The 288358-nt window shown below is 39.4% G+C and overlaps 1 protein-coding gene across 5 annotated transcripts; it reads right to left on the bottom strand.

Annotated features, from left to right (window-relative positions):
* Positions 1–150491: 150491 nt before the first annotated feature.
* Positions 150492–275121, bottom strand: EPB41L2 (erythrocyte membrane protein band 4.1 like 2). 5 transcript variants are annotated; one of them, XM_059829682.1, is made up of 22 exons: positions 275044–275121; positions 227224–227708; positions 225666–225875; positions 204587–204691; positions 198380–198422; positions 191519–191594; positions 189751–189969; positions 189207–189294; positions 187440–187592; positions 186161–186258; positions 181808–181980; positions 178185–178366; positions 173709–173771; positions 170728–170874; positions 169022–169126; positions 164797–164850; positions 164028–164588; positions 162035–162157; positions 161538–161636; positions 158757–158837; positions 155821–155959; positions 150492–151723 (listed from the first exon to the last, which is right to left on the bottom strand). In XM_059829682.1, the coding sequence occupies exons 2-21, from the start codon at positions 227692–227694 to the stop codon at positions 155852–155854; spliced, it is 3159 nt and encodes a 1052-aa protein (XP_059685665.1). In that variant the 5' UTR covers positions 227695–227708; positions 275044–275121; the 3' UTR covers positions 150492–151723; positions 155821–155851. The 5 variants fall into 5 exon arrangements, with proteins under 5 accessions (XP_059685665.1, XP_059685689.1, XP_059685672.1 ...); XM_059829706.1 differs by having other exon boundaries at positions 164229–164588; XM_059829689.1 differs by lacking the exon at positions 169022–169126.
* Between the last annotated feature and the right edge of the window lie 13237 nt (positions 275122–288358).

Genomic DNA, 288358 nt, shown 5'->3' with positions numbered 1-288358 from the left:
CCCTGTGTCTCTGAAACTGTAAATAATTATGTTTTTTCTGTGATGCTACAAAGTTGATGTAAACATTTGCCGTGATTCTTATTGAATGTCACTTTGCGTATTTCAGCATTAAAATATTCAGAAAGGTGTGGCCGAATGGAGAGACTTGTTGTGCTAAATTTTCAATATCTCATGCTTTGATAATTTTATCCTTTGTTAAGAACCTGAAAAGTTTATTCTGGATGAAAATGTCTCCTTTTAAATATCTATTTTATTATTTCTCCAGAGTAATGATAAAATTATTCTCAAGTTTTTACAAGAATATTTTTATAGATCCATTTTTGGGTCTCATTTTTGAATGAAATTTTTTGTCTTTGTTCTTATTGAATATATCCATTTTAATTATATTGTGATAAGGTTTCTACATTGCTGTATTCAGAGTGTATAGTGGAATAGTCATACTTTGAGGAGTTTCTAGCATAATATATATCATCCACACTTCGTAACACTGTATTTCTGGGATTCCTGTAGGTGAGGTTTTTTCAAGTGATAGAGGTTGTTTAGATTAATTAACCTGCTAGCACAGGTTTTCAAATGTTCAATCGTCAAAATTTTCTTTCAGTTGGCTCTAAACACTTGACTGATTCTTCCTTAGCATTCTCACATCTTGTGTTCAGGTAACATTTTGGAAGACAGCACTGTTTAAAACGGAGATGCAAATTCCTCAGTACAAATCATTGCTGCCAATGAACTTGTTTGGCTAAAACAAAACACCAGCAACAGAGTTCAGATGAAAATTTCCACATTGCCTAGAAGTGCTGTCCTCTAGAGCAGCCCAGACTCTGCCTCGTAGCTTGTCCTCCCCAGCTCCTGTATATTGTTCTCTTATTTCTTTTGCCATCCTATTAGAGGTCTGGAGTACTCTCCAGTATTATCACTAGGGCCCCATTCCTGCAGAAATTCTTCATAGTGAGCCGACTGAACTCCTGTTCTTGGCTCAGATCAAATGAAAGGCTGGAGTAAGGTTAGATATGGGTGCTGAAACAGGCGCCTTAAAAGGAAAAAAGAAAGAAGAGGAAAAAAGAGAAGGGACAGGGTGGTTGCAACTTCTTCAGGATAAGCATGTCTTTGATGAAAAAAAGAAGTATCTGAACACCAGGTACTGTGATACCTCCATACCTCGCCATTGCAATAAAGGTGTCTTTGAGAGTTTATATTGCTTCACAGTGAAGTGAGATCAGATTTTCTGCATGATTCAAGTGGAACTGACTTTATAAAGGCTGTCTGCTTCCCTCCTGTCAAAATAAAAAGGGAAGCAAAGCATGGCATCTATACAGAGGAAAGATACCCACAGAGGCAGGAAAATTAAATGCTCTCTAGCTAGCTGTCTGTTTCCCCTTCCCCTCCTCCAATTACATTTTCAATAATTCATCCAGGTTTTTGTGCAATGTCTTTTTTAGCACAGAGTCAAGGATCACAGGATTTATTCCAGGATGATAGATTACTTTGGGGGGTTACTGGGAATTTTAGCATGTTTCTCCCCTCTTTCTCCCTTGCCTTCCCACTCCTGCACTCCTGAGACAGTCAGCTCAAGTCTTTTGCTGTTCCGCATCAGGTTTGATGGGATCTAACGAATCTCAGGCACTTTCTCCATGGTTGAGGCATGATGAACCCCTCTGGAGACAGTAGGACCACCCAGAGCGCTGCTGGGGATTGTCCCTGCTGGGGCACCCATGGTGGTGGGGACCTGTGTGGGGTGCAGAACAGCCCGTGCCTTCCCCAGGTGGGTGGTGAGGGTGGAGCCAGGTGTTACTTGGCTGTGGGAGAGGACAAGGGTGCTAGAGCTGGCCCCAGTGTTCACTTGTACCTTCAGACACTCTTTCATTAACCAGAGAAATTCTCTGGAGCTGCTGGGGAGCAGAAATTAATTAAACAAAAGGGAATGATCTAGCTGAGTCAAGCCTCTGTTCAGGATGATCCATCTTTTTTCAATAAATATTTCTAAAAGTCAAAGGAAAAAAGGAATGGCAAGGAGTTTACACATTTGTGAAAGAAGAGCTTAGTGAGTGAAAAAATGATGCTTTCTTTGCTTGACAAAATCCAAAAGGGTTTAAATAGCTTGGTTACAAAAGGGCAGGTTTAGCATAGGCAACCTTTCCCATCTGAACGCAGAGTAGGATTTATTAATTAGTAATTACTTCTGTAAAGGACAGATTCATACTGACAGCAGTAATGAAAAATTCATGATGGAGACTTAACACTTCTAATCTGCTGGATTACTATAAGGAGGCTGCCAAACTTGGGCAACCAGCCAGCGCTAAGAACACAAACAAATATCATAGTTCCCATAGTAACTGGGATCACCTTGGAGATGATTAATACCAGTCTGACTTACAACGGGTATTCCAGAGATACCACTTTCTGCTGATTTAATTATGACCCACTGTAATGTAGCTGAGCATCTCTGAAGAAAAATAACTCTCTGTTTCTCAAGTTCTTCTTCCTACCCCATAATGGTGGTCCAAAAAGGATATTCTTTTATTCTGGGCTTTTTTGCTTTTAAGAGAAAACAGAAAACCATATAGCACACATCCCAGAGTCACATGTGCCACACTGGAATGTAAATAGATATCCTGAAGACTATTTCGGAATAGTTAGAAACATCTTTTTTTTGTTGTTGTTCTGTTTGTTTGGTTTTAGTCTTGTAAAAGCATACAGTGCAGATATCCACAGTGCTCTGAGCAAAACTAACCGTTGAGAGTTTTCATACTTAATCAGAGTATATCAGCTGGTGCTAGGAGAATTTTTACAGTCCATTACAAAAATGGACCTTTATGAACAGAATCCTATTCCAAGGTTCTACAGTTTTAGCCAAAGTAAAACACTATTTTCACAAGAGTCTGCGAAAAAAAAAAATTGTCAAAAATAAAAAAAAATTAGATGTTGTTAGCACTACCACCAGATAATTTAGGTATTCTATGTTTAAAACACTCTTTGTGCTTCAGTCACCACTCTAACACTTGTGGTGTCATTCAGTCTCTCAGTTTCTCCATGAATAAAAAGTGAATATCAAATCTTGTACATTAATATCTTTTTTTCTGAAAATTTCAGAAATTGCCTGAAAGTGATAGATCTGTATGAAGAACTGCTACTACTATCATTGAACTAGCATAAAGTTAATTTTTCCTTCAGTTTGTTCTTGAGGATCAGTTTTTTGTCCACTTTCCTAATACATGAAAAGTTTAAAATTTAACAGTGACTTGTAAGAGATATGACATGTTTACCAAAATGAGCTCTTATCTCATATTTATATAAAGCATTGTTATTGACATCAGTAGTCAATTTGGTTTGAGATACTATAAACCTTCCTTCAGTGCTGAGCAAACTAAACAGCTTCAATGGTTTTAGGTAAATATTCACAATGTATTTTATTCTTTTTAATGTTGAAAATGTTTCCATGATTACCTGTTTTTAGAAAATTGAAAAGAATGAAAGTATTTCTCCCCATTCATGAGTACAATTATAGAACATTTCCCCATCCAGAATCGGAAGTACAATAGCCTTGGTTTTCCTCCACCTCTGGATGTGGTCTTAAATGTGTCAAGTGAAAAAAGGACGGAGAAATATTAAAATATCAGAATAGCTATGGTGACTTTCAGCTTGTATTCTTTATGAGTGAAGCTGCTGGATAGACCAGATGCTGGGAAACTGTTCCAGAAAGCAGTAACAACACCAGAACTGTGAATGCTAACTGTCCCAATGAGAGGAGCAATGGACAGGTACTAGAAGACTAAGCTAACTACACTGATAACTCTGCAATGGCCTCACAAGAAAAAAGAGAAAGTGTAGATAAAGCAGAAACAACATCAGATTTGAAAGATTCATTTAAAAGATAAATACTTGTAGCGTACAATGGAAAAATGGAAGGATATGAAAGGGTATGCAAAGAGAAAGGCTAAGAAAAGCTAAAAATATTTAAGTCTAAAAGTATGCTAAGTCTTAAGAGAAAGACAAAATATTTGCCAGCTATTCAACAATGGATGAATTATATTAATGGATGAACGAAAGAAGTCTGAAGTGGTTAATATCTTTTTGAAAGACTAATCATAAACACTCAACTTCTATAAATAATATAAGAGTAAAAAGAGCGCAAAACCAGGATAGATTTTGGATGAGAATTTTAGGTGCTTGGGTTAGTTTCTTTAAGATATTTTCAAATTCTTTAGCAGTTCTCTGGATGAGTTACACTAGCCTGAGAATGGAGAAAGGCTATTTCAGGACAGAGAGTGGTGATCTGAAAAACCATGGATGATGGGTAATCTTGTGAAAGGATGGAAAAGTCTAGATGTAGTAATCCTTAAATAAGAGGGAAAAGGAGAGCCAGAGTTTGGGCTCTGGTCAAGTAAAGTTCTATCTCTTGAAAAATCTGGAATAAATAAGCAAAGCATGGATAAGAATTAACAGATAATGAGGAAAAAAGATTTTTCAAGAACAAATCACGTCAGACTGCTGTAACCTCCTTCTAGGACAAGATAATATGCTTTGTGAGTGGGAGAAAAGTAGTAGATGTCTTGTATGTTTTGAAATTGTTTCATTACATGCTCATAAAACCCATCCAAGAAAATTTATTCTAACTGAAACTAGTAGACAGCTATATGAAAAACTGGGTGCAAGTCCATATTGCATATCCATGGTTCAAGAGACATGAAGACCAATTAAAATGAACCCAGCAGTGAGCATGCTCATGGGGAAAGACTGGAGGCATGGATGGAATAAAAAGCAATAGGTTTAAACTGAAGCAAGTAAGATTTGTATTACAATTAAGAGGAAAAGAATGGCTAGCAATTCGAATAGAGAAGAGATATCCAAAACCAGTGCTCCTCCACCTTTTAGGAGTGTGAATTCCTTCTGGATCATTTGCTCTCATGTGACGCCTTGCATTGAAAACGTTCATTCCTCCCCAGGAAGAATTGCTACATGCCTGTGTTTAATGTTAATTATCAGCTCTCTGCTTCCCATGAATGGTCACAGCCAGTGGTCACATCCCATTCTCACTTCCAGGTGAAAAAGAGCTGCTGCTCACTGCTTTGTGGTCTTGACACTTTTTCATGAATCTCCCACTTACCTCTCCTCCCTGCCTCTGTATCCAAGGGACACTCACTGCTTGAAGGTTTTCGGCAGATGGAAATTTTAAGAAAAGGGTACTCAATTTTTGTCATGAATGATGTTGGTACACCTGTTTGTACTACAGAACAGGGAGACAGATGCCACTGTCTCTGAAAATCCCTTCCAATTCTATTTTTCTGTAGTTCTATGTGAACAAGATGAACTGGAGGATATCACTCTTCATTAAACTGGAAAGGTCACCGACGAATAAGTAAACACTTACCTTAAGAAAGGCTGTAGGTCCCTGGTTTGTATCTTTCTTCTGCCCATCAATTTTTAAATCTAATTCTATTCAAAATGCTGGAATCTCTGGAGAAGAATAAGACTGGCTTCTTCCTGTACTAAAAATCTTCTAAGTTCTTAAATTTAGTTGTTATCACAGGTACCCCTGCTCCCGCCAAAATTTCCAACTAATGAAATGTTTTATGGCACGAATGAAGATGAGATTTTTTCAAGAGAATACTGTATCTAGCCTGAATATTTTGGTGAATGTCTACCTGTTATTATGAATTTTAACGGATTGCTTCTACATAAATGTTTTCCACTAAAACAACCATTGATCTAATTTTGCAGTTGGGCATGAGAGAAAGGAGTGGTAGATCACTTCTGATTGCCGCCTTATATGTACTGGTCTTACCTTATTTCCCCCAGTGGAGTTGCTCCAATGCAAGCTAGCATGATGAGCCAGCTGTGTGCTCCACATCTGGAGCTATATTTAAATTTGGGTTTGCTAATTTAAGATCTCTAAGCATGCCTTGAGGCTTGCAATTTGTTCTTCAAGTGCCTCACATTTTCTTAGCTCTGTAATAAATGGATAGGATCCCACACTGATGCAGGCATGCACTGCTGTAGGCGCAGAGTCAGAGGACAAGAAATTCTACCCAAGAACCTACTCTTACTTTCAGCTTCCACTGGGACAAGTCACAAATGTCCTAGCTTTATGAAGGCCTAAGCATCTTTTGCTCCCCCCAAAATCAGGGGAAGTCTATCTTCTTGCAAAATCAAGCTTTTACCATTTCATCCTCCAGCACAGACAATCCTTTAGAAATTCTCCTTCCCTTTTGTATGAGGGAAAGCACACTCCTTTCCCTTTCCCCTCTGTGTTTTTGAAAATCATGTCATTTATCTTCATAACAGTCTTGCTAAATGTTTTCCTTGAGGAGACACAGAGAACACAAAGGCAGTACTCAGTGTTGTTGCAAATACTTTTTTGAGCTGAAAGTCAGAAATGTAATTCCAAAACTATTTCTGACTAGAAAGCATGATAACTTTTGACACCTGTGTCTTAAACTCATCCCAAACCCCCTTCAGTTCTTGTCTGAATTTAACTGCGGGCTGCATCCCTGTTACCACTTACATTTTTGTGCATGTTTAACTTTGCTGATGAGAATCGCTTCATTGACTTCAGCGGGGCCACTCATGGCAGAAAATTGAGCACATGCATAAATATGTCTAAGCTTGCTACAAATTACGCTCTTCTCAATAGTGCCTGGACAGCAAACATTGGCTTGTCTAAGAGTTTAATGGTAACATGAAACACTTTGTTAAAGCAGTAAATAGCAAAATTTTGGTCATACTTCGCATGCAAAGAGTTGAAACACAAATAATTTTATACTTTAATCAACAGAGACTAAACCAGATCAAAACTGAGTCCTCCAAACCTTACATCAACAAAATTCCCATCATGACCCTCTGCCACTGATCTCACACAGAGATCAGTTTTTGGAAAGTCAGTGCATATATATAGTGTCAGTTCTTCAAAGGCTTGTGTTAATATATGTATACTTTAATGTATTACTAGAGAAATACTTTTCTAGTTTCTCCCTGCCCTGACTGACATGAATCTATTTGCTTGTCTTCTCTAGTATTTTTGTGAATAATTATGCTAAATATTGGAAATGCCATAGAGAAATTCAGTAATCTGCTCATATGTTCCTGACAGCTCCCTTGCTGAGCAATGGGATGATACTATATTGCTAGTAATTCAAATTATATAGCAAATGAATACATAGCATATTAAAAATAAATCAAGGTCTTGTGCAATGTTCTGTGTTTCCTAATGCCATCCTAGAACTCATGTCAATGACAAATATATAACAGGAAGCAATTTGTTGGACTCTATGTAATATTTTGAAAAATAGAAGGAAAACTGCTTAAACAAATACAACCATATGTCGATATGAAAATGTATTCTAAAGGCTGATAAACTTTTTCCATGTAAGTACGATTTATCAACCAAAGGTTGAATGAATCTTCTCTATTCCAAGAATACCATCAGCTGATGCTTTGAATGCTCCAAAGAACAGTCCCCAGCTGCTTTCAAGGGGGTTTAAATAGGTGCTGTGGTCCACTCATGAGAAGCCTCACTGACTTTAATGAAGACAAGCTGTACTGAGGCAGATGCCAGTGCTCAAACCACGGTTTCTACAGGATGACCTTTTATCGACAGATCACTCTGATGCAGAAAGAATTTGTTCTCATTTTCTTTTCTTGATGAAAATTATTTTCTCACAGTATTTTCCATTCTTTTGTGTCCCAATACTGTCTACAGCAAACATTGTTTACTCACTGACAGAGCTGATAAGGACTAGAAGTAATTAGCTAAGTATGTCTAAATGTGTGGATTCTACTGACTGAAGTGTAAACAATATTTTATTTTCCTAGGGTATCTTTTATCCATGGGTTGCAAGCACTGAACTTAAAACGTAAATTTAACTGATCTTCATGAAACCACAGTCCAGTAAAAAAATATTATTATGCCTATAATGCCTACCCAGGCACAGAATAATAAGCATATGTGTGAGGGGTTAAAGAACTGTTTTGCAGAAGAAATGGCTGCACATGGCACCAGGCATATCTGATGGGATTCCACTGTGAATCAGTGCCATGGCAGAAAGCAGAATCCAGTACTCTTCTCCATGGCTTCCCAATTTGCTCACATTCGACTGCCATTGTAGGACAGTAAATAAAAATATGCTGGGTATCTTAGTGATCCATTTCTATGTACATACATTGTAGCGTCAGGTCAGGGTTTTGATCACTTGTTCCTTCTTCTGGGGACACATAGTGGTAACCAACTTTTGGCTTTGCTGCTTAGACTAGCAAAACATACCCAGCACTAGATGTGCAATAATCATCATATGGACTGACAAATGAATACATGAGTGAAGCACATTTAGAAGGGAGAAGATGAGGGATGATGGGCATTTTTTGTAGTTATAGAGCTGTTAAGATAGGCATTTTCTTAAGCTGGCAGGGAAACCCTCTATATGTACAGAGTTCACTTGCACAAATTTGAGTGATTATTGATTTTAGCAGGGAGGTATATGTTTCACACCACATTGTTAATTTTACCACACCTAAAACCTCACAGAAACTTTGGTACTGATAATAAGAAGCCCCATTACAGGAAGGCTAATAAGATTTCTGAGATGTTAAAGCTAAATGCATTATTCATACACTACAAATGGAAGCACTGAAGCCCTCAGCTGACTGTGGAAGCCTTGGAGGCTCTAACAGACAGCGTAGTTAAATTTTTTATGCAGCAGTTGCAGGGTTAGGAGTGTCAAATGAAATCAGTATATTTTCACAAAATTGTGACACTGGTGGTACAAGAAAAGGGTACTACAGCAGGTTTCTTAACAGAGACCGCTTTAGTAGTTAGATTCTTATTCCCTGTACCTGGGTCCCCAGATCAGCAGTGGCAGTTCTGCATGCATTTGTCTCTCTCTTCACTCATCTCCTGCTCCTCATTGACCTTAATGGTCCTTAGAGAGGAAAGTGTCCTGAATTTCTGTGCTGGAAGAAATGATTGATGACCATGAAAACTGACAGTGCTCAGTACTTCACAGGAGACACTTAGAAACTTTGGAAAAAAAAAAGAATTGGATCCTTTAAGAACTGTTTAAGAAAAATACCTGGTGAGAATTGGGTCGGGTTTGTATTTAAAATATTTTCTGGACAAAAGCTACTTGAAATACCTTTACCCGAGGGATTACCAATTGTGTAAACCACACTGGTAATCTTGGTCCAGGTTCATATTCTTCATACAGTCCCATCTCAGAATTGCAATGGGTAGAGTGTAAATTCATCTCAACTCACCCCATTGTAACTGTTGTCTTTATTTGCAGGGCTTTGACTAAGGAGTGATTACTCAAGCAGTAATGGAGGGCACTACATTTTTCCTAAAGGAAGGGTGCTGGAATTTGTCTCACTTTTTCCTGGGAGAAATAATGCACATCCCATGACAAATGTGCTGTTTACTATGATAACGATCCTGGGAGTAGTAAGATAATACACTGCCCCATAATTTAGTCTGTTCTGCTTCCAAACTATGTAACATACATCCAGAACACACTTTATTACTCTTTTCCTACTCTTTTAAGTCAACATATACTCTGATCCTGATTTCTGATATAAGGGCACATTTTCAAGCTCCAAATATAGCTTTGAAGTTCAATTTAAATTATTTGATAAAGATCAGTCAGCTGTATTTTTCATAACTAGTGGCATAAAACTTTTGGCTGATGACTAAGATACAATGTCTCCAGCGAATTGGATATTATTTGATGCACTTGGACTAATTTAGGCTACCATTTCAGGGGATATCTGGGGCCTTAAGCAGCTCTATTTTAGAGTACTTAGAACACTAAAGCCAGAAGCTGATGGAATTGAGACATCCAACTCCAAATCATGGAGTTGGTAACTCCTTCCTTGTTTGAGCTCAGGGTTCTTTGACCTCACAGGCATCAGGAGGATCACTGGAGTCAACCTGCTATGTAACGCAGTGGGTGAGAGACTCAGAGACACTGCATTCCTCACTGGAGAGAGTTCAAACTTCAGAGAAGTTTGAAGGAGAACAAACTTAGGAAGCTACTAAGTCCTTCTCATCCCTGGCCAGACTGGCAAAAATGAGGGTGTCTAGTGACCAGGTCAGGTGGGCAGGGAGTTTATGGGATGGTGCCTGGCTGCCAAGGCCTTGCCTGGCCGCCCCCAGCCAGGGAGCAGGGCAGGACAGGGGACAGCTGGGGGCATCCCCAGTCCTGGGCATCTTTGTTTAGTAGTAGTTTGCTGTTTTCCTACTATGTGTCACTTCTTTTACATTCTCCTCTTCTGTCTCCACTTCTCTTGCTGCATAGGATCTTGTAGCTTTCCTCAAAGAGAAAGTTGACAAAGTACTTGTCCTTCCGCTTGTCTAATCCTCTTGTTGACTTCCCCTCCTACAACTCTCTTCTCTCACTTTCTGACACTTTCTGACAAGATGGAGATTTCTTGGCTGCTTTCCTTTGCTTGGCTGTTCTTTACTTACACAAATCATTTTCAGCTCCCCTTTACTACTCGTGGTTATTTCTTTTGACACTTTTTGCCCACAAGTCAAACCTGCCTAAAACTGACCAGTGAGTCCTCTTCCCCCTCCCGGCCCTTCTGCCTTTGTCCCATTCATGTATCAGCTCCTTGGCTGTCCTGTGTGCTGCTGTCCTGGTCTTCACAACTCTCTATTTGGCTTCCATGTCTTACTGAAGTTGCTTTCTGTAAAGATCATAAAAATCTTCTTGAACAGAGTGGGACACCGCAGCATTCATTCAGTACTGTGATGGTTACACCTGCACATTGCCACCTTACTCTACATGTTTAAACTGGTCTTGCAGGCCAGTTTCCCTTGCCATGTTATTGTCATGGTTGACCCTCCTGCCTGAGAAGCAAAGATCCACAGGATCACCACGAAAGCCTCCCTATGGTCTCCTTTGCCATGATGCCTCCAAACCAATCTTGACAGTGGTTCGATTGTTGGTGTACTGAAATCACTATCCTCTGTGGTAAATAATAGTTTCTCATATGTTATGTATAATCCCCCATAACTGAAGCCTGTTCTTGTGTTTGCCATGGGACAAGGGTGTTCATTTTTATGCGTTAGCAAAGCTTATAACACAATGGGACCATGTTCAGTCCTTCACAAGGGCTCCCGAGCATTACAGAAGCACCGTCTGCACGTAGAGTAAGTGATTCTTTGTTTAACATTGCCTGAGGAGACACATTCTCTCCTTGAGATTTTGTGTTATGGTTCTGGGGAGTTGCTGCTGCAATGTTTCCCAAAACCTGGATCTGAAGGTAAGCAGATGTTTTTATTATTTAAATCCATATACCACCATTAACTACAATACATCCTCAGTAGTCATAGCTGCTTTCTTTGAACTCTTCCAGATTAAACCAAACCTAATTTACAAACAAGAAACCTTTCAGGTTGCTTGCTCATTAGTGCAGAATTAGTTCCTTTTGAAATTTTGACAATGAGAATTTGAAGTAACTAAACACTACCGTGATTTCTGAAACAGTGCTTGCAGTTTTATTGATCATACAAGAGAACAAAGTGTGTCTAAACCCTTAGTTCACTATGAAAGTCTATGAAACTTTGAAATGTATTACTCCCATGTTGGCTAATTAGTTTGTATGTCAAATTTCAGCTTTCATTTCTGACTTCTAAGTTTGCCTTACCACAACTGCCATACTAACTGGCTTTTGTAATGCTTGACTACAAACAGAGCATTTCCTTATTTATGCTTCTGTCTTTAAACATTTGCCCAGCACTCATTAGCACAGTATGATTTTACCAGTATTTTTTCTAGAACTTTAGCTGATTCCAGGCCATTATTTGAAGCCATTTACTTTTTCAGCTGAGTGTAGTGAAAGTATGCAAAGAGAAGAGGAGCAGGAATCCAGTGAGAACTGTTTCTAAATGGCTTGCAAGGCTTTGAAGGCAGCTGCCTTCTGTGGACTCCCGTCTGAAGGGCATCTGAGAGAGTGACAGATACATATAGCCATCCTCTATAATTTTTAGCTCAACCTCTTGTCTAGGTTCCTCCTCCTCTTTACTTATCTGATTGGTTATAGGAAACTCAGAAAAACACTTGTGGCAGACCTGAGTGCCTGCAGCCTCCTCCCAGCCATAGCCGTTATTAAAACAGGCATGCCAAAATAATTCAGCTACCTGCAGGCAGCTTTCTGCAGCATTTGCATTTTCCACACACTATGCCTGATACCCCCCATTTCGTAATTATTAAGGCTTGGTCCTGCAGACATTTTGTTTTAGAAATGAAAGGCTTTAATCTAAGCTTTCTAATTATGCTGGGAGTTAGTCAGAAGTGGGTGTCAGGACTGATTCTGCTCCATCATCTCGTAGCTATCTGGGAAAAGAAACTGGTTTTTTAGGAGCAATGTCTTCAGGCATGCAATTATTCCTTCTGCGCTCCTGCACTTGCCACTGTGGGTGAGTGAGGATATTCATGCTTGTTGGAATAGAATGGGAAGAAACATACATTTTTTATTGGTTCAAAGGAACATAAAACTTTGCTGTTTCAGATCCTCTGTTTATTCTGGGACTAAGCTGCAACATTTAGTTTCTCAGAGACAGTTATGCTTTGGTCTTGCTTTTAAACAAGCTCACTAACCAAAACTGTAATAGTAGTAGTAGTATTGTTATAACATTTAAGTGGCCTATTGCTATAGACAGAGTGAAATCAGGGGAAGAATGATGAAAACTAATAATGGAGTTCAGTTAGTAACTCACCTACTGAAACAACTAAGAAATATAGTTAGTAAAAATGTTAAGTATAAGCCAGTGTTAAGCAATTTCTGTCATTAACCCAGTCTGAAGTAAAGACTCTCATTAATGGACATTATGGTGTGGTATATCTGGTCTTAGATATTCATCAGCATTAATGTGAGGAAGACTATTACTGACACATCTTCTGATAATGGTTCAACTTTGACCTCCTAAAAATCAAATTTTTCCTGTCTTGAAGAACAGGCTGACTCAAGAAAAATAATGTAATTATGAATAAATAGTTGAAGAACTCTGATTTGAAAGATCTTTCAGTGAGAGACCACCATCGCTGTGTGTGTGCTCTTGGCATCTGACATAATAAAGACCTAGTCCTGAATAAGAACCTGCAAAGACTCCATTAATATTAATATTATTAATAACAAAACCCTACCACCAACATCTTTAGAAAGAAGTTCTAATCCTATCACTATCAATATGTGTGTAATTTAGAGACTAAAATGTGAATTCTTTGCAATTCAAATGATCCATTGCATTACTTGTGTCAAACCATGTCCTGTCTCTCATGGGACAACATGGCTTTAGTGACTTGTTCCCTTTCCTGCCTGATGAATAGATATACATAATGAGTGCAAGTTCTTGTAATATAATTGTTTCCTACTTTGCATACTTTTTTTTAATCAGGTGAAACCTTTCAGAGTTAATGTCATGTTCAGGGAAGAAACTACGGAACTCCTGGTCAAACATGTTCTTCATGTAGTTAATTTAGTAAACCAAGACTTCATAACCAGAATCACAGGAAGAACAATCTCTGATCAGAAGTCTTCAGAATTTTACCCAGGATATTTTGCTTCTGCAAAGTAAGTGATGTGTGTACATTTTATTGACATTAATTGTAATTAGGAAGTGTTATTTTTCATAACTAGTAGAAATGTTTCACTAACGCTGAGCTAGAAGTGCTGCAGACTGTGTTATGCCATATGCTAAAATAACTGTCTTTCTTAATTTACACTGGGTTGTCCAATCTGTTTTGTCCAAAGTTTTGTCTTTGCTGAAAATACCCAACATAATTCTCGCTACATTTTCCCTCACTACTGTAAACTGACCACACATACATAATTTCTCAGCATAAAGCCTCTCCCAGGTAGCCAAGTGATGTGAAACATTTGGTTTTTACTCCCACAGACAATAGATGCAATGCCTTTAAAATTTAAAAGGTGCATGTACAGTTGCCTAGCAAAACCTGAAACCTTATGGAGCAAGGCTGAGTTCTAAGCTGCTTGCTGCAAGTGTAGCTGTTTCATTTCAGGCCCAATTTCTTCTGAGTTAATATTTAATTTTCTATTTTAGGAACTATTATGATAAGCAGCAACTGGTTTGAGTTTTCAGGGTGAGGATGGATGCAAGAGGCTTACAATTTTTTTTGTTCCTAAATAACACTGTCAAGATTTTCTTGCAACATAGTCTTGTTGCATAAGGTAATTCTCTTTGACACCAGGCAAAGTATGGTTTTAGCAAGTGCTACAAACTGTCATTCTGTCCAACTCAAGCAATAATTGGGCACAGGCAAAACAAAGACATGAACTTGATTTTTTTTGTTTCCACTGATATCATTGTTGATGCAGCACAATATGTATAGCTGGCTTTTCTATAAATGTGTCTTGCTGTGGGATATACTTTCTCACATGTGGGTGTGCATTTATGTCAAAATGGAGAAAAAATATATTTTAATTTAGTCTGTAAAGTCTTCAAAGTTAAAGAACCTAAAAATTCCTCTTTGTACAACTGAAGTGAAGAGTACCATATTTCCTTGAACTGAGCATATGGCAGGGCTAAATCAGCAAAATGAGATTCGTCACAACAAAACATACCTTCCCCTTCCTTGATTTAATATGGTTACCAGAATTCCCTACACAGCTCACTTTGATAATCGCCATACAGACAACTGTATGTGGAGGGAACATACTATAAAGGTTACGTAAACCTGGCATGAAATGTTGCTTGGTGTGGGAAGAGTTTTTTCAGACTTGTGTTGTAACACAATTAGCCATTGCAACTTTAGGTAAAATGTTTCTGAGATGTTGCCTTAGGACTTTTCTGAACATTGTTGCTTTGCAGATATGAGGGAGCTTGGCAAAAATACAGATGACATAGAAAGAGATTTTTTCAATGGCTTTCCCCCTCAATTTTCAGTGATAGTAAAGGCAGAAGATTTTAATTATGCATTCCCCATTCATCATCTCTTAGTGGAGAAGTTAAGGTAGGTCAAGATGTGAAAATGAAACACTGCTTTGATTCAGGAAGGAACACTGCAACTGTGCTCTTGTTTGCTCTACATATCAACACTCCTCAAGGCTTCGCTATGCTGCAGAGTTCTTTATAACCTTCCTGGCATCTCAGCAGTGACTGATTTATAATCAAGTATGAAAGCCATTACAGACTCTGAAAGTGTCATTTACATTATATGTCTGGTTTTGGAAAAGGGGCAAATTAATTCCCAGGATGCACCCTATGACTTTATTATATCAAAAAATTCTTAAAAAACAGAAACAGTCCTTGGCACTGGGCAGAGCTAAAACACAATGTGACCTGTTTTTTGATGTTTGCTGTCCTGTAAGAGCCTGATCCAAAGCCCTCCAAAGTTCATGAACATTTTTTCTTTATCTTCAGTGCACTCTGACTGGGTTCTAAGTGTAGAAAATAAGGACAACATTTTTCCTTAAAATAGATTGTTACTGTGTATTAAGTATCTGAAACACATGCTTAGCACATCCTTTGCCTTAAACATAGTAACGCATCATGTGTCCTTGCATGCTCCAGAGTGCTAATTCTTTTCGCTCTTAGACCTCTAGTCTCTTTTCTTGCAGGCTGCCTATTTAAGACGCTGTTGGACAAGGTACCTACAACCTCCCTTTTTCGAGTATCAGCCTTTCTGAAATGAAGACAAAGCTGTATCTTCAGTCTTAATGCTGACAACAATAAAGTACATCAGCATCTAGACAGCTGGTGGAATTCAGAGCCATAAGTTTGGTGGTCAGACTGCTCAACGATTAGAGAGGGAGAGGTATCTGTGAGTTACATTTTCAAAAGCTCTGTAGGCAAGGTCTACCATTATTGTGGAAATTTCTGGTGTGTTGGGAGAGCGGAACTGCATTATATCACTAATCTTCTGGGGTACGTGAAGATTTTCAACTTCTCTGGGTTCAGGCTGTTGCACACTGTAGACATAAGTAAATGCAGAGTACCCATGAGACTGTTGTACTGGGGCAGATCAAAGGCCCAGTGTCCTATTAGAAGTAACTAACAGAAAATACCTCAGGAAGAGTCAAAAAATAAGGCAAATATGTAAAGTTACTTCCCCAGGACACTCTTCCAGCCTCTGACATTTTGCAGCCCAGTCAGAGATGGTGTCTTTGTATCTAGTAGATATTATAGATTTCACTCTTCTGCACTTGTTCAGTCACGTGCTAAACCCAGATTAGCTCCCTACAAACCCAGATAGGCTAAGTAGAGTCTACAAAAGGGCAATTCAGAGCACCTCAGAAACAACTTCTCTGTCTACTCATTAGTAGAGGGATACTAGGCTTAAACTTAGCATGAATGTCATTTCCCAACTTTTTCCAGACATCCTGAACTTGACTCCATTCCATCAAAATCCACAGCAGAGGATAAATGGCAGCTCTGGCTGCTCATGCTTGTCTGAAGATAGAAGTCTTCAGACCTGAAGATCAATGAAGTGGTCTGGTAGGGACAAGAGCATAAATAACCAGATGAGGTCTCTGTGGGATGGGATGGGATGGGATGGGAAGAAATATCTTCCTGGTTAGGAGTAATAGCTTGAGAATGTCTCTTTGTGAACATCTAGCATAAGCAGAAGTCCAGGAGTGCTAATGTGTGACAGAATTTTCCAACTATGCTGGCTGTACCTGGAAGAAAAATAATATGACCAAAGCCTGCTTGGTAGATAGCTTGATCCAAAGAGGTTGGCACAATATATGAAAAGGAGTGAACATATATTTCTCTGCCTGAAAGACCAAATTTATGTTTTGCTCAGGCACAGACTAAACTGTAAAGCTGTTTCTGTGCTCAGAACTGGCCATCTTGGTAGAGCAGAAGTTTGTATGCAATGAATGTAAACAGAAGTTGCCATTTCTATGCTAATAGTGCATAAATCCAATTACTTGACCAGTTCATCTAACGGATATGTGAAAATGTCAATTTTCTTTTTAGATTTTCTAAAGCAAAGCCAATCATATAACTTTTGTCAGAACAGCCTGTCAGGAAAAAACAAACCAACAATTAAACCAATAGAAAGATGCTGAATGAGAAGGTTTCAAAAGCTGAAAATATCTGGTATTACTGGGGTCTTTGAATCATCCTTCCACAGTACAGCTATTCCAGAACTAACATCTGCTCATCTTTCCCTTTCAGCTGTTACTGTTTTGAGTAGTTGCATAGACAATCTAAATGATCACCTGAGCCAGATTTAGTTCAAATACACAGGGAGTATGTGGTATGAACATGAGAAGATAAAATTTCATCAAACCATCCTGTTTCCAGAGCAATTCCTATTACAAAAAGTTAATACGGGGACAAAAAAAGTTTAGCATTTCTCCCTGTGCATTGACATAGCTTCCACCTTCCTCCTCCTGCGACTGATGTTCCTACTAGTACAACACACAGGACATCCTGTTTTGAAGAAATAAGCTAGACTAGGAAAGAGGGAGGCCTTTTGCCTTTGGCCTAAACATCCAAGTGATGACTACTCATCAGGACAGTTCCAACTAGGATGAAATTTGTATTTTACAAGAATAATTCTGCTATGAGGCTTCTGGATTAAGAGGGTAAGGGAGATTCAGGCATGCATAAATTTGTTTTGAGATTGATCTTTTAAGAAATTGGTACTTGCATAGCTGAGCCTCTCTGCTGCCTTTCTCAGAACCTCTGGCCACGTGTTGGTTAATAATGTGCTACTGATGATTTTGCCCTAATAAAACAAACAGCCCTCCTTGTCTGCCAGGAATACTGCCTCCCACTCCATGCTTGCAGATCTGAAACTTCAAGGGGGAAGCACCAAAGCCACTGAAATTCGGTAGCAGCAGTAAACTTACTTCTATCTGCTCTGATGTGGTTTCTCTCACACATCAGGGACTGCTTACAGGACGTTCAGGCTTCCTCTGGGCTGTGTCTCCACTGCCATCACTTCTGCTTTCTGCGTGCTCACACAGATTAGCATGCATGTATGCAGGAGTTTTCTTCCATTCTGTTTCTCTGTTTTCCTTCTATTCAATTTTATACATCTTCTGAAGATTCCCAGTCCTCTCTCATTGTTACATTTCCCAACATGTATAATGAATTTTGATGAAGACAAAATTGCATTGACCTCAAGTCATTCTGTCTCTATAGAAATGCTCATCACTTACATGCCTTAATTTCAGAAGTAACCCAAGTAATACTGCTCAAAGCCTCTTTGAAATGCAAAAAGTTCTTTCAATAAAATCTTTGGAGAATTTATTTATTTTAATAATAATGGACACTGATATGCACTAAGAGTCAGGTATCACTGGTCCAAACGATTTTTAAAACACAGACAAATAATTTAAGTAATAGCTTGTGATAGTAGTGGCTGTACTTGGCACTGGTGAGGCCGCACCTCGAATACTGTGGTCAGTTTTGGGCCCCTCACTACAAGAAGGACATTGAGGTGCTGGAGTGCGTCCAGAGAAGGGCGACGAAGCTGGTGAGGGGTCTGGAACACAAGTCTTGTGAGGAGCGGCTGAGGGAACTGGGGTTGTTCAGTCTGGAGAAGAGGAGGCTGAGGGGAGACCTCATCGCTCTCTACAATTACCTGAAAGGGGGTTGCAGAGAGGTGGGTGTTGGTCTCTTCTCCCAAGTGACTAGTGACAGGACAAGAGGAAATGGCCCCAAGTTGCGCCAGGGGAGGTTTAGGCTCGATATTAGGAAAAATGTCTTTACTGAGAGAGTGGTGAGACACTGGAATAAGCTGCCCAGGGAGGTGGTGGAGTCACCCTCACTGGAGGCGTTCAAGGAACGTGTGGACGAGGCATTGTGGGACATGGTTTAATGGGCATGGTGGTGTTGGATTGATGGTTGGACCTGATGATCTTACAGGTCTTTTCCAACCATGGTGATTCTGTGACTCTGTGATTCTCTGATTTGTGTAAAATTATCTCACATTTGCATCCTGTCACTAATATTAACTGCTCCCTATCACTGCTCTCCTCTGGTTCCTGAAAAGTAATTGCTACTGCTATCTTAAAGAACAGAATATATTCTGGCATTATTATTTATCATTGTTTTACTCATAATACATTTTTATAAGCTTGATATCTGAAGGATTTTAATACAATGCAAATATATAATTTAAACTGCATTCAGAGATGCTACTCTTGGAACTCTTGGATTTGTATTCCTACTGAGGAATCCTTGTTTCAGAGCTGCAGTGGGATCCCACTCCATTTCCTGGAGGAAAAGCATCCACATGGTCAAAACCATCACCACAGTTGGCATTAATTGGGAGCCTCTGTGAAAGTTTGAGCAGAAACCAAGGTTTTAATAGGCAAGGAGTACGAAACACCCACTCAACACCTTGTGCTGGGCTTCTCCATGGCAGTGTTAGACACATTGTCATGGCAATTGGGAAAGTTTGCACTGCAGTGCTTTAGATCATTAGAAGACTTGGTTCCCTGGAATTGTTATTCTGGAACCTTGCACCAAAATCTAATTTTCTTAGCTCTGTTTCTAAAAGGTAAGAAAGAAAAGCAATGTTCTTTTGTCAGAAATAACTACAATACAAAATTCAGCAGCTGCAGTGCATTGGAGACTGCTAATTAAATAATCAATACCACCACTCAGTATTAATTAGTGAGTTTCAACATCTACAGACTAATGAACCTAATCAAACCTTCAGTCAATTCCTGTTGTGTCTCTCTTGTGTCCTGCAAATTGTTCAGTGTTTTCCTGCCTATGAATTCTTTTCTTTTCAATTACTTCCCAGTAAAAGATTTTAAACATCAAAGTACAGCACATGTTTCAGGAGCATAGTAGACTACACAAAGATGCTCTTCTGCACAAAATGCTCTGCAGGATCCAGCCACAGCGAGCTCTACTGCATTGGGTGTGTGAGTGAATTTACACGGGAAACTATTAGACCTGAAACCTTCTTTTCCCCTGCCCCCAGCACTGAGTGTTGCTTCTCGTTGCATGAAAGAGGAATGCCATTGCTCCTGTGGAGAGATCAACCCAGTGACAAGACTGAGCATGGCATTTCTAATACTGTCTGAACAGAGTCGAAAGCAGCGTAGAAGGGCAAGAAGCTGCAACCAGTGGTCCTCCACTGTGGTGTGGGAGGGCTGACTGGGGTGAGTAGGGGAGGATTTAGAGGGTATTTTACAAGAAATAGTGAGTGTAACTGACTGGGTGGGGGATATTGTTGGCTTTGCTGGCTGTATGCTTTTTTAAGCAGCAATTCAAGTGCAATTTTTTTAAAAACATGTCTAACTATTCTTGGTTTGTTTGTGCATATGTGTGATTAATAGCTCTTGGCAGACAGAAAAGGAAGCAGAAGAGCCCTATAAGATAAGTCCCGGAGTTCCCAGCCACCACACAACCTGCTATTCTCGTCTCAGTGATGTGGCATCCTCACCTTCTGGACAAGAAAGGGGCTTGGCTCCCTTCAAGAACAGCGTCTCCAAGCCCCTAATTTTTCCCCACATCCTATTACACTGCCATTTGCCCACAGAGACAGCCTGACTCTTAGTTATTTGTGTACTCACATAGCTTAGACAGACCCTGCCTCCAAGAGGATCTGATCCCAAAAATGCTTGTACAAATGAGTAAACAAAGAGTCTGGAAACAGAAGGAGAAAGACAGCAGTTACTAAATTGGTAACAAAAACTGGTTATATAGGTAGAGTTTTGGTTAGGATATTTTTAAAGGTATTAATAAATTAGGCATTTTTTGATTACAGTGGTTCTGTCATTTTACCCTCTCTAACCACTGTTTCCATTCTTCCAGGGGTTTGTCTGTGTACTTTAATGAATGCTCTGTTACAAAACACACAGTAGAACTTATTTCGTCCTTAACAATATGAAGAACAATGTATGGAATAATAACTGATCATTTTTCTCTCTGCACCTACGTTCATAACTCCCACATGAGTTGGCTAAAGTGGGTGCCGGAGATTTAGGTCTAATCAGGTACATCATTAAACCTAATTAGGATTCATGCACTGCTCTTGGGACAAGCCATGCTGATTCACTGCTACTACACATCAGCCGACATTTGCCTTGCCTAGGCTGGTCTGTGACAGAGATTTGGGGATGGAAGCATAGACACAGGCTTTGTTTGGAGGCACTTTTATTCTTGCAAGTTCTCTCAAGGGTTTTACTTTTTCTCTTTGATCCCATGGCACTGGTGCTGGATATTAATACAGAGACAAGAAAACACCAGCACTTTGCATCAAATCCAATCAATTATGTTTGGGTTCATGACAAGGGTCATAAAGATTGGCAGGAAAGTTGGGGTGGGTATAGAGGAAGTGATTTAAACTAAAAGAGGGTAGACTCAGACTAGATATAAGGAAGAAATTTTTTACAATGTGAGTGGTAAAACACGAGAAGAGGCTGCCCGGAGAGGTGGTAGATGCCCCATCCCTGGAAACATTCAAGGTCAGGTTAGACAGGGCTCTGAGCAACCTGACCTAGTGGAAGATGTCCCTGCTTATCGCAGGTGGGTTGAACTAGATGACCTTTAAAGGTCCCTTCCAACCCAAACAATTCTATGATTTTCATTTTTTCATTTTTGCAGCTATATCTAGTTTCTTTTAGTTTCCTGTAGTAGCCATGGTAGGTAAGTCTTTTAACTGTGCTTTGTCTTTAACAATAGTAATCATACATAAAATGCTGTGGTCCTTCTACAGCAATATAACAATCAATCCAACGAAGTGTAAAATCAATGTTATAAAGCCAGATACTGTTTGAAATAAAGTTAATTGCAAAAGTCCTTTCTGCTGATTAAATATATTGTTATTAACTCTTGGGTCCTACACATACACAAATAAAGATAATCTTGGCACAGTACCAGTAACAGAGCTTAAGAAGTTTACATCAAAAATAATTTTTCTCTTCCCAAACAGATCTTTGACTATATCTTGTGACTTTGTGTCACGAAATAAGATGGAGAAAACCTAGATCTTCTTTAAATTATCCCCTCCTCTTGTGACAGAGATCAGCTAAGAGGCAAAAACCTGCATCAGGTGGAATGCACCTCTCTGGTTGCAGACAATAGGGCCCTACTGAGCCCAACATTATGTCTCCTGCGTGTTGCAGTGTGCAATTGCCAGGAAGTTGGCATAAGTGAGAGTGGGTCTGATGCCGCCCTAAACATATGCCAAAAATATCTAAAACTTTGCAGATCATTCTCAAGATATATATGTGCCCTATAACCATTTTTGTCCTGCCCAGCCCCTCCAGCCTTAATCTATTTATTGTTAGGCCCTGCACCAAATTTGGGTAGGCATTGTCTCAGTGATATTTCTCCTGACCAACTAATTTCAGTGATGTGAGCACTTTCAGCCTCTTGGTTGTGGGGTATCCACCAGGGCAGCCCAGTCCTGCTGGAGGTCTCCAGGCGGCCTGCTCTCACACAGAATCACAGAATCACTATGGCTGGAAAAGACCTGTAAGATCATCAAGTCCAACCACCAACCCAACACCACCATGCCCATTAAACCATGTCCCACAATGCCTCATCCACACCTTCCTTGAACACCTCCAGGGATGGTGACTCCACCACTTCCCTGGGCAGCTTATTCCAGTGTCTCCCCACTCTCTCAGTACATAAATTTTTCCTAATATCCAGCCTGAACCTCCCCTGACAGTAAATATACTGCTGCACCCATGCAGCTCGGGACCACTGGATTTGTTACTAAAAATACTATCTTGACTTTTTTCCTAAATAATTCCACTCTGTATCCTCTTCTTGTGAAAAAATCTATCCCACTGAATCCAAAAAACTGGACTAAACAGGGGAGGCTTAATTGACGTCATACAAACTTTTAGGAGGCATAGAGAAACAGAGGTTTTTAAGTGAGAGGTGCTCAATCCAAAATTCATTGTATTGTTGTGCTGGTTTTGGCTGGGATAGAGTTAATTTTCCTCATAGTAGCTAGTGATGGGTTGTGTTTTGGATTTGTGCTGGAAACAATGTTGATAACGCAGGGATATTTTAATTACTGCTGAGCAGTGCTTACACAGAGTCAACGCCTTTTCTGCTTCTCACACCGCCCCACCAGCGAGTAAGCTGGGGGTGCAGAAGAAGTTGGGAGGGGACACAGCCAGGACAGCTGACCCCAACTGACCAAAGGGATATTCCATACCATATGGTGTCATGCTCAGTATATAAACTAGGGGGAAAGCTGGCCCGGGGACCGCTGCTTGGGCTGGGCATCGGTCGGAGGGTGGTGAGCAATTGTTTTCATTTGCATCACTTGCCTTTCTTGTTTGTTGTTGTTTTCATTACAAATTTTATTATCATTATTATTATTATTTTATTTTATTTCACTTCACTTATTAAACTGTTTTTATCTCAACCACGAGCTTTCTCGCTTTTACTTTTCCTATTCTCTCCCCCTTCCCACTGGGGCAGGGGGGGAGTGAGCGAGCGGCTGTGTGGTGCTTAGTTGCCAACTGGGCTTAAACCATGACAACTGTGACCACTGTTCATAGAGGTGTGACTTAGCCCAGGTACTGCAAATAATCATAAATCAAAATTTTGGAAATGAGTGAACAGCAGCAATATAGTACAATACAATGCAATACAGGATCAGATTTGTACAATATGAAAGGCAGGAAACCTGGACTGTTCTGTAGCCCACCATCATCATAGCAAAACAAACTGGATACTATGATTTCATTAACAATGTTTCAGGTAACAAAATTATCAAAACCCCCCAAAATATTGAAAAGAAAACATTTACTACTGGTAGTTATCAATTCACGCTATACAGAGAGTATGCAGAGAGTGTACAGCAATAGCGGGAACACTTGCTGTGCTGGCCACCTCCTGCTCTGCCCTCCTGGTTGCTGCAAACCCTAGCCTCCTTCCTTGCCCTGTCTGGATGACTGTTGCAGTTCCCCAACAAGTATTTATAAACCTGAGTGAACTGGTGTCACGAGCATGGCAGTAGGACTGCAGATAAAAAGTGGGTTTCCTATTGCATTGTGTGTATGCAGTTGCTTACCCATATATTGGATACAAGATGAGAAATTCAGGCAATAGGTAAGAGCTGAGTAGCTGTGGTCTTCCAAACAACCGCATGTGAAACGGATTAATGAAAAAATGGCAGACATTGCCAAGCTTAGACATGCAGGGTAACACTTCAAGTGGTTGTTCCTTCCAGGGAAAATCAGATTTCCCTGCAGTGCTGATAAAACTGATAATTTCAGATTGTATTCCTGACCGAGCAAAAATGGTAGAGAGTGCTTGTGACAGTGCTCACTGCTGAACTGCAGTAATACTGGTCACAAACCATGTATCATGGCCTGCAGCCCCTTCAAAACTGCAGTTCCTGCATGTAGGCTTCCTAGACTTGCCAGATCTGAGATGTTTGGGAGTGCTTAAGATTTAGCTGTTCTAAGCAAGAACAACCTGATCTGGCTCTAGCTCTCCCTGCTGCCAGGAGTGCTGGTTGTTAGGGGATCTCTTGTATCATCAAATGCTTATTAAGCTTATGGTCACTTGGTAACTCTTTTCTTCTCCCAGCTCTCTTTTCTTGTGTCCCTCCGGCAGTAGGGCTACAATACAAATATTAACAAGTATGAAAAAACAGTCTTGTAAGAACAAAACTAAATTAATTCATTGAGACTGTATCTGTGAAATTGCTTTCCAAAGCAGGTTAGCAGCCTTGACAGTTCCCAGAGATGCAATGACTGAATTAAATCGGAACGGAAAAGCACATCCTATGAGACATATTCAGTATTAGGATTCATTTCCCTCCAGTTCTTCCCCAAAAAATATCTGTTAAATTTTCCAACAATAAACACATTGTGTTTCTTGTCTTTTGAAGGCGGGAAGTGAAGAAAGGGTTGGAGGATTTAGGATTGCTCCTGTACTAGATTTACGATTATGATTTATTCATCTATTAGAAATTTATTTATTCTTTGAAAGGAAAAGAGAAAACTCCGAAGTCAAATTAGACATTATTTTATCCTGAAGAATATTATGCTAGTGATGTGATGAGTGCCTAAAGCTAGCTGGAAAATACACAGTTGTTGAAAGTGTTATAAGCACATAAATAAAATGCCAGTCTGCTTGGTGACAAAGCTTGTGCTTGGTTTCGCAGCCATGTTTGACTGTGGGAATTCCAGGGTGGCTGGCGGGGAAGGAGGCGTTGACGGCTTTTTGTCGTTCTCCACTGAGTACCAAATAAGAAAAATATAAACATTAAACAGTAAATCAAATGTTGAAAAAATAAATAAATACGGAACAGATGGGCAAAAGATGTGTCCAGCTGGCTCATGACACTCATTTTTTTCTCTTTTGAGCAATAGCTGCATGCAAAGTGGGTTGGGTATTGTGCTGAAACTGTATTTTCCAATGTCACACTGCATCCACTTTCTCCCACGGGCTTTTTAGAAAAAATCAGAGGAAAAATTTCTCTGATAAGATTTTATGCAAACAGTCATATAGATAGGGTTTTTCCCACATCTCACTTGCTTACGAGAAAGATAAGCATCAGCGCCCATTGCACCATTGGTGACTTGCACGTGTCATCATCATCATCATCATTTGTGGGCTGCACAACTCTGTGCCCCATTATCATGAGCCTATTGACAGTTCATACGTTCTGCAAACCCATGATTATGTACGCATCCTCTGCTTTCAGTAGACACCACATGGACCTTCTCTCTACACATTAGCAGGCAGACACACTAACCAGGCGGTCGCTTGGGCATCTCTTTGAGGACAAGTCTACTCCTTTCTCCTCTACAGCTGTTGGAGGTGTGCGCATTTTGAGGGCTAGAGAGTTCTGAGGGCAAGACCTTCAGAAGAACACCATGGCTTTGACAAAGCCTTGAACTAAAACTACTGTTTCAGGTTCTGAAGTATAAATACTGTGAATCAAAGTATTTACTCTATTTCTATGGCAGATTTCACATCATTATGCAGGAGGGCAAAGAACTACTTTAGAAAGACCAGCTATTTCTAGTTTGTGGTACTGTATAGACCACTACCGATTATAATTCCACTTCATTTTTTTTTAGCCAGTTTTCAAAAAGTAAAATGGTATGAAAGCTAGATTCCTATTCCAAATGCAGCTAAGTAAATATGGTGCAACTGATACTACCATTTGGCTTAGTAGTCCCAGGAATGAATGGGATGGTCCTAGTAAGCATGTGGTCTGATTTATTGACCCCAAGTGCAATCACTAGGAAACAGTTTGTTCTGATTAAACCTTTTTCTCTGTGTAGAGGAAGGGAGAACAAATACTCTAATTATTCTCATGACATTTGAAAATGTCACTCTATATTTTTTTCTCAAGGAGGATACAACACAATATACCTGCAGAGATCCCTTCCAACATAAATTATTCCATGATATCATGATCTGTACGTGAACAAAGATGCTGGGGAATGAAATTTAAAAATGTAAGGTCGATAGTAAGAAAACACAGCTACAGTGCAAGAATTGCCCACTGCAGTGTCCACCCCTGCCATGTTCACTTCCTTCATCTGTCACCTTAATACAAAATGTGATTTGTGTTTGGCTTGATCAACAACTGAAAAGTATGGTCTTTAGCAAAAGTGTTAGTTGATTAGTTTTCTACTAAAGTAACACCTGAAGGCCAGATATGTTGAGTGATATACAATTGCAGAGAAAGATTTGGAGACAGACATGGTGCATATGACTTCAAAGCAGGATAGCAAAGGCACTGAGAATACAGACGTAAACAGACCACAAGGGATGTGTCCAGCTTGGCTTCAAGCCACTCTCTTCACTGGTGAGGAAACGCTCCTAAAACCACTTCCTCCTTGTCATTTCCACCAACCGTGAATATACAGCAGGTGACTCATGTAAAAAACGCTGATGCTTTTGACTTCATAAATATCTGGTTTGGCCTCTTTCCTATGAGTTGAAACTGATCCAACCTTCAGTGGTCTGTGGTGAAGTCAAACCAGCACTCCAAGGTGAGGAGCACTCAGCCCACAGTCTGATTCAAATCCAGCCCTTGAGAAAATTCATCATCTGGCCCATTAGGCCTCTTTCCAGCTGCCTCCATTAAACATTATCTTCAGGCAGGATGAATTAATCTGGCAGATGTAACATCTTGTTCCTGATCGCCATTTTTCCCCAGCAGCCTTTCCCGTATCACACTGGGGTGGGTATGTGGGGCAGGGGCTACACAGCACGTGTAAAGCTACGCGTCCCTACACTAAACCCCCAGAGTTCCCCCACATAATCTGCTATTCCTGCGTCTCGACTTTTTACTGGGAATCCTGTCAATACCTGTCACTAGCTGACCAGATAACAGACCTATCTTTGTCTGTGCTAAGCACATAGCTTCCATCCTTTCTCTAAACAGTTCATATGTTTTGGTGGCATTTAGAGAATAAAAATAGGTAGACGCAATGCTCTAACCCTCCGAAGAGAATATAAGTAGGAGAAAAAAAAAAACCACAAAGAAAACAAGGTGATGTACAAATGCACAGTCAAAATGAGTCATCACTTATTTTTCTTGCTGATAAAAATAGTGCTTAATCTAAATCTTAAATCTCAAAAGATTTATGACTGTACATAGAAAGTGATTTCATGCTTATAGGGTTCTGCCTGCTCCCCAATCCGTACTTAGTAATAAATCCACAACTTCAGTTTTGCTATTTACTTTGCATTCTGAATCAAACTGTGCTCAGTTTTTTGTTCTGAGTTTATGCTTTACAGTCACACTGAGTAACCGGTCATCCAAAAAAAGGGATTGAAAATATCAGTTACTCCGCAAAAGGGGTAGGAAAAACCAGCTAGGCATTATTTTGAAAAATCTATTTCCTGACGATTTCTAGTTCAAAAGGGTATGTAAAAATTACTTTCTGTTATGTTTATGGACAAAATCGTGGAGTCTTATATTTTCTTCTAAACCTACAGCAATAAATGCTGTTTCATAGAGTGAAGTTTATTTTCCTGATCGAGGCATCAACTTTCACACTTCTGTTTTGCTTTGAAACATTTGCATCTGTTTATTTCATATTTTCTCAGGCTGTTTCAACTACATTTTGCAAAACTTCTACTGCCAGAGTATCTGGGAACAGCTTCTTGCATTGACATAAGCTTCTTTCTCTTTATAGTCTCATCATCAGAAGATATTGGCAAGACAAGCTGGATGATCCTCTGTGCATTTCTTGGAGAATTACATTTTCTCACAGCAGGGTAAGCTCACCTCTGTCTGTGGTGATGCCCACTATGCAGCACAGGTCTCTGCTGCTTCTGTTAGCCATTGCAATGGGGAAGACCACAGTCTTCCAGGTTCACTGTGTTGATTGTACTTCACCATATGTTCTGTATCAGAAATTTGGGTTGCGTGGTCTCCCTCATATTTCCCAGTGGTGTTTCATTGGCAAAAGTGGATGACTCCTGGAAGAGGGCTCCCTGTGAGGGGCTTGCCAGGCAGCTGGGATCCTTGCAGGGAAGAGCTACAGGCTTCTCAGGTCATTGTAGGTGGGGAACTTCCTGGTGAATCTGTTCAGAGACTCATCAAAAGGAAATGGTGTAAACTTGTTGAGAACAGTAATATTAGTGTAAGCATGGTGATCCAGAGCAGTTTCGGGCACAGAGACAGGACCGCCTCTGAAAGATAGCAGATGGTAGAGAGATAAATGAGTGTGAAGAGCAGTACAGCTTCCCTCTGTAGCTGGCCATTGATATCCATAGGCTGCAGTAAGTCCACGGTGAGATGAACAGGCTCTAAACAGGAGTCTAACCTGAGCTTGAGTTATCTCATATCATGGATAGACTTTTCCATGGATTGCCCAGTCCTTTGAATTATGAGGTGCCAGCAGTGCTGCAAGTATGTCCTTTTATATCCCCACCGGAAAGTACCCTGGCTGCAAGGATGTCCAGGTTTCACTTGGATCAGGCAGTGTTCAGACAGCAAAAGCGTTTAGGCTTAGATAATGTTTTGCTGGATTCGGTCTCATTGCCATAGCCCAGTGCCTTGGGGCACTTGGAGGTGGAAGAGTGCACCATCTGAACAGCCATTTGTACTGCTCACCTGTGTGTTGTGGAACGGCTACAATACAGTGTTTCCTGTTGGAAAGTGTCTTGAGACACAGATAGCTTACTGGTGAGGTTAGCTTGCCTCATGGCAAAAACCCCTGTGATGAACTTCTCACTGATCACTTGCTGGGGACTCTGTTTCCTGCAGAATAGTCCACATAGCAGGACATTCATGCAGTAGGATGTCATGGCATCAGGCTTCAAAACAAAATTCCAGCAATAACATAGTAGTCATTGCATGCAATGTTCAAAATGCTTTGGTGTCATGTAATTACAGCATGGAATGATCAAATAGTTTAATGTTGTAATTCCAGTCATTTTGTGAAGTGATCGGCATTTGTAATCAGTGGGCAACATATATAGTACAAGCACATTGTAAACACAATCATTTAATGAAATTGCTGTTCCACTCCCTCAGTTCAGGCAAGCCTGATCATTCCCATGGGCTGCAAGCAAACAATTCCCTACTGTTGTTCTTGTAGATGCCACCCATACTGCCACTGACCAAAACATGGGCCCTCCATAAGAGCGCAGGCTAACTGGTGATGCTACTGGTTTGTTCTAGTTCCAGTGATTTAAAACCAGGGTCTTTCCCCAGAGTCCTCATGATGCTGGGACTCACCAATACTGAGCTGCCATCATTCTTAAAAAGATGAAGAAAACTCCTGTAGGCCTACATGCTACATAGCAAGCAGAGGTTTTTGTGGTCACAGCAAGCTGCAGACACCTGAGCTTTCCAGTAGCCACAGAGGTCTGTGCTTTATATTGTAACAGAAATGCCTATGTTCAATGACAGTTTTGGTAGCACAGTGTGTCAGTAGTGGTGGCTCTTAGCTTGAAGACTTCTAGGTCTTCCTCCAGATAAGCTAAAAGAGATTTTGCCACTTGGAAGCACTTAAAATGAGAATGCATACATGATCAAACACCCACAGAAGAGGAGTTTTATTCTCTGCCATTAACATGCTTTAAGATACACTTTCATGACTGAACCTCCTCTTCCTCTCTGTTGGTGCACCTATTCCTTGATGGCGTGTTGAGTTACCCATTCAAGATAATGAAGCATCATCATGGAAAAAGACTGAGAATCGTCAAGAGACCAGGTGCTGTGAAAAGTAAAGCACTGCCTGGGCTATGCTTTGGGAATCAGCTTAAGTTCCCTGCAGCCACATGTATTAAGTCTTTTGGGTTTACCATGGAGTACAGAATCCTCAAGTACACAGGAACCTACTCTTTATTCATATAAAACCTCTAAGTCAGGAACTGGATGAAATCCTCAGTGATTGGTGTTCCTCAGGACAGAGCCAGCTGTGTATGGAAGGATGGGAGCAGGATGCCTCAGGTAGATTCTTTTTTGCTCATCTAATTGACTTACCTGTCCGTGATGATTTTACTGTGGTCAGCTGCAAAAAAATTTAAACATGGCACAACAGAATAAGGCACATACAGAGTTACTACTTTCTTCCTCATTTTGTGAAACAGGTGATAAAAATTTAAAATCAATCTGTCCCAGTTTGAGCTACTATAACTGCATTTGAATAGAATGCTAAATACTGGAAGCATTCCTCAAACTTGGATCTGTATTGGTAGTCCTCAACAGGACAGTAATTTAGAAGAATTTAGGAGCCTAACTGAAGATTTCTGAAGTTTAACTGACATTAAGACTAAGATAATATAGATATTATGATGCTGGTGGCATATGTTTTCTACTTATAGTGCCACTCCTACAGTCATTAAAAGAAGAAAAAAGAATGTTGGAAGAATAAAACATTCACTGGTATGACAAACTTAAAAGAATTTTTTCCCACAGATTTAAGCAGATCTCATGCAGTGCATAAAGGAGAATTTTCTATACACATAGTAGTTCACATATGCATATACTGGAAAAGTCATAACTTGGAATGGTGCCAAGAGATTTCACATTATTTTACTATTGTGAAATGAAGGAGATACAAAAAGCCACATCGCTATTATACTTGTGATAAGGCTCTACAGCTCTTCAAAATGAAAAGTACTGAGGGGAAATTATGTCATTTGTATTAGCCATGATATAAAGCAACAGAAAAACTGTAACATGAAAAAGCACTGATTTGTTCACTGTATTAAACACTAACCAGCATAACCAGCTGCACGTTTCAAATCACAAGGTAATTTTGAGTATTTAAATAAATGGGGTCTGACTGAACCTACAAAACCAAGAAATCAAAAGTAAAGATCAAAAAGTAATCAGCAACTCATTTCCCCATGTTTAAATATTAGAGCAACACACTCTAGGAAACTTAATCATGCACTAAAGTCTATTTCATCTCACAGTACTGGGGCTGAGACGTCCAATTATCATAAACACCCAAAATAATTGAACATTTAAAGAATACATAGGTGCCTTGTGAAGGATCATCTATTGTAAGTATGCCTTCAACTAGATGGTATGCATTAGATGTATACAATTTCCTTCAGCTGATAGAAAACATGACCCCCCACAGATTGCTATGCTATTAAGTATGTAAAAAGGCAAAGCCTCCCTATTATTCCTTCACCTAGTATACAGCTCAGTCTTTTCACAGTTTATTCGCAGGCAAAAACCATTTTCAATCATTTCGTTCGTTACAGAATTGTCTCAATGTAGCTCCAAGTTTATGCTGAACACAGTTGCTGCTATTGTGGTTAACAGAAAGAAAGGCTACAAGAGGAGGTGGTGAAAACCTGACTACGTGCTGGACCTCTGCAGACTGTGCCAGACCGTACGGGCACTGTGGGACCGACAGTGTGCGCATATCAGAAGTTGTGTTAGATTGAAATTTGATGTATTTTGAATTTACATGTTTTACCATTTTTCAGCTACTTCAGCTGCCATCACCTCAGTCAGAGTAGTTCTGCTTTTATAAGCAACCGTGTGCTGTCCTGAGCAGACTCTTGTGTGACCTCTTGCCAGCCCTTCTTATTCCCTTCCCTGGAACAAACCTCCTCCCCAGCATAAAAACTGAGTCATGAGGATGCAGAGAGATCAAATCTGGCCAAATCTTCTGGTGCACTCTCTATTTCTCTTGTTGCTGATGAACTGCTATGTACTTATCTCAGGCATTTTTATTCCACCTCATACTTAACGCTTTCAAGCCTCATGCCCTGATGAGCTTGAACACTTTTAACCCTTCCTGCTGAATTACAAATCCTGGAAGCAATCATGAGGGTGGAATGGAGGCAAAGCCAGTGGTGGTGAACCCAAAGTTGGTGAAGGAGCCTGGAGTGTTCAAGGGTTTGAAAGCAAATGTCTGCAGTCAAAGATTCAACCACGATCTATGTGGAACTTCAGTCACATCAAAAAGGGGAAATATTTACAGAAATTCTTTAAGCCATCTCAAAAAAACCATTTAAGAACACAGAGAGAGCTTACAGGAGAGGGGGAAGGACTGATAGGAAAATTGGGACACCAGGCCAAAGGCTGGGTGAATAAGAGGAATGGGAATGACCCAGCCCAAGGTGGAAACAAGACTGATTTTAAGTCAGGGATCCCCATGATGCTTACAGCCTGTTGGGTCATGAAAGCATATATCCAGTTGCAAATGCTTTTAGTTTGTTAGACTAAGAAATTACAAGGTTTTAGCCCAAGAACCATTTTGGGAGAGTCTCCTAATGTATAAAATATCTAAGTGCATCTAGCTTTAAGACGGCACTTAAATAGTTATTAAAAGAGTGTCTGATGTGATTGCCTGAGACTGCAGACAAAGCAGAGGACTGGCCTTGATGAATCAGGAGGTCTGTTCCGGCTTCGTATTCCCACAGGAAATCTACTCTGAAATAAATCTAAGGTTTTGAAATTATGCATTCAGAGAAAGCTACAAGGTTGAAATCCTCCCTGTAAAAGGAGCGTTTCCTGCTGTTCTTTTGGGATGGCAAAAGGAGCAACAGAGCCAACTCTGCAAAGCAATACTGTCTGCACCTCGGAGGTGCATAGCCAGGTCCCTGCTTATCTCTAGGCTTTACTAGTCTCTGGTAAAAGTATATGAGCATCCTATCCTTAAAAGCAGAGTTCCTGGCAATTTATCCTAGCAATCATGTAGCAAGCATAGTCTTAATCCCTTACTGCAAATTCTAGTCTCTGGCAAGTCTGTGATACGTATGTTACAATAAAAATTCCTTCTTATTTTCTATCTTTTTACATAAGCTGAGAAGGGAAGATTGATGCAATTATGCTGATGAACATTGGTAAAGAATAATAATTAGGTATGCAGGAGAGATCTGGTTGCTAACATTGGTGACACGGCTTAAAAGAAAACCTGAATGGTTTGTTTCAGTTTCTCATTAAGAAGCTCTTTAGCCAGAGGTGGCATTCTAGAGACATTGTACTTTTACAGGTGTTTGAACAGGTTGGTAGAAAACCAAAACAGATTTTAAAATCACATCAACATGAAACCAGAGATTTGAAAGAAATAAACTAGACAAATCAGAGAACAAATACGATGAGTGTCTGAATAAATAGCAAAACCCACATCTTCTACAATTTTTTGCCTGTGGATTTAGATTCAGGCTTTGATTCACAGGTAAAATGTTAGTGGTTGGATTTCTATATAAAAAAATGTTATTCTCCCTGCACAAATACCTACAGTTATGTTTTGGCATTATTCTTGGTTTCCGCTCTGCCTATCCTGGAAGCTGGAATGCAGACGATGGAAACTCAAGGAGTCAGAGCCTGTGATAAGAAAGTTTAGCACATACACACATGTAGGCACACACACGGACACACACAAACACATGCACACATATATGCCCTAGTTTGCATGGGATTCACAGTGGTCAACAAAGAAGGACTGAATTTCCTCTCACTTCTTCAACACTATTTCACAGACAAAAATGTACAGATTTAAGGAAAACACTAATTTTGAAAAAAAATTAAGAGATGAGTAAGTGTAATTCACTAACATAAGGTCTTTCTCTGTATTTTATAAAATGCAGAAAAGTGTTTACAGGTTTCTAACAAAATGTAGATTTTTAAAGGAAAAAAAAAGAAAGAAAATGTCCATAAGGTTAAACTTGTCAAAGTTCAACTGATTATCCAGCTGGTTTAGGTTTAACTGGTGTGCCTCTGGGACTACAGTATATTATCCAAACTGTAGGTCCTATGATTGGCACAACAAACTTCAAGAGAAAAGCCTTTCAACTGGCGTTTTCATACTCCCCCCTTTTATCTCAGCTGAGTCTGTGCATGGGACTCTAGAAAAAGGGATAAAAACATGCACGATTTTCATTTTTGGTATGGGTCAAGCTCTGCTCTTCCAACCAAGGAATAACAAAGAGAGTCATTATGGTTTTGTTTGGAGAATGGGGGCATTCACAGAATCACAGAATCACAGAATCACTACGGTAGGAAAAGACCTGTAAGATCATCAAGTCCAACCTGGGGAAAAAAAAAAAAAAACACACACAAAAAAAAACACCCAAAGACAAAAACCCACCATACAACAACAACAAGCCACAACACACCCAACACCACACAGCACCATGTCCATCAAGCTACATCCCACAATGCCACATCTACACGCTCCTTGAATATCTCCAGGGAGGGTGACTCTACCACCTCCCTGGGCAGCCTATTCCAATGTTTCACTACTCTCTCAGTAAAGAACTTTTTCCTAATATCCAGCCTGAACCTCCCCTGGCGCAACTTGAGGCCATTTCCTCTAGTCCTGTCACTAGTCACTTGGGAGAAGAGACCAACACCCACCTCTCTGCAACCCCCTTTCAGGTAGTTGTAGAGAGCGATGAGGTCTCCCCTCAGCCTCCTCTTCTCCAGACTGAACAACCCCAGTTCCCTCAGCCGCTCCTCATCAGACTTGTGCTCCAGACCCCTCACCAGCTTCGTCGCCCTTCTCTGGACACGCTCCAGCACCTCAATGTCCTTCTTGTAGTGAGGGCCCCAAAACTGAACACAGTATTCGAGGTGCGGCCTCACCAGTGCCGAGTACAGAGGCATGATCACCTCAGATCAGAGGCTTACATTTTTCAACAGCTGGAGCCAAGTATTTTACTCTGGCTATTGCTGATGAGAGAAAAGCATTTTTTTACCTGTACTTTCTCCTTCTGCATCCAGTCCTGACTTTTTAAACAGATGTTGAGAGGAAAGAGCAGGAAGGAGAGTGCTCTCTCACAGCCTGGGTACCAGCAGAGAAACCGTCAGCTCACTAAACACCAATTTGGACACAACGTTTAGAATGCTATAGCTGTGAGAGAATAGATGATATACAATCTGCCAATGCCCCTTATGTCAGAGGGATGCATGGCAGAAGGGGAGCAGGATGTGCCACTGGCAGAGGAGCTGCTGCAGTGAGGGACAGCAGGGACACCCGTGGTGCGGGGGCAGGCATGGGGTGGTCTCCTGTGCGAGGAGAGAGCTCACACTCTGTGCAGTTCCTCCCTCCTGCAATGACATTTGTTTTGCTTGCAATGTATAAATTGCACATATGCGTTGCTCTAATGTTTTAGGCTCTGCTCGTTGAACATAGAAGCACTGTTCCTGTCTGTTGCATTTACCTGTTTAATAGATAGTTAGAGGGTCCATAGAAGTTGCGCTGTACAAGTCACACAATCCTTCCCAGCACTCTATGACAAAAAAAGCTGAAAAAAATGACAGGAAGAGAGCAGGGCAAATCAAAGGGCATATTGATGGTCTGTATCCCCCACTACAAAACTGCATAGAAATGCTCAGATGATTCCAGAAAATACTTTTATTCAAACAGAAAGCAAAAATGGAGAGGCCTAAAGGCCCTGTTATTATAGACTAAAACGTTGTTTCTAGGAGTAGCTTGGATTATGTGGAATTGAGGGTTAAAGTAGCTATGAGGAATTGACTAAAAAAAGTTTGTGACATCTCTACCCATTTAATCAACCGTTTCAGCTGTAATAGAGACACATCCTGTGTGTCTTTAAAAGCTCATATTAAAAATTTTCTTTGTAAAGGGAAGTCCCAGAGAAATAGTGTAGAACAAGGCAGAGGGAAAGACAACTCACCTTGAGAGTAAATTACTGTCTTGTACAAAACCCTTTCAACTCCAGCAAAAATATTCTCTGTTAAATGACAGTGCACCATATCGATCAATAGGGAATTGAAAATGCTACAGTAATAAGAGACGAAGTACAATTTAGCACAATCAGAACAGACAGGAAATTGCAGATCTTCACAAATTGGCTAAGGAACAGTATTATTTAACTAACAGGCAAGGAATTCTATTGCAGTAATGAATTACAGAGAATAGCTCTGAGAAGTACTAGAGAAACAGAAGTATCAAAAGCTTTCTAACACTGTAAAACTTCTATTTCCCACAAGAGAAAGACAGAGACATTTAGTTTTCTATCAGCCATGTTTGTATTGTGAATCAAGAGAGTTATTTTATAGATTTCATAAATCCTTCATTTGATCTTGGCAATGCTTTACAGCATCTGAGATTTTTTTCTCTCATCTCAACCTATATTCACCACAACGCTGTTTTTTAAGTTCAATATGCAAATTATTCTTTTATACTTGGCTCATGAGCACTGAAGAAAGCCCCAGTCAGTGAGGGTAGCTTGCTGAGTGAGAAATGTAGGATCAAATCTCTTCCATACTTCAAAAAGTGGTATTCAAACACCATATGAAGTAATGTATGAAATACGCTTGATGTATCTTCCTTTAAACCTTGAATAACTTCTTTTTTATTTTTGAATTTTTAACTGGATTGGACTGGTTTGCTTTGCTTTCAGTCATGACACCAACCTTCTCTCATAATGACCCACTGCGAAGGTGGGGCTGTGTTTCACCAGGTGTTTGAAAGTGCTGCAGCTGAAGTGAGGCTGCATTAATAACATTTTTTCAAGAAAATGTCTTTTTGTTATATTATCTGAAAGACAGATGCGAGCCAGAATTCCATTCTTCTCTCCCCAAACACAATCTGCTTTTAAGCTGCAAATCAATCCAACATGCCTCAGATGTCTGCCTCCAGCTGACTTCTCCCTTTAGACGTAAACAGTGCAGATTCTCAAGGTCTGTTACTCTGACAACCCTATAATGCCATCCTTTTGACTGTCCAGGCTCTGTAAATCTTCATTCCATCACAGCTTGAAACAGACCATTCTATTTTCAAGATATGGGAAGCTATAAAAACAAGTTCCGTGATAAACTCATCAGATTATAAAATTGTTTCAGTATGATCTAAACACCCACTAATGACTTAGACAAGTTGTGGCTTTTAACATCTTGTTTTATTTGCAATATAATTACCCAGTGCTGTTTCATATCAGCAATTTGGGAGGAAAACCCCGTTAATTTCAGTGGTGACTCAGGCTGAACAACGGATGGCCCAGTACAAGCACAGGTAAGTACGTGCACGCATGTGGGACACATTAGGTATTTGACAGATGGCCTTTTAGCATCTTTAAGTACCTAGCAATATGAAGAGCAAGCACTTTCAAAGTGTGGTGATGCAAATCACCAAATTTCAACATATGGAAAAACATGCAGGACAATATGGGCTTAACGAAGCCAAATGGTTACCATTTTTAACATGACAGCATTCCTTTTTAGCCACAATTACAAAATTTCCAATGGCCTGCCGTAAAGCAGTGAGATAGCCATTCTTCTTAGAAATTGTAGCCTACAAAAATGCCATTACTTCTCACAATAACTAGCAATTACAGGCTATATATCCAACGCTTTATTTTTATTTAGAGGGGAAAGAGAAGGATTAATAATTTGGTATGTTGGAAGCAGAGTGCTTCTTTCAGTCTTAAAAACAATGTGAAGAGAACACAGTTTATTTTAAAAGGGGCTAAACACATGTCTTCAAGCAGCAAACATGATGTGCTGTTTCCATAGAAACAGAGGTTGGTATTATTAAAAGAAGTGAGCCATTCTGTGGCTGGTTCTCCTGAGGGACCCTCATTTACAGCTAGTATTGGGTAAACTGGATAAGTGAGTTTTACCACCTGTTGTTAAAGATCATTAGATATGCTGTTTAAAGCTTTATTAACTCTGTGCTAATGCATGAAGAAACTGTGAGGAAAAACGTTATCTCCTACCTATAGGTTCTTCTGGAGTATTGTTTACATTAAAAATCAAACCCAAAGCTTCCTTTAACTGACTTGATCTTGAAGGATGCTACTCGCCACTATCCTGACAGAAGAACAGAGAAATAATTTTGGCTCCGTCTCACAACCAAAAATATTTGCCTCCTGTTGAAGCCTTGAAAGACTAAATAAAGACAGCAAGAGGAAACTTCAGAAATTTGAAGAATTGAGTGGTACCAAGAAGACAAGACATTATTTCAGAAAGTTACTGAGGCTTTAAAATTATATGTATAGCTATCTATCTATTCATATCTCCTGTGGTTAATCCAGCTTTTTAATGCCATGAGATAGTTTTAGATATGGTAAAGCTGAAGTCTTTATTTTTTTCTGATTTCTATACACCAACGTTGTTAAAGTCATTGCTGCTCTTGGCCTTCTCAGCTTTCAGTACCGACAGAGTAAATGGCACATTGGGTAAGGTATGAAAAAGAGCTCCCCATCTCCATGCTCTGAACACAACATGTTATGTGCTAAAAAGCCAGCTAATCATGTCATAACATCATGTTGTGTTACATAAAAAGTGTAAGGCTGGTTTACCTTACTAGGTAAGAGGGGGCTGGAGCTATACATGTTTCATTATCACCTTTCTTTCAATTTTGAAGTGCAATTTCTCTGTATCTTCTACAAATACAAAACTGAGCTCCCCATTTTTTCAGTTCCACCTGAGGCTATAGGAAATGGTGAGCTTGGTAAACTAGACATTTTTACAAACTATGGGCTTTACCACAGGAGGAAGCTGAGCTACTTTTGCCAAATACAGGAATTGCATAGCCATCATGCTCTGGCTGCTCTTTCAGGATCTGCATGTAATCCAGATATAAATGGTTTGAAAGGCTTGATATAAAACACAGGTCTGGGCTCAGTGATATCAAAAAGTCTTAAAGCCAGTGTGGGACACTTCACAAACTACAATACTCCTTGGATTCCCCATTTTTTTTGGCCAGCTCAAGTGATGCTTCTTTAATAATTACTCTAGAGCAGGAGGGGTTGGCATCACTGTGTCAGCACACTGATTATGGTGTATGGACTTCGTATCTTGATGTTGCTTCTGGAAGCTTTGTTCCAGTGTGTTGCAAGCAAAGGAAGAGCTGCTTCAAAGTATCTGCTACAGATACCAGATTATCACTGTTTTTCTGTTTGCTGTCACAGCTTGAAAATGAAATTCATAGGAAGACAAGTTAATTACATGTTTCCAAGCTTCTGCTTTTCAGTGGCAAACTTAAGGTCAATGTGCATGCGGAAAGAACATAGAAAATTATTTGTCCTCCTATTCCTTTTTTGGTCTAAAAGAGCTTCTCTTTTCCATCGGTTTCCCAGGGCAATTAGCCAGCTCTGTTCCTAAAGCTGCCTGTTGCAGCAGGAGTCATCTCTTAAGTCCTCCTACATCAGTGTGACAACCTCAAAAGGGAACCACACTGAGCTCTTCAAAATGTTAATTAAAGTTGACAAAGGCCAAAGCCGGGGTATGCTGATGCAAAATGGTAAAGTTTTCAATGCAAAAGAATTTGGGTAGATAATGTAACTGTGGAAAGAAGCTGAGACCTGCACTTGCTCTGCCCAGGCTGGAGAAAGTCATTGAGTTTTGCCTGGCTGTTCACTGCACCCCCTGGTTCCTGCTCTGAGACTGCCAGGTGTGGGTCAGAGGGATGCATATCAGAAGTGAGGGTCCTTCAGGGAGCAAGAACAGAGACAGTTATCAGAAAACACCTACTTGCTTGCTGTGAGGTATGCAAGCTGAAGTCAAATCTAAGTTCAGACAAATGCCATCCTGACAAAACAATGTAACGTTGACAAAAGAGAAAAAGAAGGTGAGCGAGCAGCAGTAGTTTGGGAAGAGATAAGTGTATACATATATATATATATAGTATACATATATATATATATAAAAAAAACCCTGGCATATATGTAGTGCCTTCAGCAGGAATGGAGGGTGATATGGGACTTAACTGTGCATGCTTGAGACGTCTCGACATCCATCTAAGCTCCAAGAAAGGTAGGCAGGATGCAGATGAGCAGACATTTTTGTTTAACACTTTTCTGCTTGTGGGTAAATGAGCAACACCTCCACCTGGCAGAAGCTGCTCTGATCTCCTCCAACCAACTGCTGGTTGCAGACATGCAGAAAGGAGAGCGTCATGCAGCCACCAGACACAACTGGGCTCTGCACTCTCCTGCGTGGGGGGCAACGGAGAAGCCGCCCCACAGGAATTTGCGGGTGTCCCCAGGTTGCAGGGTTCACATCCAAGAAATTATGGGCTGGTATTGGGAGTAGAGGACACGGGAGCCTGATGATCCAGGTGAGCATAGCGTGAACGGCAGAGCTCCAGCGGCGACCTGTCTGTGCAGGTCTGCCCTGGAGAAAGACGGCACACAAAAAGAGAGAATTAGAGAAATCAGCTCATTCCTTCAACAGGACACCCTTCATGTTTAATTTTACATAAGAAAGTTTTCTTAGGACAAGGTGAGGACAAGCTCTCTATGGAAATACATGACTTGTTTTCAAAGAAAAACACTGTATATGTATACACCAGAATAAAGTTTAGAATTTAAAAAAGCAAGCATTTGACATTTAGGAGAAGCCTGTACAACCTTTATTGTTTCACTCTATGCCTATAAATTGTGACACACTTTTATGATACACTGTTTTTTTAACCTCCCTCCCATTCAGCACAAGGTACTCATGCAGCTGGCAGCTATTTAATATTTTGCTTTCTCCTTGTTTTTCTTAGACCTGAATGCATTTCTTCAATATCCATGCAAGGTAGGAGGGAGCAGTTATATCATGTTCAAAACTGAGAACCGGGACATGGGAATTAGTTTCCTAGGAAGACTTAGGATATAATTTGTAGCATCCACTTTTTTAAATACCCTACCATTTAGTGCCTGGCCCACAGCAAACAGAGCAAAGAACATCATTAGCTAGCCAAGGAAAAATGTTGTCAGGAGCGGTACAGAGTCAGCACTGTTTTTCCAAGAGTGTGAGACCTTCATTCCCCTCAAGATTCACAGCTATGGATTTACCTCTGGGATTAAATGAGTGCGCACCAGGGTGATGGAGTCAGTGCCATTCTTCTTGTGCTCTGTACTCTGTAGGTAATAGCTGTTATCTACATTACAGATAACAGATTCAAATCCTTCTTTTGCATAACTAGATTTAATTTGGATCAATCCTAATTGGATATGACAGTACTGAAATTGAAAACAAATATATCATGTCATGACACCACCAGGTATTGCAGTACTTGTAGGTTTTTTTGAGGCAGGGGTTTCAGAGGGTGTTTCTTTTCTCCTCCCTGCCCCACTGTTCTCCCACTGCTTCATTCTTGCCATGGAGCTGGGACTTGACCCTGTGGATTTTTTCCTAGGAAACTGCTCTCCTCCTCCCCTCAAAGGTATGAGATTTTCAAACCAAGCAGAGACCCTTCCTGAGCTCTCCACACTGTGGATCCAGGAGAGGAGAGCCCTGTGCTCTGACTGTGCGGCAACACTCCCCTCACTTTCTAGCATCGACTACATCTGGAAAAAAAGGGGGCTGCAGTCAGGAGCCCAGAGGGTTTGGGCAGAGCAGCACCACACTGACCCCCAGCACAGGGAATCCAAGTAGCATTGCTGACAGTTCAGCATCACAGCACAATACGGTATGTTTATTATCAGCAGACATTTCTTACTATGGTATTGGTATACTGTCCATGATTAATCTGAGCTGTCAGTCCTTTCCTATGAAGCTCACTTTATATAAGTATCTCTTCACCAGAGCAGGGACTACAACCTAGCTTTCCTGTCTTCACGATGCTCAGCCTCATTATTCAAAACTCTCCTTTTTTTTTAGAAATTTTGGATCAGAGTTGAGCCTGTTTTGTGAAGCCAGCTAACCTGTGGAGGAGGATTCAAGCAAGTCAGTGCTGGCAAGATGTTAAGTGGTTCTCTGCATAAAAACAGCAAAAAGTAGGTCTGGCTATACATACCGGCTGGATACTAGACCTCTGGATATCTTCTTGGACATTCCCCTTATGGATGTAGGCCAGAGATTTTAGTCAAGAGTATTTAGTATCCCTGAATGGCCACACTATAATACCTAGGATGTGATTCTTCAGCATGTTTGGCATTATTTACTGAAGGCCTATTGACTTCACTTTGAGTCTGATGTGTAAAGCTGGAGTAACCACGGTGAAATAAGCAGAGTTACATCTGGAGATGAGAAGAACAAGCAATTGGGAGCCTCATGCAAATTCTTACAAATTATTCCATCTGACGACTTTGGAGACAAAAATAGATGTGTGAAAAATTGCCTTTAATGTAAGCTGAAGCTTTGAACTCCCCAGCAGTATTTGTTGCAGAGCAAAGATTTTGTTTGGATATTGTATTTTGAGTTTTAGAACTTGTAATATAAAGTCTCTTGAAGAGGATACTTGAAAAGGTATGAAGTAAAATTAGAAGGAAGATAGTAAAGCATGACTACAAGTCTGAGACCAGGGACATAGCATCATAAGGTATGTCAAGAAACTGAGAAAATTACCCTAGTTTTTAAAAGACAGGTGTCAAAATATGAATAAAATTTGAATATTTTCTGCAGACTATTACGTGACACTGAGATGGGCTCCACCCTGGAACAGTCCCTCCTTGGCACTGTGGGCTGAAGGAAGAAACCAAAGTTGCGAAAAGTGAGATGCAACTGAAGACTCTGTTCCCGAGCATAGCATGGAAAGGCAAACAGAGCAAAAACCCTGTCCATAAGTAATAGTCCCATTAAAGTGCAAAAATAGGGTAAATGGGCTTTCAAAAACAGCATCTTCTTTCTCACCCAAGTTGCTGTACGTGTGGTTTCTGCTGATTTCAGTTTTTGCTTTGTGTCTTTTTTTCAGAGTCTGCCAGCAGCATGAGCACAAAATTTTCTCTCCCATCAATAAACAGTCATGGATGCAGATAGATGTATACTCTATCACAGCCAAGGGAAGAGTTAGTCTATCACCCTTTGGTGCCCCACCTGACTGATCCTGGCCGCTGTTGGGTCAGGAATTGTGCTTTCCGCAGACCTGAGGTTCATGAAATAACTGCACCAAGCAGAGCCAGGTTAGTAAAGCCTATTCCGTAAACTGTTTAAACTAGCTTTTTTCGGTTGAAGCAAATTAAGGTGCAGTTCACACAAGAAGCAGTTTACACAACAAGCAGTTCAGCCACCAAGTCTGGCTGCAAGTAACTTCCACAGAGGAACAGTGATAAGTGAAGTGAGGGGTAAGTGGCCTTTCCACTTCTCCCACTGCCACAGCTGGATTCAGATCAGAGCAGCTGCTGGCAGCCAGATCACCCACTGTCTCTTGCAGAAAGACCTATGCTTTAAGACCTTGAGTTAGGGATTTAAGGCTACCAATTAGGCAGTTGGGGGGGGGATTTTTTTTTTTATGTAATGATTATACTTGAGTCACTGAACAACAGAAAATCCATATCTTCCTGTGTCATTTTTACAGCACAAATCTGTATTTTGCTACCATCAGAAATGTTCAGAGAGCTAATGTGGTGTGACAGCAGTCCAAATGAAATTAATCTGCAAACTGAGATAGTAGCTTGAGGTTGACAAGAATTTCTTCCCAGCAGGAAACCTCTTCGGGAGAGCTTCACAGCTCACTTGGTCAGCTGTATGCCCCATTAAGCATCACTGATTGGTATCAGTGAAGGCTTATCAATCACCAGTCTCAGAAACTGTGAAAAGATTAGGAGTGGTACAATTTAGTATGGAAAATAAAATCCTTGGGGGGTTTTCTACACCCTCCAGTCTGCTTTGCTTTGTAGTGAAATTTTAATAGGAGTTGAAGGAAAAAAGATGGAGAAGGGGTGAGGGTGCATTTTTGTCTCTTTTCTCACCTGATTCCCTCTCTAACTGTAGGAAAGTGCTAGTACAACCGGATTATCAAAGCAATTGCTCCATAACTGCAACTCATCCTGCAGTAAAGACATTATACTTTGGTATGAAACGTATGCCCTCCTTTCGTTACCACAGACAGATGTGGCTGTAACCTTGCCCTGATTTCACATGTCAGGAGATGAAGGCAGGAAATGCTGTTGTGATACTTTAGCTGTTTCACTCAGCCATAATGACAAAAATTAACATAAAAACCTGCTATCAACTGATTGAAAAATTATGAAGATTCTTTTTCTGATTCTGTCATAGATAAGCTGTCAATGACTTTGGTTTCTGTGTCAGCGACAAGTTAAGACCATTTTATTTCCTAAATAAGAAGCTTTCATGCTTAAGCACACATTATGGTAGTGATCACTTTACTGCTTGCAAAGCATAATTTAGATAGGAAACTAAAATGAAAAGAAACCAAACCCTGAATGTTTCACAAATAGAAAACAAAATCCCTCCTTCCACTTTTTTTACTGTTTGCAGTCCTACTTTCACGTTTCTGACATTCAGCTGAAAGTCAAAACCACAAAAAGTTCAAATAACAAGAGATTCTAAATATACAGCAATGAAACACTAATTGCATGTTTAGAAAAGGTCAGAAGTCTTAAAGATCCTGGAGCTATCTATCAGTTTTCTGCTTGGAAAGGAATTTTATAGACCTTATTACATGTGAGTTTGAATCTGAGACTGTCCATTTGCATGCCTGCAATATGGACTGTTAATTTCAGAATAGAAACATGAGCTCCTAAGGTGCAGAGGTCAGGTGAATGCCATTCTGTATCAGGGACAACAGTTTCTTTGGGAAAATTAATCTCTGTTCCATGTCAGTGGGCAGAATGACCACTGACCCATTACCAAGTTAGTTTACATTGTGGACTAAAGCTAGCCAGGCTTTCTAGCAAGAATCGTATTTAATAACAGAGGAAACATGCTGAGTGAAAGGGAGTGAATTCTGATGCCAGTAACTGATTCTGCATATTATAAATATCTTCCCAATCACTGCTTAGGCAACACTTTCTTATCTACAAAGCGTCTGCTCTGCATACTGGCACAGCTGCATATCTTTGAAGCTCAACAACATATCATGTTATCATTCCGAAACCAAAACAAGTAGGAGTTATTAAAAAAAAAAAAAAGAAACTTGCAGAAATTAGGTCTGATAGAAATGGATGGAACCGAACTTGTACAATTTTTGTACAAGAGAGTAAATTTCTAATGTCATTCCTAGTTTCAGTTTGAATTTTATGCTTCAGAATATTTTCATCAATATCAGTGTACTCAAAATTGAAATGATTTCCAATTTAAGCCAACTGGGAGGGAAGAAGTCTTAACAAATGTCAGATCTCTCAAGGTGAAGATGAAACATGTTTTAAAGATCAGTCTAGAAAACCTGAATAAATGAGCACCCTGAAGCACCTACCTATTGCTGTTGACTTTACTGTTACTTCTAAATGTACCTTCTTTCCATGAAGGAGGTAGGCTGTGTGAGCATTAATGCAAATAGCATAAGAAGATGCAGGTACCTGATATCATTCTCCTATTTCCATATCAAATGTGGAAGTCCAGCCGTTTCAAGAACTGACACAGAGTCTCACCATTTGAAGCTTGTTACTTCTACGCTTGATATCGCACAGTGACAGCATCTGGCCCAATGGTTTTGATTATAAGGCAAAGAGATTTCTCTCCTTCACAACACACAGAGAAAGGAAGAGGAACTGAACTGACTGCCCTCAAGTTTTCATGACAATAATAACTTCAGAAAGTTTTGACCAGATTTTTCAAAGCAATCTGATGTGATTGTGCTTCTAACCTCAACTCCAAACGAGCTCACCTCAGGAAACTGTGAACAAGTGAACAGTAGTAGTTAAAATTCATATGACTGCCTGATACAGTAATGCATGATTGCCATGAAGAAAGCAGCCAGTCTGAGCATTCCTTTTATGTAATTTAGCTATACTGTAAAAGTCTTCTTAAAAGGCTCCTTTTTCCCCCAGAAGTGTATAACTGAGAAAGACTTAAACATGTAGCTGAAGCATGACTTTACACTTTGCTCCAGCTATACTTACTACATTGCAGATATTCTTGAAATTTCTGAAATGTCTACATACACTTTCTGGTATGGATTGCGGAAGCATGCTTGATATTTGAAAAGTTCTTTCAAACAGTTACACTTTGATAAAATACATTTTTCAAAGATAATTAAATCTAAAATATTCTTAGGAGCTATTTCCCCATTTTTCAAGTTCTTCTCCTTAGGCAGTAGAATGTCATTTACCTCTTCATAATAAAGGCAATATAGCATTTCTATGTATAACAGCACTTTTCAGTTTTTCAGGACTAAATCTTCTGTCATACTGAAGGAATTATTCATCATAATGGAAACACAGCCATAATCCCACCTATTTTTTATTCCTTATAATTGATTTAGAAAAAAATAATTGGACAGCTCCAGGGTAACTGGTTTAGAAAAGTGTGGCAAGCATCTAATTAATGGATGGGTATCTGGAAAAAGGCCTGGAATCATCAGCCTTTGGTGCTTGGTCAGCTCTAGGTACACTTAGGAAGCAGTACTAGTGATACTGCATAATTACACCTGGAAAAAGGCCAAGCATACATATTTACATATGGGAAACAGCAGAGCAAATTGAAGGTGTGCCCTCTGCCCACTGGGAATACCCTCAGCCTGACGACCATGTCTGCAGTGCTCCGCTCAGGTCTCTCTTGCAGAGCAAGAGGATAGGTGCAGCACGATTTTTGCCTGTTACCTGTCAAAAAATGTAGAAATGCAGTATTTCCACATTCTTGCATAGGGATCAAAAAATGTTGCCTTCATATACTAAAAATCCCTGCAGAGATGTACTATTCATCTTTGCCTACCATTCCCTCAGTCCCTCTTTAGAAACTCTCTGGGAAGAAAGAAAAAGACCAAGAGACCTTGCCTTTTGCTTCAAGATGACAATAGAAATTATGGGGAGCATTTGAATTTCAGCCACTTTGGCATTAATCTGGAAAAACTTCATTGACTAATGGAATTACAGTGGATTTATATCAGCATAATTGAGTGGAATCTAGTCTTGTGCCTTCTAATGTAGGCTGATCTTTTTTTTCCTAAGTCATAAATTAGGGCTCATCCAATTACACTCTAACAGAATACTGAGTATTTTCCTCTTTCTAAAAAGAATTAATGGCAGCTGAACTTGTATACACAGCAAATCAGTCACAGTTCGTAAGAATTTGCTACAAGAAAGTAATTCAATGTCTCTTCAGCAAAAATTTGGACTCAGTTGCTAACTCTAATATCAAGTGAAACATGCCCAAGTACAGTCTGGATGAAAATGTTAGGCTATACTGAACAGAATTATTAGACTCTCCATCATTATGCCCATAGATGGGTTTATGACATTTTGCATACACTTGTTATGTAGCATTTAGCTGGAAGCTTTCTTCGGGCAGTGCTGAGAATGGGCTCTATATTGCAATAGCCACTTAACCCTCACAGTACCGTACAGAAGACAAGGGCAGAGTGGGAGGAAGAGAAAGGACTGGAATTACTGCATGAAGTAGTGCCAAATGTTAAAACTATAGTTGTTTGAACTTCACCTGTTCTATTCTAAGGACATATGAAATACCCTGACTGAATCCTTCGCGGTCTCACATGTGTGAATTATTAACTGAACCTTTAATTATGAAACATCAGCACCTACTAAGTGCTTAAGACAAAATAATATGCGCACATAAGGCACATATACAAGGAAACATAAGAAATGTACAGACACACAGAAATCATTACTTTCACTGAAATTTATGTTGTACAAAAGTATTGGTCAATTATTGTGCATGTTCAAATAATTTTGTTAAAAGACTCTTCTACATCTTTCAGGATAAGCACAAAAAAGATCTGTTTCTGCTCAGGCTTTAGATTTTCTCTGAATATTTTTTATTAAAATGTTAATTGTATCTAACTGAAATCATCAATATGGCATAAAATACTCATCATCCAGTGTGGTGTGGCCTAGGCAGCCTGTTATTCACACAGGTGAATGAAACCTTAAGTAAGACCACTTAAGAGTATGAAATGCGGAGGATCAGATCCTCAAACTTACTATTTTGCTCAATTCCTTACAATCAGCATTTAAAGACAGGATGTGGCAAGCTACAAGAGCCATTTCATGCATACTGATGTCAAATAAGTAGACAAATCACATCTTGCTGAAAATGTATATTCTGAAGATTTTTTTCATTGACGGAGTGAAGGTATTAGCCAGTCTGTGCTGCCTGAGAAGGCTTTGGAATTTAGTTGGAAAACAAAACCTCCACATGAAAACTCAGGCTGAGAAGTGTTAGTTTTTGGATAATTTTCAGCTTCTGTTTCTTTCAACACAAAGTTAAAATACAATGCAGAAAGTCACAGAATCACAGAATTACAGAATCACAGAATCATTAAGGTTGGAAGAAACCTGTAAGATCATGAAGACCAACCATCGATCCAACACCACCATGCTCATTAAACCATGTCCCACAATGACACATCCACACGTCCCTTGAATACCTCCAGTGAGGGTGACTCCACCTGGGCAGCCTGTTCCAATGCTTCACCACTCTCTTCGTAAAGAAATTTTTCCTAATATCGAGCCTAAACCTCCCCTGGCGCAACTTGAGGCCATTTCCTCTTGTCCTGTTGCTACTCACTTGGGAGAAGAGACCAACACCCACCTCTCTGCAACCCCCTTTCAGGTAATTGTAGAGAGCGATGAGGTCTCCCCTCAGCCTCCTCTTCTCCAGACTGAACAACCCCAGTTCCCTCAGCCGCTCCTCATAAGACTTGTGCTCCAGACCCCTCACCAGCTTCGTCGCCCTTCTCTGGACACGCTCCAGCACCTCAATGTCCTTCTTGTAGTGAGGGGCCCAAAACTGAACACAGCATTGGAGGTGCGGCCTCACCAGTGCTGAGTACAGGGGCACGATCACCTCCCTACTCCTGCTGGCCACACTATTTCTGATACAGGCCAGGATGCCATTGGCCTTCTGGGCCACCTGGGCACACTGCTGGCTCATATTCAGCCGGCTGTTGACCAACACCCCCAGGTCCTTTTTGGCTGGGCAGTTTTCCAGCCACTCTTCCCCCAGCCTGTAGCGTTGCATGGGGTTGTTGTGGCCAAAGTGCAGGACTCAGCACTTGGCCTTACTAAAAATCATACAATTGGCCTGGCCCAATCGATCCAGCCTGTCCAGATCCCTCTGCAGAGCCTTCCGACCCTCCAGCAGATCAACACTCCCGCCCAACTTGGTGTCGTCTGCAAACTTGCTGAGGGTGCACTCAATCCCCTCATCCAGATCATTGATAAAGATATTAAACAAGACCGGCCCCAAAACTGAGCCCTGGGGGACTCCACTTGTGACTGGCTGCCAGCTGGATTTCACCCCATTCACCACGACTCTCTGGGCTCGGCCATCCAGCCAGTTTTTTTACCCAGCAAAGAGTAGACCTGTCTAAGCCACGAGCCGCCACTTTCCCCGGGAGAATACTGTGGGAGACAGTGTCAAAGCTTTTCTGAAGCCCAGGTAGACAACATCCACAGCTTTGGATCCTCTTGTTTTCCCATCAGTTCTGGTTAGTAGCATGAATAATAGCAATAGTCTTGATTCAACCTCTGTAACATCAACAGATATATTTCCAAGAGCACAGGGGAACAGAAGAGGCAGCATTATCTATCTCAAAATTGGAAAAATTCTGTATTTTGCATAATTAACTACACATTTCTGTAGAAACATATTCTAGTATACTTTACGATACGTAGAATGATACTTGTATCTGTAGCCCTCTGCATCTGAACTTACAAAAGTGTTGTAGAGTGCAAACTGCAGTGTGAATTAATTGCACTGAACATGTGAATGTGCAACCAGTCATCTGGCAAACTCCAGTCACAGAACTGGATGTATGAAATCCTAAGGAAACTACTTAAGCCCTCCCAGAAGGAAAACCTAAAACAAGGCTATTTCACACTACCATAGGCACTGACATCAAAGGCACGGGAACTCTGTGTGCCCACGTCATCCAGAGACTGTGAAGAAGTCACTCATGCGAGGAGGAGGTTTGATAGCAGGTTGAGAGGGATCTGGACAGGCTGGATTGATGGGCCCAGGCCAATTGTATGAGGTTCGACAAAGCCAAGTGCCGAGTCCTACACTTGCGTCACAGCAATCCCATGCAACGCTACAGGCTTGGGGACGAGTGGCTGGAAAGCTCCCCCACAGAAAAGGACCTGGGGGTGTTGATTGACAGCCATCTGAAGATGAGCCAGCAGTGTGCCCAGGTGGCCAAGAAGGCCAATGGCATCCTGGCCTGTATCAGAAATAGTGTGGCCAGCAGGAGCAGGGAGGTGATCGTGCCCCTGTACTCGGTGCTGGTGAGGCCGCACCTCAAATACTGTGTTCAGTTTTGGGCCCCTCACTACCAGAAGGACATTGAGGTGCTGGAGCGTGTCCAGAGAAGGGCGACGAAGCTGGTGAGGGGTCTGGAGCACAAGTCTTATGAGGAGCGGCTGAGGGAACTGGGGTTGTTCAGCCTGGAGAAGAGGAGGCTGAGGGGAGACCTCATCGCTCTCTACAATTACCTGAAAGGGGGTTGCAGAGAGGTGGGTGTTGGTCTCTTCTCCCAAGTGACTAGTGACAGGACAAGAGGAAATGGCCTCAACTTGTGCCAGGGGAGGTTTAGGCTCGATATAAGGAAAAATGTCTTTACTGAGAGAGTGGTGAGACACTGGAATAAGCTGCCCAGGGAAGTGGTGGAGTCACCATCCCTGGAGGCATTCAAGGAACATGTGGACGAGGCATTGTGGGACATGGTTTAATGGGCATGGTGGTGTTAGTTGATGGTTGGACTTGATGATCTTACCAGTCTTTTCCAACCTTAGTGATTCTGTGATTCTGTGATAGTTGATTGCAGTTCCTGGGAGCCCACACAAAACCTTAAAAATGCAGAAGTCACACGATGTAGCAACTGAAGACAGTCTTTATTTATTCATAGTAAGACCTTCTCTTCTTCCATCCTCGCATGAAAAATCATATAAAAAGGAAAAAAAAGAAAGAAAATATTACTTTATATAAGTAATTACTTTAAATAAGCATTTTGATTGCCCTGTCAAACAAAGCTGCTTCCAAATGGCTTCTACAGCAGGCGGAACCTTCCTGAAGGAACTCCACCTTCAGCTTCCCCTTATGGATGTACATTGAAAGCCTCTGAAACCAGTAAGGGTGTGACCAGAGGGCCCTTGCACATGTGTGTGCACACACACACATGTGCACACAGAGTGATCATTTCAAAACATCATACAGATGGCAGGGGTGAAGATAAATCATTCTACCGCAGTTGGTTCTGCATTGAGGTTTCCAGTCTGAAACATACACAGAAGTAATCTGTGTCCCCAAAAATCCTTGACATACATGTTTATTAAAAAACTTGTTTCCTAACTATCATTTCTTACACACTCGTGCAATGACTGTAGTGTTTTATACATAATTAGTAATAGAAAATAAATATCTTTTCAGATGCATATTATCTTTTTGACACTTACTAGGAGTACATTAAAAATTATTTCAGTTCTAGTGGATGATATAGTATTTCAAATGTAGCTGCTGGTGCCCGTGTATCTGTCCTAGGCTCTTCACCAGTGCTCATTTCTGCAGCTTGCGTCACAAGTTCATCTGTTGTGAATCGAAGTGATCTAATTTTTGAAAATACTGCTCTGTATAACTGGATACTGATGATCCTGTTTGATGATCCTGTTTAATCAGTGTCCAAATGTTACAGACACAGGATAAATTCTAGGTGCTTTTCTAAATATTATGATTTGATGAGGGATTTCACTCCTGAGCAAGAGCTGTATCAGCAGTCTGGCTAGTAGCTTTGTTAATCTTCTATATCCTGATACAGTTCAGGAATCACCTTGGATTAAGAAAAAGCACACCAACATTTTCTGTATGATGTGCAGCCTCCTCAAGACTAAACTGTCTGCTCACCTGCTTTGCTTTAGTCCTCTAGTGCTTTTTTTCATGTCCTTCCCTTGGGTACATCCAGCTTAGCCATGTAGCCAACACATGGTCTAGGGAGGCTATTCCCAACAGCCCACAAAAACCTGTATACTTTTTTCTCAATTTATCAGATTCACAGTAATCCCAAGTGAAATTATATCTCAAAGATCCTTTTGAAAATTTGAGCTATAAATGACATTGTTTCAGGTCATGGAGATAGAGCATGGGTAAATCAATACGAAATAACAACGCTTTTCTTATTCTATATTGAATCCAATTAAATGAAAACATCTGTCTCCCTAGTTTTGGTGTATCCTTCTTTCTCATAATTTTACTCTTCTCTTCTTTTTCCTTTTTCCTCCCTCCCTGCTTTTCACTATAACCACTATAGTCTTCTGTATCTTCCTTTCCCCTAACTCGTCAAAGTGCAGTCCTTCTACCTCTCCCTTCCTTACTTCTGTAAAACACTTATTTACACTTTACACATCATGTCTATTCCCCCACTATGAGCCCTTGTCACCCAGTGGTTATACCACAATTGAACAGAGAGCTTCAACTCCACCAAAAAACTTTGGCTCTGCTGAAGGCTCCATGGAGACATTTCTGACTGGATATCCACACTTCTGAGTTTCTGGGATCTGCCATCCCCCTTTACTTTGATTAAGCAAGACTCAGACAAGGACAGATGACTACTGGGTTAAAGGGGTTTAGTACAGACATCTGCTTTCAGAGACCACAGTTTCCATGACTTATTTCATTTACATAGACAGAACTGGTGTCTTGTTTAGCTGCAAGAGTCTCATGATGCTCAAGATCAGCAGTGGTTAATGGGGCTGTTGCCAACCCATCAGCAATGTCAGGTATCTTGCTTGTTCTTATTCTTTATTTATATATGACATTTCATTCTGTGTCAATTCTACAAAAGACTGGATAAATATATGGATGATAAAGATTTGCACTAGGGTTAAAAAGAAATGCTAGATAAAATATTTAAATACCTAGAAGAAAATTTCTAAAGGCTTTTTCATGATCCTGTTAAACAGTTCTGATAACAAATCAATTTAGAATTGGAGGCCTTTGCCTTCATCTTGAGCTTCATCTGATGAGGTAACATAAATGTTTGAACTACTGTAGCGATGAATCACTAAGCGATATAACTGTGTTCATTCAAAAACTATCTGTAAATTCTTATGCTGTTGACTCACCTTCTGGACAGTATTTCATAGCTATACTGTAACTGCAAGCCAATTTTAGTAGCACTCCTGAGAGCTACAGGAAATGTTTAACAGGTAAATTTCACTATGTAATATCTATGATGTGGTTTTGAAGTCCAGTGTTAATGCTTTGAGAGATCCCCAAGACGCACCAGGTCTGACCTCTGGCAATTAAATGAATCAGGAATTGCAGTTGCCTGTAACATGGCAAAGCAAATTGCTCATCTTGCATGGTCCTGCCTGTCTGTTCTAGATACGGCCTGATCAGCTCATCGGTACAGAGATCCCCGAGTTGCTTAAAATGCCATTTCAAAGGTTCTGGTCAGCTCCAAACCAGATTCTTGCTAGAAATAATTTTGGTGTAAACAACCTATGTAAAATTGCAGTGACCACATGCCCACTGCACAGCAATTCCAACTCCAGCCAATGCCATTGCAACATACAGCTAATTTAATTTGTTTAAGAAGAAATGCCATAAGACAAATGAACCACTAGTGGCAATTAACAAGACTTCTGTTAATTAAATTCTGCTTTGGCTGTAACTTATAGTGTCCCTATCGCAAATGGAAGTTTGTTTAATAGCCAGACCTGCAGTAAACATCACTATACTTTACTAAATGTCCTGTCTTTGCTGCAAAAGGACCTTTATACCTCCTGAGTATTCCAACAGCTTATTGAGCAACAATTGTTTTTTTAATACAAAGTAATTTCTTTTGCAGTCATTTGAAGTCTTGAGTTGGAGCAATCCATACAGATGGTTTATGTGGAGAAAGATTTCTGCTTCCAACCTATTTTTGGCAAACATGCAATTCCATAACTATATACATTAGCCCAATTATGTTACAGGAGCTGATCTTGCATACAAGTGTAACATACTCTGAACATTTTCTTTTTCATGATTCCATTTCTGGTTCCACAGAACAAATCAAAGCCATTGAATTAGTTTCATTTGTAGCCATTCATAAAAGTATGGGCACATTATGAATCTGTTTGAGTCTACAAACTATTTATGGCTGCATGTGTGTGGCCTATCAGCCATTACAAAGACTAAGATAATTTTTAAAAGATTGAACAAAGTTGTTGCTGTCTTTTGGGGAGAATTCTTTTGCTTTGAATTTCTTCCAGATTGAAGTCAGACTGTTTGCAAATTTTTTATGCAGAGTAAATTGAAATCAGGCATAAGAAACCATATTTCCACCTACATAAATTTTAGACAGGTCAAAGAGAATATTTGACTTCAAGTGTATGAGTCAAACTTCCTGCAATTCTCGAAGCAATAGAATAATTGCACTGCTGTAAGTGTCAGGAAAGGAAACATCAGCACAAGTTTCAGCTAGCACAGGAGTTCCTACCTTCTTGTAACTGTTTACTTTCACTTTTTATATTCCATGCACTTTAGTGTGTCTTAGCAAGGTGAACTCTGAAAATACAGTTTTTCCTGAACACTGCCTTCTTCCCAAGGCCAGATAACTCCAAGTCATGGAGCTAACATTAGAGGTAGCTTTAACAAAGATATCTAATACAGCAGAATATCTGCTGACTTAAGTGTAGTGGTCATCACTAGCAGTGGACAACAGCCTTTTTTGGGGAAAGAAGGGAAGACAATCTTTCTGTACTGTACAAGGTTGAAAATAGACAGACTGGTACATGCTGATGGTGCTGGGAGAACTTCAAGATACCATAAATCTCTTGTCCGTTTCCTTTTCTTCTTGGACTAGCATGATACACATTAGCCAAAAAGATAGCCCCACAAAAGAAGTGGCATCCTGGGACTATTTGACTTCAGGAGCAACACAATCACTACAGTCACCATTAGCAACAAAAGACTTGGACTTGTTATGCTGAAAAGCATCCTTCAGAGACAATGTCTGGAAAATGTGAATGGTTTCTGACACACTGATATTCATCATAGATGATAAGATTTCATTTTCATAATCCTGGCCAAGTGTTGTGAACACACTCTTTGTTCTCCAGTATCCCTCACAGATGGCTACTTTCAGTCTTCATCAGCCCTTGCAGGAACTAATTGTGGCAGTGGACTTGACAGCCAAAGCAGACCAAGAGGGTTTCTATGCAGTCCTTCTGCCACTCAGAGCTCCATCCTCATCTTACTGCTTGAGATGCTGAAGGTATTGTCTCTTTGCAGCCTCTGAAACTGCCAATGTTGAAGGACAAGGCCGTACTGTTGCTCAGAAATATCCTGCAACTTAATTCTGCTGCAATAAAGGCTACAGTATCAGCGTGATGCTCCACCTACGTATCTTCTCAGCTGGCTTAATTAACCTAGGCAGATTGCTGTGTTAATGTTGCTATACTGCTTTTGGTGGCCAAGGTAGCTTGGATATACTTCCAAGGCACTGCATTATGTTGTGTAGATGCGTCCAAAGACAGAACCTGAGAAAATATATCAGAGAAAAGAATTATGAGGGATGAAGGAGCATTTTGCTTCCAAATGCCTTGATCAATATCACTCAACAGAACAAGAAACAAGAAATATAGTCTTCCTTTGTCAAACCCATGACGCTTTTTAGACAGATAAATGACTGTGTCAGTGAATAGAAATGTGAAGAGAGGCAGTTTGGGAGGAAATATTTCAAGCTGCTTGAGGACAAGATATGACCTTCAGGAATAGGTTTTTAGAAACAGATTTTAACATCTTTAAGAAAACAAATTAAACTTTTCCTTTATTACATAGGTTCTGTAGACTTGTACAGAAAATAAAATTATAAGTTTACACTTCAAGAATTGCAATTAAAAGTTCATCTTTACCCCTAAAACTAACAACCAAATGTGACAACTGGGATTTCTCAAAAAAGGAACTAAATTGTTTTTCATCTGATCTCTATTTTTCACTCTAAGTAGAAACAAAAATGCTCTTCATACGGAACAATTTTTCAGTGAGAAATAAGCAATGGATAGAAAATGCATTTCACTTCCCAAAACTATGTGCTACACTGAAAGATCATTCAAACTGAGTTTTAAAATGTTATGATCTGTCAAAGAATTCAGGGCCCGATGATGCAAGTTCTTACTCATTCTAGCAATCCCATCTGCTTTCTCAAGTGAATACAGATTAGCAGGACATTGGATTTTACCCCTAGACTGAGAAGGAGGCTTTTAATTCCTGAAAATGAGAACTGCCATAAAGAAGCTAATTTTTTTTTTTTTCTAGCATTATGCAGGCACTATTATTATCTATTATCTTTTCTTTATCTATTATCTTTATCTATTATCTTCTCTTTCTAACATGGTCAGGTATTTGATCTAGTAAACACCTGGAGAGAAACATTTTTCTTTCTGAAGATTTTGCCACTCAAAATATAAATACTACTTGATTTCATATAGCACTCAGCATTTTAAAGGTATTAATTTTTATACAATAATGAGTCAGATTGTAGCAGGGTAATGTCTGAGTTAGAGCAGTTATTACGCATTAAATTACAGATTACATGTATTCTTGGACAATACAGACTTTTTTCCCCCTTTTTAAACATTATTTCAATCCATCTGAAATCCATTTGAAACCTTCTTTGGATTCTGTTATTTTTATCAACTCATCAGCTAGACAATTTTATCATATATTTCATAAAAATATTAACTTTCTTCAGAGTCCCTTTCCTTTCCATCTTAATACTATAAAAACCTTAATTATGGGACTCAAACCTCAATTCCTTTTTGTTCAGAGTGCGATGATTATATTAGTAATGAATTATGACTATTTATTAATACAAATACTTTGCATTTCAGTACTACCTTCCACTGAAATATATCACTTACATGTTTTAAGGCTAGTATCACAGTTGTCATAGGGAGTAAATGCAAAAAGGGACTTTCAAGAGCTAATTTGTGCAAAAAAAAAACCCAAACCAAAAGCCCAAAACCCAGAAACAGAGATCAGACCATTTTATGTACAGTTCTTTGCTTTGAGTTAGAATGCTTTCATATTCTTTTAAATATCTTCCTAGTTCCACCTGCTCTGACATATTAAAAAGTAAGAAAAGAAAGATTCTGCCTGTGATCTTTAGCCTAAAAATGAATACGTGAACCCTCACCCTATACAGAACACGTTCTGGTTTTGTTTTGGGATGACCTAATTCTTTTTTGGTTTAATTTTCATTTCATGGGCTAAGACTTAAGTTTCTAACTATACTACTTCTTTAACCTACTTATCAAGGTTATAAGAAGACTTGGAAATATATATTGGTCATTAAAAAAAAAGGAGTAAGGGAGTTGACTAAGCTTTCCAGGATCTTATGTGGTTCCAAGTACTGCATCAAAAGGTTTTTCATCTATTTTCATAAAATGACAACACATTTAAGATTCACTTAAAATATGTTTTCATTCTAGAATTTATTCCTAGGTGGGCCATCCCCTGTGGCAACATGGACATGCACTGGGTTTATTTGAAATGCCTATGGGTGTTGCTACTCAATTCTTTGGCCTTGAAAGTGTTGGATAACTAAAAGCACTCTGGAAAAACCCAGGGGTCCTAACTGGAATTAATATTGATATTAATATTGATATTCATATTGACAGTCTAGGAGAGAAAAATTCCTGTCAAGAAAAATCTCAGGACAGCAACAAAAATTCCCAGATGAAGCTGCAAAAATTTCCACCAGAACTTTCACACCATAGCATGGGGTTTTTCCCATTCGCATATTCTTAGAAAGTGGTAATAATTATTATTTGCAAATTCCTTTTGAACAGGATATTTAATGAACATATACAAATACCAGGATGACTTCTTTAGTAAGGTTGCAACAACAACAATTTCAACCTATGGCCTAAATAAAGACCAAGCCACATTACTTGTACTGTTGAAAGCAACCTACTGTGGGCAATAGCAACAGCCATCCTTTGTCCAGTGCCCATATATAATTAAGGAACTCATTCCAGTTTCAAACATTCTTTGATTTATTGACAATTTAATCCTAAAATAAATTTTCTCATACTTTCTCCAGGCTACAGAGAACTTTGCCTGCAATTATTTATTCTCTTACAATATGGCCATGGTTATTTCTCTTGGTCTGTTGTTTCTATCTATGATTCCTTATAATGGTTTCATGCCATTAAAGGAAATTCTGCCTCCGGCAAGAATGATGAGAAACTTACAAATGGCTGTTCTTTGATCCATAATGCCTGCAAGCAAAAAGTGCTGGTGAAATGCATCATTCATAGTCTACACGCCAATATAAAAACTGAACAGAGGAATAGAATAGGTTTATAGTTATAAAGGAAAATGTAACGAAAGTTTCAATACAGATTACCAACCTGTAAGTAACAGAATTAACTATCGGAAAAGATCCTTCAGTGCAGGCATTGTAAGTAACTTCTGACATTAATTCCAGGTATAAGTCATAACAGGATTGTGATTTGAAATAATTCCTACTTTCCTAAGCCTGATACTACTTACTTTTTACCTATCAATATTTTTTTTTCTAACTATTAATGTGTTCTTATATCCCTGATTAATTGTTAATTGACAGGTCAGGTATATCAAATTAACTGCAAACCATCTGGCCAAAAATCACACCCAGCATCCTGTTATTCCTTTGATGATTCCAGGATGTAAAAGTTTTCCCTATGGGTCCATAAAATATTTTTAAATCAGTTTCTCTGCAATCTTACTGTCTAATTTATCATTCTGACCACAGAAGTTATAGCCATTAATCAGGACTTAGATTCATCCCCCAGTAGTACCAAAGTGTCCATGCATATTCAGTCATCCCACATATTCTAAGCATGAATGTTCCCTTTGACCACACCATTTTTAGCATGAATTAAACTCAGTTCACAATGTGTTCATGATCTCCAGAAAATAATTGTAGGAGTGATGTAGGCCTAGTTTGGTTTTGAAACAATTGCCTAACCAAATGTAGTTTCATAAAGCAATGCACAGCTCATACCAAGTATTTATATAGTAGTATTATAAAGAGATACACACATATCATGCAGTGAGTGGTGTGTCAGTAAGAAATAGCCTGCTGGTCCCCTGAGAAGCGTAAGTTATGAAGCTATGGGAGAAGAAAAAGCCAATAAAACAGGACTAGTGCTGAACATACAGAGAGAGGTAAGCATGGGACCTTTAAATGTGTTTTATAACATGATACTAAGAAATGTTTTCACAGTGAATGAGGGAAGGAAAGAAATTACTGACGGTGTCTGTTTAGGCAAAATGGATGGAATGAAAGGAGCTGTAATAAAGCCAAGGCAAAATGAGATATGAAGTATGCTTTGAGAGGCTCAAAGAGGAATTTGGCACTCATCTGCTATTGTCTTTCAGTAGGACACAGTTGTCTTTTTTTTTAATGCTCTCTTTTTTATTACACAGAAGGGCGTGGCACATCAGAAGGGCATGGTGTGTCAGTTTGCATGTCAGTTCGTGCAGGCAGGGTGTGCAGGGAAGGCATGCGGGCAGGGCGCAGTCCTCCCTTCCTGGCTCTAGAGGCTGTCTTGATGAGTGGTCACAGCCCTCCCAGAAGAGGCCCAGCTATGGTCTCCACTCGGTTGAAAGCCATCGCCAGAAGTAATGTGGCGACCCAGACGGAGCTCCCGCTCAAGCACGCGGCTGTCCAGGTCTCCGGCTGCCAGGAGAGCCTGAGCCTGTAGCTCGTGCCGGAGGCCGGGGGAGGCAACACCTGTGTGCAGTGCGACCAGGTGAACCATCTGCTCAGCCTGGGGGCAGAGCTGAAAGAGGAAGTGGAGAGGCTGAGGAGGGGGACCTAAGAGACGAAGGGGAATGGAAACGGGTCCCTGCTCGGGGCAGCAGGCGAATCCCCTCCTGGCCTCCTTCACCTTCCCAGCTGCCCTTACACAACAGATATGGGGGTCTGGAACTTGAGGGCCAGGCTAATGAAGATATGGATGAAAGTCCATCCACGGGGGCCTAGGGCGAGACAGTCTGCCCCACGCGTCACAACCAGCTCTATTAAGACAAAAAGGAGGGTAATTGTCGTAGGCGATTCCCTTCTGAGGGGAACAGAGGGCCCAATGTGCTGACCAGACCCAACACACAGGGAAGTCTGCTGCCTCCCTGGGGCCCGGGTGAGAGATGTCACTAGGAAACTCCCTGGTCTGGTACGGCCCACCGATTACTACCCGCTGTTGGTTTTGCAGGTTGGCAGCGATGAGGTTGCACAAAGAAGCCTAAAAGTGATCAAGAGGGGCTTCAGAGCGCTGGGGCGACTGGTTGAGGGATCGGGAGCACAGGTGGTGTTTTCCTCAATCCCTTCAGTGGCGGGGAGGAACACTGAAAGGAACAGGAAAACACACCTGGTTAACACGTGGCTCAGAGGCTGGTGCCATTGGCAGAATTTTGTTTTTTATGACCATGGGGTGGTCTACATGGCACCAGGCCTGCTGGCAGCAGGTGGAGTTCAAATATCCTCAAGGGGGAAAAGGATTCTCGCTTATGAGTTGTCGAGCCTCATCGAGAGGGCTTTAAACTAGATTTGAAGGGGGAAGGGGATGAAACCAGGCTGCCTAGAGATGAGCCTAGGGGTGGCATACCAATGTTGGGGGAGAAATCGATAGTCCAGCTCAAGTGCATCTACTCCAATGCACACAGCATGGGCAGCAGACAGGAGCTGGAAGCCATTGTGCAGCGGGACAGCTATGACGTAGTCGCCATCACAGAAACATGGTGGGACAGCTCACATGACTGGAGTGCTGCAATGGATGGCTATAAGCTCTTCAGGAGGGACAGGCAAGGAAGGAGAGGCGGTGGGGTGGCTCTGTATGTTAAGGAGTGTTTTGATTGTATAGAGCTCAACGATTGTGATGACAAGGTTGAGTGCTTATGGATAAGGATGAAGGGGAAGGCCAACAAGGCAGATATCCTGCTGGGTGCCTGTTATAAACCACCCAACCAGGACGAAGAGGCAGACAAAGCGTTCTACAAGCGACTGGCAGAAGTCTCGCAATCGCAAGCCCTTGTTCTTGTGGGGGAATTCAACTTACTGGACCTCTGCTGGAAGTATAACACAGCCGAGAGGAAACAGTCCCGGAGGTTCCTGGAGTGTGTGGAAAATAGATAACTTCCTGACACAGCTGGTAAGCGAGCCTACCAGCGGAGATGCCCTGCTTGACCTGCTGTTTGTGAACAGAGAAGGACTGGTGGGAGAAGTGACAATCGGAGGCCGTCTTGGGCTTAGCGACCATGAAATGATAGAGTTCTCAATTCTTGGCGAAGTAAGGAGGGGGGTCAGCAAAAGCACTTCGATGGACTTCTGGAGGGCAGACTTCAGCCTGTTCAGGACAGTGGTTGAGAGGGTCCCTTGGGACACAGTCCTGAAGGGCAAAGGGGTCCAGGAAGGCTGGGCCTTCTTCAAGAAGGAAATCTTAAAAGTGCAAGAGCAGGCAGTCCCCATGTGGTGTAAGAAGAGCTGGCGGGGAAGACGACTGGCCTGGCTGAACGGGGAGCTTTTGCTGGGACTCAGGAAAAAAAGGAGAGTTTATCACCTTTGGAAGAAGGGGCAGGCAACTGAAGAAGAGGACAAGGATCTCGTTAGGTCATGCAGAGAGGGAATTAGAAAGGCAAAAGCCCAGCTAGAGCTCAATCTGGCCACGGCCGTGAGGGATAAAAAAAATGCTTCTATAAATACATTAACAACAAAAAGAGAGCCAAGGAGAATCTCCTTCCTTTACTGGATGCAGGGGGGAACATTGCCACCAAGGATGAGGAAAAGGCTGAGGTACTTAATGCCTTCTTTGCCTCAGTCTTTAATGGCCAGACCAGGTATCCTCAGGGTATTCAGCTCCCTGAGCTGGAAGACAAGCATGGAGAGCAAAATAATCTCCCCATGATCCAGGAGGAAACAGTTAATGACCTGCTATGCCACCTGGACACTCATAAGTCTATGGGGCCTGATGGCATCCACCCAAGGGTACGGAGGGAGCTGATGGAGGAGCTTGCCAGGCCACTCTCCATCATTTATCAACAGTCCTGGTTAACAGGGGAGGTCCCGGACGACTGGAGGCTTGCCAACGTGATGCCCATCTACAAGAAGGGCCAGAAGGAGGATCCAGAGAACTACAGGCCTGTCAGCTTGACCTCGGTGCTGGGGAAGATTATTGAGAGGTTCATCTTGAGGGCGAATAACCAAGGGATCAGGCCCAGCCAGCACGGGTTCATGAAGGGCAGGTCCTGCTTGACCAACCTGATCTCCTTCTATGACCAGGCGACCTGCCTAGTGGATGAGGGAAAGGCTATCTATGTTGTCTACCTGGACTTCAGAAAAGCTTTGACACTGTCTCCCACAGTATTCTCCTGGAGAAGCTGGCGACTCGTGGCTCAGACAGGTGCACTCTTCGCTGGGTAAAAAACTGGCTGGATGGCCGAGCCCAGAGAGTCGTGGTGAATGGAGTGAAATCCAGCTGGCGCCCGGTCACAAGCGGAGTCCCCCAGGACTCAGTTTTGGGGCTGGTCTTGTTTAACATATTTATCAATGATCTGGATGAGGGGATCGAGTGCACCCTCAGCAAGTTTGCAGATGACATCAAGTTGGGTGGGAGTGTTGATCTGCTGGAGGGTCGGAAGGCTCTGCAGAGGGATCTGGACAGGACGGATCGATGGGCCGAAGCCAATTGCATGATTTTTAGTAAGGCCAAGTGCTGAGTCCTGCACTTGGGCCACAACAACCCCATGCAACGCTACAGGCTGGGGGACGAGTGGCTGGGAAGCTGCCCTGCAGAAAAGGACCTGGGGGTGTTGATTGACAGCCATCTGAAGATGAGCCAGCAGTGTGCCCAGGTGGCCAAGAAGGCCAACGGCATCCTGGCCTGTATCAGAAATAGTGTGGCCAGCAGGAGAAGGGAGGTGATCGTGCCTCTGTACTCGGCGCTGGTGAGGCCGCACCTCGAATCCTGTGTTCAGTTTTGGGCCCCTCACTACAAGAAGGACATTGAGGTGCTGGAGCGTGTCCAGAGAAGGGCGACGAAGCTGGTGAGGGGTCTGGAGCACAAGTCTTATGAGGAGTGGTTGAGGGAACTGGGGTTGTTCAGCCTGGAGAAGAGGAGGCTGAGGGGAGACCTTATCGCTCTCTACAACTACCTGAAAGGGGGTTGCAGAGAGGTGGGTGTTGGTCTCTTCTCCCAAGTGAGTAGCGACAGGACAGGAGGAAATGGCCTCAACTTGTGCCAGGGGAGGTTTAGGCTGGATATTAGGAAAAATTTCTTTACTGAGAGAGTAGTGAAACACTGGAATAAGCTGCCCAGGGAAGCGGTGGAGTCATCATCACTGGAGGCATTCAAGGAACGTGTGGATGTGGCATTGTGGGACATGGTTTAATGGGCATGGTGGTGTTGGTTGATGGTTGGACTTGATGATCTTACAGGTCTTTTCCAACCGTAGTGATTCTGTGATTCCATATCCTCACCTTGTCTAGGGTTTCTGGATAAGTTACCTACATACATCTGGGTTTCTGCATATGTTCTCTTTTTCACCCCAGAAATGTTGTCCGCATAAAAAGTGGGCTTGGCCACTTGTCTGGAATTTCCAGATGTCCAGCAACCCTGACAAAGCAGTAGCTTTGCCCAGGCTCCAGACATCTGGAAATTCCAAATGGACAGACACTGCACATGCAGAAATGAATAGCACAAATGTTTTGGAGTTTAATGTGTCCTGGATTCACTGAACTCACTGAACAATGTTATCTGGCACATGCATGTTCATTTATGTTTAAGAAATACAAAGAGCACTACCCTGTATTAATGAAAAAAGCACTACTTCTGCATTAATGAAGTATGGTAGAGATTTTACAGAGGTAGTTCTGGGAGTAAAGAAGCATTTCAGGGAATATGTGGTCCTCTACTGAGCAATAAAAAGCATAAATAAATCTGTCAATGCTGTAATTCACTGTAATACTCCTAGTTAGAATGAATTGAATTTCTAAAGCACGGATGAGGAATGAGGACCCGCATCCTGCTTTTATTAAAGTCAGAGGACTGGCTGCAGTCCAAGGGACTCATTGGTACTCCTACTAAAGTCAAAAGAAAAGATAATTTTTTTCTGTAAGTACTGGACTGGTTTTCATGAAGAAGGAAGATAGGTGAGCTGAGGAAGACCATACCTTCGCTCATGATTGCCCTGAGCATCTGTATTCACCAATATTGTCAATATATCACACAGAAACTGCAGCATTTTTAACTACAAAGTAAAATGTTTGAAAAGTGTTGACTTATTTGGTTGGGGTGAAGAGTGGGGAAGTGAGAGCACAAAGAGGGTAATCATCTGTCAGCACCTGGCATCTGCAAACCAGGAAGATTTGATACCAAGAAGAGGAAAGATGGAGAAGTAAATGATAAGGCCCACCCCCAGGGAACAGATAAAATGATCGGGGAGCAGGTTATTTGCAGGCGGCAGAAGGAAGCCGTGAGAAAGACAAGAATTCACTCAGTGGACGAGACAGAAACAACACTCAGCCAAGCAGGGGAGTGCGTGTTCTAAAGGCTCCAAAATGTTCTTGGCAGGCCTGGAACAAGCCACCTGTTTCCTTTTTTCTTTCTCTTCTTTTTTTTTTTTTTTTTTTTTAAGTTGCCTTCCTATCTAACATTGTCGGGTTTTGTCAGCATAGGGACTTATCCACATTGCTTATTTTCAGTATACAACCTGCAGAACACATCATTCCTGGGAGGTTCCATGCAGAAACAGCTACACCTATATATGTATATTTTTATTGTAGCCTAGGTTTTTTTTAAAATACCCAACTTGCTAACCTAGGAATAGACATAGGGGAAACCTGGAACTTGTTTTTCAAAGTGCTGTTTACCTATCAGGGAGGCTAACTGGACTTTTCTGTTAAGATTGTTTCAGGTCAGGGGCAGTCAGGACACAGTGCAGAGGTAGAAGAGCTCTCATGTGCCATTAGATAATTAGAAATGCAATTGTAATTTTGTTCCTTGGCTCCTTGTAGAAATGTTCAGTGAAGCATGATGTAGAAATTCATGGAAGTTTTTAGAAGATTCAATCTCAGATGTGAGAATTGCAAAGGAGAATAAACTCAAAAACAACAAAACTCAAACTAATAAAAAATATTACTTGATCTTGACCACAACCTCCTTTTGCTTCCTCCATAGAGTTATTTCATATGCATATTTTTCCAGACCAGTTCACAAGGGGATAATGGCTTTCCACTTCTCATGCTTTTCCTTTAATAAACATGTTTGGGGTCCCCGAAATGCCTTCCAAGCCGAAAGAAGAATTTATAGAAAAGCAATGTGTTTGAGCTTGTGCCTCATGTCAGGAAAAGGCAGAATTGCTATATAAACAGAGTGACCTTGACCACCAGGAGCCCCTGAGTTCCAAACTGTTTTTACCTGCTCTGTGGTTTTATGACATTTCCCTGAATCCTTTCAGTTGCTCTGGCCTCAATTGTGGAACATCATAAACTGTTGTGAGAACTTGGAAGCTCCAGCCTGTGAAGTGTCCATTTTATCTTCTGTTATGGGTTGTTTATGTTCTGGCCCAGAGCATGGGTGCTGGACAAGAAAATGTTCATTGCTTTGCCAAGGAGACATGGCAGAACAAGAGGGAAAAACACGGAGGGGCCAAGCCCCAAAAGCCCCATGGTGTGGGAGGCTGGAAAGCAGCTGCCTTGAGTGACACAGCTCCCCAGCACTGCCCGATTCCCCCCAGCAGCCCCAGAGACAGCTCATGGGAGATGGTCACGGTTCACTCAGCAGTGCTGCAAGGACCAAGCAGGGTAGTGTCAAGCTGGGGAGGGGGTCTGTCCCCTCCTGGCCTGGGGACGGCTGCTCCCAGCCCCCTTCCCACACGTGGGTCAGGCACAGTCCCAGCCTCCTCTGTGTGCAGACCCAGGAGGAGTCAATTGGCCAGAAATCGACCTGCCTGCCGGCCAGTCTGCTGCTTGCTGTGCATGTTTTAATTTGGAGGGAGATATGTACCCATTTGTATCCACCAGTACATCAAGTCCCTGCGTGTAGTTAAGAGCATGTTCAAGCTCTGCTTTAAACAGTGCAATAAATTAGCACAGCTGTTTGATTCAACACAATCTGTTTACATGCCCACATGTGACTGTGTAAAGATTAAAAGAAATTAAAACATCTAAAAGTAGAAAGAGAGTCAAGGAAGAAAACAATTTAAATGTGACACGTGAGCCAGTGCTGGCCATTTCCATCACCTCTGAACCACACGGGGCTGTTTCCGCTTCTGTCTTGACACCCTCACTGCTCAGCTGCTCTCAAAGGGAGGGCTTGGCATCGAAATCAGAGTATCTATCTCCTTTCCCCTCTTTTGGTGAGAGCAGCAGAAACAGCCCTGGAGCCTGGCAGTCTGTGCCTGCCACGCTGTGCCTCCCTACCACCAAAGTCATCCTGTGTGAAGGCGAAGGGCTTGTGTCACCCTGCAGGCATCTGCTGTGCTTTGGGCTCTCATAGGAAGGCTAGCTGAGGCCTGAAGAGTCCTGTGATCACAGGGCAGAGCCAAGCTTGTCTTATTTACCACTGCAGCTATTCAAGAAACCAAGTTGTTACGGATTCTCAGCAAATCTATACCCTTGCATCATTTTGCGTTATAGGCAAAAGTGGTGCTAGCATGTGCTGGTCTTTGTGGGTCTCCTCTCCAGTTAGAGGCACACCTTCTGGGAGACATTCAGGCACTTGGTGCCTCCAGGTTAGATTCAGTGTCTTTAATCCAGAGAGAATCACCCTGCCTCCAGGTTCCCAGCACAAGCTGTGGAGGGACTCTGCTGGGGGATGAATCCTCCAGCACAAAGTAAGGACAATGCAAGACACTCCTACCATAGCCTGGGAGCCGGGAATTCAGCAGGGACAGGGCAAGAGAGCATGTTGAGGAAGGATATGGCACCTCTGCTGAGGGGACTTCAAACAGTGCTGCTTTCCTCAGTCAGCCAATGAATTTCTAGCTATCAGGGCTATCTGGACTTCTCAGACCTAGCTTAATTTCTCAGGATTTATCTAGATGATACCATTTATTCATGTAACAGAGCATTCCCAGATTGGGAGGATACAAAGGTAGTTTAAAGGCCGTTGTAGCTCTTGGGGTGTGAGCTTTGAGCTACATCTCCAATGGTAGGTTTCTCCTTCCATATTTTACAACCCACGTAATGTGACGTCAGAACTCCGTTTTCTTACTAACTGTACCATTTTTATGAGTGAAGTCTGATGCAAAAGTGATCAAATAAGAAGACATCACAGTTTTTGTGAAAACATTCACATTTTGTATCTAAGACTGGAAATTGGGAAAAAAACCATCTTGTGGAAAATATTTTGTAAACAGTGTACTTGGATGTTGACCTTCTCCATAAATACTCAGCACATCCACCACCCTTCTGAAAAATAACAAAAAGCCCCAGTAGTACCTTTCTTTTCTTTCCTTTTATTTTAATTCCACCTGGTTCTTCCCCTGCTCATTAGCACTACAGTCCTGCTGTGCCCTATATGAATACTTGTCATAAGAATAATCTGGGAAATCCTTGCAAGGAGAAGCTTGCACCATTATCACTGTAACAGTAATAAAAAACTAGGACGTCCTCCTTGATCCACTGTTGGAGGGGGACAGAGACAAAGGTGTTAAAAGGGTGATATTTTAGACATTGATTTTAGGGATGTATAATCCACACTGGAATGGTAGCTCTCAGTTTCCATCAGCTATAGAGAACCTTCAAAAATAAACAAACTAAAATGCAGGCCTTCAATCTAACAAAACTCTAGATTAATAACAGGTGGTTGTTTAATTTTCCCTCTTTCCCCTTGACTAACATTGAAGTACACTTGAATTTGCTTTCTAAATTGCCTTTTTTTCTTCATTTTGTCTTCAGCAGTTGCTCCTCAAACTGCATTCTTTGGTTCTATGCCTTTATGGTTTATTTAACTGTTGAACTATTTTCAGGAGTTGCCTTTGTACCCCACTCTGCACATGCCAGTCGTAACCTTGGATGCAAGGAAAATATTCTAGTGTTTTTAAACTGGTAGAATCATTGTGAAATTCAGCCTAGTGCTTCTGTTATTACAATAACTAATTTTCTATTAAATATCTAAAATGCAGGTGACGCTAATTAGAGACCCATACACTTTACTTGGGTTGCATAAAACTTCTAACAATGCTGCTATAATATTACTGTGATGTGGACCATATAAGATGGAGACTACCCAATTTACAAATGAGTAAAATGCAGTATGAGGAACCGATGGGCAGGTTGAGGAGTTAAGTGATGTCATCACTCCTATGAGACAACATTCTAATAATTTAGAAACAGCCCCAATACTGAATTATAATTATGCATAACATCCGTAGAACAGTTCACATGCTTACGGTAAGCAACATGCACAAGAGTATTCAGGCTGAGAACCACAGCGGTGTGTGTGTGAAGTGGACATCCTAATAATTAAGGCAGGAGAAGGACAAGTTCAGCAAACAAGAGCGGTGTTTTTTAACCGCAGGATACAAGTCACTTAGATTGTACCGAGGACAAACTGAACCTCAGGTAATTTTCATTCAAGTAAACAGTGCAAGGAGAGTAGCAAAGCCATGTAAATACATGACACAATCAACTATGCTAAACCAGGCAAAGCACAGGGACAGCACACACTGGGCTTTGAATATCAGACCCCGCCCAAAGGAAAACACCCGTCAGTCCTCATCAACACTTAAGAAAAAAAACAGGGTCAGTGGCAATCAGACTAAGGGCAAGAAGTGGATAAGGATGACCTTTTCTCTGTCTGAGACAGTGGTCTTCCCCCACTGATACCTGAAAGAGAAGAATCTACACGGCAGGAGGGAGCAGCAGCAGCAAAGCCTCGGCAGTGGTATCAGGAGACAACTTTGGCAGCTGACCCAATTTGCATTCAAAGCAAAAGCATCCGAGTTCCTTCATGCAGATGCTGCACTGCCAGGAACAGCAGCACATGGCTCCCTACGAATTCCTCTTCTCTGTTTTTGCAGATCTAGGGCAGATGATGTTAGCCCTTACCTGTATGTCCAAGCTGATCACACGACTCATGAGGAAAGGGACGAAGGGGCTAACGCAGCACTGGGTGGTGAAAAAACACTTCACGCACAAATTGCCTTTCAGTGTTAAAACTACATTATTCTAGTTCCGAGAGAATATTAGAAAAAGACAAGAAAAGAGCAACATTTCTTAAGGTAACAGTATTTTAAGTGAACTTCACTTTGGAGTCCTGAAGTATTTTACAAATACTGATGAATTAAAGCCTTGCATTGTAGTTTGGTCAAGTCAGTACTATTCTCATTTTACGTATGAGAGAACAAAGGTAGAGGGACCTTGGGAGTGTTATTTTTTGCCATTCTCAGGGCTGCCTTTGAGATTTTCAGTGGATCTTGAAAGTTTTTGCTATAAACACAAATGCACCGTCAGTCACTGAATTCTGGCACTTGAAATTATTTTTAATACAGCAGGTAACTAAGTCAACAAAGGCATATGGAGGACTATTTTTGTTAAAAAGAACATTTTAGAATGGATGTAATTTGCATGTGATTCCATATAAATGAAGGTGAAATTTGTTTTGGAAGGGAAATTTTAGAAGATAAAATCTGTTGTTACTTGTGTTCCCATAAGATGTAATCCCTGCCCAGACTCTTTAAAACCCAGATAGAAGACAAGGGTCTGACAGAAACATACAAATCAGTCGTGAAAAAATGAAGAAATTATAAAGTAATATAAAGTAATGCTGGTCAGCATGTCAGACAGTGACCTGAGTACACTTTTTACCCAAATACTGAATCCTTAACTCTTGTGAAGTGTGCACTTAACTTGACTTGGGACTCTGCACATAAAGAAATGTGAAAGTGTGGTTGGAAGCACATGATGCTTTTTCTTCTCGTTTAAAAGAATTAGAGAGTCTATCTTGTCAGGAAAGATTCCAAACACTACAGCAATCATCCCTTGAAAGCTTCAGATGCTAATCTTGTTTTCATTAACAGTATGTCAGTGATACGGGAATTCAACCAAAATTACTGTGATGATTTCATGTTAATGGGTATTTAAGTAAAAGTTAAGACATTAATCAAAGATTAGAGAAATGTATGCTAAATTATTGTGATATATGTATAACTGAAAAGAAGCATTGAAAGGGAAAGAGATTTCTTCCTTGGAAGAACAAATACTAAACCCTAGAACAAGACAGATTCAAGGTAAAATATGTCTGAAGATGCTCTGAATGACTGCTTTTATTTTCTTTCTCTGTATTTTTCTTCTCCCTGCAGGGAGAATACTGCCTGGAACAAGTATTTGGAATCAGTAATTTGATGCTATAAATGGAGGATCCAAATGAAAGTTAGTCAGTCAGGGCAGCCGTGGTAGCTGCTAGGGCAAGAATTATCTTCCAGGTTAGAACTAGTTATAAGTGCTCTTTAATAAGGCCGCAAACTTGCAAATGTAGCTGTGATGGACAGTAACATTGAAACCTGACTTAAAGTTCAATTCATAGATAAGTTTTTTTCAGGAGCAGTGTATAAAGAAGTCAGCTGATGCAACGCAAAAGAGTAATTTTGGACATATTATGTAGTGCCTTTGGCTGTTTCTGTACTGGGAGACATCTGACTTAAATTATTCCTCTGTGGATTCAAGTCCTTTTGCTGGAAGGGACATGAGTGGCAGCCATGGCCCTGTGTCCCACTGATCCCTGAGGAGCAGAGCAGGCTCCTGAGGGCTGTAAAAAAACCCAAAGCAAAACAGAACAGCTTGAAACTTGTTCTCTCCTATGTAAGACAAAAATCATCTTTGGATCACAGAGCTGTAAAAATAGTTTCAACCTACTTCTTCCTTTCCTAGCTCTCTGGTCTTATGACACAGCCTATTTGGGCCCAGACCTAAGTTGCTCTGGGAAGGAAAAGCTCTTGCCTGAAAGGTCCCCGTAGGCCTGAGAGATGCCGGGCCTCAAGCAGAGGCTGGTCGGACGTGAAGCGAAAGCCCTGGTTTTGCAGCCAGCCTGTGCCCCCCAGCACCAGCACTTAGAGCCACCTCCCTTTTCCGAACGGATGTTTTCCATGAAAACCCATGACCCATCTCTAGTTTTCTGTCAGGTCTCCTTCCTAACAAACTTGCTACCTGGGTAGAAACCCTGTGGAAACCACCAAGTCACCTGTGTATCCGCGTGTGGCGACCGGCTGACTCTGAAACCTTCTTAGCGAGTCCATGGCAGGTAGAAAATGGAGGCCTTACTTCCACCATTGGGAAATATCTTTAAAAAACCAAGATTTAGTGTCACTGCTGAGAACATGGGGTATTTTTCAATGCTTTCTAAACTCCATTGCTAAATTCATGAATCCACTTCAGGCAAATTAATGGTTGCTATTTTGTTTACCAGGCTTGAAAGGACTGAGAGCCTGCAGTGACACACTGGATTATGTCGATCTCATTAGCATTTCATTAGTCCTCTACTTCTTCTCATTAAAATCTCAACCGCATGTAATTTCACTGCCTCTCTCTGCAGATAAGTAAGAAGGCCCAGATGCAGAGAGTAAATGGAGTCAGGCTTTTTCCCTGTTTCCGAGGTACGCTTGCTACAGGCACTTGCTGAGCCCTGTCAAGCTGATATTTTTAATAATACACTATGTTCTTATTAGTCCTCATGCCTGTGAATCACATTGAGCTGAAAGAAATTTCCAGCAGTTGTAGGCTCCATGCACAGCTTGGTATAACTTCCCTAGCAACGGGGATCTAATATGACATGGCTCTGTGCAAAATGTAAGCCTCAAAAACCTTCCTTGACCTTTTGAAACTTTTGTGTCTCTTGGGGTGACAACTACAGGGCTGTGCTGGCTCTCAAGGGTGCCATCCTGCTCACACACATCAAGGGGAGGTTTGCCCTCCGATTCAGCTGGCAGGGAGGTCAGGCGCTGCCTACCAGACGATGACAGCTGTTCTGGTTTCTGGAAGGATACGAGAATCCCCCGTTCTCCCTATGTCCTCCACATCCCACAAGCAAAATACTAAAATGTGAAACATCACACTCTTCAGAGAGGCAGTACAATTCATCCTCTGGCTATTGTAAAGTGAGCAATAACTACAGTCCCCCTTAAAAAAAGACACTTCAATAAAGAGAAGAATAACTTTTCCCCAGAAAGGGAAGAGATACCATGAGGAAAGCAGTATTCTTGTCTTCTGTATGATGCTGTCTGAATATCTGGACATTCCAGGCAAAATTTATAAGAGCAACAATATTTTAGATTCCTTTTGTAGCAATGCACAACGGTTGCTAAGAGTGGATTTTGGGGGGAAAAATTAAAAGGACTTTACCAGGCCTAGTTAGGATAAAGTTAGTTTTCTTCATAGCAGCTCATATGGTGCTGTGCTTTAGATTTTTGACCAAAACAGTACTGATAACACAGTAACATTCTAGCTTTTGCTGAACAGTGTTTGCACAGTATCAAGGCCCCCTGTTTCTCACTCTGCTGCCCAGTGAATAGATTGGGGGGGTGCACAATAGGCTGGGAGGGGGCACAACCAGGCAGATGACCCAAACTAACCAAAGAGATGAACTAACCAAAGAGATATGCCATACCATATAATGTCATGCTCAGCAGTAAAAGGGAAAAGGGGAGTTTTTAGGGTTATTTGTCATCTTTTGCTCGGGAACTGGCTGAGCATCAGTCTACCCACGGGAGGTGGTGAGTGATTGCCTCTGCATCACTTGTTTTGTTTTCTTCCCTTCCCTCTTCTTCCACTTATCCTTCACTTAGTAAACTTTTCTTTGTTTATTTGTTTTATCTTGACCCCTAAGTTTTCTTGCTTTTATTCTTCTTTTCCTCTTCCCCCATCCCACTGAGGGAGGGAGAAGTGAGCAAGTGGCTGTGCGGTGCTTAGCTGCCCACCGGGGTTAACCCACAACAAGGACTTAAAAACACTTAGCAGATTTTCTTCTTTTGGCAAACATTTCTTATGGCTTATAAGCCTGCCTGCCATCTTTGCTGAGTTTTCTGTAAGAAAGGATACTGGGCTATTTTCTAAGCATTGTAATAAATGCAGTCTGATTGGTAGTGTACAGTAGGTTTCATGGAGAAAGATGGCTTTGGACTCATTCTTTGCATGAGAACCTATAGATCATTATCTAACATATTCCACACTAGGAATAATTTTGTGTTAAAACTCTCAGAGGTATACGCTTTTTAGCCTTTAAAGAGCTAATTACAAATGACCAGCGAATACTTGATTACAGGCTATTTTTCTTGCCTCTTATTTTGGTGATCACATGCTTGCAACCTCCACACTGGGCACTGGGTCTTTCAAATGTGAACTCTCTGGAATATAAACTATTTATATCTAGTGAGGACAGATTTTGGTACAAAAAGATCCTGATCTTTAATAGGGTTTTAAAGTGCTTCCACAATAACATTGACAAAAAAAAAAGCTCCCATGGCTATGATTGTAAATAATCATAAAAAAGTAGTTATTTACATTACTCAGTAGAGAGTCATATCACAAACGTATACACATTATAAAGGACAGGAAATTGCAAGATAATAATGACTTAACATCACACGATTAGACATCTATCTGCACTATGTTTGGGTTTTTTGGTCTGCTACAAATGAGTTGGAGATAGATGTGAAATATGGAAAGATCAGAATTGGTTCAAGCTGTTATCATTTAGAAAATGGTAAACATAATTTCTGTAAGTTTCTGGTGGTTGTTCCATCAATCTTTATAAGAAGGTAATTTTCCCCCAAGTGAGTAATATTTTAGTTCACGGACTGCCACTGATTTCATATTTCTGTATAAATAAAAGGCTTTGCATTTAAAGGCAGAGATGAAAATACCCACATGACAGCATCTGACAAAGGAGTATGAAAAGCCAAAAATGTTACAAAGTTCTATTGCTGATTGTGGTAATTGAGGGTAGTTGTAATTTTTTATATAAGTATTTTAATGTATATATATGTACATATATACATATAAAATATGAGCCTTTTGTGGACTCCTAATTGTACAAAAGCATTCCTGTGACCTCAAATACAACAGTATTTGATAAACTGATGTTCTCTGGAGCTAACCATACTGCCATTTCTTTTGTTAAAAAATAGTGTGTCAAATTAATGCCAGCTGATTTTTAATTCCACAACATTTACAACATTAATAACCATTATGGCCCTATCTATTTGTTGGATGAGACATTTAAATCCCTTCTTACAAAATGGTAGTCCCTTACATGGAGTTCTCTCATCTGCTCCAGTCAAACTACTTCACTGCCTAGTCCCAAACCCACTGAAGTAATTGAAAAGAATTCTTCTAACTTCAGTGGGATTCAAAACAAGCCTTGAGCAAGTAATCATCTGCAAATGGTGCATCATGTGACCTGCAAAATTGGTTTAGTATTCAGCTTAATGGATTATTTAATTAAAAAGCACCATTAAGGTGCAAAATAAGGAATATTTATTGTTAATCGGCTGGATTTCATCTGAAAAAATGCAAAATCAAGAGTTGAACAGTATTGTCTCTTCTGGTTAATAGCTAAGCTTAAAGATAATTTTCTTCCTTGATTTATGCCAAAAATGTAGCAAGCCTCATCAGACAGTCCAGAAATACTCATCGGCATAAATCTTTTAATGTGGTATAATTTTCATGACAGTCTTCAACAATCTATTACGGTGCTTTGATTAAAGATCTTGCATGCTAGGAAAAAAAAAAAAAAGAAATATGATGTTTGAACACCTTCCATTTAGCTTTGCAAGGTTTGTAAATTAGTTTTCCTGTCTACAGCAAGCTTAAGTGCTAACCTAGGGAGATCCCCTTAGTTTCAGTAGCGCAATAGAGACATAACAGACATACCCATATAAACTGGCCCAGGACCAGCCACCCCTATCAGCATGTCTGAGTAACTCTGCTACTGCCCACTCCAAAGGAAAACAGAAGCAAGCTGAATCAAGGGGGCCATAGACAGAGTTGGGGTTTGCCACCCCAACAGTGCAGGTAGCTGAGCTGGCGGCACTGGCTCTACAGCCTCTCCCCAGTTTGCTCTGTGTGGGGCACATCAGGCTGTAGGTGCCGGTGCCCTGTGCTCCTAAATGCACTCCAGGCCAGGACGAGCCATGTAGGGTTGCCATCTGCTTTTTGCTAGCCACAAGTCTTTGTTATGTTAAGCATTTGGTGTAGATATTCTTCTTGTTGGCTTAAAATGTGGGAAACTCTGGGTCAAATTAAATCCTGACCATTTTATTAACTTCAGCAGTTTTAATGAAGGGAGTGAGCAAGGGCTGAAAGGACACAGCTCGTTGTCTGTGGTTTCTGAAGCCTGAAAACTGACAGGACTTACCTTGCTTATTCATTGGAGTTGCTTTACCTTGAAGTGGGATGGTTTTAGCAGTACTGAAATTAAGAAGCCTGCAGTGTCTTTCATTCACAGACCCATGGATAGAAAGATGCAGTGACCCTGAAACTCTTCGTATCTAACTTCCAGACACCTAGTTCCCTGAATTCTTGGTATCAAGAGCAGCTCCCAAATGAAAAGCGATGCAAAGCAGCCATTCTCCAGGGATTAGCAGAGGAGGAAAGGGACCACCCTCTCAGTCTCAACATCAATGTATTGGGCACTTTTAGCAGGGGGAGCAGTTCTGTGGAAATATTTTATAATGTGGGACTGAACCCTCTCAGGCTACGGACTTCCCAGGTCATGGCTGAGTACTACAGACACTATGCCAATACATAAAAGGGGCCCTGGGCAGGAGCATCAGCCCTTCAGGATATATTTTGAACGCAAACAGCTGCAAGTGACAAGCCCTGGGCACAAACGCCATAGATCGCCATAGATGACTTGCGCTGTAAACGCAACTACTGAATAGGGCTTCAGGACAGGTAGCGACGAGGTTGTCAGCCATAAACTGGCATAGGCATGAAATAAATGCTGAGAGACTACCCAGTACCAGCCTAGAGGCACTTCTGTGCAGTGCTCTGAACTCCCAAGCACTTGCAGGGCTTAGGGGGTGAAGCATGAGTTATGGCAACCGTGTGCCTACATGTTGGACTCCAGCCTCTGCCTACGTCCCACTTGTAGCACTCATGTACTTGAATCAGTCCCTAAAATTGAAGAATGAGTCCTGGTTTCAAAGAACAGGGATTTCCCATGTTTCATGCTATTCTTTCTCTCTGTGTGCTCTGTTTGATAATTGTTCTTTAGTGAAGCCACTACAAATCACAAAAGGCAGAAAGCTAAGTCTAAGCCTGACCATTAATGAAACCGGTTCATTGATTTCTGGTGGTACACAGTGTCCCTGAATGCAATTAATTTATATGAACAGTACAATGGATTTTGTTCTCTAATCTTACTCTGTTGTTTCATGAAAGGCTAATGTGATAGAATAGATGAGACTAGTTAACTCAAGGAAGAATGCTTCCATTTCTGAGTATTTTAGGTCATCACCACAGACATAATGTAGGTTTTAATAAATGGAAGAAGCTAGGGTCCATTTAAAATGCTTCTTCAGTTCCTGCATCTAAAATAAATAGTTGCTCAATTAATAGTTGCTTGTTTCTGCTAGGATATAGAAGTTAATAATAATCACCAAGGCTCATGTTCCAGCCATACTGAACTGGAAAGATTGTTCATTTAACTGGAGCTCACATACTCAACTGGGACAGCTCCTGGGAATTGGTTTCCATCTAATGGCAGCAACATGACAGTGACAGAGGCTTAATTAAGATGTAGTGTAGATTCCACTTAAACAGAATATCTATTTAGATGATGTTACCACCATAACTGATGCTTCAGCAGGTGTGAACACTAAGCTTCAGTCTACACTGGCAGTTTTAGATCTGCCCAGAATAAGAAGATCACTAAACAAAGGATGATTGTAATTAATGGGCTTTTTTCTGCTTTTTTATTTCTTTAATCCTCATTTTTGGCGTATTAAGACTTTTCAGGTTCTGTTTAAACAATGTACTTCTTAGGAGATTTGGCACAATAGCAGGTTTTAGAACAATCAACCATTGGCTAAGATGACAACAACAAAAAGCTTCTGTTACTGTAGTAAACTGAGGCACCTGACTTCATTGTTAAAGGCAGGATTTCACTGTGATTGACTATGAAGGAAACTCACTTCTGTGAGTCTTGCTTTTATTTTGTTAAATTTCTATACACCAATGTGTCTAAAGAAACTACAGCTAATACTGCTGTAACATATTACACACTTCCACTGTACAGGGAACCCCTCGCAGATCTGACTACTCCAGCATGCGCATACAAACAGACATGTTCCCAAATCTGCAGCTTACCTCTTCATTCTTGCTATCAGTACAAGAATGGGTTGCATGAAAAAAATGTATGCCTGGCACGATGGTTGTCACCGTGGCAGAAAATTACTTCTACCCTGTGATCCTAATTGGTCTATAGTATTCCCTCCAACTGTGCACTGACTGATGTCTCATTGAAGTGGGAGGGTTTTTTCTGCCTCTGCGTTTGGGGATGCACACACAACCCCTGCAGGCTCTGGGGACTAGATGAAGGCCTTTTTTCCAGCCACTCAGCCAGCAGCCTCCTTGCATTGTGGCTGGCATGGGAGTCTTCCGGCTGCAAGTTCTCCTCTAGCCTGTACGAGTCCACCTGCAGACACAGTCCTCCTGTGGGAACAGATCCTTCATGAAAGATACTGCACCAAAAGCAACACCTCTCTGGAAATCTCCCTGGGCCTGATAAAGAGGGATGAAATAATTTCCCTGTGTCTATTTCTCATGAGCTCTCTTCTCCAGTGTGATCCTAGGCTAGCAGAGATCTCAGAAAGACATTGCAGCAAATGCAGCTGCCTTCCACTTTCACGCAACAGTCATAAACACTGTGTGAAAAGGGAACAAATGATGCATATAATGATGAAGAATTTGCAATCCTCATCCAAATGTAGGATGGGATCATTTGTTTTCTAATCCATCTACCTTCCTCAGAACAAGCTCAGTCACACCTAAATAATTTTGACAATTGATCCTCTAACCTATTTTTTATAACCATCATTACTGGAGATTTTATAATTTGGTTCAGTAAATGTCAGTGCTTCATTCTCCTAAAATGGAATTTAAGTTATGTTATTATGGCTGCAATAATTCCAGCTTTCTCACCATGCAGCAACAAGTTGTCTAATAACTGATCCCAGGCTGCAAACCTACCTGGAGAGCTCTCAGTGCAATGGGAATTGTACTTGGAGAGTTCATGTAGAGAATTTTTCTTTTCTTGAGGCATTTTTCAATAGACTAGTCTAAAATAATCCTCAGGAAAATTCCAATTTTTTTCTTTCCTCAGACATTACTTCAGAGATTTGAAATCTCAAAGCTTTATTTCATTGTGCAATTTTGCAGCTTAGGTAGACAAAAGGGTGGAAAGCAAAGAAAAGGAAAACTGTGCTGATTTATAATGCACCCACCAAGTAACTTCAAATAGCATTTAGAAGGTAACACTAATTCTTAAGTTTTCTGACAGAAAAAAGGAGAGAATTAATGAAAGAGTCATAGAAAAAGAAATGTATGTCAAAAGGAAAGAAAGAGGGGGCATGAGGCTCAAAGAATGGGACATAAAAATATGAAAGAAGGGAGAAACAGAACATTGCCCCAACAAGAAGTGAGAAAACAAGGGAGGCAAAGCAGGTTTTTCAGGAAATAATGAACATGGTCTCCACAATGAAGAAGAGAGGCAAGCACTGAAGGAAGGTGGCAGGTTCATAAAACAGGTGGAATTAACTTTTGCGCTGGTGGTTTTCAAAAGTTTCTCTTACTACTAATGGAATACAAAATTTTTCAGAAAACAAATTAAGAATCGAGGATGGAAGAAATATTGTAAGAAGAGCACCTACATGTTTTATATATAAAATCAATATACTTTTATTATTGCTAAAGAATGCAACGGAGTTGAGGCAAAAAGAGATTTAATGGCTTCTCAGGGAATGTGTTGCAGAATCGCAAACCTCTCAACTCCCAATATTACGTTCCCTCTAAAAGACCAGAACGCTATTCCTATTTAATCAGTAGGCATTTCCCCATGAGCTTCAACATGAGAAGATGAGATCCTAGGAAGAACACGTGAAAACATGGGGCGTATCCCATGCACATGTATTCCATCAGGTTAGAGATTCAGTTGAATTACTATTAAATGGCAATAGGGCATTGCAGTGATCTTTGCAAGCATTACGTGTATCTTCTACCTCCTGGTTTTCTCAGGCTGATTATAAGACTCGCATGCCAAACACTCAAGAGTCCTTTAACTCTCAGTGGGAGACTATCATCTCAAAAATCAAATCATGAACACCACATATTCTAATAGAAAGTGCTGAAGGAAAATGTCGGCAGTGTTTCTACTCAAAATGAACCACTTCAAGACATTTAAGAGGGTCCACATTTGGGATTAACTTCGACTTCTAGTGCTTATCAGTGATGAAATAAATGGCAATTTGAAAATGAAAGAGGGAGAGAAGCATAGGCAGAGGAAAGGCAGTTACAGCACTACCCATGCACAGCTCAGACACAGAAGGCAGCATCAGTGCTGTACAGGGCGGTATGAAGAGGGTAGGCAGAGCAGATGTAAAACCAGATTTGAAAAACTTTGTATATTAAAACTTGGATGGTAAAAGCTTTTGCTTACATTAATAAGTTTTTGAAAAAGGGGTTATTAGGCACAGGAAACAGTTACTGAAGCAACTCCAGTTAGAGAGAAAAAATACTAGGAGGGAAAGACCATCCCTCCTGTCATTCTGCTCAGCCCCAACATTTCCCTGGGCACAATGGTTTAGCCATGGGGGCTTCTGCTCTCCATAGGATATTTTTACCTATACCCACTAAGGATATGGCTCACAGTTTTTGCAATAACAGACATCTGGATATTTTTTCGATTTCCAGTGATGGCATAGTCACGCCTTTTTGTTGAGCCCTCAGAAAAATGAGGAATAAAAATTCCAGTAATGCAGCTTCCGTTATTACCTGTTAACTGTTTGTGCCCTTCTTAATTTATAGTCATTACCATTAAAGGCTTTTTAATAGCCACCATTATCTTCATGTACACAGTTAACTTTATTAGTTACAGAGAATCACTTTGCAGAAAAAAATAAGGTAATGAATAGATGTTGGCATTTTCATAACAACTACTGTATTGGTTTGGACATTATAATGTGTGGATCCGGATAGAATTCTGTTCTAAAATATTTTCACATTTTATTTCCTCATTTCTCATTCCTGGAGACTGTCCTGTCTGTGTAGGTTATCTAGGAGCCAGAAGCATCCTGTTAAATGCATTGTTTTCCTTACTGAGGAAACCAGGCTTTCTGCTGTTTTGATTTTCTTTTTTTTTGTGTGTGAGATAAATTGAGAAGAGTTCACGCTGAAGCCAGAAGGTGAGGTACGCAAAGTCAAGGTGGGTAGGCAGTTGTCTGATTCCACCAAAAATGCCTTCAAGCTACTCTGATCATCGCCTTTTGGCAGAACTCCTATTCACCTCAAATGTCGAAGTGGCTTGGGAAACCATGAGTGTCGCATGCTACTGGGGCCAGAATATCTATTATGTAAAACACATCGTCTGAGCCAAAAAAGCTATTAACTTTATAATTTTTAAGGGATTTTCACTGTGTCAGGATTGGTGTAGTAGCCTTCAGTATTTTTATAAACCAGCTCTAAAAAGAAAAAACAAAATCCTCACCGTTATTATGTGTCTACAATACCATTTTCGTGCTTTTACCCGACATAGGGGTTGGCTACAAAGGCAGTTTGGTGCTCTCCTGCAGGTATCCTGCTCTGCCAGAGCTCTGTGGTATGTACCGCATGCCAAAGGGAATGGTGAGGAGAGGATTCTCTACCTCCCTCTGACATGTGTACATGCTCACCAGTGGGATGGGGTAAGCATGCAGTAAGGAAGCATCAACAAGGGGCCCAGGAATGGTGCCATCGGCACATGGGGGGGTCCTGGCAGTCAGTATCTGGTCTCACATTAGGGTTTTTTCTTCTTATTTTCCTTTGTTGAAAGTTATATATAAAATTAGACCAAGACATTAACTAAAAATGAGTGAACTAATAACTGAAGAAAATGCTTTTGTAATAAATGCTGAAACTAAATTGCTGGCATGGCTTTAAAGAGCTTAGCTTGAGTCTGCACCACTATCAGTGACACCGGTCACTAGAAGCAAAGAGAATTGCTAAAATGGATCACTTGGGCTAGTCAAAGGAACAGGCTGCACTGGGTATATGTATTACCCTCCTCCCATTCCTTGGCTCAGTCTTCGTTAGAATAGCTGATGCCTAGTTTGGAGAGGCTTGACTAAGTATGACAAAGAATGAAAAATCAGTATTAGAATAGCAGATACTATTCATTTCCTGGGGAGCAGCGAACATAAGGCTCTCAGAGAACATTACCATTCTGCCACAGACTGCTCAAGCATACTTTTTCTTTTATTTGGTAGTATTTGCAAGCTTAAATAATTCTTTGTCTCCTGACATATGTATAAGAAACAGATCATCTACCTGAATGAGGTCAGTTCATTCTTCCACCCAAATATATAAAATATAGAAGAATTGCAGATGTAGGCCAGACGGAACAGCCATAAATCAGTATGATCTCACTAGTATGAAGAACAGTGCCCTTACATCAACTGATATAAATTATCTTAACTGAGCAGATGTCACTCCTTGGCACCATTTCATATTTTCCCAGTCTGCCAATACTCCAGCCTCCATGTTGCGGGATGCACTGCTGGTTACTACTTTTCCATGCTTGCTGTTCTGAGCTGATGAATATAGACCTATGTCCAGGCAAGCACACCGTATGCATTACTACACACATTTGCTTAATTAAATGGACTTCTTAAATGGCCACAATCACAGACTGTTTCCACTTGCTTAGACTGGACAAGTTTCATTTGCCTTTGCATAGAGGAGGCCTACAGGAATACCATGTGCTCGGCCAGAGGAGCAATACTGAAGTGTAGCTCAGAGAGGCTGCCAGTCTCCCTGGAGCACTGGGCCCTGTGCATTGCTTCATTGGACACTCACCAAGACGTTGGCCCAACTGTGCAGTCTTGTCAGAGTCATAAGCAAGGAAGACCGGACCAGGCACAATACAATCCAGATAAGGCTGGAATAAGAGCATCAAGGACAGTATAGCCTGTAAACAAAGATTCAGATGGAATGTAATATTCTCTGTTCTTTGATCCTACTATAAAAGAGGACCAAGATGTGGCAATGACTGTAGTGGGTTAAGGGAACACCATTATATGTTATGTAAACTGTGTTGTCACAGGAACATGAGCTTCAACTCCTGACCTGATCATTATTAGGCTAAACATACTGATCTGGGTTTGATGCAACAATCCTGGTTAAAACTTTGCCACAGAACAAAGCCTGTGGCCATTTAGAGCAGTCTACATGTTGAGATCTCTTCAATGTAAATTTTCTAACACTGGAGTCCTTGATACCTCTACACTGAAGCCTGAGTAGCACCTGACAAGGACAACACCAACAGTGACGGGGACCACAGCGATCTCTGTCCTTGCTGACCATTGACAGCACGCCTGTTACAGGTGAGTGTTCTCTGGTATGGAACATTGCACAGTAGCATGCATGGATATAGCTGTGGATATATTTCAAGGAAATCATGATCTTGTCACTGATATTCCAGTAGCAGACAAGGAGAATAAACATTGCAAATCATTTGTCCAGCTCTATTGTACAGCCATGAAAATAGCAACGAAATATTTGCTGGCCTAAAACTCTTCTACCTTGCCTCGGCAATTCTCATACTATTATTAAAGACAAGAAGACATTTCCTTTACATCAGGTGTATCATGTGGGGGGCATATTTTCTTTTTTAAGTATCTCTGAGACAAACATTTCCTTATGTTATCCCCTAAGAAAAATTCTTGACCAGGTGGCCCGTAAGCCTCACTTAGTCTAGCATTGTTCACGCCATTTAGCTATACATCTCTCCTTCCGGGCTAACTGCATGTGTTGTCGGCTAAATTGAAAGCCATGGCAACATACCCACTTAAGTCATGAAGGACAGTCCTACACACAAAAACATGTGGAACTCAAAAGGAGATGAAGTATAGGTGAGGAAATACCTGAAATTCTTTCTTCCAAAACGTTTCTAAGTATGCTCACAGACATTATGATGTTAAGATAGGAAGTCAGTGCTATAAAGAAACATACATGCTAAGTGCTACCATTTTGATGTTCCCCTCAAAAAAATTGCAGACCAAAATAACTTCTCATAGGTATGCTCATTTTGTGCTCTGTTACATTTTCTTCTTCATTCTGATTTGTTTTAATAATTATGCTTTGTTTTGACATTTTGAATGATTTCCGTGACATTCAGCATGTTATCTGATCTGTGTTACAAGCTGTCACTGAAAAAGTGCTGTGCAGTAAAGTTAGATCTGAGGTGACAAGCAACTGAGCTTTTTTTTTTACCTATAAACTTTGGTTTTATGAAAATCTCATTTCTGGCTGCATAAAGCTCTTGACAACAGATTGCTGCTCTGAATGTATGGCAAATCTTTGAGTTTTCCCATGGCCTATAATGGTTACATAAAAAAATGTTAGTCAGAGACAGCTTTTACTTTCTACTAAATATCCAAGATCACCACTGGGTTTTCCTATCAGTTTTCAATTTGGAAATGTAAAGTGCAGAAATGTTTGCCCATCGTTTTGGTATGTAATGAACACTTAAATGACTTCCTTGTTTTTTAGTATTAATAGTGTATAAACTTTTTCTCTTGAGACACAAGGCTTGACTGAAGGCTTGTTCAAATGGATGAAAAGACTCATTACTTTCAGAGGGTTTTGGATTACACTGTGGGGTGGCATTTGGGTGGCTGTGAGGCAGCTATCAGTCTTTGATCATGAACCTGGCAATCAAGGTTTTTCTTTCATACTTGGCCATCAGGTGCCTTTCCTCTAAATAACATACATAATTGTCACAAGATAGTGTATCCACTTTTACTGCTCCTTTTGAGTTTCCTTTGGACCTATTGTCCATACTGCATTGTGTGGATGTTGTACGGAGAGAAACCCTGCAAGACACCAGAACATGGGTTCCATTCCTTGTCCCTCACCGCTCTTACCTCAGATACCTTCTTGAAAGATCAGATTAAATTTGCAATGGTGAGGCTTAATACAATAAGAATATAGATGGACAGGAGTTTTCACAGCTGTAACTTTTGCATTTGCAGTTTGTCAATTTGGTTGTTCCTGTCTCATTTTTATAATTCTCATTGTTTCTCTTAACAGTATGCTATATCTGTCTCAGGAAGTTTTGCACCTTGCCTGAAATAGCCTTTTTCACTTACGAAAAAATTAACCCAAGCTTTCCTTGAATCATTTCATGACGTTTATTCATTTGCCTTTATTGTCTGGCAGACAAACTGGGCTCCATTTTCTGTGTAATTACTTTCTGTGATTGAAGCCTATTCCTTCTCAATTTTCCTAACTCTAATCTAAGGTGAGCCTTTCCCAGTACAGCTATCTTTCCTTCAGACTAACAGATCTGACTATCCAAATCTTTTATCACGTTTGTCATTCTGCTGTCAACCTGTCAACTTGTCATTCTTCAATCTACCTGTCATTTAATAAAAGCAGACACTCAGTTTTGGGCAGCTCATAATGAAAGAGATGATTAAAGAATAGAACTACATCAGAGAGGAAACTCTTTTTCCGATGTTTTCAAGCTTAAAGAAGAAGAAGAAAAACGTGTTGTGAATCCAAAGGAAACCAAGGCCAACTAAAATACTAGGAAAAAGCAGTTGCTTGATGTTCAAAGGACTTTGGAGACATGTGAGGGACCCATGTTGATGCATGTCTGTCTCAGATGAAGACTTTCCTAGGTAATTTCCTGAAACTTAGACCACCAGCTTTTTGTCAGGATTTTACTAATTTTCCAAATAAAATAATATCAGACACATTTTTGCAAAACATCTTGACACTGTAGTATTAAAATATAAAAAACAGCAGCAGCAACAGAGCCAGACTGCCTATAATGCTAATTTTCAGGTTATTTCTGTGAAATACCTACAGTTCTAACTCAATAAAGATTTTCTAATAATCTTCATTGAATTAGGACTGTAGGTTCTAGGAAAAGATATGTAGGAAAAAAATATGATAACTTGCAATGAAATTCCCTTTCACAGAGATGTCTTCCAAAATACAACCTTCACCCTCATTTCCCAACTTGCAAGAGATTTAAGATGCTAGCAAAAGAGCCAGCACGGCCTGTCCTGTTGCATTGCTGCAGACAAGATGAAATGCAGCTGTTCAAGAAGCAGATTTGCCTAAAGAACTCAAAGTACCATATTTTGGCAGCTAGAGCTCAACAGCTGGCTGCAGCTGGCACGAGGGAGCTGGAGGATTGCAGAGGGGACAGTCCTCCCTCCTCCTTTCCCCTGTTCCTGCCACCAGCAGCAGCAGCAACTCCACAGTCTGTGGCAGAAGGGCACACTCAGAGGCTGCTCTTAGCGAGGTTTCGACTGCCACGGGGATGATCATGTAGCCCTAGATCCAGCTAGTGCTGATGCTGAGTCAAACAGTGGTACCTTAGGATTTTGTGTGCAGGTTTCTGCAACGAGATGAATGTCATCATTTATAGATCCTGCTGAGATTTTTCTTTTCAGTGTCCAGATGCCTGCATCTATCTCTTCTTTATCTGTTTTTCATAGGATAAGATGAATTCTTAGTGGAAGTGTTTGTGGTCCAAATTGCTCTCCTACTGAAGACATAAAATCTCACACTGATTTGATGAAAAACTTAAGATCTTGCATTAAGAAAAGTCTATTAATTGAGTCTTTAATTTCATGACAGTTAAATTACAAATCCAAAGCGTCAAAGGAGCAGGGGAAAAAAGGCAGAGGGAAAATATGAGAGAGATTCATGAAGAGCTAAAGCAGCATATTTATCCAAGCAATGGCATACTTCTGGTCTTTCCTAAATGGCAAAAAAGTTTGCCCTTTGTTAGTCAGGCAATCTCCAGAAAGAAATACAGCCAGGCTTCTCATAAGCAATGCTTACTTGAAGTGGAGTGGGCAGGTGGCAAAGGAGACCACGCCGCCACCCGTAGGACAGCTGGAAGTGGGGTGGCTCCTATGTTAATTTAAACCCCGATTGCCCTCAATTCCACCCTCCTCCATGTCAGTTGCTGCCACTCATGGCCTTTGACTCTAAATGTAAGAATAGATGCAAGTATAATGTGAAACACCTGTCATAAGAAGAGGTTTTTTGAAAAATGGCAAAACCAGCTTGGCCTGATACTTGGATAAATGTGGTACATGAATATCACCATAGTGAAATTAATTGATGTATAAAAAGGAAAAAAATAAATGAGTAATTATGCATAAAAGATATACCCAAAAATTATCATGGAAACTCAGTTTATTTTAAGAACAGGATTTGCTTGTGATCTTCCTGAGTTATTATTAGGTCTAGCCACAGAAAGAAAATGCAGTTCAGAAGTGGTGCAGTTGGGTACATATGAGTAGTTACGCAGTCAATATCTGCAAACCTATATCAGTTTTCTTAGTAAAACAAAGTAATTAGGGTAATTAAATATGCAATTTATTTATGAAAACGGGATCGAAGATGGCTGTTCCTAGTAGATTTTGAAGGAGAAGTTGTAAATGAGAAGGAAATATCCCAGGTTAGATTCATATCTAATTGCAATGCACTATATTAATCTTTATTTTTATTTGATTTCTTTTATTTGAGAAAGGATACTCTTGGATGAATGACAGAGGTAACATTTCCTGTAATCAAGACCAATGTGATCATTCTTATTAAGGTATCAATCATTCAGAAGAAATCACAAAATCTGGTTCTATTCTTTCACACGGTCTACCTTATATCACCAAAATTATGTCAAGGCTGGACAAAAACTGTGCACTAGAAACTTTTCAGTAAGAAAACTTGTAACATATGACACAGCTCTTTCTGGTGTACAGTGCTGACTCATGACAACTTTTCTTGGTTTTTTCCATTTGCCAAAGAGCTTTATTTTCAGTTCAATAATCACTTTTGTAATTGGCAACATCAGTGATTTCCACAGATTTTCCCTCAGTACATCCAATTGCCCCACACAAAGGGATCAAACAAGATTATGAGAGCAAGTTTCCAAGAAAAAATATTCCTATGATCACTGAGGGCCAAAGTAAAAATAAATTAAGCATCCCTGTTGTAACACATTATAGAGATTAGATTACATTGTTTAGCTTTACAAAAGTCCATATATATGGTAGACACATCAGTCCCTGGGGCTCTTACAGACTCCTTTGCTCTAGAAAGCAAAATTAACTATATAATGGAAAATCAAACAGCTTTTGTTTGTTTATTTGACTTCAGCCACATTATGCAACTTCAGCAACATTCACAGCTGGCTGGTCAAGAAGTACTGATTATCCTAGATCATTTGGGATAATTTTTACTGCTAGTGAAACACTCCTTGATGAATCATCCTTCAGCCTCTCTCCATTTTCAGACAAGTGTTTTCCTGAGCCTTCTGTAGTTTGTCTGTTTGGTCACCTGCAATCCAGTTTCCCTGAGAAGGCCTGTAACCTTCTTGCCCACACATCCATTGGCAGGGCTGCAACCCGTTGAATGAAAAAGCTTGTATTTTTCGGTTTTGAATCTGCTTCTGGCTGGATTCATGTGATGCCCCCCAGTTCTACCAGAAAAAACAGGTGACAATTGACCCCTGTCTTTCTTATTCATTGCACTCATAGTTTTGTAGACCTCTGTTGTGTCCTCCTCAAATTTGTCCTCCTTTTCTTCCAAAATGACTCAGTCATTTCTCATGTGGAAAATATTTAGTTCCTCTGATCATGCCTGCGGCCTTTCTCCAAAACTTGTCTAGTTCTTCTCTATCTTTTCAGAGATGAGGCAACCACAGCTGCCTAATTCATCCATGATGTGAGAGAACCGTTGATTTATGCAATGGCAGAATGACATTTTCTTCTTTGTTCTCTATTTCTTTCCCAATAATTACTAATACTTGAGTAACTTTTCAGACTGCTACTGAGCACTGACCCAATGTTGTCATCAATGAGTTGATCCTAATTACCAATTTTTTCAGCTCAGAGTCCTTTTGATCCCCCATGAAATTATGCCCGAGGTTTGCAAGGCTATCCTAACTGTTTCTGGACAAATGCTAACCCTTTCCTTTCTGGCAGATATTGCCTGAGGTCTATTGCATTGGAGCAAGAGAGATGGAGATTTTGCAATCATGTGAATATGAGTGGAAGTTTTTTGTATGGCACGGACTGTTCTGCCAGAAACTTGTATCTTCATGCTAATACAGAGAACTGAATTCCATATTTTTCTCACTGTTCTTTGCAAATTGTTTCTTTTTTTATCAGCTATAAAATCAGCCGTAATTATATGACTTCTATTCTCATTCCACTTTTACCTGCAGTTTAAGGAAATGCCAAAGGAGCTAAGGATACCCTATCGTTTGTCTTGTATTACTCAGCCATCAGGACATGAAGATCTAACTTCCTTACAAAAGGCCAGTTTTCCCTCTAAGATACAGAAGTTAAATCCTCATGAATGCATCCTAGAGCAGAATCAGCTGAAAGTACCTATATTGCCAAGAGTAGAAAGGGAAGGTATTGCTGTACTTGGCTGTCACTTATAGTTTCATCCTCCAAGCTGCTTTAAGGCATCCCTACCTCTTCCGTCTAAAGAAATTTCATAATGGTTAATGCAGGTAAAACCCACTATTCCTCATTTGCAATCATTAATAAATATATTGAAACTGATTCGGTGATGGCATTTCTAGTTCATAATTTCTGTAAATTTCCTTTGTAGCGCTTCATGTGAATAGTTCCCTTTTGGAAAGATGCAATGATCATTTATATTCCTTAAAGAATTAAGGCAAGATTAAAACCCTCCAGCTTAAACATATATTTTTTACTAAACTGATGTCCTATCATGCTTCCCAGAAAAAGACCAGTAGCAGCATCACTAATCTAGGTAGATGGTGTTTTCTAAACAGAATACAATAGCAATACATGCAATTTATGCCGTGCTCATTACTAAGGATCTTTAACTCAATTCTTCACTTTTCAAGTAAGCTAACTGATAAACTAGTTAAAAACAAAGAAAGACACTCAATGTTTCCAACATCATCTACCAGCTGTGAATACTTCAGATGTCCACTTTCAGCTGAAATATGAAGCAGACTGTGTACGTTTTTTTGTGTCTGTGATTAACTCTCCCATCCAAAATAAGTATATCCTGCTGGATCTCTTCATGCCAACAAATTACAGCTATTTGTCAAAAAGATCAAGCTCTAAGAAGCTTTAGAAGTCAGCAGAAATGCGCTGAAATGGAATTCCTTCTTTCAAATGAAACTCAGAACATTGTTGTGGGCAAACTGGGTCATTTAGTACCAAAGCTCTCACTTAGTCTAATCGCCCCAGCCTGTTTGAAGACCTGTGAAGACATGAACTGCCAAAATACCGGTTTTGGTATTTTCACTGCCAATGGAGTCCTACTTCATTGTATTAAACAGCATCACCTTTCAGATTACTCAAAATTTAGCAATGATTCATAGAAAGGAACAGTACATCTAAGCTTTAAATAGGCAAAATAGGAGAAATTCTGATAGGAAGGAAAACCTGTGGAACAATTTATCTCTTTCCTGATATCCCTTGATATCAAAACTCTCTGCCTGCACGGATACAGAAGTTTCAAAATTATCAACATTTATAGCTTAGACCATTTTCTATGAGTTATGTAATTAATAATTTAAATCAAAATCTCCCTGACTTCATTAGAATTTTTAGATTTAGTCCTTTCAGAAACAAACAACTGATTATCTCAGTTGTCTAATTATCTTTGCAAGATAACAGAAACAAACCGTATTTATCAACAAGGCATATTAAATTTCAGCAGCCGGATGCTGACACACTGCTACAAGTGGCCAAAGAAACAGTCCGTACATTTTCACAGCATCTAAGAAAACAGAAGAAACCATTGTGTCATCTACTCTGGCCACCTCGGCATCAAATCTCATTACATTTCACTCGGTCATCATTTTGCCAAACCTCATAATCAGTGTTTGTCTTAGCCTCTCTACCTGAGAGGCACTGAAACGCTAATATAACTTCAGCTTCTGACAAGTGGTTCTTATTAAGCTTTTCCTCGTTAAATAACATCAGCCGCTGGCACCCACAATTTTCTCATGAGAGTAAACACTACTTCACTCTGCTTAAATTAGGGGAGTTCTGTGTGTTTTATATTTCAATTCTTTCTCTCAAGGCAGCCTTACTTGTCATTACAGGCTCTTGTAGCATGTTTGCTAGCTGCAACAGCAAGTTGTCCTTAAATTTCCTGACCTAAAACTCATACAAAATGAAGAGTTAAAAATACGTACTGCAAGGAAGGATTAGCAAACCATTCACTGCTTATCCCGATTCTTTTCCCATGCAGCATATAACTTTGCCATCTCAGCCAGTGGCGGCATCTGAGGGACCGATGCATGAGGGTGCTCGTCTTGCATCCATAGAGTCAACGGAGCCACGGGTGGAGCTCAGTGGAAGACACCCCACAGTGTTTTACACAGAAGCCTGTAAATCACATAAAATCATGTTCTTCCATTGCAGCTAAATCGTTATAAAACAGAATGGCAACTTTTCCTTGCAGTGAGGCTCCCTATCTGCCTGTGTCACAGCCAATGTCACCTTCTAGCAAGATAGCTGTCTCCAACAATAAGATTCAGAAAAAAAAACAGCTTTCAAGCACATTTCAGAATTAATGTGAGGCAAAAATGTCTCCTTCCACATGGGTTTTCAGAGTGATATGCTGATTAGCATGAGCATGGCTTTCTTTTAAGTGGGAAGCCTGATGTTTCCCTCATTCACAGAATTTGCATTAAATAGATGTGTCCAACAGGAGATAAAAAGGGGAAAAAACAGTCAGCTTAAGACATTTGCAAAATGTGGAACAAATACTTGACAGATCCATTTGAAGGACAAGGAATGGAAAGGCAGCTTTATAGATAAATTTCTTGATGTGTTTTATTTTTGAAACAGTTTAGAAGGAAATATCATCGTCTGTAATTTATAACATTTCATTATGAAATATTTCTGAGTGCATAATGAGTATCTGCTATGCCTAAATATCCTCAGAGTGTCACTCCACAGTCCTCCCACACATACCATTTCAATTCAAGGCAATAACTTGGCAAAATTCCTATCAGCTCCAGTAGGAAAGTAGCTTGCATAAGGATACAGGATTCGACCACTGGAGTGTAAGTATTGTGGAGACTCAAATGGTCTCTCACATATTCCTGGACACTGCAAGTAGTCTGTAAGGACAAATTCCCATTATTTGCACTAAGTCTATTACAAAAGGGAACAAAGTAAATGCTAGAGACTATTTTATGCCAGGGTTTTCATTTTTTCTTTAGAAACACTGAAATGAATTTTGGTATGGGACTCCTGTTTTGAACTCTTTCCTCCATTTTGCAAAAGGGCCTCATATTTTGATGGGATTCAGGATTTTTCTTTTTGGTCTCCTCCTGTCAACACACACTGCAGGGGTGGGCCTACATGCAAATTATTGCAGGGAAAATGCACTCTTTAGGCATCACTGGAGGTCGTAAAGGAAACAAGGATGAAGGAAAACAAGAGACGGGGAAATAAGAGTAAAAATGAAGCTGTTTTTTTCTTAAGAAGTGGGGTTGAGAGAAAGTTGGTGTTGTGACTCTGAGATATTTTTTCTTGTTTCTTCACCTGCAAAGACTAGGGAGATGGAGCACATTTGCCTTGTATCTGAAGATAAAAAATGTACAGTGATGCATGGTGGGGAAACATGTAACATTCAGATAAAAGAAGATAAGGGAGAATCCAGGCTTCAAATCCCTTTGCCTACTTTTGCATAGCTTCAGATTATTTGGATTCAATAATTTCACCTGTTTTGCCACAAGCTAAATTGAAAATAACCAGAAGTTCAGCAGTCCTGGCACCTGCTGGTTTATTTTTTGTTCCTTTCCAACACAGACTCACTGAAGACTAAAAAGCAAAGAAATTAAACATCAGTTTTAGCAATGGCCAGAAATAAATGTTCACGTGTCAGCTGTAACAATCCATCAGTATGATACACATATACACACAGATAACTATGAGTGTGTCTTATGATAATAATTGCACTCTAACAAAGGATTTAGAATAATACAAGGCACAAATAAATAGTTTGATTTAAACAGTCTAGAATATAACATACAAATCATGGGACGTGAATGTTAGCTCCAGTTAGAAGGAAAACCCTTCCATAAATGGGGGAGAAGTGCTAAATTTTCCGGTTGTCTAAAATGCAGGTTCCTTAAAGCATTTTAAACTTAATGCTGAAATCTACAGTGCCCTGTAACTTAAGTGACAGATATGCTAGTTACATTATGAGCTACAAAAAGGGGCAAGGAATAAAAATTTGAACAGGTTTAGCCCCATCCTAAAACAAGAGCAAAATTGTCTTGGGCACTATAAAAGAAATATATAACTGTCAACTGGAATTTCAAGGTTTTAACAGCAAAAAATATTGAAAACCACAGTCCTGGAAATGACAGACACCTGAGGAGTAAGGCAGTAATTCCAGAATAGTGTAATTCTGATTCCTTAAAAACCTTGGTGCATGGTATCCTATTTAACACAGCCTAAGATTATGAGAGATTAAAACAAATACAGGTTTCATTTCTCTCTAGAAAGACTGTTTTTCTTACCACCTAGATGCATAAAATTACTTAGAAACACCCAACCAAACAAAAAAACCCCAAACCACCAAGAAATACCAGCACAAAGTTTGATACCAGCCACACACCCTGTGGTGCATGGAAATGACCACAGAGTAAATGTAACCTGAAGAAGATTTCCAAGACAAATAAACAGAAGTCAGGATTCTTGGCTACTCTCAGTTTTGCAAAAAACTGGCATGTTCTTGGCTAAAGTATAGATTCAGGACTCTGTGAGTGTCCATACTGTTTCAGTTAAAGGTCTGCCTATAGCCTACTGTTAAAGGGAGCATACTGAGGGAAGCAGCATATGATTAGAGAAAGGTTACAAGAACAGGCTGAATACGTAGTAATGTATCTACCACTTCTAGCCCCTTGCTAGTCCCTGTTCAGAGGCTTCCAGTGTTGGAGCATGTGCCATGGTTATCGAGTGTAACAGCCTCTGACAAACTTCTTTCCATCAATTTGACTAATCACTTTTCTGAGCCCATTTAATCTCTTGGCCTTCAAAGCCTCCTGTGCCAATGAGTTCAGCAATTGACTAACATCATATGAAAAATATTTCCTTCTCTTTCTTTTAAATTTGCTTTCAAACTATTTAATTTAGTGCCTCTCTAACTTTGTGCTGTGATGAAAAGTGTACCATTTCCCTCTCACATTCTTCATACCAATCTTGTTTTAATAAATCTCTGACGTATTCTGTCTCAGAGAGAATCTTTCTAAGATGAAGAGATTAAATCTCAGCATCTACAAAAGAAATTCCTTACCTCTAATCACCATTATACCCTTCTTTACGTTTTTTCTCCATCTTCTCAGAGACGGAAGTAACAAGAATTGTATACAACACTCAAGATGTGAGTAATACATGGCATTTCTATACTGGCATAGAGGTAGTTTCTGTTTCTGCCTCTATTCTTTTCCTAACAATTAATCGGACTGTGTTTGTTCTTTTGGCTACTGCTGAGTGATGAGCTGATGTTTTGAGAAGCTTCTACAATGATGACAAGATCTTTTTTCTGACTGGTAATAGCTAACAAAATCTGTTGTCACAAATGCATCATTGCCCCCTCCATCTGTATCACTTTATGTTTCATCTGGCTTTTTTTTTACTCAGTCATTCAGTCATTCAGACTTTGCTGAGGCAGTTTACAATCGATTTTATTTTGTATTTGTATGTGTTTGTATTACTCTAATTTCTCCATGGTCAAAAATCACATAATGTCTCTCTCTATTCACTCCTTCTTCAAGAGCATTAATGTCTCTCTCTATTCACTCCCTCTTCATGAGCATTTACAATGCAGGCTGCAGCATATACCCATGGTAAAGTCTTGAAGTTATTATATTATTCTTCTATGCCCCTACAAAAATCTATTCTTTATATTATTATAGTTTCATCTAGCTTTGCTAGTATGGAAGTCAGACTTAGTGATCTCTGCTTCCTTGGATTAGTGTCTGTTTTAAAATATTGTCATACTTACCACCTTCCATTCCTTTCATATTGAAGCTTCTGGTACCTTGGAACCAGTGGCATTGTGGTACAGTTTGGGGTATGAGCAGGATCAGGATGTTGAGTTCTTAATTTTTCATCTGTTAATTGGATGCTCTGTAGAGAATGATGTGAGATATAATTAACATCTGTAAGTTCACAACAATTACCTATAGCATTTGCTGAGAGTTGATTTTAGCATTAACCTTTACATGGCTGTCAATTAGCTGGGAAAAAATGTATCTTATGTTAATGTCTTTCCTATAGTAATTCTGTCTGGAGACTGCTTCATCATTTCTGGTGGCAGTTATAAAGAAGGTCTGTGCCTGTTCCCACCTCTTGTTTTGACCAACTACGATGGAGCAAGGGTGAACACAGTTTCTGACGATGATACCCTGGTGCTGATACCTGTTGAAGATAATGATGGATTTGGGCTACAGCCTACAGTCCAAATTTTTAGGAGGCAGTTTCCATCACCATTAACAAAAAGGAGGGAGGGAGTTTGTACAGTAAACATCTTTTTTTTGGTGGTCTACTTGCTATTTTTGTATTATACAGTGATGTGAACCCCTCCATCATATAAAACTGTCTGTTTGGAAGTTTACGCAAAGGCAGTTCACACATTTGATTTCCATATAAATGAGACATAAATCAAATGTAAACAAGAAGCAAGTCACTGGAGAAAGCCACAGCTCAAGTATGCAAGATGAAATGTGATGCTCAGTGAACATCGAGTGTTAGAAAGTTTTCAAATTATTTATTTTTGTGGAAGATACTGCCATTTGCCTTGAATGCCTGTCTGCTTTAAAGACGAATGTGTCATTTTAATGAGGGCCCTCCTGCTGTTTCACTGCTTTTGACTATTAAAGATAGTTTGTGCTATTAACGTGGTGCTTGGCAAAACGAGTGCCTCAGCTTTTGTTTATGACCAAGTAAACCTGGTACTGCATGAATGTGGTAGAGGAATACTTTTCAGCAATTTTGCTTTTGCTGAGTGAATAATTCTGATGGTTATTTTTGTATGGCTTTTGTTTTTAAAGTGTGATTTTTACAATATGTTTGTTACTTTTCATAGTGTCAGCACTACACAGTAAACTTAACCTCTTAAAGGCCTTTTTTTAAAGGTCATTTTTTCTTAGCTGATGTTTGCTGCTGACAGTGATATAGCCTATTGTGGTAAAACTAAAAAAATGCATTTCTGATAATATTTAGGAGCCAAACACTGACACACCAGAAATGTACCCAGGAGTCATAACTTCATGTCTGTATTTATTTCAGTTATATGACTGTTCTTCTGACACGATATTTGTTATTAGTATTGTCAGTTATGGTGGGCTATGTAAAGGCCACAAATGAATAAATGATTAAAGTGATTAACTACGCTAAATCTCACTAAGATTGAGCAGCTCTTCCAAGAATGCTTTTCACTCAGTTATTGCTTGTTAGAAGAATAACATGGATCTCATTGTTTTTATTTAGCCTCAAACACCTATATTGTAAAAACTATAAGCTGCCATGGGCGAGGTTCCAGCTTGCCAGGTGCTGCACAAACCAGATGATAATGACTGTTCCTGCAGAGACTCATTTGGGCCTCTACTCAGAGAGATTATTTTCATTACTTCTGGACCATCTCTGTTTTGAGCTTAAGCGGTTCTGTGCAGATATGGCATTTCCTGGCCATGCATTTATCCATCATGGTGGAAGTTCCCCCAGCTTTCAAGCTCAGGATGGCAAAAACTGATTTCTCTGGTTTAACTTCCTACCCATCTTCTTACCTCCTCCTTAACTCTTTTCACCCATCACCATGACATCTGTCCCTCCCCTTCCTTGAGTCTGTCAACTCTACAGTCTCATCTCTGGCTCTTCCAATTTCCAAATAGTTTCCAGGACATCCAAAACACAAAAAGCTAGCATAGGCTGGGGTGCTGCCAGCAGCACTTGCTATGCATTATATGGACACCATCCTCCTGGACCAGTTACATTAACTCAGCAAGACACTTACTTATGTGCTGATGCTAACTTCCAGTCACCACAGATAGGTTTAAATCATTGATGAAGAATAATTTCTGTCAGTAATAAACTCCCAGGCCAGCCTCCTTCATTATCCTCACTATCATATTGTGATAGCAGCAATTTACAATTCCATTGCATCGCTTACAACCTGGGAGATGCAATGGGGAATTTGGCTCTCATGTCAGAAAACAGAGCAGTTTTGTTCGGCTTGGGAGGCCACATCTGTGGCGAATGTCCCAGGGATCTTCACTTGCCAGCCTCCAGTTCACATTGCTGAGCAGCATGGGAGGGCAGGGACTGGACTTCTCCTGAACCAAAGCTACCTGCAAGGTGTGCTCCACCCTCCATGGCTGCTCCTTCCACAGGGCAGACCCGAGCCCAAGCTCACACCCTCTAAAAGGTATGTGGGGTGCACACGGAGACCTCAGCCACAACTCCTTTACTCTATAAATGTGCTGCTATATGACTGTACTACTTAATAGAGTAGACATAGACTTAATTCCAGAAATACAGGGAAATTAAATAAGGACTCTACTTTTCGGTGCCTGTTCCCTTTTTGTTGCAAGAGTCTTTTACACTCTGAAAACGTCTCCCTGTTTAAAAGGCTGGGACTAATTATTATAATTATTTTTTTTTTAATAGGAGCTTTAATGGGACTCAAAGACACACTACAAGGAGCATTGACAAAAGAAAAAAAATCAGACAGAAAAACAGCTCTCAGTTCTGAATAAATAATACCAGCAAGAAAAATGTTGTGCAGGGGGAAAGACAAAAACAGTATTTCAGTTCAGATTCAAAAGAAGAGCTGCACCAGGGAGAGGGAATGTAACCACAAATGAAATCAGTTCCTGGGGCACTTGACCTTTACTGGGTATTATCGACCAAGATGCGAAAGAACCTGGAAAAATCCTAGGTCCCGCTCTTTCCTTTTCTGTACTAGCAGTGGTTGTAAGTCAGTAAAATCATACACACACACACCCTGGAGGGAGTTTATTCCTTACATGGCTTTGCCGTGCCTCTTCTAACCAAGCAGGCAATAATATTTACAGTGGGGAGTTCCCCAGGGAGGTTCATGCAAATCTCCTTGTCCAAGAGAAACTCTCCGGCGGTGCCCGAACTAAGGCACTGGAAACGAAGGCGTTGCGACTTCCTCCTCCTTGACTTCCAGCAAAACACCTCCTAGGCAGGTACAGCTGATTCTTAAGCAGCAAACGTTAGAGGAGTATAGAACATCTGCCAACAGAGCCAACGGTGAGGGAAGGGACTTGCTGTGCACGTCCGAGTGCAGAAGTAGCATCCCAACGGGCATGCTCTGTGCTGAAAACCTACTGATGTCTACAACAAGTAAAATGGCTATGGGTTTTCTGCTCGCTTGATGTCTTCCTTTCTGAGGGCCACTGGGCTCGGTTATCACTAGCCATTTGGCCATGTTTTACAGCATCGTTTTCAAGAGCAGTTGTGTTATTTCTTAGTGCCACCAAGTGGCAAAATTTAATAGTACTATTTTCGCTTGTCCCTTCCGACCAATGAAGAAACCAGAGTAGACATCTCTGGTGCCAGCAGGAGAGCAAAAAAGCCCTCAAACAGGCTGAGGCACCAAGATTTTGCAAATTAAAATAAGAATGAGCATTATCTGTTTCAAATGCTAAATGATCCAAGTAGGGGACAAGTTCACAACAGAGCAAAACTTTAAATGCATGTAAGTCCGTAAGTCTCTATTCAGTGTAACAGCAAGTGCATGCTAAAAACTACTGAAAGGAGAAAGAGGGCTTAAGCATATATTTAATTTTAAGACCATCTGCTTGCAATGTCTTACTCAACAGGTGTGGCTTGCTGAGCTGGAGCCAACGACACTTTTAATTAACTCAGGAATCAGTGGGTGGAAGCTGAAATTTCCAATAGGCTGATGTTACTTTCCATTATAATTTAATGTGAGGAAAAATACTCACCTCTTCCTGATACAATGTAATTATGAAATAGTGCAGGTCTTAAACCATATTAAACCATGGCTGCAGTTTCATAAAGTACTGTATTCCTTTTGTAAGCATATGAACTTTACCAAGCCCCAGGAGGTCACCATGGGAGATACTGAAAAGCAACAGTACGATTTATCCACTTGAAACAAGTATTTTCCCGACTTTTTCAGGTTTCTTTTAAATTTTCCTGTAAATAGAGGGACAGTGGTACAGATCCTCGTGATACACCAAATAGTTTCCGGGCTGATTTTCCTTCTGTTTTCCTCTAGATCTATGCAGAAATAAGCACAGATACATTTCTGGAAAATTAATTTATATTTGGAGTATTCTCCAGATGGAGTTACCTAGAGTATAAAACAGCTGCTTGCATTCTTAAAAAAAAAAAATAAAATTGGTAGTGTTTTAGTGCAAATGCACTACATCTATCAAGCTAACTGAAAATGTTGTTAATATCAGAGAAGGAATCTCCTACTATAAATATTGCAGTAAAGTCTTTCTCCATTGGAAGTGCCTAAGCAACCTTTGGGAACAGAAGTGTTTCTGTATTATCTATTTTGAGAAAGAAAGAGCAATGCAGTTAGGCCATCCGTGGCTGCAGTAAGGGCTGGGAATGTGGGTGCAAACAGGTAGCCTGTTTTCAGTGGGAAAAAAGCTTTTGCTCATTTCAAAAGAATCTGGGTAACACAATTTTTTCTCAAGGCCATTCTTTATGTAAAGCATTGGAAAATTGCATACTCAGTCTGACTGTTTATTCAGAGAGCTTGGGGGCAGATAATTCTTGATAAATAGTGGTGTAAAATGAAAGCTAAAAATAAGTTAACTATCTTCCTGTTTACTAACATGACAATAAAATGTATCACCATATAAAATCAGCACACAAGCACCATTTAAGGATAGGTCACTGCGCTGAGAGCAGCCTGAGCACTTGCCCATAGCTCCTGATGCTAGTCAGCTCTCGGGCTCTGAGTGGGATGCCCGTGGCTAACGGGTCCAGCGAGAGGGCATAGTCATCCCATCCACTTCGAAGGTCAGCAGCAAGTACTTCCCCTAGCTCCCCCTGCCTCTCTAGGCCATTTTTCTTCTCCCATTCCTAGAACACTATGCAAGATTCCTTTCCAGTGGATACTGCAGCTGCACTGCCAAGCTAGGGCACTGCACAGGCATCAGCAATAACAGATTCTTGTGCTAGATACGGCCTTTAAAACAGCCCATCATATTGGAGACTGGTGAACAGCTGAGACCTCTCAAACTAGAGGGTTTACATCAATGCCACCATTTTTATAAGTCTAGGCTTGAAGAGTGTTTAGATACCCACTATTAAAAGATTAAACTATATGGTCATTATGATAACATGTTGAAGACATGTTTGAGAGAAAAAAGAAGATGTTTGAGTTTAATTTAAATCAGGGCATATCAACATTAGGAGCAGTTCATTATCTTCTCTAACAATTTAGTTAAGAATTGCAAGACTAACACTGTGTTTATATACTCAGTCTAGCATTAGATACTTTTTCAGTAAGTTGATGGTAGAAGCAAGCCTTCCCAGCTCTGCAACCATAACAGGAAGACATAACAGATGGAGAATGTATCTTCTTTTGCCTGTTATACCTCTGTTACTTCAGAGGTGACACAAGAAACCAAGCAACTTCCCTGTCTAGAGTGCAAAAGGTCTAAAGAGGAGCTGAAATAAGATGAAAAAGAAACTGCGAAAGCCTCAATAACCTACGGGGAACTCATCTATTTAGCATTTTATCCATTCTAGATTAAAAGATCCATTGTAATTACATAACAGCCTTACACATTTCCCAAACAGGTATCTTTCTGCCCTCTTCCTTGTGCATCCATCATACGCTTTCATAAACTGTGCAAGCTTATCCTGAGGAAATTTTTCTGCTGAAGTGCAATCTATCCAGCTAAATCTCTGTTAACCTGACAGCTTCTTCCAATTAGTCCTTCCTATTTAAGCACATGCCCTGTGTGCTACTGCAGGCACATTCAATTAAGATGAAGAAAAAAGTGCAGTAGACAAGCTTGACATTAATATAAATAAATGAGTGTCTTGTCTTCATGCACGAAGATATCACAGAGCTTTCAGTTCAAGGGGATTTAAATACAGATAAACTTCCACCTGTACAATATCTGTTTGCAGTAAGTAGATGAAAGTGACATTAGCAAAAAAGTAAAAATGTCTTCGAACATCACGTACCTTTATCTGGTTCACTAGGATAATAAAATTAAGAGCAATTTCAGTGTCTTCTAATGACACAGAATTTTTTATAATGACAACACTGTGAAAAGAGACAACCAATTTGATAACAAGCATGGATTGCATTCTTGCTCAGAGAAACACAAAGCTATAGAGAGCTTGGTGTTCTGAAAGATCAGAGGTGTAGCCTGCTCTCCCCCCTGCTCGGAGAGCACTGCACACCATCAATCTGGCTCTGTGTAAAACAATAAAATCAGGTTTATACATAAAATTCTATTACGATAAATTCTTCTCAGCCATCTGTCATGAGCGCCTCTGCCATTTATTTCTTTCTGTGCCAGTCTCTCACTCGGTTCCATAGTATCAACTAGCTTCTCTCTCAGGCAGTCCAGGAGACAATGTACTCAAACTGAACCTGCAGCAATTTGTCCTCAAACAGTATTTAAACAACTACCACCTCTGTTTCCGATCTGGAAGAGGGCTTCTCTCACTAGTAGCTTTTCTAGTCTTTTGCTTGATGAAATGATACAGCTGGGCAAAAACCCCAAACATTTCTCTCACAAACTTCAGCTGGGATGTCTAAAACATGAGACACTATACCAAAGCACATAGAAATGTTAAAAACCACACTTTGTTGTAGAGTAGATTATCTCTAATTTACCTAAATATTGCAATGATTTGGCTGTTTAAAAAGCACAGATTTCCTCAGCTAAAGGAGTGCTTCCCAGTGTGAAGCATTTGCTTCACATCAAAATTCTTGGTTGACTAGCACAGAGTTCAGCTGAGGGGCCAATCCCTTCAGCAACAGTAATTATAACCATTTCCAAGAAGGCTAATTATGGTCCCTGTTAATTAGGATCTAGTCAGTGAGGCATGCTCATAGGTGTTCCTCAAGGATAAGACACATAACACGAAATGTTATTCCAATGATAGTAACGGGCAACTGTTAGACTATTAGAAGGGTGGTTGTTCAGACCTCAGTTGAGAAAACCGTATTTCTACCTTAAGATCATCAGGAATATTCAGAATATTAGAAGCTGGCCATGTACTTCCACACTGCACCATATGTGAACAAGACAGAAAAATATCGGCTTTACACAAACAAGAAAGAACATCCAACTTCCTTTACATGTTACTGTATCATAATCTAACATACCAAAACCTGGAAAAAATTGAAGACACATGTAAGAAGCACTATGAGTCATGTAAACATAGGAGCCAAAAACAGTAAGTTGAAAGTGTCCCAAAAAAGGCATTTTAATAGTTTCAGAGCAAATTGTGTGTGTTCTGATTTAAATCAAGCATTGACCTGCTTTTTTATAAACAGACACATGAGTTATGCTTTTTGCCATATGCTTACTTAGCTAATTATATAAAAATCTACTTATGCATTTATAAGGAAATGGACTGTGGCCTATTGAGTGTCATGATAACACAGAAAGCAAGACTTAAATCCTGTTCTGTTTACCCACTCAAGTAATAGAAAACATCTTGAAAAAGGCAAAGCCAGAATAAAATTTAATTGGAGCAAGAAAAAAATCCAGAAAACCAAGGACACAGAGAGGCTCACAAGCTATCCATGACTTCAAATATGTTAACATGGGGTTTGGAAGAACTTCCACCACTGCCCTTGGGTGTTTGGGAGCAGAAAGGGAAGACCTGCATTCATGGCTGCAATTCATGTTTTGAGCCATTTGACCTGCTCTTAGCAAAAATGGGAATTCAGCCAAGGACATGTTTGATCTCACTGCTAAGCATGCAGATAATCTAATTTTCACCAGGGTGGTATCTTAAAAGGTCTCAAGCACATGTTGAGGATTGGTAGTGCCTGAAACAACACCCCCTACAAGAACAGTGGTGGCCCCTTGGCAACAACCGGGCCAGGAGATGGATAGCTAGAGCAACACACACTTCCCAGCTTTATCATGAGTTCATTTTCTGGTGCCTCTCTTCGCTCTGAGATACCCCTGAATTTCAGAGATAAACTTTGAAAGCTGTCTAAAAAACCACAAAGTTAAACACCACAACAGCAACCACAACCACCATCCCATCTCTTGACATCTTGGTATCTAGTACTCTTGTAGCGTTCAGTAGTTTAATACAGACCAACTTTGTTTGGTCATGCTAAAAATCAAGAAAATTTCCTAGATCATCATCTCAATATTTTTGCTTTGCTGACTAGGTAAACATAGACTGGAGTGCACTAAGGGAGGTGTGATTTAAAGATAGAATTAATGCATAGGCAATTTGAATACTTTTCTTGGGAGAAAACTGTTGAGCATCACTTAGTTTGTGCCATGTTTTCTTTAAAACTTAAGGCTTATTCAAAACCAACACACTGAGTGTAATTCACCTCTTGACAGTAAAGCTACTGACTTGGGTGATTTCAACTAACCCATTTTTCTTCATGGCTGAGGCATACACAGTCTGATATCACAGCTCAGCTGATATTGGGGAGGCAATTTTAACTCAGTCATTTATGACCCTGAGAAAACACTTGCCTCCTCCACTGGCTTAGACACACCGACATCTGGAAAGATGGACTGAAGTGCAATCTGTGCTGCCCAGTCTGAGCAGCGCTGCAGGTCACTTGGGGGCAGAAGGCTGCAAATCACTGCAGATTTAGTTCAAAGCGTAAAGCAAATCTGTGTAAAGCAAAATAGCCAGGTTGGCTTCTTGGACAGCTGTGTGAATTCGAGCAGAATTACAACCTGGACATTTTAACTACTGCAAACATCTTCCTGAGGATTTGAGCTTGAGTGGGTTCAGTCTGGTTGCATTTTCAACCTGGAGTTGGTTTCATGCGCGGATCAGAGCTGAAATTGAGAAGGCACATCAGTCTGCCTCATCCCTCATGCAGGATTTTAACTAGAGTAACAACGGGAGTAATGAAACTTTTTTGGTTGGTTGTGCTTGCTTGAGCTGCCTTCCCACTGTGGCCACATTGTTCATCTGCATATCGACCCATAACTTGAAGTTGCACTGGGAGCATTTTAGGTGGTTTTAAAAACAGCTCGGAAAATATAAACTCTCTTGTTTGCATTTGTCTCTGGCTGAGCTCCTGTTCAGACACCTGTACATACAGAAGTGGCTAAAATTGCGTTTTTCCTCATGTCATTTAAATAATTTAGGAACACTGAGCAGGGGGAGGGAATATTAAGTATTTTAAAGGTCTTTGAAGGGTCCCTGAGAGAGAATTACAGGATACTGCTAGCAATCAAAGTGGAGCTAGCACTTTCCTTTCTCAAAACTCAGAGGAGGTAGCACTTGAGAACAAATGTTCCAGTAACAAAATATTTAAAATAACTGCACTTTTCACTGAAAATGTATTTCCTCTTTTCCACCAGTACAAAAAGAAAGACCGTATTTTCTTGGTCTTGTGTAATAAAATGTTTTTCTGTATTTCTTTTTCTATACCATTCACATATGAGACACTCCATGCTGTAGAGGTTTCTATAGCAACCGAATAAAATCTTTTACAATAGTAGCTGTTCTTTTCCCAGGTATACTTATCAGCTGGTCATAGTTTAGCCATTGAAATTAAGCTTCTTGTCTTTATGGAGCTGCACATCTAGAGTGAGAAACTGTATTTTCCACTTAGCTTACATGAGTAAATAGTGATGCCTCAACTCCAATTAGCAAATGGAGAAATGAATACAGGAATTTTAGCAGCAGAGAGCATATTACTGTGTCTGAGCGATTCATAAGCTTTGAAGCATGTATCCATGTCTCCCTTTCCTACCTTCAAGAATTTATTACCCTCATCACAGGAGACGGGGAGAAGGCAGAAGCATGTGGAGAATGAGAGCCTTGCCAGAGTCATACAAAAGGGCTGTGGCAGAGCAGACTGTGAGATGAAGGTTTACAATTATGAGGCTTTTGCCCTGCCTGGTATACCATCTTGTGCAACACCAATGAGATGGAAATTATTGTTTCTGTTCAGTTTAATCTTCCCTCCAAACTATGCTAAAGTTAACAGGAACTTTGTTTCCTGCTCCTTCATTTGATGACTACTTGGACACTGTTTCTGAGCATCAAGTCTTTCCTTCAGCATTCATTTTAAAGAATCAGTGTAATCCCATCCCCATCTCTGCTGTCGCCACAGCTCGTTTCCGAGTCCTTTCACTTTGTACTTCCTTGGACTCACTTCTCTGCCCAGCACTCTGCAAGAAGGACAGTGCTGACCGTGCCAAGTGTGCTCAGTCTCCATCTTCCAAAGACTTTGTAAGCAGCTACTTTTGCCTAAGATTTCACTCATCAATGAAGCTTACTTTTTATGTTTTACCTCAAACTGTTATTTTGTCCTGATTCACATAGTATCTCTTCAGGACAAAGAGCATTTCATGTTGCATTTGTTAACTGCAGCATACATTTACACTACTGGAACAGTACAAAAGCGTAAAGGATCCAGATGTCATCATTCTTGTTTTGGGGAATGAATGCAAAAAGACAAAAATCTCACAACTCGAAAAAAAAAAGGTGCCTGTTCTTTGCCCTTCATCAATTTATTCTGAATTCAGGCTATTATTTAAACTAAGACTTTTAATCATACAAGAAATCAATCTTTCTGTTAAATCAGTTCTTAGGAGGCAAGAGGCACAACTTCTGCTTGTTCTAAGAAAGACACTGGTTTGCCAGGGCCTGAAAGAATGACTATAGACAAGCCCCACCATCTGGCACACAGCAAGCAGAGCTGGTCCAGCAGGAGGGAGGAAGACCTCCCTCCAGAGAGCCGTGGCACTACGATTCTCCAGGAGACTATCCTGAAGACGACAACTCTGCTAGGACCTACCCAGTCTGGTCCAGAGAACTTAAACTGACATTTTGTTCCATTTTTAACTGGCTTCTCTGTTTAAAAGCACCTTTTCCAAAGCTGCTGATATAACATTGAGTGGAGGTGGTTTCGAAGCAACCCACTCTGTGCCATGCAACATATTTGGTCTCTGAGCTTTAAGTCTCCAGGTTAGAGCTTCCCAGCCTCAGCCTGGCAGCTGAGCTGCAGTGCTCCTTCACTTCTCTGAAAACCACAGCAAAATCAACCACAGACCCAGGAGGGGCATGATGAATTTGAAAGTATATTGATTTTATTTTATGGACTATCAATCACAGCAGATACTTTCATGTTAACATTTTCGCCACAAATATCCACTCTAATTTAACTCCGTTGCTCTTCTGTAATTCAATAGATCAGTCACTTGGCAGAACAAGGCACGGAAGCAGCACGTAAATAAAGGAGACAGGTTCTGCTGCTGTCGTGTTACTTCTGTTTTGTCATGCTGCATGTGTCATCAGGGAGCAAGGATTACTTTAACTACCAACTGCTTTAATTTCAAATAGTTATTATGGAAAACTGTGACTCATGTTAATTTACTTTGGCAGCATGACAATGGGATCCCTTTCAGTCTTTGGCGGTGGCTTGGGGAGGCAGGTGGGGAAAGAGGCAGGAATGGAAGAAAGGCATTTCCACATATTTCAATTTCAGAGGGGGTGTTGTCATTCAAAAGAAAGTATGCAATGGCTTTCAAAATGCTGTCAAGCTGGAAATGAGCTGCATCCTCTGACATAGTCTATCAGAATTTCTACACTGATGATCAGCAGTCCAGAAATGTTCATTATCTTCCATTTCAGCAGTTTATAACTGAGGCAGCTGGTGGGAAAGGTTTGTTCCTTTGACTTCTGCTTTTCCAAAAGCTACTGTGAACTTTCAAAATCCTCTGATGGGTTAATGTGGAAGGCATACCCTACTCTAGCCCAGATATCTGGGAATACCATGGACAGGTATAACGAGATACATTTAGTGATTAGAGTCTTCTTGAGACTTGTGGATTTGATAACCCTCAGGGACAAGATATCGAGCCTAGATGAGCTTAAAAAGTGTGACTCAGTACCACGGCACTATGTTGTGTTGCACGCTTCTCTTCCCCTCCACCCCAGTGTCTCTCTTTAAAGGTCAAGGGAAGTTCTAAACTCAGGCAGATTTATGTACCTTCTCTTTGGCTGCAAAACTTCCAGCCTCCTCTCTGCTCCTTGCTGCTCAAAGCTAAACACTAATTGTTCCATATCCATCATACAGAAAACCAAAATAAAACTCGATTTTGATTTACTTAAACTCAGATGATCTCAGCAATCTACTTTCTAGTTCAGTCTCATGGAGAGATGAATTAGCTCAAGTGAGGAAACTGTGAATAAATGATTGAGGACAAAAACTTCTTAACTGCATTTCTGTGCCCAAGATAATGCACAGAGAGCTGTATGAAAACCCATAAATTGCAGATTAATATCTCTTGAGATTACAGAGCATTCAGTGCCTTGCTTGATTGATGCAACTAACATTTACCCAGGCTAAAAAAAACTCAAACAAGAGAAGTTGCTGGTAAGGATGTTTCTTATCATTTGGACGGACCCTGAAGAAAAAAAGAAAGTCCAAATTTAATTCCCTATAACTCCTCTGAGTTAATGGTTATTTCCAACTAATTCAAACATACACTGAAACTGCTGGAGGCTGGGGGAAGGTCAGCCACCAGAAGTACTCTCTAGCTTTCTTTTTTATTCCTGGCTGGAAATGGGACTACATGAGGGCACATGCTAATAGCTATTCCAGGACACTTTAGTCACATCCCCTGAGGTAAGACCAGGACACTGCCAGGTCCCCTTTGTCTGAGGCACCACCAGAAACACCCTTCTGTTCACCCAGGGCTCTGATGAAATGCAGGTGAAGTGCTGGTGGCAGATGGTGTGTATTTTGGTTGTGTGTTCCCAGACCTTCCCTTAGGAAGAGGAATGGTGCTGTGTGAAATCCCCTGAGAGAAGGGGGTGATCAGCTTCCAAGAGGCAAATGAGCCACACAAGGGAAGACCTAACCATGCCATAGAGAAGGTAGTGGTGAGGCAGTGAGAGACGCAGGTTTAGCAGGGACATTGCTGAGAGGGACAGAGATAAGATGTCACCTTACAGGAACAACCTTCCTAGTGACCACAGAGGACTGCGCAGAGTTTGCTACAATCAGAAATCCACTGAGCTGGCTGAAATGAAAGCAGAAAACATCAGTCCTACAGAGGGCAGGGAAAGAGTGGCTTATGAGCATTTTATTTCTGTTATCTCTTCCCTAGCTGGAGAGTTTTCTCTAAATAAAATGTTAATGATCATGACTTGTTTTTTTAATAGCACCTGGTTTGTTAAAGCTTGAAACCTTTTTGGTCTTTTAGGGGTGGTCACAGAAGAGGGAGGTGGAGGCAGTTCCAGTGCAAAGCACTGGCCGGCCCCTCCCAGATCTGCTAAAAGTTCAACCCCTTTGAGTGAATTACACATGCAATATATATTGAATACTGTCTTGACAACACTCAGCAGGTATTTTTGCTTAAGTACTTCCATAAGGCAAAGCTGGTTATTCTTTCAGCCTCCTGTCTCCCTGGGTGGATGTTCCAGGTGGCTTACAGACACTTCACAGGATGGTACCCTGGTAGCGGGCAAAGACTGCATGGCAAAGACTAGGCAGGGGCTACCGCCTTGCAGAGGTCCAGGCACACTTGTGCTTAGCATGCTCCTCACAGGGAGGTGCAGTGTCAGTGCGTCGTTGCTAATCAGGTCCACAGACCCAGTCCCTGTCAGCTGGTCTTATTTTAGAATGGGAGCTGCTGTGGTTTTACAACATATTTTTAAAAAAGGTCCATATCTCTTAAATGCCTCCAAAATGTTCCATTTCTGAAGAGCTACTAGGACAATTACTTCAACTCCACAGTCATGAAAAGGTTTCTGGGTTGGTTGGTGTGTTTCTTTCTTAAACTGTAAACTGTTGCTGTAAGGGCAATGAATGTGTTTGTCTTCTGTAGGGTTTTTTGTTTTTTCAAAGGAGAAATAAAAAAAAAAGACCAAACTATTTCAGAAATGATAACAAAATACATTTCAGAAAACATATTTACATTTTAAGGCACAACTTTGCAGAGAAAAGGTTCCCCTGAGATTTCAAAACCAGAGGCAATATGAGTTTGATAATAACAAATGACATAAATGCAAGCCACAGGTATGCTTAACATTTTCTGTGTCATTTCTGAGACAGCTTTGAAGGCTGGCTATTCTTTTATTTAGATTCCTCAAAATAGCTTCAGGCAATTGTAAATGTAAATTGAACCCTGACTTCCAAGAAAACTAGTTGGAATCAGTAACTTAAAATACTACTTTTGCTTCAAGCAAGGGTGGATTGCAAGGAAATGTTGTGTCACATACGCTGTGTTCATTCTATACATCTATTGTCTTCAGAAGATTTTTCAAGATTATATTAACCAGAAAGACATCCCTGGAAAGCACTTATCTTTTAATAAGCACTGCAATGTCTGAGCAATGTTCATTTTCCCTTTTTTTTCACCCAAGTATCCAGATGCTTTTGTATATAAGAGTCCTAGAAATAATTTAATTTCAAGAATGCCTTTTTATGCTCTAACTGCCAGATACCACAGGCAAAACTGGATTACAAACAGACTAAGCAGCTGTGTGTATTTAATCAAAGAGCAGCTTTTTCTAGCTGAGATTTATACTAATTTAATAATTAATTTTTAAAACTTGTTTAGAAGGTTGATATCTAAGGTTTGTTGAGTAGTTGTGGATTCAGTGTGATATCTTGAAAATAAGTCTTGAAAAGAAGGAAAGCAGTGTGAGACACAGAGTTGTACTGTGACTGCGCCTGACGTTGTTCCACTAAGAGGAACAGCGATGGTAAGGGTACTGGACTGACCCAATGGGGGCAGACCCCTTAGACTCTTTAATAGCAACAGGAACCGCTCTACCCCTGCACGTGATTGTGCCTTGACCCAAACTTAGGGACCATCATTAGGGAATGTACATTCAAACTGTGCATTCAGTCCTTCTTGTTGAGTCAACACACGTGACTACTGACGCACACCTGGTTCACAGTTGTTTTTGTAATAGAGAGCCCAGCCAGAGGCCCTCTGTGGAAATGCTCCCTTCCAGATATCAGTACTATCATCCCCTGATCCAAGAACAGGTTTTGCATTACTTTGGGACTGCATTTGATCACATAGGCATGGTAAATTGCCTGACTCACCCCAACACTAAGATGTCAATGTGCTAATGCTGCTCTGAGAATTTATCTATCATCTACAGCATAAAAGCAATTATTAAAGCTTTCTAAATTGCTCTAGACATTATGACCTGTTTGCCCAGAAGTATTAAAAGAAAATTTGCAATGTGGTCACTGCAAGAAAACTATAACAGTATTTAATCCTTTTAGTATTTCCTATAGTCCTTAACATTGACAAATCACATAACCCCCTGCAGCGACCATACCCAACAGCATGCCTGGAAGACATATTACATGCATTCTTACGCACGGCAAAACTTGGCAAGTCAGAGCATAAACACATTGGAAATAATACACAGCAGCTTTTTAAAGACAGAGCCCTACATTCTCTGTGGAAAAAGTTAGAGTTATTCTCACCAGTTCAAGTGTCCATTGCTATTTTTGGCACTCACTAGTGATAGCAGCAGAATAAATTCCCCTTCCTCAATTTTCAGAGCACAGCATGAGACTCACCACTTTGCTAAGACAATATCCTGATGGATTTGTAAGGTCACTCGGACTCCTCTCAGGGTCTGATCCTTCTGAGCAAGAGCTTCTGAAAGAGAGCAGAGAGTTATTGTTCACATATTGCACTGCCCCTCCCCGCCCCCCCCCCCCCCCCCCCCCGTGCCACACAGTGTCTCTGGTTCATAAAGAGACCACAGAGATCACAGAGACGAGCTGTCCCATTTTTTGTGGCAGTAAATATGTCGAGAACTCCTATCCTCACGCATACAACACAACCATCTGCTGTACAGAAATGTATCTTAAAAGCTGAGAGCTGCTGGGGTAACTAAAATGAAACAAATGGGAAGATTAAGAGCAGCTTTTCCTCCAGGCAATTAAGATGCCAAGAGGAGGAGAGCCAAGGAAGGGGACTACACGAGGGAATCTCCAGGAGCACAGCTGCCACTGAAGCACCAGGGGACGGGTTCATTTATATGGTGCCATGTCACAGAATCACAGAATCACTACGGTTGGAAAAGACCTGTAAGATCATCAAGTCCAACCATCAACTAACACCACCATGCCCATTAAACCATGTCCCACAATGCCACGTCCACACGCTCCTTGAATACCTCCAGGGATGGTGACTCCACCGCTTCCCTGGGCAGCCTGTTCCAGTGTTTCACCACTTTCTCAGTAAAGACATTTTTCCTAATATCCAGCCTAAACCTCCCCTGGCACAAGTTGAGGCCATTTCCTCTTGTCCTGTCATTTGTCACTTGGGAGAAGAGACCAACACCCACCTCTCTGCAACCCCCCTTCAGGTAGTTGTAGAGAGCGATGAGGTCTCCCCTCAGCCTCCTCTTCTCCCGACTGAACAACCCCAGTTCCCTCAGCTGCTCCTCATAAGACTTGTGCTCCAGACCCCTCACCAGCTTCATCGCCCTTCTCTGGACACACTCCAGCACCTCAATGTCCTTCTTGTAGTGAGGGGCCCAAAACTGAACACAGGATTCGAGGTGCGGCCTCACCAGTGCCGAGTACAGGGGCACCATCACCTCCCTGCTCCTGCTGGCCACACTGTTTCTGATACAGGCCAGGATGCCGTTGGCCTTCTTGGCCACCTGGGCACACTGCTGGCTCATCTTCAGCCGGCTGTCAATCAACACCCCCAGGTCCTTTTCTGCAGGGCAGCTTTCCAGCCACTCGTCCCCAAGCCTGTAGCATTGCCTGGGGTTGTTGTGGCCAAAGTGCAGGACCCGGCACTTGGCCTTGTTGAACCTCATACAATTGGCCTGGGCCCATGGATCCAGCCTGTCCAGATCCCTCTGCAGAGCCTTCCGACCCTCGAGCAGATCAACACTCCCACCCAACTTGGTGTCATCTGCAAACTTGCTGAGGGAGCACTCAACCACCTCATCCAGATCATTGATAATATGTCACATATGTTGACTTTGCTTTCAGTTTTCAGCTTGGGCCTGGAAACAGCCAAGGAAAGCACCATCTCTGGGATCTCCCTGTGAGATGAACTGGTATGAAATTAAGGCAGGGTGAGAGGGATACTTCTTCATAAGAGCCATGAATTCAGAACAGGGTCAAGTGTGGACAGTGGAGGACCAGAGCTCTCTTTGCATCCAGCTCCCAGGCACTGCTTTCTCAGGCTGAAAATATTTCCCCCAGCAGCTCTCAAGGGCTCATTTCCCAGACTCTATGCCACGTTTCCCCTGTACACTGTCATATTAAGACGCAGACTGGGTGGACAGGGGCACAAAGAGGGTACAAAAACCAAGCAAGGCCTTAGGTGATACTGGGTAAGGTGGAATTAACACATGGGAAACCATATTTCCTATGCAACAAAAACCTCCTTGCTTCAGCCCTGTATTTCTCAGTACGTTTAGCAGGCTAAGTAAGAACAATCAACACCATTTTGAGTTTTCACAGATACCTGAAACATTCAAATGATAATATGAACATATTTCATTACCGTGGTCTAAATAAAAAATTCTGTGCTGCATACCTAGCTTATAACTTGTTAAGGAACCTTGTTCCGTGAGAGTATTTCAATGGTTCTTTAAGTTGGAATTGCCTTTCACATAATTATCCTGCCTTCTTGTTAGGCTGCATTTCTAATACTGATGCAAATTCCAAAAAAAGTAAATAGAAGCTGGAGCAACATTTAATAAGAAATTGCTGCAGATATGGACATAATAAACTACTCACTAGCAATAAATATAGTTGCAACGGCTTTATCATACAGTCTTGCCAAGGCATGTGATTTCAAAGACTAACTTTCCAAGTAGTTCCACTGACAACTGTTAGATCAGAGGATGGAGGAAGGAGCTTCCTTCTTGCACAGGGTGACACGTAGCTGTGGGCAGAGCTCCTCTTAAGAAGTTGATGCTTTAATTGCAGACTTTTTAGTAGAGCAGATCTCTGCAGGCCTATGATTTATCTAGGGCTGATGAGCTTCACCTTTCACTGCAGTCATGAAAAAATCAAAGGGATTATTCATTGATTCAGGAACCATCTGTCTAATAGCAACTTATTAAGCAAAATTAGTATTTTTTTATAAGACAAACTCTAGTCCTTGACTACTTAACTGTCTGTGAATAACCTTGCTTGCTCTTCAGGAGATATATCAGCTATGCTACCAATGTAATGGCTAACACCTGTCTGAGGCAAAAAATATTAATTAAGCACTGAAAATACTGGTTTCTTTTCTTTACATGTAAAAAATGGAAAGGTGATAGAGGTGAGAAAGTTTCTGCAGCAGTTACATTATTGCTAAAGAGGGTTGTATTTCCCTTTAAACAGTCACCTATAAATAATATTTATACAGTGTCAGTGGCATGAATTTATGATTTTATTCCTTTAAATGTACTTGTATTACAGTAACCCATGGGGTCTGGACCACAGACCAAGAGCATTTAACACCCCTGTCATGGTTTAACCCCAGCCGGCAGCTAAGCACCACAGGGCCGCTCACTCTCCACCCCCCCAGGTGGGATGGTGGAGAGAATCGGAAGAGTAAAAGTGAGAAAACTCGTGGGTTGAGATAGAGACAGTTTAATTGGTAAAGCAAAAGCCATACATGCAAGCAAAGCAAAACAAGGAATTTAATTCACTACTTCCTATCGGCAGGCAGGTGTTCAGCTATCTCCAGGAAAGCAGGGCTCCATCACAGGTAATGGTTACTTGGGAAGACCAACACCATCACTCCGAATGTCCCTCCCTTCCTTCTTCTTCCCTCAGCTTTATATGCTGAGCATGACTTCATATGGTATGGAATGTCCCTTTGGTCAGTTGGGGTCAGCTGTCCCGGCTGTGTCCCGTCCCAACTTCTTGTGCACCCCCAGCCTACTCGCTGGTGGGGCGGTTTGAGAAGCAGAAAAGGCCTTGGTGCTGTGTGAGCACTGCTCAGCAGTAACTAAAACATCCCTGCTTTATCAACACTGTTTCTAGCACAAATCCAAAATATAGCCCCATACTAGCTACTATGAAGAAAATTAACTCTATCCCAGCCAAAACCAGCACAACCCCACAAGTCTGCACCCACAAATATGACTGTGAAGTAAATAAGATATTTCAGAGGCAATGAAAGGAGATCTTGGCATTCAAAGGACAGAAAACGTAAGGAAGTTGCAGAAAGGCATGGTAAGGATAAAGGTATGAGACACTTTTCACGCAAGTCTTCTACGTTTGTGTTAAGGTCAATGTGCAGCATTGATAGTAAAGACCAAGCAACCATTAGAGCACATCTCAATTCTAGATCCTCAAAGGCTTTGTGGAGGAAGGTTCTTGTTTCGCACATATAGAAACCACACCTGACCAAGGCACTTTCCCTAAGATAGGTCTGCAGACAAAAATATCTCAGAGTCTCATCCCTACCCAGGAAAGCACATAGCCTTCCCCTAGCTATCACATAATATGATGCAAAAGGCAAAGAGTGGTTGAAGAGATCTATAAAAACTGGACAAAATCCAGAAGAAGACAGGAAAGTTTCAGGGCCAAAAAACAAAGAGTGATATCCAGTTCTTCTTGAAGTTTGGTTGTGAGAGAAGGAATGCAATGCTGTCATGCTCCATCCCTTAGGGAAGTCCTGCCAAGCACAGCTCAACTGAAAAGGATCAACAGGAATGGCAAATGAATGGTTAATACTGGGCAGTAGCCTTTCACAGCAGATGCTGCTCTCAAACATACCAACTCATCTGTACTTCTCCCTCGTAACTGGCTTTTTGCCATTTATCTTGTCCCTCTGGAAGAGCAGTCTGGCTTGGAATTATGTTCCAAAACTTGCTATGGCATTTCTGATGCCTAACAAGAGGGATGAGGGTGTTTTGGGACAAGGTGGGAAAGCTGAGCTGAAACCTGCCAACGAGCTAGGAGCTTTCACTTTGTCCTGGAACAGCGCAAAACAGGTTCAGCAAATAACAGTCTCTGGTTGCTGCATCCTGCAGCAGGATCTGCTTGCTAGCTCATGCTGGCCTGAAACTGAGACTTTATTGGGGTGAAATAACCTCTCCTCCCTCAAACCGTCAGAACCTCTTGGACAACAGCGGTCACTACTTCTTTACAAGCCAAGGAGGGAACAGCTCACCAGAGAGGTTCTGGGCTAGGCAAAGTGCTCAAGATTTTGTCTGGGATGTCATCTCCTTTAGGGAAAATGGTTGGATGAAAGAGTCACACAGCCCACCATTTGACCATACTTGAGGACGGAAAGCATTTCAAGAAGCAGAGCAGAGTCTCAACTTCTCTGTGCAGAGTCCTTTTGCTCTGCTTTGCCACTGCTTTGTGGGTACATGTTAGGAAGAATCTGAGCACACACGCCATAAAACACAGAAATTGAGGCTTACTTAAAGGATTTGCCTGGCACCAGCGCAAATTTGCTGGTGCACCAGCCTCTGCAGCACAAAAAAATATTTTCCAGATGAGTTTGAACTGGCGTAAGATCTTCCTCTAATATATGCATTCTGTGTGTGATGTGAAGATGTATCCTTTGAAGCCCCAACAGTTCTTGCAGTTATCCAAACTGTTTCATGTCAAAGGTCCAGAAACATTTAAAAGCTTCTAGCTGCTCTAGCTTCTGAAGAAGAAAGCTTAATTAAATCTCACTGGGGCTCTCACTCATTCTTATGTTACCATAACTCCAGCCCTTGGAGGCCAAGGCCAAGAAAGGGGGGAGTTGGTAGCACAGAAACCCAGCAATGTCTAACATTTTAGTCCTTTCAAAAATCTCAGAAATATTAAAAACAATTTAAAAATTACAATGTAGAGCAGATTTTCTGCAGAGCTTCCACAAATTTCTCCCCCCTTTTCACAAGGTCTCTGATATTGTGCTCTGACACTGAATTCATAAATCTAAGTTGTGGACAAATGTTTGTCACTATTTAGAAATCAGCAATCACTAACCACATGGAAGCATCCAAGGACCCCCCAGCAACAGCTTTTCCTTGCAGTATGTAATGATTATGGTAAATATTTAATGCCATTTGACAAATAATCTCGATACCTTTTTTTACAGAGGCACATTGACCAATTCATTGCCTTAGATAAGTATAACAGTAATTTTCCTTAAATTCTTAGTCAAGTCTCTAAGTGCAAGGAAATTGCACTTACAGACTTCCAACAAGAGTTTGTTGCAAGTACTAATGAAGCTATAACTAGGATCAAACCAACATATATTTATTTAAGTTGGACCACACTAGATGTCAGTATCCAACAATAGTCCCATATATACACACACACACATGGAACTGGGAGGTTGTCAAAACTGAAGAGAGAATCTGGATCTGCTGAAATTATGGATTTATGTTCTGCTTAGAATTGGTCTTGAATAAGTCCAGATTTAGTCCACCTAAATAAATGGGACTACTTTGGATTGCCAGGAACTTAATTCAAGAGCCAAACAACTGAAATTATTTTATCTGTATTAACTTTCCAGGGGAAGAGAAACACACTTAAACTCTATTTTATTGCAGGAGATAGGGGTATTGGTTAATGAGAGCCTTATAACAATTTTTTTGGGAGGGAATGCAGAGAGGAAACAGAAGCAGACAACTAACTCTAAATTAAAAGCATTGAGGATGAAATTCTTGGCATGGTCTGAATAGTGGATTATTTGCAGCTCTAGTAAGAAAGTACTGGCAAGAGCCCTTGTGAATATAATTCCCTAAATCTTGGTTTGATACTGAAATATTCTGGGGGAAAAAAGGAATCAATTACAAAAACTTTGGTATCAGTAAAAATACTGCTTGAAAGTCTGACAGTTTCACCAGTTAAACTATTAAGATGCATTTAAATACTATATGCAGTACAAGACAATAATTTTGTAACATGCTTGGACAGAGCAAAAATATTGTTATTAAACTGGAAAGAATGCCTGAACTGGTACACAGTAATAGAAAGATGCCAGAAGCCTTGAAAGCACCTTAGAAGCCTGGGTAATTCCCCCCTAAAGTCCATTTGGTTCAAAAATTAGATTGGTCTGCTGTATGGTCTAATTTACCAGTAAATAACATTTTATCTCAATTTTTTTCAAATTTCTTTTCACAACTTACAAAAAATTATATAGGTGTCCTTACCCTCAGCTATGGTGCCATTTGCAGTGACGTATTGTATGCATAGGCTTGGCAGATGAACCTATATTTAAAAAACAATGCGTGTAGATTGCTCTTGCTTTGAAGTTCTTGAGTATAACATGTTTGCCCCAAGAGAAATTCTAAGATCAAGAAGTACCTTTGCACTGTTTTTACCAAGCTCAGGAAGATTCAGAATTGTAGTAATTAAAGATTATTATAATGGACACACAGGGATTAATTAAAATTCTATGGACATCTTCATTCTTGCACATTGGATTTTGTAACTTTTATATTCTATGTACGGGTTGTACACTCATGTGGGGTGGCTAAATATTATCCCCAATTTTAAAAAATGAACTGAATTGTGGAGCTGCAATCTAACTTCCAAGTGGTCGTCATACAGACAAGTTACACACGCGGAACTCTTTCTGCTTCTTGAACTAATGGAGAGTCTAACGAGAACAGACATTTAGCCTCTCAGAGGGATACTAAGCCAGGTCATGGGTCAAATAGCTGTGGACTGGGAATCACAGGTTTCATTCCAGCTGTGGGAGAGGACAGCTCAGGTGGGCAGAGGTTCTTCCACCCGTTCTTCTGAAATCCAACTCTTGCTGCCTGACCCTCTCCAGACCTCTTGAAGATTTTTATTCTCTCCGTTTCCTGTTCCATTTGACACTGACATCTACGGCCCAAACCATTTCAGGTTTGCAAAGTTTAAGCAAGTGAAAACAGGGTCTGTGTAATGGGAAGTTTTCAATGATGTTAGCATTGAATATTAGCACCAGTCTGTTACAACTTATCATGGAGACAGATTGCAAATACCTGCACTGAACCTCTAAGCACATCCAATATAAAATAAATCTTCCCAGAAGCTAGAGCCAAATCAGACTGAACTAAGCCTCCGTGCTGCTAATGAAAGTGGTGTCTTTTCTACTGCCAAACCCAGCCTCACTACTTATTAAACTTTACACATGATTTACTATATCTATTAACATAAACATACAATTTTAAATGTTTTTATAACACATTTACAAGTGTTTTATAACAACATTCAAGTGTTGACAGCACTTCAGTCGCTTCAGAGATTATGGGGACTGGAGCTCTTTGCCAGCAGTTTTTTAGGCATGCAGTCCATGCAAAACATCTCCTTTCTGATTGTTTTAATTCTAGTACACATGGAAGTAATTGAATTTGGGTTTTTTCCAATGCAAGGGGGAGTGAAGAAGATGAACCAGAGTGACTTTCATCAAAACCAGCCAGATCAAATCATATTGGGATTTGCAGATTAATTTATTCACTTTATGTTATCTTCCTTTTTCATCCCTCTTAGCGCTTGCTTCCAACTGGAATTTAAAAAACAGAAACATACTTTAAAAACGTTCTTGTAAGACATCCATTTCGCAGGCTCAGAGGAGTCAGAGAGTTTGAATTAGGCTAAGATAAGCACTCAGAAGAATGTATACTTATCTGAACCAAACTTTCTGAGGTTTTTCATGTTATAAACAAGCATCTTAACTGCAATCAGAGATGTAAGACAGCAGGGCTGGTCTTGGGACTAAGTGCTCCAGCCATCATGCTTCTATTTCTGACTCTAACAAAGTCCATCCATCTGACCTTTGGCCAGTCATTTAGCCTCCCTCCACCAGTCCACTGCATGTAAAATGGAGATAGCAATACTTCCTTTTTCTTCAAATATTGGTCTCTGCTGCCTGTTCTTAACGCAGCTAAAATGGGAACAGCAGTTAACTGCTTAATATGGAGAATTCCCTAACTCTGTTGGACCCCAAGACATTGTTGCAACATTAAAAACGTAATTAGTTAGTAGTGCTGGATATTGCAAACCCATTCCCTTCCTTGGGAATTTCCTTAATTTCCTTCCCAAGTTTGTTTATAAAATGCTTTTAAGTGACAAAGCATGCTTAATAAAGCCATTCAGTAGAGACTTTAGAAAGATGTATTTAATTAGAAAGCTTTGGTGGAAAGAAATTGTTGACAATTTTAAGTGCTAATGTTTTGTGAAGGAAAACATCGAATATGCTAAGGAAAGCAGTACTAGATTGTGTCATACCTGTTCAATTCATCTGATCATTTCATACATACAAGCTCATGTCTCAATAAAAGTGGTGGTTGCCAAAAATCTAGAGAAGTCCAAAGGTTGGCCTGAATGCCTGACCTGGGAGAGCATCAATTAGAAGAGTTCTGTGCTGAATTTCCTTCACTTACTGAATCCCTACCAAGGTTTACTGAAAATTTTTTATTCTAAACTTTTTAAGTGCTTTGGAAACCAACACAAAGTAACTAGCCGTTTAAGCTAAACGGAACTTAACAGCAAGTTTTCACACTGCCTCTTGATTTGACAGAGGAGAGACTGATACTGAGTCCTTTAGGGCTGATGTGACAATGATGGGAGTAGTTGCTGTTCCAATACATGTGCTCAAGATTTTGGTGTAGGGTTACCATGAAGTGAAGTCATGAATTTCAGCTCCTAACACGTGTTTTATACTGTATCCAGGTCAATAATCTGAGACAGGATATGTATCCATTCAAAAATGCATAGCTGGAAAAACTAAGTCAATGCAGATCTTCAGAGAGATTTTTGTTTTAAAGCCACGACTTTAAAAACGCAAAATATCAGAAAAACAAACAAACAAAAAACCACCCAGCTCTTGTTACCAATTACATGCATCAAGATGAATTTCTGTATTAACTGTGGTGCATTTTCCACTTAGAGGTAGTGAAGTAGGTTGCTGCCACTGGGATAAAGAAAAAACCCACATTGTCAGAGACCTGTAATTAACTGCCAGCTTCTTTGCATGGCAATGGAAAGCTCTGCTGGTGCTTGAAAGCAATATGCACATCATGTGGGAGCTGACAAAATTACCCAAACAAAAACAAGAAAACAAGAATTTAAATAGAAGTTCTATTTAACATCAAATTTCCTCTAATTCTCAGGTATTCATTCCCAAAGCATTTTAAAAAGAGGTTTTGTTTTCACAGACTGGGCAGCTTCAGTGAGCAGACAGAGAGCGAGTGCTCTGTTACCTCCTACCCTGCAGCACAGTAGTTGGTGAATTTTCATGGGACAAGTGCAATGAGGAATTAACCCCTCTCATTTCCAGGGGGGGCCGCACCCCATCTTGTCACTAGACTTCATCCAGAAAACTTTGTACCTTCTGAGGAATACTAAGTCTGTAACACAGAAAGCTAGTGTAAACTTTGCAGTTTGCTTTGCAGAACAATTTAGATATTGCACATGATTTGCATTTTTCAAGAGATATTTTCTTTGTGAATCCCTTAGGATTAAGGGTGAAGTGTAAAATAACCCACTATGAAATCTCAACTTGTTTATAATTTGACAGTAAAGTGTGAACCTAACATTGTGAGCTCATCTTGGCCTTAATGGTCTCTCTGCTGACAGTGGTTTAATCCATGAAAGATTACTGAGACAGCTGAAATCTGCTCTTTAAGCCATGAAAATCTAACAAGGCAGTTGTGTGTGTGTGTGCACGGTTGGAGAGGCTTTCAACTCCATGCATGTGTTTCCACAACCTCCTCCTCCCTGGCTCAGACAGGCACAACTGTATCCTCTCATCCATTCAGAGCACACCTGCAAAGAGTGCTTTTCTAGACCATTGATTTGGTATCTCACCTTGCAATCTATACGTGCTGCTTCTTCCATATCCTATAGAGCATCCAGTCCTGGCTACTTCTTTTCTCTTCCAAGGTATCCCATATTCTGTCCCACCTCATTGACTATTTTTCTGAACAATACCAAAAGACTGATAGGCTCATGGTGCCAGTTTGCATGACATACCCGTAGAGTTTCGAGTTACTACAATTCAACGTATTGAAGGTAGCACTTTATAAATATCTTCAGTAACTGCATTCAGATTATTTCTTAAAACTTTCCTTGCTGTGATGACTACTGAAAGCCATGGTTACTGTGCTAAGTCTGTTGCTTATTACATTGACTGATGTGGTCTTTTGTTTCTTTGTCTAAACCTAACTGTTGGTTGTCTTGCTGTGTACTTGGGTTATACAGTCTCTGAGGCAGGCTTTTTTATTTGGGTCTATTTAAAGCTTCCAGAACAATGTGTGTATACTCCATGACGGGCAGTAGATAAATGCAACACAGCAAAATGTTTTCAACTAACATTGCATGCTGTGTTATACGTGTTGGTGTAAAAAACCAGCACGACGCACCCATGAAGTTTTTAAAAAGCAAAGTTTTGCTGTTTTTTGGTAATACTCTTTGCAATACTAGAGAGCAAAACTAAAACACACCATTTCCACAGTGGGTATTTCAAGAAGAGATGAAAATAAGAATTGAGAAGGGAATCACTCCATGCACAGAAAACAACCCAATAAAAAAAAATTAAACAATAAAAAATGACTGCATTACTGCTCACAAGTTTACCAGATGTTGGATATCATGACTGCGATTCAGCTCACAACTGTCTCATATTTGTTTTTTAGTAGGAGGCGACCATCTGTCTATATGGAAGTACCTAATTGATTTTTTTTATTTACAAGGGAAGGCAGGGTTCCACTTCAAGATTCAAATTCACTGAACTTTGCAAGCTATACCATGTAGATACATTATTACGCTTTCAAGTTCCATTTTTTATGCCTAGTGTATTAGGAAAAAAAGCCTTCCAACTTTCTGATAATGCATTTAAATGAATAAAGGGAGCCACGGGGGATAGCCGGAGGCCTAAAAACTAGAGCACACTCTATGCTTTTGTGAATACTTACATTTAATTAAAGAGCACCATATGCCATCAAAAGTATTGTCGTCTGGGTAATGTCCCTTCTAACAGATGTGATTACAGACAAAGGGTAAATATTATGCAGACAGACATAATAGTAGCACAGCCCATTGGGAAAGGAGAAAACTAGTAATACGAAAGCTACTCTAAGCAGCAGTATGCTATTTGGGAAGAATATAGGCTTGTTCTGGAAAATACCTACCTTTCAGCCTTACATAGAAAAGCTCACGCTCTACCCAAGCTTTATTCCTTAGACTTACCTTGAAAATACACATTGTTGCCCTCTAAAGCACACAAACATGCTCTGGGCTTTATATTTTACCTCAGAATGAGATTGGGCAGAAGTACAATTGACTTTTAGTGCAAAACGGCCTGTGTCAGATACTTCCAGTTCGCGCACTCGCCCTTGTAACACAGACCTCTGTCCAGCTGGCTCCCACATCCATCAGCAATGAGAAAGTCCCTACCAGGAACACCAGTCTCCTGCACCAGGAACAGGCAGAAATTGCACCAGGCAGTCACCAGCTCCTTCAGAGCAGTCCGCACCCCAGCAGCACGTAAGAGGGCACTGGGGCTTTTCCATACTCTGCTGGGCGTAGTATAAAACCCACTACCTTACCGTCAGGCAAGCCATTCCTCCAGCTCCTGGTAATTCCTTCCTTCCATGGTGCCAGACTGGGAATGGACCATAGCCAAACTATTTAACTGAAAAACAAGCGGATAAGAAAATAGTAGAAGGAAAGTGAAACAAAATAAGAAAAAGGTGAATAGAAAAGAAATTAGAAAGAACACATACTGGAAAATTATTTAAAAGCTGCATGAGCTTTAATGTTATATCTTGCTGAGTGAAGTGGACAGTGAGTGCTATTGTGTATATGTGCTAATGGAAAACAGGAAAGGCATGTAAAGATGCTTTAATTCCTTGCTTACTTGTTTTTATTGCTAGAATATCTAGACTATAAAAAATATATTTTTGGCTCATTTGTATTATTTATGCAGTTTAATATCAAGAACAAAATAGCTTTATAACCTTAGTTACTGTAAGATAAAATAACTGTTAACTGAATCAATACAGGCTAAAATAGATTTGAGCTACAGGGTTCAGAGATTGTCAGCTGCAACTGCCAGGTTGTAATATTTGCTGAGTGTAATTATTCTTTCCTGCTGGCATGGAAACATGCTTTCAGCTGCTTTTGGTGGCAGTCAGTTAGGGCCCTGGCCAATTAAGGCAACAGAAAATCCCCCATTAATGTCACTGGGCTAGCTAACATATTCATAAAATGGTTGTAGTTCAGCTAGTACATGTTTGACAAGAAATGAAGCTGCAAGAGGATGTCAAAAACACAGATTTTTCCATCTGAGTGGAAAAAAAACTACTAACTTTTTATCAGGAAAACTGATGCTCCACCATTTTGACTGATGTCATTGCAGAGTTTCCAGCCCTGAAAGCAGGTCCTTCCTCAACAACACTGTATTTGTCAGGAACCAGCTATAAGAAATCTTTTCATCTCTTTCTCTGAAAAGATGACTAGTCTCATGTAGAAGAAGAAACAACTGATGCAGCATGTCTTGATGTTAGTAAGCCTTTGATACAGTCCTATTTCTGTTCTCAGAAAGAAAGCCTATAAGGTAAATGCACATTAACACGTCAGCCTATCTGCTTCAAATAAGAAGGTCATTCAAGTCAGGTCAACTAGTCTGTCCCAAGACCAATCTATTTCATATCTTTATCAATGGTGATGGGTATCTTTATCACTTGGATGATGGGTTAGCATGTAGGTCATGCCAATATGAGAAGATGAGCATTTAAAATTAGTTTGAACAATTGGAGGAATAATCTGAAAACAGTAAAATTCAAAGTTCAAAGGACCGTGCTAGAAGCAAAACTCAAAGGCACACAAAATGGGGAAGAGTCAAGCTATGTTCCAGCATTGGGGGGTTTTGTGTGTCAAAAGCTGAAAGGGAAGAGATACTGTTGCAAAAAACAATCTACTGAAAGTCACCAGCACCACCTTCCCTTCCCTCAGTTATGGGGGTAGTGACAATATGCTTGGCTCTTCTTCCACCCTTTCCACCTGTTTTTTCCTCTCCAACGCATTCTGTAAGCTCAAGTCTATGAGTTCTCCCCCAGACAACAGTTCTCCAATTGTTCCTCTCCATAGGAACTCTTCTAGAGGAGCCCCTTCTTCAAGGGTCGCAGGGAAATCCAGACCTACCAATCCCTGCAAGTCTCCTTCCAGGAATTTCTACAGGTCTGGCTTTCTGTAAGACTCCCACCACTTCCTTAGGCTGTCTCCTACTTGACCTCTTCTTGAAGATGCTGTCTTTCTTCCACTTTGCATAGGATGATCCCAGTTACCAAGGCATATCCTCTTTCTGAGCCTTCAAGACTTCCTTTTCTGAAGACAGAGCCACCCTCTTTTGTTACCCCATGACTTACTTCCCAGGCAGTTTAAGGTCCACTAGCAGTTCCTTAGTATCCAGTCCACTTACCTCCTGTAGGGTCCCTCTTGATCCCCCTTGTAGGATCCTCCTCAGCCAGTTTTCTACTACCAGGCTTGTTCTTTTTGACGGCCAACGCTTGCCAGACGTGGCAAGTACACCTAAATGAACAGTTCCGGCCAGGCTAAAGCCTATATGAGCAAAAAACATTGCTAGACAGAAAATTATTATACTCTGGAGAGTACTTGAGGCCTTCAGTTGGAGTTTGTACAGCTCATTCTCAGAAAGATATAGAAAGGCTGGGCATAATTCAGAGAAGAATAACCACAATTATAAAGTTTCCAAAAGTGAGGTATAAAAATAGAGGAGGAAAAAAAAAAGAAATTGGCTTTTTCTACAACCAGAATGAAAGGATGCATAAAGCAGACTGCAATTTATGGAGTGCGTCAAAAAAGGATGGTGATAGACTGTTGTTGAAAGATAGAACAATAATTCACTTAATCTGCAGTAAAGGACATTTAGGCTAGATCGTAGGGAAGTCTCAGCATACCACTCCTTACATGGTACCTCGGAGAGGCAATACCTTGGGAGGTTACTGGAATATCGGTCTCGGAGAGTTTTAAAGATAGGTTATTTTGGCACATTCAAGAAACAGAGGTGCTCCTGACCCTGTCTCAGAGGAGGGGTATTGGTTAGATAGCATCCTGAAAACTTTTCCAGTGCTGTTTCTTTGTTTTCTTAATATAACTCTCAAACACTGGCAACAATACTTAGGGTGAGAATTATAGGTATCCAGAGATTGTACCTAAGTGATCACCAAAGCACAGTGACAGTGAGTGACAAAGGTCATAAGGCATTGGGGGGAAGGGAGGAGGAGTTAAAGGAAGAAATGTTTTTAGGCAGAGGAAAATAGTAATTCACCAAATAAAAAGAGCAGACCTCCAAATGGTTACCAGAGAAACTGAATGTCTATCTCAGCCTCCCTTCAGCAGTTACCTGCATAAAATGGTTGATGCAATAGGGGAAGGAGTCCTTCCTCTTCACTTCAGCACAAACAATGAATTTATAAAGAGAGAAGAGTATTTCATATTCACTGAGACAACAAGCCAGCAAGAAGGTCATATTATCACCTTTTAAGAGTGTTTTAAAATAAGCCTAACTTTTCTGAGTAAAATTTTCCTATAAGGTACACTTCTAGTCTGAAAGCTTCTCAATACACTGTGAACTTTTATAAAGGTACAACAAATTACTTCAATTAAGTCTTTTTTTAGCCTGACGATGATAACTTGGTTTTGTTAAATACAATCAACAGTGACAGAAGACTTGGTATTTAGGTAAATTTCCCTAAATTGTACTGGAATACTGCTAGTATCTGAGATAGAGTAGTCCACCCGCATTATTTTTAACATTACTTCTCCCAGTAATGTCAAATTATGTCTATAGCAGTAAGCTGAGCACTTAAGATTTGCTTTCATAATTAACTCCTTGCAATTTTGGCTACCAGTGTTTAAACTTAGTTTTCTTAGTCCCAGCAAGCAGAGAGTTAGCTTAATGGAAGCAGCATATGTGCTCCTCACCCTGTTTTACCACAGTAGGTTATAGGAGCCATTCTTTTGCCTCCTTTCTACTTCAGCTGGTAGTGAACACATGCAACCTACATTATTATTTAGAGAAGTGAAATAGGGAGAGGTATGTCTATTTATTTCTAAGAAACATGATTCTGTTTAGTAATCAAGCAATAGGAGGACATTTCTTTGCTTTTCCAACTTCTCAGTACTCAACAGCGCCAGTAACACAATTTCTCTCAGGCCTGAGCCACCAAGGCTTCTTCTACTCCATCTCCCTGGATTGTCTTCTGTCTGCTGCTTTTCTTCTTCCTCATTCAGACAGGCAGGCCCATTAAACTACAACCATTGCCTTCCCTTGCATTCAGAGCCCAGAGAAAGCCCCTGTTGTCTTCTTTCAACATGACATCCCACCTTTTCCACACCGATTTGTGATATAGGAGATGTTTCTTAGTTCTTTGGGTATGACCAAATAAAGATACACCAAGTTACTCTGCCACGCTGATTAAATGAGATTCATCTCTGACTCCAACCAGCTCGAGGGAAATCTGCCAGCTACAGGTGGCCTGTGTGTCCTCCATCAAGGCAACCTCGGGAAATGCTTAGAAGATAAAGAAGCTGTTTTCTTACTATGAATTTGTTAAGACAAGGTAAAATCCTAGTTTTGTGGCTGTAAAATAGGAATTGCTAATCCCAGTGTTCCCAGGAGGTGCTGAAATCCCCAGCACATCTAAGAGACAGAATCTGTCAGTGCTTTGCACAGCGCTTGGGGACTCTTAGATAGAAAGCCCTATTACAACTTCAAATGTTGGTATTATGACTCTCTGCCAAATGCACAAATAAGCACTACAGAAAGACAGGAGAACACATCTCCGTAATGTCATTGATTGTAACCCATTATCTGAGTATCCTTGAGTGCACTGTGCTTCTGAGATCCACTGATTGAAGAAGAGTGCTAGATAATAAATGCTGTTGGAAGCCATTGAAAAATCAGCAGGTTGCTGTCACACGACTAACTATAAGTAAAAACAGGTAATGCTACCAAGATAAAAACAGCAGGAATGGAAGAAACAGTGTGTGTGGGAGAGAGATCTGTACAGGTGATGGGGGAAGAAAATGAATCAGAAAACTTAAAAACATGTATTTTTGCTAATTTCTTTCGAGCCTTTCAATCTACTAGAGAAGACACATGCTGCAACAATAATTATAGATGATTCTAGCTCTGCAGATGCCATGTTGCTTTTATTGTTGTAAACAATAAAACTGCCCAGACACTCAGGACTGATAAATCATAGTCTTCGGATACATGCACACGTATACACATACACAAAACGTGTCACCAGGTAGACCAGGCTATGAATTTACAACTACTGTCCCATTCCTACACAGGTATACGCTCACTAGGAGAGTGATTAGCCACCACATGTTGGCAGGGCAGGTAAAAATCTGCCTGGGGCATATACCCACCGAGTAGCCAGAGTGCTACTCCGCGTTCATACCCTTTTTGATCCATATGAACTAAAGTTTGCTTGATAGCACACTGTGAGTTAGAGTCCTCAGTGCACTTAGTACACTAAACATAACCACAGCTCTCCCTGCCCACCCTTTTTGTTTGATCTTCTTGACATTTGTGACTTCCATTCCTCTGAGGAGTCGAAGTACTTAAGGCACTTTTTAAATAAAGATCAGATATCTCTACGAGGGCAGCTCCTGGCCAAGCCACTGCAGGGAAACTAAATCAATACCTTTTGTAAGTACCCACCATGGATACTTACTGGAGTATCCACAGGATACTCCAACTGGGGAGACTCCCATGCTGGAACACCTTGCTGGAGAATAAGGGGGGAGTAAATATATGAAATTTTAAGTAGCTGCAGAAGAAGTTACTGAACAAACAGTGAAAATGAACTTTAACACATCCCCATTATTCCCTGAGAAGTTCAAAGAGAAATCAAGAATGAAATAGGTGAGGTAACAACAGTGGTGGGTAACTGTTTGTTTAAAACTGGCTTATCTCAGGGCTTGATGGTGCAAAAAGGACAATGATTTTTAAGAGAGACCTTGGGAACTCCAGGGTAAAGAACTGGTAAACCTGACATCCGTATTAGGCAAATTAGTAGAAACACTAATAAAGGAATAAAAGGACAAGATTACTCAAGTCCTGGGAAAATACAACCTGATTTGCAAGAGCCAACATGGCTTCTGCAAAGGGCCATATTCTCCTACAAACTTTTGAACTGGCTAAACAAACATCATAAGAAAAGTTTTTGTGGTTTCTTCTTGACCTGCAAGTCAGTATCTCTGAGCATCTGGCTTGGCAACAGTAAGAGGTCATGAAGGGAATGAAGGAGGACCAAAATAGAAGTGGACTGCAATTTTTCAGTCAAAACATTATTTTATGGGATATGTCGATTTGCCAAAGGCAACTGCAATCCAACAGAAAATTTTTAGAATAGGTTCTGAAGGCCCATAGGTTGAGTTTGTGGTCAACCCAAAATGCCTCACCATTTTATCACAAATAAATGCTCATACCACCATTGGGTTATTGCTTAGTTTGAGTCTAAAATTATCATTAAAAAGAGAGGAAAAAGAAGAGCATTTATGAGCTTCGTATTTTAGAAGATAAGAAAACTATGTTTCATCCCCTAATCCTGAGTCATTAACCATTTTACTGCAATTTAAAGCAAGAGAGATCCCATTTCCCCTCACTCTCATCCTTCAGGATCAACTATTCAATGAATGTCTTTGAAGTACCCGTACAAATCAGACAAATAGTCTTGCCCCCCGTTACAGATATATTTGCTATTATATCAATCAGCTCTTACAAGGCCTATCAGCATTTTCCATATAAATAGGGCTCACAATCTGAAAAGTCAGCGATTTGGGGCAATAGATCCTCAAAGAAGTCGTACCTTTTTCAATCAGGAAACACTTGTCTCAGTTACTTCCCCTTCTTTCTATTTTACCAGTTCGCAGCTCCTTTATCCTACTGCCACAGCTCTACGTGCTTAAACATTCATGCTAGAGAAGCTGCTGCCTATAGGGCAGTTTTCTGACCAGGACGGAGTGCATTTCCTCTGTCTATCACTCTAATGAATAAAAGACTTTACAATGCATTCCTCATTCAGGGAAAAAATGCAGACGTTGCTCTCTTAAAACACTACATGAAGCTCCTCAAGGCAAAACATTCACAGTAACTATTTTAAATCACTGAACAATGTAGGGTTAAAAACTCTTTCCTTGGTCTTACATAGCTGCATGTGTAAATTAGCATTTGTTGATGCCAGTGTCAGGGCTAAGCATGAGGTTTTCTGGATATGTTACAGTATAAGGAAAAACATGAAGGGCTGTCTGCCTTTCTTCTTTCTGGGGAGAGAAAAAAAAAAAGATCATTTCATGCCAGCAGATGACTACAACTCATTACTGTGTAAATGTACAGCATAGAAAGTGGAATGACAAATTAATTAGCATTCACCAGGAATGCATAACAGAGAATGATATGTGCTCATGCCATTTTATTTCATGTCACATTAACTGAGTACTAGATAACTGACAAAGTGCGTTAAACTAACCATAGATTTTGCTAGCAGTAGTAGATAAGCTGAAAATTTCTCTCACATAGAGATTTTATTTCCTTACAGACAGTGTGACAGAGGAGGTAGCTGCACACACACACACCTCTCTCCAGCATCACTTACTAACTTACTGTACTGTTCATTTTACTGTAAATTACTTTCACCCAAGGTTACATTAAGCCTTAGCCCAATAAGGTTCTGATGAAACCAGAGCTCACCCCTATATAATCAGCAGTTTGTCTCCCTGGCATTTGGCTGCAAAGGGGAGCCCTCTTTCTCCGGGGAGATGCCAGCCTGTGGGCAGGCAGTCTGTGCAATGGGAGGGGGTTATGGTTCGCCTTGCTGTGAGGGAATCTCACAGGGAAAGCATACATAAAATGTCTAGCACACCTTTAGTGAATAACTTTAAATGATGTAGGTTACTGACGACAGTGACACTTATAATGTGGATTAGAGTTTTTTAGAGCTCTATCAACTCTATGAAAACCGGGGCTTTTTTTCCAGTATGTCTAATAAGGACCTTGAAACTGAGATACTGCAAAATCCTCAGCCATTCTGAAAAGCAGCTGAGGCATCATGGCGCATGTCGCTTTTATGGCACACAAGTAAGCACAAATAGCTAACATCTCAAAAAGCACTTGGATTTGGAAGATGCCACTTTTTTTACTTTGCAGAGCCAAGCCTCAAATCTAATACAGCTACACACCTGTGCACATTCAGCCACTGAATAAAATGCAGCCTTTGCAGTAGAACCACCCACTGTAGATTGTGCACAGGTTTAAAAAAAAAAACCTGTGGCTCTAGGCAGGCTTCCTCACCATCCGTGCTGCAGATGCCTCAGTCAGGTGTCACTGCATGAGCTCAGCCCCGCGCTGATTAGCCCAGGCTGGGATCCGGCTGCTCGAGGAGAAGCGCAGGCATCATATTAGACCTTCCTGGCTGGGGCATATCCAGTTCAGCCTCCTGAGCTAGCATGGTACAACGGGAAATCTTGCCCCTATAGTCTGCTTTCCATCCTCTTTTACTGTGGTGAACTGGGAAGAGAAAAGGTACATTGCACTACAGCTATATGGTAGCTCAAAACTGTCTGAAGTGTGGTAGGGTAGCAATACTAGGGTAGCAGTGATGTTGCAAAGTAATATCAAGAAGTATTAGCTAACCAAGAGGCAATAAATGGCATAACACTTTTGAAACTGGGCCAGTTAAAAAAAATCAGCTTAGTTTTTACAATTGTTCTGATCACTTCCATGGACATTTACACAGGAGTTTCAGGGTCAGTTACAAATTGGGGCACCAAACGAATGTTGAATCTGTCCCAGTTTCTAGAAGCACATCTTGTCAAGCTTGTTGCTTTGTTTGTTGCTGGGTAAAAAATGACCTGTCAGTGAGCAAATGCTAATACAGCAAACTGCTATCATAGCTGGGGCCATGTGTTATGGGTAAGGCAGAAAGACAGCAAGCACTGTGCTACCACCACACAACTACTTCCAGTTGGTGAAGTCTCATGCAGAAAGCTGCCATCATATGGTTTCTAAAGACCTATCATCTAACAGGAATGTGATTCAGCTGTAGGGAGGGACCCTGAAGGACTGGGTTTTGCCAGGTACAGGTGAAATAATCCATGTGCTGGGACTGGTGAAGAGCAGCTGTCTACAGAGCAGTCATTGGGAACCAGTCTTATTAGATACAGGTGACCACTGGGCAACTCTGATAAGAAGCTATGCTCACACACTAAAATGGGTATTAGAAATTAACTTATTCCCAAAATTTTTAGCAAAATTGCTTGATGGAAAAGAAGAAATATTTATTAACCTAACAAAACATCCAATATACTTAATAAATTTGTATTTAACAGAAATACAAATAAGAACTTTTAAAGAAACATTTGCTGACTCTCCATTGGTTCATATTTCCAGTCAAGGACAAGCATGACTTTGAATAAAATTCTCTATTGGTGAAATGGGAAAGGCAGCAGCTAGAAATAATCTTCCCTCACAAGCAGCAGAAGTAGCAAAGCCTAGTACCCTTTGCTACTAGATCCCTTGTCATGGTAGTAGCTTCACTGTGGGACACACCCCCCTTGTGATACCATTATGGGGTGAGTGGCTATACGTGTTGGCGTGGTGTGGCCGGCAGATACAGAGGCAGTGGCTGGTGTCCTCCTCCCAAACTGAATCACACACTCACAGAATCACTAAGGTTGGAAAAGACCTGTAAGATCATCAAGTCCAACCATCAACCAAAAAAACACCACCATGCCCATCAAGCCATGTCCCACAATGCCACGTCCACACGTTCCTTGAATACCTCCAGGGATGGTGACTCCAGCAATTCCCTGGGCAGCTTATTCCAGTTTCACCACTCTCTCAGTAACGAAATTTTTCCTGATATCCAGTCTGAACCTCTCCTAGTGCAACTTGAGGCCATTTCCTCTAGTCCTGTCACTCTTCACTTGGGAGAAGCGACCAACACCCACCTCTCTGCAACCCCCTTTCAGGTAGTTGTAGAGAGCGATGAGGTCTCCCCTCAGCCTCCTCTTCTCCAGACTGAACATCCCCAGTTCCCTCAGTCACTCCTCGTAAGACTTGTGCTCCAGACCCCTCACCAGCTTCATCGCCCTTCTCTGGACACGCTCCAGCACCTCCATGTCCTTCTTGTAGTGAGGGGCCCAAAACTGAACACAGGATTCGAGGTGCGGCCTCACCAGTGCTCAGTACAGGGGCACCATTACTTACTCCTGCTGGCCACACCATTTCTGATACAAGCCAGGATGCCGTTGGCCTTCTTGGCCACCTGGGCACACTGCTGGCTCATATTCAGCTGGCTGTCAATCAACACCCCCAGGGCCTTTTCTGCGGGGCAGCTTTCCAGCCACTCTTCCCCCAGCCTGTAGCGTTGCATGGGGTTGTTGTGGCCAAAGTGCAGGACCCGGCACTTGGCCTTGTTGAACCTCATACAATTGGCCTGGGCCCATGGATCCAGCCTGTCCAGATCCCTCTGCAGAGCCTTCCTACCCTCGAGCAGATCAACACTCCCGCCCAACATGGTGTCATCTGCAAACTTGCTGAGGGTGCACTCAATCCCCTCATCCAGATCATCGATAAAGATATTAAACAAGACCGTCCCCAAAACTGAGCCCTGGGGGACTCTCCTTGTGACCGGCCGCCAACTGGATTTCACTCCATTCACCACGACTCTCTGGGCTCGGCCATCCAGCCAGTTTTTTACCCAGCAAAGAGTGCACCTGTCTAAGCCAGCTTCTCCAGGAGAATACTGTGGGAGGCAGTGAACACATGGGAGCTGAGCTCTGCTCTCCTTCCCCTCCATTTAGGCCCTAATTGCAGTTTTTCTTTTGCTGAGCCATTAATTTTCACAGTACTGGTAAGTAACTTGCTTTGAGTTTTCTATGCCTCTTAACTTTTTTTGCAGTTGACTAAGAGTTATTAGGGAGGACAGACATTGTGATTCCATAAACTTATTTTCTTGGGAAAATAGGCAAGAAAAAAAACCCAATAGGATTGCAATCAACACATCTGAAGCCATGAATACAGCAAATGGACACTATCAGTTCCTTTCACCATGGAAAAAGCTGCAGTCAAAGGAATAGGGACAATCGGATTTTTTTTTTTCATTCTTCTAAAATTATATTGGAAGCAAGGGATATCTTCACAGCAGCCCATACCTACATGGTTTGAATAATAATGTGTAGGAAGTATTACTGCTTAATAAATATTTTTGTTTGTACTTGGAAAGAAGGCTCATCCACTGCTACCACGGCCAGATGCTTCTGCACAGGTAGATTAATCTTCACCTGTACAGATGATTAAAAACAAAGCTGAAATTTAAATAACCTGTACTGAACAAAAACACTTCGCAAATCAAGAAGCCTGGAAGAGGGCTGGAAGTTGGTCAAGCAGGTTTTTATTTGGAGGCTTGCCAACGTGACGCCCATCTACAAGAAGGGTCGGAAGGAGGATCCGGGGAACTACAGACCTGTCAACCTGACCTCGGTGCCGGAGAAGGTTATGGAGAGGCTCATCTTGAGGGCGCTCACGGGACACGTGCAGGATAACCAAGGGATCAGGCCAAGCCAGCACGGGTTCATGAAAGGCAGGTCCTGCTTGACCAACCTGATCTCCTTCTATGACCAGGTGACCCGCCTAGTGGATGAGGGGAAGGCTGTTGATGTTGTCTACCTGGACTTCAGCAAAGCCTTTGACACTGTTCCCCACAGTATTCTCCTAGAGAAACTGGCGGCCCGTGGTTTAGACAGGTACACTCTTCGCTGGGTAAAAAACTGGCTGGATGGCCGAGCCCAGAGAGTTGTGGTGAATGGGGTGAAATCCAGCTGGCGGCCGGTCACAAGCGGAGTCCCCCAGGGCTCAGTTTTGGGACCGGTCTTGTTTAATGTCTTCATTGATGATCTGGATGAGGGGATAGAGTGCACCCTCAGCAAGTTTGCAGACGACACCAAGTTGGGAGGGAGTGTTGATCTGCTTGAGGGTAGGAAGGCTCTGCAGAGGGATCTGGACAGGCTGGATCGATGGGCTGAGGCCAACCGGATGAAGTTCAATAAGGCCAAGTGCCGGGTTCTACACTTTGGCCACAACAACCCCAGGCAACGCTACAGGCTTGGGGACGAGTGGCTGGAAACCTCCACCGCAGAAAAGGACCTGGGGGTGTTGGTCGACATCTGGCTGAAGATGAGCCAGCAGTGTGCCCAGGTGGCCAAGAAGGCCAACGGCATCCTGGCTTGTATCAGAAATGGTGTGGCCAGCAGGAGCAGGGAGGTGATCATGCCTCTGTACTCGGCGCTGGTGAGGCCGCACCTCGAATACTGTGGTCAGTTTTGGGCCCCTCACTACAAGAAAGACATGGAGGTGCTGGAGCGTGTCCAGAGAAGGGCGACGAAGCTGGTGAGGGGTCTGGAACACAAGTCCTATGAGGAGCGGCTGAGGGAGCTGGGGTTGTTTAGCCTGGAGAAGAGGAGGCTGAGGGGAGACCTTATTGCTCTCTACAACTACCTGAAGGGGGGTTGCAGAGAGGTGGGTGTTGGTCTCTTCTCCCAAGTGACTAGTGACAGGACAAGAGGAAATGGCCTCAAGTTGCGCCAGGGGAGGTTCAGGCTAGATATTATGAAAAAGTTCTTTACTGAGAGAGTAGTGAAACATTGGAACAGGCTGCCCAGGGAGGTGGTAGAGTCACCCTCCCTGGAGGTATTCAAGGAGCGTGTGGATGTGGCATTGTGGGATGTAGCTTGATGGACATGGTGCTGTGTGGTGTTGGGTGGGTTGGTTTTTGGTGTGTTGTGCCTTGTTGTTGTTGTGTGGTGGTTGGCTTGCGTGGGTTGTTTGGTTTTTTTTTTTTTGGTTTGTTTTTTGTTTTTTTTTTTTTTTTGTTTGTTTTTTTTTTTTTTTTCAGGTTGGACTTGATGATCTTACAGGTCTTTTCCAACCGTAGTGATTCTGTGATTCTGTGATTCTATTTCACTGATGCTAATTTTTCATAAATCTTAAGCTTAATATCCAGGAGATTAGAAAGCCATTATATTCATGCCCATGCTCAAATGATCTGGCCTAGTTATAGGTAAGAAAAATAAATGGAAGGCAGGAAGAATGCAAAGATTGTTCAAACAGATAGAGAATTGGAATATAAATAAGCTACTTAACATGGTTTATGCAAAATAGCTGTTACTTTGTTAATGAGATTACAAGTTTGTTTGAGAAAGGCAACCACAGCTTCAATACACTTAGCCATCCTGAGGCACTTGAATTAGTAACACACAATGTGCTCATTAAAAAGTAATCACTTTTCTATATCAGTAGAGCACATGAGTAACGAATTGGGAATTGCTGCAAGGATCTTAAAAGTCATATCCATGAGGGAGTCACTGCATGCAGTGCTTCTGGTGAGGTGATAGGCATTTGGCAGCAGAGCCATTTCCATCTGTTGCCTCACTTTGGGGAGGGGACTCCTTCCTAAATGGCCACTCATCACCACCTCGGTACAACTTAAAGGCTTGTGGATGCCCACACAATAAACTCGATCAGAAAATGGATCCCGTTTAAAAATAATCTAGTTAGTACCTTTCCTTCAAAGCCCAGAAACAGCTTATGCAGCTTTTCAGCTAGATCAATAACTTGAACCTATTTACCATGTGAAGACACAAATGCTTGTACTAGAAAATCAACAAAGTAGAAAACAGACAAAGTAGGAGGAAAAAACCCCCAACCACAAAGTAGAAATTGATATAAAGTCATCACTCCTAAAATGTGCAGATGATCAAAGACTTGATGCTAAGTAATAAGGAGAGCACAGCAGCAAGGCTGTGTGATCTGGATCATTTGTGAGAAGCTGGGTTTATCATAAGAAAAACAATTGAAACATTTCCAAAGCAAAGTTTTACATCCAGAAACAAGATTAACAGGTCATCCTTAAAGATTGTCCTGGGAAACCACAATCCTGAAGAGGACTGAGACCCAGAGCAGGTATGCAATGCAAGTCCCTCCAAACGCTCTAGCAATCATGGCTAAGAAGTCCTTCTGATCAGTGCACAGCAGAGCAGCAAGTGGGAATAAAGACATAATTTTACCTTCAGGAGTGACACTGTTACAAGATTGCAGCCTTTGTTATGCCCACATTTCAAAAGGTATCTTTAAAAATTGGAGAACAAACAGAAAACCTGCAAGGATGTTTCAAGGATGGGCAAAAAAACCTCCTACTATAAGGAATTTAAAGAACAGTGTGTGTAGTTAGAAACAGTATGTTTCTCACTCTCGGGAAAGAGACTGTGAAATGACATTGCAAGGCATCTGTACTTTCACAGGGAAAAAATACCAGGTCCCCAAAGTCTCCCTAACCCTCTGAGGAAGGGGCAAGTGGAATGAGTGGTCAGAAGCAGAAGCATGGCAAGCTCTAAACCAGACATGAGGCAGGCGTTTTACATCATGAAAAGCCATGGAAAGGGACAGACAATTCTCCATCTCCTCACGTTTTCAAGCCAAGGCTATATGCTTTTCAGGAAAACAAGCCTTAAACAATCAGTTTATTGGATTCTACAAAGGACATGGGAGGAAATTAAATTGCCTGTAATAATAAAGATACCAAACTACCTGATCTAATAGCGTTTATTGAATTTAGGTTGAACAGGAGAATAAAGGGGTTTGGTGTTCCAGCAAGAAGATCCAGAAGAAAGATGAGATCTAAATGCTCATTTAGCATTTAAATTAAATAAAATTAATACACTTTTCAGGAATTCTTTTAGCTTGATAGCCCAGGAAACTACAGCCCTTTTTCCATTCAAAGTGTGTCTCCTGGGCAGTGGACCCAGCTTATCAACACCCCTCCCGGGCCAGGGGACACCTCTGGGAATACCCAGCCCCGTGGCGCCAGTTTTGACCCTGGCTCAGGGAGAAACAGGAGTCTGCGCCTGACACGCTGGTCTGTGCCAGAAGGCTCTGGCCTTACTGAGCCCGGACCGAACCACCACCTCCTCTTTCCACCATAATTACAGAAATACTGATTTTTTTTAAGAAAGTTTCAGTCTCACAGCAACCTTTTCAGTGTTTTCCCTGAGAAAGAGCAACCTCAGCTCTGCCCGTTCAGCTGCCATGCACGTTGGCTATTTGCCTTTATGGAATGTGTGCATCTCAGTTACGGCCCAAAAGGCTCTCAAACACCTTCAATAACTAGGCATTTTCTTGGTTACTGTGGTTGAGTCTTCACATGCAGATCTTACTCCTTCCCCTCAGCTGCATTAGGTATTTCTTTGCCTTTTCATATTCCCTAGTAAAGCTATCTAGAAATTTTAAGAGAAAGTTCTCCTTTGGAAACTGTGATTGAATCAAAATATTCAACAAGAACGTGTTGCTCAGCACACACACACGCACAAAGATGAGAAGTTAAAATAGTTCTTTCCAAGAAGGTAGGCACAGTCTTCACCATTTCTAATGTTAGTTGGCAGGTTTTGGAAATAGAAGTCATTTAAAGTTGGAACAAATTCATTTCTGTTTGTATTTTATGTAAATAATCAAAATGATACAGCTGAAATAAGAGTTCTAGTGGCTCTAAAATTAATGTTCCTTAAATTCCATTTCACAGGAAATTAAGTTTCTGATTCAAGCCAAAAGGAAAATTTTTAAATGGCTGAATTTCCCATGAGCCAGAAAGGGAGTTTTCGGCAGGTCCGCCCTGTGCCTCAGGGCCGGAGGCACAGGGGGTTGATGAGCAATCTTTCCAACTGGTGAGAAGTCAGTGACATTTTCGCAAAGCTCGTGAATCCATCTATTTTCCCAAATACACTCAAGCTTCAGGAATCATCCAGGAAACCATATGTTCCTGCGTTACTAATCCATGCCTGGCCCAAATTTCCCAGTTCTCCTTTGACTGTGGTAGACATGAGTGCGCAGCAGAGACACGCAAGGCGTTGCCACTGCAGGCTGGGTGCAGAAGCCCTGCTCTGTGAAACACCGTTGGCCGTTGGCTTTATGCACACTTGCCGCCATCCCAGCCAAACTAGGTAGAAAATGAACTGCCCTCGTGGTAAAAATACGTCTAACCTTGTTACAACCTGCATTTGTCCTGCTTCAATATGGAAACTTGCTTTACATGTCTGCCACGCTGAACAGCCACTAGCCAAGTTTTGTTTCTGGTGTAATTGCTGTGATCAGAGCTGACACCTGCCATTTCACAAGGAGGTTGTACAAATGCGGAGGGTTGAGAATTTTCTTATTCTTCCTGGGCAGAAACGAACCACTTCCAAGCTGTCTGCTCTGCGTCCATCAGCTGCCTGACCCCACAACAACCAGGTGTGACAAGCAAGGCAGCTACATATTTCATCATCTCCCCTGCCTCACATTTGACAGAAACAACTAATACCTCAGGCACCCAAGGAAAACCAATTAAAAAAGTCCAAGTGACTGTTTTGCTCTTGCATGCAGGTATTTAGTTCCCATTAACATCACCATGAGCCATGCACATGTATCAAAGAGAAACACTCCCCTGACTCTTTTTGTAATGTCACAGCACCTGGAATTCAGTCACAGACTTTACTCTTGCAGACAGAGCTCTCCAATTGCTCAAGGATTTTTTTTTTTTTTTTTTTTTTAAAAAAAGACCAGTTAGGATGGAATTATTAAAAGGATCCAGAAGAGGATTCATCAAAATATTGCAACTGTTTTGCAGACCGGAACATAACATGTTCGTGATAGCCTCCAAAAAAATCTGAATTAACTTTTTATATGAAAAAAAAAAAAAAAAGGTTAAGGAATTTATTGATCACAGCTGACAAGTATCTATGCAAGGAAGGAATTATCTGGAACAGATGGGCCTATAATAATATTAATATCCTCACCACCTGGCTTTTAATCCATGCTTTCATCAGTAGATCATAAAGCACTTTACAAATGAGGTCAAACATCTAGTGGGAAAAGGCAGAATGAGACGTAATGGTTAGAAGCCAAAGCCAAACAAATATAAGCATGAAATAAGGCACGCTTCATTTGTTCTTTTATCAATCACAACAGCAGGTGATTAACAAAACCAGGAATTTGCCTGCAAACACGATATCCTCCGTCACTTCTTATCACAAAGGGAGGATCTGATGCAAATGTGTTACAGTTCAAATAAAATTACAAACTGAAAATAATTAGGTGAGGTTGGTTGCTTTTTGAACACAGAAGGTGAAGAAAGCAAGGTGAACATAGAAATACCTCTCTCCCAGGAAAATCTACAAATCCACTGCTTTTTCCACTAGCTCCAGCCTACCCACCTACCCAATTTGTCAAACAAATCTTGTAGTACATCCTTTCTGGATGCCCAGAAAGAACTGCTGTCAAAATGGTAGTTTTCCCCTTGAGCTTATGGTCCTGTTTCAGATTTGGTAGCTATTAAACAAATAAAATCCGTATCATCTCTTAAATGCACATTAAATGAGCCAGATTTTTTGTCCATGTCATGACAAGCTGCTGAAGCCACAAACCCACAATGCTTAATGTTACCTGATGCCTTCATTAGGCATCAGATTTGATAAGCCAAAGACTGAGTGTTCAGATAGACTAACCTGATCTCCAACCATCTGAAGCACGTCTCTGCTGGAATTCAAGCCCATGGGCAGGTCAAACAGTGAGATTCTGCTTTGTCCCCAAGTGAAGTCAATGCAACCTGCATGCAATAGCACTTCCAAGATGTCAAGTCTACTGACCAGATGTTTTTAGAAACCTGAAGGTGTAGGGGAGGGCTATAAAATGACTAATCACCTTTTTAAACAAATCAATGCATCCTAGACACAGTTCTGCCATAGGCCTGTGACCAGATGGGAAAAACTGAACACGCTGAACACCTCAAACCTAGTTACTTGAATGTTTAAAAGGTTCTTGAATTCTTTGGCACGTCTGGCCCCCCAAAATCTCGTATTTTCAACTTTGCTAAAAAAGAAACTTTCCTGAGTTTCACTGTTCTGCAGCTGCTCTTCAGGAAAAATGCTGTTGGTACAGCATCCACTCAGCCAATTGCTGCCTGCATCAGTGGTCTGGTCTGAAAACTCTTCAGAGCAGAGACCACATGTATGCCTGTGTGGTATGTATAACAAGGTCTTCACCCTGAGTGAGCATTTGAGATCTATTGTAAAATTAGTAATATATCTAGAAAGCAGGTGCTTATTATTTAGAATGGCCTGTACAACATTAGCAGATGACAGAACCCATATTGCTCAAAAGGCAGCAGCCTTACGTACTGAGCCCTGCCCAGCCCACCATATCCAAAGGTTTCGAAGCTCTACATTACTTCAATACGCACTTTTAAACTTTGTGGCTGAGTAATTTTGCAAGTGAACTCCAGTCCTACTAGGAATCACAGGCCTACACAAACAAACCAAAGTCCAAAAAGAGATAATAGCCTGAGCAAAGGGCAGAATGTGGATGCAGGGAAAAAAGGAAGAAAGCAGGATAAATAAGGTCCACACTTGGAGATCTGAAGGATCTTGCCCAGCACAGTTGCCAGAGAGGAAAATGAGTGTGAGTTACCTACTTTCGGTTTTTTTGAACGAGCTGCCTGGCTGCGTTCTCTTTGGCTGGATCTTTATGCCCGTAACTTTACTCCTGCTGCTGCTAATTGCCTACCTCAGGATCAAACTGCTGGAAGGTGAGTCAGGGCTCAGGGGCAAGGAGTGGGTGGGCAGACAAAACTTCTCGTACAACAAGCTACTGTTAGGCTTGTACCATTAACTAAACTGAAGAGAACTATGATCATAAACAACTTTCTGAAACTGTACTGCATTTCAGACCATTTTCTGTTTGAAAAACATTACGGGAATTTGTTTAGAACTTGGACTGAACCCTCACTTAAAACTCCCTAGTTTTACACACCATACTACAGAAGATTTTACTGTTCTACGCTATAGAAGAGGCAACCAAAATGCAGAAAAATAGGGTGGCTAAAGTACAGGACATTTTCCTCTGTACTTTCACTGTGGAAGTCTTCAGTGAGACAGCTAACAGTAGTTACAGCCTGTAACTGGTTGGTTGGTAAGTACACGTCTGTGTTCTTTCAAAGCTATGTATTTGCTTTTACTTTGTACCTAAAAGCACATTTGCCATGTTGTCTTTTCTGTTTTAAAATCAGCTTATACTCACTTCAAAAATCTATCATCAGAGTAAAACCAAAACAAGAAACCCCCCACCCAAGTAAATGCACAGTCGGTGCAACACGCCTGGGTACTGCAAACTGCGGCTGCTCACAGAGCCTAACTGGTCCTGCACAAAGACTGGGCTACAACGGTAGCAGGCAGGGAGTTTCTTTTAGAAGGGAAGCCCCTGTATGTCAGACCATCCAGTTTTAATGGGATGATCTTCATGCCTTCCAGGTTTGGGTCCCAGCCGCAGGCCGAATCTGAGGCACAGCAGCAGATTCACACATGTGCTGCTCTTGTTCTAGGTTTCCAGCTGCCCAGGCCAGCCCTGGTGTACGTTCAGATCAGCGCTCTCATCCTTTCTTTCCTTCAGCCCTTCCAAAACATGTTCTTGCAGACCGTGGGCTAAGCTTGTTCCTCAGAGGAGCTGCCTTTTCAACCTTTTCTCCACAGGGAGTGTTGGGGGAGCTAAGAGGACATCCTAGATTTCCTCTGTAAACTTCAGACCCTTCTTGGTACAGTTTGGTGAGACCCCCCTGCCTGGGACAATAGTCTACAATGCACGTACTACAGGTTTCAGGTCTAGCAGCTCACCCAAGATCTCAAGAGCAGAGACTTGGATAGGGCAGACAGGACAATCTGAACCACAGGGCTCGGCAGATAAGCCGAGACATTCACCCAGAGCTGGCCAGAGGTCCATCAGCCCACAAGAGAAGGCTAGATTTACCCACCAGTGCAGGGTTAGGGAAGAACCCTTACCTAGATGCCAGATCAAGCACTGTAATGTGCGCATTCATTAAGCTTGCTCTATTCTGCAGCCTTCTGAAATCCCCCAAACTGGGCAATTTAACACAATTCTTACAAAAGTAAGAAAGGTGTCACGTACCCAGAAACGTAGAATGAATCCACTTCCTACTTTGTATAACATCTCCAGGCATTTAGACCCAAGGCTTTAACAGAGAGGAAGGGTGTTTGTTTGCATACAAGCATACACCACAAGTTGCCTTCAGGCTGCTAAAACTCAAAACATTTCCTGCTCAAGATGTGCTTTTCAGATGCTGAATTAATCAACTAGGGAAGCCTGTTCCGCATGCCTGACCCAGCTCTGCCTTCGGTTATAAATTATCCTTAGAGCAAGGTGCTGACAGTTTTTCCCACACTAGTAAACAACAACCAAAAAATGGTGTAGTGCCAAAACATCGTACAATTCAGTATCTATGAGGGAATAGGAAGGCTAAGTATCAAGAGCTCTTTCTTGAAAAAGGTTGGAATGGAAGCTAATGAAATTATTGCATTAGACTTTGGATAAAAGCGGGGATCCTCCCTTTCAGCAAATAATCATCTCTGTGTCCATCTGTGATAGTTAGACATTAGTTATTATGAAATAATACTGAGATACTACTGACTCATTCTTACCTGGTGATGCTCTTGCTTTTCTATTCCGGCTAGGCTCAAGCAAAACAGGAAAAGCAGGTCAGTTATAGATCCCATCAGTTCAGGTATTTTGTTGAGGCTCAGACAACACTTTCCTTAAGCCAAAAGAGCCCATCTGAAAAACCCCACAGATGTTCGCATTCATGGTGCATGAGCAACTGCTGAACCAAACTGGCCTGCCCTATTTCACAGTGCCCAAATCTTCCTTAGCTGCACTTTCTGCAGGTCTGTAAATAATATGCAGAACCAGATGTGAAATCCTGCTTCTCTTAAAGCACAGAATTTTTAGTTTTGGGTTTGTAGTGAGTTTAAATAAGTAACGATTTCCTGAATTTGCTGAGATTAGCAATCAAGGCTTTAAGAGAGGTGAATGAAGTAATTGGCAGACTAATTTGCCAAAGGAATATTGCTTCTGCACCTCTCCCTTTCATAACTGAGAAGGATGCTGGAAGGGGATCACCTGGCTGTTCAGTGCCTCAGGGAAGGAGATTCTCAGTTTGTGGATCACAGGTGTTCTAGCTGGGATTCTCAAGAGGATGCGAGATGAATTCCTGTCTACTTAATACTTTGGGCATTGCAGTCCCAGCTCTACTTCCAAGCCCTTCTGTTGCTTGATCTGAGACTGCCAGAGTCCAACCTACTGCTTTGGCTTCCAGCCAACTCACACAAATCATCCCGAGCAGCTCTCCCTTGCTCTTTTGGCAAGAGGAGACAGCTTCAGCTTAAGACCATCAGGTGAGCAAAACAACTAACCACAGATAAGCCTGACAAGAGACTCATTTAAATGCCAACACTCCCTCTCTGACAAAACCTCAGAAATTCAGCAGGCTCTAAGTACCTATTTCTTTAGATCTCTTTAAAAAAAAAAATAAATTCAAATTTGCATTACTAAAAGCAAGGCTGCCTTGTTTCATTGCCAAACAAGCATTTCATTTTTCTCTGTGGAGCAAGAGACAGGCTCCATGTAAATATATTAAAACCCACCTTAATATCATTCCTTCACGATTCCTTAAAAATAAAATTAAAACTAACAAACAAAAGAGCATACCTTTCCCCTGAACAACTAGCAATGACAAGGGAAGCTAATATCCTGTGACAAAGTGTTTTATGCTAACTGGGCTTTTTTTATTTTCTTTTTTTTGTTGTTTTTTTCTCTGTTTCCCCATCCCACTCCAAATATTCTCCAAGCCTCTGACAACAGCATCCTGTTCTGAAGATGCCAGGTTATGGGGGCAGAGATGATTTTTCTTTTCGGTTTGTACCACAGGCAGCATCAGGAGGATCAGGTCAATTTGAGGCTCTCATGGCACTGCCACAGTAAAGCAGAATGTGAATTGCCAGTACAAGCTAACTGCTCTCCTTGCTGTTGTTTAAGGATTTTATTCTGATTGAAAGCTGGTGGAGGCAAATGAGAATAGAGTATTTCTGTTGATGTCAATAGAGTTTGTGTCAGTGCTTCACTGGCCATAGGCACAGCCCCTATCTCACCATCGGAAGACTTTCTTCTAGGAATATGGGCCAACTAACGTGCTACTTAGGCACCTTCAGTTTAATAAGATGAGTTCTTAGTAATACATGCCAGCTCCTTTTCTTCATAAAAATTCACCACTGCAAATTAGGATATTCTTATGGAATTTTGTGTTGTTTATTTTTCAGTTAATGAGGAACTGGCCATGGCACAAGACCCAGGAAAGGCTCTCCTGAATTACCGTGGCCAGTGGCAGAAACCCAGGAGATCTGGACAAAAAGAGAACAAATGCAAGAACTGAAGGACTTTTAAGGGAGTCTCATGGCTCAGGAAGCAAGCTTAAACCCAGTACTCAACTCTGCAGGTTTAAAATTAACCAGCTGTAGATAAATACCACAGAGGAAAACAAAACAGAGAGAAGAAATTAGTGCTGTGCTGTACAAATGAAACAGCTGCTGCTGTTCAAAAAGGTCTTGTAGCAGTTTTGCTTTCTCACAGGAGGCCAAGTAAGCAGTACTTTATGCAACTCATCGGACACCAGAGACCTCCTGCAATGTACTGTATCAGTTCCCTTCCATGACACAGGATTTGGGGGAGGGAAAGCACCTTGTTCACTAGCCCTTTCCTAGCCTACTGAGAAGAAAACTATGTAACAAGCTCCTGAGAGAGCTGAGCTGGCATATACAACAAAGGCAGTCTTATTAAATTGAAGGTGCATAAATAGCAAGTTCATATCAAGCATTGACATCTAGGAGATTGAGAAGGGTGGTGAAGGGGAACTGACTTTTGTTTTGTTAGCTTGTACACTTTGGGAAAGATCGTAGGTTTTGTAAAGTATGTTTCCCATAGAATTTGGAAGCAAAATGTAACAGTGATGGGAAACAAAAGGACTCCTCTCGGCTGACTGACCATGCCAAATTTTGAAACCATGAAAAGATTCAGTCAGTATTCTGTAAACCAGTTACTATTCTAGTTTAAGGACAAATGGATGATTTTTCAAGTAAAGAAACCATAAGTATGGAGTTTCTTTTTTTGCATGTCATTTGTCACACATTAAAAAAACCCACTTCCCCCCCCCCCCCCATTAGCTGTAGATGTACAATTTTTAGTGTATCTGACATTGGCTGTGGCAGATGGCCCATAAAAACACAACTCAAACTGTTTGAAAGTACTATTTTGTTTTGGCTTCTCTGTTTCTGACTCTCAACTTTAAACCTAAGCTGATGAAGAATGAGAAGTGACTATCGATACTGTCCCTATCTGCTAGCAATTGCTGTCTTCAATTACCTTTCATTACAGCTGTTTGCCATTACCTACCCTAGAAGAACAGACCAGATAATGCCTTGTCCGAGATTATGTGTGGTTTTGCACAATTTTGGTTCTCACAGACTTTTAAGAACTCCTTTGAATCATTTTATAAAACCACTAATGAGGCCATGACTGCAGGTTTGAGAAATACTGTAATTTATCAAAGTCTACAAGAAGAAAACAAGACTCAAACAGCAACTACCTTTCCTATATGCAACAGTCCTCTATCACATTTTAATACTATCCTATTTTTAAAAATATATAATTCATCACACTGGTTTACATCTATGCAAGTAACATAGATTACATTGCATTGAACAGGTGACAAGCCAATTTTTTGTTACTTGGAAAGAGCTACCTGTACATTTTGTATAGTAAAAGTAAAGGTTAGGATGTTTAAATGCAAGTACCTCTAATTAGATCTGGTAGTCTCTATTCAGGCTCCCAAAAGAATTACCTGTGTTCGGAAGGGGAAAGTACTTTGAAGTTCCGTTTGAAATCAGCAGAAGGTGCTGGGTGGGAAAAGCCAGGCATTTATTCAGAAGTCACAGCATTAACATGAACAGCAGAAGTTAAAGACAAGACAGACATACGGACTTTGAATTCAAAGGAAGCAACCCTGTAAGAGAACCACAGCAAAACCTGGAAGAGCAAAGACAGTAAAACCAAGTTTATCTCAGTCAGCTGGCAGAGTAATCTGCAGCTCAATTGCAGGGCTCCCCACCTCCAGCTGGCAATTCACTCCAGATGCTCATTAACAGGTTCTCTTTGTGTTTCAAGATGCCCCACCTGCGATCACGCCAGAAGTGCTTTCCCAATATTTTGCAATCAAAAGGCTGAAGATGGTTTTCTTCTGGTTTTACTCTTCGTATAAACTTGTTCTTCCCAGCAAGAGTGAAGTGTGCAGTCCTTCAGTTCTTAAACTTCACACCAGAAATTTCATTTGACTAGCAACAAACATCATGTGTTTCAGAGAGCAGAAGGAAAGAAGCACTCCAAAGGCAGCTCTCAGATAGGAAATCACAATAGCTCCCTATCACCCAGCTGCTGAGTGGAGCTTAAACTCATAGCTACTTGGGACACTGGGGAGCATCTGCTCCCTGAGCTCCTCTCATACCTGGACTTTTACATTGCCTGGCAGGCCTAGTACAGCAGAGTCCAAAGCAGTGCACACTTTCTTTACACCTAGTACATCCAGACTTGACTGTAACGGCAGAGAGTCTCAAAAGGTCTTAATATTGGCCTACTCCTACCTCTAGTGAACTCTGCTCTTGTACTTTAAGTGCTGGCACTGAGTGAACAAAATAATGCTTTTCTCATTGAAAGATCCATCATGATCCCATGATGATGGAAAAGAATGTGATGCTTTGTTTCATTTTTAATGCTTCTAAGCTTAGATCTATGTCATTATGTAAAGTATTTAAGGTTCACTGAAAAAGTAACGAGACAGTTATTATGCAGTGTCCGAAGTCTATTTATGAATACTTATGTGACTCAGAGATTGAGACACCAAGATATAATACATAAAGATTCTTAAGAAAAGTGGTCTTAACTCATATAGCTATCATTAACAGAGATAAAACAGTCTGTTCTCCTGGTTACGCAGCTTCTTCAGTGTCAATGTTCCTGTAGGTTGTGATGTTAAAAGACCAAACGCACCGCAGATAGTAGAGATCCAGAAGTTAAAGCCAGGTATAACATGGTGCCTAAGTAGAGAGATCTGAGAGTTTGATCCTAACGATCCAACTCTGCTTATAGTTGTCTCACCTACAAAAACCATGGTACAGAATCAACAAGTCTGACCTACTGGCTTCCTGCCATGACTCTACTCTGTACCCCTTCAGAGGTATGTTATTTCATTATTTGCTATTTAAGTGTCTGACAATTTCCTCAGAAGCAGCTGGTATAGATCCTTGCAATACACAGGACATACTGCCAACCGATTCAGCATCCTGTGCTACGGAACAGTTCCTGTTTTCCTACGTAATCCTTCGATAACAAATTTTTGCTTTCTAAGTAGATCAGCAGCTTTGAAGTGAAAAAGAGTGCATACTTCAGCCACACCAGTGAAACTATTGTTTACCTGAGTACATAAACTTCTGTAATACTGCTATCTTTGTAGAAAACCTTTAAATACTCTCTGTAATATAGTCTTTCTTCTCCTTTTATTAACTACAATCTACACAATCTTTTGCAGGGAAGTTGAGACAGCTGCTGCAAAGAACTGACTTTTTACATCTAAGAATGATGCTGCCAATAGAAAAGCAGTGATCTTGGATACTGACCAGAGGTTAAAGGAATTGTCACACCACCACCCCCCCCCCCCACCCCCCCCCCCCCAGTTCCAAACATCCATTCACCCACCACCCAAGAAAGATTGGCCTGGACCACATGTAAAGATACAGAATTGAAGTCTAGCAAGCCTTGCCACAACATAAAAATGATTTTGTTAATTTCACAAAATGACTGAGAATAGAGAGATTTAAAATGTTGAAAAGTGATATCCGTCTAACAGTGCTTTACTATAAAATGGTAGTATGGATACTGAAAAGAGTACTATATAGATACACTGCATGCCTTTGACACAACTGCTTATTGACCTGTAATTGCTAACATGTAGGAGGATCTGACATTCAAAACTCAGTAACATGTCATGAAAATCCTCAAGCCTTGCTGTTTTCACTTCCATTACGGAATAGTGTCAAGAAATACCTGTTTTCATGCTACCGGCATGAAACACATCATGGTATCATACATAATTCCTTCAAAAAGGAAAAAATATATATTCAAATAACACCATAGAACTAAGTTTTTGTCTAGATAAATTATAAAAGCATTCTCTATATGAAAACTGTGATTGCAAGGAAATAATTTGTCTTCAATTATTGTTATCACTGAGGAGTCCTCTCTTCCTGTCACTCGCAATAACGTGAAGCTAGGATTCCACTCCATCTACAGCCAGTAAGCATATGTTTGAAACCTTCCTGCCTATCTGTAATTGCTTCCTTCTCACTTCCCAGAACCGAATTTCAAGTCTCAACATTTAAGCAGGTAAGGTACAGAGAAAGGTGATAAGAATGATAAATAATTGTGGAATAGCTTTTGGCTGGGGAATGACTGAAGAAAGAATGACTGTGAGGTGAGTCTTCTAGTATCTGCAGCAGTGCTATCAAATGAAACTAGCAGAGACAGGTTCAAAAGAAATGAAAGGCGCTTTTTTTTTTCTTAAGACACAGGGAATGGTGAAAATGCTTGTCAGATGAATTTTTTAAAAAGCAATTAGCCAAAAATCCACAGAGGCAGATAAATATGAAAGACTGATAGACCACTAAGTTTTTGAAAACTGCTGAAAGCTGGAAGAGTATTTGGGAAAGTACTACTTTCTACTACAGTACTTATTCTTACACACAACCCTAGGCAACTACCAGTAGCCTCAGAGACAGGAATCTGAGTGTTAGTCATTCAGCCGGGCCCAGTACAGCCATTCATACATACTTACCTCTGAAAACTCCTGTAGGATTTGCTTCGTGCCAAACAGAATAATTTAACATTACAGGTATTAGCAGCATTTCTAATGCTTGTATTTTGTACTAATATTACTAATCCAAGTATCTTTTATCAAGTGCAGTGTAAAACTTCCAAACAACTGAGCAGCCTGAAAACCAAAACAGTTTCACACCTTCCAGAGGTGTAGTCAGGTCAACAGCGCGGGACACCCACTGCTCCAAGAAGCCCACTTCCATAGTTAATGTGCCTAAAAGCTGTGAAGCTCCCACTGCATTCTGGCCAAGGGTACAGTTGTTTGTTGTTCTGATCGCTATCAAATCTCACAAAATCTGACCTCTGCCATAGTATTTCATTTATTTTATTCCATCTATTTGATTTCTTCTGTGGCCAAACTAAAAGTTGCCATTCAGCCTGAGCTGTCAAATAGAAGCATACTTCAAGAAACATTTTGTATTGTAGTTGCTCATTGCTTTGAGGAAAAAAATTTTTTTTTTTTTTTTTTGAAGTCTGTCACCAGAGTTGCTTGCTTGTCCTTTATGAAACCTTAATCTAGGAAACAATCTGTAGAATAATTCCAACATTTATTATGAACCCTTAGGTGATCATGATTAAAAAGAAAGACGTATTAAGTATTTTTGTGTAGGACCCACATGAGTCACTTTTTTAAGTATTTAAGCAGAATTAATTACTGAAATATCTTCTCATTAAATGGGCCTGTAATTGTATTTGAAATTGCCTATGTATTATAAAGCCAGCTTGTGAAGAGCCTTGAGAACAATTTCTTTTGTTGCATGTTGCAGTTTTTGCTATAGATACATTATATTAAAAAAGTAACAATGATTTGAAGACTTACATACAACCAGAATCTGTAAAACTTGACTATTTTTAGGACTGATCACACTTGGGGCTTATGTTTTTCTGCATGACAACGGTTGTTCAATTAGTACGTGTTTAATCAATGGAAGCGATAACTACACACAAGCTATGCTGACCTGAAAGCACTATTAATTTTTCCCTGACAAGAGATTCTGATTAGTATTTGAAGAAATACAGCTCTCAGTGGAAGTAATAATTGTTTTCAAGAATATTATATTTGCAGTTTTAAGGATTAAATACAATTGCAATAAAAAACAATATTGCTCTACTGTCTAACAAATCAGAAAGATCCAAATCAACAGGGAATTCAAGTAACAAGCTTTCCTCCCATGAAACAAGTTCTGCAACTAATACCACACCATATCAAAAATACCTGAAAGATTTTATAGAGCTTTTTCTAACACACTTTTATGTGACAAATGCATTAAGACATCCCCCTAAATGCATGTATCTCCATTTTGACCTCCACTTACATATCCCAAACTTGCCACTTCCTTGACAACCTTCCTACTCAATGCACAGTGTTGTGGCAGTGTTCTTATGTTATTAGGCTAGGTGGGGTTCTCTTCCCCTTTTTAAAAGGCAGAATGTCTCTATTCTTGAAAAAAAGCAAGCAAGTTTGTTATCTGCTATTTTTTGGGGTAATATGGGATGTAACTGAAAATGCCTATATGCATAAAGGAATTAACATCTTGGTTAGTGTTGTCTTCTGTTATCCAAATTATACGAAGCCAAAACTAATAGGGATTTCTGTTAAGCAAGCATGCTGACAGATGGCAGCAATCTAAACTGTAAATAGTAACAAAAATACGTTGCTCAGAAGTGAAAAAGAATATATGAAAAAATACATTGCTCAGAAGTGAAAAAGAATACAGTGAGAAGTATTATGATTTGTTTTGTTACCTGAAGATCATAGTACATCCTAAGCCAATGAACTCAGCAGAGCCACTTGCAAACTGAGGGGCATTTTTAACTCGCGCTGTGCTGTCCAAATCTCGTCTGTTTTGGCACCTGAAGATTTCTTCTCCACACCACAGAAACCAGGATGTTTATTGGAAGATGTCTAAAAAACACTGATACTTCAGTATCAGTATTAGGAGCCAGGCAATTATGTCATCCTTCTGGTAACCCTGGAGACTACTTGTATTAATCTCTGCTTTTCAAGGTTCTGTGACCTCTAGAATTGCAGTTCTTGTAACTGACTTGCTCACTTTAAATATCTTCCAAGTTTATGTCTGAGTGCCAAATGTCATACAGAGAATAAACAACTTTATTTTATAACAGAATTACAGAAAGCAAAATATCACTTAATACAACTTCAAGCTGCTATAAATCTAATTTGGCATTTGAACTATACACAGAGTCGACAGCAAAAAAAACCCCAAACAAACAACCCCCCCGCAAGAACAAAACAAAAATAAAATCCAAAATAATTAACAGGCTTTCTCAATGGCAGTCTCAAATGATGGTACTGTCTTGTTACTTTATTAATGGAGTCCATCGTACACTTTTACTCAGTATACTAAAGACCTGCATTAACCATTAGATGAAGCATCTGAAATGTATACCTTATCAATAACAGACATGTCAGTTCTAACATGGAGACAGTGAGGTTTAATAGAAAGCGAGCATTCTACACATGTATTCAAATAATGGAAGTGTTGAAGTTTGGACACAGTAAGAAAAAAAGCACTACGGTTTTAAGCTGCCTAGATCATCTCTTGTTGGAAGAAGAGAAAGATATTTTGTTCTTCCTTCTTTCCTTATCTGGAATGCTGCAGACAGCAAAACATCTGCAAAAAGTTGAGCATTGGCACCAAAGTGCAAAAAGAACACAGTGCTCTGTCAGAAGAAATGTGTCTGCAACTCCTTCTCCTCTATAGACTGCCACACCATCTCTGCTCCACAGAGAACTGTAGAACAGAAGGAGTTACAGAGATACCAGTATAAAATTTATCCAAATTTTATGAAATGTTGTATTTTTATAAAAATCTTTGTTATGTGATAACATATATTTACCTGAATAATCTGAAAAAAAAATATCCGTAAATAACTCCAGTAAGAGATTTCACTTGAAATATTTGGAAAAAACCCTACATCTAAATTAGTTAAGATCCCCCTTCCTGCACAATTACCTCCCGCTCCAGTGAACGATGCTTTCCAGACTTCTTTTTTGTTCACTTTCATATAATTAAGAATCAGCTTCAAAAATACAAGTATTTGTGCAAAAGAAGATCATACCCTCTAAAACTTCATTTAAAAAACAAAATCTAAGATTGTTAAGAAGTGGTTATAAAAAATAAAAAAGAAAGATTGTAAGGGAATATAGACCAAAGATGTTAAAGTGGAGTTTGGTATTGGCATTTAAGTCTCGAACACCTGGTCATCATGGATAGGCTTGGTGAATTCGGTAGAGTAGTGATGACTTGGAATGATTACAGTTCTTCATGGTCACGATCACGGTCAGTATAATTTTTACTTCTGGAAGAAAAAGGAGGGGAATGATTACATAAGCATTCATAACGGATGCTACATGAATGTCACATCAGAGTCAAAAAGTAATTTTTCCCGTATCAGTTATTTTTGGGGGAAGGTTATTTCATAAAAAAATGTTGCATTGACTAAAGCTCCCTTCAATCATGAGGTAAACAGTAATTCAGTTTCTATCAATGCTTTTCTTACTTTAGTGTATTTTTTCCTCTCTCCAAAATTCTCATGGTATTTTAATAGTCACCTCTTGCACAGTTTACTGAAAATTTTAATCCACAATCTAGTGCATAAATAAAAAATGAAGATATTTGTTCAATTCATAATCCTTCAGAATCAGAATGTAGTACCTCTCACTTTTATTAGAGAAAACAAGTCCACACAAACAATACTGCCACAGTCATCAGGACAGAGCTTTCATCACCTTAGAAACAACTAATCAAGATTTGTGGCATGATTCCATTGCCTAAACACAATTGTCTAGACCCATTTCTGCAGTCCCACCTGCCCTTCAGTTGCTGCTACAGGAGGGCATAGGTCTCTTGACGGTCCAAGCTGCAGACAGATATTCAAGGCATTTCAGGCGGCCTGTGTTTAGACAACTAAATTTTTTCCTTGATGTTTAACTGAAAGGCATCATCAGTCAAACAAGTCACCATGTCTCAAATACAGAAACAGCACGGTGAACTGTCTTCATATCAGTCCTCTTTTACTCTCTCACAACTATTTCAGACCAAGAGCTGTAAAGCAATTGGCAAACTCAGACAAGAACATCTGACACACTCTGATACATTGCAAACACCATTCCACAATGTATATATTTCTCAAAAAAGCAAAAAATCACCCTCAGCAGACAGAAGGAATTCTTTGAATGTTTTTTCTGAACAAAATATTTACAAAGTAGTTAAATATTTGATGAAGGAACAGAATCATCTTTGCAGTTAGTCAATAATGTAGAAATGTGGTGCAAAGCTGAGAAGATTGTTTCTTCCTCCCATGACACAGTCCCTTCAAGAAAGATGTTGTAATTACTTATATGGGGAAGATTATCTGATTTGAAAGATACTTCTCTGGATTAAGGTAGCATGAAGAAACTGGCATATTTTGCACAAATGTAACAGAAGAGGCAATCTCTGCTCCCAACACCTTTAAATACACACTGATTAATAATAAATGAAAAACGTGATGGTAGCACCTATTATAATAGTAAATCCTTGCAAATCAAAATTCTGCTGTCTCAATGAATCTTTCTACCCTAGATCCTGCTATGTAAATGCTGAAAATGAGAGAAGAATGACTTAGGCATGCATGTTTAATGTTGCTATGTACCAAGGGACCAGTGAAATTACCTAAACCACAGGCATTCTCCTTGCTACAAACTAATAGCTCTCTCAAAAGTGATGTGAATTTTTCCAAACCATTTATGTGAAATGAGGACTCATGCACACATCCTTATCTCACACTTCAGTGCAGTTCCATGTCCTCGCCTGTGCTTCCAAAACAAAGCCTGAGAATACATGCTATACCCATTTTCAGTGTCACTAGGCAACCAAGCTACAAAGCAAATCCATTTGAACACTGAAATAAAGGTACAGTGAAAAAACATACAGAGATTTGTGCAGAGTTCGTAATTTTTGGTGACTTTTCCCCAATCCTCCCTCACAAGCAACCCCCCTTTGTTACTTTCACAGTTTATAACATTATATAATGTTACAATAATTAAAAACATATTAAAGTTATAACATTAATATCCAGGTGAGTGTTGACCTAGCACTTTGAAACTTGATCCATGTTGTTTTCCTGGTTTGCACAGTTATGAGCAAAAATTATTCATTTCTTTTTCAAACACACAATAATCTGACCAAAACTGAAGAAATTTTCAGGGGGCTGCTCAAACTTAGCTCCACTCTAATGTAAAACCTACAGCTTCTCAGCAAGCTCAGAGGAAAACTGGCCAAAAGTTTATTTATAAACTCACATAATCAAAACAAACATTGTAGTTCTAGCACAATCTGTATGAGGCCAGGAAAGGCAACTGGAACCACTTTGATGGAGAAGGGGGATAAACTATCTGTCTGCAGGCAGAAGGCAGGAATCCTACTCTTATCCTCATGGACTTCTCCATGGCATTTGACACTGTTCTCTATGCAGTGCTGCAGGTAGCAGGAGTTCAGGATAAACTCCCAAAGAGTTGATGTGTGCAGTGATGGGAACCAACTATTCTGCCAATAGATATCTCACAACAGAGAAAAACTCTCTCCCCAATACCTCACAACATGCGGCCTCTAACTGATCGCATACATGTCAACAGTTGGCAACGTTTTTTAGCTCTCCCTTTCCTCAGCCACATCGTCCTCTCCACTCCTATGCAGATGTTAAAGAAAAGCAAGACACTTGTGGGTAGATGAAATAAACTAAGGCTTTAGCCTATATCTTTCAGCTGACAATATACATCTGTGATCAGTGACTAGTTCAGGAAGGCTCATATTCCTTGATAAGTCATCTTTCATAGAGTAGCATCCAGTAGGTGCACTTCATATCCTCTCAAACTGATGCTTGCATCTTTTCTTCTCTGTATCACAGAAGTGATACCCGACAGTGAAATTTTCAGCTCTTAGGAAACTCGGGCACAGGAATAAAACTGATCTTCTCAACATGAGAAATTATCAGGATTATGTGAAATACATCCTCCTCTCTTTATAGTAGCTTACATCAAATTTGGAATTAAGTCAGTGTCTCATTTTTCATATACTCCTGGCACTCACGGTATCCAGAAGTCTCCTGAAGCTGCAGGATGAAGTTTATGACAGGTAGTTTCCTTTGGTAAAAAACTTAATTCAATACTAAGGGAATACATGCCTGTGCAGGACCTAGAACTCTCTTTGCCACGGGCCACAACCACCACTGTATAAATCATGGAGGAAATAAGAATGACGACAACTCTCATTTCTTTAAAAAATACAAAATGTATTTCTTTTACCTTGTCTCCCCCTACATTAACATTTATCAAAATGCTTATTAAAAGCTTAAAGTTGTACTAAAACAGATCCTTCTCTCTTGAGATGTGCCAATAACACCTCTGCTCTTCTAGCTAAATACAGACTCATCAGTAGAAACTAAGATGTCTCCCAACGAAGGCTTAAAACATTGTTTTTTAAAATTTATTTATTTTTAAATCTCTCCCATTGTTATTTAACCATTCTAAATTATATCTTTTCCTTGAATCTGAATCTTCAATTAAAAAAACCATCAAGTTTGAAAAATCTAAAGCTTCATTTTTATGACATAAACCAGTGTCAACAAGCAAAGGAAATCTGAAGCTTTATACACCCAGGCAGTTACTGAGCTTTAAGACAATAACCTATAACCAGTGCAACAGTAGATTTACTCAGAGTGTTCATTCTGATCTTTCTATTGAATACGTCGAGTAGAACAGATGGGTTTTTTATTGGTTTTTTTTGTTGGTGTGGGGTTTTTTTTTTTTTAATTCCTAGAAATGAAGGCCTAATAAACTGACATTCCTTCAAATACCTCTTTCAACTGATAGGAGGCTTTAAAACTTGAATTTGCAATGCATTTACCGCCTTGCCTGGGAAAATGATAAAAGGTTAAATATTTCAGTATGTTCAGGATTAAGAATTAGCTGACTAAATTAAAATGTCCAAGTGTGTCCTTTCACTACTGGGAACTGCATATAGTCTTCCAACCAACCAAGCAAGATGTAAGGCAAAGACTGTAATCATACAGGTAAACAGAAAAATGTGACACATCCTTCACGTTTTGCAGAAACAGCCCAAACTCATTTCAACATAAACTACAACAACTTGACCAAACATCGTAGGAAATGCTATGAGAGTACTGTGACAAAACTGGGAGACATATACAGGAAAATTAGCAATTAAAATTAACGTCAGATTTGACTTAGGATAACAGTTATTACACTAACAGTCTACTATTAGCGCCTGTTTCAATTCAACATCTTGTGACAGCATATATCAAAGACCCTCCCAAATTTTTCAAGCCTTTTATTACAGAATGCAACAGAAAATTGATGCTATATTTTCCTATGTTAACTACATACATAAGCTTACCTGAAGTATTTGCTTGAGGGCATTTTTGATTTTACTCTTCATCTTCCTCAGCGAGTTCAGTTTCTTTGTGCACCACCACTCTTGTGACAGACATGTCAGGGTGCTGTTCTTTGGCTTCTTTGATTGCCTGCGCCAGTGCCTACAAATGTATTCAAAATATGTAACTCAACAACAGCTAAAGCACATTCATGTGGGGCCAGAGAATGGGAGACTAGCATCGGAAATTTTGGTTATAGTCATTCATAACTCTGAATTCCTGAACTTGAGAGGGCTCGGGGGGGAAAAAAAAAAAAAGAACAAACCACAACCAAAAACCAAAACAACCAAACAAAAAAATCTAACACAAAACTAGCCAACCCCCAAAACACAATACCCAACAAAACCCCCCAAAACCCCACTATGTTAAAATTTTACCAAAATTTCCTGGAAGTAACAAATAACCATAAAGCTATCCTGTAACTTCTCTAGCTCATTCCAGGAAACAAAAAAGTATTCTCATACCCCAGAAGCTTTTGAACTTCTGCAAAAGATCTGGCAAATAAAGCTGAACAAGAATGTACACAGTACAAAAAAATAAGAGTTCCCTTCAGTTTCCTGAACAAAATGTGAAGATACGTTGGAATGTGTACTAAGTATGGTACTGAAACTCTGGAAGAAAATCATAACAGAAATCTCTTTCTCAGCACAAGAATCTCCTTTTTCTCCTTTTACTAGTTTAAGAGAACTTTCTCTAGTTTAACTCAGGGAAGCGCAAACTTAAGTATTACTCAGTTTCTTATAATTCCTCCTCCACATTTTAAGAAATTTTATCTTCTTAAGAGATGTACCAATATACACAGCTGGCAGTTGGACTAGATGATCATCGTAGGTCCCTCCCAACTGAAAGATTCTACTCTATTCTACACAAGGCTTTACAGTCAACCACAAAAGAACACCCTCTGAGGCAGAAGAGGCGAAAGAGCACCTGGGATGGACCTTGTATTCCTTCCCCTGATCTGAACCTTATTTCAGTGACCTGTATTACTGTTGGAACCCAACACAAGAAAAAACTGGAAGGCATTCTGAGGCAACAGTAAGCTCGCTGTTCACCTTAGGATCAACCACAACTAAAAACCCCCAAATATACTAGAAGGAGCAAGAAAAATATAATGCAACAAAAAGGTTTATCTTAATTTAGAAAAATGTCAATTTCCTGAGCCATAGGTGGTAAGCGGGAGAAGAATTAACTAACTCTGAAGAGAGACTGGAAACACCAAAATTAGCCACCTTAACTATTATATGATAATGAATTTGAAGTCCTATTAAGGAAATATGTAGAGAAGAACACACAGTGTGCACTGGTACAATACTGATGTTTGCTGATGTATTAATCCTAACAATTTCTTATTAGTTTGTCTTTTACAATATGCCAAGTGTAATCACTAGTACAAACAAGGATTTAAAAGAAAGTGGCTGTTGAGATTTAAGAATCAGTGTTTAAAATCAAACCATAAACGATGAAAAAAACTTAAGTCTCTAACTTAAATTACAACAATTAATATAAGCATTTGTATTCTGAAACTCAAAATTAAAATATTATTTTCCTATTGAAAACTGTTTTAGTGATGTAGGGAGCTACAAGACAAAAGAATAAACATCCAGCATGTAGTTCGTGCATCTAAAGAGCTCCACATCCACTGAAGAAAAAGTGGTAGAGATTTCTTAAATCTGTTAAAAGCTGCTCACTGCTGCTTTAAACTTCAATGATTAAAGTTGTATTTTGTATTTCCTATTTTATAATTTCATTTCTTACTTAATTACCACTTATCTCAAAACAAAGAAGGGCTTAGAAAACGCTTTTACTAAAGCATTGTCTGGTATACTAAAGGTATTGTGTGACCTTTCCAGACATCTGAAGTGCACTGAACGTGTGTCAAGGCAGACAAGAGCCATGCCTGATGCTGAACAGCCCTGTCATTTAATTACGAGTTTCAAGAAGAGATTTAACTTGTCAAGAGGCACTTTCTGGAGACAGATCAAAACGTGAAATTAAATTCCCTGAGAGCTCTCAGTATATTACAAATCAGAAGTTAAATTAAATCCTGTTATGTTGATTTGTGTAGCTTTCATAAAGTTAGAATTGGATTTACTGCAACTTTACGTAGAAGGTAGGCTTTTCCATTTATATTATCCAGTGACTGTTGATTGACTTTGTTACTATGGTTTCTTAGATGAAAAACAATAAAAATTGTGTAATCATCACTACAAAGAATAGATAATTGAACTTTCTCAATTATTTTCCTGTGTACTGCTTAAATTCATCCTTCTTAATTGGGCAGGTAGAAGCGATTTTAACCTTAGTTTCTAAGACACCGTAAAGTACTGCTTTGGTACTGATAGAGATGAAAGGTACTTATGTAAGATTTCAGCAGATCAACAATCACTTTCGTTATACAGAATTCTATAAATACAAGTAAAAAACTATTTTTTAAATTTGAGCAGTTTATGCTTTAATGTATTTCAAAGCTTTCAGTCAAAATGAGTGCTGAATTCAGACGTTGCTGGCACAACGCAGTAGAGACTCCCATCTATCCAGATTAACGTCTCAAAATAAGATTATTTTAGTAATGCTTTTCCTCCCAAATGGCAAAAGCAGCACTAAACAAATTGGGTCTCTTCCAAAAAAAGCAATCCCTTTAAAAATAGTAAGAAATCATTCACACAATCTATGATGCAAAATTACAAAAGCTGTTTTTCTTTCAGTTATATTCTAAAGGCTCCTTATTCACAAAACACAATCGCTTAACAACTTTGCCACAATTAACAGTCTCAGGGTTCTTCTATGTCCTCTTATTCAACTTCTTTACCTTTCTCTTATTTCAGGTTTCTGAAATATCATCTAGATCTCACTGGACTACAAAAAGCACAATGTAAGTGTTAACAGCTTACATACTCACCTCATCATGGTCAATATCTGCATCTCCAGTAATGACAATGCGCTTCTCAATTCTTGTTTCTGATACCCCACCTTTTACCATCTACAGATGGCACAAAAAAGGAAGACAACATCCTTGTAATTATTCTATATTGCTACAAAGCACTCCTTTCTGTTGCACTGAAGCAAATAAATTTCTGTGACTGAGTTGCAATTTCTAGTAAATATTCTCAGTGCTAAATCATCCTTTCATTTTTCAGTTACGCAGTTAGTCACATTCTAGCAATTGTTAACTTGATAAAAACCAAGAAATAGAGAATTCCTTCTGTTACTGGAGCCCACATTTGAACACATCTAGATATGCAGACAAACTGGAATTCCAGCTTCTTCCACCACATAAATCTGGCAACAAGGAAATTCCAGGAGTCTTTTCTTAAATCCATCTATCATGGGCCTCTTCTCAGTCTCTGAAGAATCCTATGCCATTAAATACAAAGATGATCTCGTTTTCCGTTCTGCCGTTCATGGACCTTAGTATCACAGAATCACAACGGTTGGAAAAGACCTGTAAGATCATCAAGTCCAACCATCAACCCAACACCACCATGCCCATTAAACCATGTCCCACAATGCCTCATCCACACATTCCTTGAAAACCTCCAGAGAGGGTGACACCACCACTTCCCTGGGCAGCTTATTCCAGTGTTTCACTACTCTCTCAGTAAAGAAATTTTTCCTAATATCCAGCCTGAACCTCCCCTGGCGCAACTTGAGGCCATTTCCCCTTGTCCTGTCACTAGTCAGGACAGAGAGAAGAGACCAACACCCACCTCTCTGCAACCCCCTTTCAGGTAATTGTAGAGAGCGATGAGGTCTCCCCTCAGCCTCCTCTTCTCCAGGCTGAACAACCCCAGCTCCCTCAGCCGCTCCTCATAAGACTTGTGTTCCAGACCCCTCACCAGCTTCGTCGCCCTTCTCTGGACACACTCCAGCACCTCAATGTCCTTCCTGTAGTGAGGGGCCCAAAACTGAACACAGTATTTGAGGTGCGGCCTCACCAGTGCCGAGTACAGGGGCACGATCACCTCCCTACTCCTGCTGGCCACACCATTTCTGATACAGAAAATAAGATCTTTTCAACATATTTCACATTGCTGATGGAAATAATTTTGTGCTTTGTTTCTTCATTTCTTACTCTAATGATTCAAACATTCTAGCTTATAGAAAAATTCTCACAGAAATAACATTATGTCCTTATTTTTTTTTTAAATCAGCCTGTATAAGAGAAAAGAATGAACTACTACTTAAGATATACTGACCATATTAGAAAGATCCAAGATGATTCTGTTAAGAACACCATCAGAATACTAAAACTATTCTGGCAGGCCCCTTTATCAATAATGATCAGTTTGGGATGTAAAATAGAGTTAGGTTAAAAAATTCAAACCGTCTTTTGAATTGACGATAAACGATCTGTAAAAACAGATAAGGATCTGCTGCATTACAGTTATATCAGTGATTTTTTAGTAGAAGATGACTGAAACCACCTTTTTAATGGCTCCTTCCAAAAAGCGGCATTATCTGACATCTGAACTTGACAGAACTTGAGAAGTAAATGTCCACTTCCCCCCCCTCCCAGATGTGGTAGCACAACGCACTGAATAAAGACTTTTTCCTAAAATGGTGGTGGCTTAATGATTCCAAAAGGGAGCAGGAGACTGAAAAGGACCTGTTGACTAGTCTGTGTAAGAAAACATACACATTTTAAATTCTGAGCTTACTTTATTTTATGTGACTTAATCTGATAACTTTCCAATATCATCCTTCCACTGTCATTCTGTGACTACAACTTTCAATCTGAAAAATATTTCAATCTTCAGAATATATATATTGAATATATATCCAGTAAGCAGTGAATTATTGTTCCATTCTGTGATGATATGAAACTTCTTGTCTCAGGGGGGAAAAAATCCCAAACTCACACCTTACGTTTCCTTCTTCCCTTTCTGTAATTTTCTTGGAAAACTATGTTAAGAGTTCAAAGACAAGAGTTCAAAACTGTGTTGTTGTTGCACACCTAAAATTTGATAAATATTTACATAAATTAATAACAACAATAATCATCATCATCACACTTCGGTAGTTGTAACATACTCTGGCATGAAACATTATACGATACTAAAACAGATGTGATGTCCTGTTAACACTGAGTTTTCCTTTCCTTTTCAAGCTTGGAATGCAGAGCACATAATTCAACACCAAAATATACTTGCAAAGTAATCTAGTGGTATGATCTGTTTTTAAATACGCTCTAAACCCAGCAGCACAAGGATCATGAACGCTAAGGCTAAGAAAACATTGTTTCAGTTCATCCTTCTAACAGATGCCATTAGCAGAGCTCCTGCAGACCTCAGACACATCAATTACAGTAACAAAGATTCTGGAAGATATCAGTGAGCGATGACAGGACTGAAACTGTAAAAATTTAGGTACATACTCATTTGTCAAACACAGAAATAAGACCCATATGAAGTAGTAAAAAACCTAATTATATTTTTCTCCCTTTCCCTTGCCCTGTTCCCAGATACTCCTGCTTATTCATTAGGGCTTCTCCGTTCAAAATCTGTGTACAGAAAGATTAACTCTCACACATGCCTGGAATGAATCCAATCGATTTCAAGTCAGTTTTCTTCAATAAATTAGCAGACATATGAGAAACTTCATGTAAGACTTCATTTTGAGGGTTTGTTTTCTTGTTTTTTTGGTTTTTTTTTTAGTTCAGAGAGACATTATTATAGTTTACCTTTGTGATGTGTGTAGTTGTGGTAGTAGAAATTGACTCTGATGTAATTGTCTGTGCACTCAGCAGCACACCAGCATTGCCACCCGCACTGCCGTCAAACTGTAAGGAAAAAAATTTGTATTTTTGTATTTTGGCATTTAAAAGCTTCATTTTCACAGAAGAAAAGTCTGGTTTTCTTACTAAATACATTCTTTAGTTCAGTTAGAACTGAAATCTAAATAGAAGCCATCCAAGTTTACCAAGTCATGTAAGACTGTTGTTATGGTTCATTCTTGTGGAAAAATTCTGATCAAAGTTACACGTTCCTTTCAGGAGTAGCGAGGTATTTTAGGTTTCCAAAACTAAAAATGATTTATACATTTGCAGACAGCAACTAAGTCCTTATATAAAAAAAAAACCAAAACACTTAGAACACTTTTGGACATTAGCTATTTTGATCTACAAGTAACTGGAATAAAAACCAGCTTGCAAACAATACAATAACCCAGCCACCATACCTGCGGAGATTCATATGTGATAGTTTTAGTTTCTGTTTGAACAATTGGAACTTCTTTAGTGGAGATTTCAGTTCTCTGTGTGGCATCTGAAATGGTTACCATCTCTGTTTTCACTACTGGAGGCTGTGGTGCAAAAAATAACCAATAAGTTCAAAAGACAGAAGAAGGTTTGTAAAGTGGACCAAGAAAACACAACCAAAAGCTCAATAAAATCATAACAGTAAGATGAGTATTTGACTGTCTTCCCAATCAAAAAGCATGCAATAAATAAGCAAAGCAAAATGAAGACTAATGCACCAGCCCTCTACTATCTGTGTAACATGGTAGGAAAATTTAATCTCCTAATAACCTTGCCAAAGTTCTGTGTTTCAGCCAACAGTACAGACCACAGAAAGCATCTGCTAAAACCAAGTTGCAACACAGTTATTGAAAATGTGTAAGAGAGCATCACTAGGACAAAAAAAAAAATCTTAGTCTGCATAAAGAAGCTGATAGCTAGCTCAGATGTACAAGCTTCCTATTAGAATTAATTTCGGAAAATACTTATCATTGCTCAGTCAAACAGCAAATAAGGACTAGAAATTCCAAGGAAATTATGTAGAAGTTTAACTTTTTAATATGTACTGCTTCTGGAAGAGAAAAGCAACTTTGACAACTGGGTTTTAAGCAGTCTACATTCAATGTAATAATTCTGGAAATCAATGGCTTCTTTTGACAACAATCCTAAAATGCCATTTTAACTGTTTAGAGTTAGCTAGTGGTGTTCTCCGCAGTATCACAAAGAAAGCAATTAACCAGGGGTCTCTAAGCCAGTGAACTTGTGACTTATCTTACTGGAGCAGATTTTCAATATATTTAAGAACTTTAAAAAAAATATATCTAGTAAAGCCTTTTGATATTGCTATCTCCCATTGATTTTGGATACAGATGAGAGGAAATCCCAGAAAAAAAAATAATCCTTTCATTCCCTCACAAACACTTGCATACACAGCAGCCCTTCTCCCCTTCCTCCAAACTAGCTATGTTTTTAGGAAGTGTGGGTGCCTGCAGCTTCTGAAGGTCTTATAAACTAATTCTTTCACAGCATTAATCAGAACACCTGTGTATGCAAAAGACAACAAAAGAAAGAATGTTATTTGGATTTAAGTGCAAAGAAAAAAATATTTGCCACCATTACAAGAACAAGCAGGTAGACAACTAGGAAAAAACCCACCCAATTGTTGAAAAACTCAGCAGAAGATCATGTCAACTTTACAAAGAGATGCATCCCTGCGCTTCATTTTCTCCCCTTCTGCTTCTTTATAAAGTTAGCCCGGTAACGAACCCTTCAACCTTGTTTGGCTTAAAACAACTGATTGTGACTGGAACCCATGCATGCTTTCCTAAATATCTACTGCGCTGGAAGACTTCATAGTAAGATCATGATATATGCCTCATCCCCTTACAATGCAGTGCTCTCACCCATGCAATTTGTAGTCATACTTATTCTAGTCTATCAATTTATAACATTTTTAAAAGGAAAAAAAAGGCAAGAAAAGCAGTGAGTAATGAGGGGGAAAAAAAAGGAACAAAAACTTGTGATGGTTGTTTTCTAACTTCAATTGCCAATAGTTTTCCAATCACAATTACATGTCATGGACGTGTCAAAAACAACTGACAAATAGACAAGACAAGACTTAAAACATTGGAAACATGTAAGTAATAAATATACATTATGTATGTGCATATAAAATAAGGGGGAGATAAAAAGGAGATGGCAGTCTTCGGAAGGTTTGCCTTACTGGTGATTCTCACTCAGTTCTAGCAAAATTCAGAAACCATAACTGAAGGAGACAGAATTTCACTGCTCAACAATGGTTTCCCCTTCCAAATAATCTGAATCCTGCTGGATGTCTGAAGAGCTGGAGGAATAGGAGAAGAAGAAAGGCAGGTATATTTTCACCCCAAGAAATATCTCTGCTTAATCTAGTTGTCAAACTGTTCTACCATTTACCTCAGAACAACAAATTATTTGTGGTGCAACATCAATGTCAACATGAGACACATCTCCATTGAGTTTGAGCTGTTCTTCCTCTTTTTCTTGACCTAGATCTTGCTTAATTTCTTCTGACAAATTCTTCTCTTCTGTAGCTATGGTAACTGCATTTTCCTGCACCAAATCTTCAGCTGTAACTTGTCTGTGCTCAACTGGTACCTTGGGTTCACTGCCTTCTGGTGTGGCTTCCACATGCTGTGTTTTTTCTTCATGTTCTTTCCTCTTCACATTTTCCTCTTCTTCCTGTTCTTCCCTGATGACTTCTTCAATTGCCCTATGATGTGGCTGGTATTCTCCCACCTCTTCATCCTCACTCTCACTACTGCTGCTGCTGCTGCTACTATCTGATGGCAATGATGAAGAGTCCTTTTTTGACAGATGCTCCACCTTACATGTTTCCCCAGCACCAGTGGCAACTTGCATTTTCCCTTTGTTGGTTTCGTCTAAGACTAGTGTTTCTTCTATCCCAACCTCTGCCTGCTTCTTCTCCTCCACTATGTCCAGAGTCTCATGTGAACTCTGCACAAAAAACATGGATGAGGAAAAACAAAAGTAGAGTATATGAATAAATTAAAATGATCAAAACAAAATTATCTGATGGCTGGTTCATGTCATGTAGAAGACAAAAGATGGTTGTGATGGTTAACTGAAAAAGGAAGGAAAGAAAGAATGAAGATGGATTGGAAGAGTTAGAGCCAAATTTAACTACGGAAAAAATCAGTAGAACCTTATCAGCATCGCTGACTCCAGTACAAGGCTCTTCTGCTCTGGAAGCATGTCTCTGTGAAACAAAAAGCAATCAGAGGACAAAAATCAATGCATAACCCTTTTCAACAGTGTAGCATCCACCAAGCAAGCTTTAAGAATGTATATACACGATACTAGACAGATAATGTGTATTCACTGCAAGACTCACATAGAACTATGCTCCTTTCCTTTCCTTTCATTGAAATACTCCATTCAAAAGTAAGAAAGAATTATGGACATTATTAATTGGGATAAGAATTTAATTACGGAGGACTGAAAATAAAAGTATGAATACACTAGCCAGTGATGCGACTGAGGTAGTTATTTCTCTCAGTTAAGTCAGGAATTAAGAATAAATAATATGAAGGGAAAGTAAAAAAAACCCAAAAACCTACTTAGCATTCTACTATCAGTTTATCATCATACAAAATAAAGACTATTGTAAGATTTTATTAGCTGTTCATCTTTAGTCTGTTACTTTATGAAACTTAATACATAACAAGAGGGAGACTGTTTAGGGCGGTACGTTGTCAGAAGAGCAATACATGATTACCAAGATGATCCCATTAGGATTCAGTTTGGAGCCAAAATGATGAAATTAAAGCAGTTATGTTAGTATTTGTTCTGTAACAAAATGATCTGTGATGGATATCCCAGAAAGCTCACCGTAAATTATGTATTAGGTAATTTTTTTCGATCTAATGTATTTTTCGCGAACGGTTTGCAGGAAAATTTGAGTTCAAATGAAAAGCATACAAAAATCAACACATCATCTGTGACTTAATCCTAGCTTTTATTGCCGTTTACCAAGAAAAGCACCTACACGTGTAAGCCAGCATTCCTGGTGAAGCTTAAACAAGCCCCAATTAATATTGCTTGAGTGTTGCAAACGCAGAATTAAGCCCTTTAGCTGCATCTCTCTCCCCTCTAACGCCAGCAACCAGCTTACCGGCTCTGATACGCGAGACGTAAGCTGCAGGCCACCTCTCCGGCGTTTTTAAGGCGTCGGGGGTCGGTGCTTAGTCTCTAGCCGGGGCGGGAGCCCAAGCCCCGCGCCCCGGTACCCTGCTCAGCCCCTACCGTCCCGAGGCCGGCAGTGCAGGCGGCAGGCGCGCAGCGGCGGGGGGGGGGAAGCACCTGGGGCGGCGGCGCGGCCGAGGCGGCGGTCTCTTCCCCCGCAGCGCCCTCTGCTGGCCCCACGCTGGCGGCGGCGAAGGGCCCTCTCGTGCTAGCGCAACAGCCCTCCTTACTAAACAAAATGGACGTTATCTCCTCTTCTAGGCTCTAGAGGAGTTGGAAAAGGGAAAGGAAAGAATTAAACAGTGACGGACGGAGCGGCAGAGACCTACAAGAAAAAGGCTTGGGGAGAGAGGCACGTGACAAGGAAAAGGATACGGCGGGCAGAAGGCTGTAGGAGCACGGGGGGACACGGACTCCCCCGGAGCGGCGGTGAGAGCGGACGGGACAAAGGACTGCCGTCAGCACAACACCCTGCCGGACCCTAACACTGCATCTCTCCAACATGCATATCACACTATAAAAATTAAAAACAGTAACATTTCCATGCATTTCCCAAACAGAACAGTTTACTGCGGCGGTAATTCCGTACTTACTGTTGGGATTTTTCCCTTTCAAATAATCCATTTTTAGCACCTTCTAATGCCTAAGCGGCTCAGAGCTTCAGGGTAGTCAAATACATTTGCTTTGAACAATACATACCCACAACACTGAAGCGAGGTTTTCTAAGTTATAGACATGTTTTTCAAATGCTTAAATAACCTAAGCAAATTCATTTCTATTAAAAAATGTGTTTCCAAAAAGCCTTTCCCATTCTACTGGGAAAACTTGGTTTCTTCAAGCATATGTAAAAGGGTACGTTGCTTTAAAGCATAAATTATGTTCATAGCCTGGTCTATTATCTGTAGTACTGTAAATCTGTATGGTAAAGCAAACTTTTAAAATTCATGTGGGTACAAGCCTCTGAAAAGGCTAAAATTCTTTATTCCACTTCTCCTACTATGAGCTCTCATATTAAGTTCGAAGTAAAAAACAGTTAAAATAAAAAGCCAATAAGGTAACAAATACCTAACATGGACATAACACACATTTTGACAACACTCAGTAAGATACATTTTCTGTCTTAGAAAACGGTGCTACAGAGAATCACGGCACAAGCACATACCAGAGGAAAGCCAAGGTGCCATGCAGACAACCGCAGTCCGTGTGGACTCACAGGTGAGCAGCAATGTAGAATCTGAACTGACATAAGTTGCACCATGCTATTGTGCATATACTACAACACATATGCCATGCAGAAGAACAGAGAAGGAAAAGAAAAAGAACCCCTATATTTTTTTTCCTACAATAAAATTTAAAGTATATTTCAAAGGTGGCTAAGAAAATTTAATGTGAATGCAAGTTATTAAATCTGCCCTCATGCAACGCTCAATATTCATCAGGGCAATGTATTCCTCACCCCCACTTTCTTTCCCTAGTTTACCACGCCCAGTAAATGTTCATCTATTAATAGATGACATCAAAAGGCAAAAATGTTCATGATACTCCTACCGTACTCTGGTACCACATGTTTTCTAACCACTCAAAGCAGTAAAAAAAAATGGCAGAGGGGAAAAAAAAAAAATCTTTATGTGGTATGTGGTCAAACTGCGTGCATCTCTCTCCCCCCTCATATGTATGTAATTAAAGACAGGCACATACCACCCATCTTTTTGCATTTTACCACCTTCACATTTTTAGGTTTTCTAATCCTTTTAAAAGGAAAACCCCAATCACACCATTTGTTTGATAATGTAATGCCTGTTTCGAGAAGGCATTTACTAAAAATGATTAAATGTATGAATAGAATTGGCACTTTTTGTCAAAATACTGTAGTAACAATAATGTATCAGGCTGTGAAGATGTTTAAATTCCTAGCAAATTCCTTCTGGTAGACAGTCATATACACTAACATGAAACACTGTTTACAATTGTGTGTGGGGGGGGAATGGATTAAAAAAAAAAATATTATGGGTGTCCATAACATAACAACATTTCACATATTTATTTGTGACATACATATCAATGTGTCACAATTTCTGTTATAATTAAGTCACAGATGCTGTGCATTGGTGGGAGTACGGTGATATAGAAGTATAGTGGCACAAACAAAATGTACCCAAAGAAAAAACATTTCTTATACACAGAAAATTATTTATTTGCGAGTATTTTCACTGGAGCAAAAGAAGGAAGAAAAGAAAGAGTATTAGCAGTGGTATCCCTGCTTTATTCTTGTCTATTGTCCAACTATCCTAAAAGACAGGCAAGGAAACATACAGCCCAGGATTAGGACTGAGCAATATATTAGTCTACTAATACCAGCAAGTTTATAAACTGGGGGTAACAAAACACTTTAACACAAACTTCTCTACATCCATCAACAAATAATTTAGGATGGAAATACACTGTTTCCCAAACCTTTTATTTATGTATGTTACTGAACTAAGACTGACAACTTTACATTAACCTACTTTTGTCCCAGTTCCTAGGTGGTGGAAAACAGTCCAAAAGCAATGTAAAAAAGCAACATCACAATTGCTACCCATCATCACTATCACACTGCTAGTAGTCCCACTGGTTATATAAAGTTTTTCACTGCGTAGATGTTAAACCAGCTTATAGGGGAGAAAACCTCCTTCTTTTCCTGGATGAAAAGAGAGGTACGGAAGCATGGAGGTACTCAGAACCAGGTTGCCTTTGAAATGAAGCTGCTTCTACAGCATTATTGATTTGAGTAATGATTACATAGTGAACATGTAAAGTAGAAGTTCTTGTGTAAAGTGTAAAAAACTGCAGACAATTATCTCCATATAGAATGGAAATACATGTTCTGCTGCCATCCTAGTCACATGAAATACAGTAATTTTCCGGTGAAAAATTGGTTTTCTTTTCAAACAGTAGCCATTCAGAACTTCACAGATAATTTGGTGTTTAAGCAGAATGTTTCGGGCATTCATATATGTGTATATATGTATACATATACACACACACACAGATCCTGGGTTACAACTTAACCTTGTCCTTTCAGTACTGGCTTAAAAAAAAAAAGTTATCTCCATCAGGAAAAAAAAAAAAAAGAAAAAGAAAGAAGTGCCCAAGCTAGCCCACAGCAGATAGAGCAAAAAGGCAGTAGGTTTCAGGGCAGCCACCTTATCGGTTTCCTCTGGTTTTGTTCCAGCAATCCATGGCATTGCGGTCCATTGCTTCTCCTTCCCAGGCAAGGTTTTCACTTGGAAAATGTGGTCTCCTTTTTTCTATTTGGTTTTCATTTTATAAAACCAGTGTAAATCAACAAGCCATGAGATAGACACATACTATACATAAACATAAAACCAAACTATCCTAAAGTGACAGAACATACTAGATGAGGAAAAAAAAAAAACAGAGATAAAATAACTTGGAGGGGCCTCAACTTCAATACAAAGAACTCAAGACAGAAAATACACACAACCACATAACAAAAATTGTTACACTTTTACATGAATGTCTATTTTAACCAAAAAGATATTTATAGCTATTAAATGAACCAATGTTTTGTGGACATTTGAAAATTTGACCAGCATTTGTACCTACGCATGTACCACTACGCATCGAAATATTCAGGTACTACTCAGAAATTTGAGGAATACTTTCTTGGCAGTAACCATAATTTAATAAAATAGTCATTAAAGAAGTGATCCTTACAGTCAGTGACTGTATTATCTGTGTGCACATACTCACAGTTCAGATTGCTTAAGTATCTTACTGGAATAATGTCTTATTAACAAAAATAATTTGGTAGCATCAATCAAGCTTAATTGAAAGTTCACCTCTCTGTGGACTGAAGAGAATACTTAAGAATTTAATGGCATAGGACAATACATTTAGGAGGGAAGGGTAGGGACAATGGTGGAAGAAAAGAGTAACAACATAAGATAAATTGATTGCTTACTCACAGTTCAGATTGCTTAAGTATCTTACTGGAATAATGTCTTATTAACAAAAATAATTTGGTAGCATCAATCAAGCTTAATTGAAAGTTCACCTCTCTGCGGACTGAAGAGAATACTTAAGAATTTAATGGCATAGGACAATACATTTAGGAGGGAAGGGTAGGGACAATGGTGGAAGAAAAGAGTAACAACATAAGATAAATTGATTGCTTTTGAAGACTGATTTGCTCTTCTACTCTATGAAAGAAGCATCAAATATCTCCTCATAAAACTAAAAGTTTCACAACAGCAAGAGAAATTTATTTGGGTAGTTTTCTTGCCACAAACATTCAGGATGACATTTGTAGAAAATAATTTTCCAAACTGCTGTTTTAAGGTTCAGGAGGGAGGTATAGAGAAAAAGTAGGTAAATCCATTTTACAGACTTTTGGAGATTAAGGTGAGTAAATTTTAACAACTACATTAAATGCGTCCTGAAGAAGTCAACACTGTAAATTAATTGATCATCTAAGGTCCTCTGAAACAACACACAGACTGTGTATGCATCTATGCACAAGCTGTCTATGAAGAGTTAAAGAGAGGGAAAAGGGGGGGGAAGTTCTGCTGTCACTGAAAAGTTATCTCCATCAATCTGTGTAAATCAGAGTGAAATTTAAGCTGTCCTTAACATGCAGGAAAATACTGCCATCACCTCCATTTTTTTCCTAATGTTTCTAATTCAGTTGTTCTTGTAGAAGAATAAAATTCCACACATTATTTAAAGTCAGGTCCAATGGTAAGTGGTAAAAAGTTAATGTATACTTAGTATAAACAAATATTACATTAGCCAAAGAAAGTGTTAATCTAAAGGACAAATTGCATTTACCATATTATATACAGGGTTGTATGGAAACGCATGCGGACAAGCGTCTGCAGTGACATACCCCTTGTGTCTGTAGGGACAGAGGTGTAATACGCCGCTTTTCCCACTCATTTGGGCGTGGTTCAGGTGTGGATTCCATGAAATTGCGCTTGAGCTCACTAATGCTAGCCTGGTGTTTCAGTAAGTCGTCCTGGGTCTTATCCAGGTCCTAGCAACCCGCAATGTAAAACAAAGTAGGACAAAACACAACAACAAAAGCAAACTTAACTGGAAAAAAAAAAAAAAAGGAAAAAAGAAACCAAACCAAGGAAAGTGCCTTGTGTCTGAAGAGCTGTTCTTCCTTGGAGTGCCTAAAAATAAAAATGTTTCAGGCTATAAGGGAACTAAGATTTTTTTGCTTTTATTTTTGTAATGAAGGTCCACTCATACACTGTTTCTTCCGTATTTTAAGGTAAAGGAAAAATAATGCTGTGCATGGTTATTTAACAGAGGGCTATTTTCACCCAAAACATGATACTACTAGCCCTATGAAATAATAATAATTTCCAGTAGTTGCTTGCTTTCATCTAAAATCTGTAAGCACAGAAGTCAGCATTTTGAGATACTGCACAAATAACATTACTGAAGGCAGCTGGAAGAGCGAATAGTCTAATCCAAGAAACATTATAAAAATGCATCTTTCTTGATATTACAAGCTCCATGAAAAATACTACAGGGCCAAATATACAAGCAACTAACACCTGCTTAACTTCAGAGGGACGACTCATTTTGCCTGTCATGTAGGCTTAAACTTACGGGAAGAATCAGATTTAAAGACTTAAAGCCTGATGTCAGACAATTCCACATTTAAGAACCTGACAGCAGACACAGCACTCAAGTAGGGATAGTTTTTGTGCATGCCAATACCAAAAAGATGTTATTTCTAAATTGCATCTACACAGGCAAGTGCCAAAAGGGGACACCACAGCATGAGTATCAAATTAGATTTTGTGATGACCCATTGAGGCTAAGCTGCAGCATCTTGGATCAAATAACTACAAGTCTTTCACTTTATGCCAGATACAGGAGCAGACATAAGGATCAGGAGCTATGCAGAAACATAACTGTTCTGGTAAGTATGCAAAAATCTATCTGCTTAGCTCTCCTGGAAATTCATTATCCTTTAAATACAATGCTGGGCTTTGATGGGAAGAGCAGAATTCATAATCTGTGCTTTCATAATCTGTCCTCCTTCCAGCATGCCAGGTCTTGAGAAAAGCGTGTGTTGGTTATGTACACTCTAACACAAAAATATTTTTTCAGTATTCTATGATGAAATTCAAGTTTAAGCCTCAGATCCATTTTTAGTACAGAATTAAAAGACTGAAGATTAAAATGGTATAATATCAACGTAGACATAATTATTAACAAAGTTTTATCAAAAAAATGTAATCAGATACAACAATTCAGGTAAAGCATCTGGGTTTTGTACAAAGATTTTATATACTTTGTAACAGAAGATTTTGAAATGTTACTTTAACATTTTGGTTACGATTTTTATAGTCATTGCTCACAATGCAAAGACACTCCGTCTTTAGTCATGAAAAATCCAAACCCAATACAAACTCATTAGTTTCTAATTCCTTTTCACTTGCATGTTCAGCACCAGTAACAGTTTAGTGCTGCATATCTATTTCCTAATTCTGCGACTATTCACACATGCACTTTGAACACAAAGAACCTCTCCCCTTCTGGCAACTCAGTAGGCTCATATTGTCACAGGACCAATGCTTCACTTTTAATCTAGGACTAACAAACGAGACATTAAGTATGTCCCCCTAAAGTATCTATTTTCTGAGTGAAGTAAAACCTTATGCCAAAGGCATTCTATTACCCAACTGAAGCTTGTAACAATCATGGCATAATTTTAAAACCTGTCTTGGCTTGACACAAGGCACGTTTCTTGGACTTGATCAAAGCAGTTACACAATGCACGCTTTCAGTGCTTTAGTAAGTTATATACAAGCAAAGTTTCAATAGTGATCAAAAGCTGCAAGAAGCCAAAAAACTATTAGTTGGGTTACTGTGATCCATACATCTCCTTATTACTGAACAAACCCAATGATTTTTAAAAAGACAATTTTTGTGACAAAGGGAATTATTTACAGCCCCATCTGGATGAATAAAATAAAGACAGCAGTAGGATTTTCTAAAATTTCTCCAGTTACTAGTTTATGTTATTAACCACAAGTTAAATGACACTGATTGTAACTACAGACAGTCTTTGATAAAATAATCCAGATTAACAGACTTTATGGAAATTCTTATAATAAAAATCTCTACTTCAATGACAAAGCACTGCACATTAACATACTGTTCAAAGCTCTTTGTTGTTGCTCATCTTAAATGAAAACCAACCTTTAGGAAGCAAGAATTACTTCCATCTGAAAAGTGAAAAAATAAGGCAAAGATTTCAGAAGCATATCTAAACATTCCCTTTAAAATCTGATCCTCGCATACATTTCTCAAAGCTCCTAAAATCAACGAGCGTCAGAACCAGAATTAGTTTTTCCATACTTCTATCACTGCTTGTGCCCTACTAACTCCATTTATTCAGATAATGTATTTGATAAAGGTTGATTAAACTGGTGAAAACTAGAAACCCTGCTCAAAAGAAGATGCACACATTGAGCAGCAATGGATAAAAATCCCATTTAGGATTATGAATTGGACCCATGTGTTTGCTTTATCTAAACAGGGCTATTATTCCCAGTTGCCACATTGAAAATGTCTAGCAAAAATATACAAAATGTACATTCAACATTGAAGCTGAGGGTTTTTTTGGTTTGTTTGCATTTTTTTTGTGGTTGTGGGGGGTTTTTTGTTTGTTTGTTTGTTTTTAATTTAAACTCAGAAACTGAAATGATAACATGCAACATTTCCAAGCCGTTTTCCCCCATGCACTTCATGCACTGTGTCCGTAACAGCCTGCAAGTGACCTCCCATCCCATGCAGCCTGGCAGCCCGTGAGAAAGGAAAGTGTTTCTTATATTATATACAAACCTCCAACATTAAATTGCTATGTCTGACATAAATATTTTCCCCGTCTACTCTCAAGGAATTGCTCTGTGAAATTAAGCCACACACAAAAAAACAAAACAAAACCAAAATGAACATAAAATGTACCAGCAAGTAAATAAAAAAAGACCCTTAGAATCAGACACTTAAATAAAGGAAACAAAATGGTAAGGTGAAAAGGCACTATTCAGACTAAATCCACAGAAAGTTTAGGGTGCTAACAAGGCAGGTAGCTACAGCCAGATTTAATTGTAAAAAACCAACCATGCACTTTCTGTGCTTCCTCCTCTTCAGATTCCACCTATGTGAGCACGTGGCAAATTATCAAGAAAAGGAACTGTTAACATACACTTACAGACTAACACAGAGGCTTCATCTCTTTGTAAATGCTGCAAAGCGTGCTGTATTTACAGACCTTTACTGTTTCGGCCCCAGATGTTGTTGAAATTAAGCGACTTTGGTCTTCCTTCACCTACATTATTGTAGAATGGCTGAAGTAGTATTTGGCATAAGCGGCATGAAAAATGGAAGTTTCACACTATGTCCCTTTCTTGCTGTGCTTTTTACTGTTTTCCCAGATGGAAATTTAAGAATGAGTACAGAAAAAAAAATGATATGCGTAATTTCTATGGTAAGCGCCTTAAACTCTGCAACAAGTTGATGGGAAAATGGAATCTAATGTACGAGTTCTTTTTGTAAGAGAGTCTAGGATTCAAGTCAAACACCTAAATACTGTATTTACAAACTGTCTTAATTATTTTAAGAATGCTGCAGTCTTGGGATGAGTTATTTGCACCCCGCCACCCTTTTTAGGTGAATATATTCTTCCTCAAACTGCAATGCGCTCTTTTGGAAATGACAGCTAATCTTCATATCTAACCTACAAGTATTCTGAATGCCTTAAGGAACAGCATTCTTTAAAAAGCAAACCACTTCCCAGTCTTTCCACAGGAACAAATATCAACTGCTAATCTTAGGAAAAGATGCATTTAGAAATCAACACTGTGCAAGTACATAAATTTGAAGAGGGGTTTACTTATTGCACATATTCTTGCATTTTGGATTCTGTGTGAATACACATATGTCATGGTACACATCACATTTTTATTCATTTCTCGCTTATCTAGGGTTCTATTTTCTGCAACTTTATGTTACAAAAGATGGATTGAATTAGGTTACAGAAAAATTGAGAAAGTCTTTAAAGTCATGTTTTTCATTATTTTAACTTAGGCTGGTGTTTTTAATGGCATCATGTTGTATTTAGCATGTTTTTAATATGTACATTGTGTTGATTTAATCATTTTAACAAACTTTATTAATTAAATGTAACATTTAACAGGCCCTCCCCGTTTTCAATTCTGTAATATTTGTTTCCGTATTTCCTTTGAAGATCAAAATAAACCACCTTTTTCTAGTGATATTGCTGTAACATGCACAGCAGACATAAGGAAAGGAGAGTGACTGAGGCTTCTGTACAGCAATTTTAACAGTGTATTTCAAAGAATGTTCAGACTCCAGTGATTAAAGTCTGACACAACCTGCAATCCTAGCTAGTGAATGAAATCAGCCTCCACCTTAACTGCTGCTAGAGATTAATCAAAGCACTTAAAAATAAAAAAAAGGTGCCTTGGACAGACTCAACTTTGCACACATCCTTGTAGAGCAAAAACATCTGACATATGGAATAAGCTGATTTTAAAGCATTCACAGTTTTCTGAATTCAGCTTTTAGGAATTTCACTTTTCACATCTAAACAGAACTTTGGAGAAGTGCGTTCCAGTCAATGCATGCAGAAGATACGCATTTTAACACAAACTCATAATGCAAGTAAGCACAACTTGCAAATAGTATCAAGTCATAATATATCTATTATTACACAGCACTTTCAGTGTACAGATTTATGTGCTTGTAAACATTTTGAACTACAAAGCAACTCCACCTGCAGCTCAGTATCTATGGAATCTAATGAAATTATGCATGCTGTAGGAATTCAGGCAGAAAAACCAGCAGAACCACCAGCTATCTGTTGACTAAAAATCCTGCAATGGCAATTTTTCACAAATGAGAAGAGTTAGAAAGATAGAGATATACACGTGTGTGTTTGTGTATTTTTATATATACACAGGCATGTACATAGACATATCCCTATACTAGGAAGTGTGCAAATCTGAGCAAGCCTCTGGGAGAACAAGTGTAAAAGCTATGTGCAGGTGTCAACATTTAAGCAACAAAATTACACACCTCCTCTTCCTCTGCTTTGTCATTCAGGTCATTATCATTAGAGGCACTAAAGGAAGTCGCCTTAGGCTCCAGGTAGCAGAGGGACAGAGCGAGAGGAAGGGAGAATGTGAGTGAAAAAGGAATAGACTGGAAAGCAGACAGAAGCAGCACGAAGATAAGAAGAAAAGAGGGGATGAAGGAAGGAGAAGTAATAGGAACATAGTGCTGAAGGCCAGGTGGGAGGAAAGAGATGCAAACATCAGGAAGGCTAGGAAAAGTAATATAACCATCCTCATCAAGCAGCGAATGGAAACTAAAAGAAAAGCATCTGATAAAGCTGAACAAGACACACAACTCAGTGCTTTTGTAGTCATTTGTATGGATTTTTCCCTCCACAGCCGGGGAACCTCGACTAGCTAGGGGTCTCATAGATTCAAAGATACTATTCGGTGAAGCTATTTTGTTTTTATTATGATCTGGTGTTTCTTTCATGAAATTGCACTCTGAGATGTCTGGGATGGTAAGGAGGGGCTCCCCAAAGGGATCTTCCTCTGAAATATCTGAAAGCATGTCCAGCTCAGGGACACGTGACAGGTTTGTGAGATGGGATGACACAGAATGGATGGGTAGTGATGATGGGTGTACGTGAGCAAGCTGAAGAAAAACATTTTGTGCACAATGGAAAATGAAAGCACAACAGAATGCAAGTTTGAAGGCACAAGAAGAGGGGAAAAAAAGAAATTATTAGTTAGAAATTAGTTAGAAAAATTAGAAAATTTTTACTTAGAAGCAGGGATAGCTCTACTAACGCAATAGAAATGCCCAATAAAAATAGAAATCCCCTTGTGTTTTACAAGCAGACATCTTGTTTACTTCTGTGCATTATGAAAGGAACCCATTACGAATGTTTTGTTCTCAGGCTGTAGAGAATTGTGCACTTTTGAACTGTAATAGTCACTTAAAACAGATGGAAGCGGACAGACATTCAAAGCTTTGGCAGAAAGGTCAGGGGACAGTGCAGTACACGAAGACAAGCTGGCACTTTGCTTCTTGGGGTTATAACCGTTTCCTCTAAGACTTAAAGAGAGCCAGAAAGGAAAAGAAGGATCTGCACTAGGGGGGAAAGAAAGCTGTTCACAGAATTGGCATGTGTAACAAAACCTTACTGAACAGCTTCCTGGAACAACTTCCCAAAATACTGCGCTTTTTTTTTTTCTTCTTCTTCTTTTGGATATAATATTGAAAGATACTGCCACTTTGAAAACAAGGGAGTATCACCATTTTACCAAGCCTGAAGTCAAAACATAGTAATTTATTTCACCTTTTTTTTTCCCATAAAGAAATTCTGTGTGTGACTTTTTCCTAGGCTAATTCAAAATAATTTCAACTTGCCAGCAAACAAAAAAAAAAATGCAACTGTTGGTATTTGTTCCCTTCCTACACTTGAATGCAGTGGGAAGAGGTGAACCGCACAATGAAACTCAGCAGTCCCCCCTAGGAATCAAATGGGTAGGTAACTTGCAAAAAAATGTTTGAAAACAAAATTACCTTTTAAATGTGAAAGAAAATTCTGGAAAACTGCCAGAAAAAGAAATTATCTCCAAGAGAGGAGCAGCAGATTTTAGCTGATACTTTGGAAGGAAATTTTTACATCAAATCATACAAGATTTAAATTTAATTTTTTAACCTATTCCCCCAGTAGCTCAAACAAACAATTAAACGGTTGTTTGCAACATGAACAGACCAAAGTACTCAACTTTTCACAGAAATCTACACCTCAGTCAACATAAAAGTTTTTAAAGGATTAAATAATTCTGCAATGGCTACTAAAACAATACTGTTACCTATGGTAATTAAACATAGTCATAATATACCCAACTTTGTAGAATGTATGCAACTGTGGATATACTAACATTTTTTTTTTAAAATCTAAACAAACTAAGGAAATTAGTAAAACATTATTTACCCTTCGAAACATTTTTTTCAAGTACTCATGCAAGCTTACTGAGAATTCAAATTAAATTTATAGCAATGAAGGAAACTCTAGGTCAATGCCATTCAGAAGTTTGTATTCTCTTTTGCTTACATACACTTACATTAAGTTAAACCTACAGAAAGCACTTGGCAATATTCCTCTAATATTTTAATATGGTATTCTGTATGATGCTCAGAAGCAATAGGCACTAAATAACTACACATGGACACATGAACAAATAATTTTGGTGTGAAAGTCAGCCATACCTTTCCATCCTGAGTCAATTCTAATTGCGGAGTTTTGACTGGGCTTCCATCTTCTTCCCTGCCACCTTCTTTTAACTTGGCCTGACCAGCAGCTTCAGTGTCAATGATTTTACCTCCAGCAGCCTGCCCTCCAGTAGCAGGGAAGTCTCTTAGCAGACTTTGATCCGAGATACCCATAGGAGCTATTAGAGAACAAAATAATTTTGGTTAATTTGGGTAAGTTGGAACATTTTGTTTTTAAGACTTATCAAAATGATTTTATGGTGATGTCAGCAATGAGCAATATAGGCTGGTTACTGACTGATGCAATATTTTTCAGCTTCTTGGCTTTGCAAAAAGTCTGTTGTTCTCATTGCACTGATATGAACAGCAATGTACCCTTGTCATATAATGTGCACTTCCTATGCAAGCAAAAAACCCCCTCACAATATCAGGTAGGTATTTGATTATCAACTTTCTGATTAGTCTTGGAAAACAAATTAAAGGTACTGTTCTTGTGATTGTGTAAATCAACATAACAAAACAGAGAAAGAGGCAACAGTGTTTTGCAGAAATTCACTATTTTGAGAGGACTGTTTTAATGCAATACAGAAATAGCTACAGTATTTTTATTCTGCAACCTTAGCAAAACTGCAAAAACAACAGCTCAGTGAAAGTAAGACTTTTCCTCCCTATATGTTTGAGAAAAATGGAAGGGGGAAATACTGAATATGTATGCTTGAATATAGTCAAAGCACAATAGAGTGAAAGGTCTTAAATTGGTTTTTTTCTCTTATTTGATTCAGCATAATAGGATTAATGAGCAGGATGGTGCTTTTTTTAAAATCAGGATGACTGGCTCAGTCAAAATAGTAGTAATGAAATACAGGAGAATTCATTAAATTAAGCAGCTTTAATAAACACAACTTTGATATAAACTTCATTCATTTAGCAATCTGCTGTAATACCTCCGTATGCCTTGACTTTACAAAGCCAAGGTGCAGAAAGTTGAGAGGAGAGGCATTTCTCAGAGTACCTTTGAGGGATATCCTCTTTTGAAAACAGTCTCAGCTCCACATGAGAGACTCCCTTAAGCTGCTAAGAAGCCAAGGCCAGCTAACGGCAAATGGGGAACTTGGGATGTTAGGATTTCAGGGCCTCCCTGAGATTTAAGTTCTGCAGTTTAAGCTTCTGATCCCTTCTTCAGTGGCAAATAGAGCATTTCTTGGGTATATGTCCCTCAAGTTCCACAAGTAACTTTTGACAGATCACAGAATAATTTAGGTTGGAAGGAACATCTGGAGGTCAGCTAGTCCAACCCCCTGCCTAGAGCAGGTCCAATTAGACCAGGTTGCTCTGGGACTTGTCCAGTTGAGTTTTGAGCATACCCAAGATCTTTTTAAACAAACAAAAAAATATTCTTATTTAGAACTGAAATTTGCTATGTCTCAACTTGCAGGCACTCCCCACTACCTTATCACTGGGGACCTCCGAGAAAAGTGTGGCTCTGTCTTTTCTATACCTTCCCTGTAGGTAGCTGTAGACACCAATATCTCACTACAGCCTTCTCTTCTTGAAGCTGAAGGATCACAGTTCCTTCAGCCTCTCCTCATACATCATGGCCCCCAGCCCTCTGGCCAGCTTGGTGGCCCTTACTGGACTCATTGCAATATGTCAATGCCCATCTAATACTGGAGAGCCCAAAGACGGACACGGTACTCGAGATATGGTCTTCACAAAGTACTGAATAGAAAGGAATAATAATTTCTTCTAATGTGCTGGCTATGCTCTTGCTAATACAACCCAGGATGCAGTTGGTCTTCTTTGCTGTAAGGGTACACTGTTGACTCATGTTCAACTTGGCCAGCGGGAGTCCCCAGATCCTTTTCTGCAAAACTGCTTTCAGTGCAGTTGGTCTCCCAGCAGGTACTGGTGTATGGTGTTACTCCTCCTCAGATGCAGGACTTTGCATTTATTATTGATGAATTTCATAAGGTTCCTTTCAGCCCATTCCTCCAGCATGCTGTGGTCCCTCTAGTGAGGGTGAGGTGGGAGTGGAGCAAGAGTAACCCTTACAAGGATAAGTACACAACTCTAGGTATTTGGGATGAACAATGGCACTGGACATGTTGCTCACAAAGGAGACGCAGAGTGCAAGTGCACCCTCTAAAGGATTTCTCCTTTCAAGTGTACACTCACAGTATGAACCTACATCTGGACTACTGCCTGAAGAGAGACCAATATTTAAGTTTGACTTTGAATAAACACAGTGTAAAACTATTACAGCCTGCAGATGGCAACACCAGCAAGATGCCTTAAATGCTGCCAGGAATAGCTGGTTTCATTTGAGATAAAACCAAAGATGATTAAGGGGAAAAAAGGGAAAACCAAGAGCAATGTTTCATCATGCTCAAAGTTTTGCCTGTGATGGCTTTGTAAGAGTGAAAGTTTGGGCCTGAACACACATGCATACACCTCTGCATTCTTCAGATGTTGCACAAGGGATCTCAGAAAGACTTGCTGATACAATCTCCGAGAATCAAGCAGAAATCAGATTGTTTCTAACCAAAAGAAGCACAGGAACTAAACCCAATTCAGACAGTAACACTGTCACTGATGGGGTGATGAGTCTTTTGGTTGCCACAAGAACTCATCACACACTACCAGCACAAGCACTTTTGCCTGTTATTTTTGCTTATTTTCTCAGAAGGTAAGACTGTAGGTTTCCCAAGCAAGTGTCAAAGTTTGCTCATTTGTCCCAGTATAGAAGAATGAATATTTGCAGAAGTAAAAGTCTTTTAAGTATAAGATTTTTTAAGAAAAAAGGTAAAGTTAACAGCTGAATGGTAGCTAAAGTCATACCACTGTCACAGTTCACTTAAGATTCAGGCATACACAACTTCACTAGAATAAAAGTCAAGCTTCACATAATTTTTCTGAAAAATTTTTCTACCTTATATTTACTTCAGAAGTGATTTAGAGTAAAACATGTGCTTCTACATCTCTCACACATACTGCTGCTGTACCTACCTTTGAAAAGCATGCCTGTTTCCAATAAAGGAAACCAGAAGGTACTTCTGCTCAAAGAGACCAAACACCAGTAACGACACAAAAATTTTAGCTATTCAAACAACCTCAACATAAAACTTGTTAACTAAACACAGAAGTAACTAATAAGTTTACTAAGATAACAATATACCGAACAAAATGATACAAAACTAGAAAAAAAACCAAACTTGTTTTGACTTTTCTGTTTGGTGTAGAGAGGCACTCAGGCCAACCTGGAGCCCAAAAGATGCCACTGACCAAACAATTCTAATCAACAGAATATAGTGCATGCCTATCCTGTAAAACAGATATGAGTAGTGAACACAGATGCTGTATGTCCAGTATAGAATCCTCCATATATTCACAGCAGTGTCATACAATTTAGACAGTCATTTAACTTACTGTTTAGGTCACCTAAAATTGACAAGTAACCAAAGTAGCCACTTCCTCATATCACCCATCAGAAACTGGAATTCATAAATTTGACAGCTGATACTCTGGCCGTCCATAACGTAAACATTTTTGAATACTGGTCAGATCAGAGTGACAACCCATAATTTAATCATTACACTGAAGAAGTAAGTCAAATTTCATACCTCCATCAAGGCTCCTGGAAACACGTTTGCTTGAAGTGCGCTCGAAGTACGGAGCTGGTCTGTCTATGAGGTTGCTAGCCTGTCGTGTCTGTGCTTGCGTACGTCCACTGTAGCGGAACTTGGAACCCAAGGTTAGAAACTTTGCTTTTGGAGGCTGTTCTGGTGATACAAGTCTAAAAAGTAAAAATGAGGAAAGTCAGTTAAAAAGGCTTTTTTTTCTGTATTTAATGAGGTACTTTAAAGCTATTTATTATGTTTCAACTTAGTTCACCATGCATGATTTGTGCAGTCCAAGAAAGGATTATAAAATGAGGTCTGAGAAGAACTTCCAAACCAATGCATGTTATTTATTATTTACAGTTGGAATTGAAGTGATGCTGATAACCATCACATTTTCCACAGTATGACTAAGCATCTGGGATCCTTATCTTTTGGTGCTATCTTGGTTAAATGGTATTTTTTCTAGAAAGCTAAGGCCATTGTAGGTCCATGTAGAATACGTCTCAGATCTCTCTCCTTAGAATGTTACTTATAGTAGAAACTATACATCCCACTTCCACTGTCTTTCCTATATTCCAAGGTACCAATACGGCAGCTGCTAATCCTCAAAGTTAAGGAATGGCATCTCAAAGCTGCGTAGAAGGCTGTATCAAGTGAAAAAAGATTGAGATGGCTGGAGAGTTGTGACCCAACATTAAGAAGTTTAACAAGCTAGATTCAGACTCCAGTTTCTTTACAATGTCATTTATAGATTTGTGTAAGTTGATGCTTGCTGGATATAAGGAGGGGGGAAAAAAAAAAGCATGTAATGAAAAGGGTGAAAAAGAGATTCAATTACAAGTACTATTAATGCAGGGTATGTATGTTTGTACTTAAGTGTTAGAATTAATGTCAGAAAGTCTAAGTAACTATGTGGCAGAATTTGCTACGAGGGTTCTGCTTTGTTCCACCAGTTTTTGACACCACATGAGTTTGAAGAGACAGGTCTTTTATACCTCCCTGAATTTTCCTTCAGTATGAGGACTTCAAGGTCGTATTAATCTAACCCTCATTGCTTGTACTTTGTTTTTGAAATCTAAGCCATCAGCTTCTACACTGAGGGCACTGTTTGTTCCAGTGCCATCCTTGCTGATAGGATAAACAGTCATCACTGCAGGAGCTCTTCGCAGTCTCAGCTTGTCTAGAAAGGTCTTTGATGTTGCTCCTTGGATCAATATAGTGCTGCAAATACATGCGCACCCAGCATGGCAGTCTCCATGGCCTATTCTTCATCTGTATAAAACCATCAGACTATTAAAGATAGAGCTTTTTGATTTGAGAATCTGCAAAGGAGAAGCTCACTGAACATCAGCTTCTTTCAGGCAGAACCAGCAACTCCTGTACCCTTTGTATTTAGGATGGCAAAGATGGGCAAGTGAGACTTAAAAGTATGCTGACTTTGTTCTACTCTCTTGAAGCATTTGCACAGGGAATATCTGTGTCAGTGGAATCCAATCCAACATATGTTAAGACAGTATCCAGTGGTGGGTTCTGAAAACTAAGTCATTCTAAAGATATTTCAGCAAAACTGAAGAATTTTCAGATACTTAGCAAAAAGAACAGTGAGCTAGGTAGAAGGTTACCATTTTCTCTAAGAGAGCATGTTTATGGCTTTATCAGAGTGCTAACCAGAAGGATCCAATCCTGCATGCCTAAGATGCATATGCATGCACCTGAATCCTAATCTATTCCAACACATTTTTAAAGAAAACAGAATTCAAGACAGGCTAATCCACCCTTCTGCAATAAGGCCACTTATATAATAAAATCACAAGTATCTGGAGCTTCACTTTCATTGCTTCTGTAAAACAGCTTTGTGCAATCTTTGTGACAATTTCTTTCTCCACATTATTTCCAAGAGAGAGTGCATTATGCATTAAAAGGAAGAAGGCTAAGAGGATTTTTCCAAGGTTCTTTCTGTTCTTTTCCAGTCTTGGCAAGGCTACAGCATTAACTGCCATTTTTATCTTCCACCCTGTTGAGATAAACTTTTAATCTTTTAATGTGGAAAAAACAAGAGAACTAATTACTTCCTGATTAAGGGCATTTGAATGGATTTTTTGTATTACAAACTTAAATACATAAAATAAGTGAATACTATGTTTTTACCATTTTAAGACATCCTGGGGAGACACTGAAACAATCATGAAAACTTTAAAGAAAACATCACAAGCAGAATTATAAGCAGGTTTCTGCAGCGATAGGTTAATATCCAAAGTTGCAGACTAAGCTTACCTCAAGAGATTAATGTAGATACATAGTCTGACTGTATTTCTTAAAGCAGATTATTGCTCTTTGAAAATGTTACTGAGCCAATAAGGTTGAGCCGATAGAAGTGAATCCAGTGCCTTTTGGTTGTCATTTTCAATATAGTCCATTACAAATTTTTATGAATAACTTCATATGCTGGCTGAATTTCCCATACATTATAAGAAGACGGATCTTAACATAATTATTTGAGAAAAACTGAAACATTGCAAAAGGCAACACAAGGAATCTTAGAAAGTTATATAGGGCATGCTAAGAGATCTGGAAGCTAAAAATGTACATGTAGGTTGAATACAATTTTCGCTGGTATCACATACAAGCTTTACATGTGCTCCAAAAGAGCTACAGTCTCTTGGACTGTAGCAATTGCTTTCTGCTTTTATCTTTGGAGAAAAACAGAGCTGGATTTATTTTACTGTTTTTAAATCAGGATGAGAGGTTCTGAGGATTTTCTGTCTGATGACATCAGTGGAGTATATGGATTTTACAGAATGGTTCATGTATTTGTTATATAATTCTCATTACAATGTCATTCCTGGTTAGGAAAAGCCACTTCTGATTGGAATAAAATCCAATTATTTTTATTACATCAGAATTTCTGTAGTAAGATTATCTAATACATATTAACACTCCTGGAAGCATATATTTGCAAATGGTAGTTCTCAGTTTAGGATTTTTGACTTCCATGAGGTTTGTTTTTTCCTTATTCAGGTCCATTTTATTACTATAAAATTAGGAAATACACTTTCCCAGCAAAGCAAACGACTGCGTGAGTTATTTGAAGAGTGTTGATAAGCTTTTCATTGCAGGCAGAACTGTATGCTGTTTGTGGTAACAGACATCACCAGCCAAAGCAGACTTCATATTTTAAAGAATAGAATGGTGGACTATGTATCTTACTAAACCTAACCAATAAATTATATCAAACATGAAAAAAAAAAAAAAAATCTATGATCAGGATTTCAAAAAGAAGTGCTTCTCAATTAAGAATTTTGAGACTGACTGCCTATCTCAGCACAAATTCTAATATTGCATTCAAGAATATTCTCCATTCAATGAAAATCTGAATACTGAAAAACATCCAGTGAGAGAGTTCCAGTAATGAACTGCTTAGGTCTCATGTTCCCCAAGTTCTTTGAAGGTCTCAGTCTAGCAAGTATATTCAGCTTAGACTAGTATGCGGAGACAGGGTTGCATCTACCTTAAAACACAATTGCTTTTTTAAAATAAAAAAACACACTGCTGAAGGAGAAAGCTTACCTTTTACATACCCTATTTACTGTGCTCATCTGAAGCAAAAAACTCAGATTCAATGCCTATTCAATGCATAACAGATTCAGCCTAAATCTGTGACTCCTAGGCTGCATGGGGTACTCCTCATGGAGTTTGTCAGATGAAGATTTTTCAAATTCCTTTTCAATGGAGGAAGTAGAAAGAGAAACAACTCTGAGGCCTATTGTTAAAGTGCTCATTTACAAAGAGACTACAGTTTCAATGACCAATTCAGAATTTTATGTTTATCAGTTACTGGGGAAAAAATGCAAAGGAAGTTATGGATTATTATATAAACAAATAGTAGTCTGTTTTTAAAGTGATTCTCTGTTCTTTAAAGAATGACTGTGAACTCAGCCCAGTTTATAAATAAGTAAAAATTCAGCTGTAAGCATTTACACTCAGAATATTTTGAAAAGTGAAGTGAATGAAGATTTACTGTCAAGCCCTGAGAGCTTCTTGTGAAGGAGTACAGTGGCTTTCTAGATGGTCACTCTGAAGAGTCAATCTCTCAGCAAGTCTCACATACAATCACTAGTTTAGTTCCATACTGTTAGCACTCAAAGTTTCAATAAAACAGTTAATTGTACTTGAGACCTTCAGACTTGGTAACTTAGGGTCAATGATTGGTAGGGTGTCTTCTGTCTAAGAGGTGTTACTGGACTGAGAAATTAGGGGCAAAGAGGGGGGGAAATCTCTACTTTCCTCATACCCTTTCAAAGATAGATATGAGCATACCTGGCAAAGCGGGGGAAGCAGAGAATTACCATTTACCTGAAGAAAGTATGGTGCTCCACACAAACCTTCCATAATCTTTTAGCAGCCCGATGGTTTGGCAGTTTGAACCCAATAGTGCTCTCAAACTGTTCCAGCTGGAAAGAATCCACAAATAAATTAATCCATTTCCTTAAGCTGGCTATTAACTAGTAGGCAGAGTTCAGATAGTTCCATTACTGTAACAAGCTGTAATTCTCCTCTCATAAAACTTCGTAAAATTAAAAAAAAAAATAATCAGAATTTCCAGCCTTTTAATAAAATTATACTTGGCAGGCTAGTTATGATGGATAATAATCACATTATCACTTCCTAGCTGTACTAATTCTTTTGAGAAATCCAATAATACTTTAGTGTTCCTTGCTAACTTTCTGACTAGCTGCCCAATGTATTTATTTTTAAACTGCATGAAGTAATTGCACTGCAGGTTGTGCTGCACACTTTCCTTGGATTTAATAAAAGTCTGAAAACTCTACTGCAGTGTTAAGCTTACCTGATTTGTTTTACTATATAATAGTTTCTTCGCAAAAATATTACATCTGTGCACCATCAGTGGGTGCAAGAACAATAAATCTGTGTTCCAAAACTTACAGAACTATAATATTCATATTGTACTATTGGTATTTAGACTTCTCTTTTGTTTTATTTATTCACACAGTAAAAGCTACCTTAAACATTTTAGAGTATAATTTAAAAAAGCATTATAGTGTTTGACATTTTGCTTTTGCAAAATTTCCAGTTACAATTTGTTCAAAACGTAACACCACACCACCCCCCCACCCCCCCCTTCAGGAACTCCCCAAAGCTTAAAATGGTATCTGAAAAGAAAGTTAAATTCACTATTTCCACAGCAGCTAACACAAAGACTTATAACGACCTACAGGACAACTCAAGCCTTTGGTTACACCCATACAACTAGATGTGTTGACATTTCGTGAACAATTGTACCCAAGGAGGACAAGAGGCTGGCTCTCCCCCAGGACTGCAAGTTTGTATAGACAGTAAGAACATGGCCAGTGTAACTAGCTTTCCTTGTAAAAAAGAGTTACTGGATGGCATCTATTAGCAAAAGAAAACAGATTTTCTTCTCGGTTTGCATTTACTGATCAAGTGTTTAATACAATCAGCAGAATTTGAAGAGGAATACAAAACCCTCTTAAGTTCTGCTTGAATCCAACATAAGCCTGTGAGGACATCTGGGAAAAAAAATGAGGATGTTACCTTGTTGCTGGATAGAAATCATCTCACAAAAGAAACAAGACAGAAAGGTACTACTTACTTCTGCTGGCCTGACTTTGATGTAGAAATTACTTCGCTTATAGGAAATCTTCAGAATTTTTGGCCAAGCAAAGCGGTTGATCCGGAGTCTATCTTTGTAAATGAGCAGTCCATTAGCACATACACCCAGCATGATATCCACACCTTCAGAATCCTATCACGTATGAGAATTTCATAAAAATCAGTTTAATAACAGTCCAAACAAGTAATTATCACTGGCATACCTTGAGGGAATAATGCAACTGGGTCTTATTTCATATTCAAAACTGAAAGACCTTGACAATTTGATTCTTAAAGCAGAAATAGCCAAGTATATTAATTTTATAGGAAAGGCTTTGGACTCTAAGTAATGGCATTGGCACTCATATGCCATTGCATATGCCACAGTTCTGGGAAATTCTTCAACATTCTGGCAATAGGGACTAAGTCAACAACTTACAAGCAAGGAAAGGTATGGTGGGTGTGCTACCAATAATTTCAACAAATATTAAAAGAAGAAAAATTTAAAACAGGCCTTTCCAACTTAAAACAGTCAGTGAAAGCCTGAACAAGTTGGTGATCATGGTGATCTTTTACAGTTACCTACTATTCCAGTAAAGATATGGGAAGTAATGGATAGTTGGCTGAAAATGTCAATGTAACGATTTCAAAGTGCTGGTGGGCCAGGATTCTGAGCTTCTGTTCCACTGACAGTGTTTGATGCAAGATTTACAGGCTACAAAACTAATCACTTACTGATAAGGCTTCGATACACTGTACCGCTACACAATACAGCAGAATCTCATGTCCTCCCCAAAAACAAATCAACTACATCAAATGCCAATGCTGTAATTAAAATTTGATTCACTGGCATAACTAACAGCTAGCTGCAAGCAGATCCTGGCAAACAGCAGTTCTAATGCTTGCAGTTACTTATCTATGGCAGAAGAAAGCTCCAATAAAACTCTAAAAAATCTAAGTTCCTTAAAACACTACAGACCAAGTGAACTGCCACACTGCACTTGTATTAAAAAAAATGAATAAATGTTACAGACATACTTAATGTATGTGAATAAAAATTTAGGTATGTTTCTTTCAAGTGCTTCTTACAGAACACGGGAAAAAGACTATGGAAAATTGCAAAAACAAGTGCACATTGTTTCCATATGAAACAGAATTAAACAATGTTTCTCCAGTACTTAAAAGTCATGCTTTTCTTTTTTTAAATATAGGACTCATGCTTACAATGCATTAATTTTCCTAATGACCTGAGACTCAGGATTTGTATGAGGGAGTGGGAGGTGGTTGGTTAGTTGGTTTGTTGGTTTTTTAACTAAAAAAATCGCCCTAAAAATGCAAATTTGATTTGACTTACCCAGAGGAGTGGAAAAAGCACCAAAAACCACCCTCCCCCAAGACCTACGTGCCCCTCTGCTTTTAACTCTCATGGTATTACAAAAACAATTATGTGTTCTTTTAGGCTTTACTTTATGGCCCCAAGTCTACTTGGCATCAAAAGTCTGACATTTAAAATGTACTTAGCCGCTGTTATTAATAAAATATTATTTCTAAGCTGCACATACGTCTATGCATTAAATAAACTTAGATTTAAAATAAAATCTCTGGATGTTAGAGCTGTAAACTGAGTAATTATCATGACCAAGAGATAAAAGGCTTACAACTAAGAATTGAGGGTATGAAATTTTTTTAATAATCTGTATATACTATGTTCTTTAATACTAGGCATGCCTATCTTAAAACAAAACAAAACCAAACCAATCCCCAATACCTTGGCATGATGTAAATCCACTCCATACATGGAGAGTCTCTTAGCATTTTCTAGGAACTGGGAATCCGCCTGTGCTGGAGTCAAGCCCCTAAAACCATTGAATAAGCCTTGAGTTTATTGACAAAAGAACTGAGAATCAAAACTGAGTGGAATCCTGGAATTCAGACACATAGAAAAACCTCAGTTTGTAAGGTATCAATAGCATTTTTGCTCTAAAGTGTTCTTTCAAAGCATATTATATTCCTTTAGTAGAGATTTCCACCTTCACTCTTTTAAAATATTTTAGCTGTATGTTGCTTAAACTAATTCATGTGCTCAGATAAAAATATTTTCTCCAAAAGTTCTCATCTGAGATATTAGTGAAGCTACTATTTTCCAACTGAAATTTTCAAACACATGAAAGTAAGAGGTCCTAGTTACATAGCAAAAGATCTCCAAAGAAACAATAACTTCAGCTTAGCAGTTTTACAAATACTTTTAAGAGAATTGACATAAACGTGACAAAGCATGATGATTTAATTTAATCCCACTGTATCTGACACACCTGTGTGTTTTGTGTAGCTCAGCAACTTTCTCTTCCATTTCTTGAGTTTGATTGGGTGCAAATTGGAATTCACTGATGTAGTCACTGCTGTGCTCCTCCGGGTCATGATCACCCAGCTCAGCCTGCAGGGTATATGAACCAAGGAGGGCATGAGTCACAAAAGAACATGGTAGTCGACCAGAAGCAATATCCTGACGAAGCTGTAGGCACAAGAAATATCTGCAAGACAAAGGAAAGGGGAAAAACAAACAAACAAACAAAAACAAGAACAGAGAAAGTGTTACCAATGGCAGTTTGAGAGGTATGGCAGAATTTATTGAGATGTATGTGAACATATAAGCATATTTTAAAATAAGTCAATGCATTAATGATCTGTTACACCTTATATTATTTGAGCATTATTGCCACACAGTAAATTTCACTTCCATTTTAAAAGTCAATATTACTTTCATAAATAACCCGAAGAGCAAGAAAAGTTCTGATTTCCAATATAAATGAATGAAAAAATATATCTAGTTTGTAACAAAAGCTAACTTAGAAACTCCTTCATTTCACATACCTGCGGGTATCTAAGGTTTACAAATAAAAACCCATGCATTTCCTTTGAAATTTCCCTTTGGCTTTAAAATTCTAACTTTTATATCCCTTGCAGTTCATGAGATAATCAAGTCATGTAACACAGAAGAAATACGGCTTAGTACTGAACCCATAATTGCCTTCCTAAACCATCGATGTATTAGAATTTAATATTTCAGGAACTGTGTACAGTCTTCTACCAAATTTAAGAAGCTAACAATCAGTAGACATCCTACCCTAGCACAGATTTTTAATGTAAATAAAGAAAAGTTTTACGAGTGAAGCTTAAATTTTAAGGAATTTAGCTTTAAGCTATAACCATAAAAATGCTTTTATCAGTTGAACACGCAATTGAAAAGTCAACCAACTTGCCGAAGATTTTCAAAGACAACACAGACAGCTTCTTTTAAATACACTGCATGCTAAATGCCTTAGACTATTTGTAGTGATATATCAACTACACACTTGTGTAACTGTCTCATTTTGTGCAGAAGACTGATATGATGGGATGTGTGGTAACACATATCCTGCCTCAGCAGAGTCAGCTAACTCCAAACCAAGACTAAGTGCTTAGGTTTTCCATCACTCCTGAAAAAAATGTGAGACAATTCCCTGCACTCTACTCACTGGTTATGTCAGTCTCACAATGCTACTTTTTAGGTGCCTATTTATCCACTGCGTTCTAAGTACTTTCTATGTAAGAGCTTTGGAAGATAATTATTTTCAGGTTTTATTATGTTTAATGCATATTATTTAATTAATAATTATTTAATGCATAGGTATAAAACTGTGTTTTCGCCAACCTAGCCTAGATTATTACTGAATTACCTTGGATCCCTTGAGCTTCGCTCTTGGTATCAATATCCCCACACCCTGATTTGCTAGATAATAAAGCAGCAGCCTGACAATAAACCACTGGCTTCTTTCAAATATGATCATTCGCATCATTCGCATCTTAACCTCCTCCCCAAGTCATAGCCCCACTTATCATTAAATTCTTCTTTCTCAGGTTTCTTCCTGAAGTTTTCAGTTTGCCTTTTCAACCCCATTCCAAAAAGTGGTTGCTATAAGAACATCTGTAGTATTCTACAGTAATAGCCAAACCTGTTACAACATGGAGAAACTGAACAAGAAATTTTACATGGCCTTCAAATCAGTAATTTTTAAGTTTAAAGTTAGGAACTATGCATACCTAGTGATATCTTCAGTCAGCTGTGAAGGATCAGGAGGGTAAAACTTCACATTAAAGGTGAATATCCAAGGTAAACCTAAACATGGGAAATACCTGATTGTTCATCTCAAACAAGTTGAAGCAAGCAAAGAAAAAACCTGACTGAAAAATGTTAGGCAGTCATATAAATCTTAGATCACTGAAATCTTGAAGAAACATTTTTCCCTCTTTTTACAGTATATTAGTAAGAAGCATAGATTATTTTCATTATCAGGTAGTAACTCATACACACGCAGTGAAAGATAAGCATGTTAAAAATTGTTTTCAAAGAATGTTTTGCAATAAGTTATGTAAATATCAGAGTAAGTTTTTAATTTGAAAACTACCATAATATATTAACACTTTTAAGATACTCTGCGTTCAAGGACACTTGCACTGAATTTGTGTTTATTTCCAACTCCTCCAAGGCTAACAGTCTCCCCCTGTTTAAACTGACTGTTAGTTTGAAGGACTGTACAATAACTATGAACACGAGATATCAAAGTGAGGTCTGTGTTGCATACAGCAGAAAGGTAATACCTAAATTATTCATATTCATAGAGAATGCATGGAAGACCAAAAATATTAGCCATTCCTCCTTTAAAATATTGTTTCTGAAACAATACTTTTAGCAACTATAATAGCAATGATATTTTAAGTTTAAATTCTCATGTGTTACAACTGTTAAAACCACAAGCATTTTTTAAGCAAGAGCATGCTTAAAACTAGATTAATAATAAATTGTTGCCTTTTGTCATAGCTCTAGTTTTAAATAAATTTTTGAGATTTGAAAGCTGAAGCCACTCATCAATAATTAAAATACATTCTCAGAATGTTACTCTACCAGTATTGTAACACTATGTGCAAGAGGAACACATTGATTGGAAAGTACTAATAACTTGACAAAATGTAGAACTTTCCTAATTCAAACAGATTTTATTAAGTACAATGCAGACATACAGATGTAATAGAAAATCCCAAAATAGGAGCCTAGGAAAAGAATTTAATAGTTTGGTTTTGCGTGCTGCTTGAAAGCAAATGCAGTTGAGCTTTATGATATCTTGCCAAATGCAATGAAAGTAACACTACAATGTAGATCTGCTAAAAATGATAAAGAAAAAAGAAAATAAATCAAAATATTATCAAAACAATTAAGTAGCTATTTTTGCCTTCCTCTTGCCCCTTTTCTCCTAATACAAATAATATTGTGGTGAAAGACTTAGCAAAAATAATCTTTGGTAAAAAAAGGTAATCATTTTATAAAGCTTGTGAATGATGAATTTTGGACAGTAAACGATTTTAAAAATCTGGCCTACATAGATAAATCATGCTTTGATGTATTGTGAATTTTAACAATAAAAAAAAAAAAAGACTGAAATGCCATTTCCAACATTACGCTAGAAAAGAGTGCTGGCATTTTTGTTTAAGGTTGTTTTCTTTAAAAATACCTATTTTAAAATTTCACAGCTGTTAAAGGTGAAGAGGTGCTTTGTGTCAAAATTTCTGTGTCTTTCAACATTTCAAAAATTATTTCAGTTTTTCAGAGATGACTATTCATTGGAGCACTTCAAATTTCTGCTTAAATGTGAACCTCATTCTTAACCTGGCTGCTAAGTCACTATTTCCTTTTGAGAGTTCAGGGTTTTAGCATATCTTAATGCTCCCAGTTATCAATTATTTGTTAAAACAGTGATAACTTTGCTTACAAAATAAGGCAGGACTCCTTAAATGAGAAAGACTAATTTATCAGCTGTACACATAGTACTGAATAGGGTAAAATATGCCTTACTGCATCATCTACTGCAATCCAGTGCAAGACAAAATTAAGACAAAAATACCTTTAAAAATGTCTAACACTAATGAATACATATAGCATGAACAAACAGAATTGCAGCTGGAATAGATTAGCCCACTTCCATCATTCATCTCCCAGGGAATTAGCATCATTTAATGAAAAGCTGCTGTTACTGAGTAAGCCAAACTGATGAAGAGAAGCAACTGGGCTTCTTGAGAGTTGTCACGTTAACAGGGATGTGGGACAGGGAGAGATGGATGAAGGATGTGTCCTTCCACACAGGTACTAAACCAGTCTTCAAGTTTTCCTGGAATGAAGGAATTTTTCCTGGCCTAAAATTGTAGTTAAACCAGTCACAGATAAATTCCTGCTTAACCTATTTCTCTTTCTTGTCAGCATTTCTACAGTTAGCTTTCAGCAAGCACGGTAGCCAGGAGACCTAGACACCGTTTGAAGAAAAAAAAAAAAAAAATCTATTTTCTTTATAAAAAGCTAAAAAGAGCATAAATCCTCTGAATCTACAGACTATGTGAAAAATTTCAGTGTCTACTCATACTAATTCCCATCCATAGAAAAAAATACTGTAGTTGACTTTCTACTAAATATTTTCCAAACAGTTACTGACCTTATATTTTGCCTGATGACTGAAAGCACATTTATCCCCTGAATATAGACTAGCAAGTGTATTACAATGAGCACAGTCTATATTTATACTTCTCACTACAGCATACTGTTTATAGCCACATAATGGATGCATACAAACACAGTTGTCTTCACGCAATAATGCACACTATTACTGGCACTTTGACTTGGTGGCCAAGGCAAAAAAAAAAAAATCTTATGTTTAAAATTGTATTTAGCATTCTGTCCCTGATAAGACTCTCTGTTTTGATGTTCAATAATATGGGCTATAGAAATGTCAAAAATTTTTCTAGCCAGCTTGTTACCCCAAAAATGCTTCTGCGGCAATTTTAGGCACATTGTTAGAGGAAAAGAATGCAATATCACCAACCGGCTAGCAGCGTACAATTAACACGATTCATCACATTCAAACTGAGAAATCAGTGAGGTTTATTTTTCCAGTAAAGACTTTTTCTGGCTTTTACTGATGACACCTCTGTGCCTCAGCTAACTTTTTTCGGGTACTGTGTGATGAGGACAGATACACTGCTCACAGACAGATGTAAAAAAGCCACATAAAATAAAGAACCTTTACTTCTTTTATTTTCTTGAAGGTAACTTAAGCAAAATTATAGAAGAAGTAGATATATATCCAGTCCTCATTTTCAAAAATACATTAAAAAAACCCCAGAGTTCAGCCAGCCCTAGTTGGACTAACAAGATTCAGCTCACAAACTCAGACATCTCCAAACTGCAAAATCATTCTTTATAATTAGTATAGAGGAGCACTTCTGCAGGACAACTCTTCCCTGGCACAGGTGCTTATTTCTCTTCACCACCTATAAGCTAGACTCTAATGTAATTAGCTTAGATTGAAATCAGCTACAACTTTTACAGATATGTATTTACATAAAAGAGATGGAAATAAAATAAAGTAACCCTGCATAAAGTAATGCCCATATTTTGATGCCTGAGCTTAACTGTGTTTTGTTAGCATTATAATCAAACAGCTAGAGCTGTACATTTAAAATTCAAGTCTATTCCCTAATTAATTCTAACTTCCCTTAGCACTTTAAATACGAACTTTAAATTTATTAAATATTTTAGTACACTGTGTTGAAAAATTCTAAACTCATGCTTTATTATTCTCACAGAATTGTATTTATGAATTCATCACCATTTGGTCTACTGTGTAATTTGAAAATATACATATTTAACCATATCATTATCTTTCCATATCATCCTCTCTCCTCAGCAGTTAAGATGTTTAGGCTGTATTGCAGAATATACCATAGAACCAATGTCAAAAATCCATCTCAACTTCACAACATTCCCAGAACTACCTTAATTGTTGGCTACCTATGTCTCAAAGACAAGGCCAGTATTCCATTTGGCTGTTTTTAAGTTTCCCAATCTGAATGACTGGATGCCCATAAACAAAAGGATTTGTTTATGCTTATACCATCACTATATGCAAGCTGAAATTCTCATTTTTGCAAAAGCTTGAATCCACTTTAGGTGTAGCAATTTTCAAGAAGATCGGGACAGAAATGTAATTACCCCACCTGTCCCTGATTGAATTAATGAGAGGTTTTAACACATGCCAATGGGTATCCAATTACATGAGTTAAAAAAAGTCAAGACTTAATTTTCCTGAAGAGATCAGGCTGGCTGAAAGCAAACAAGCTTTTTGCCATCTTCGTAGCCCTAAGAACTGAGCCAGTAGTTTGTGGATCGGGTTCATTAGCCGAAGTAACATTGGTAATTGCTGAGGTCCAACATAATTGCCCAGCCAAAGGCCAGCCTGAACAAATGAGAGATCACATAGAAGGCCTTAGGACCCTAACTTAGCATGAGACAGCCTGATGCAGAACATGACTTGGGGGACACTACAGGAGTCTTATTTCGTCTTCCCCAGTCACAGGTGGTACATACATGCCCAATGTGCAGAGTATTGGTATTACAGAATCACAGAATCCCTCATCTACTAGGCGGGTCACCTGGTCATAGAAGGAGATCAGGTTGGTCAAGCAGGACCTGCCTTTCATGAACCCGTGCTGGCTTGGCCTGATCCCTTGGTTGTCCTGCACATGCCCTGTGAGCGCCCTCAAGATGAAATTTCACATGTTCATATTGTTCACATGTAAGACAGAGACAGAGATTGTTATAAAGTTGCAAACTGACATGCTGAACTGCACTTCCAAATCTGTCATCTTTGTGTGTTCAGATCAATGTATTTGTCCAGATAAGCTTATCTAGCATGCTAATGCTTCAGTTTGTGCTGTACAAGAGAAAAAGAAATGAGCTTCTTCATTTCCAGTGTTCAAACGGACTAGTAGGTTTTACAGGTACCTTAAATTTATTATAATTGAGTATTTTTGTACATAAGATTTCCATTCTTGATTCAAAACCAAATATTCAAAATTTAGAACTCAGCCTGAAACAAAGAAAAGCCTCATTACTTGATACTCATGTAGTTGGAAGATAAAATTTGGTTTTGCGGTACATTCCAATATCTGGAAACTTTAGTACAGTGATTACGAGGAACACAACTGATAGTATGCTGATTACTTGCAAATTGGTGTAAGCAAATTTCATTTTAATATCCTTAAAATGGTGTTCTTACTTGGTTGTTTGCCTTATACACTATGTGTATCAACTCTGAAGTACTACAGACCAGAGAAAAAATTCCAGTCATGATGCCTAATTCAAGAAACTGGACTTGATATCCATTATAAAATGTAGGTCTTCATGCTGTATAAAAAAATCACATCCCCTTAAAATACTTTTTTGTAGTACGTATTATACAGTATTAAAAAAAATGTTACATACTGCATCCAAAAAATTTTCAGGTCAGTTCCTAGACTTCAGATTCATGACACTTACTTGTAGGCTATATAGCATGCAGATCACTACAGAAGACGATAACAAAAAGTATCAACATCCTCAATCTTTTGTCAAATATTAAAACCAAACAAAACAGCCTTTAGTCCATGTATTTGGACAACTAATAGGTTTTTACTGAAGACCTGCAGAATAAAAAGTTACAATACCAGTAACTTTTTCTTAATTAAAAGGATGGCCTCTACTTGCATAAGTATATCAGTACATTTACTATTTTAATAGGTCTAGTTTGCTTATACAAGAGCATATTAGATCCAAAAAATAGTTTCCAAGGAAGTTTCTGTAACTTTCATTTCTTTACTGCAAATATAAACCACACCTTCCTAGTAAGGGATTTCATCAATTGGGAAAGGTCTTAAGAAAGAAGAATTAACACCACCATGATTTCTGAAAAAATGTGAGTGTTGCTTTAAAACAGGAAGTTAAAAATAGTAAATAAACTGCCTGTTTATCACTGTAAATAACACACTGCTGTTTTTAATTACAAGTGCTCCCACTGGATCACATTCCCCAAGAGAGTTCAAAGTCAGGTTCTTAACTAACTTAAATTCTTGTTGTGATGGAAATGTAGACATGTGAATCTTATTATCATCATCATCTTCTCCCCACTTACATCTCCTGTCAGGCACTAACAAAAGAAGGTTTCCATCAAAACCAAAACAACAATAAAAAACCCCTGCATTGGCCACAAATGAATAAAGCAATGAGAAGAATTTCAGTAAGGGCAAGGGCTGTCTAGCGCTTCTTTGTAGCTATTTATTTTGAGACATGTATATTCACGAAGAATATTTCCTAAGTTTACTCTCATTCACTCCCCTATCTACTACAAAAGCTACCTGTCTAGTGAAGAGTTTTGACAGTTTTATGCAAACAGAGTAAAATAAATTACTCATTGTGTATTGAGTATAGGAAGTAGAAAGATTTCTCACATGGATTCAGTCTTAAAAGTATTGTAGCGATATGTTCAAAGATTATGCTCTCTATTCAATTTCCATTCTGGAAATGATGGACACATCAAAAAAGACAATGCTGGACTGATCAGGATTGAAAAATACACATTTTCTGTAAGACATATTGATTTTTTTTTTTTTTTTATAGTTTCATACTATTCTGGTGGGTCTTTGAAGTTAGAAAGCCCAATAGCAACAACCATGACCATTCTTTGCAAGATGACATTCTCCATCCCATAACCCAAATATCAGCACAAAGTAGAAAAACATCTACTGTTTCAGGATACAAAAAGATCGACTATTAGTCACAAACAACAGAGGAAAATTTCGGGGTAGCAGCCAGTATAATGATTAACTTCTATACACAAGGCTGAGTGATTCTTTCTCTCCTTGGACAGTGGAAAGAAATAGAAGCTTTGCTTTCTGTTCTAAGGCTGAATATGTCATTATCAGATATAAGTTATTTTAATGCTGTAAGTATACAATTTAGTTGACATCCAGGCTACTAAGTTTATGAAGAATATTTCTGTGAGGAAAAAAAGGAGCATAACATCTGAATACAGAAGTACTTACTTCGAATTTGTCTCTTAATTTCCTTCGAAGAATCTAGCCAGTTCTGGGGAAAAAAAAAAAAAAAAACAACCACCAACCAGCATTTAAAATCATTTCAGACTGCAGATGGTGAAGTAATTTCATACAGTGCAGTTAAAGTTTGTATTGTTCAGACATCTGTTCTACTTTACAATAACCAAGAGAATTCTAAAATTGAACTTGTGATTTGCAAGCAAGTCTCCCCACCCACTGTGTAATGCCGCTGCCTTCATGGTTGTCTTATTGCTTTAGACTATTCATGCCCTGTAATTTTGAAAACTGGATAGTCTTGCAGTGGAGGTGGTCTAGCAAATTACATTTGTCAAATGCAATTTTCTCTCATACTCCTTTTATTGACATAAGCAGACTTTTCAGGAATAGCTATGTAATCTCTACATGTCTGTGCTTACACACCCATATAGAGTTACTTAAGACAATATTTCTCTTGAACTCCAGAGACTTATTCACATCGTTTTTCTTAAAGCGTATACATTTTAGTTCTGATAACATTCAAAGGTGCTTGGAAAAACCTAATCAAATGTCATGCTTTTTTTCTGACCTCCCCCAAAGCAAAGTTCTCTATGAACATGTATTACGTTAACACTGATACACTGGCAAGGTTCAAATCTAGATACTCAGCTCTATTTTAGGCAATGCAAATAAATTCAGTTTTTCATATTTATATGCCTCACTATTAAATGTGTTCTATCCTCAATACCAAAAATATTTTGATATAATCTGTGCAACCTATTAAATAGCTCATAGCATTTCATTTACTTCTGATATGTGCAAAAACACTTTATTGTGACTGATCGTCCAAAAATATAACTTTGGGAAGTGAGACTAAGAATTCAGTAACGTATATTCATCAGTAACTCAGACAATCCTGTTTACTAATTTTACCCATAGATATTAGAAAATAGATTTAGTGAAAGATTAGAAACTTACGCCTTTTAACTGCAGTTACTGAGAATTTACTTTATACAATGTTTAAACCTTTATTTCCCACGGCCAGATACACATACACAAGCACATACATGGAACAAACACCCATGCACACAACCAGCCTGCCAGCAGGACTTAGCACATTTCAAAGACAGAGGTGTGCAAAGTAGGGAAAAATTAGCAACTAACTTGTGCATTTCCACAAACCACTGCACATTATTAGCAGCTTTAAAGTCAAAGCAGACCTTAGTGCCAGCACAGATGTTGCTAAAGGCATATCTCTACCAATGTGTCTTGCCTAACCTAGCCAAGTAGTGGATACTGGATATAATGTGAATCACCTTTCAGTCTATGGTACCAAACTCCAGATGCAACAATTGTTTTCCAATACCATATCCCTCAGTTTTTATCACAGGCTTTTCCACCCAAAGCCAAATTTATTTCAAGGAGACAAAACATGCTATGCTACAATGCAAGAACTCCTTTTTATCATTTTTATAGATGTAATTAAAAAAAAAATAATTTCACATGTCTTGCTTTAAGCAGTCTGCGACGTCTACATTTCATAGCTACTATAATTCTTCCAGAGATGCACAGTCCATAACATCGTTACAAAGGAAGATATATAAAACACTCCTTCAAAAGATCTGGATACCATTTATTCTGCTTAAGTCTGAAAAACTGCTGTCTGTTGGAAAAGCCTTGACACGGAAAGGCCTTCGAAGACAACAGAAGTCTTCAAATAATTTTAGCTGAGGCTCACTTCAGCTACAGTTATCATCCTAGGTTTTCAGTTTCGGCAAGAATTCCATTCCAAAATGATACACAGACATATTCTTCCAGTTACAGAGATAACTAAAAGTAGCTTAAACTCTTAAATTTTAGATAAAGTATAGTATAAAGTAAATAAGTATAGAATACAGCGTGGCATAACTACAGCAGAAAACTAGGATTCATGAGTATATGTTACTTTCAGTGCTTTATCTTTTATCATTATAAAGTACGAAAAAAGAACATACAATACAGAATATGCTGCAAGATGAGAAGAATAATCCTTTCTTTACAGAAATTATACAGTTCATTTTCTGATTTTCCAAACCTAGAGTAAGCTTATCGGAAGCAGACTTTGCCACCAACTTTCATACTGTTCTGTCAAATAAAATCAGATGCTTATATTCCATTTATATGCATCATTACAGGGGTGGAGTTTTTTGCATCTGTGCCTTTTGTTATGGATAAAACAAACACTATTGAAAGAATCTACCCTAAAATAGACCTCTTAATGCAGAATAGACAGGTCTGTCTTTCAAAACAAAAGACAAAGTGTATACACACTACTTTGCTCCAGTATGCAGAAATCTATTTGTTTCATTTGTGAATGGTAAGGTTAGAGATGAGACAAAGTAACAAATTGTCAAAGAACAACAAAATGTTCTCTACCAGTACAAAAGTATTTTGTACAAATCCAGAAAAGCAGCATTTCCAGCTGGTGCCCAGAACATAAGAGCAGAAGCTTTCTAACACTTCTGCAGACCAATTACAGTGTGAATGGAGCATTCATGAACCTTTGAGGGTGTAATGCAATGAAATCACTAACTAAACTCTAGACCAATAAATTTGACATTTGCAAAACCACGAAAGAAATCATTAATGAGTAATTTGACCTAAATAGTTTTAAAATGTGTATTAAAGCTAACAAAAATCAGTCTGATTTGAAGACATAGCATCTCTCCCAGCTGCACAGAACACCCGTAGAGAAAAGTTAATGGGACTCCTCCTCCAATGGTACCCCGGCAGTGCATTAGGGAGTAGCTCTAATTCAAAAGAGTGCCTGGCATTCAGTTTCCACACCCCACAGCTGCTGTCGAGTTCAACAGCTGGCTCATAAATGGGTGGCTGTGATGAGTGCACAAGAATGAGAAAAACACATCATTCAGCATTTAGTACTGACTGGCCTGGAGGTCAGAGATTCGTGGCATTTTAATCTGAAGAGGCAACAGTCATAACAGGAGAAAAAAATACATTAGAAAGAACTGGTACTGAGATAAAAAAAGAATTCAAACTTACTACAGAGGTGAACAAAAGAGAAGGCCCTAAAACCAGTAAAAGTTCCAAGTCCCCAAGCTTTCTTTGGCAGCTATTGCTGAACACAACTGATCAGCCCCCCACACCACCATCTATTAATTAAATCAAAACATAAAATGTTAAATGTTTTTTTCTTTTTTTAAAAGAATGGAAAAAAGTTAAAGACACTTGAAAGTCCTAAGACAGAAGCATTCATTAAAAACATAGCACAAATATTTAACACACTGAAAACAATTTAAGTAGTCTTAATCCATGTATTAAAAAAACCTTTAATAAAAAAAAAAATGAGTGCTACAATCTTACTGAGCACATTCTGTGTAGCTATACAATTTCAAACTTACCAGCGTGAAAGAAATGGCAGTTGGAGAAGGAGAACTTTCTCAGCACACAACCAGTAATTTTGCCATATTAAGACACTGAAGTAGCTACCCTTCACATTATCAGGATATGTTTATACCATAACCGGTGTAAGAACTTCCAAACACGGTGTTGTACAAAAGCAGTAGCTTTGAATTAGATAACTTGAGTAACAATAGCAGTAAAAATAAGAAAGCCTATATAAATGTGCATGTTACAGTACAGACTGTCCAACCCATAAAAGACTGTAAGTACTTAGCCAAGTGACTAGTTCATGCCAAAGCCAACATTTTCAGATTTGTCTTTGAAAACCTGGGTATTGCCACTCAGCTGGTAATCACAACTAGAGCTGCACCAGAGGCATAGTACCAGTCACATAATGGCACTTTGGGTACAATCTAGACTATATGGGCTATCCAGCCAGGAAATATCTAAAATAAACCCCTCCTTCACTGTTACACACTGACATTCAAAATCTTGTAGTTCCTGCAGTTCACCATAAATTAAGCTTAATCCTGCAATAGAAGTAGGAGGTGGGAAATCCAAATGTACTAGGGAAGTCTCCTTTTTAAGTTTCTTCAAATAACACTAAGAACTTACTTATATGAAGAAGACAAAATCCAACTACTGTGGTTTTTTGAGTCTTCATAACAGATTGGACCAGATTTCTGCAGAATTTTTTAAATAAAAGCCTGCTGGTGTGTGTAATTCAGGTGACAAGTGGTCTACTCTTCTTTTGAACAGAGTGCTAGACTTAGCCTGGGCATATAAAGAATCAAACAGGGACCCCATTATCCAGATACTTCTCACTTGATTTATGTAAATACCTCATTTACAAGTGTTGCTACAGTAGCACCTCCATAGTCAATGGATACGGAGCTCAAGGACTCATTCAGATTGAAAGGGACCTCTGGAGATAACTGGTCCAACTGTGATTCAAGGCAGAGCCAGCTTTGAATTAGATCAGGTTGCCCAGGCTCATATCCAGTCAAGTTTTAGTATCTCCAATGATAAAGACATATGAAAAAACAGATGAGCTCTTTTTAAAGTGTGGTACTCTGTTCCTCCATTCACATGACTGAGGAATACCAAGAAATCTCTTAATCCAACTAGAGGTGCATTAAAAAAGAAAAAAAAAGAAGAAGAAAAAAAAAAAAGACATAACTACACCAATACAGACTTTTATGCTCTACTTTCAAAAGCCTAAGGCTCCCTATTCCACCTCCTAGGATGTACTCAAGTGGGCTATTTCCTCGTATAGTTCAAGGATCCCAGGTCTGCTATTAGACCTTTCATCGCTTGCCAGAGATCAGACTGTTGTTTTATGTTATTTTGCTGTGTATATACAGTATAGATTTTCAGTAGTGAGTAGCACAAATAAAGGGGCAACATGTGATAATAACAAATAAGAATTAAGATTATGATATTACTCAGAGGATCAACTGAGATGCTCTTCATTGTTACACCAAAGTAGTTCTCATTTCTATAAATGGTTTACAAATCAAGAACGAAAATAAAATATCCAAGTAAAAATACATCAAGCCCATTTTATATATGGGAATCTTTACTACAGAGGGATTGAGTATTTTGCTCAATGCTGCACAGAAGGCCTTGCAGCAAAGCAAATAACTCTAGGAAAAAAAACCTGTATTTGAATGGAAGTTGTCAGAAATTCAGATTTATTCAGACCACTAAATTAGACTTCATTTCAAACACAATAGTGGGATGAGAAAGATGACAGAAAAAAAGCAAAAGCTCCTACACTAAGTATAGTACTCATGTAATGATGTTTCCTGCTACAAAGACAGAGATTAAAAAGAAATACATTTTTTTCCACCTCAATTTGTAATTATTAGTCTGTTTTCTTTATGGGGGAAAAGATGACCACAGGCATATCTTTAGTTCATGGACAAAGTGAAAGCCAGCCCATAACTAAGTGTAAACGTTCAGATGCTGGGAAAAGCTAAACTGGCTTTTGGTAATTAGTGGAATGCATGCCACCAACTGATTTAAGATTTTTCTCAGCTCAGCAATCTAGCTGTGCTTGACCATCCAATGTGTAACCAAGTGCAAAAGACAACTGGAAATAAGTTACCAAATGGCATTTAAGAGATCCTTTTGAATGAAGTCATATCAAAACACCATTCATTTGTAAAATTAGCATCCAATACTGGTGATAGGCTAGCTCCAGTCCCATCTTTACAAATATAAAAATTTTCTTTAAGTTTAAAATTAATAAAAAAGGAACTCAAAGGCCTAATGGTTACAGACTTAGGGGCAAGATTTCCTTCATATTCCTGTTCAAAGCATTATTAAACGTATATGAGAAAAGGCAGCGAAATTATTGGAAAGTCAGGTAGAGTATTTTTTTTTTTATTATTTATCATCCAAAATTTTGTTTGCTTGTTTTTTTAAAAATAAGTAAATAATTAAAGTTTTCAGAAATTTGGGGAGTTGTCAGACTGTTAACGCAAAGATAGTTACAATTTCTTATCTTCACTTGCAGGGATGGCATACTGTTTTACTATAAAGCCTAGCAATTACTCAACTAGTTTTCTCAAAAATGCAGATATTTTAAATATTCCCCCACTCTAAATAATAAATGGGCACTTTGTTAGGTATCAACACAGACATCAGTATCTTGCACGTGTTGCAAGTTTACAGCAGACTAGAATCAACATTTTGCAACAGTTTACTTAAATGTTTGTAATGGTATACATTTAATACAGTATACCTCTCTAAACTACTGAAGTCAGTAGCAATGTAGAAAAACAAACAAACAAAACCCTCACACAGGCTTACCTTCTGTTCTGAATTCTCATAAAACAACAGCCCGAAATAGTCCTTTTCCAGTAAATTGAGATGTTCACACACTTTGTCAAACAGCACTTGGCCTTTTGCTCTTTTCTGGAACAAACAAACAAACAAAAGAGAGAGAGAAAAATAGCATCAGTAAAATCCTTAATTACAGATACTGTTATTCGATGGTATTAGTCAGGAAAATTTAAAATATCAATAAAATAGATTATAGAGCTGTAGCTATCTTATAATACACTGTTCACCATCTTTTGAAAGCTATACATATCATTGAGAAAAATAAAGACATTTTAATTTTTTTGAATTCATCAAAAAAATTGACTTGAATGCACACGGAAAATGCCATACCTAAATTCATTTAAATATTTTGCACCATTAAGTATCACTAAATAGTTCTTAGCTTTTCTGGATCTTTATTTTTAAAATAATAGAAGACTTCTTCATGTGAGCGCACTTTTTCTATATCTTCTAAAAATTAATATACTTCCTACAGTGTTAATCTCTGTTAACTTCTGCATTTCTAGCATTTTGGCATACATCTCAATGACTTTTATGAATCACATGATGTGAGCTCCCAAGAAAAATAAAGCACGTTATCATCTTCCAAGAGACAAAAAGAACAAGCAGACCACTAAAAGTCAGTGATCAGACGAGCAGAAGTAGCATACAAGTGTAAGCAGAACATAAGCAACATGTCTAGCTGTCTATACTGCAGAGGTTTTGAAGGGCGGAAAATAGGAAGAGAGGGCTGCCTTCTATCTGTAGTTTATGAAATCTCTCAGTACTCAACAAATCCATCAGATACTCAAAAATAAAAACCAGTCTTCAAGAAGTTCCTTCTTCTTAAAAGTAATATTTGTGGAAGTCAGTAACACAGAAAAAATATTGAAGACCATATTTTTATTTGAGGTTAGTTTCAATATCATAGTCTGGTACTTTATAACAGTAATCGAAGACTGATCATCATTTTAACACACTTAAAAAAGGCTGCTTGCTATAGCTCAGTATTACTACAGCTTAAGCAAATGGCAATTAGTCCCGAAATTTTAATCTGTTCTTCTTGTACCCGGAACCAGGAGTGTAAACAAGGGCATCCTGTACCTCCCTAGTGCTGGTAATGAAAAGCAGGCCCAGGTCCCACTTCTGTGTGCCAGGTTTTAGGGAAAAGATTTGTTGTACTGGACATGGCAGCTGACAGGAGACAGAGTTTTAGAGCAGACAGCTCACAACAAATACTCAGGGGTGGGGAAGACGAGAATTTCTTTCCACAGTTCAAATTTGAAGATGAATGGCATGCAGTCTCCCGGTTTGAAACAACTCCTTCACGACTGTTCTGCTATTTGTGGCATTTATCAATGAGGCCACAGCATGGCATTTTCAGAGGTCTGGCAGCTTAAAGGAATTTTTGCATTTGCTTATCCTACAGATTTCAGTAGATGCCATACACCACTGCAATTCCTCAGAAACGCCATCAACTGCCCCTGCGTAGGCCCTCACGACACTGCAGCCATTGTCCCCCGCAGACAGCGGCAGAGCGCTCGCAATATGCTCCAGCTCGGCACTGGCTGCAGCTCGGCTCCACGGCACAAAACATTAAGGCTGGGAGGGCAGAGAAAAGAAGGTATGTACTGAGCAAATAGCGAAGGCATTGTTTTACTCCCCGAGAATCCAAAGCTTTATTTATTCAGGATCGCATTGTTCAGTAGACATGACAGTCCCGAAGACCAGAAAATATTCAAAGAAACAAACTTATAAAATGAGCACATTTAGTAGCACAAGCATCACAGCAAGGCAGTGGAACTTAGAAGTCAGAGTCACTTTTGAAATGAGGAGCTGGGAATCCTAAGTCTGTTCAGTACTTTCAAAAATAGTAGTCTTCAGAAAGACAGGTAACTATTTCCCCTAAGACTCTGAAGTAACCACTTAGTTTTCTTGACAGCCTCACCTTCAGCTTAATAAAAAAAAACAGCAATATGGAGAAGAGCTAAACTGAAAGCAGGAAAACTATAAGCAAGAGAGGGTTTGAAGAATCTTAGCCTGCCTAGATGCATATAATAGATATCACTTTTCTCCCTAAATCATTGTGCATGTCAGTGATCACACCTTGCAAAGGCAAGTTCCAGGTATACATATTTCAGTTAAGAAAATCTACAGATTAGTGCAGAAATAATATATGCTATCAATAAGTCCGGTATCTGGAGTCATGTATGGAGTATGTAGCTTTTTATAAAGTTCATAAACTAAAAACCACAGTTAATATCAAGTCTTGCACATACAGAAACACAAAGCAGACAAGTTTACAGTAAACATATTGCAATAGTAAAATAGCGCACGGTTTCTTCTTAGGAAGTCATAGTCAACAATAGAACTTGGATATGCTGGTGTCCTGGTTTCAGCTGGGATGGAGTTAATTTTCTTCCTAGTAACTGGTATAATACTGTGTTTTGGGTTTAGGATGAGAATAATGTTGATAGCACACTGTATTAGTTGTTGCTGAGCAGTGCTTACACTAAGTCAAGGACTTTTCAGCTTCTCACTCTGCCCTACCACGTGCACAAGAAGCTGGGAGAGGACACAGAACAGTTGACCTAAACTGGCCAAAAGGATATTCTATACCATATGATGTCATACTGAACAAAAACGGGGGACATGGCTGCTGCTCAGGAGCGGACTGGGCATCGGTTAGTGGGTGATAAGCAATTGCACTGTGCATCACTTGTTCTGTATATACCTTTATCATTATCATTTTCCTCCTTTTCTGTCCTATTAAACTGTTTTCATCTCAACCCACAAGTTTTACTTTTTCTCCAATTCTCTTCCCCATCCCACTGCGGGGGGGCGGGGGAGGCAGGGCTGTGGGTGAGTGGCTGTGTGGTGCTTAATTCCTGGCTGGGGTTAAACCATGATGACTGGCCATGTCCACTGTATCTTTATAAATTTTTTTGTAAGTTTATTGCTCTTCCACATAATGAAAAACACCACCATGCCATGAAGGCCAAGTTATGTTAGTCTACATTCTAGACAGCAGCACAATACAAAGGAGTTATAGCATCAGAAAGTGACATTTATAGAGCCCTGTGTGGATTCAAAAGCATAAGAAGTCTCTCAGTATCAGCAACAGTTCTCATTATAAAATCCTACTTGTAAAATTAAAAGACTCTAGTTCTTTTTTTTTTTTTATATTGTGATATAGTTAAAAATCTGTAACAGCATTTAATTTGCAAAACCAAACTTTCCAATTTCTTTGTAATCCCTTTGGGAAAAGGCATTACTACACAGTTTACATTACATGCTCCTAGGGCAGCACCTCTAAACAAGAACTGAAGTCACATAAAGAGAAGTTATTGTTGTGATCCAGTCATTTCAGAAGTTAGAAACTGTTTAACAGAAGAGCAGGGGACTCTAAGAAGGCAGCATCATGGTTTGCACAGTTTAATGTTACTCTTTAAACTGTATCCTATTTCTTTGTCTATCGGTTGTTTGAGGCGTCAAGTGACACAACCAATGTGTAAAATGATAATTGCTAACCTTATATATGTATGTATAGATATGCACTTATGTATAGGTATATACACACACATATATATGTGTATATAGCACAGCAAACATTTGCACTGAAAACAGGGAAATCTGCTTATTCCAGATTCTAATGCTGAAATAGCAGTAAAAGCATAAGTCCATACTCAGCCCCCACAAGAAGGGGAGAGTATTCAGCCTAGCTGTACAAAGGGGCTCGCAGAGCCAGTAGTTTAAAACATGACAGTACTCAGAACAGCAGTATTCTGTATTGCCCCCAAGTTATGCTTTAAGTAAGAAGATAGAAAGAACGTATGTAACCAAGGTTATTCCAGTAGTGATTCCAAGTCTCTATTTAGACACCACAGATGCCACCTCATAATACAACCACTTGATAAAACCAGAGGTAACAAAGTTTTTGGTTTTTACCTCCTTCTCACAAAAGGAGCAAACCAGAGCAAAGCAATTGCAGCAGACATACAGAATGGAAATTTCTATGCAGTTGGGAATTAGAACACGTTTGGCTATAAAAGAGTTGCCAGCTACAAATGCAATATAAACACTAGCAGCATTCCTCACAGCTACCAGTTCTGTTCAATATTTTTATCAATGATCTGGATGCAGGAGTTGAATGCACCATTATCAAGTTTGCTGATGACACCAAACTGGGAGGTGCTGTTGACTCTTTGGAGGGACAAGAGGCCCTGCAGAGAGATCTAGACAGACTGGGGCATTGGGCTATGATTAATGGGATGAAATTTAACAAGTCGAAATGCCAGATTCTGCACCTAGGATGAAGTAATGCCAGGCACAAGGGAGAGGAGCAGCTGGAGAGCAGCCCTGCAGAAAGGGGTCTGGGGGTGCTGGTCAGCAGCAGGCTCAATATGAGGCAGCAGTGTGCCCTGGCAGCCGAGAGGGCAAACCGCATCCTGGGGTGCATCAAACACAGTGTAACCAGCCGGTCAGAGGAGGTGATTATCCCGCTGTATTCAGCGCTGGTGTGGCCTCACCTTCAGTACTGTGTGCAGTTCTGGGCCCCACAATTTAAGAAGGATGTGAAGGTCCTTCAATGCGTCCAGGGGAGGGCAACAAAGCTGGTGAAAGGGCTGGAAGGAATGTCCTGTGAGGAACGGCTGAGGACTTTGGGCTTGTCTAGTTTGGAGAAAAGTAGGCTCAGGTGCGACCTCATTGCACTCTACAGCTTCCCAAGGAGGGGAAGTGGAGAGGGAGGTGCTGATCTCTTCTTCTTGGGATCCAGTGACAGGATGTGTGGGAATGGTTCAGAGCTGCACCAGGCAAGGTTTAGACTGGATATTAGGAAGCATTTCTTTACCGAGAGGGTGGTCAAACACTGGAACAGGCTTCCTAGAGAGGCAGTTGATGCCCCAAGCCTGTCAGTGTTTAAGAGACATTTGGATAATGCCCTTAACAATATGCTTTAACTTTTGGTCAGCCCTGAATTGGTCAGGCAGTTGGACTAGGTGATCATTGTACGTCTCTTCCAACTGAAAAATACTCTGTTCTTCCTACCTCCTCCTTTCCCTAGCATTACATGCTGAGGAATTCTCTGATGACATTTCTTCCCAGCCCTTCCAAATCCAACAGAAGGATTTGAATGGGTAATCATGTCCCAGCCTATGCATTGGCTTTGTCCCTTTGTGGGAAGGAAGCATGTACCTTCTGATGGGGGTGAAAGCTGCAGATCATCTTAAGATAATTTAACCATCTGAACAAATTTGAAAAAAAACATGTGTGAAGTACAGTTTTTGAAAGTCTTCTGTGTTCATCCAGTTTAGCTGGGTTTCCACAGGATGGCAAAACCCCACATCTCTGACACTAGCGAGGCTCAGAGATCAAACTCTCAGTCTGAAGCAGGACGTGCTCCTGAACTAAATGCTTGCAAACCTTTTTGAAGTGAGCAATACCTCTTATTTCCCCATGGATTTGTTTTTTCTCCTTGTGCTCATTTTTAGAAATGCGTGAGACGTTTCCCTTGGAAAAACATAATAAAACAAAAGAGCATGCAAACAACAGTACTCCATCAGAGCAAAGGTCCATCTAGCCCAATACTCGGTCTCCAAAGTGGCCAACTGTAAACATCTAAAGGAGAGCACATGAGCACTGCAAGTCCTCAGGGTGCTCATAGGCCTCAATGGCTGGGAGTGGCCTCCCCTGGGACCCCCACCCCCTGGGGCCCAGAGGACGTGCCTCAGCATGATGTAGGTGTGCTCATCTCTGACCCTGTCCCCTGGGTGGGCCTGGGACCCGCACTGCAGAGAGCTACTTCCCTGGATGGTACACTCAGACATAGGTCATAGCTTGTCATGCATAACTATATGCATAACATAGCATAACTATTCTATTCCCTGTGCTCACCATGAGTTGAATAACAATGAGACTGTTATTTGCCTGAAGTCCTAGGGGTTTTCCAGCTCCAAAAACACTTTCAAGGACACTATCACAAAGCTTACAAGTGAAAACAGAATTTGATTTTATTTTTCTGAATCTGTTTAAAAGCCAATGCTCACAAGCATTAACATAATGCACATGTGTAGCCAGGAGCAGGTTAATGCATTCTTCAGTTTAGCTTGAAAAAAAACATCCCTTGCAGTCTAGCAAAGGCAAGTCACAGAAAGTAGAAGCAGGAATAAAGGCCAAGCAGTCCCTGTTTCCTAAGGAATGAGAACTTGAACAATGACTATCAGTACCAATCATACAGAAGAGGAGGTGTGTGGTACACTGGGGTAACTTCAAAGGTATGACACATATGACGACAAGCATAATTTTTCGCTGCAAAAAATTTTTCTGCTGTGCTTCTTGGCCAGTGATACATGAAAAGTGCTCTCATGCCTGCCCTGTGCTTGTATCGCATGCAAGGAGAGCTGAGAAGTGGCAGCTCCTGATGGTGCAGCAAGCCTGGAGCCCTTCCAAGCACAGGCTGTTTTGCACAAGAACACCTGGGGAAATGGAACCAAGGGAATACCAGGGCTCGCTCCCACTACAAACTTGCAATGGCAAAGATCCAGAGAGACCTAGGGGATGAGTGGCGCCTTGGAAGTGCAAGAGCAACCAAAATGGCCCAAAGGAACCCTAGCGAGAGCTCAGTGCTGCAGAGGAAGGCAAAAAAACCCTGGGGACCATTGCCAGACCACCCTGGGGGAAAAAAAGCCTTGCTCCCCTCAGCTGCAGGGCACAAGAGGCCATCTTCATGATGCATGAGCAGCAGGCAGTAACCTAGCCAAAATGGACCAGAGGAGCCCTGACAAGTGGTCATGCTCAATGCTGCAGAGGAAGGCCAAATCCACCCCAGGGACCAGTGCTAATCTGCCCTGATTGTGCCAAGTCACCAGTGCCAATCTTGACCCCAGAGCTGGTGATCAGCTATTCCCTGAGCATATGAGCAAGTCATGCCTCCTCATCTCACAGGCTGGTCACGCCTCCCAGGAGATGCCCAATCCCTATTCTCCCTCAGCGTGGAACCTTCTCAGGAGCTTGCAAGAGCAGCAAAATGCCCCCGGCCTCATCAACCTTGGGGGCAAGAATCTTCCCACGCCTGGCAGGACCACCGGTGGGTGCTCCAAAGCACTGGGATCCCTTGCAACATCTATGCATCCCATGTCTTATGGCTGCTGCCACTGGCTCTGCAGGGGCTGAGGACAGCAAGCTCTGCAGTGCTCTTCAAGAAGGCATTCCCAAATCTTGCCACTGCTATCCAGCTGAAAAGGCCTGATAGCCTTGGGCACCTCTAGGTGTTGGTGATTCTTCTCATCTGCTGAGAAGCTGGCATCTGTTCCCCAACGGCTGAGGCAGCATTTCCATCCATCAGACAAGCTTTGAACGTAGCCCCACCAGGAGCTGGCCTTGCAGCGGAGAATCTCCAGCAGCCTTGTCCAGCCTCCAGTCTTCCTCGCTCAGCCCCCTCCTCCAACTAATTCCACCAGTTCAAGGACTTCCTCTCGGATGTCTTTGGGCTGCCCCCGGGCCAGCTCTGTCCCAACAGCTAAGCCAGGCAGGCTGGCAGCAGGACTTGGGAGCATGCCCCCTCTATCCTGCCCCGGGGCACTGTGACTGCTGCCTTGCTGGGTGGTGGCATTGTGACATGGGGGTGATGGGGCCTCCTGCAGCCCCACCCACCACCCCTCCACCTAGCATCCCTTCAGAGGAGGGCCACTGGGGTGCTGGCCCTGAGGCAGTCCCTGTGCCCAGGAGGCTGTCCCTGCCCTTGGTGGCCATGCACTGGGTACAGCTGCCAGGCATTCCCAGTGCATCTTCTGCCACTCAGCTCCCAAGGACAAACCTAGTGCTGTCACTCTTCTCTCAGGCCATGGCAGAAACCAACCTTGCAGCCCAGAGACCACCGTTATCAGCCGTCCCCTCTCTACGCCAGACCTTACATCCCTCACTGCCATGCAGTGAGGAAGACGAGGGACTTGACCTGGCTGGACACAAACCCTTTTCCGGGAGCGTAAGGGGGGTGATTTTGGCAGCTGCAGCCTGGAGGAAAGCTGAAGTGTAACCAGAGGCATAGGACAGTGCCAATAGACTGCCATGGAATTAACACAGGCTTTAAAAAACAAGTGAGCATTAAGTTACACTGGTGTAGTAGAAAGGTTGGTCATTGTCAGACCTAGAACATTTGGATCTGTGCCCAAAGCACAGTGAGGCAAACGATGACTCTTCCAAACTGTAAAAATAGCCCATTGCTGCTATCACCATGACACCCCCTTTTCCCACTGAAACCAAACTGCGCAGTTGGCCATGTTTATACGGGATACAAAACTCACTTCAGTCATGGGGTAAAACTTTCAGAGCTCATTTGTAACTTTAACCTTTCTGAGAGTTATTTGCCTACTTCAGTTTGTGGGAGGATGTTCAGATCTTATCCAAAACCCCGGCAAATCTCTTTTGCCTTCAGGATTTAGTATTTTGAGTACTGAAAAGAGGAAGGAAGGTACTATTACTGTTGTTTTGTATGTTGGTGCCAAAATTGGTATGTACATTCAGGCTATGTAAATAAGGGCATTTATACCATATACATTCATTTGGTTGTGGTGATGCCAGAGGTGAAAGAAACACTTTTGGTTCCCTCTGCATGAACTTTGCAGAGATGTAGAGAGCATCTTTTGGCTTTGAGATGACTTCACACACAAACATTACATTCAGTGGTATCTGTTGAATCTGGACCAATACTTTAAATATGTGTCACATTTAATGTCATCCCTATTTTTCTTTTTCTAAATAAAAGATGTCATACTTTAAACAGACCACTTAGGTTTATTAAAACACTAGTCTACACATCTGAGCAGTCAGGAAGAAGATTTGCAAATCAAAACTCAACTACAATTAAATATTTGCTCCGTATCAAGTTCAGACTTTTCTTAATTCAGGGTTTAAAACTGAGCTTAATTGTACATTAAGCAAACGTATTTTTTACTTTATATTAGAAAACTGTAAGTAACCTTAGAACTTATGTCAACTCCAATGTATTTCACTTGTTCATACGTGCATAAAATATGGTCAATGCTGGCACCCTTTAAATGCCTGTTGTTATAAATATTTAATTAGACCACTGACTGAATGCAGTAAACAAACCCAATAGGATCTTCATTTGCTTCTAACTAGTAATCATTATGCAGTTAGTTTAAACAAACAAAAAAGTGCTGTGTTATCCTCTACTAAAACCAAGATTATATTTAAAGCAGAAAATCTGAACAAGTCTTTGTTGCAGATCACAAATTTAATGATAAAATTTCAACTAAGAAACCACAGAACAAGAGGAAAAAAAGCAAGTTGATTCTTTTGATTCTTTTTCTCCCCTCATGAAAGCAAGAGGCACATGTAGACTACCTTAAAAGATTAATAACTTACACCTGCTCCCACAGATGTCAATTATCAGGAAAGCAGTAGGTCAAAATTATGTCATTTGCACTGTGCTAAAAAAAATTTAAAAATTGCTTCTAGAAATTGTCTCAAACATTCCAACAGTCTGTTCACTCAAGCTGTTAAAACTCAACTGCCATTACATCTCACAAATATTACACTATTGAATCATGGACCTAAGTTATTTTATCCTTTAATATTGTTCTGTCATTTCAAGTAAGCACAAAGATTCAGTCATTTAAAATTTTTGGCAAATACTCAGTATCTTTCATCCTCATATACTTTGACAAGTCTCTCTGATACACTTACATATTATTTTCCCTATAAGTGAACTGAACTCTCTTTAAAGAAAGTAAAAAAAAAAAAGGTAACTGAAAGTTCCAAACAGTTCACAGCCTGCGAAAGTCATGCCTCTCCAGAACTATTCAAACAATAGTTTCTTCCTCTTTCCTCCTCTCCAGGCATTCACACATTACTCTGAAGAGTCTGAGGCTATGCAGATGTTATCTCTAAGAGATACAATAGTTTTAAGGTTAAAATAAATTAATTAATGGCTCATGCTCAGTGTATGCACATATTGTGTACACATAACTCATCTTCTTTATTATAAAACTTCCATACCATATTATTTCATGATGTATTTCAGAAGCTTCCAAGAGGTGTGGACATTTTTACTTTAAAGCTACAGAACACAGAAAATCAATCTATTTTGTTAATATGGAACCTATGGACTTAAGGAACTTTATACATTTTAGACTAAAAGTTAAAGGGATTAAATATAACATTTCAGTGGAGGTTATTTTGCTTCCTTATAAAACTTTCTGGGTTCCCAAAAACCAAGATAAAGCAAGTCTTAAGACTGGCTGGTATCAAAGTTCATAACACTACTCCTGCTTAAAGTTTTTAATTCCTCAGAGCAAGTAGCCAAGATACAGAGTAATCATTTACAGACCACAGACACATTTTATCAACTATCCAAGATACCAATGCAGAGACGCTGATGGTAGAATGAACTACAGTTCATTTCTGGGGAAAAAAAAAAGACCACAAAAGACTACAGTAAGAATTTCAAACTACAATGAACTGAGGAATAGGTTTCACCTGGTACAAGGCTTAGCTTCATTATGCTGACAGGTCATGGACTTTTCTGGGCAATAGTGGAGTACCTTAAATGTGGTATCTACATTAGCATTCAGACAAGTGTATTTGTAGAAACTATACTCAAGAAAAAGACTATAAACCAGGTCCTTCAAATTTGCATCTACAAAAGCAAAGTAATAAAAGTACAATGACAGATGAGAAAAAAACTGAAGGAAATCATCACAAAAGAAGCTGAACTATCAGTTTAAACAGTTCTGTAGAAAAAGAATTATTGACTGAAGTTCAAACTGGCAAGTTGACACCAGTCAGAAGACCTATTAAGGCAAAATAAAGAGCTCCAAGGGCAAAGGAACAAACCAATTACTCTCAGAAGTGATAAATTAATTTACAAAGTAACCCTGAAAAGAGATATCTGAGATGTGCTTTATGTTGGAAGCCAAACATCAACCATGTCAGGCATGCCCTGGGCAATGGGAAAGACATGCAAAAACAAGCCAGAAGAAATAGTTCCACTGTCAAACAACACTACGTAGCTGCAAAAGAGAACTTGAAGTAATCATCAATATACCAAACATACAAGTGGCAAAGAAACAAGAAGGGTACAAATGTACCTGTACTTCTACAGTAACATTTGATGACAAATTCTGAACTACAAAAGAGCAGCATCAAATTATAGTCATTTGCAAAGATGTCTCTATATCACAGTAAAAACATGCTGATTCACCATAAGTGAACTGGGTTCCCCCCCCCAACCAATTTCATATATAAGCTTGCTATCTCAACATGTTAAAGCTATTTTTTTTCCCCTAACTGAGCATCTCCTATCAGTTTCTATTAGGTGGCACTCACCAACAAACAACATAACATTTCAGAGAGAAGACACACACAGGAATTATCTTTCAGAAACATTTTGTCACAGAAAACACTTTTTGTTTACTCTGAAATATCTCTCATGCATTTATATGTGACATACTGCATGTCACATATAAATATACTTTTTTTCCTCTAAAAAGTGCTTTGACTCAATTTAGATTCCGAGAAAATGTCTTGTTATGCACGTTACATCAATTTAATTGTAACTATAGACTTTAAATTGCACTAAATCCCAGTTTTATTCATACAGTACAGGCTGAGTTTGCACATGTACCTAATCCATTCAAAATAAACTGAAACAATTCCAAAGTGCACATCCACGCAAATTTTGTACTGATATAACTAAGTTTCTAATTGCATTGCAATTTGTGCTGGGGGTTTTTTGGGTTGGTGGGGGTTTTTTTTGTCTTGGTTTGTTTTCTTTTTTTTTTTTTTTTTTTGGTAGTCCATAGATTCATCGGAGTTCCTTATAAATATTTGCTCCCAAAATTCAACTCCCTTCTTAAGATTCCAGAAAAAAAAAATTAAAAAAAAGTAGAGTGACATGATACACAATTCCCATACGCAAAACCTACTTCTAGCCCTGCTCTTTTCAGTTGATGATAATGTAGCATTAATGCTTGCTTACAGGGGATAGGGATAAGAAGCCATAGAGGGGCACTCCTGTTTTTTCTGAATAAGGAGGCTGCACTAAAGAATTGCAGTCAAAGAAACTGAGACAGTTTAGGTGATCAAATTAGGTGCTTCAAATGCTAAATAATTATTTCAAAAGGCCATTCTTAAGTAGATCAAGAACATGAAGTGAGTGGACCTTGCAGCAACTTGTGTCCACTCAAAAGCACAACATTTAGCTACACTGCAACTTCTGGTAAACAGTAAAAACTGTGTTAAGGTAAAGGCTATTCTTGAATCAGCTTAACTCTGCCCTCTTTCAGCTGAACTATGTTGATAATATACATAAATACAATTTTTGATGTTTTTGAACACAGATGCTGCAGAACACTTAACAGACTGAGAGGCACTGAAGGATAAAATGGTAAAATTCGAGTTTGGTCATGAAAACATATCAAGGATTAGATATGATTATCTCTCACTCATAACAGTAAGCCTTCTTCATCTAACCAACGAACATTTGCTGAAGACTATGATTTTCTCAGTCTTGCCTTGAAAATTCTTTGCCCTCACTCCCTCAGTTAAAAACAAAGCCACTGCCACACATGTCATCACACAGCTCTCAACTACCAAGACAAGAGGATCCTTGAACAATAACAGGATTATTATTACAAAAAACAATCTGTGGTAACTAGGACAGAAAACAGGTATCTCAACGTACACAAATTGGCTTCAGTCATATCACAATTACAGGACTTCACCTATTCATTTAAATTAATCCTTCTACCTATCTCAGCTTTGAATTACAGAATTCAAGCATTTAGGAATATAGCTGAACTCAATTTTCAGCAGGTTAGGATATCCAATTATCACTTGATAAACACTAAATTTCTAAAAAATGTTTAGTGAAGCATGGAGGGCCTAGTCCAGACCAACCTCTATAAAAGCTTTTGCTGCTTAGTCTAAATCTCAGAGATAATACACTTTTAAAAACTAATTCTAGATGAACTACTTTTGTTAAACATCCACCTTAACAAAAAATTATAACCTCTTTCCCAATACAATTATTTTCTGTATTCTACAAGAGCTCTCTAGCATCTTATTGAATTGAAATATCCATTTTTTTAAGTCTGAAAAAATTCTTTCTAATTTCTTGAAGTTGACTGAATGTAATCTAATTTAATTTGTACCAAACACGTCACTTTGCAAAATAAAGAACAAAACCAGCTTCAAAGGTTGGGAAAAACACAACCTGTTTTTTGTTTAAGATGTTATATGAAACAAGGTTTAATTCTTTCAATATCCAAAATTCAAAATCCATGTTATAAAAAATTAAGTATGTTGAAGTGTTTTAAAGTACTGGAGCTGAAGAAATGTAGGCACAAATATGTCTAGAACTAAATTAAGCTTATAAAGCAAAGGGAATATAAGCAGGATAGAACTCTACCTATCATGCAGACAGCAGCTTAGAGAGCAGTTTCTGGTCTACTGAAATTGCATTTCTTCCTAAGCACACAGACTATTGTCAGTGGATATTCAGTTCTTTCAGAAAACCAAGGTGGACAGAAAAAAGAATGGAAATTAAAGTAAAAAGCTGTCAGAACTGAGACACAGGAAGACAGTAGCACATTAATCTATACTGAAATTACTTTTTAAAATAAAGGAAAATAGAGGGAAATAAAAGATAGGTGTCAGCCTAAACAAATGGCCTAGATCAAGGAATTCAATGAGCAGTAACAGAAGGGAGCTGCTATTTTAGAAGCTTTTTAATAGGGACTGCTAAGGATGTTATGCCCAAATTAATCTGTACTCCCAGACAGTATAAAGTCTCAAAGTATAGTCTTCAAATTGGGCAACTGTGGAACAAGACTAAGGAAGTTCTTCATTATTTAGGGATTTATTGTCCTATTTCAAAAAGGCTAGAGAAAACCAGGTACTTGGGCAGCAGCAATAGAAGGCTGAGATTTTATGGAACTGCTTTTTCCTGCAAGTGGAAAGCAAAAGTGAGAAATTACCATCTTGGTAAAACGACCATACACAAAACTATTAATTTTGAGAACCTAAGAAGATATGAAAAAGAAAGAACTGGAGTTTCCCTTCATACCCTAAATGAACTTAAAAATATGAAAAATATTTTAAACTGAATTTGATGTTGTTTTCACATTTGCATTTTTTCCAGCAACAGCCTCTTTTCAGTAAACTCCAAATTATTTCAAAGGTATTTTTGAAGTGAAAATTGTAGAGCACAGCTAAGTATTGCTAGCATGAAGACTGATATTGCACCGAACTACCTACGTCAGAATCACCATGTCACCTCAATGACATGCCACACCACAACAGCTAGTAGCACTGGTGCTAACCCTCCAACATAATGAAGCTTCAATTCACCAAGACTAGGTGTGAGAAGAAGGATTACTAGGTAACCACTGCATTCATTAAATAGCTCCTTGCAAAATGTCAAGATGGTAGCGTGAATCAGTGAAATGTTTTTGGGGACAGTTTGCATATAGGCACTGTGATTGTTACATTATTAGTTAACTTCGTGGATTTACAGCTATGTCATTGGTTATATTTCTTTATCAGTGATTATATGTTAATATCACTCATGCTATCATCCGTTTTTAACTAACAGAGTATGCGTGTAATGTGCATTATACAATCTAAATTAAATTATTAGCATAGCTAACATGTTTAGAGTAATTCCTGAATTATACTCTTACAATGGTGAAATATAACTATAATTATGTACATTAGTTGAGGTTGGAAGGGACCTCTGGAGGTCATCTAATCTTACACCCCCACTCACAGCAGATCGGTCAAGGCCTTGTCTAGTTAGATTTTGAGTATTTCAAAGGGTGGTGACTCCACAGCCCATCTAGGCAATCTATTCTTGTGTTTGATCACCCTCAATTAATATACCTCACACTCATGTTTCAGTGGAATACCCCGTATTTCAGTTTGTGCTCATTTCTTCTCATTCTATCGTTGGGCACCACTGAGAAGAGTCTGGCTCCATCTTCACTCATCCCCCCATCAGGTATTTGTACATAGTGCTAAAACCTCCCTGAGCCTCCTCCTCTCCGGGCTGAACTGTTCCACCTCTGCCAGCCCCTCCTTGTATTCCAGATGCTCCAAGCCCTTAATCAGCGTTGTGGCCCTTTGCTGGACACTCTACAAAGTCTGTGTCTCTCTCGTACTGGGGAGCTGAGAATTGCACCCAGCACTCCAAGTGCGTCTCACCAGTGCTGAGAGAGGAGAAGGACCACCTCCCTTGACCTGCTGCCAACACTATTCCTAAAGAAGGCCAACAGCTTCCTGGGCTGCATTACTGTAAGGCCCCTTTGCTGGCCTATGGTCAGCTTGTTCACTAGGTCACCTCCCCCAACCCCCAGTTCTTTCTCTGCAAAGCTGCTTTCCAGCCAATCGGTCCAGCCTGCACTAGTGCATGGGGTTGTTCTTCCCCAGGTACAGGACTTTGTATTTCTCTTTGTGGAACTTTGAGATTCCTGTCTGCCCATTTCTCCAGCCTGTCCATGTCCCTCTGAACAGCAGCACAACCCTCTGATATATCAGCCACTCCTAGTTTTATCATCTTCTACAAATTTGTGGAGCATGCAGTTTGTGCCATCATCCAGGTCATTAGTTGCTTTTGTATCAATGCCTTCAGTATAGCTTTAGTGACCAGCCTCCACCTGGACTTTGCGCTGCTGATCACGACCTTTTGAACATAGCAATTCGGCCAGTTTCCAGTCTACCTCACTGCCCATTTACCTAGCCTATACATCATCTGTTTAGAATGATGTTACAGGAAACAGTGTCTAAAGCCTTGCTAAAGCTGAGATTATAACCACAGCTCTCCCCTCATCCACTAAGTCAGTCACATAGCTTTCTACTTCATAGTAGAAGGTATGGTTTCCCCCTTGTAGTATATCCAAGCTGACTACTCCCCAAACACCTCATCCTGAAGAAGTTTGGAAAGGATAATTTGCAGTATAATCTTCCCAAATATTGAGTTGAGGGTGATCAGCCTGTCATTTCCCATATCCTCCTTCCTGGAAATAGGAATGACATTTGCTTTTTTCCAAATCCCAGGAACCTCCATTGACTGCTGGAACCTTTCAAAGATAATCAAGAATGGCCTTGTAACAACACCAGCCAGCTCACTCTGCATTTGTGGGTGCATCCTATATAGTCCCATGAGACTTGTATCTCTAGTTTAAATGTTCCCTAACCTGACCCTCCCTTTTTCCATTAATTTCCATATTACATCTTCAGGCATTTGCCATTAACTATTTACTGATAAGATTATCAAGCTGGAAAAGTAAAGTTTTTCTGACTAAAACAGCTTATGGACTAAGAACAGTACATCTATATTTTTTTTAAAATAAAGAAAAAGAAAAAAAAAAGAAAAGAAACAAGGCATTACTATCTGCTTCAAGATTATCTATGAAGATTCCAGTGAATCTAAAGTATACAATATCTGAACTCAAATACCAAGTCCTTTTACATTATGATTACACAGCTGTTACAAATTAATTGTACGGTATTGTAGCTCGCTACCAATCAGCCACAAAAGTTTCAGTATTTAGTTACTACTGAGAATCTGAGAATCCTATCACCTTTCATTAACTACAGCATTGTTCTGCATGCTGACACTGAAGCCACTGCATCATGGCTTTATCTCCTTTTATGCCCTTTCCCAGCTGTAGTCTTATATAAAGACACATACAATAAGAATGAACAATGACAAAATTTAACAGAGAATAAGATGCTGGGTCATATTTTGTTCTCTATCACACTCCTTTTAAGTTATGTGAATACAAATTGGTTCAATTCTACAAGAAAAAAGGAATGCGATTGTAATTCAAACAAAAAACACCTCAAGAAATAGTGTATTAAATCAGTAATAAAATCTGAGGTATCACAAAGGTTTAAGATGGCCGTTAGAAGGAGACAGAGTTCTACCAAAATCTGTCTGTAAAATAACAGTAATGAAAGTAGGTGATTTTTCAGTTTTACTTCCTTATTAGCAACTATATATATTTACGTTTTATTTACTTTAGAGACACTTCTGTAATTAAGTTGGTCTGCTGTGCATAGTAAAAACTGGAAGAGGCATCAGGAATGTCTCAACCATGGAAATTACTCCAAACGAAAACTCGATTTACTAGAAAGTCAACCAAGGTAAAATGGGCTTTGCATTTTGTGTTTAGACTGCAGAGTTTTTGTTTATTTGCTTTTTAAATATTGTATCATTTCACACTGTTATTTCATAAAGCAGAAATAAATCAGCATTTATTGAAACACTAAATATTAAAGGAAGACTGAAGAAAAGATCAGTATCAGAAACTGATCTACTAGGACCCATTGCAGAGAGCACAAACCAAAGTTTCAGTTATCAGTTGAAGCAGCTTTCTGAGACTTCTAATATTTTGCTACAGTAGTAGAGCATAAAAAGTTCAACAGGTATTTAAGAACATGAATTCATTTATAAAATTGCAGACAGCACTGCTCATGTCCTATAAATGATTCAAATGAACATATAAAACATTGTTTCTATTCCACTTTGTTCCCCTCATAATTAATTTTTGCTTTTGTTCTTACAGCAAACTCTTATTTATTACAAATAATCAAGAAACAAAACTATTCTAGTAACTTAAGTGAATCATGATAGACTTAAGATACTGCAGAATAGAATTTTTCAGTTGCAGATGCAAAATGGTACCTTTTTAAATCCATGGTAAGAGAATCACAACTTCATTTGTGTCTCATTTTTGGAAGGGGAAAAAGCCCAGGAAGATCAAATTCATATAATCTTAAATTAATCTAGAGATACAATTTAGATTTAAAAATCCTGGTTTATGTGAAAAAAAAATCAAAAGGGAACTCTGAGGTTACTACACCATCTATGTCAATGTTTGTTTTATATATAATTTATGTATATATTTCTCTGTGTATATATATGAATATATAAATAAGAAGACTTTAAGAGCTTTTAGGTAACAAAATTCCTGCAAATTTAGACCATAAGCATGCACAGCCCTACACGGTTTGCTCTGGAGAGCAATTATTCTGTAGTATATTTTTCTTGTTCGTGTTTATTTTATTACCATAAAATGTTTTCTTCTGTAAGCACAGCATAGAAAAGTATTTTTATTATTTATTAACTAACATTAACTAACGCTTCACTATTGCTTTTTACAGTTGACTTAATTTAGGGTGAAGTGGTATATGTTTGACACTGTCAGGAAGAGATCACTGTAGGGCTGTAATATTGTACTTGAAGAAACATACACTGAAATGGTTTGGTTTTAACATCAAGAATAGGAATTATTTAACAATTCGAGGCTCCAGAAAGCATTTATTACTAACAACTATAAAATACAAACTCTAAAAATTCCAGCAAACTGCAGCAGAACATTCCCAAGGAGTATTTCATATTGATAAACAACAAATACATTTCTGAGCTGATAGGAAGAGTTTTATTACAGAATAGGTTTGAAGAAAGCTGTACGAACATATGAAATAAGACCTAAGTTGCACTGAAACTTCTGAAAGTCTTAAAAACAGGTAGGTTTTTTTTTTTAAGTTTCCTCTAACTGTTAGTTTCACAAGATCTTGAAGGACAGGTGAACAGTATCCATCCAGTATTATATTATGGTACACAGAAGAACTTGTACACGATAAGCAATCAAACTACTAGGGAGCATAATGAAATTCACAATCAAACAGTTTAGGGACTGACTGACTAGAAAGTGAAACAGCACAAGAGAAGACAAAAGGTTTCAAGCAGAAACCTGCACTACTGCATGACTTGTAAATTTTTCAACTTTTGACCTAGTACACACATTACATTAGACAAAAATGGGAGTATTTTGAAGGCATCAGCTGAGTCTAGGAAATGCCATAACATTGCCCCTGTTTCGTCCTTAGATCAATCTGAAAGATAGATCTAGATGTCTGGTTTTAGAAAAGGTGCAAATTTTAACCACTCTTCATAACTCAGATATTCAGTCTAGGCATCACAGCTAACCAGTTAGTTATAACATCATGCAAAATGTAACAACTACGTTCACAAGTGTAGTTCAGCACAATAATTTTTGCCCCATTCCCAACAAATGGATGTTCTAGTACAAAGCGTAAAACAGAAATGTAAGGGAGTTGACTTTAGTGAGAAAATTTACCACCTTCTGTAACAAATATTAATTCTGCCCAAAACTACCGATGCACTGTGGTTCTAATACTCTCTTAAAAGTCTGTTTGCTGTGGGTGTTGTATCAGGTACCACTTTGCAGAACACACTGAATCATATCATGTTGCTTGGCCACATCTTTATCGTACCGAACCCATAAATGAAAACTATGATATTCTAAACTAGCAGTTCATATGGCCATAGAAACTTCTCATCACCTTATAGCCATCTCATACGACTAGAACAAACAGCAATGAGACAAATTTCAAAGAGAAATTACTATGACTGGAAGCAACAAGTAGAAGAGAAGCTATCAGAAAGCCAAACAGACTTCTCCAGCTGTTTAATTCGCTGGATTCCTCTTTTTCCCCAGAAGTTTACAAATAATTGAACCCAAGAACAGCTGAAAGCTCCTGTCCTGTGAAAGCAACTGCTGAAGAGCAAACTCTTTTTTAGGACTGGGAGGCAGCTGTGCAAGGGAACCAAGCCTTATTATTAGAATCTGTCTTTGGTGCTAATAGCTGGAAGAACTTTTGAAAATATCACCTACACAACCTTTGAGATACAAAGCCAAAGTATTCAGGTACTATGAACGTGGTTTTCAAGTGTTTGCAAAGTTTATTGGAATTACAAAAATAGAACTAAGCAAATTTTAATGTGTCTTACAACTGACTGGCTGGAAGTATGGTTTCCAAATATAAACTGTCCTACAAGGAACATTTCTTTCCAAGGGGGTACCATATCCCAGTATTAAATAAATGAGCTTATTTCTGGGGTATTCCTCAATCTAGCAAGAAATAGGGAGTTCCTAGTTAAAACAACTCCCAACCCTTTAGAAAGTGTGCCTGAAGAAGTCATGCAGTTTATAATAGTTGGTGTTGCATCTTCTACTGGCAAAAGTGATTACAGCTGAACTTTCTAATAAAGAACAGACTCTCACACCTTTGTACTGAAGTGACTGGCATCTTTTGGGAGACAGTACTAGCCTGAAGCAATCTGCTGATAAGATCTACTTACTACCTTACTCGTATAAAAATTTTCATAATAAATCAAACCAAAGATAATTTCACTGAAATAAGATTTGGAATGCAACTTTTTTCCTCCTTTCATGTAATTACATGTTTCATAATTTAATCCTGATCTAAAATATTAAACAACCACTATTTGATTTAGAACTTGGACACTATGGTCAGACTGAAAGAGTGTGTGGGTGTGTGTATATATTTTTTTCCAAAGGATAATAAAACCATAAAAACCAAGAAGCTCTTTTCCATTTAGCTCACAATCCCTATTTCTGTTAGTGATCTTAAGTCAGATTTAACAGACCAATATACACAATATCTAACCCAGCAATTTACAGTTGTAAACAAGCAATCCATGCAGCCATGAAAATTTGGAACTAGAACATAACTTTAAAAAAAGTTTGCTTCAAAGAAAAATTCTGTAACAGGTATAAAATACATACTTGTATTTAAACTCTAGTTCTACAGCTGAGGTAACTTTAAAAAAAAAAGAATTAATGTACTCAAGACAACTTTATTAGTACATGTGACACTACCTTCAGGAAAACCTTAATCTTTTGCAAAAAAAAAAAAATCAAGTTTGAGCTATCAAACGATCAGCATTGAAAGGACTGTATATTGCATTTTATCTTATTTGCTAGTGTACCTCAGAGTGCATTTTTAGGGATAAACTGATAAGGTCTTAAAGATGGAGTTTTAAAATGAAATATTAACTGGCCCCTAGTGATAGGAATGTAAATGTAACATTGTAATGAGCTCGCTAGATATACAAAAATGTATTTGTTAAACTCTCAGTACAATGAAAGCAAATTTTGTTTTTCACTACGGAAAAAGAACTCTCTCTCTGTATAGAGACTTGATGCCTTACCTCTAGGTCACAGCTGTATTCCACACCATCCAGAAGCATCACTTTACACTGCACAGTTTTAATTTTCTTGGGAGACTTCTGAGGAATGTTTTCTGTTTTAATTTCAGCTGTCTGGACTTCTTTTGTCTCCCTTTTTTCTTTTTCTTGTTTTTCTTCCTTTTCCTCTGCAACTTTCTCTACTTCCATTTCTTTACCATCTTCTTTGGCAGGCTATATAAAATACAGTTAAACAACGATTGAAAATCAGGAAGGTGGATATTTTTTAACTTGTTTATTTCTTTTACCAGCAACTAGTAAGACATTTAGCTTTCATTAAAGTTATGCACATACCAGATGCACAATAACCAGTGTAAGCATTAAGGTCTTCCTTTGGGGACCAGATATTCTTGCTCTCAAACCACAGATGGTACCTTTTTTTTTTTCTTTCCTTGAAACTAGATAATGTTTTATTGGCTTTTTTTCCTAACAGAAACAAATTTAACAAGAAGCTCCAGGAATTACACAAAACTAAAAAACAGTGTTTATGATAGTCAAGTTATACAGAATCACAGAACGGTTGAAGTTGGAAGGGACCTCTTGAGATCATCCTAGTTCAATGCCCCTAGGGCCCCTCAAGGGCCACCTAGAGCAGTTTGCCTAGGACCATGTCCAGCTGGGTTTTGAGTATCTTCACAGATGGAGACTCCACAACCTCTCTGGCCAGCCTGTTCCAGTGTTTGACCCACCATCACAGTAAAAAAGATTTTTTGTGATTTGAGATGTACCCATTGCCTTTTGTCATTTAACTGCATACTACTGAGAAGAGTCTGGCTCCTTTTCATTCCCTTCTTTCAGGTATTTACACACATTGATAAGATTCCCCTTGACCTTATTCTTCTCCAGGCTGAACAGTAGCAGCTCTCTCAGCCCTTCCTCATATGAAAGACTATGCCTTTAATCATCTTAACACTCAAACCTCACATTCTAGGGTGGTGGAAAAACTGGCATGCAACTTTTCAAAAAGCAAGACTCTGGAGCACTGTAGAAGGTAGCATTTGGCTTGGAACTGAGCAGCAACCTCCCAGAATGAATCAGTAAGGGCAGTGACCACAAGCATGGTTTCTAGGTAAACATTAAGTAAAACTGAGATCATAAGGATTCGGAGGTAATCCATTTGTTATTTGTTGTGGTTAAGTCACTAAGGAGGTATTTGTGTGCTCCAATGGCTTCAAAAGGCAAAGCTGACTTACGAAGCTTCTCCTCTTTATCCCTGCTCATTTCTACCACAATGATACAGTTCAATGTTCCTTTGAACTACGCCAAAGTGTGAGGTTACCCTAGAATTAGACATCTAAAATGACTGGAGTAGAAAATGGTCTGCCACAGAGCAGGAACCTTTAAAACCAGTTATGCTACTTGTAACTCTATCAACCCAACTGCACAAAAGGCCATATAGTAGCTGTCATTCCCCCCCACCCCCCAATATGATCCTAACAAAGCCTTACATGAATTACATAAATCATGAATCAGGTCTCATTAAAAATTACTCCAAAGCATCCATTAGTCTTCCCACATGTACCTGTGTTTCAGCACTACTAACAGAATGTTTTTCTTCTTTGTCATCTGCTTTAGCATTATGCCGATTTTCAGCTGCTGCTTCTTCTAAGCTCTTTTTTGGCTGAGCCACCCCCTCTGGTGTCTGGCATTCACTTTCTTCAACTACTTGTTCTTCCCCTGTGGTCCTTTTCTTGGTCTCATCTTTGGGCTCTGCCAAGGTATATGATTTTTGTTTCTTAAGCCAGGGGGGAAGGAAACGAGAAATACCCTTGCTTTCAGGTGAGGCTTTTTCCTTTTTCTGGCTACTTGGACTACTTTGGCTAGTTGGTGCTGGGACAGAGGAAGAATCTTGAGCTTCTTCAGAGGATGTTTCCCTGGACTTTTGGTTTTCTGGACTCTCTGATGCTTCTTCAGACTCGTCCTTGGCTTTGTCTGGTCCCAGCTGCTCAGAATCTTTCTTTACTTCAGTCTCTGAGCCAAATTCAGTTGTCATTGTCACAACTTACACTAAAAGAAGCAACAATAAAAATAGTTTTGTTATGTACAATCACTACTTTTACTGACTCTTACATTATTTGCAGTAATATCTAGTAATAACCTACAAGAGTTTTTAAATTAAACTTATTGGGGTTAAAGAAATACTTCTTTTCAAATTCTCAGCTCACAAGTAAAACCAGTAAACTTAAACTTAATGCTCTACAGGTAAAAATTTTAGAAAATACTATTCTAACAAGATAGATCTACAAATAGCTTCCTTCTCCTTGATAAAAATATAAGGGTGCTCACAGAAATGCATTTCTTTTATTATAAGCTACTCCTAATGTTATTCAGCCAAGATTATTTCATGAGTAACTTTAGTCTTCTTTCTACTGGGCTCCTTGGCTGACCCAGAAGCTCAAATTTCAGAATAGCATCCACCTTTCTAGTTAAACTGGTAGATACAACCCCCTTACGATTCAGAGACACTTATCAATTAACACAAGTTTTATACATAAAGTCTTTTTAGATCAAGAAAGAGTACATGCTTCTAGTTGTTCCTTTTTACATTAAGAAATGCCATTCTTGCCTTAAAAGAGACTCAGTTAAAATAGCTATACTCTTATACCCTATATAACTCTTCCATCCTCCTTATCATCCATACCTTTTCAGCAAAGAAGCAACCAGTAGGCTCACAGCTGACAGCACCAGAAGCAGACATTGATTTGGATGGGAAGTCACAGCTTTAGTATAAGTTTTAGTTTATAGTCAAATCTGTTGCATTTAAAGTTAAGGGTGTATTTTCACAATTCCCTTATCTCAGTCCACAGTGAACCAGTGGTAGGGATGGAGGAAAATGAAGGAGCAAACTTACCAAAGAATGGTAAGCATGCTATTGAGTATAAAAAAAAAAATTAGAAATTGTAAGTCAGTGATACTGTTGAAATTACTAATAATGCTAGGAAGCATACTTTTTTTTAAAAAAGTTACAATTGGGTTCTTATTAATGAGTTCATACCAATCAACATAAAATCATACATAGCTTTTCTACTCTTTCATCACTTCTGCCTGCTCTTCTTCCAGTGAAATTAAAGACAAACCATAATACTATATTATCACATATCCTGTTGTTAATCTTTAATCTTAATGTTATTTGCTATTTCTTGAAAAATATTAACAAGAATAAACAAATTTTGTTAGCTGTGTGGCACTGGATTTTGCAGTAATTATATTACTTTGAAAACGTAATATAATTAACTTTTCTAATTTATTGAAGTGAGCCAAGAAAACCAAACACACCAGGGTCCAACTAACAAAGTTTAAAATGGTTCGATCCCATTAGAAGTCACTGGTATTTATTTACAACCTTCTTCAAACAATTAGTTTAAAACCGATGGTCTGTTTTTCTGGCCTGAAGGTTAGCAGGTTAGTTATAATCACATTTATAACTTTAAAACATTAGGCCCTCTCCATTAAAATTTATTGCCACCAATGCCTGCCATTAGAGTCAGGCTGCTCTTAGTTCAGGACCACTGCTGAACTCAACAGCTGCTGTCCCCACTCCTGCCCAAAAAAGACTCAAGGAGAAGGTAATCTAGTTCAGGCTTGATGCAGTTAACTTGCACAACACTTCAAACTGCACTTGAAGCCAACTGGAAACTAGTTTAGATCACAAGGTAGCAGCGACACTTTGCCTCCAGGTTTCCAAAGCACATTCGTAAGCAGTCAGAAAGAAAGTTAAACTAAGCCATTCCCAAGGAGGGGGGGGGGGGGGGTGGGAAGCAACTCATAAATGCCCAAATATACAAGAGATAAGCCCTTCTGGCAAAAGAGATGGACAATATTGAGCCAAAGGAAACAAATTTGACAGTTATCTTAGTAAGAAGCTTAGACATAGGAGCCTTGAACCATCTACAGGCAAATTCATATTAAGCAAGCATCTTGAGACCAAAAGTAACTACATGTTGTGGGTGCTTCTTTGTTTGTTACTTTAAACTTCACTATCTAAACCAAAACATTCACCAATGGGGAAATTAGAAGAAAAGTTACTATACTAGAGACTGAATAAATTTCAAGCTTAAATATTACAGTCATGTAGCTATTTCCTTCACTTTTTATAAAACCCTTCAAGTTTTAATACTCTTAAAATTTGATGTGATAGAATATTCGTATTTATGTAAGAATTATTTATCGTAGAGATAATAGGTCTCTGAAAGGCAAGTTTCCATTTGACTAGCTGTTGAATTTAAAGAATTTTCTATTTAAAGCCACATATTAGTATACTAGTTTTAAAGCTGCTACTAGTCAAATTACATTTTGTATCACCTTCATATCTTACAAAGAATTGCTGCTGATCTTTCCTAATGGCAGGTATCAGTTTAATAAATAATAATTATGTAAAAGTTTATTATCAAAATGAACAATATATAGAAAACCAAAATCAACTTTCCCCAAGAGAAAAATCCACAAACTTCTGCTGATCAGAAAATAGCAATCTACTCTGCTTAATAAAGTCAACATGGAGGTTTCATTACTAACAGAGAGGGTCGTGATTTTTTCTCATGCATCTCTAAGAAAGAACCAATTTCTTCTCAGAAAGTAGGTAAAAAAATCCTAGAGAACTTGATAAGCAAATCTTCAAAGAAGCTACAGGAAAATGAAAAATCACTGTATTTCCTGCACGTATTTTTACTTTTCAAAATATGCAGAAATGCATGAAATACATGGTACACACTAATAAAATTAATTATATACCATTCTCAAAATTAAAATCATATTTTGCTTATACAGTCAAATAGGAGGCATCTTCAGAAAATTCCTCAGAACTGAGCAAAATAAACCTGTAAACACGTTCCTATAATATTGTTCTAACAATAAAAGGAACTGAGGTTACCAAGTTATGCATCTTAACTGATTAAATTTAGGCAGGATAGCAGTGGGTGGTACAAACTCGCTCAGTGTGAAACAAGAAAGGTTCTGCATCTCCAAGTGTCCAGGTTTTGCACAACTGAAGTTATATTTAAAAGGGAAACTTGTTACAGCCCCCCTCTGAATAGGTCTGTCCACATTCATTTAATGCCTTCATTTGATGCCCACAGCAGGAGGTGATTTCTTTCATCAGCTCAATTTCCGATAAGCATATAACTTTCACGCTTTTCCAGAGGAGAAAAAAAAGAGAGTGGAAAAACCTACAAAACAAAACACACCTCTTCACTAAGCCTGTAGATTTCTTTATACTCCCAGCAGTCTGCATGAGTTGTTAGAGATGGATGAATTTACTGAACAAGGGCACTGACCAAGAGTGTAAGGGATAGTCTTCCCAAAATACCTACCTTCTCTAGCACATGAGCTTGATATATATTTTTTTTTCCCCCCTCAAGTTTTATTTTGGCACAAGAATTAGGCAGCCCTTGAGAAACAGAAATTCAGGTCTACCTGCCCTTCCCTGCACTCCTTTCCCTTGTACTTGCTATTTCAATGCTCTGTCAGATGTCAGATCCTCCAGTTTTGTAGTTCACAGGAGAAACAGGTAGTGGGGGAAAAACACTGGAGTTCTGTAATCAGAGTCTACTATTGCAGGTTGTAAAGTTTCTGATGTTATCTTCACTACAGTCAAGCAGATCAAGTAACCAGGTTATCTGGAAATGGCTTTTTCCTGATCTGAGAGGGAAGACCTTGCAAGATCCCATCCAACCCTGTGTCTTACCAACCAACAATGTGTCCAAAAGAAAAATGGAAATAAGAAGTAGACAGCATTTGTCTCAGAAGTAAGATAGAGAAAAAATAAATTAAATTAAATTTACAGTTCTAAACTTTCACTGCATCTTTTCTTCCCCTCCAGTCTCCAAGGAAGCATTGTAAACTCTCATTTGCTCTTATTATGTAGCGTAAGCACACTAAGTATTTTTGCCCCTTTAATTTTTTTAAGCTCTGTAACAGCTGCAGCAGGATAGGGTTCTCCTTATGTCACCTCTTTTGTATTGCAAAGTAACATTAAATCCATATTTCATTCTGAAAGGAGAATGAGAGTAAGAATCTTGCAGCAAGAGTGAGCAACAGAGAAGGAACCTTAGGGAGATGCTGAAATGGAAGGATTACCAAGGTCTGAGGAAGAAAAAAAATTTGGCAGATTTTGCAACTGGCATTAAAGTCATGCATATTAAACTACTAGTAATAACATCTGTATCTTTCGCAATCCTCCTGAAAACCTGGCTCATGCAGATTGAATGTCTACCCAAACTGCAAGGACCAAGGTGAGAGTGGTAAGGCAAAAAGTATTGGAAACAACCTCACAATTTCTGAAGAGGAATTAACTTTGTTAAAACAGGTCCCACTTTTATGGTGAGCAGATATCCTGCCCTAATCATAATACTGACTTCCCCAAGCAAGGGTGCCGGTCAGGAAGCAACTGAAGACAACAGCTATTCTCTCCCCTCTTCATTTATCCCTTCCTGTCCCTTTTTAGTCTGCTGAGGATAAACTAATGCTGGCCAGAGTTCACACCTGAAAGCAAGGCAGAACACTATATTCTTTCCTTACCACTCTCTTTCCTCTCAAATGTACAGATTTGTCAGTTGGTTAATATCTTTCTTCCAGTTCCTAGTGTAAATTCTTAAAACGTAGTTGTCTGACCAGAAGGATTCCTGCCACCATAGATAAACCAGAAACAGAAGACATAGTGAGTATAACATGAAGTTTATAAAGAAAAAAAAAAAAAAGAAGGAAAAAGAGTGGCTCAAAAGATCATGATTGAGTATCCTCAAAAGTTACAGACAACATCAAACTAAAACCATAGGAAGCTTCTTTTCACTGCAGTTGATAATTTGCATCTCAATTCACTGTTTCCATCATGGTATTTCTTATTTATCAGCATAGATGAACAAACCCAAATGCTTTTTCCATATATTTCTAGATCTCATTTTACTAATTTTCTGAGTATGGAAAAAAGGAAAAGGCAGTCCTAAACTTGTTTTTTCTTTTTCAGTTTGTCACTGAATTTCATAGGAAACAGGAAATCAAAATCACTTTTATAGTTATATCTCCACCAGTCTACTAGAATTTGCAGAGAAACCATCATGTCGTAGAAGCAAAAAAAAAATTCATTCTACTTCCATTGAAATAAATTACAACTCAGTGCACTAAAAGCCAACATGGGTGTCTGCGCAAGTCATGCAATTTTCTGGATCACCATATTGTTATTAACTCCTTTGAAAAATCATTATCTTCATAAAAATTAACTGATTGCACACTTGCACTTCCAAATATTAAAGCTCACATGGGGTACACAAAAGAACAAAAAGAGAGCAAAGAAAATTTCCAACATCTGAAAAATATACATGAAAATCTGAAACAAGGTCATGTGTACTTCAACTGCCTATTTGGGAGTTTATTTACTTTGTTTTAAAGAAAGTGATTTATTTCTTGTCATCTTATTGATTTGAAGCACAGCAGAAGACTGCTCTGCATTTCACAGTTGGTTAGGACAGGTCATTTACAAACAATATGCTTGCTGGTTTCAACACAAAATTTGTTGACATAAAAGCCATAAAAAAGTAAAATCCTAGCTAGACCAGTCATTCAAATTTTACAGAATGTAAAAGGGTCTGGTTTAACCACTAGGTAATACCTGAGGAACTTGGTACTATCCCCAGAAGATTTTTCAAAAGCATCAATCAATTATTTTCTGTAGAGTATAGTAATTTAGACTACAAATCAGGCTGAAGGTACTAACTAAAAGACTTTCTTTTGCATTTCTGTTAAATTTCAAAACTTGCATTTTATCATCAGTATGTAAACAAGAAAACTCATGGTTCTGTGCATCATCATTTTACTGAAGGTGCCAACATAACCTGCACACATTTTATTAGCCAACAAAGCAAAAAGTAAACCCAATTTCACCTTCTAGTCATTATTTAGGTGGATTACTACAGTCACAGAGACCCGGAGCTCTCTGAACGCAAGGGAATAAATTAACAACTAAAGAATACAGTTTTCAACTTTGAGATCCTTAAGGAAGCAAAAACATCCCTAAAATTGGCTTAGTTACATCAATCCGTAACATTTACACTGTATGGCTTCCATTAAAATACTCATCTGCAGTCAAACATCAGCTCAAAAAAGCCCCAGTTCTCCCATAGGAACTGCATTCTTCTCTCTATACATACACAGGACTGTATATACGTACAAACAAGTACATACAAAAGTGTGTCTATTGAACCTAAAATTTGGATTAAGTTCATTTTTAAGCACCTACCTGAAAAAACAGAGACTAAAGTCAAAGATCAACAGTTTTGCAAATTACTGAACACGATTAAAAAAAAGTTACCACAGAGAACCCACAGGAAAACATGTTTTGTATGTATGAAATCTAATCACCTATTTTCAAACAATTACGATCTCTAGCAATTGAACCCAAACCTAAGTATTTACACACTGAATGTGACAAGGAGGGACTGTTTTGGTTCCCTCCTTCCCTGATGATCGCTGTGCGCAAAAATCAAGGTTAACTGCAGAGGCTGAAGAGACAGACTGCACACTCTGCTTTTTTGTGAGTCTCAACAGTAGCTACAGGGCAGAAGCCTGGCAGAGTCCATCCATTTCCCATGCTGTGACAAGACCACCGGAGCTAGGGCCTGAACTGATCTCCTGCTGTCACAGCTCTTCATTGTAGACTTAGATGGTAATGCATTGATAAATAGAATACTAAGAATATACCACATAGAGCCAAAAAGACCCCCAAAATTATTTCTTTTAAAGCTTCACAGTTCATGGAAGAGCTTATGCAATAATCCAGATGACTAGACAACTAAAGCTATGCTATGATTCAGACTTTCGCCATTGTAATAATATCTCCTGCTAAAGATATTTATCCCAAACATAAGCCAACTAAAAAAAAAAAAAAAGACCCAAATCACCCTTTCTCCTTATGAATCTGCCCCAACTGCCTCTTAAACTGGAAGCTCATTTGCAAAGAGGGAACCAGGTGAGCAACCTGTCAGCGACAGTTTGTACATTGGTCAGCAGATGGTGCCATAATAGTTCTAAAAATCAGTAGCACATTTCAAAGATCAAACTTTAAGCACCAACAATATTCCAATTCCAACAATATTCCAATTCCAACAATATTCCAATTCCAACAATATTCCAATTCCAAGTGTAATTCCCAAGTTACAGCAAGTAATTGAATGTTTTCATAAAAGCAGTAACATAACATGATTTAATAAATATAACTTCAGAGCCAGACAGTGAATTACTACTCCATAACAATAGAAATTAGTTACACGTGAACATGTGTGTGTCTAAGTATACACATATATTCACATAGCATCTAAGCTTATCTCCAAGAGCAGAAATGGCACAAAATGGTGTCTTCTCAAAGGATTCTATTTCTATCAAATCCAGTTTCCAGGGAATTCCAGGTACATCACTGGTGGCTAGCAGCCCCAGAGTTCATGGCAACTATACTCATAAGCATCTTTTTACCTAGATAGTCAAGTCACTATTCAAACAAACAGATATTTTGTTAGCCTTCATGTTTACATCCATGCCATCATACAGCTGAATATTTGCAAGCATACAATGTTTTCCTCCCAAATACAGCAGCCTACCTGCATTACTAGGAAAACACTTTTGTCCTATTTTCAATATATTTAAATACCATCAAGTCTCTAGAACTCATTTTTGTAGTGCTAGAAAATGACTGCAAATGTGTCATCATTCCTTGTAATATACAGAATGCAGAGGACTCACTAGAAAACCACTGATAATTCCCTACATAAGATGGTATGAACTTAAAGTATACTTCTGAAACAACCATAAGACAAGTACTTGAGTAATTCTGAAGATCACTGTGAAGACAAGAAATATAAAATCAAGGATTTAGACAGCAAATTACATGAGACAGAGAAAGCTATTTCTGTCTAAAATTGCAAAGTGAGTGCGTATCTGCAGTCTAGATAGAATATTTTCACAATAAAACTATTATGCTGACAAATTTCTGTAAAGCAACTCTAGGGAAGTTACCTCAACTCTTTGCAAAGTCAAAACAGAATCCAGGAACATGACTATTTCTCAAAATCTTTTCCCATTAAAGCAGCACAACACCACATATCTACTCCCTAACACTCAAGTGTTCCCAACGTTTCATAAAAGACCTGCTGCAGGCCATCTCGATTTTGTCTGGTGAATAACTTGGTTACTGCAATCCACATACAACTTAAAAGGATTAGTTTTAAAAGATAATTCAGTTGAAGAGATAAAACTCTCCAGAAAGGAAAGATAATACTATTAGACATGAAAACATGTGAGAATTCTTTAAACCCTATTTTGTTAAAATTTGTCTCCTGACACTAGATAGCAGCCTAGAAAAAGTGCATTATGATATTATTTTCTATGTTTTATTAAGTGCTGTTTCCCAAACTAAATGACATGCATTGAGAACTGCATTGTTTGTGTAACAGCACCCATACAACATGTAAAGCTCATCATAAAAAAACCCCAAAACTTTCAACAAAATCAGAACATAAATACCTTTCAAGGGCTACATGTAGCCAAGCTGCAATGCCCATATCAAAATTTGATATTACATTTAAGCAAATATACATCCTGCAGCTCTCTCAGTGCTATATATACCACATCCGGAGATAACAGGAATCTGTTCCTTCTGTATTTTCAATCTACAAATACTCTGATATATCAAGGCAAGAGATAAATCTTAAAGAGCAATTTAATTCAAATGAAGAAATCTCTCTTTGCCAGAGTACATATGCACATATGTAATGTTTGTCAAGCTAGTTTTGTGCTGTTCCTCAGCACTGAAAAAAAATGTTGTAAGCTGATGAGAATCCAACAGTCTTTTTGAAAAGCTGTATTGAACAAGCATGACCCCACCCAAGCCCTGACACTGCTAGAGAAGGACAAGCTCAGTGGAAAACCGGGATTTAGTTCCAAATTCATTCCAGCAGCCAGAAAATGAACATGGGTCAAGAGACAGCTCTGTTTTCCTGTTATCTGTCCAACAAACTAAGAGCAACACAGTTTGAGAAAAATTTCTGCCTTATCTTTAAAACCAACATTGCAAGCTTACAGTGGGTTTTGACTGTTCACATTAAACCCTCATGATAACCACAATTTTAGACATTAAAAAAGCACTGAGCAATCATTTGTTCTGCGCAATGGTGTCCATCCAATCTCCATTCCCTTCCTTCCACCCCATCCCACCTCACCAAATGGCTGTTTCTATAACAGTGCCACAATTCCACTGAAACACAGGTAAACATTTCTTTTTTCCAATTCTTAAAGAAACGGGGGGGGGAGGGGGGGCGGATGGATCTATTTCGGTTCTGTAAATTATTTGGCTTGTTCTGATTTGGAGGTGATTGATTTCTAGATGCCACAACAAATTTCTCATTTCCAACTTCAATTCTTTCTATTTACAATGTATTGGCAAGATTAAAAACAGTTTCTTTCTATACTTAAAACATTAAGTTTACCCTTGCATGAAGTATGCTTCCAAGGCACTTACAGTAACATGGTTAATCAAAACACTTTCAACTCAGGTTGAAAAATAATGTAGTAGTACCCGAGAATTTCTTTTACTGCAAACTGAGAGGCCCCAGTGTAATAAAGCTCCGGGATGCTGGAATCCCAGACACACATCATTGTTTTGACAAGTATCCCTTTCCTCTTTAGTGGAAGTCATATAGAGAATTATTACCATCTGACACGTTTAGGAAATGCACAACAGCATGCAAAAGAGGGAAATAACTGCAATACCAGGATTCAAGGTCAAGAAAAAAGAAATGAGAAGCCACTAATCTGTGCTTTTGGTAGAACACATTTGCAAGTAATTTTCAAAAGCAGATATAAGCATTAACTTTATTTCACCAGTATGTCGAGGCTGAATGTCATACAGATACTACTAAGATCACATTCAAAATGCCTGTTAGCTTTTTATTTCAGCTAATCCAACTTAGGAACAATGGCCAGAAACCAACCGACAAATGCATTAAGACAGTTTGCTCTGTCATGTACAAAAATAGAGTTCAATAGACAAATGTTGTTTACAAAGCTTCAGGGTGTAAACATAGCCACAGAAGTGCCTTTTTTGGCAGCAACATCAGTTTTGTATTTAAACTTTAAAGTGCACTTCATTTTTGCTATTGTCAAATACAAGCACTACATAGAGAACAGTTCTCTTTGGCAAGCCAGTTTAATGATACTGGTTGATGTTTGCACATTACTGAGGGAAACAAAAACTTGGAAAAAGTGACATTAAAATTATAAATTATTTTATACAGGTGACAGGTGTAGAATCTCCTCCTGCTACTATGTCAATTTTCCTGAATCAGGATGCAAGTTGCAATACAAAAATTGATACTGCCACCAATTCCTACTGATAGTGAAGTCTGTTTCAAATACTTGGTTAAATGGCATCCCTGGCAATTAAACAAGCTTAATCCAAATTCCAAATAAGTGCAAAGTTTCAAGCTGTATGGTGAAGTATTTCTGGATTTCTGCAGGCAGGCTGCAGCTATATCTTTGCTGCGTATGTTGCTACCAGTATGCGAATCAACTCTTGAAGGACCTGCAGAGATCTTGACGCACATGCAAGTAAACAAACCCAGGCTATTAATTGTACAGCATATTTTATAAAAAACAAACAAATGTAAAATAGAATAGTTAAAAACATGGTAATTCACAAGTGCTGCTGCAATGAATAAATGCTATTCCATATTCCCTGCCAGCTATCCCATATTCCCCAAACCTCAGCGGTTAGCCACCCGAGATGTCTTGTGTTGGCATTTTAATTTTTATGTCTGCAGCTAGCACAAGCTAGCAGACTCTTTCATGTTCTACTGGAACAGAAGTATTCCCTTCAAAGAGCAGAACCAATTTGCTCAGTGGTGTCATCCCCCCACCCTGAATAATTACAACGCACCTAGAATGCGATATGTAAAGCAGGACACTGCAAACATTTTCCTACATACTTACGTTTACTGGAATATATCACAAAGTATTGAAACTACAGATAATGCTGCTCTTCGGGAAAGTATGCATCTACTGCTCCTGTGGGAGCATAACATTGCCAATCCCAAGCAACAAAAAGCAGTGGAGGAGAGATGCCTCTTAGCTGAGCAAATAAAATTGGCAGCCAAAACTTCATCGCTCCCATAGGCTCTTTCCGAATGCTGGTATTTGATTAGAAGAGTGAAAATACCAGCAACTTTCTAGAAGTTTCCCACTTTTCGTGGCAATGGCTTCACCACTAACAACATTTTGACCACTGCAACGTCTCTGGGCTAGACAAAGTGAAATGATGCCCTAGAGGTCACAAACAAGTCTAATAATACTAACAGGGGGAAAAAAGCAAAAGAGAATTTTATGCTAATAATGCTGGTTTTGTGCCTGGACTTCAGCACTTAACATTTTTGTTAGTCATCTAAGTACTTTAGCTGTTTTGCGCTTTTTGGAAGGACCTTCCCAGCATGGAAGATTGTAATAGAAAACAGATAACAGGATATGCATGAAAGCCCCAAGGGAGTAACTATTTAAACGAAGTTTTCTTTGGAGAGTTAGGGAAAGACGACAGATAAGAAAGATGTAAAAGAATAATGCATTTGTGAACAGCAAGAACAGGGTGGGGAGGAGTATTTAGAACTGTCCTGTAGACATGGAAAAACAGATGATGATTTGCCAAACCATGACTGCAATGACATTGCCATATAAATATACATCACAAACTGCAGTTCACCAAAGCAGCCTCACCCATTGCAGAAAAGCCTTTTAATTACCACATACAAATGGGGATGGTGTGTTATTACAGCAAGCTTTCAGGCCAAATTAAATAGAGGCTTTATTTGGCCTTCTTGGGCCACATTTTCAGTTCTCATTCTATATATCCAGAGAAGTTGCAAAGCTTTGAAACAGGCCTAGACAAACACAAATGCAAGTTGACAGCAATTTATCATCCAACAATTTGATTACACAAACACATAGAGCACGACATTATGAACATGCCAAAAAGACTTATTTGTTTGAACGAAACTCCCAATCCGCACTGGTTTAGGGGTTTCTTTACCTCCTTTTGGGCTCATCAGTTTAGGTGCTGACTGACCAAGTGCTTGAAAGCATATTTACCCTGCTGTTCTCTATGGGTATACTTCTCTTGCATTTAATATTAGATCCAAGACGATGTTTGAGCTCACAGTCGGGTATTTCCCCCATCTCATCTAAGTTTTCCTTAACTTCGAAGCACTTTGAAATATAAAGCAACGAGAAAGGGAAAATTTATATAAGCATATAAATAGACCAAACTATTTTCAATTTTTTCTTGACCACGGTATACTAGTTAAGAACTGTTCTTTTTTTCAAGAGCATATTCCTGTGTGGAAGCAATAGGAAGCATATACTAACAAAAAGGACAAGAGACTCAGACTCTTGTTTAAAATTACATTGTGTTCTCTCAGAAATCAAGAGCATTTGAACAATAGTTCCCAAAGTGAGATGTCAGAGACCAAGAACTGGAGCTCTTGTCTGAATGAAGTCTGGGATATGCTAGTCTAAGAAGTCTGCCTAAACATATGAGCCTCAACAAATAAAAGACTGAAAATTTCTAGCACTTAGAAAATGTGTACATCTGTGTGTCTGTGTTAAGATGGGAGAAGTACATCCCTATGATAGACTTGAGTTTTGGGAAACAGTATGAACAATATGCAAGTTAATGTTCAATAAATTCAGTAACAAGTGTAGATACAGAAACACACTACAAGGGAAAGACTGATGTTATAGCTCTCGATTCTCTCTTCCTTTTATTATGAAGAAAAAACTTGGGAAAAACAAGCTAACAGTGAAAGAAAGTAAACACACCACTGGAGAGAAAGTCAGGAGTAAAAAAAGGGGTGGGGGAGGGAAGGAGAAAACAGGAAACAGGCACTAAAGACAAAACAGGAAAAAAGGTCATGATTTGTCTAATAGCCAAAAAACTGCAGTGAGGCCAGAGAGGGGGGCAGGGTGGGAAGACACCAGAATCCCAGTATGGGCTAAGTTACATTGTAAAGGCTACTGAACAGACCACAAGATCTCCAAGCATTGGTTCTTCAAGTGCTAGCGCGCAGGAGATCCAGCAACTATCATTTCACCCTCACATATAAAATCCTGCCCAGTAAAGTCGTTTAACCACAAAAGAATTTGTGCAAGAAAGGGCAAATGCACACCTATAGGACTGGGAAAAGCAAAACCCTTAAATCTGCTGCCCTTATGCCATCCTGTTTCCACAGAAGAATTTCTTTTCAAGAGCCTAAAATCTCTTTACTATGCAATCAAATGCCTCATAAGAGGCAATACTTTTAAGACTTCTCCAGTAGCTTCTTCATTTTTGTACGTTAATTTCATGACAAGTTTCAAGACCTGTTCCTCTACTGTAAAATTTAAAGAGTGCTCCTCCCTTTGCACTTGTAATTACTTATGTATTTATTTTTAAGCAGCAAATGCTTGCTTTGGATTGTGTAATAGATTAATGAAAAGCTGGACTTCCTAGACAAACTAGGTTATGGATCCCCAAATCCCTAAAATGACAGAATTCTTATTAGTTCATTTTTGTTTTTCAGACGTATCTACACATCCATAAGTGTTTCGGTTCCATTCAATACTAAGATTTGAGACAATATTTCAACAATTCAACTACAACTTTCACTCACCAGTTCCTACATAGTAAGCTTCTTTCTGGTTTTAAAACACATCATGAATTATATTCCATTTACTTTTTGTTGAAGAGCTCAAAGATCAAACACCTGTCTGAAATACCGATCTGAAGACACGAGCCAAGTGTTTTGTGGTAGTTATAAAATTGGCTAATCTATAAAAATATTTCTGATTTTGGCAAAAAGTTTTACAGATATAGAAACCTGGGCACTATGAGGGGAAAGTGACACACAAGACAGTCACTAGGACAGTAGTAGAACCAAAACAAAAATAGGTCTCAAGGCCTCCTTTCTTACATAGCAACATCAAGTACTTCTAGATGTTCCATGTAAGGACACAACATAATAGTCTTTCATTTATTTTCAGTTGAAACCCAGAGGTCACTTCTCTCCAAAAATATAAGGGTGACAGTCCACAGAAGTAGTTTAGTTTTGCTTAGGTAGTAGCAATACTTCCAAACTCCATATAGAAAAGAGAAAGTGGAGACAAGCCTTTTTAATCTGTTTACATTATTAGATCCTCTAGACATGCACAAAAATTGTATTACATGTACGGAGCATCAGTACTGGGCTACGTGGGAGTTATGAAACCTACAAAAGTTATGAAATGAGCTTTTTTGCTTTTAAAATTATAAACTGGAACAGGAAGTATTTCCAGCTCAATTTCCACTGAAGTAACTATTATACAAGCTAGAAGTCTGTTGTCAGCAAGTGATACAACATTTTTCTGTTGAACAATCCAAGTTAATTCATGCTTGTACAACATCACTAAAAATCTGAGGTCAAATTTGAGTCTGGAGGAGACAGACACCACTAACTATACATTCCAATTGAACAGAAATAGAATTCACCACAGTTATGCACAAATGAAGCAAATTCTCATTCACATCAGGTGAAGAATTTTGTGTTGGCAGGCTCCTTTTCTGAGGTACTGCTGTCACCAAGTCATTCCCTGCAACTTCATTAATCACCATAAGCAGTTTTACACAGAAACAATTTGATACTTGAAGCAAAATGAATATGCAGTCTTTTTTCCACAGAGAAAAACTGTAGCATTCCTCATGCATTTCTTATGCCAATTAAAACAATGTTTCATTGTCTTCTTTAACAAAGGAGAATGGATTTTAGACTGCACGTATCTACAAAACATACTGCAACAATTGAGATAAAAATTGTAAAGATTAAAGTAAGCTTACTGGAAAAGGGAAACTGAGAAATGAAACTGAAGGTATTCCTTTTAAGATATACAGATAAGTAATATAGCATGCTTGGTGTGACTTCCAAATAAGAGTTTCAAATTTTTGAAAAGACAAAATAATTTTTCATCCCACACAGGTTATATGAACCAAAATATTGTACCATACTTCACATAAAATGTAAGTATGCTAAGCTATCCAAAAAGATTTCAAAAAAATTGAAAATTATTTATATAATTCTTATTCTGAAAATGTATTACCAGCTTGTGTTACCCCATGTTAAGATGCACAGATAAGCCTTTTATATATATAAAAAGCCATACAATAAAGAGACATTTAGATGGAAATAGTGAAAAAAAATAATTACGTTGGAGCATGATGTTCCATAACCCTGTAATGGGAAACAGATTCCGTAAAATTCCCAAGCCATAGCAACAAGGCTGCTTTAAGCTGCGACGTGTGGGCTTCACCATTTGCAACATATAGACACCCTTCTCATTTCATATTAGTGTCATGTATAAACATCTCTTTCATCTTCTTTTCTTCTCCCTCCCCTCTTGTACCTTCACTTAATCTTATTTGCTTTTTTTAGAATCTTCCTGATTATCAATTAAGTCCTATGCCTTCCACTCTTAATTCCATCACCATTGCTAGAAAGCCAGGGTGCCAAACTGTGTCAAAAACCTGGCTTACATCCAGACAGTTTAGTATCTCACCTGAACAAAAAGAACATAAGCGATTCAATATTCAAGTTGGATTTTTCTTTTAAATCATATCCACAGGAGAACAAGCAAAATAAGCTGTTTGTGAAATTATGTGAATGCCTTTATTTACCAACTGATCAAAACAAAAAAAAAATTCAAATGTAGTACTTAAAAGCTGTTCAACTAATCACAAATTATGCCACAGACAAATATATAATATGAATGAAACAGCTTCAGAAATAGAAAATGAATTTCTGCAGCTATTTTTTTAATGAGAACTATACTACTACCTAGTATTGGGGATTTGTTTCTGCCCAAAGCAACTGGAAACCAGTATAGCCAACATATCACAAAGATGTCCTGGGAGGCTGAAACAAAGGGAATTCAGTTCTTCCTTTTCTGTGTATCACAAGATATGTTCCAGTTAGTTTTCTCAACATCCCCAATAATTGGGGAAATGACAGAAATCCTTTTAAAACAAAGAAATAATCAAATCTGAGAATGGTATAAGTGACCAGATTTTTCTGCTCTCATCTCCTAAAGTATCTCGCTCTGAAAAACTTGGATTGATTACGTTCTTGATCCATATTCCCTAACGGAAGAGATTACAGGCATCAAAAACCAACACTAGAGCTCCTTTCATAGGGAATCTCTTCCAGAACAGCCCCTGATTAACGGAGATGAAAGTGGAAGGCCTAAATACTTCTGAAAGAATCTGCCTGACAAAAAACCCAAGGCAAAGCCTATCTACAGGAAAAGGATTGTACGCTCTGTTGACGTTGTCAGTGACCTCCTTTAAACTGTCATGGCTGGGATGAATAGCCTAAGTCACCAATCCATTTTATGACTGCTCAATCTGAGCCAGGGTTTAGGCATCATGCTGTGCTGCACAGGCTACGTTAATCTGCCTACAAGTTAAGATACGTGGAGAGCTGCAATCTGCTCATGCCCAGCAGACAAAGAATATCCCTCATCTTCGCTCTAATCAAGGACTGAGGACTGTGTTTATTAAGGAGTAAATTTTCCAGTTCAAAGAATGAATATAAAAGTTTCAGGAAAAATATATATTCTGCTTTACTCAACTCAGAGAAGGTTTTACTGTTTGCAGATCTCATGCAGAGGTGGTAGAAATATCATATTCTTTCTTCTCAATTTTGACCATGACGCTATCTTAAGAATTGGCTCTAACTAATCCTTAGTATATCCTTTAGTAAATGAAAATAAACCCAGCAGGAACAAAAAACAATTATCAAAAGAAAAACTGTAAGAGGGAGAGATGCCATTTGTCTTTTCACTAATTCCTAGGCACTACAGGCCTGTGGAAAAAGAAAGAATACTGAAGTCTCTTGGAAGCTGTGCAATATTTCTTCTACTTAGTGTTTAATCCCTTCAGGAAACACAGCAAGAATAAGAGGAATGCAAACAAATTTTAAGAAGCTGTGTTGGAGCAAGTTTTTCTTCTAGTTCTGAGCACTTTGTTGAAAGTGATCCAAGAAAAGCCCTTAACTTTTAAAAATTAAGCTGATGGAAATAGGCTAATATTTATAAAAGCTGTTTAGAAAAAAAATAGGTAATTTTGTAAAGGAATAGCTCTGTTTGTATTGCTGTGTTTTTAAAATCCTTTTAGGTTGCTTTAGCCACAGGTGCTCAAATCTGTCACAGGTCATCTGACAGCTAGTTTTAAAACATTAAAATCTCCAAGTTCATTAATGAAATGGCCATAAGACTCTGTAAAGCCGCTTTCTAAAAATGTTCAAAGTTGTCATTTGAGACATCTGTGAAGCCATTCTAAAGTATTCAGTCTAATCTGTCAGGAATAAAGTGGGGGGTTTTTTTCTGAAAAGGATAACCAGGAACCATGAAGTTCTATATATGACAAAGCAACAAAAAACCTCAAGGTTAGATGCAAACTTTCAGGTATGTTCTAAATAGAGCTACAACTGACTACTTTATGGACTGAAACAGAATTTATTGTCATATTTCTTTAACAACTAGGAGTAGCATCCAATATATTATACATCCTACTTTTAAATCAATTGCCCTGTAGTCATTATTCATTGATCAAGTCCATCAATAAGGGGGTGAAAAACTTGTTATCTAAGGTCAGCACAGCCTGTGAAAGGGCATTATTTCTCAGGATTGACTAAACACACAGGTTGTACTAATTTGAAGGTAAAACTACCTCAAAAGAATACATCCCCTGATTTCAATTGGTTGGCAGTAATGCTCTATCAAACTGCATGCATATGCCTGCACATAGATGTTTTCACAATTTTTCAAGAAACATCATGTCTTTCTGTTCAGTAGTTGTTAAAATGGATTTATTTCAGCAGAATGCAAGGCTAATATTACATTTGGCATTGCTGTTGTGATAATCAAACAATTACCCACACATTCAACTTTTTACCTTAATATATACTTCTTTTTATTCTTATCTTCACTTTATGATGTTGAATGATGATTTTTTTCATTTGTGATTAATACATCATACTATTCAGAATGAAGTTTTTTAGAAATTTGTTTTCAAAACATGGCATAGAATACTAAAACTACATCACTAAGATGAAAATTTTGCAGAGATAGACAGTTTGATTAGAGACTTGGTGTGTAGAAAATGCATTGCTATCCTCAAATCTGATTTCAAAACTAATCAAGCTTACTAAAAAATAGTAACTGGCTTTTTAATTTAAGTATGTCAGGCCCAGCTTCTAACCAGACTCTGAAGACAACATTCCTTTTCAGGAATTAGGCAGCCCATAGGTCCTCACTGGTTTTCCCCTGTTAACGTATTTCTATATTGAATCATCTCACCTCAACCTCCTATTAGTAAACTAGTTTTGATAAACTCAACAGGTCAAAATCCTTAAAAACTATTATGTAAGAGCTTTAAAATTAGCTTTATTCACCCCACTTTTCAGCATGCTTTTAAAAATTCTCAACACTGAAAGTGCTAATAGTGTTTTAATATACGGTCACTTACAGTATACAAAGCAACAAGGTCTTTTCCCTACTCCTACTCACTAGTCTCTTGCGCACCTATCGGGTAGTTCCATTGGTCCTTTACAGCCCTGGCAATGCACTAACAGCCTGTCACCCTATTTTGAAGGGTAAGAAGATGGGATATTACAGATTATACCAGGCTTGGTGGAAGCTTCACACAGGTTGGTTTATGAGTACAGATGTATCCAACAGGAGTTTGGGCTATCCTATTTCTGAATTTAAGTTTTGTGCCGAAATACCTATACTCGTATCAATACTTAACAACAAGCATTTAGTTCCCAAACCAAAACTACATACAGCTTCAGACAGAAGATACTATATTACAATTCTGAACACGTGCATCAGCACATGAACTTACATTTAGATTAGCACCTAATGAACAGCATCAATACTTCACATACTTTTTTCTTGACCTAACCGTATCTCAAAAAAACAGTACTGCTGAAAATAAATTAGAGCCAAGGATTTCTTACCCAAAATATCCCTTTTTAAAATCATGTGTCTCTAGAAAAATGTATGTTCCCATAGCTGCCTTTCTCCAGTGTCTCAAAGCAGCAAGTATGTGCCTGTATACATGCAAATTACTTCAGAAACTAACAACAGTTATAAGGGAAAAACTGTAAAGCTCAGATACAACTGTTACATTTTGGGGCCAGTAGCCCGAGTTGAAGCATTTTTGGTATTTCAGCCAATTCACCTACCTACATCAATAGCAGCTGCAGCCACATTTTTGAGTGTAGAATAAACACATTCTAAAACCATCCAAAAATAGGAAAGAAGCTCTGTCAAACTTCATTCCCCTTACACAACTATATTCCTTAACCTTGTGAAATTACAAATATGTAATCAGCAAACAGGCAATGAGACTAACTCTAGGCAGAAATAAGAGTATTCTGACTCAAATCTTGAGTAAAAGATGCCCTTAATGATCTGTTTCCAGTATGAACAAGAAACAGGACTACTATATGGATAACACACCTTCCCTAGCTTTAACCTAGACATCACCAATAGCAAATTACATATGCCAAAAAAGATACAATGAGTTCTGATACCTACAAGATACAATATCAAATCTCCATATTGTTCTAACCCAAACTTTAATAGAACACAGCTCTAATTTACTTTATCCTATTCACATCTTATCTAAGTTTAAAAAAAAAAATAATTAAGCAGCACCACAGATTTTTCCTTAAATGCAGGGATTTATTGTCACACTTGAAATCATGTATGTACTCTTAGTGGGTGAAATGTGAAAGGAAAAATAATGACCAGACCATTACTGAACCAGATTCTCCATTCTGAAAGTGTCTCAATGAGCAGGGTGGAGTTTCAACAGAACTTTTAACTCATTTCCCAGGTAGTGTCCTTCATGCAAATCCCACATGAAAACCCAGTGTGTTTTACTGCTTCAGGATCACGAACCCTCCAAGGAAACTTTTCATACAAATTCTGCAGCTGAATAGCTCAGGAGTAAAACAGGAACAATTATGTTCACAAGCAAGTGTGTGTTAGTCCCATCTTGCCAGAAAACTTCACAAACAAGTGACTCCCTTTATATTGGAGCTGTGTAACTCTAGGATGAAATTAAGACTGAACACCAACAACCATTTATTTTAACCTCTCGCTACCCATGAAGATTTCTTCGGGTTTTTTTTGCAGATCAGCTACAGCTAAAAGAACCAACAACCTAGCTGTTCTAGTGCAGAAGACCACACCGATTAGTCCCTGTTTACTAGCAGCGTGCAATACAATTTAAATCTTTCCCAACAGTTGTATCAAAATATATTTCAAAACCATCAGATCTATCAATAACATTAAACAGTTTAGACAAAAAAAGTTAGTTAAGGTAGGCGTTCCTTTCTCCTTGCTATGCTCCCTTCCGCCATTCATGTCACCTCAGGACCCCCAGATACTGACTCCAACACAACCCTTCACAAGTCTGGCAGCCCCTCTCCACACAGCAGAGCTCTGCTCCGGCACTTCACTGGAGTGCCACACACACACTGCTTCTAAGGAATACGAGAAAGGGGAAAGGCAAGGTGCTGGACAGCACAGCCCACCTCTTGCTTCATCATTTTTGCTGCAGGAGCTGACAAGTCAGGTGTCAAGAGGGGACGGAGGCTGGCGCACAGAACAAGGCAGTATGTGGAATGCTGTGCCAGGCCTACCCCAACCAGCGCTGTTGTTTTGTACTGCGTACTTTCACGGCCCACATCATTTGGTTAAGTCTGAACTGAATATATACCCATAAATCGGAACAGTCATTTTAGGAGGGACATTCTTGTGTCAGTCTACACAAGATCCACCACATGAAAAAAGTAATATATGAAGTTCACTAAACACGTTAAGCCTGAAACTTAACAGCACCTACAAAACAGCAGATAAAGACCTGTTAGAAGGTGAGCTGTACATAACATGTGCTAATTCACTCCGACAGAAAATACACTGGAAAAGTGATTCCCCATGAAAAGAGTCCTTCTCATGTTTTAGTCAATACCTACATAATTTTTGCATAGAAATGCATGCAAGCACTGTTCTGATTCTCCCCTTCTTCTAGGTTAAAAAAATAGACCTGGTAGTAGAAGAAAAGGATTTACAAATGCTTACTGAGAAGACAAACTAAGTCACATCTGTGCCAGTAATATTACTCTAGGTATACCGTATCAACTAACTTGAATATCTACTCCCTAGCTCACGTAATACTCTGTACTAACAGACTACAATATTTTCCCCACTTCGTGCAGAACTCCATTTGCCCTGTTTCTGTAAGTTTCATGGGAAAAGAGAATAAAAAACTATAAATAAAGGATGAATGGTAACTGTCATTTTATTTTTCCACTAGTCACCACAACAATCAGTATTAATTATCAGATCATGTACTGTAGTACCCAAAACAAAATACAAATTCTATTTGTGCAAAGAGGAGAAAAAATTTCAAAATAGCTCCAGAAGTTTACAGTGATTAATGTTAATTCTTAATGAAGTCTTTAAATATGTTTGACTTCCAGAATATTCTGGATCACATTACGTCTGAATAAAAGTGATATTACCATAGAAGAAAAGCATGTTATAAACACACACACACACGTGTTATGTTCATTTGTTTGTTGTAATGCAAAAGCTACAATAGCTTTCAGAGTTCCCCTACCATTGGATGAGCAAACCTGAACTATACAGTAACATTACAGTGGAAATATATTGTTTACAATTTAATTGAGAAATTCTGATACAAAAATGAATGGGTATAAGTTTCTGGACTAACTGTATTTAATAAGTGTTTTTTTATACAACTGAATGAGATTTTTGGGCCACTTTCCCTAAAAAGTAGCAAGATGAACAAGCCAAACCAACTTTTCAGTGGCACTTGCAAAGGTCTTGAAACAGGTGTTGTGTTTACTTTCAATGCTTGATGACCCAGGGGACCTACCTTCCAAGTCTTTAATAGCTAAGAATTCAAACATCCTAACACTCACCAAAACTGAAACTAGGACTTTGTCAACTTACATAGCTGTCATAGCGCTCAGCATCTCCTTTATGCACCACTTTACTCTTTCAGAATAGGAACACAGAAACACAATGTACTTTCTCTGCTGCTTTGAACAGACAGCTCTCTTTGTAGCCACTCAAAGAACATGTTCTGCAATCTCATAATTTAATCACTGTCAGTCATAACAGCCCATTGTGAAAAATAATCCTCTCATTTATTTTATCATCAGTGCACTCAAGCACAGTCAATTTACGAGCAACATAGTCACATGTATTAGCCACGAGAGATCCATTACAGAGCTGATGGAAAGTTTGTGAACAAACAAGTTGCTTTCCTCTGATTATCCACAGGCTAAATCTAGAAGTCTCAGTCTTTCATACTATTTCCCCAGGAGAAACAAAGGAAAACCTTCAAGCAATAGTTCTAGTGTTTACTTCACAGAATCACAGAATCACTACGGTTGGAAAAGACCTGTAAGATCATCAAGTCCAACCTGAAAAAAAAAAAAAACAAAACAAAAAAAACCCAAAAAAACAACCCACGCAAGCCAACCACCACACAACAACAAGGCACAACACACCAAAAACCAACCCACCCAACACCACACAGCACCATGTCCATCAAGCTACATCCCACAATGCCACATCCACACGCTCCTTGAATACCTCCAGGGAGGGTGACTCTACCACCTCCCTGGGCAGCCTGTTCCAATGCTTCACTACTCTCTCAGTAAAGAAATTTTTCCCAATATCTAGCCTGAACCTCCCCTGGCGCAACTTGAGGCCATTTCCTCTTCTCCTGTCACTCGTCACTTGGGAGAAGAGACCAACACCCACCTCTCTGCAACCCCCTTTCAGGTAGTTGTAGAGAGCGATAAGGTCTCCCCTCAGCCTCCTCTTCTCCAGACTGAACAACCCCAGTTCCCTCAGCTGCTCCTCATAAGACTTGTGCTCCAGACCCCTCACCAGCTTCGTCGCCCTTCTCTGGACACGCTCCAGCGCCTCCATGTCTTTCTTGTAGTGAGGGGCCCAAAACTGAACACAGGATTCGAGGTGCGGCCTCACCAGAGCCGAGTACAGAGGCACGATCACCTCCCTACTCCTGCTGGCCACACCATTTCTGATACAGGCCAGGATGCCGTTGGCCTTCTTGGCCACCTGGGCACACTGCTGGCTCATCTTCAGCCGGCTGTCGACCAACACCCCCAGGTCCTTTTCTGCGGGGGAGCTTTCCAGCCACTCATCCCCAAGCCTGTAGCGTTGCCTGGGGTTGTTGTGGCCAAAGTGTAGAACCTGGCACTTGGCCTTATTGAACTTCATCCGGTTGGCCTCAGCCCATCGATCCAGCCTGTCCAGATCCCTCTGCAGAGCCTTCCTACCCTCAAGCAGATCAACACTCCCGCCCAACTTGGTGTCGTCTGCAAACTTGCTGAGGGAGCACTCTATCCCCTCATCCAGATCATCAATGAAGACATTAAACAAGACCGGTCCCAAAACTGAGCCCTGGGGGACTCCGCTTGTGACCAGCCGCCAGCTGGATTTCACTCCATTCACCACAACTCTCTGGGCTCGGCCATCCAGCCAGTTTTTTACCCAGCGAAGAGTGTACCTGTCTAAACCACGGGCCGCCAGCTTCTCCAGGAGAATACTGTGGGAGACAGTGTCAAAGGCTTTGCTGAAGTCCAGGTAGACAACATCCACAGCCTTTCCCTCACCCACCAGGCAGGTCACCTGGTCATAGAAGGAGATCAGGTTGGTCAAGCAGGACCTGCCTTTCATGAACCCGTGCTGGCTTGGCCTGATCCCTTGGTTATCCTGCACGTGTCCCGTGAGCGCCCTCAAGATAAGCCTCTCCATAACCTTCCCCGGCACCGAGGTCAGGCTGACAGGCCTGTAGTTCCCCGGATCCTCCTTCCGGCCCTTCTTGTAGATGGGCGTCACGTTGGCAAGCCTCCAGTCATCCGGGACCTCCCCCGTTGACCAGGACTGTTGATAAATGATGGAGAGCGTCTTGGCAAGCTCTTCCGCCAGCTCCCTCAGCACCCTTGGGTGGATGCCATCAGGCCCCATAGACTTATGAGTCTCCAGGTGGCATAGCAGGTTGTTAACTGCTTCCTCCTGGATCATGGGGAGCCTATTTTGCTCTCCATCCCTGTCATCCAGCTCAGGGAGACGGATACCCTGAGGATACCTGGTGTGGCTGTTAAAGACTGAGGCAAAGAAGGCATTAAGTACCTCAGCCTTTTCCTCATCCTTCGTGACAATGTTCCCCGCCGCATCCAGTAGAGGATGGAGATCCTCCTTGGCCCCCTTTTTGTTGTTAATGTATTTATAGAAGCTTTTTTTGTTGTCCCTCACAACCGTGGCCAGGTTGAGCTCTAGCTGGGCTTTCGCCTTCCTAATTCCCTCCCTGCATGACCTAACGAGGTCCTTGTATTCTTCTTCACTCGCCTGCCCCTTTTTCCAGAGGTGGTAAGTTCTCTTTTTTTCCCCGAGCCTCAGCATAAGCTCCTTGTTCAGCCAGGCCGGCCGTCTTCCCCGCCGGCTCTTCTTACGGCACAGGGGCACTGCCTGCTCCTGCGCCTTCAAGATTTCCTTCTTGAAGAAGGTCCAGCCTTCCTGGGCCCCTTTGCCCTTCAGGACCGTCTCCCAAGGGACCCTCCCGACCAGTGTCCTGAACAGGGCAAAGTCTGCCCTCCGGAAGTCCATGGTAGCGGTATTGCTCACCCGCCTCCTTACTTGGCTAAATATTGCAAACACATGCTCACAGACAGTAGGCTAATTACAACTTCAAATTTCAATGTTAAGTTACTGTAATAATACCTCATTCAAATCAGGTGCTATGGAAGAAAATGTCATCTTAATGTCATCATAGTAGCTCACAGGACATCTGGTACAAACAGCATAGTTGTTCGTGCTGAAAGACCAAAACCATAGCTACCATTAGAAGTGTAGGACTTGTTTGGAGCTGTGGAAGGTACACTAGGGCTTGGGAGCTATCAGGCTGTGCAACAATCAGGAGTTGCAAAACAGCAGTCAGACCAATACACCTGCATGCATTTAACAAGTCCTACTCACACAGTCAGGTTAATGAAGTCATGCAAGCAATATCAGTAATAGCTATGAAATAGCGCTAAGAGATCCAGACATTGCTAATCCAAGAATCATCATTATGTATTAGTAGTTACTAACAGACTGAGGAGTTCCACAGAAGCTACACACACACAAGAAACACATGCATACACAGATTTTTTTAATGTTTGCACACACATGCATGTATACTATAGTCTTATCTCTCTCAACCAGCCAAGGATTCCTCAGGAAATACTCTCCTACATGAGACGTCTTACAAAATTCTATTATAATAAAGATTGGTCAGAAAATCATTCAGATTATTATAAATTCTTACAAAGCTTTAGGGTTTAACTGATAATTGTTGAAATTGAATGGTTGAAAAAATTCACATAGAGTAACTCATTGAATCCTGCCTTTTTTGTGCAATATGCCGAACACCTGCACAATACTCTGCTCTTTAAAGTTCTCTCATCTCTTCCACTTTAAAAAGAGGATTTAATTAAAAACACAGTGGTAAAAAAGCACCCAAATTCACAGTGCTAACATTTTCAGTCAGGATATGCCGATAAATCTAGAAGTGGTCTACCACTAAGTTTGAAAAGAAACCCAACTAAAAAGTGTCACTGTGAGCACTCAGCCATTGAAGGTCCTTGGCAAACTACAGAAGCCTCACCCACTCACCCACCCTTTTGGCAGCAGTACGATACTACAGGGTAACCTACGTGGGAGACACGGCAGACGTCACTGTACATCCTGCCAAAGCCCCACATATTTATCTGGAGAAAAACTGTAGAAGAACTGTAGATGCTGACAATTTGGAATGCTCTCTGGTTTGTGTTATGCTGTGTTCTGCAACATGCCTGACCAAAGCAGCAATGCAATTCTCACAATGTACAGAGATTGGGTCTGACTCTGCCAAAAAAGATTCCCAGACAAATCAGAGGAAGTTTTTGTTTATTGAAATAAGATTTGACTATGAGTCAGAGTAAAATTAATCCTCCACACGGACACTCAATCACTTAAGACAATGCACTCCAGTTAATTAATAGAGCCAATGTACTAGGCAGCTGCTTAGGTATTTCTTGTCTTGAAGTGAATTTTTGGCTGCTAGAAAAAAAACCTGCTTTGAATGCAACTGCTTTCACAATGAAAGTTAATAAGTGACTTCCATAAGAAATCCACAGCGTATCAGAGATGTCTAAGAAAGTATATATACCCATCAAAACTGGTATCAAGAACATCATGCCTATACCCCCATTTGAAGAGACTCAATTTAACCTCTATAAGTGTTTGATATCATGAAATACGACTCCTTCCAGTTAGCTAAAGATTATATACTTTGAATTATTCCTTTATAAGCAAAAAGACTAACATAGTGAGAAAGTAAGCAGGAGTTTTGCCAAATCACCATAACATTCAACTTTTAGGTGTCAAAACTGTAAAGCAATACAGCAGCACTACAACTACCTGAAAGAACTGAAGTAGCTTTAATTCAAGCCAATACTTTACAGGAAACCTTTTCAGGCTCCAAAGGTTACTATTATTGAATTTTCCAAAGGAGTCGATAAGAAGCAATTTTTCATGCAGCGTTCAGTTTTAAAGTCTGCCAAGCACTCAGAAAAAGGCTGAGAACAAAAGCTGGAATTTACCACCCAATTAGGTCAGACACACTAGCGCCTCAATAAGCAAACACTAGCAAATACACCAAGTCTTTGCCATGGTTAGAATCTCTAATTCAGAAACACTCATGTTTGGGACTCATGCATTGAAAATGTAGTTCTGTCACTTGTCAGTTAATAGATGTAAATTCTGAACATGACAAAGCAACACAAAAATCCACCCCAGCAATCTCATCCACAAAATTAGGCTATCAGGCATCCTTTTTTTTTTTTTTTAAAAAAAAAAAAGGTGGGTTTTGTTGGTTGGTCGGTTGTTAACTGTTTAACTTTGTGCCCCTGCTACTTCCCTGACCTATAAGTTGTTTGCTATCAGAAAGCACTGATGGCAGCTAGACTGTGTACCTCACTATATACACCTTATACAGACATTTAACATAGATTATCTATAAACTCCCAGAAACTGCCAGTTGTCACTTCTACATAAGTCTTGAGTTTCAGAATTAAATCTGAAATGTAATAGTGTTTTTCAGATATGTCTCTGTGGACCAGTCCACAATTACAGCAAATGTAACTTCTGGCAGCATAGAAGTGGCTCCCCTTCCGAGTTCATTATCAGTATCAGGCTACCACAAGGGTAAACATGGTCACCTGAATCCCCACTAGTCATAGGGACATCACAGCATCATCCTGAGATTTAGCAATGGCACAGTGGGTCCATGCGCATCCACTGCACTCAGCACTCCCATTAACTACTGCTGATGCTTCCCTCTCCTTCTGAGAAAAGTTGTGCGACTCTGGGATTCTCAGCCAGACAAAAATTTTGGTGTGAACTCACAGAGCACAGAAGTTTACTGTCACTTCAACAGCAGTGCTACTTTAGGATGGCTCTAGACAGCTAGGAACAATTCAGTTTCCTACTAACTGTTAAACCAGATCTGTTTCAATGTCTACTTAAAATGATGGGCATTTCTGAAGTTTTCAAAATAATTAAAGGACTACTTACTGTAAGGAAAAAAAAGAAGAAAGTGACTAGACCCATACTGAAAATAAGATAGAATTTTGAAATGTACTTTTTTTTTTTTTTTTTAAGGTTGGACTTGATGATCTTACAGGTCTTTTCTAACCTTAGTGATTCTGTGATTAGGAGAATCTAATAGATTGACACAATGCAACTCTTTGCATCAGACTCCACAGGACAATGAGAAAATTATTCCACAGAACTAAAGTTTTCACAGAATCACAGAATCACTAAGGTTGGAAAAGACCTGTAAGATCATCAAGTCCAACCTAAAAAAAAAAAACCAAACCACCAACCCACCCAACACCACACAGCACCATGCCCATCAAGCCACAGTTTTCCTTGAAAACTTATTTTTATCCTGGAACACACAGCACCTTACTTTGCAATAACTGACTTTTCAGTATCTCTAACCTGAGGCTGCCTTTGGAATATAGTATAAGTAAATAATCAGTTCCAGTTTGAAGTATACTGTATTGCTGAAACTGAGAAATACCTTTCTATGGCACTACATGCATTAAAAGTTACAGTGGATGCATTTGACCATTTCAGAACTCATTGTCAGGGCAACCCCAAGACTGACATCCAAGTAATGTGTCAGGCACAACAAATACTAATGATAAATTCTCTTCAAATCGTTGTACTATAGAACAAGTAGAAAACTGTTTTAATGGTGAACATTTAGTACCTTCAGAAACATGAGTAAGAAGCAAATTTGACAAATGAAATTTTTAGTAGTAAAAAGTTTTGTATTGTTATGATGCAACCATCTTTATTCCAGTATTAAACTAGTTATTCTGCATTGACTTTTTTCAATAAACTAAAGACTTTCATATTTACTTGATTTATAAAGTATTTGAAGGAGGTATTTTTCCAGAATACTGTTTTCTACACAGTGGATTTACTGGTTTGGCTAGTTCATCCGATTCCAACAGCAAGCTAGAGCAGTATCATAGGTCAAGCACCACATTTCTCAAATTACCTTAGCTTTAAGTTTTGTACATGCTATTGAAACACTAAAGCTTTTCAAGATTCCTTCAACCTTTTCTCCAATTTCTAGCATCTTGATAAGCCAAAGAATTAAAGGGAAACATTTTAAAGAAAAGTGAAGCCATCAGAGGAGATGCATGGTATCAAAAGCAAATCACAAAGCCACTTTTAAACACAGCTGATACTCAGTTTTTCAAGATTTGTCTATTCCATTAAAAGGCACCAGTCACATGACTGAGTAAGACCATTAACCATTTCATTCATTTGAAAGTTTAGGGACAGAGCAGCACAAAATTCAAGGCTTCTCAGCAGTACTGACAAGACTAACTTTTTCTAGTCCAATCAATTTTTGCTGCTGCAGCAGCACTAGCTCCCGCTTCCATCCTTCCTCCCATAGTTTAGGAGCCCCAGTGACCTCTCCAGCCTCACTGCACAGTGACTCCAGTCCCACTGCCCTCATTCTGTTCTCCTAGTTCCTCTCCGTCCGAATATCCGACCTTTGACAGCTTCCCTGAAATCTGCCCAGTTTCAACCAGGAGAACAGAAACAGAGGTGAGGATACTGCAAGAACCAAGCTTCACTCTAGCTTGCCCCTGCCTCTCACAGAGAGCTAATAAATGCCAGTACAGGATGGGGCGAGACGCACAGGCAGAGGAGTGAGCTGCAAACCTCGCTCAGTGTCAGCATCCTGAGCCATTCAAGCAGATCTTGTGCCAAAGCAGGCAAAGCAGAGAAACTCCACCCTGAGAATCTCACCCTTCTGTTTTCAGATGAAGTTTTGCTGCCCTTATCAGCCCCCCACCCTACATATCAATTCTGTGATAAAAGACCGTTAAGCAAAGTATATAACAAAGGCAACTTCGCTCTATACCTTCTCCTTCCAAAAACATTAAAACTATTACTTTGTTCCCAACGTTAGCTTTTGGTAGTAAGAGGCAGCTGTTTGACAAACTTTTGTGTAACTATTCCTATCAGATCTCACAGTGGTTTAATTTAAACTAAGCATTTAAGTTGAACTTCATTTTTCAGGGGGTGAGGGTGGGTAGAGGAGGAAATCAGGCTAACACTACTACTGAAACAGAAAGAAATGATTTTTTTTCCAGTTACAGCTAAATTATTACAGTGAATTGTTCCATGGGAACCTCCTGAAGTGCCTCAGGAGACATTCTTCTCTGTTAAGCTTGCAATCACTCTACAAAGTTATACTATAAATTCTTCATCCCTTTACAGCTGTCCCTCTGTTTACAGCTACACTTAACTGAACTGCTGCCATCAGATACCTGCATTCAACACAGACTCAGGCTATATAATTTTTAAGAACTATTGTACGACATCTGCATTTTCCCTTCAATAGTGCTCTTGGCATCTGCAGTAACTGTAACTTGCCAGCACTTATCAGCCATAGGCTCATTCTTAAGTGTTTAAAAACTATTCTCCACAATCTGTCAGTCATTAAGAGCTTTGCAGTTTAGTCAGAATTATACCATAGGCATAAAGTATTTTCAATAGTAATTTCAAAGGTTATTTTTGTGTCTTATTAAAGTAAGAAGTATTGTTACTTTCATTCAGGAATACCAAACAGATGTATGATTGCACCAGTAGGTAAGATAGCACCATTTTTAAACTATGATATCCATCCAGTTCAATCTTGCACCATCTGATACCCCTAAAAAAACCCCCCACATTTAAAATGCTCTTTCATTCAATTTTTCATTTCAGCGCACATCAAGTGTGCCCATTCGTAACCAAGTTAAAATTTAACAAATTGAATGAACACCAGTTGTATACCTGGAAGAAGGATGTTAGGTACCATCTCATAAGGCTACAATTACTCATTACGATTTTGGTTTAAGATATGTCTCCCCAGCTGATGTCTGAAATGAACTATTTCACATACCTGATTTAGGGAGAAACCACCTAAACAGCTAACTAAAATAAACAAGGGACAATATCTCTGTCTTCATAGGATATGTGGAGAAAGTTGAAGCAGCAGTCTCTTACGTGGTAAGGGAAAGGGGAGCTACAAGGAAAGTGTGTGCAGTTTCCTAAATGAGAACTGCTGCCAAAGGAATTGTAACAAGTATTCAACCTTTCTGTTTGTTTTTATGCTATAAAGACCACAGGGACTTAATCTGCAAAATCAATAATAACCTTTTCCTGTTACTTAATACCAACTTAATGAATGAACTAAAGAATATGTTTAAGGCAAGTAGTAATATAACATATTTTTTGTCCTGTCTATGGCTACAATCTCTTGTGAAGTACAAAGTCCTCAGAAATGAGATCCAGGATCCTTGACTCAAGAGAGGTATCTAGAGCTAAAGATCAAGTTTTACAAGCTGTGGCAGTGGCTTTGGGAATCCACTTTTTGAATCTCTGTACGGAGAAATCTAGTCTTATGAATATCTTCAGGAAGCAGCACAGACATATTAATGATGTTATGAACTCAATTTTCAGACTTCACACTAGATAAAAAAACAACCCTCCTTTATCTTCATGACTAAGTCATGTTCAATACCTTGATTCTAATAAGATACAAAACACTTCGCGTGTGGTAGATACAATTGAAACTATGGAAGACTCTACAGTTATTTCAACAGTCCTTCTATTGGCAACACTTCAGAGCTCCCTTGAAGAAAAACAAATAGATTGTTATGTTAATCCAACTCCTTTGAATTATGGAGAGTGGTTTCTATATGCACACTAACCAAAGTTTTTACTCTTTGTAGCTTCAGCTTTCCTTATTGCAGACTTAAAAAGCTACATTTGAGTTCAAACCACTGACTTACAGATACATGATAAAACTGAGCTAAGAGCACCAACAATTTGTTATTGTCAGACATATCACATAACCAAATATGTAGATAGGGAATTTACATGCCACAAAAATATACCATAAGACATAGCTTATATGAAGTTAAAAAGAATGGCAGTAGGTAAGTTTCCATTTTATGTTAAGATGCTATTCAAAACCTAAATACCTCCTTAGTATTTGAGAAAACTGACTGGCTTAAAAAAAAAAAACTTTTAAGAAAAAAAAATCACCACATTTTAACCAAAACCAGAAAATGTATTTAACTGCTCCATAAAAGCAGTTTACAGTCAAACAAGTTATTCAAAATATTCTACACATTTGTCTCCAGTCCTCTAAAGAATTAACTGTAATATTAAAGGGAATATACTAGATTTTAAGATGTAAGCTTGACACATTTTAAAGCAAGTTTTAAATACAATAAAATTTGCTTGAAGACATAAGTTGGAAAGACATGTGTGATTCCATGATTTAGTACTCTTCGTATTCATTCCACAGAATGATGATAAAATGTATTTATAGATGGAATGTTCCCATAAAATTTCAGAACTGTATTCTATTCAAATGATTTAGAAGAACAAGTTTATATAAAATACTCAAACTGTGTTAATGTAACACTTCAGCTACCTTATTAAGCCTTATTAAACATATTTATATTAACAACTTGGAATTTCTAAAAAAATTGCATAAAAAAGGTACTAAACTCTTCTTGAAAACCAAAGGATACTGGACATCCAGTCTTTCCCTCAGAATCTTTCCTATACAAGCGCATCTACTCTCTTCCTTTGCCTCCCTCCACACTTCAGAAGTTTTACTTCATTTAAAATATTTAAGCTATTTTAATAGCATGGTCATCACTATCACACAAAGTCTTAACAGGAAATGTAACTATGCTCAACTATTTTTCGTCCCTGTTCTTGTGCAACTGGTGAAGCAACTGTCACGTCAAATGGCACAGTTATCAATACAGATCTGATCACTGACTGAGGACTAAAGTTCACGATACTATATTTGGCCCCAGAGGAACTTTACAAAAGATTTAGCCATATACTTAAAAATTGGAAATAACAATCAACTTAGCATTTGATAAGCAAGAAAAGACTGTACAAAATTTCTGGAATGCCTGTGTGGGCAATGCCATTTGTAATTCTGGGGGTTGGTGCACTCAAACAATGGTTTATAGAGGATCTTTCAGATACAATTAGATTGCAGACCATTGGTTCCATCACAAGAAGCCTGGAATGTCCTCAAATTTAGGCAATATTCACAGGATATTTAACTAGGATGCAGAGAGGGTTACTACCAGCATGACCATCTTCTTCCCTTCTCCAGCTATTCCTTATCCTCTTTCACCAGTGCACTAGGGAGGGAAAAGGAGCCAAGATGACCATATAGTACCCATCCCCATGGAGCTTTCTCCCCCACTGCCGGCACTGGGATTTATAATCAAAACTGTCTGGGACACAGACTGCTGCTAGTGTTGCCTGCAATGCTGGCAGGCTGTTAAAGTTACAAAGAGAGAAGTATGTGCCAAAATATGTACTCTTGCTTGCCAAGCATATAATCCTGATGCATACTTCCTGATAGGAAAAGGATTTAATAAATATGAGACAATTTCCTTTTCCCTTTGCTTAGAAACTATCTTCTTTCCCACGTGCTTAAGGTCAGAGAAAAAGAAACAGCACAACGTCCACATTTAAAAGAAACTCAGTTAATTCTCTGCCTGGAATATTCAGCTTCATTTGATCAATCATATTCTGTATTTTCTTAACAACTCAGATGACAACCGCCAGGACAAGTTTTAAAATCTAACACAGATTCTGTGTCTCCCACTACTCATGAAACACACAAAGATGTTGGAGGGTTAGATTTATTTGGTGAATATGGCCCCAGTTCTTGCCTGACCCACTCTACTGTGTGGTCTTCTAATAGGTTATCTCCTGGTCTGAAACAGTAAAGGAATACCTGTACGGGACTATGGGTTTTGCACTTGTGTCATGGCATGCCCTTGGTTAAAATCTTCAGGAGAGGGGAAGGTTGCTACAAAACTTTCCATCCACAGATTTTAATTAAACAACAGGATATAAGTTGATGGATAGCTTCTGATGCTTAAAAAGGCAACAGAAAGATAGTAAGTAGAAAGGCAAAATACATGGGTCAGGGAATCAAATAACAGCATAACAGTGCTGAGGCACTCGCAGTTTGCTTCATTACTATAGCATGGCAATGGTCTAGTAATTAATTTAGCATAATGTCACATGAGTGATACTAGTAAGATACTAGACAAACCAAAAGTCCTAATTAAGGAAAAACTAACAGTAGATAACAATAAATTCAAAAGATCTTGTTGAGAAACTAATGTGAAGGAGATACTAATAACTATGTTAAAACACTGCATCAAAAATAATCTTAACGCATTTAAGAAAATTCTTACTTTCATAGTAAGGCTTCCACAGAAGAAGAATCAGTTGACATTCAGAGCTAACAGAGAAGAGTTGTCCACATACTGAAAGATGCCCAGCAAATGACTTAAGTGTTACTAAGGTAACGATCATGATTGTATTTTCCTTAACTTGCAACATCCTTCTGCTAGTTAACATCTTTTCCTATTTGCAAAAAAGGAGGAAATAAGACCTTTTACTCATGACAAACTGTCAGAGATTTCAGTTGCTAAATAAGATCTATTCAGCTGAATGAACTTGAAAGCTTACAGAGGATATAGCAAAACAGTTAACATGGTTTTTGGAACAGAAGTCAACAACACAGAGCGGGTTAGTACAGCAGCAAGATTTGCCTGACAGCAAAAGGCAGTCTACAAATACTCAGTTTTACCAGAAGTATTAACCACTCTTGAAACAAAAAGCAGGCAAAAGATTTCAGAAGGGAAAAAAACTGCTAAAGTAAATCAGAATTCTTAACTGAAATTTGAAACATTACCTTCTGTCTCCCAGTTGTAAGATTTCCACAACTGCCTTAACAACTGTGCCTCACACACAGAGTTTAAGCCCCATCTGACATCCCCTCAAGACCTATCTGTACAAAGAAACAATGATCAAAGTGAAACAGAACAGAAATCTCTTGCCTTTACTTTAGAAGCTAAATCATGTAACTTTTTATTTTTAAGCATTAGTTTATAAATCACGAGCTAGGCAAACTTTTTATTTATATATGTATGTACATACACATACATACTTAAAAGTAAAACCCATTCTCTGTATTGATCTTCTTTTGACTAATCCTCTCCTACCCTATTACTACCATCTGAAACACCTGATAGAAGCTTGGAAGCTGGTCTTTAGAACCAAATATGAACTGTGTGTTCTTATAAGGAGGGCCAAGGTAATCACTGGCAAAATGTACACAGACCATACATGACAGAGCATTACAAAACAAACTAGTAGGACCCTCTCCCATACCTAACAGATGCCTATGGATTCACAGTAGACTGTTTTCTGGCATAATGTCCCTGCTGCACATAATGGTTTGCAGGTTCATCCAGTTTTAGGCTCCCCAGTACAAGAGAGTTGAAGACATACTGGAGCAAGTCCAGCAAAGATGGTTAAAGGCTTGCAGCATCTGACATATGAGGAGAGGCTGTGAAAGCTGGAACTGTTTAGCCTGGGAAAGAGAAGGCCTGGGGTCAGGGGATCTTATCACAGTGTATAAATACCTGATATGGGTAGTAAAGGAAACAGAGCCAGGCTCTACACAGTGCCACCTAGTGAAAGGATATGAGGCAATGGGGACAAATCAAAACACAGGAAATTCTACTTAAACATAAGGAGGGGTGTGGAATAACGTATCTTTATTACTCTGAGGGTCATCAAATACTGGAACAAGTTGCCCAAAGAAGTTGTGGAGTCTCCATCCTCAGAAGTATTCAAGCCTGACTGGACAAGGTTCTGTGACCCTGCATTGAGCAGGAGATGGGGTTAGACTGGGCAATCTCCACAGATCCCTTCCAACCTCAACGATTCTATAGCTCCTGGCACAAATAAAATGACTAATCATGTTCTCCAAAGGAAGCAGGGAAAAAAAAGTAAAAGTTAAGACAAGAATGCCTTTATGTTTTCCTATGACAGATGTCAAGTACTTCGCAAAAATAAAACTAGAATCCCTGCCTCAAACCAGCTAACAATCTAATCAAACTGAGACCAAGAGATACCAACCATCATCAGATGTGTTGGGAATAGAATGACAAAGACTATTTTGAACTCCAACAAGAACGCTATTTGAAACATTACAATTTTTGGCCTGGTTTTCTACAGAAATAAGACCTGTGTAATCATACTGCCTGTTCATCTGTTTGTTATCCTTCTGGAGTAATGTTTAACTTCAATGGTCAATTTTAACCAGATTTAGCAGTGGTCCAGAGTTCTCAATAATACTTAATTTCTACAGGACTCAAAAACACAGTCCGGTAGGAAAGAAATCCAAATTAGTGACGAGTGTCTAGTATGAATCCATAAGTAACCTATTCTATTTGGCTTACTAGCTTTACAGTCAGCACTTAACCAGCCAGACAAAATACATACTTACCTAGTGATATTTGGATGGTTTTGCATCAAATGTATTTAGAGGATAATGGATGAAAACAAAGGAAAGGGGTACTGACAGCACAGAAATATTTATTAGTGACAGGAAGAAAGCTGACGTTTGTTATAAAGGAGAGCAAGACAAAGTAATAGAAAAGCATGCTTCACAAGTTCTCCCAGTAGAACTTAGTTTTAAATATTTAAAGTCCTGATGCTTTCAGGTAAACTTGAAATGAATTCTGAGGAGGATTACAAGAAGGTCAACAACATATGTCACCACTAGCTAGGAGAGGCTAGTATTTCAGTATTCCCACATTACTACTGCCAACTATTACTGAATATTGTATAGTGGAGCATCAGAGCATGAAGGGAGGAAAAAGGAGAAAGAACATGAGTGGAACAATATTTCAAATACATGAAAAACTGATTAATACCTAAAAATTCTACTGCTCATGTCCTGCTTTTACCACACTACTACTACATTCATTAGAAAGTTTTTGAAAAGTTAGCAGAAGCAAATCCAACAATATGAGCCAATTTCAGCTGATATTAGATAGATGAGATCTCTAAATCCAGTTTATTCATCTTGCAGAACTCTCACCATGAGTTTTGCAATCTGGATTTCTTCCATCCCCTCCCCACTCACCACCATTACACTCAGAATGCAAACTGATTTGTGCCTTTAACCCAAAGAATCTGCAACTCAGAAACACATTGACAGTTAGCTGACCATAAAAGCACAAAGAGAAAGCTGTGAAGCCCTGCCTGCTGCAGAGAATGCAGAGATGATGATGTAGATGAAAAAAAAAATCTGTCTCCTGAATTGCTAGTTTGATAATTTTAGTCAAATATTCATGATGGTTTTGCAAGTATTCAAACAGTTAGTTCACACTGACTGTCAGTGTACCTTAACTGTTGCAGCTGGCAAATCTGAGAAAACAAAACTTTAGACAGTCATCCTGGAATTTTGGCAGCAGCAATTCCTCAGACTACAAATAACTCACAGCATCATTTCTGTACCCCTGTCACAAGGGCACAGAATTTGTTGCAGTTTACTTTATTGGGCCTGGTGATCTCTTAGACTGGAAGCAGAGACTGCAACCACTGTGTATGGAAACAGAAGTGTCATGTCCTGAATCAAAAGGTTACCTTCACTCACAGCTGAGTAGCCCATCTACTTCTGATCTGAGCACTAATGGACAGTTTCAAAGCTGCAATGATAGTTTAGACACAGACACATCTTCACATATTGACAATATATAAAGCACTTTGGTCTCACCCAGGGAACTGACTATACCAACTTCCATATATTTTTCTTTTGAAGAACACACCAAGTTCAGTAGGGTATGTTAGAGGTATCTATCATAAAATACATCAGAGAAGTTCATTTGCAGCCTGTGTAGAGCTTAAGCTGCTTAATTATGTTTCTTCACTTGGAAGAAGAGAAAACAAAAGTATACATCAAGTTACAATACTCTTGAGGCTCTATGAGGAAGACTAAAAGAGTGGAGGGTCTTTGGCATCTTATTACAAGAACTCTGCAGATCTGATTTAGGACTCTCATAATGGCATCTCAACCTTTTCTGAAAGGTCAGGAGATTCCTCATATTTAATAACACTCTAGTCTCCTAATGCTTGTGTAAGCTACAGAACAACAAAGATACAATAGTCATAAGACCACCAAAAATAAAATCATTAGTAAACATTCAGAAATCTCTTAATGCATCTGTATTTGCAGTCTTGGGGTAAAGAAATAATAATTTTCACTACAATAAATCCCTCCCAAAAAGGTATTTTATGCCTGCCTATCAACTGTTACATTTCAACACCCTCTCTTGTGTGAACTGCTAGCAGCAATTTTAGAAAGTCACTATAACTAACCATTTTGATGCAAGAACTTTTTTAACTGAGAAATCACACAGTTTAAAAATACGATATTACTGTAGGCAATGACAGCCTATCATAATCAGGAGAGATTAGTTCTGCTAATTAATACTCCTGTATTTCTTGTACATTCTTTATGTCAACAGCAACAACAGTCAGTGAAGATGTTTTAGAAATATTTTAGCTTTATAGACTGAGTTAAATGTTTAAGTCAAAATTCCCTACAGAAGAGGAAATAAAACCATCCACAGGAAACAAAGAAGCATCTTACTGATCATACATTGCTATGCTGACTTAAACGTCTTGTGAGCACAAAACCACAATAACACAGACTGAAATAATCAGACTGCATGTCTCTCTACTTCTCACTTTTTCTACTTTATGCTATTTAAGAACTAGCTGCTAGTCAGACCTTTGACTATCACCATTTGCACTACGATGCTAGACAAACAGCCACAAAGCCCACTAACCGTAAGAAGAAAAATACTACCAGCATTTACCCATGAGGTGGAAGGTGGAATAAGTACAGCTTATCCTAACAGGGTACAAAAGGCTGCAGAACAAAAACTTAGGGGACTTTTGAACAGAAAAACCCCAACACACCAACAAAACAAAACAGAAAAAAAAACCATGCAACTTTAGATTCCTCCTTTTCTCTTACTTCTCACCCCAAAAGTTACGCCCTTTTTAGTGCAGCAATCAGAAATGGAAAACTAGTGGAAGTCAAAGCCCAGGAGCGTGTACTCCTCATGCATTAGTGACTCGACTCTTGCTATCACTTCTCCCTGTGCAGCAGCAAGCGAAGAATTTAAAGAAGAGTTTGCTCTTTCTGCTTGGTTCCTCAAAACTTCTACGCCAAAATTCACAAGTGTGTTTTGAAGAATAGCAGCAAAACAACAAAGCATACAAATGATTCAAAAAAGTAACTACAACCAAATCAGTGGATCAAACTGGAAAACTCAATATAGTACACGTGCTCTCTTGGCTGAAAAGCACTGAATTGCTGGCAAAACTCTTGCAGAATATTTTAGCCCTTTGCAGAATTACCAGCCCCTCAGGGGAGGGTACCAGCATCAAAGACAGTTTTGTCATGTGAATGGTCTGTATACTCTTAGAAAGTAAGTGTAGCCTATGGCAGTGCTTTTCAACCATAGAGACAAGTCAGTAAGTTGAAAGGTTTTTCATGCAAAGGAAGATATACCTCAAAAGACAACAAGGCATCTCCCTTAGTCTAGCAGGGTGAAAGGAGCAACAACTGTTTTCAAAACAAAAGGTTAGAAGTACTGCATGGGAGCATATTCAACTTAGTTTGATTTTGCAGAAGAGTCTTTATATTGTAATCATGTTGATGTAAGGTCTATGTTAGATTACCTCATTTGCAGCAATAGTTACGTTGCCTATTTTTAAAAAAAGAATTCTGAGGTGGCTGCTTCAATTTCAGCTAAAGCCCTGAATGTGATCACCTTCATATAAAGCAACACGAACCCTTCCATATTAAAGTAGTGTAGCATTTAAAAGTCCCAGCTGTAGATCGGGTAACATTTTACTGCTCATAGCAGAGACAAAAAGTTTTGCATACCTTCACATCCCCATCAGACCACTCTCAACTGATTACAAACATTTCTTCAGCAATGATTAGCAGAGCAAAAGCCATCTTCAGTAGTACAGGACTTCGTAAACAATGTTAGTGTTTACTTTAGCGTTAATTCAAGGGGAGACCAAAAAAGACAAAACAGAAAAAAATTAAGTGGGGAGGATAGGTTACAAAAGGCTTGCTTGAAGTTGAAAGGATGAAGGGGAGAACACATACAGGGAACCATGCCTTTAGAGGATAAACTGAAATAAAGGGGAAGGAAAATAAATCATACTCAAAACAGTACATCTACCGCTGAAAACAAAAGCCCAACTTCCGTTGCTTAACATAAGCGCCATACAGACTACAGATACTCAGCCTCCTACTTTAAAGGCATCTCTCAGTACATTCTTGTTTTAAAGGTTCCATGATAAGAGCAATAGTTCAAAAGTACTGTCCTTGAATGATCCATGGACACAGAGCTGCCCACTGATATCACTACTTTATTAAGTTCAAATTTAGTATTGAAGAAAAAAAATTACAATCTAGTTAGTGGCCAAATTTGCTGTTCAAATGTTTGAACATACAAGATACATATGATCAAAGGTACAAAAGTCACACTCTACTCTCCAAGCTCACCAAACCAGACAAAGAAATAATGAATCATAGTCAGAAATGTCTGAAGTATCTCCAGCTCCAATTCACTCCTACACAGTGGTACATTTTCCCTCCATGCCATCATAGTTTACATACCATTTCAGACTACTAATGCTCTGCAAAAATATGTTTTAAGAAAACGAATTTCTGTAATTTTACTTTACGCTACTGAAAAGTAGAAATAATTATAATTTTAAGCCTGCAAAAATCTAATGGCAAAACATAGTTTGCCTTATACAAAAAAGGGATAACTGCTAATACCCTAACAATAGCAAAGAAACAACTAGAAAAACAGTACAGGTGGAAATCCCATTATATCAGAATCTTGCTGTTCTAAAAATCATATTTAATACTCATGAAGCTTTCTTTTGAAAGACGTCAAAATTGCTATTTTATGATTTTGTTTCTCTTTTATTTTATAGAAGTATACAGTGCAAAACTTTCCAACTTTGTTTCTGTATAGAAATCAAACTAACATTGTTCTGTCATGCGAGAAAGTTACTCAAGTCTCTACAACACCAAGAAACTTCAGTAAGAGAATTTCCACACAATTAGTGACGTACCAGTTACATTCTTGAACTATCAGAGAATAACACAATACCTGAACGCATCTGGGACAAAAAGCCTTAACTACACAAAATCAGACATTTTTGCATCCATGTAACAAATTTAGGCTAATCTGAGTCATATTTGTCATGAAACACTATTGCCTTGCATAAGTATATAGAAACCCTCTTCCTCAAATCAGGAGGAGGTACTTTCAAGAATTAAAGTGTCATCTGACAGCAGACCAATGCCATCACAACACAGCGCTGTCCCGCAGACTCCCCGCACACGTACACAGCAGCAATACACTTGGAGGTGACAGGCTCCAACACATTGGTGGAAGGCAGAACCAGAACCTAGTCAGCAGAAGCTGCTCTTCTCTAAAAGAAATTAAGAACTCCATACCCATAGAAAACCAAACCTTTGTTACCACCCCCCCCCCCAAAAAAAAAAAAAAGAATCATCTTTATTCCATTTTATACTAAAAAAATTAGGGTCATGGAAGAACAAGCAAGATTTGACAAGCTACGGAAACCATGGGCAACACAAGGACTACCTAACACAGCGTAATTCAAAGAAGTTGATAAAGCAGGATATTCTTCTAGAAGCTCTAAGTGCCCGCTGCACTACTAAGTTTCAGCTCAAATAATTACATATTAAAAATCATCTAACTTTACTAAAAATAAAAAAAAACTTAGCTTTTCCACTAAAAAGTTACCTCAAAGAGGGAAACTGCAAAATTTAATTAAAAATTAATTCAAATTTAATAGAGAACAGCATCCAATAACAAATAGAAGGTAGACTAAAACAAAATAGCACTCAAGGAAAACACAACTAATTCCTAATACAAAAAAAAGAGATGCATGTCTAACGTTAGAAGCAACCAAAAAAATCCCATGACTATGTCAATGTATTTTATAATACTATTTTTCGCTAGCTCCTGATGCTTAAAATTTAAAGCACTTTCCCTATTACAAGAACTAGGATAACTACTTCTTACACTATGTCATACAAATTCTAACACACAAAAATCCAAGTACTTCAGTCCTGCATTGATTTTTATCATTGCTGAAAATACAGAAATTTCAGCTCTGAAGTGGTAGTCAATCAAAAGCACAGTCCAATATCAGAGGAGTACGGTCAGAGCAAAGAATTCACCTCCAACGTGAACATGTGAAGTAAAAAAACCCCCACAAAACCACAAACAAAAAACCACAATAAAAACTTTATAGTATTTCATGTATCTCCTATAAGCGGTTTTTATCAACACCATTTTCATGTCAAACAGCCTACCTTTAAGTTCTTAAATAGAAGTATTAGTTAACTACCTCTCCTAATAATGACCCATGAAATAGACAATACAAAATATCTACAATACATTAATCAACTTATTTTTGTTAGGTTCCTGTTCACTCTGAACTTCAGGAAATTTGTTTACCCTACCCATAAATGACAATTTTTTCCTCTACAATTTTTTACCTTCTTGATATAACCAAAGGTCTGAAAATATTCACAGAATATAAAATCAATTTTTGTGTCTTCTGCAGTTAATGTAACTGGTTATATACTGATCCTTCTAGCCAGCATCACCTTGTGAACAACATAACAAAAAAGACTTAGAATTTGAAAACTAATACTTGCAGAAAAGTCTCTTCAATGTAACTACTTAAATAGAATCTTAACACATTTAACCAAAAATGTCAAAGAAAAACTGACTTGTTTTTAAGAGAAGTAAAACAAGAACACCCTTGTGAGCTTTTGAACAAAAAGGATCCATGGATTTTTCGCAAGTATCTTTTGCAAGCAAGCAAAGATCATTCAGCAGTAAGAGAAAGCAGGAGGTTAGATGTCAAGCTTATTGAAGTTAAAAATCAAACTGCAACATACTAGCTTTTTGGGTTTGTTTAAAAAAAAACCAAAACACAAAACAAACCTTCACCAGGCAAATTAATCTTTCCACATCATTCAACAGTTTATGGATGCAAGATGTTTCAAGCCAGAAAATTAGGGCTCATGACAGTGATTAAACAGTTCAGCCATTAAAAACTGTTTTTAACTGGTCCCATTCCAAAGTTTTAACACTGCTATGTATAGCATACACCGTGCCCTTTATTAAGGCATATGACATACTCTAAACCAGCACCAGCAGCTGGGGAATTTTATGGTAAACCAACCATCTTCATAGTAAGTGTTGCCTTGGAATGCAAGTTAAGAGAATGAAAAAAATATTAAAAATCAGGAAAAACTGAACAAAATGTCTGAAAAATGTAAAGAAGCTGCATTTTTATAAAAGCAAAAAATGGCTGAAGCAAATCTGCTCCCAACATATTGGAGGCATGTTTTGTGTTTTTCACATTGGCTTTTAAAAGTCCATTTGCAGGCAGTAAATAAAACATTTTTCATTCTTAGCCCAGTATTTCAAGTCTGAGTCCTCAATATAAAGTTAAATTATTTAGACTTTCAAACAAGTCAGCACAGTAAGATATACTTCAGCTAATGTATGGGTATTTCATTATGCTTTCTGAAATACAAGAATCAGAAGTCCGTAACACATAACAGACACAAGAAGTATTGCAGCTTCTAGCATCATCCTTTCATATCAGAGCTAAAATTGCACAAACTTTTCCTCCAGCAAGAACTGTCTCACATTTAATACCTGGTCTCTAGTTAAGACTGCAAATATTCAGTCAGGATTATTGAGCTTGTAATGGTCTAAGGATGAAAGTAAAATGTAGGTTATGTACTTTTTACTAAATTTGCTAAAACAAGCGTGCATGGGTGGGCAGTGGTAAAGAAGTTTCTGTCTTCAGCCCCTTCAGGTCTTCAAAAAGCAGGAATATGCAGTTAAATTTGTTATATACAGTTTCTTAAAACTCAATTATTTGACTATATCACGCTGGTACTCTCCCCAAGTCAGAATGCTGTTGTTCACTACTGTGTTCAGTATAACATTTCATTTTGGTTTTGGATGATGTTGTTAAACACAGATCTCTCGTGCAATATAAGTCATTTTACAGAGAATTTTTATGGAGAAGGCACCTTTTCTCCAAGCATTTTCTCACCTACAACAAAGGACTGAAGTATTCCCCAATTCCCTTATATATAGTTTCATTTCTGCTACAAGAACAATGTGCTGATAATGATATAAACTTTTTTTTCCCCCCAAGACCTCAAGTATTTGGTCTCTATTGTAAGTCATTATTCTATTCTGCAGTTATCCCATGGAACTTAAACAGCACCCTTACTTTCTGAAATGACACTGAGACTAAATTCAACTGTGACCAAAAAAAGTAATTTTTTAATATACTATGTATTTCACCTTTTCTACTGAATGGAATTAAGAGATAAAGACTGTGAATATGGATTTCAGTCTTCAGAAATGCGTCTTGCCCTTCTGAATGAAAATATTTCAATGTATTTGGGAAAAGTTACAATGGTCTCCCATTGTAAGCAAATATACTCAAGGGCCAGGGAGGGGGAAGGAAAAATAAGTCTAAGTGCATAGATCTCATTAAACATTAATTGCTTTCTGTAAGACACATCCTCAAGCACACAAAGAGTAAAGAAAGCACACTGTGAAAGTGAGACCAAACACCCAACAGCTTAAGTTAATTAACATGAGATAATTAGAGGTCCAAAACAGGTTTAATACTAAAATCACTTGCAATTGCTGTTTGTAAAGGAGTAATAGCATTGATATGTAGCAATCCCAGGCTTGATCCAAGCAGCTGCCTCTGACCATTATGTAGATAACCACTTGTCTAAGATTACTGCAATACAAAAGTGTCAACCAGAGAGGGGACAAAGCAGCCTTAAGACCAAACATGGACCTAAGTATGAAGTTTATGCTATGACATTCTTTGTGTTTTGGTTGCGGGTTTCCCCTTGCCTCCTCTTTTTCTCCAGACATTGGATTTGCTTCAGATTCATGGTCCAATTATGCAATATCCTACCAGGAAAAGTACCCAAAAAAACATACAAGAAAAAGGATCCAGTCCTCTAAGGAAAGATAAATGATATATATGCTTGCTATTTTGCCACATTGCTTTAACTGATTGATGATGGAACAACAGCAGTTACAGTATTATTTAAGTACAGCATTTAAGTACAACTTCAAAAGGAGTAAGCCAAACAGGATAAAACAGCTTCTTTCAGCTGAGGAAACAGTAAGTAGATCATTTACAATTAGTGTCTATAAAGTACAAAACACTGTATTTGGAAATCGAACAAGAACTTTCAGATCCAAAATTGAAATGTTCAAACTCAAAGCAGTTTGCAAGACACACTCAGTATATTATAAAATATTTTATCAATCAGTCCTTGCTTTTGTGAGTAACAGGAAGCAATAAAAATGTTTCAACAAATGTGAAACCCAAGTGCATATATTTATAAGCAGATTTTAATTTTGGTTTGTTTTTCAGAAGAAGTAGGATACATGCTGAGTCAATCAGAATTTAAACGTCTGCGTAGTACAAATTCAAAAGCTTGCAATAAGAATATATTTTAAACGCTATACACAGGATAACAGAGTATTTCAAATTAGAAAAGGCTGTTCTAATTTTCCACTGTGGTAAGAAAGCACATCATGCAAATACATACTGAAGAATCTTACTAAAAATCCAAAAACTATGTTCTTGAAATGTTGTAGTCAAATTCTTATCCAGGCCACTAAAAAGAATACCACAGTTATAGCCTATACTTCTCAAGCCACAGTAATAGGATAGCAGTGATTTACAGTAAAACCTGGTGTTCCATTTAGCTGTACAACACTACTAATTACAGAGTAATTTCAACAATAAATATTTGGTTAAACTCTGCTTTGTCATCAGTGCAAGCAATTTAAGATGAAACTGATCTTTCAAAGAGTCCACACTTCTTCTTTAGAGTCTATTTTTATTTTCTGGTAACTGAACATGTTTTCCTACAGAACATTTCTCCAGAACTACCGCTTGGCAAACAGAAAACTGCATAGACAACGTTAGAAGCAAAAGGGAAGATTCGAACCTAGAGCACCAAGGCAATCCATAGGTCCCTTTAAACTGTCCTTAGCTAACCCTATTTTACTTTTCAATGCCAAAGCCTTCTAACAATGACCTTACAGAGCACATAGGCTGCATCACTTAGTAAAAGCAAGGTAAGTTAAAAGACAGGCCATATCACACTCTTTAGAGAGAATCCAGGAGGGAGAAACCAAGACACAGGCTGATATTGTATCTATTAAGTAAAACACCCAATTAACACCCTCGACACCGACAAAGAAGTCTCCAGTTTTGAAGAGAGGATCCTCCTGCAATGCTCCTTCACAACAAGGTTTCTGAAGAGTCAAGCTACTATTAATAAAAGCACCACATAGCTGAATGGCAGTAGTACCTTATCTCCATTAGACAAAAACCCAACCAAACAAAAAACCCAACAAAACACTACTACCTGCTTCTGAGACTATTCAGAACCAGCCAGTTTTTATACAAGAGGCCACCTTAAACGAAGTCAGGCCTTCAAAGCATCTCATACTTGAGTCCAGTCATGAAACATCATGCCATTAAAGGAAGTTGCTATGTGCAGAGCAAAGGGTAAGCATCTGAAAATCTCATTTATGAGACCTCAGAAACATTACCTATAATTGATTCCTCCACTCTCATAAGAATGAGAAAAGATCCAGCCCCAGCTTTCCTCCAGAACGAGGAAAAAACACAGGGTACAGAAGCATAGAAGGCAAGAAGGTGAAGAGAATTATTTGAGAAGGGAAACAGGATTTAAGTTTTGTTTTGTTTTGTTGGGGTTTTAAGTTGTACATATCAAGTCCACAGATTTCTTCTGATTGTTTCTATTTGCAAGGTAGTATGTCAGATGTAAGGAACTACATAAAGAATATAAAGTGGAGAAACCAAGGCATGAGCTGTAAACTGAAATTAGGGAGTGCTATTCTGCATTATTGTCAGCAATGCCTATACAGCTTGCTGGGCAGGTAGCAGCACTTGCAGAGTTGCTGCAACACAGTGTTTGCATAGTGCCACCAGACAGACACTGCTGCAATGGAAAGAAACTTTTTTTTCCCCCCAAGTCTGTTAAAATAAACAAGCCTGTATTCTTGCTGAGCTGTCCCACTTGCATTACATGCAAATCTATAATCGCATAACATACACAGAACATAATTTTCTCATTTCACTAGCCAAACAGAATGGCTATTTTTGGATTACTCAGTAGTAATTAATCAATATTCTCCTGATACGGACTTCACTGAGTCTGTAAATCATTACAAAGTACTCAAAGACAAGGTGAAGTCTATGGAGGAAATCAGTTACTACTAAAATTACCTTCACAGAAGGGTTTATAATGACAAACTTAAATTAAGAATTTAAGACTTGCAAAAAGTTAAAATATTTACTGTATCATTAATATGTTCTTTCCTGTATAATATTACAAAACTGACAACTTAAACCATGTAAATTTATCACATCAACAGCAAAAATATTTGAGAAGTTGAAACAGAACACAGAACTTCGCCTATTTAGCAAATTCCTACAGTGAATTTTCTGATATTAAATACAAAAAAAGTAAATCACAAGTTACCTTTCACTCCAATAGAAGTCTTTAAGATTAGTAGAACACAATCAACTATGACAACTGGATAACAGCACAGTATCTTCTTTACCTATAAGGGAGAGTTAAATCTGGAGTCAAATTACACCAAAAATTATCCCACCGACTGAATTAGAAAACCAGATAAGTGAAATCGAACTGTGTTTAAATGAGAAATATCTTTAAAATGTGAACACCCTTCCAAATAGGAAGAGAAAAAAAACACACAATCATTTAACTTACATTTTGTTAAGAGATAAAATCGAAGTGCAAGTGTGGCAGTTTATAATAAAGTCTAATGCTCTTAAAGTCAAGAAGAGTCTTTTCTTTCAATTTAGAAGGTCAGAAATAACCCCTTATGATGCAGTTTGACTTCTCATATAACCCAGGCTATAACACAATCACACACTCCCACATCCTCTTTTCTTGCTCCTATCTCCCCTCCTTGTGTCCAGCCATTGTGTGAGTACACAATAAACAGTTTTCCAACACTGCTTTTCTTGGGTTAATTTTACCTGCAACGAGGAAGAAAGCCCACCTTCCCTTTTCACACTCCCCCCCAACTTACAATCAGTTCCAGAATGAAACCACCATTTGAATTAGTACATCTTTCTCAGGAAAGCATTCAATCTTGCTTTAGAATTATCTAATGGCAAATATGCTATACACTACAACCTTTGGTAAAATCATTTTTACCCTACTGAAATTTACACATGGTAAACTAAAATCTAGAAAACTTGTCCTCTTTCAATAACTAGAGTAATGCTGTATACTACAAACATAACTTTTAAAAATGTAAACCATTTATATCCTTTTCCTTCCACTGAATCCTTTCATAGCCACTATTATCTGCTCTCATCCACATTACAGGTACATATCACCATTTTATTTTGTTCCCTTCCTTTTTAATCCTTAAGTAGATCAATCTTTTGTACTGAAACATGCTTCCCAGTTCTTGTAACTTTTTAAATTCTTTCAGGTTATTACCCAACTTTCTAAAGTTTAATGCTGCAAGTGAACACAGAATTCAAGAAGGAATCACATAAGCACCAACTACAGAAAGATTTTATTACCTTGTCATGTGTTTTATGTTGTTTATATACCTACTTTGATTTTTTTAATTACTTAAGAGAACTTGTGTTGAAATTACTATTAATCACAACCCACAATACCTCCTTTAAATGTCTGTACTTCCCAGAACAATTTCCCATTCTCCACCTATGACCCGCGTTCTTCAATGTATGACTCGGGAGTTGGCCGCATGAAAAATGCATATTCTGCCTATACCCACACTCACTACATGATTCAGATCATATTGAATACAATAAGTAATACAATTATTCTTCAGGTTACCCTCACTAAGCGAGAGCTATTCAGTCCACAGCATTGTCACTGAAACCCCATTAACAGACATCAACTCAGACTGGCTTCAGAGAGCTGCCTTTGCTCCTACTTTTTAAGTTGTATCAAAAAGTGGTAATAAAATTAGAAGTTTCTTATAAATTGACTGTAATTGCCAGAGACTTATCAAATTAGAAGTGGAACAAAAGGTATATTTCCAAAGGAATGAAGCCTGGAGGTCTATTCCACGTGGCCCTGGCTGTTAAGAAGTTTGAACTCTTCCTTCTTCTCCACTTTCAACATCTGTGCACGCAGAATACACACATTTTTGAAAATCTTGTCTAGACCATTCTAAATGACATTGTTACAATGCAAGTTCATCTGCCACGGGTACAAACTGCTGATACAAACTTTGAGATCCATAACCTCTGAAAATGCAGAAGGGAAGGTCATATTCTAAGCCCTAAGGGAATCAAACTCAGCAGAACGCTGCAATTTAAGCAAGATAAAGCAGCTAAACTTCCCACTATGGAGGTTAACCCAGACAGAAAACAGCATGGCAAGCAGAAATGGAAACTTGTTGGAAGGGAGGAGAGTAGCAGCTGAAGCAGAACACTTCGGCTGAATACCCTTTCAGGGCCACTCCAGCATAACCCAGGATGCCACGAAACTGGTTCTGTTCTATAACCGGCTGGCGCTGTAGCTTAGGGACTGAGTTACAAACTGCTGTTTGAAAGCTAAAAATATCACGCCAAAGGATGCAGCTTTATTTTTTAGATAGTTTCTATTAAAGAAGCACTTTGTCATTTCAAACTCTCCAGGTCTGGAAATATGCAAGTATATGAGAATTTGCTGAAAGCTAAGTTTGGCAGAACCACACGCTTGTTGCATTTCACTAACACTCTGGAAGCACCCACGCTAGCAGTCAGGAAAATGAGGCAGTAAAGCTAAGCAAAGCACATGTCAATAAAAAAAGCTATAAATTACATGTTTTTAATTAAAAATGGGTCTTAGACAGCTTTACAAGAAGAAAAAACATCCTAATTGAACAGTTTGCTAGTCGTTACTCGTATCAAAGCACCTTAACCTAAGTTTACTCCCTAGCTGGCTATTAAATTACTGCCAGGGAACATGTATTTCAGAAGCTGTTTCTGGAAATCATAATCATTAAGATGACAAACCCTCAAACCAACTCCCTTTATGTCAACCAGCAATCACTCATACAGTAACCTCCTTTACGTCCATTCTAGCCATGCACATGGATGCACAATACTATTAACATCAAAAGAGATTAACTTCAACTCAGTGGGCTCTTCACCTGTGGAAAAATGCTGCACTAAAAATGTTACCACAGTGGTAACAGCTCTTTTGGAAGTATTCAGACTTCACAGTACTGTAATGAAAGCCTTACAAAAGAACAATAATAGGAAAAGAACTTTGGACTTAAATTTATACATAACATCTCAACTTTTTTTAAAGACCTCAGTGCATAATGTTCACGCAGAGACCAGGTCATCACATCTTGAAAGGCAGACTATTTTTTAAAATTGCAGATAAAGAACATACAATAGGATTCTACACTGATTTTTATTCTAATCCTGAAGAGAAAGGAAATACGGAATGTACAGCCTGCCTCAGTTTCATCCCCTACCTAATTATTGATAAACAGCTTCAGTGCAGAGTTCTATTTAGCTGCAGTTGCTCACTTACAGCTGAAAGAAAGAAACAGCCCAAGATGCAAACAGTTGAAGTTATCTGAACGAGGAGTGGTGCTCTAGAAGGAAAAAAATTTTAAAATCCCCTCTCCTCGCACAGCGTTCATACGACGGGTGCAGGAGAGTAACCGACAGAAATCAGGACAGATTTTCGGGGAAAAACACCCCTCTCTTTCCTGCCTCAGACCAGGAAGTGGGAGACCCAAAAGCGCCGCAGATGCGGGGACGGCCGCCACCGCGGGAGCACGTCCAGCCCCGCCCGGGGCGCCCTGACGTGCCGTCCCCCGGCGGGGCGGGCTCGCGGGGCGTCGGAGGGCCGGAGGCTGCGGGCGCTGCCCGCGGCGGCAGCCTCGCGAGGGAGATTTGAAACTGAGCGGTGAGGAGCGGCTGCGCACGGCTCGCCTCGCTGGGACCAGCGCCCAAACCCCCGCGGACAGGAGGGAGGAGGGGAGCGAGGGAGAAGTCAGCCTCCCTCGCAGGCTCCTGCCCGCCCGAGGCGAAGGGAAAAGGCCCCGCCGCGCAGAGGGGCTGCGGCAGGGAGGGGATCTCCCCCGCCGCGGCCGCCGCTCCGGACACGCTTCCTCGGGGCCGCTGCCGCCCCCTGCCGTCCCTGCTCCTCCCACGGCCGGCCCCGGCTCTGACAGCCCCCGACATCCCTCCCGCCCGCCCAGCAGCCGCTCGGGGCCGGGAGGGAGGGGGCCCCTCTGTCCGTAGGACGAGGACCCAGCCCGGCCCCGCCCGCGGCGGACGGAGCAGAGCGGGGGAAGACGCCGAAGAGTCCCAGGCAAGGCGGCCCCTCGGCGCACAGCCAGCCGCCCCCCCCTCCGCAACGCTGCGGCTGCCTGGCGCCCTCCTCCCCGCCGTCCCCCGCTCCCCGCCGCCGGCGAAAGGCCTCGCTCCGAGCCACGCTACTCCCCCAGGGACCCGCTCCCCTCCGGTACCTGCCGCCCCAACAGCCGCCGCCGCTCACGTACAAAATTGAAGTTCCCCAACCGCAGCCGTCAGCCCAGCCCGGGAGAAACCCCCGCCGGCCCCGCCCCCCGGCCAATCCGCGCCCCGCCCGCCCCCGCGCCCCGCCCCCGTCTCCTCCTCAGCCGGGCCTCCCCGGCGCCGGCCCGCCGGCTGCCCGCTCCGCCCCCGCCCTCGCCGCCAAGCCCCGCTCCGTCACCATTGGCTGGGGCGGCCGTCAATCGTCAGAGCGGGAGTTTCGCCCCGCCCCGCCCCGCCCCGCCCCTCCTCAGGGCCACCTCCAACGGCCGCTGCCCGTTCAGGGGTGTGGAGGCTCCGGTCCGCCCGGCAGCAGTAGCCAAGCGGGGTGGGCTTCGGAAGCGCAGCTGTGGCGTGGACACCCGCGGCGGAGGGATGGCTGCCTGGGAGCGCCGCTGGCGAGCCATGGCCCCAGGCGAGCGGCGCGGCGTGCCGCAGGCGCCGCCTCGCCCCTCCCCGGCTCGCCGGGTTCAGCGCCGGCTGTGCGGGCGGTGAGATGCCGCTGTCCCCGCAGCGCCTGTCGCAGCGGTGTCTCCATGCAGACGCGTAGTCCTCTGATGTTACGCGGAATGACCTCTTGCCGGGCCGCGAGGGAGGCTGGCGGCACCGCGGGCTGTGCGGGCGGGGCGCGCAGCGGCAGCTGGCGGGAGGCCGTTACCCCTCTCAGCCCGGCGCTCCTCCGACCCCGCGTTGACGCTGCCTCCAGCCGGGCCCCCCGCGCGGGAAGGCCATGGACACACTTGAGGGAGCTCAGCAGGGCACCCGGCGTGGCCGGGCTGGAGCACCCCTCCCGTGCGGGGAGGCTGAGGGACAGGGCTGATTCAGCCTGGGGAGGAGATCGCGCAGTGGGGTCTAACAGCAGCCCCCAGCACCCATGGGGAGGTGGTCGGGAAGATGCAGCCAGGCTCTGCACGGTGGGAGGCTGAGGGACAGCGGGCGTGAGTTGAAACGAGAGGTTCAGGCTGGGTATAAGGAAAAGCTTTTTTCATGCTGAGGAGAGTCAGGCAGCGGAGTGGGGTTCTCGGTGTTGTTCCACACCCGAGGGGACACAGCCCTGAGCAGCCTGGTCAGACCATGTTGCTGGCCCTGCTGTGAGCAGAAGTTTGCACTGGAGACCTCCCTACAACCTGAATTTTCTAATGATCTACAGTCTTGATGGGGGTTGTCCTCTGCTTTCTTAAAGATGGAGTGTAAGGGCAGCTGCTGCACTGTACAGGCTGCAGGCCCCGGGAGTGCTGTGCGCAGCCTGCCCTTGGCACCTTTGCACCTAAGAGCAAGTCTCTTACCCTAGCCCTTTGGGCACTCCTTTAAATCATGTATTAGCCTTTTCATTCTCTTTTACAATTTTTCTTCCAGCATATAAAAGGTGTGTCAAATTTTAGACCAAGAGGTGATGCTCTGGCCTGCAATTTGTGCATGTATGTACAAGAAGAAAAGAAAGACCTGGGAGAAAAATGGTGTACACTAACAGGTGTAAAAACCTGAAGTTAACTACAGACTTCCCATCTCACCCTCATATGCACGCCGAGCCATGCCTTTTTTTATTGCACAGAATAGATTTTTCTACTTTGGAGCAGAGCTGTGCGGTAAAATAAGCTATTTTCTATGTAATCCCTGTGTCATTTCTAGGAAAATTAGAAGGAGAGGGAGAGCAGGATCATGACTGAAGCTGCTGAGTATTCTTTACAGAATTCTAAAGAAATTGTAAGGTATTTTCTTTATCAAAAATTTCTGTGTGATGCCATGTGCCACATTGCTTGAATCTGATTTTGTGAAGGGGTTGAGGGATGTGTTTTCACAATGCCAATCTTAAGATGCTGGGGTCTCATTTAGATTAGCTTACTAGTGAAAATGAAGTCAAGAGGCAATATACCATAAATATTCCGGGTATTTCATAATGCATAAGATTGTGAAATCAAGTCCTGTTAGACATTGATGAGTATATTTTCTTTAATTTTGGTTCTTGGGAAGTAAAAGAAACCCTGCAGCTCATGGGAGTGTTGTTAAAGGAAATTAATGTAAGCACACAGAGAAGCACTGAGTCGGCAACAAATAGAGAGCAAGCAGTATTAGATAGCTGTGCTTAATTCAGCATTGTTCATTCTGTATCCAGTGAAAGAGGTTAGGGACCAATAATTAAAGAAGAAATTATAATGCATGTGGACAAGCAGACTAGTTGTATTGCTTGATGATGTAATCTTCATGTTTTATGTATTATAGTGTATAATTTAAATAAAGGTAATGAAGTATTTTCAGTATCTCTTGCTGCACGTTCAAAAACAGCATTAAAAAAGGCTTCAACTCTTTCAAAGAGGAGGTGGCATATCATTTTTCTTTTTCAGGAAAACCAGTCACTGTGGTTCTTTCTTTGATACGGCAGATGCTAAAATTACCACAACGCCAACCAGGTTAGGATTTTACCTCTAGACACTTTTTATATGTAGAACAGTCTCTAAAACTCTGTATGATCTTCCCTGGTTCGTTCCTCAGATGCTTTAACATCTCTAAGCATGAAGGAATGACAGCAGAATATGCTCTAGTTCCTCAAGAAAATAATACAGCAGCTTCACCTGCCTTCCTAAAAACAGTAACTACTACTTTTATAGACTTAATTTGCAGACACAATGGAAGACACTTGGTCTCTCCAGCTTTCGGAGGCTACCTGAGTTTGCACCATGCAAACTGCTTTTTCTTAATTGCTAGCACTTGTGTGGCTGCCAGTATTTAACACCATTGGCCCGAGCAAGTTTAATTGGCACAGTACTAAAAACTGCTGCACCTGCAATAATCTTGTCTTCAATAAGGTTCCCAATGTTGCTAAAACCAGTGGAAATGTCTGTAGTGAAATTTCCCTACAATAGAAAATTCAGGAAGATTTTTAAAAAATTACTTCAGACTTACCTCTTTTTGCTCCTTTCCTCAGAGAGACTCAGACACCTCTGCTGAGAACCCCAGCTAGCAGTGCCCCCCAGAGATGTTTATTTACGCTGATGTTTCTTCTCACACTGGTTTTAGGCTATTTGTTTCTGGAAAAATCTGCTGCCTTATGACAACATTTTCTTCTCCTCTGATGTACAATTTTGGAACAGTAAATAGTCTAGCAGTTTCATTGGTTTAAAAAGCTATGTTTTAGAAAAAATGAAATGTAATACAATTTTGGGTGTATGCTTTTCCTTAACTCTTCTATCGTGGGGCATGCATGGCCTAAGGAGTAGAAGGATGTAGACAATTTCATAAGCAGAGTAATGAAATACCTGGCTAGCCAAATGAAGTCTATGTCATTCTGTCTACAGCATGTCAGGTGGTGATTTTTATAGGCTGCTAATTTTTAGGAGATGTACTGCTGCTGCACTAGCACTAAAGAAATGCCATTAATCCAGTTTTAAATATTCTCCACCCTCCCTCCACTTTTCTGAGTTTATAGCTAAATTTTGTGTAGGTGCCACAGTGATAAGAACTGTTACCAATCTGTTATTGCACTCAATATGCAAAATGTCTTGAAAGTGCTGATCCAACCACAGGACTGTTTAATAGAAATAAAGATTGCAGCAATACAACTGAATGTAAGCACAGCAAATTTTGAACCTCATATTGGAGCTGCTGTCTGTACAGATTATAAGTCTGTAGTCAAAATGGCTGTTTGCTCAACTCTTGTGCTAGTCAGCTTCTTGGCTTTACCTAAATGACACTCATGTAACTCCTCCTTTAGAATGTACATCCTGCAGTCTCCACATTAACCTGGCAGCACAGCCATCAGCAGTGTCTGTAAAAAATATCCATTTCCAATTGTAAACTATTTGATGTTAAAAGAAAAGGCATAAGGAAAAATACTCATGCTGCCTTCCTGTATGTAAGGATTTCTCCATTGTAGAGATTTTGAAGAAAAAAAGCCAAGAAATGGCTGAAGTAAACACAATAAAACTGAATAATATATTCCTAGTACAATAATATAACCACTGTTAAACTTGTTTTTTAGTTACTTTAACTTCAGTTATTCAGCACTACCATTGTTGGGTTTAATGAGTAAAATCCTGAGTGGTCTAGAAATTGGTCCTGAAAGAGTGTATCTCTCCTTCCATAAAGTTTTCTTATAGATGGTAATAAGTTTCTAGAAGACTGCTTTCTGGAAAGGAAATGTATCTCCTTTTTTGTCCAGAGGTCCATCTCCTGGCATGTCTGCTGGCATTCAGCAAGGTTCCAAGGCACTGGAAAAGTGGGTGAAAATATCTTCCATAATTAATAGAAAATGTGGTACTGCATAAAAATGTGCACTAGGAAAAGAAGTTCATTGTACCTGAAATTTTACTGTGATAAAACTGCATTATCGATCAAAACAGTCTTCATGGACAGTATGTTCAATTCATTGGCACACAGGGCTTCATGTGCCCAGTAGTATATTATGTATGCGGTGTCTCAGGGTTACATAACTTATGCACGTGCATGAAGTCATGTGAGAGGTACCCTGTGGCATCGCAGGAGTGGATGTTGCTACCACATTTGATTGCTGGTCAAGGAATGCCCCTTCCAGTTGCATACTTCCTAATGTGTGATTCTGCCTCGCGTTTCTGGCAGGAGAACAGCACAGTGGATTCCCTCCAGAAATCCAGAGGATTGGCCTCGGATTTTGACACGGCAGATACAGCCCAAGACAAGAGACAAGTTACATTGCTGCAGTGTGAAGGCATGAGTTTTCTCACACCCCAGCTGTGGTGCTGACAGGGGGGACAAATGCAGCAATCCCACTCTGACAGGTCTTATATGATGATTATAAGCTGATAAATGTAATTGTGGGGTTTTAGAATTACTAAGATTCCAATCTTGAAGGCACTATTAGTTAAATTCACTTTCTAGTGAGTGCGCCTTCTGAATTGCTGATTCTTCCTGGTTACTGCTATACTGACTTGAGGATTGTCCTCAAGTTAGGACATGTCGCCTCTGTAGATGTTGATTGTCAGACCATACCATTAAAGAAAAGAAGCTTGCTTTTATCTCTGGAAGAAAAGGCACACCTTAAGGGCCTTTGCACCTTTTATAGCAATAGAAGTTATAGAGTTAGGACTGTTAAAGGCAAAACACAACAAAAATCCAGAAGATTAGCAGTATGTGATGTAAGGTAAACAGAATGAATTTAAACTCTTTATTCAACTGGAGATACGAGGCGGGGAGAGAATTGCATGGGAAGTAGACCGTGTTGGTCATGAAATTGATACCCATAGGTGATATTTGTCTTTTATATTTAGATTCCCCATTTGTTTGATTCTGTAGTGTTGTTAAGTGTCAAAATCAATGCCACAACATAAATTCCCCTGAACAGCAAAAAACAACCAGTAGTTCAAAATGATTGCTGATGTGAAAAGCCTGTATTCTCCTGATGTTGCTGCTTGGCATTGCTACCGACTGGGTAGTGAAGCGGATAACAAATATTGGCATGGGTAAGTGGCAAGTGTCGCTGAAGACCTAGATTTTGTTTGTAGAGCAAACGTCCACAACAGACGGAAAGATCCAATCTGGCAAGCCAACCAGGCTTCGAAATCAGTTATGCCAAAAGAAATGTAGTTGAAACATTATTGTGTGGTAATAAAGTAGAGGATGAAAGTCATTAAGAAAGAAAATAATTTGCTTATTTCACAGCTGCACCATACCAACTAATGGAGACTCCAGGGGAAAAATAATTTTAGGAAAAGCAAAGGATGCATGTCTTTTGTAACTTAGTAAAAACATGATTGCTGCAAAGCTGATAATTCTCAATTCATATACAATCTCTGCTAACATCTCTCTAACATGTTTCTGATTCTAATTTATGTAAGTACTGTTGAAAGCTTCTGGACTCTGGTTGGAGAGATCTTGTCTTCATCAAGTCAAAAGCTGTGATGGATAAATTTGGCACATACACACTAGCCACAACTTTTAGGTGTAAGGCCATAAAGTGAAGAGCATTTGGGATGAGAGAATGAACACCTTGTAAAGACGCCAAACCAGCTGGCTCAGTCGTACAGTGTAGAAGGAAGAAGCTGAACAGAAAAAAGAGGACTGGAAGAAAATGCTGTCTAAGATATCGATGTTAGTGTGGAAAGGATTAGATAAAATGGATAAATGTGCAATAATAATAAATCTAACTTGCAAAGGCACATCCTATAGCTATCCCATTAAGATAATTCAAGGAAGTAGCCTACATGTTCTTTGTGCAGGGATGTGCATAGGTGCTATTTCCTCATCAGGAGATTTCTGTGTGCCTGTATAAGCTCTGATCTCTACTCCTGCTTGAAGAATTGTTGCTACAAAAGGCCTGTGGACCATGCTGATCATGCTGATCTGTTTTCCTTCTGAGGGTAGAGATTTTCTTGTTTTGATTTTTAGTTTGAAATTTCAGAGTGAGCAGATGGTGCTGTGTGAGAGAGGGCTCTCAGCTGACAAAAGCTATGGATAATTATCACATTTGAAAGGCATTTTCATGGGGCTGATAAATAGAATCTTGGAAAAAATGTAGGCTGGGAGGGATGTTTTTTATTCATATTGGGGTCCCATGAGAGCTGTGCCAAATAGGCTAAGGTCCCACCCCGGTCTCACTATCCTCAATGGTAAAATGGATATTTATTGTCACCAGCATAGTATCTATCATACATATTCCTCGAAGCATCCAAATAAAGAACCTGAGACCAAGCTGTGGCCAACCTTACACTTAGCAAAGTTCAAAGAAACTGAGGCTGATTATAACTTGGTATAAGTCACTTAACACCTTGTAGGAACAGACTCACCAGGATTCTTTAAAGAAGTTCTTGTATCACAGTGTCCTACGGTAGGAAGCCAAACCGTTCACTAAGAATGCTCTGGAAAGAGCATATTGCAATGTGACAGACCACACAATGAGAGAAGATGACACTGGTTAATTAGATGAGTTTCATGTTAACCCCACAACTCTGTGTGGGAGTCTTGGCCTCACTACTCCAACAAAGACAAATCAGAATATGTATCAGAATACTTGTAAAGGAATAAAGTCAAATTCCTGCAAGAACTTTGAACAGAATATTTCTTTACTTTCCCTACTGCTTTCTAAAATGTTTTAAGTTTCTACCATTCGCTGACTTTATTTTCCTGCTACGTTTTGAAACTTTCCAATGGCACAAAGTTAAAAACAGAAATTCACAACATAGGCACAAAATCAAATCAGCAACACGCTAAAAAACAACCACCAGAAAACCCAAGTAGCAATGGTACTTACCCATTTCTTCTCCTCATAATTTTAGTAAAGGGGGGAGAATGCAAATCTGATACCATATTCAACGACTTACCTGTTTCCTGAAAGCTAAAGCTTTTTCAAAATAAAAACCATATCCAGCATCTGCTCTGCTTCTCTTCTTTGGAATACATGCTGAGGATCCTCTAAAGCAAGCTTTCCCAGGCCATAGTGAGGACCACAGAATACTGGTGGTGTGGGTCACCTGCCATTTCATTTGTGGAACAAACGGGGACAACCACAGCAACTGCTCCAATGGAAAAGTAATGTCAAGAAAATATTTAGTCATTCCTAACTGTTCGAGCTGTGGTTCTGGCCTTCACTTTCTCTGTGAGGACAGTGCATACAAGAGGCAGTTAAGATACTTATTTCTGTCCCATTCCAAGTGCTTAAATAAGATTCCTGACTTTTTTCCTGGCTACTCCTCCCAAGTATCTGGAAGCAAGAAAGCAGTACTATGCAGCCTATCAATTATCTACAGACCATTAGAAAATTGCCTGCTGATCCCATCTTGGAGATCACTACTATGGAAAACACAGAAGTTTTGTGTCTGTAACTGTAATAATAAATCCACTTCACTTGATCGTGACATAAAACTTCTCCAATAGTTCAAGCTTATCGACAGCTCACTCCACTGCTATGAAGATCCAGATATTTACAGAAATATCTTTTTCTCACACCAGTACTTGTGTGACAACCCAACTCCTTCTCATGATGTGACTGTGTTCCCACATTTGTGTAAGCCTTTCACAGAGCAAAGACAATATAATTAATAGGGAATGCATTTGTAGCAGCTGAAGAAGAAAAGAATATTCAGGTTGGAGTTAGTATGTAAAAATAATCTAAAGTTTCCTGATTAGCAAGGGGTTTATTTTTATTCATAAAAATGTGTCACTGGAAGTGTAGCATGTTATGTGTGTTTTGTGATACTTCATCATGCCTAAGAGATAATTTTTTCTTCCAGATAACTGTTTTTTTCTCAGTTCAGCCCCAGTGTTCCTCTCTTTGTTTATCCACATATTTTTCTACAATTATGTGTGGCTTTGTAAGCACACATTTCCAGTATCTCTGGACTTGCTTCCCAGGGTATGACCCAATCATTAAGGCTGAAACAGTCAAGTGATTTAACATACAAGGGTTTCAGGTAGGGTGTAACCGGAGGAGGGAATGCAGCCCACCCAAGTCTGAGCCTGTGAATGCCAAGTTTAAGTAAATTTACTAGCAGCCTTTTTCCCTTTAACCCCCCCAACAAAACATATAATCAAAAGGTGAAGAGTTCAGTTATGGAACAAACAGGACCTCTTTAAAAATATGTAGCTGGCTGTAGCCAAAGACAAACTATGATGTCATTGGGTGGGAACTTCCCCTCACTGTATGTGAGCAGCATTGGAGTGATGTGATGCAAGATGTGAATAAAATCACAGGGGTGATTTTAATATATTCTGGGGTTTAATTGTTACAACTAACCTGCAATATCAGTGATTTTCTGGTTTATACCTTTGACTGTTGTTCATCTGCCATAAATTGGGGCCCACACAATTTTCCATTCCTAGCCACGCTACTCTTATACACAGACTGAAAGCTAATCTGATTTGCAAAGTTGTCAATCACAGTATCGATTAGGTGCTAGATAATGGTGTTAATGCAATCATTAAATGGCAAGCAGCTTTTGCAATGTTTTCTTTGAATAGCTTGTGGGGCCCCATCTATATTACAACCACGGCTGCTTTTGGGGAACCTGGTATTGACAAGTTACCCTATAACTGGGCTTTAATGTTTGTATTGATTGCCCGAAGGTTACTAAGACCTCAGTCCTGCAGATCTTTAGGTATGTAGTTCATATTTTTTGTCTGTTTGAGAGCTAGAAACTAGTTTTGCCCACAAGAGATTTCCCATGCAGCCAGTTAGGCTTAGATACCTTTATAGCAAATTCCCTGAGAAAAGGCCATGTGTGCTGTTGTCAGAAAATGTGTCAGAAAAATGTATTTTAAAGAAAAATTGGTACTTATGTTGATGTTTCTAATTGTCA

This window comes from Gavia stellata, chromosome 2, assembly GCF_030936135.1.
Source record: "Gavia stellata isolate bGavSte3 chromosome 2, bGavSte3.hap2, whole genome shotgun sequence".
Lineage (NCBI taxonomy): Eukaryota > Metazoa > Chordata > Aves > Gaviiformes > Gaviidae > Gavia > Gavia stellata.
This window is presented reverse-complemented; position numbering and strand designations above follow the sequence as displayed.

Excerpts from the sequence above, each read along its gene's own strand:
- EPB41L2 (XM_059829682.1), bottom strand. The coding sequence starts at position 227,694 with ATGACAACTGAATTTGGCTCAGAGACTGAAGTAAAGAAAGATTCTGAG. Across the intron at positions 198,423-204,586 it reads ATGAGAATTCAGAACAGAAG|AACTGGCTAGATTCTTCGAA; the intron begins GTAAGCCTGTGT and ends TTTTTTCCCCAG. Across the intron at positions 161,637-162,034 it reads TCACATATGAATCTCCGCAG|TTTGACGGCAGTGCGGGTGG; the intron begins GTATGGTGGCTG and ends TTTTCCTTACAG.